We start from the raw sequence: 288,358 nt of genomic DNA on the forward strand, positions 1-288,358 counted from the left end.
GCTCTAATTGTAAAGGTGGTGAGCATTATGTACAAGGACCAGTTATCAGTATGGATTATATTGTCTGCTGTGAGTGGGAAGTAGCGAAAGGCTTGTTCCTCAGTCCTTTAAGGATGCTGAATTTGTTCTGTTTGGGTAGCAAATACATTTATAGATCAAACACTGTATTTACCATTCTTATGTGCCTTATATAGTTTTAATTGTGTAATAAACCATCTATGAAGCACTTATGCAGAAAAATAGGGAATTAGGTTGGGTATAGACTTTACCCATATTTTTACTTTGGTAAGTATAAATATTCTTTAGTTCCTTCTTCGGTAGTACATTATTTAGGTATGCTAATTTTTTCAAGGACACTGAAGTCAGTCAAGTAAATAAAATTCTGCTGTGATAATCCTCTCTGACACAGCTACTGATGGAGGCTAGCATGTATTGAACCTCTATTATGTATTTCATCATGGTCCAGGTACTGAGATTCCAAATTAAACTGATCCTATATAAAACCAGGAGGATGATTTTCTATTTTCTCTCTCTCCCTCATTCTGGGACAGGATCACAAACGAAAAATGAATCTTGGTTCTGATTTGCTTATTGAGACAAACTTTGTACTGTAGGAAAGGCTTTAGGGGACTCTGAAAATTTGAGGAAGTTACTTCAGTTCCGAGTATCCATGATTATATAATGAAGGTGATAATTCCTACCCACAATAGAATATTTGAGACAAATGTTGGCATTTAGTACAATCCTTAACAATATAAGTAGGCCCCAAACCTCATGTCTTCTGTCTCTCCATTATTAACAGTTACTATTTTACTTGATAGTTTATATCTCTGTGGCCTAAACTTAAATAACCACTTAATCCAAAGATATCGAAAGAGCTATTTTATTTCCAATATCCTATAGAGATACTTTATTCAGATAACTCCTCCTCACTCTTATGCCTTGGGAAATAATCATCATAACCAGGACTCGTTGTATTCTCTCAATAGAGACAGACCTCATCTGTAGCTTTAGGATATGTGAAAGTAAACTTTATACAACCTTGCCAGCCACCACTTCCCACATTTATGGACTCCTAGATAAGTGGCCCTCTTTTGCATTCAGTGGGATGGGAAGATCCCCATAAAGTAAAACAGTTGGCATATATTTCAGTTTTAAAATGAAGTGAGAATAGAAAGCCTGATGGGATCTCCAATTCTCCCATACAACCTGGAAAGTTCCTGTACTTTTCTTCTTACAAGACCATCTTGAATTCTAGGTATGATTGACACCAATATAATCATTATAACATGGAGAACACAAAGGGAGGTTCCAGTTAAACCAAATCTGTATTATTGAGATACAACTTTTGATGCATTTATTACAGTATTTCAGAAGAAAAATCAAGGTGATCACCGGTTCTAAAGATATCTTTTCGTAGAGCACATGTCAATCTAGAGATCATTTCAGTGTGTTTTCTACTAAATATAAACATATTTCAGTGATGAAAGAATAAGTACTGTGAATTTATTATATGTATTTATCTTCATTTATTTTTCACTGTTGGAAAATCCTGTACTTTCCCCTGCTCTACTGGCTTCTCCTGTGTATATTTGGATATATTTACATTGGTAATATTTACAAGATTATTTCAAGTACTTACTCATTTATGGTTTTATTTTCCTTGGTCAAGTGGAGTATCCTCATTGGAGTGTGTGAAATATGCTAAGTATCTCAAAACAGGGATTAGAATTTTTGTATGTTCTTCAGATATTCTGAGTGATGACATCAATTGCTATTGTTTGGCACTGTTGTTTCAGATCTATACTAATGTGTTTCGAATGGACTGTAAGATATATTTTTAATTTTCAGTGTCTGGTCCTTGTCTCTTCGGGAACCAGGCAGGGACAAAACAAGATAATGACAAAATGTTTCCTTAGATAAACAGATCTCTAAATCTGTATAAGTGCTGAACTTACTTGTGCTTTCCTGTTGACCAGACTTCTTATAAAATCAAAGGAATAGGGGCGCCTGGGTGGCTCAGTCAGTTAAGCGCCAACTTCAGCTCAGGTCACGATCTCGCGGTCCATGAGTTCGAGCCCCGCGTCGGGCTCTGGGCTGATGGCTCAGAGCCTGGAGCCTGCTTCCGATTCTGTGTCTCCCTCTCTCTCTCTGCCCCTCCCCCGTTCATGCTCTGTCTCTCTCTGTCTCAAAAATAAATAAAACGTTAAAAATTTTTTTTTAAAAAAATAAAAAAATAAAATCAAAGGAATATAGTGTTGTAGGTAAAGAAAAATAATAGACATCTCCTAAGAGAGACACATTTTTTTCTCCCTCATAGCAATATGTTTTGAGAAAAAATAAAATTTAAGATTTATGGAACAGAAGTTTAGGCTTAAATAGTGTTACAAATGAAAGTGTGAAGTGTTGCTAATTGAGTAAATGTACATGTTTTGCCATACCAAAAAAAAATGTTGCTGAAATAATAGCACCTACTGACCACTGAGTACTGGATAATTTCTTAACACACTTCTAAACACTTTTTATATATTCTCTGTGTATATGTATGTATGTGTGCATATATATATATATATATATATATATATGTGTGTGTGTGTGTGTGTGTATAATATATATATCCACATATATATAGATATAATATATATAATAATATATATATATAATTTATCTATATCTATATCTATCCTCAGTGTATTTCTCAAAATCACCTAGCTACTCCACAACAGAGGAAGGACCAGAACTCAAAACCAGGTCTGTGTGATCCAAGCACCTATCATGAATAGGTACTTGATTCATCACTATAATCAGGATATCTGCATTCTACTCTTTGACTAGGAAATACTTCTCCATATTCACTTCAACCCCCAATTATAGGTACGGAATCTTCATCTGACCAATCCCTTAGATTTTCACGGATCTCTTTCAATGCTCTGGTTGTCCATGGTATGCGAGATCTGCAGATGGAACTTAGTGGAGACTTGTAGCCCAGACTTGGTGTAAGCAGTGTGATTATTCCAGTCACAAGAAAACTGGAGAATCGTGCTCAGCTCTGGCTCTTTCCCAGTCTAGTAGAGCTCCTCAAAGACGTCTTCCATGTGGCCCCCTCCCTAGCATGCCCAACACCACTCCTCTTGCTTACATCCTTGAGTGTTCTAGCATATATAATGTTGCAGCGAATGTCTCCAGTCATGATCACTTTGAAAATAATAAGAACTGGATTTAGGTTTTGGTAGGTTAGAGAACTAAAGTATTTATGGCGACAAGAAGATCATAATGTTTTCACTAATTTGATTGCATTTTAGTGAGAGATCCACATGAGGAAGCTCTTTCTCCTGGAGTCCTCGAATAGTTCTAAGTACTTTCAGGTCCCTGAGAAGACAGTCCTGATCAGTCACCACCAGTAAAGTGTCGTTACAGCTATTAGGCTCCGAATATAGAAATGAAGAGTATTTCCAGGGACAAATTACTTGTGTTTTTCGCAGGGAGGTCACCTCTCTCCACTCGTGCAGATGCCCCTTGTGTGGAATGCATATGCACTTGATACCATATATCATCTTAGGGAAAAGGAGCACACAAGCAAACAAACAAACAAAAGATAATAATAATAAAATGTTCTTTCACTGATCCCTAAATCAGAAGGCAGCATTTGTGGTTTCTGCACAAGAATATGATGACACATTCAATGAGAGCAGTTGAGGGAAGTTTAATAAAAGAGAGTCTCTGAAGGAGCCTGCAAGGCATAGGACGCTGAGACAAGCAGTGTTGGTAAGCTCCCAACACCCTCAGCTTCCACACAGGAGACCCTGTTTTCCAGTCACACTCATGCCAATCAAAGATCTTTTCTAAATGATTTCACAAATGCAGACAGACAAAGTGCAAATGCTTACGTAAAATGGAAGATTTCAGATGCCTAAAAAAGGAAATATGGGGGCGCTTGGGTGGCTCAGTCAGTTGAGCGTCCGACTTCGGCTCAGGTCACGATCTCGCGGTTCATGAGTTTGAGCCCCGCATCGGGCTCTGGGCTGATGGCTCAGAGCCTGGAGCCTGCTTCCGATTCTGTGTCTCCCTCTCTCTCTGCCCCTCCCCTGTTCATGCTCTGTCTCTCTCTGTCCCCAAAATAAATAAATGTTAAAAAAAAAAAATTAAAAAAAAATAAAAGGAAATATGTTGCCCATTCTATCACTTTCTCCAGACTTCTACTCCTCACTCCTCTACGAATTTTCTCTCTCTCTCTCTCTCTGTCTCATAGAAATTTTACACTCTCATGGTACTTCTCTTTTTTATAGCAGTCACTTATACATTTAGATACTTTTTCTTCTATCTACCCTGCCAGTGATCCTACAAAATCAATACATGGATTTCTTGTTAGTATTCAAGAAATGTGTGTATTTGTGTGCATATAAATAAAGCTCTATACCCACTGTGGTGTAAAGTTGTTGTTGAATCATGGTATCTCCTTACTTTCCAACTCTGAAGTTGAAGATTGACTTAGCTTCCCATCTTGCATGTTATTTTGTGGTTTTCCGATGAATCTGAGACTCACTTATTCCTTCTAAATAGCTTTGTACTTAGCAACTCTCCTCATCTGCATTTAACTTTGTGTAGCGATGCCTGGGTCATACCATAGTGGTCTGGCTCATGGCTTAGTTTGCAGGTGAGAGAATAAACTTTTCCTTTAGCTCCTTCACACTGTCTGGAGGTCTCCCATAGCAGTTAATGTATTTCTTTCAGTTGAAAATACAAACACAAAAATAAATGACCCTATTAGCTTGTAATTGTCATCTCCTGGGGTTGCTTTCAGTGGCTAATGGGGAATTTTTTTCCTGTAAGAGAGGTCTAATTTGGTCCTATTGCCCAATATGAACCACATGCTCTAGTAAATATCTGTGCCAGTGATTAATAGAACAGCCATCAGTAACTGTAAGGTGAGTGGCACATTCATAGACAAGTACCCCATCTGTCTAGCCTGCAATAACCTACTCTTTGAGGGATTTTTTTTTTAATTCAGCCCTTAAAGGAAAATAAGTTCTCCAAAGATAGCCAAGCATCAAGAAACATTGCAAGAGAAAATTGTATTCTGTTAGGTATAAAATATTTTTGAAGTGGGCAAATTTTATTCCTCTAATCATCTTATTCCATATTCTGACAGGCATGAATTCAAAGGTGTCCTTGTCTGTTACCATTTATGAATGTGTCCAATTACATGTACATCAGGCATTTACTGAATGTGACATCTACCTGGTTTCTAGCTAATGTATACAAACAAATCTAAGTCAAATTTAATAGTGCTTTCAACATACCAGGTCCCGTGTTGATGTGTAAGACAAGGTAACGTGTGTTAAGAACTTTAAGGCAGGTCAAAACCATTATATAGAAATTTGGAGAAAATATCGCCTGGTATCATGGAATAAATAGGGATTTTTTTTTAATTTAAGGAAACATAGGTTGGGGCGCCTGGGTGGCTCAATCGGTTAAGCGTCCGACTTCGGCTCAGGTCATGATCTCATGGTCCGTGAGTTCGAGCCCCACGTCATGCTCTGTGCTGACAGCTCAGAGCCTGGAGCCTGCTTCCGATTCTGTGTCTCCCTCTCTCTCTGACCCTCTCCCATTCATGCTCTGTCTCTCTCTGTCTCAAAAATAAATACACATTAAAAAAAAATTAAAAAAAACCTTTAAAAAAAAAAAAAAAAGAAAAGAAAACATAGATTTAAATCCAGACTGTGCTATTGACTAGTTGAAGACTTCGGGCAGTGTAGTTGCCTTGCTTTGCTTTTGTTTCCTGAACTGCAGAGTGCGAAATGATGTTTGTTGTCAAGAATTGTGAGGACTAACTGAAATGGCATTTGTGGAGAACCTAGCAGGGCTCTTGGCCTGTAGTAGGTGACAAGAAATGTTAGCTAGAATATCTGCCTTTTATTTGACAACCTCAGAAGATTTCCTATAAAGGAGATAGACATTGGAATTGGATCTGAAGGATGCATAGGATTTCAAAGTATGGATGATGGTGTTAGAAAGTTTGCAGCATAGGCATGCTTGATATTAAGATTTTTCATTACAACCTTCATTTATTAAACATGATACGTTATAACGTGGAAGAGCAGATAAAGACTGCAGCGATACAAAAGGCTGCAGTGTAATACCTTAAATTTGACTTTTCCTTGTCCTCTCTCTCTCCCTATCTCTCTTAACTGACAGGAAGGGAAAAAAGAAGGAAGGTATAGACGCTTCTGATCACAGTGCTCCCTCAAACTTTGTGCATATATGATGAGAGAAATATCACTCTAATTATGCCAGTAAGTAAGCATTATGAATGAATGCATTTGTGAGAGCTCAGTAACCATTTATACTACTTTATTAAAGGCATAATAATTATCCTCTCTTTCTTCATGCCTGTGACCCAGTGCCTAGCTTCCTGCCTGACCTCATAACCATCGTTTTCTAAATGTTTGCTGAATGGGTAAATTTGGGCTTGGATTTAATTCTTCTTCTCTTCATAAGTTCATTAAGCGTCAGCCTGTTATACTATTGTCATGAAAACTCTAAATGCTGTTAATTTCTGATATACATGGTAAATAGGGTATTTGTATTCAGCTGGTGTTTGGTCTAACTTGCTATCTCTTCAAATGAGGCTGTGTGGCCAAAGTCCGTCCAAAACTGAATAGCATTGATTTCCTTTTTTCCTCTTAGAAAAGTAACAACAAATATATAAACTCCCCTTCCTTGGTGAAATGTTTATATGCAAGAGATACTGCCTGTGTCTGTTTCTAAACACATATTCCCCAGCCCATTAGCTGTGTCTTTAAATATTTTACAGGTTCTATGTTTCTACTAATTGACCTTCTGACTAAAGTAATTTGTGATCAGTTAAATAGTCACCAAAATTAACGTGTCAATTTAATATGTTTAAAGAATCTAATCAAAGCAGTTATTTTCAGTGGAAAGCTATCAGATTCATTTTATGAACTTAGCAAAAGGCTGATACTAAAACCTGACAAAGAGAGGAAACACACAAAGAAACTATAGCACAATTTCATTCATGAAAATCAGTACATCAATACAAAGAAAATACTTGTAAAAACTCTTCTCATTTGTAGATATGAAAACATCTATATTTCTCCCTCATGAAGTGGAGTTTGCCCCCAACCCCAAAGAAAACTTTAGAATTTCTAAATATGTTCCTAAACAACCATCTAGATGTAAATGTAATAAGATTAAAAAAAAAAAAAAAAAAAAAAAAGGCCCACGGCCATCTCATTTGAGAAAGGTATTTCTCATAAATGTTCTTTTTTAAGTAAAATGATAAATATCCTAACTTCCACTTAATAGTAAAACATTAGAGACATTTGGATCAAGAAAATTAAGTTTGTACCAATATCATTTTAACACTATTCTGTAAATTAGTATTAGTATTAGTATAAAATAGTATGAAAAAGAACAAGTAAACCAAAGAGTAATTTTAAAAGCATATATTAGAATTTATAAAGATTATATATTTTGTACATTTGTAAAATAGAAAAAATGAAAATAAACTCAATATATTCAATTCGGTATTCTTATCTTCACAAGAGATTGAGGTCAACACTAGGTCAATTCACTGTGTACTGGAATCTGAAGGGACCGATTTATTGCTCATGTAACTTTGTGTTCGGATTTCCAGCCAGTTTAAATGGAGACAAATAAGTCAGATATATATCAAATTATATGTACTGGCTTATATTGAAGACATTTGGAAGTTTGTCCTTGAATTAAACTTTCCTAGCCACTCACAGAAGGACAGATGCTGGCTTCCATCCACTACTCTCACCATCACCATAGACTGAGAGCATGGACTGGTAGAGAACTTTGATCTCTGATTGGCAAGTAGGCAGGTGCTAAGGGAGGCAAAACATTAAAACTTTTACCAAATAAATTTTCATCATCTAGTGGGAAGGAGAAGGAAGAGAAAAGACAATGGGAAAGGAGGACAAGGAGGAAAAAAGGAGAAGAAGGGGAAGGGGGAGGAAGAGAAGGAAAAAGAGAGGAAGAGGAAGCAGTAGAAACAGGAGGGGGAGGGGGAAAGAGGAAGAGGAAGAAGAAGAAGAAGAGAGAAAGAAAAGAGACAATGAGAATTGAGGGTAGAGAAGCTGAAAGCGTTATCTCAGTACTTCTCCCTTTGGGCAGATGTAACATGGAAAATGGAGTTGGAGTAATAAAGGTCTTCCCCAGATTTCCCAGTTTTCCACAGAACTCCACTTTGTACATGGTTACTATGTAAGGAATTTTGGCATTGTTGTAAAATTCTCTTTACTGAGAAATAGTCAACCATGTCTTTACTCAAGAATGGTCTATGAGTTCTTGAGTCCAACAAACCTTGTATAATGGATTAAAATGGCCACTATTTTTTGACATGTCTCTCATTAAGAGGTAGGGGTCTATACCTCCTGTGTTTTTGTTTTTGTTTTCTAGACTAAGCCTATGACTCCCTTTTGACCAATGCAATATGGCATTAGCTAGGTTGTGTGACCTCTGAGTCCCCATCATAAATCTCATGGAATTTTCACTCTGAGAAGCCAGCCACCATATAATAAGTTTGACTATCCTATAATTGCTATGCGGTGAGAAAACCTGAACTAGCCATGTGGAAATGCCACATAAAGATGGAAATATGCCTGGATGTCCTGGCTGTGATAGTCATCCTAGCTCAGACATCAGACGTGTAAGTGAATAAGCAACATTGGACATGTCAGACCGCATAGAGATCAGGTAGGGAAGAAGTGAAGAATTCAGCTGATAGCCAGAAGAAAGTTCCTAAATATATGGCCCCAGTTGAACTGTCCCAGACATTACAGCTTTTTAAGATACCCAATCTCAGGCCTCCATCATTATAGAAAAGGGATAAACTATTTCTGTGTGCCCTGCTTAATTTCCTAACCCACAGAATGGATAGCATAATACAGTAGTATCATGACCCAGGACAATTATTTAATAGTTCTGATTCTTTATTTTTTCACCTGTAAAATGAGAACAAAATACTAGTGTCTTTTTCATAACATTATTGTATACATTAAATGAGCTAATGCAGGTGAAGTCCTAAACATAATACTGGATATGGAGCATGTAACAAATTTGACTATTATCTTTCGATAAACTGTGCCTCTGAAAAATTGAAGAGTCATGAGAAGAAAGAGTACCATAACACCAGTAGAATTAATTTTTAAGTGAAATTTATGCTGAAACCAGAAATTGTCTTGCAATGGAATTTCAAGGCAATTCCAGATTGAAGTACTCTGAAAAATATACTTCATACTTCATGGTACCATGGCAATGTTTCAATTATAGAGTTAGCAGTTAGTGATAGCATTATATTCTAGAATGGTTATATGCCTCTCAAAAAGGAATAGCATTGTCATTTCATGGGGGGAACCATGACACTGGGTTATTCCGATAAAAGAAAGGAAGGAAGGAAGGAGACAAGAAAGAAAGAAAAGTAAGGAGACAGGGAGAAAGAGAAGGAGGAAGGAAGGAAAAATTGTACTAGTGAAAATCATATTTGATTTAAAAATTCATTTGGTTTGTGCATTTAGAGCTTTAAAACTGAAGGTCATTTGACTCAGTAATTGTCTTCTAGGAATTTATCCAAAAGAAATGCAGGAAAATCTCTGTATCAATGGATATTTATTATAGTTACTGTTTTAACAAAACATCAGAAATCACTGGACATATTCAACACAAATAAATCGTGGTTAATCTATTCCAAAATATATTGTTATTTCATTAACCATTGTTTTCCTGAGAGTGAAGATGTAAAGATAAAAAAAAATGCTAAAACAGTATGCCTAATAATGCACACATTTATGCAAAGCATTTCTATGACAATGTTTGGAAGAAATCCCCAAAATAATTACAGCAGTTTTCAATAATTTTTGAAATTATTAATCATTTGTTTCATCTTTATCCTTTTCTATGTTTCTGAAATTTCCACCATGAACATACACTTTATTTTATTTTGCAAAAATACAAACAAAACTTAAAATCTCTCTGCTTTCAGCTACTTAATACCACCTTGTAGAATCAGAACATAGCTTATCATATACACGTGATGAAATAGAATCCCTGGTGAAATTTCTGGTTTTTTTCTCTATAAGTCTCATCTTTCTTGTATTTAAGATCCTTTCCAGTAGCTTCTTTGAAGATGTTTAAAAAATTAAAAAAATAAAATAGGGAAAAATAATACATAACTTTTCTCTCTTGCATCAAGGTGTGTCTTGGGAGAAATCATCAGAGAATTAGAGTCTAGTTCTGATTAAGCTTCATTTTTACTTCCAGATAAATATGTACATATTACTGTCAATCATATCATGGAATGAAAAAATAAAATTTCCTTGAGCATTTTCTTACATACCCTATTATTCATTTGCAAAGTGTAGCAACATTTCTAAGAAGTCATTCATCTAATAAACTCTTATGAAGCCCGTGCATTAGGCAAAATCAGAGCTTGAATTTGCCCCATTGCTTGAATAAGATGCCTACCACATTGTAGGGAATGGATACACTTGACATCATTGATCTGTTTGCATGGTTCTTCCATGCCAAGAAGCTGCACTTTTCTGAATGCACCTTTCAGGCACCATAGGCAAATATTTGCAGAGGACTTGTTTGCCTGTTCAGGACTGTTTTGACAGTCCCTACTGGAACTAAATTTCAATAGACATACATTGCTGCGAGATTTTAGTAACATAATTCTGAGTTTAGTCTTTTGTTTGTTTCTTTGTTTCCATTAGCTTTTCATATTCTTGATAATATGAATACAAAGGAGGCAGGTAATTTTTAATGGACATGTCTTTTCTTTGTATATGTTGGACTGAAGATACTGAGCTTGGCTTTTTGATGGTATCTCGTAATTAGTTACAGCTTTTGACAGTTTAAAGGTTTCCCTGTCCTTTACAGAGCTAAACTTACTTTTCTTCTGTATTCTATTTAAAGGAGTTTGAGCAATTAGCTTAGTGCTCCATGTCTGTATGAAATCATACTTATTCTTGCACAACTAGGTACTCAGTCAGGAGTGTGGACAGTGTCTGATTGGGAAAATCTCTCATAAAAATCTAATCAGAGACTGGCATGTGATTCTCACAGATGAACAGTATTAAGACGTTAATCTGCATTCAGGCCCAAAATGTGGTTGAAAACTTCACTCTAGTAAGTCACTTAGAAAAAAAATGTACTCGGGCACGTGTTACAAGTATGAGATCACTAAAACTAGTATCTCATCATGAATAAAGGCAATTTTATCTCTTTATGCATAAAGACATGAGGGATTTGGCCCAAGGCTATTATCATAGAGTCTTCCTACTGCTCATGTGCACATCAAAGTCCCTCCAGAGACTTTTTTCCTCAATATTGCTAGGATTGAGGAAAATACAATATCCCTAGAATAAAAAGGGCCAGCACATTGACTCCAAAAGTATACATTACTGTTTTTCAGCCATGTGGGCCTGAAGCCAGAAAATCTGGTTCCAGTCCCCCCTTTTTTTTTTTTTTTTGAGTTACTGCATTTTGACTTTTGACAACAAACTTTTAAGCTTCTAAGCCTCAGCTTCATCATCTATAAAATGAGGATAATACCTCCGACCACTCAGGATAATTGCAGTTGTAAAATTGACCACAGTTTAACCCACCTGTGCACTGGAATCCACTAGATCACTGTAAAGAGATCTAATTGGGTTTACTATTAGTTTATCTGCTCCCTGATACACTATAGTTACAGTAAATTAAAGCAGACTTGGTTTTTGTTGTTATTGTTTTAATGGATAACCTCTCACCTGGGCATTAAACAGTAATGGTTTGGTTTGGAGATCTACTTTAAATGGGGCAAAATTCAGTGTTTGCAAACCCAAGTGCAAACTGTTTGCTACACTGCCTTTCCTTTTCGATCTCACGCCCGAACCATCATCACTAGCTTATGAGCCCTAATTACTGTGGGTGGAGAACAGAGTGGCTCCATTCCACCATTGATTAGAGAATAAGAACCAATTACCAAATGTCGGTTTATTAAAGTGTGTGTTTCTAGCTAGCTGCTTCTCACCACCCAGCAATTTGCCCTTGACAGAAACACTGCTCCTGGAATCATGAGAGATCACTGTTAAACTCTTACATGTGTAGAGGCTGAACACAATTTCTAGCTGGCATGGGAAAAGGGCATTTGGAAGGAAAACACTGAAAGGAATTTAGTTTCCTGGCAGAAGACTGAGATTTCAGTGTGACAGGGGTACAATTTCTTGTCTTGAATGAAGGAACAGAGACCTGATTCCTTCCGAGTTGCAGGTGACCCCTACCTCTGATAGAGGATAAGAAAGTAATCGCCCTCCTACGCCGTGAAATGGACCCTTCATTTTGAAACCAGGCTGGTGCACTGATTAGTTCTGCTAAGTGACTCTGAAGAGACCCATTTGTTTAGCACTACGTGTAATTTTAAAGGAAAGGACGTGTCAGCAGCAGAAAGGAGAGTCAAATGAGGTCACTCATGAAATAGTGGGAGAAATTTCCCGGTGCCTCTGCCTGGTTTTATTCTTCTCCATCTCCACTGACCTACGCGCTGGAAAGCCGATACACCAACTAAACGGAACCTTCATTTTCTCATTCCGTGAATGACCAGGCCTGCTCCCCAGGGCCCTCAGAAATGGATCTTTATTTCTCAATTGGTGGGGACACCACATTTAACCCTTTATGTTAAGGTAGTTCCCACCTGCAGAGCCTCCATCGGTATAGAAGCTGGTTCTATCATGGAAGCTCCGTACGTTCAGAAACCCCACCTCTGATATGTTTTTGGTTTTTTGCCTGCTTGGCAATGTGACTGCCACCCTTGCAGAAATTGGGGATATCCTAAGCAGACAATTTTGAGGTTCTCAACATAACAATCCAAAAAAGTGTGTGAATGCTGCCTATTTACCTGTAGATTACTCTCATTTAAATTAGTTTATGCCCTGAAAATGTCCGGTGTCTCGAACCATGCCAATTGCATCTGATTTCACTTAAACCATGAGGAGTGCAATAAAGGATACATTCTTAACTTTGATACTAACATTTTTTGTGAGGAAAACAAAATCCAAAAAAAAAAAAAAAAAAGAAGAACTGCAAAGGGCAAGCCTCATCATTTCCTTCTCTTCAATTCCAGAATATTGAAAAGATACCTATATCATGGTTGTGATCACTTTATGTTGGAAGTCTTTTGTTTAAGCTTTCTTCCTGTCAATCAGTGATCATCTGTGCCTAGAGACCCTGACTCAATTCATCTTATTTTTCTAGGGTTGTAGCAGAAGTTTGGTCTATGGCAAGGACTCAAACATCTGAATTAAATAAATATATAGCAGTGTATGAGTTTTCACAATACGAGCAAATGAATTAAACAGAAAACTGGAGTCACCACTCACATATATTTCTTCATATGTTTCAGCCTTATACTTTTCCGTATAACACCCTTATCTTCTTATTCCCTGCCTATTATTTACTGCTTCTGGTTATCAGCTTATGTATGGAACACTTCTTTTGTGGAGGTTTTGATAGGTCTCACTGACTCTAGCTTTTCTGAGCCACTTAAAAAGATTTAAGAAATGAAAGTTAGGGGGAGGGTTCTTTCTGTGTGATTTATTTTTCTTAGGGAATAGTAACCAGAACCACATATAGGAATTCATACTTTAGTTCCGTTTTTGTTTGCTTCTTTGTGGCCTTGGATCTGTTGCAACATTTGCCATGCCACGTGGCTTTCAAAAATCAATTGTCAAAGGTTTGAGAATGGAAATATTTCCAAGATGAGCACTATCTCTGTGACTTTTGTGTGTATTCTGTGTGGAGTGTACTTTGTCTATTTGGAAGGCAGAAAAGAGACATAGAAAAGAAGTTGATTTGTAAGATACCCTTGGTAAGAGTCAAATCCAGCATCTGTGACTTGACAAGATTAACATCATCTTTCTCAGCCCCCCTTCCTTCATCTATCATAATGGAGATAATGTCTCCTTTGGGAAGAGTATGTAAAAATTACATGTTACAATGACGGTTTATCCATTCATTCTTTCATTCAGCAATGTGAGCATGTAGAATATTCCAGGCTCGGGGTGCCTGGGTGGCTCAGTCGGTTAAGCATCCAACTCTTGATTTCAGCTCATGTCATGATGATCTGGTCATGAATCCTGAGATCAAGCCCTGCATTGGGCTCCCTGCTGGAGGTGGATCCTGCTTAAGATTTTCTCTCTCCCTCTCTGCTCCCTTAACCTCTCTCTTCTCTCTCTCTCTCTCTCTCTCTCTCTCAAAAAATAATAAAATAAAGTGTTCCAGGCCTTTTTTGAGACTGAAACAAGCAAAGAACCCACTCCTGTATAGTTTATGGTCTAGTTGGGAAAAAAATAAAATAATTCAAATTGTAGTGTATAGTATTTTAACTGTATTGTAACAACCCAAGACATTTTCTGAAGGAAAGAGCTGGATTCTATGGGAACATTAACTTTTCCCATAGAACAGTCTCCAAGGGGGCTGACCTGGATGACGTGCCTTAGCAGATGTGAATGATGGAGAGAGGTTTTCCAGATGAAGCAGCAGTGGGGGGAGTGATTCAGTTAAAGAAATCGGCAGGGCCCAGAGTGGCTGTGAGGGCAAGGGTGAAGAAGTGAATGGCTAGTGGGGCCGGAAGGTATTGATGAAGGGGTGTACTGGTGAGAGATGACACTGTAGAGCTAGGCAGGGGACTGGCTTGTAAGCCCTGTATACCTTGTTAAATATTTTAGTTTTTATATCAAGTCCCTGAAACAAATGCTAATTCCCGTTCACATGTATTGGCGTTGTGTTTCCTAAGTTGAATAGAAACAGAAATGTGTTTCTTGATTCGTGTCCAATGTGACTGCTCAGTTCAGCCGGATGACCTATAGTCCCACTTTTCTATTCTAAGCGCTGGTCTCTAGGATACTGATGGAGTAGACACCCAAAGTAGCCTGCTCTGGTCATTTTAGAATCCTAGGATTGGAAAAGAGATCCACCCTACACCAAAAGATGTCCTTCTGTCTCCTCAGCATGTGCTGAGCACAAGGAGGACCATCCTATCAGATTTCCTGGGTTTGGAGCCCCTATCTCTGCCATTTAGTCCCTGTTCTGTATTTCCCCATCTTGGGTACAGAAGTCTCATGGGTACTGGAAACCAGTGAGACACCTGGAAAGGATGGAAGAATAAAAAGGGACTGAGGGGGTAAAAAAAAAAAAAAATTGAAAGCAGGTCTCAGAATAATTATTCTTTCAAAGCCCCCAAATCTAGTTGGCCACAAAATCTGAAGGATTCTATCATTAAATATATGTATTTTTAATGTTCTCTTGCCTTCATCCCCACTGTCATTACCTTCAATCAGACTCATTCTTTCCAGTGATTTCTATAATAGAACCTTGGCCCCAGTGTCAATTAAGTTAACCTATATTCCTGGTGATATGAGACCAATCTTTCTTCAATATAAACCTGGATCCTGTCAGTCTCCTATCTCATGTTCATCAGTAACTCCCTTATAAAATGTGTGGCATTTAGTATGTGTTCTTTTGTTGGTAGGTTGTTCAGTGGGATGCTCAAATGGTTTACATTCTGGGGCATGGATGAGCCAGGCATTCGCAGTACACTGGTCGCTCTGACCTTTTCCCTTCCTTCACATCAAACACTAGTGGATTGTGGCATGATGGTGAGGAATTGCTGTTCCAACTCACAAAGTCCACGTGACACATCATATTTCATCTTAATGAGGGTGATTGACAGAGAACTGTGCTAGAAATCGTGCTAAGCACTTTATGTATGATAATCTAATCGGTCCTCATGATCGTGCTTTGAGGTATGTGCTGTTTTTATCTTTATTTTATATGTTTAAAAACTGAGGTTCAGGGTATTATTAAGCTTTCCAGGCAGTAAGTGAAATAGTTTTTAGATGTTGATAGGCTATTGCCAGAACAGGCAATTTTAATCACTGTTCTGTACTTCCAGGTCCTAATTATTTCCTTCTTTTCTTATAGATGAGGTGAGTGAGCTAAAAATCATAGGGCGGTTATAAAATATGTAATTAGATCTGATGATACAAATTCAGAGAGACTATCCCAAGTTTTTTTTTTTTTTTTTCTAACTTCAATATTATTGAGCTTGAATTAAGGTAGTTATCATTAGATCCTTGGCAACATTGTGTTATACTAAAATTCCACTTAAAAATGCCTGCACTAATAGGATCTCAAATTCAGCCATGACCTACCCAGGGGTCAGGTTCTCAAAGCCTCTTCATTGGTTTGCATCTTTCTGAAAGAATCTTGAGTTAATGCCCCTACCCCATCCTCCTGCCTGCCCCCCCACCGCAGAGCAATCTTAGAAGTCCTTTGAGATTCTGCTAAAAGCCCAACACACTATCTTCTAGGAGCATTATTATGTAGTCTTAGTAACATGAACTGAATAAAAATGGACACATTACACAGTCTTGGTTCCTCCAACAGTGATTGGAAATAGATCGAAAGGGCTGAGGCACTAACTCAACCAGCCATTCCATCATCAGCCTGTCTCAGGGTAGTAATAAACTTCTTGGTCTGCTAAATTTATGGAGTAGAAGTGAAGCACAGCCTCCCAGTGGTACCCATGGCTTTGAACAGGTCAATAACAGTGGTCTGGAGGTCTGCACACTGACCATTATAAGCACCAGGTGGACTTACCAATGTGCTGTCACTAGCAATTGCTTCCACACTAGCTCCTTAGCTGGAAAGATAAATCAGGCTGCCTAAGGAAGGGGTTTTACATCAGATGCATGAGAGTATTTCTTATGTAGAAGTGTAAGTTTAAGGGTTTAACTCCCAAATACTCTCTGTGTTTATACTAGCTTAGCCAGCAACTCTGAACCATGAAAGAGCATGTGCAGTCATGAGTCACCTTCTCATCTGACTCCAGGTATAACTTACACCTTTAGAAGGGCAGTGGTGCCCTGTGCTGCAACGGACAAACATCCTTATGTCATATGAGTTATGCAGTCATTAAGCATAGGACGTCCAAGCACCACTCTTAAGTTTACAATGCTTATCATGATATAATTCACTTAATATCAAATTTGAGGGCCACTTGTATAGGTCCTTGAAGGATCATGCTGGCTCTGTCACTAGATCTTTGCAGTTGACATTTCCTCTGCCTTGGTCGCCTTGCCCTGTGCATTGCCTAGTTAATTCTTGTTCTTCTTTCAAACGGCTGTGTAGAACCAATTCCTCAGGAAAGCCTTCTCAGACTGCAACTGACTAAATGTCTACAATCCCTCTCCCCACCCCATATGAACACTCATTTTGGTATAGTAAATAAATGTGGTGAATCTTGCATTCATATCTACCTTTCCCACTAAGCTGGAAGTTCTGTGGATGTCAGGACCCTTGTGCTTTTGTTCAGTCAAATCCTCAGTACCAAGTATGGTATTGAGCACCCACTAGAAATGCAATAGCTATTGCGCGCAAAAATATAATGAGGAAAATCCTCCAAACGTATTATATGCTATCTTATAAAAAAAATGATGAGAATTATTCATCTTGAATTCTCTAACCATTCATTTATTTGGATTTCTTAGCAAATATTTCTTAATCTTCCCCTCTTTTCCAAGTGTTTGCTAAGACCTGGGTCTACAATCAATCAATCAATAAATAATAGAGGAAACTTCAATAAAAAAATCTTTAATTTCTCCCATTACCTCTTCGTCTCTGAAAGTATATATATTTATTCAGTAAAAATAGAATGTCATACATCCTTCCGCTCTGTTTACATATCACCGTTTGGTGGCAACCTTTGTATTTGTTGCCTCTAAGAATACAGAAAATCAATCCCATGAAAAGTGATATTTTACAATTGGAAAAAAATCCAGAAACTTTTTTTTTTGTCTTTTGGAAGAAACTCCTGGCTTTATAATTGATGACCAGGATCCATGACTTCTAATGTGTTTTCACAAAAACAAAACAAAGCAACAAAACAAGCAAATGAGCGCACGCGCGCGCGCACACACACACACACACACAACATCTCTTTTGTAGACTAGGAATGATGTATTTTTAATGACTTTATTTTTTTTTTTATGTTAAATAGGGATTCCTTCCCTCATGGAATCAGAGCCTCTGGAAACCACTGCCAGACAGTGGTTATAATATAAGTAAAGTAAGCATGTGCCAGTGAAAAATTAGGTGTTTGGAAAGTCAGCATATGCATGTATTTCTTGTGTATGACGTGCTAGTTAGTGTATAACAGAGGGCAGTCTGGAGCGACCATTGGGTGTCAGAGGAGAAAAACTTGGATGCTCACAGCAGCATGTTGAATAAAATCCAAATGTAATAAAGTACATATGGCTTGCTTTCTAGAGAGATCTAAAAATTAATTTTTCTGCAAACTCGACCAAATTTGTATTGAATTCCTCTGTATAAGCAAGTTAAGATTGACCATAGGTAGCTTTTACTCACATGCTTTGTATTGGCCACTTGCTTGTTTAGGGGAAATAGAGAAACAGCATAGCATATCTCTAATAAGAGTTTACTGAGTTTGCACATCCTTCAACAAGAGCAAGATGCACCACTAGCAGTATAGTAATGTGATTTTACATTGCAGCCTGGAACACTCACTCATGGACAAAAATAGCTACACAAGAGCCTAAATATGGAGCAAGTATACATAGTGCAACGACAAACCACATCTGTTCCAAATTTAGTAGGACACAGAGAATGGCACACATTCCACATTTGTTCAACAAGGGGAGCATAATGCTATGGTTTGCATGTCCTTTGATCAGAGATTATCAAAGTGTGGTCCCTGGATTAACAGTATCAGCATAATATGAGAACTTTTTAGAAATGTAAATTATCAGGCCCCACTCTAGATCTGTTGAATCAGGAACTTGAGGAGTGTGGTCCAGCAACCTCTGTGTGTGTGTGTGTGTATGTGTACGTGCGTGGGTGTGGGTGTGTTTTAATATGAATTCTTACTGTTTTTTTCCAGGTTAATTGAGAAATAATTGGCCTACGTTATTGTATATGTTTAAGGTGTACAGCATGATGCATCAATCTGTATTTTAACAGGCCTTCCTTATGATTCTGTTACGTGCTTAAGTTTAGGAACTCTACCCTGCTTTCAGGTCCACTGAGCTCAGTCCTGGCACATTCCATGGCAAACTAACTCTTCCTCTCAATTCTTTCAAAACATACTTCCCCAGGTAGTCCAGCTTTAAATGAAATCTAGCTATTCCTTGAGCTGGACCCTGGAGTTTCTAGATGATTCTCTCCAATAGGATCTAGCCATTCCTTCTCATCCTATGTTACTTTACAGAATTATCTGTGGTTTTTCAAATACCACTTCATGGCCCTGCCTCTATACATGCTGCTTTCTCTGGCCACACTGCCTTTTCTTACCTGTCCTTCAAATGCCAGCCCGGGTCAGCCACCCTCTCCTCCAGTGAGCTGTCCGAGTAATCTGTGTTCTGAAATTAGAGACACTGTTCCATGCTTCCATGTGACCTGACTTTCCTCATCAGTCTGGTTGTGTTTCTGTCTCCACTGTAAAAACAGTGGGCTTCAGTAGAATAGGCAGTGTCCTTTTCTTTTTCTCCTTCAGCTTTGAAATTATCAGAGTTATAAAAAAAAAAAGAAGAAGAAGAAAAGAAGGAAATTACCAGAGTGTGTTGCCTATAGTAGGCATGCAAATGTTCATTAGATTAATGAATCCATAGTCACATTTAATCTGCCCCATGACCCTGTGTGATAGAACTAATACATTATTACATGTTATTCTAATTATAAAACAATACAAGCTCACCACAGAAAATATGGAAAATAGTAAATAATATGCAATATAAAATGAAACCAATTTATACTTTTACAATGCAAAGGTAATCCCTCTGTATGATAAGAGTATAACATGATAAGAGTTAATATTTTGGTGCATTTCTTTCTAACCATTATGTTTGCATTGAAAAAAAGTGCCAATATTGCAGTTACATACCATATACTTTCCAGGCTTGTCTTCTATCACTTTCTCTTCTGCACCCCAGGGTCCAACAGTAACCTTCCTTAGTCTCCATCATTTTGAAAATGCTCTTCTCTTCATACAAGATGATCACCCTTCCCCCTCCTGCAGCTTACTCTTCTGTTTTCTCCCAGGCAATAAGTCCACTTTTGTTGCCTTTGTGACTCTTTCTCCAAGACACTCAAAGTGACTTATTTATGATTCTCTGTGCTGGTCCACCATCCAGCGCAAGTATGTATCTCTTCTAACCCTTAGATACCTTTTATGTTAAGTATGTGCTCATTGGATACTTAACCTATCAACACTGAGCATCTCACCTTTGCCTCTCCTCCTAATCTGTTCCTTCTGTTTCCTTCTTGCCCCTTGCTACCCTGTTCTTCACTTGTGATTTGACATATTGGTCCTATGCCTGATACAATGAGCAGATGTGTAATTTACAATGTGTAAGTTACCTTAATTGCCCAAGGACACACTGGTACGCCTCTTTCATGTTTTTAAAGGAGGAGAAAAAAAATCAGTGTCTTTCAATTAAATTAAATACACGTGAATACATTTTACACCCACCACCAGGATGTCTTTTTTTTTCAATATGAAATTTATTGTCAAATTGGTTTCCATAGAACACCTAGTGCTCATCCCAAAAGGTGCCCTCCTCAATACCCATCACCCACCCCCTATCAACCCTCAGTTTGTTCTCATTTTTTAAGTCTCTTATGCTTTGGCTCCCTCCCTCTCTAACCTCTTTTTTTTTTTTTTCTTCCCCTCCCCTATGGACTTCTGTTAAATTTCTCAGGATCCACATAAGAGTGAAAACATATGGTATCTGTCTTTCTCTGTATGACTTATTTCACTTAGCTTAACACTCTCCAGTTCCATCCACGTTGCTACAAAAGGCCATATTTCATTCTTTCTCATTGCCACGTAGTATTCCATTGTGTATATAAACCACAATTTCTTTTTTTTTAAATTTTTTTTAACGTTTATTTATTTTTGAGACAGAGAGAGACAGAGCATGAACAGGGGAGGAGCAGAGAGAGAGGGAGACACAGAATCTGAAACAGGCTCCAGGCTCTGAGCTGTCAGAATAGAGCCCGACATGGGGCTCGAACTCACGGACCGTGAGATCATGACCTGAGCTGAAGTCGGACGATTAACTGACCAAGCCACCCAGGCACCCCAAAACCACAATTTCTTTATCCATTCATCAGTTGATGGACATTTGGGCTCTTTCCATACTTTGGCTATTGTTGAAAGTGTTGCTATAAACATTGGGGTACAAGTGCCCATATTCATCAGCACTCCTGTATCCCTTGGGTAAATTCCTAGCAGTGCTACTGCTGGGTCATACATAAGGTAGTTCTGTTTTTAATTTTTTGAGGAACCTCCACACTGTTTTCCAGAGGGGCTGCACCAGTTTGCATTCCCACCAGCAGTGCAAGAGGGTTCCCGTTTCTCCACAACCTCGCCAGCATCTATAGTCTCCTGATTTGTTCATCTCAGCCACTCTGACTGGTGTGAGGTGGTATCTGAGTGTGGTTTCCTTAATAGCGATGAGTTAATGCTGCCATCAGCCATGAGCTGCAGTTGAAAATTCCCTGAAAATTGGCTTTGTTTCAGGCATAGCTCTTGCAGACACCAACTCATCTGTCTACACATGATCTACATAGAGGCCAGCATCCATGGCATCAGTGGCCAACTGTGTTCGTTTTGTTAAGGCTAACAAAGAGGCAGAGGGGAAGACAGCTCTTGTCGGATAAAAGTTTTGTTCAGATTGTACTCCTCACCCTCCTCCCCTTCCGCCTGAGTTCACATTGCTGAACTATAATTGTACTATCTTCTCCTTGAGGAAGACAGGAAAATAAAAGCACTCACTTGTGCAGATAAAGAGCATGTTCTCCCTGAAGTCATTCCAGCAATGCACAATAGAGCTTGCTATAAACATGAGAGCAATGCGATCTCTCTGTACAGAACATTGTCCAGACTCTGCCTTTTGTGATTTGGGGCTGTTTTCTTGTTTGTTTATTTGAACAAACAACACAGTAATACAGAAAAGCAAGAGATACATGGGTTTTTCTCACCCAATGATAATCAATAGATAATTATAAATGAATTTTTCTCAAAGCAACTGGAGAGAGAAGATTATGCAGTTGCAGGAGGAAAGAGAAGGTGAACTCTGACAGACTCTGTTAGAATCAGAGGGTTGGAACGTTGCATTTCCTCTTATGACAGGGTATTATTTTAACCCATTCCAGAAAATCAACTCCTTGAATGATCTGTACTGTCATTCCAGTTTGTCTGTTAAATCAGGGAGTGATGTTCATGGAGTACCTACTGTATGCACAAGTGAGAATGTCCCAGGAGTGTTCTATGGATGTGGTCACTAAAGTAGTTGTCCACAAACATGGGTCCAAGAGGGTTTTCTGAGACTGTGCTTCAAAGGCTACTGAACTAGAACCAGTAACATTCCCCTCAATACCCCCAACATGCAATATAAAATAAATTGAGTGACAAAAAGGCCAACTCAAGATTGCCGTGGTTAGTTTTAACTAGTACCAAGGACCTGGGAGTGATTATACCAGTATTTCTCAAATTTTGGATTGCCAAGCCCCAATGCTGCATATTTCTGGATCTAAAATTTTTTCAGTGATACAGATGCTGCTGATTCAGAACCCCAGTTCAAGAAACATTGGTCTATATCAGTTTTCACAAAATATTTTTTGCAACATATGAACAGTCACAATGTACGTTAACTTGCTCATAGACTCTTTTTCCTGTCTTTTTTTTTTGTTCTTGTTATTTATTAGAATGCTATGAAGGACAATAAAACTTGAGTATAAGATTTCTCTAGTTAGCTCTCCTCTTCCTAGAAATAACTTCTCAGGAGTATTACATGGCTGAATTATAGTTAGCAAAGCAGAATGAACGGTATTGCTGTCATTTGCTTACAGGGTCATTTATTTGTTTATTTAACATGTAATGTTGTAGTTGTCATAGTTAGATCCTATGCTAGGGACTAGGGATAAAAAGATGAGAAAAGCATGAAAATTTCTTTTCAAGAATCAAAATTGGGTGGGGAAGACAAGGAAATGTAAAACTACCAGATATGATTGTACAGTGATATCAGGGAATAAAAAGAAGGAACTCCACCTTCAACCAGATTGGAGAGGAGTGTCAGAAGATGGTTCAAGAATTGTTGAGGTCTATGCTATGTTGGTGAATATGGAACCCCATGCATCTAATGGAACCAGTACTTGGCTCCCAGAATGATGATATGACTTGAAATGGAGCAGCTTTTTAGCAAGGACCCTGTTGCAATGCTAATGAAGAGGTAAGAAGACCTGCCTTAGGGATCAGCCCTCTGAGTTTGAATCCTGGCCTCGTCACTTGATACCTGTATGACCTTAGACCACTCAATTTCCCTGACCTCCATTTTCTCATTTGTAATATATAGATAATAATAATGCTTAGATTGTGTTGAGGATCCAACTTAAGATCATGCCTTTAAACATGCCTAGAATACCGACTATCCTGTACATTAACAATATTCTCCAGATAGATGTGAAAATAGTAATGACTATCAAATCAAATACAACAAACTATAGCTCTATACAAAAGGACTGGAAAGGTAAGATTTGTTCATTGGTAATGGCTGCAAAATGAATTTTCACAGTAGCTTCTTCATGGTACTTCTAGAACATCTATACCTTTCTTTTCTTTGTAAACAAGGTTCTGTGTAGCCCTGTGAGTATTTGTTGAACTTTCTGTCTGAAAGGAGAACACAGAAAATTTTACCAAACCCTTAGTAGAAGTAACCCAGGGCCCTAAAAGTATGAATTGCCTGTCCGGCCATTTTCAGTAGGCCATATGTTCTTGAAAATCCGAGCCATGTTTAATCACACCTGTAATCCTAGTTCTTAACACAAGACTCAAACACAGAAGATGGTAATACATGACACTGAATGAATAAACAATCCAAATTTTTGAAGTATTTTTTTTGTTCTGTTAATTTTTATGGGTTACATTGTCAAAATACAAACCAGCCCGAACCATATTTCTGAGACAACGATAAAACATTCAATATCTAAAGAGAACATGTATTAAAATACTTTGTTTATTATGTCCACTTTTAATGCTTTAATACAGTTACAATGATTCCTATTTAAAAAAAGACTTGTGTCTGTGATTTTATTTAAATCACCAGATTATCATTGAGCCCCGTGACAGGGTGAAATATTCCTCCTATTTTCTGCACTCCTTTTTCCAGAGCATTAAAGAATTGCTTGCTGAACCTTCAATTAACATTGAATGAATAAATGCAGTTGGTTTTGCTTTCTTCAGTATTACCCTTTCCCTTGCCATTCCTTACATGGAACCTATAGTATTCTTGACCTCAGTTCTTAGCATTGGGAGTGGGATCACCATGAGAAAGGAGACGCATGCCTATCATGGTCAAAATAGAATTACAGCCTCAAGCTCTTTCCTAATTGTGTGCTTTTCTCTTTAATATTCCCTTCGTATTTTCAGCTTTAAGAGCTCTTTCCTCTGATCTTTGTCAATATGAGATGGTCTTTAAACTAGCACTATCCCTAAATTAAACAGTAATGATCTCATTTTGAGGTAAGTTTGGGCATTTTTCTCAACATATTTCCAGCAATAAGTTGGTACCATTAGGGTCACAATGTTTCTTTGGCATTAGAAAACACATTTTTCTGTACTGTGCATGTTGGACTGTTTTTGATTTTGCAAAGATCTTTTCTGGTGTTTGATAGTTTTTGTCACATTTCAATTTGCCTGTAACTGAGCTGATAAGAAAAGTTTAAGATATGGACAAGAATGTACCAGATTCTATGCCTTTATTCTCCCAGTGTATAACTTCCCAGTTGGTATATTCTTGGATAAGACAATCTCTTTCATTAATTAACTGAGGTCAGTTCTAATTCAGTAATAAGGATGAGTGTCTCAATAGTTCACCCAACAAAAATGTAATTTTCAGCCCATGAAAATTACCCAATATCAAAAACCTGGGGCTCTAGGATTCTGTGAAAATATTTCACATACTTTGGAGCTTATCATTATGTTCTATATGGTGAATTTTTATTAGTAGGTAGACAGAGTGAAAGGATGAAATAGGTCAAAAAAGGAAAGTTCCATGAGTGACAGTAAAAGGATTTTAAATTAGGATTTGATAATTTTATTAATTTTGTAAATGGGAAAGTAAGTGCTTATGTCTTAATGTATTGAATCAAAATTATCTAATGATGTCCCTTGCTGCTGCACAGCGAGTGATGGAGTCTCCTTTTTGTGGGTAAGCATAAGAGTCATTAATTTTAATGAGAGTAATGTGTATATATGTGTGTTTTAATGTGGAGGTCATGGAATGAGCTCCTTAAAATTTGCACTGGCCTGAGCTGAACAATAAAAGCATTATCTTCCAGGTCAACAATGTACATTAATAAGGAGGTCTCTGTGTACCAGGATGCTATAGACAGTGATTACCAAAGAGTTATTAAGTCACTTATTAAATCTCTAATTTACCAAGGGATTGGTGTTGGCACTAAGCAGCAGGCCAACTGTCACCACCTCTGATATTTCAAAGATGATCATTGTTCCCATAAGGAAAGTCATACCTTAGTTTACACAGTAGGCAGAAAGGAAAAATTATTTCGTAAAGGTGAAAAATATAGCATAAATCTTATTGTCCTCACATGAGGAGATAACATACTATATGGCCATTTTCCTTTTGGGCTTCTCCCTACACCGGCTCAGTCTTTTCCATGCAGACTCTAGCAGTTTTCAATCCAAATATGTGGGCTGAGGCCCAGGACCAAGCATTCATTTCAGACCCACTTCAGAGGGTTTGGATGTAAGTTTCCAAGGCTCCATACTATGAGCAATACTTCCACCTGTGCCAGAATTATTTTTTAAATGCAGTGCTTCAGGATAAAAATGGGCAACAAATCCTTGTCTTAGAAGTTATAAATTGGAAGATATGGTTAGATTGGTATATATGTGTGTGTGCATGTGTATGTGTGTGTGTATCTTAAAAAAAAAAGAGATTTCATAGTAAACAATAGCTTAAAAGCTGCTATTAAGATATTATCCCAACATGGCTCAACCAGGTTAATGATAATTCTCTTCAAATGGAATACACCCTATCTATTCACTAGCCCAATTCACGTCTGCTCAGTGACACTAATCTGTCTCTCTAGCTTTGGCCTGTTGGGAAACCTCAGATATTTGATATTTTTGGACCCTTCTACACAGTCTCTCCCTGTCCCTTGAAAGACTTCCTTCAGTGCTATCACAGAAACTTGGTCTTCAGCCAAAACATGTTTTTCCCCCAAAAAACATATTTTGCTATTGTAGTTTAATTTTTAACTGTGTGCTTTTGTACAGGTTTTGCATTGAATGACCAATCTCTATAATCCTTTCTAGGGTAAATTTTATTTCCTTTAAAACTCAGCTCAGAGATAATGCAGTTTAGAGTACTATGCATTGTTTCTTCTTCTATAACTTCCTATTACCATTGCTTACTAGTATTTAAGTTTATTTCTTAAAGAGGTATATTGTTTACTGACTTTAAAATGCTGAAGTTTGGGACGCCTGGGTGGCTCAGTCGGTTGAGCGTCTGACTTAGGCTCGGGTCATGATCTCACATGACCGTGAGTTCAAGCCCCGCATCGGGCTCTGTGCTGACAGCTCAGAGCCTGGAGCCTGCTTCGGATTCTGTGTCTCCCTCTCTCTCTGACCCTCCCCTGTTCATGCTCTGTCTCTCTCTGTCTCAAAAATAAATAAACATTAATATTTTTTTAAATAAATAAAATGCTGAAGTTTGAGGGGAACCTGGGTGGCTCAGTTAGTAAAGCGTCTGACCTTTGGTTTCAGCCCAGGTCATGATCTCCCAGTTCGTGGGTTCGAGCCCCACATTGGGCTCCACAGCTGGCAGTGCAGAGCATGCTTGAGATTCTCTGTCTCTCCCTCTCTCTCTGCCTCTCTCCTGTCCATGCTGTCTCTGTCTCTTTCAAAATAAATCAATAAAACTTAAAAAAAAAATAAATTGGGGGGGGGGCGCCTGGGTGGCTCAGTCGGTTGAGCTTCCGACTTCGGCTCAGGTCATGATCTCACGGTCTGTGAGTTCGAGCCCCGCGTCGGGCTCTGTGCTGACAGCTCAGAGCCTGGAGCCTGTTTCAGATTCTGTGTCTCCCTGTCTCTCTGACCCTCCCCTGTTCATGTTCTGTCTCTCTCTGTCTCAAAAATAAATAAAAAACATTAAAAAATTTAATAAATAAATAAATAAATAAATAAATAAATAGGAACATCTGGGTGGCTCAGTCGGTTAAGCATCTGACTCTTGGTTTTGGCTCAGGTCTTGATCTCATGATTCCGTGAGTTTCAGCCTCGTATCAGGCTCTGTGCTGACAGCATGGAGCCTACTTGGGATTCTCTCTATCTCCCTTTCTGTCTGCCCCGCCCCACTCACAGTCTCTGTCTCTCTCCAAATAAATAAATAAACTTTAAAAACATTTTTAAAATAAAATAAAATAATATAAAATAAAATAAAATAAAATAAAATACTGAAGTTTGAATATTACAGAGCTGGGACCTAAATTAAATGCCTGTGTATTCCTCAGGAGTAACTTCCAACTGAGCGTGTGGTAATTGCACATAAAGATTGAATGTGGATGGATGGATGACTATACAAAATGAACATACTTGTTGGTAGCTTTCCCTCCTATGAGCTATTTTCTTTTTATTATTATTGAATATTGTCTTTAAGGGATGCAGATATCAAAGTTTTAGTCAGTGATTAGAAAATAAAGATTAAGGTAAGCGACAACTAGCATGCTAGTTATTCATAGTCATCCAGACACTTACTCATGGAAACAAATTATAGCCAACTATATGTAGAAACTGTGGCATTTGTGTATTATCTACCATGTGAGGGACAAAGTATAGAAATCCAGTCTAGGAAATAGACCAGCACAGAGTAGGTGTCTAATAAATGTTTGTTGAATGATTGAATGACTGGGTGCATGAATGAATGAATTTAAAGATGATTATAATTCCAGATCTGAAGGAGCTTGCATGCTAATGAGGACACAATTAGAGCCACCAAGGCCAATTGTGCTAATTAGAAAAAGGTATACCTTTTTGGTTAGATAAATTATCAAATTCAGCCTCTCCAGGCAGCTAAACTGTAAAACATGCTTCTTCTTTTTGAACTAATTAGATCCAGTCCCATGCCAAAGAGCATTGGCTAATAACCAGGGCTGCATTTGAACATCCACCCACTTGTCATAGGATCCCGTACAGGGCACAACCTCTACAGCTGTATGTGGGAGCCCTGTAAGTTCATGAAAACAACCAATGATGATGTTGTGTGATGAGCACAGGCAGTAAGTAGAGTGTGTCCCAGAGGGAAAGGGAAACTCACATGTAGAACTTTCCATAAAAGCCAAGGAGTCAGTACAGGTGCAGAGGCAGAGCTGACATCTGAAAGTCAATGCAGAGGATGGGAAGAGACTAGGCAATCCCAGGACACAGGGGAGGGCATTTTAGGCACAGAGGCTCAGCGTGCACTCACACACAGAGGCTGTTCAGTGCACTCTTGCACAATGAGTGTGTGAGGACAGTGAATTGTAAATGGATGTTACAGGAAGTAAAAGAAGGCACACGACCAAGTTAGGTACAATCCAATAACAATAGGAACCTATAATTAACTCCTACTGAGCAGCTATAGACGCCAGGAACTTTTGTAGGCCCTTTATATACATCAGCTAATTCACTCCTGTCAACAAGCCCATGAGAGGTATGATGGAAAGTAACTAGGCCCTTCCTATGCATCATAATTTGTAGAAGCCTATGAGTCAAGTTCTATTTTGTCTTTATTTTGCAAAGGGATGAACTTAGCACATTTGGTTTCTATCCATTTCCAATCAGTTGCTTAAAGTGGTTAAGTGACTTTACTACTATTACACATTTAATAAGTAGTAGAATTTGAATATTTCTGGCCAGATCTCTCTTAGGAAATAAAGCTAGGCAGTGTACTCAAAAGCTAAAGCACCAAGAGGCCTGTAAATTGGCTCCATTGAATGAAGACCCTTCCTTGGTAGCTCCTCTGATAACCTAGGTGAAGAATTCTCTGGTAGTTGCTGGTGTACAAGGTTTCCTAAGGAACACAAGCACTGATCACCATAATCAGCAGAAGAGATATTTTATACAGACCCCCCAATGGATCTATGGTAAAGATTAAAAATATGTTTTGTTGTTGTTAACTCCACTGTTAATTCTGAAAAACAGCTGCATTTGAAGCCATAACTTTACTTTTTGTAATGTTTATTTGTTTTCAAGAGAGAGAGAGAGAGACAGAGTGCAAGCAAGGGAGGAGCAGAGAGAGAGGGAGACACAGAATCTGAAGCAGGCTCCAGGCTCTGAGCTGTCAGCACAGAGCCCGACGCGGGGCTTGAACCCACAAACCATGAGATCCTGACCTGAGCCGGAGTCAGACACCCAACTGACTGAGCCTCCCAGGCACCCCTGAAGCCACAACTTTAAAAGTTAAAGTCACAACTTTAAATTCAGTACTACTAAAACGCCCTCTATTTGTATTTAAATGAACAAGCCAATTAAATTTACTTCAAGGTGAAGTAACTCTTGGCATTTTGCCAGAGAGCACATAAGTTTGGTGAAGTAAAAGCATATACACAGGGTAAATAATAAATAAAAGTTCAGTAGTTCATGTTTAGAACACCAGTACCTGGATATAACTTGGAGTTATTTGGGAACTATAATAAAGATCGATAAATAAATACAGAGGTAAATAGAGATATTGGAGGATGTCCGTAGAGGATTAGCAGAGGTTCCATTCTTTTGAGTACTTCCAGAGAGCATAAATATGAATAACATATTTTGATCTTACCAACAACACTTTAAGATGTGAAAAGAAGGCATTGTTTCATTTTAGGGATGAGAAAAGCCTTCAGAGTTTATATGACAGTCTCTAAGACATAGGAAAACTAAGGACGGTTCTCAGAAATTCAAATGTGAAATACCTACACTCTACCCCTTTACAATACCTCCTTTGCATAAGAAGGAGAAATGGAAGTTGAAAGAGAAGAAGTTCCCAGAAAGAGAAGAAGAGAGGGAGGAGGAGCAGGAAGAAGAGGAAGAAGAATCCTTCTATCTTCTTGCTTTCCCCCAATGTCGGGAAAATCACCAATTACAGAAGAAACATTAGTACATTAGTGGATGTGCCAAAATTCAAAAGATGAGCCAACTTTGGTCCTTAGTGCAGCTGAGAGCCTGAATGAATAATGTAACAGTAAATGTCCAGAATATCTTGTTCAAACTGTTGGTTTGCAGGTGATTGTATTGATATGCTTATCTTGAATTTAGTGAGGCTTTAAAATAGTTATTTGTTCACTCAACAAAAGATATTGTAACATGTTGTGGCTCTAGTCACAATATAAAATGATAAAGATGGACAATTAAATCCCCTGATCTTGAAAAGCAAAGAGGCTGGTCAGTGACACCATACACATGTGAGTAAATCAGCTCTCACAGCCCAGTGAGAAAAGAACTGGTACAGAAAGGCAGGTGCACATAGTCTTGCTTCCTAAGAACAGGGGGTATCCTGAGTGGAATCTCAAAAATTAGGTCAGACCAAATTAACTCACATGGGGAAGGAAAGCTTATGTAACAAAGAAGTAAATGCAAGTATGAGAGAGGTGGGTACATTTGAGCAACAGGAAAAGCAATAACCAACTGTTGCCTTCCTAAGAGTCATACAAAGTTACACAGTTTCTTATACTCATTCAATAAATATTTGATATTTACCACACACCTGCAATGTGTACAGCACTAGTCTGTGTAGGTCTCAGAAAAGCAAAGGCAAAATTCAAACACACGAGAAATAGCACCTGTGATAAATGAATGGGCGAGCCTGTTCCCACATATCAGGCAAAGGAATTGCAATGTAGGACCTAAAATCAATGCAGCTCTTGGAGAGGGCACCAGATGCATTAACAGCAGCTTTCATCTCTCAACAGCTAGAGGTGTAATGGACTATGTCAGGAAGAAACACCTGGGGATCCTTGGAAAAGAAAATGTTGAATGAAGCAGAGTCAGCAGATCTGCAGCAAAGGGAGAAACCTGTACTATGAAATGGGCTTTATGGACCTAGATTTTGACTCTAAACATTTCTGGTCTGAAACAGTTTAGGGATGTGCTCCTGGGATGAAAGTGAAGTTCTTCCACTCCATTGTTAACGCACTGAATAGTCATTGAGGAAAGTACTAGCACAGAGGGGGAGATACATGCATAGGAAAAGAAAGACATATGCTTCATTCGTTCTGCCATTTCTTTCTGTCACGTCCCCAAATCTTGACACTCCCTTTATGGTCTAAAGGGATCAGAGGATTTCACTCAAGAGCTCAGTACACATCTAATGATCTGAGCAGTGGTTTAATGTGTAGTGAGGGAGGTTGTATGGTTTCTCTAAAATTGTGTACTTGGGAGACAGATGGATGAACCCAGGTTCAATTCTTGGGTGGGCCCCTTACTATACTCAGCTTTCCTCTCTATAAAATGAGAGTGACAGTTTTGCCTGATGTAATGATGATCTGAGAGATTCTGGTGAAGTTTATGGCATTGTGCCTGACACATAATAAATGCTTCATGAATATTAAATCTTCTGCTACTGTTCCAAGTTTTTCTTCCCTTTTCTTTCCCTCCTCTTCTTCTTTCCCTTCACCACCATCTCCAAAACCCATTGGAAATAGATCATCATGAAAGTTGCTGTTATGGAAAAGGAGAAAGGAATAAAGCACACAGGATTCAGTGAGAATCCAAGTATTGGGAGGGCTGGGTGGGGTGTAGAGAGAAAAGGAGAGGAGAGACGTTGCTTTAAGTCCTGTTCTCTATAATCATTCCATGTAGCAAAACTCACTTTTTCTTCCTTCCACAAATACTTATTGAGACATATCTGTGTTCAGAATCTGTGATAAAGCCTTACTTTATGCTGATGAATTTGTCGATTTGTTCTTGTGGACTGAGAAGACAGCTAAGGAAATAGGCTGTTCAGTACCTTAGAAGGAATGTATGATTTACAGTGTGATATGTATGATGAGAACACATAAGGAAGGCACATGAGCAATTCCTGGGCTTTCAGGAAAGGAAGTGTCAACCCATATGGCATCAGAGAACTAGTGGCTTTAGTCTAAATAAATGAGCAGGTGTCCGGGAATGGCTCAGGTTTGGGGTGATATTGCAAAGTTCAGTAGACCAGAGAATGTGAGTTACTTTCACAGGATGGAAGAAGTTTGATATGACTAGAGACTTGAACATGAAAACATGAGAAGTTGTGAGTGAATGGAGAATAAGGTAGTGGACATCATGGGAGAGCCTTCTAGAACAGCTTGATAAGCTTGGGGTTTACAGTGATAGCTGTAGAGTAGACATAGAAGCTCTTAATCTGAGAAATGACAAGATCAGATCACTTCATGCATCAGATAGATCACTCTTTGGTATTCTCTGTGGAAGGGACAACTATGCAGGAAAGGTTTTGGAGGTGATGATGATGATGGTGGTGGTGGTGGTGGTGGTGGTGATGGTGGTGGTGATGGTGGTGCTGGGTTCACAGTTATTTACGGTGGCCCACACCTGACGGGAGGTGGTAGTTGAGATAAAGTGAGGTCTGTGGATTCAAGAGAAATTCAGGTGCCAAAATTACTAGCCTTCAAAAATGTATTGAATATAGAAGTCAAAACAAGAATGACAAATGACACAAAATGGATGCATCTGTTTCTAAGACAAATTTAGGGAGCAAAGAATCAAGGTATCACCTTTCACTGGGGAGCTATGAGTAAGAACAGTTGTTAAAATTAGAGTATTAAGAAAGGAAATCCATTTTGAGCATATGTGATCTAATGATGGAAGAGACCTTTATAAAATAATAATAATTGTCCCAGAATATCTAGACGATCATGAATAGAAATTTTGAGACTCAGACATAGAGTTTGGGATTCTTCCCCTTTCTCATTTCTTATTCTGTGTTTCTGCCAGAAGTCTGGTGTATATCAAACTTTCTTTTTCCTGGAATATATAAAACTTACATAAAAGTTTTAACCAAACTTGTGATTTTTTAAACAAAATTGGCAATGGTGTCAGTGTTTCCCTTAGTCCTTGAAAATATCTAGAAATTTCCCCAAATTAGAGCTCTAGATAATCAATCTTGCACACTCTTAATTTAATTCAGTGGAACCCTGAATGAATACCAATTCCTAAAATAATTTGCAATGCTAGGAGCTTTGACCTTCTTTTGAAACTACAAATAGAGTTTCTCTCTGATCTATTTGCAAACACTCTCAAAATTTCTCTGAAACGTCGAGTTTTTGGTATTTGGAAATGCTTTGTCCAGTTCTTTTACTACATTTATTTAAGCATAGCCGGATAATACTTCTTTTGATTTCAGGTGCAAATAATTCTGATCTTGCACTCTCCATGGCCCATAAAACTTCTGAACACAGAATAAAGGAAATGGTCATTCATCAAGCTACCTAGGGAAAGGGGGAGAATTGCCAAATGACTTCTCCAGTCTGCATTAACGCTGACTGTCCAAACTATGAACTTTTAACTATGTTGCTATTCTTACATTGAGAGGTCATTTTTATATAATGACCTTTAACTCTTTGAAAAATAAATCTTAACTCAGGGACTTTGTAGAGGATAGAAGCAAGAAAAAATAATGCCTATATCATTTGCCAAAATAAGCACCTGCTCTTCTCTAACAGATGTGCTGTTCTCCTTTAAATAAGGCCCTAGAGTTCTGCCATGGATATTCCCAAGTATATTTAACAAATAATTTGTAATGGCCCTACTGTGTGCAACATAGCAGAGGAATACAAGGCTAAATGATAGGATCTTTCTAGGTTGTTGTTTGTTTGTTTGTTTGTTTCTTGTTTGTTGATGTGTTTTAACACCAAAAGTAATACAATGAGCTGCTATGGCAGTGCTTTTTGAGAGTTAATAATTGAAATACTATAGTGAAGAAGTAATGTCAGCAAAAGATACTATGTGTAAAAATGCCTAGAAAAATGCGTATAATCTAATATTAAGAATGTGATATTAATATTATAGATGATAGCCATAATGATAGTTATAAATAACAACTTATACTGGGGATTTAATTGTTTATGATTATTTTATGTGTCAACCTGACTGGGCTCCAGATGTACAGATATTTGGTCAAACATTACTCTGGTATTGTCTGTGGTGTGTTTTTGGAGGAAATTAACATTTGAGTCAATAAACTGAGTAAAGCAGATTGCCACCCTGAATGTGGGTGAGCCTCATCAAATCACTTGATCAAAAGGACTGACTATCCTAAATGAGTAAGAGGGAAATCCTCCTTCCTTTGAGATAAGACAGTTTTTCTTCTCCCTACCTTTGGACTTGAACTGAAACATTGGCTCTTTCTGGGCCTCGAGTCTGCTGGTCCTCAGACTGAAATGTACACCATTGACCCTCCTGCTTTTCAACCCTTTTCACAATATCAGCTCACCTGAGTCTCCAGCTTATCAAATGTAGGTCTTGGGACATCTTAAATATATTTGTGTATTATAAGTATCTTTGTATGTAAATATCTGTATATGCATGTATACCTAGTGATTCTGTTTATCTGGAGAACTCTAACACATTATTATAAGCACTTGGCTAAACATTCATTTCTTTAATTCTTGAAATTAACAGTAAAGTATGTTGTATTTTCCAAATGCATAGATGAGAAATCTAATTTAGAATATAAGTAATTTATCTTGAGACCCATCTGAACATCAGTAATCATATACTGTTTATTGACAAGAAGTAGATTAAATACACACATACACATATGCACACACACACACACACACACACACACACACACACACACAAACACACCCCAAATTACTAGGGCTGATGAATGTCCCAAATTGGTTTCTAACAGGGAAGTACATTTAACGAACACTCAGTAATTACTAGCCTGTATAATGAAGAATAATTATGGAACACAAGTTGCAGTATTCCCCAATATCTACTCAAGCCCTTAGAAAAAAAATGGTTAAAATTGGTTAATACTCCTTAACATAAGATGGACAGATAGATAGATGATATAGATAAATCAAGCTGTTTCCCTCTCCTTATAAAAGAGCACACATAAGTTTTGTGACTATAGTCATCTTATTACTATAGTAATAAGTATAGTGATAGTTTCCAGAAGAACCTATTTCTGTGTACATTCATTTTATTCAATCAATAAACAGCCGTTGGACCTTTTTGATATTGTAAGCAGGTTTCTAGGCACTGGGACACAGTAGGTGGTATGTAAGGTAAATGTTTACCAACTAATTCCCCTGGGGGGAATGAATGAATGAATATATATACACACACACACACACACACACACACACACACATATATATATATATATATATGTGTGTGTGTGTGTATATATACACATATATATACATATATATATATACACACACATATATATATACATACATATACATATGTATATATACATATATATGTATATGCGACATTATATATATATGTATATGCAGCAATATATATATGTGTGTGTATATATATATATATATACACATATATGTGTGTGTATATATATATATATATACACATATATGTGTGTGTATATATATATATATATACACATATATGTGTGTATATATATATATATATATATATATATATATATATATATATATATGCAGCTTTCTTACATTTCTGGAAGCTGGGAAGTCCAAGGTCAATGTGTTTGCAGATTTGGTGTCTAGTCAGGATACTGTTCCTGGTTCCAGATGGATATCTTTTTGTATCCACACATGGTGAAGAGAAGCCAGTGAAAACAAACTCTCATTTCTTTTTTTTTAATGTTTATTTATTTTTGAGAGAGAGAGAGAGAGAGAGAGAGAGAACGAGCAGGCGAGGTGCAGATAGAGAGGGAGACACAGAATCTAAAGCAGGCTCCAGGCTCTGAATTGTCATACAGAGCCCACTGTGGGTCTCAAACCCACAAACTGTGAGATCATGACCTGAGACAAAGTCAGATGCTCAACTGACTGAGCCACCCAGGCACCCCTGTTGTCTTTTCTTATAAGGGCACTAATCCCATGGATAAGTGCTCCACCATCTGACCTAATTATCTCCCAAAAGCCCTACCTAACACCATCACATTTCAACATATGAATTTTGAAAGGTCACAAACTTTTAGCCTGTTACACCAAAATGAGGAAAGGGATTGAGCTCTAGTGCCAGAATTCAAAAGAGGAACTCCAGTTTCTGGATCTAATGTTATTTCTAAGATATTAAGTTTACCTTCCAAAAGTGCTTTCATTTTTCCATTTATGTCCCTCTGTCTTAAAATAAGACTCTTACTTCCATAGCAAAATTAAGTTAGTTTGTACCTGAAAAAACTTTTCAACTAAACTGGAGTAACTTGGTTTCGTGAAATGCCCACAGATAACTTATTTTCTCACTTTTGATTGGGAGAATCTCTGACCATCTCTGAAAATTCATTTCCTACTGCCACTCACCCTGGAACTCGTTATCCAGAGTTGCTTGCATGAGAATCTGCTAAATGGCAAGTCAGTACATGCCTTGTGAAGAGGCAGGTATCATAGCTCAAACTGGATTATATATTTTAAATTTCTCTGCATTTTCCTTGATGACATTGTCAATCTTGCAGATCCCCCTCTGTTCCTGAGCTTCAGCTGTTCTGGTGGATAACAGTTTAACACTGAGGTTGGATGCAGGACCCTCAAAGTGAAATTCTTATTCTATATAGCCTATATTTTACACCATCCCATCCCAAATACATTATCCAAATGGGGTGAAGATCTACCCATGTGATAAGAAAACAAAAACAGAAATAAGTTTGTTGATAGCTTTTCCCCCCACTCTTTTTTAATAAACTGAGTGAATAAAATACCAGATTAAAGTTCTGACTCCAATCCTGCCATTCTCCAACCTTGAGATCCTATTTCCTTTCTTGTATTTATGCTTCAATAATTTTTACATATACTGTAGATAAATACTTGCCATAAGTAATATGTTGAGGAATTTGAACACTGCAAATTAGATAGCAGATGTAAAACTAATGTAAAACTGATAGATTGTGAACTAAGGTTTCAACCAGAAGGGCACGTGGTAAAATTATTCCATAGCCAGACTGTCCTCTCTCCTAGTCACCTAGAACTGTGCAGAGCTAATAACAGCAGAGGTAAAAGTAGTGTTAGTGCTATAGAACTAGTGACCATAGCACCTACCATTTAATGTTTGTCATTACCACTATTTATTACTAAGTATCACTAACTGATAATCCTATTTCTGCCTTGAGCGGAAATATACTAGCCGACTCACCTTGAAGAGTAGATATAATCTCTCAAAGCCTTAGTTCTTCATCTATAAAATGGGCATAATAGTAGTACCCACTGCATGAGGCTGACTTGATGGTTTAATTAGTTAATGCATGGAATAATTATGGAAATAGAATTCTTTCAGCACATATGAGGTGTTCAATAAATGGTAATTAAGAGAATGAAAGCATCTCAGCTGAGTACTTTGTCTAAAACATCTTATCATCACAGTGATTTTCTTTGATATATGTGTTCTGTTATTGTTGTTGTTGTTTTTTAACTCAATTGTTAAAAATCAGAGTGACTAAATGGAAGAACTGGGATCAAACCCAGATCCATGTGAGCACAGAGCTGGAGGGCTGAACGCTTAAATGCTTCTGGCTGCATGGACCACAAAAGAGTTATTCTCCTTGGCTCGAAGTCCAGAAGACACAAGAAGATTTGGAAGCAAGGATGATGGATACCCATTGATTTCTTTATGCAGCATCATTAGGGATTTGGAGACACCTGACTTGAAAGCTGTGGGCCAATAAATGACGAAACACATTTTTAGCTTGACTCACCCCTAAATGAATGCCTCTGAAGCTGACCTGTTGTTAATTTAAAGATCTGCCTGGCAAAAAGAGCTCAGAGACAAATCATATCATTTAGAATAAGCATCATGCCAGGGGGCATATTTCTGCATGAATTCCCTCAATGGCTAGGTTCTGTAGTCTTCACTCTGCTTTTCACACTCTTGCAGAATGAGAGCTTATTTTTATAGTTTTACAGTATGCTGCTTTCTCCCATGGATGGTAAAAAAACAGGATTTCAATTGTTGGCTTTGTAAGCTATAATCATGTAATTGGAAACAGCTGTGCACACAAGAAATATAATTCAAAGCACTTTAATTAATACATCTTCATTGACAAATTCCACTCATAATACTGATATTATTGTTGATTCTATAATCAAAAAGGGAATTTCTGAACCTCTGGCTGTCGCCAGATTATCTGCTCAACTTTTACTTTCTTAAAAAAAAATGAAAAAGTTATTTTGAGGATGGCTTCATCTGAGCTCTCAGCTATCTTCTGACTTTGCTTCAATCTCCTTTCCTCAGAGCTACAGGCAATACAATCAAGCTTCAGAATTTGGTTTAAATAGGTAGTAGATGCTATTGTGTGCCCTAGATCTCCTCCTCACGTCTGAGGCATTCATTCTTCTTGTTGTTGTGTTGGTGCCTCCCCTAAAATTCCCCGCAGCTGAAAAGAACTGCCTTCTAATGGGTAGTTTGTGTCCAAAAAGTAGTCAGTGATAGGGGGTGTAAACACCCTGCCTGCTTGCCCTAAGGTGGGCCACCTTGGAAGGGCCATATCAGTGGTGGGTGGTAGAGACCTTTGTTGTAGCCGCACTACAGCTCATATGTACCCTCTCCCCAACCCTACTCATGTCACTGCGCCAGAGATGGACATCCAGATGTACCCACGCTTCTTACCAAACGTCCTGCTTGAAAACTCCATTTAAGTACTTGTTTCTTGAAGAACCCAACCTAAGATAGGTTTTGTACTTGTTTTTACTTTATGTTATCCCTCTTTCCCTAAATTTTTGAAACATTGCCATTTCTGTGAATCCTGAATGCTGGCCCATTTATATATTGTTTCTTTGGTTTGTTTGTTTCAAATTTTTACTTAAGTTCTAGTTAGTTAATATATAGTGTGATAATGGTTTCAGGAGTAGAATTTAGTGATTCATCAATTACATATAAAACCCAGTGCTCATCATGAGTACCTTCCTTAATGCCCATCACCAATGTAGCCCATCCCCTTCCCACCTGCCTCCATCAGCCCTCAGCTTGTTCTCCATAGTTAAGAGTCTCTTATGGTTTGCTTCCCTCTCTTTTTTCCCCTTCCCCTATGTTCATCTGCTTTGCTTCTTAAATTCCACATGAGTGAAATCATGTGATATTTGTCTTTATCTAACTTATTTCACTTAGCAAAATACACTTTAGTTCCATCCATGTCTTTGCAAATGACAAGATTCAATTCTTTTTTATGGCTGGGTAGTATTCTATCATATAATCACATCTTTATCCATTCATCAGTCAATGGACATTTGGACTATTTCCATAATTTGGCTATTCTTGATAATGCTGCTATAAACATCAGAGTGCATGTGCACCTTCAAATCAGTATTTTTGTATGCTTTTCACTACCTAGTAGTGCAAGTTCTGGGTCATAGGGTAGTTCCATTTTTAACTTTTAAAGGAAATTCCGTATGATTTTCAAGACTGGCTGCACCAGTTTGCATTCCCACCAACAGTATAAAAAGGTTTGTTCCCTTTTTTCCACATCCTTTCCAACATCTTTTGTCTCTTGTGTTATTAGTTTTAGCCATTCTCACAGGCATGAGATGGTATCTCATTGTGGTTTTGATTTGTATTTCATTGATGATGAGTGATGCTGAGGATCTTTTCATGTATCTATTGGACATCTGGATGTCTTGTTTGAAAAAAAAATGTTCATGTCTTTTGCCCATTTCTTAACTGAATTGTTTGGGGTTTTTTTAGATGTTGGGTTGGATAAGTTATTTATAGATTTTGGATACTAAACCTTTACCAGAGACGCCGTTTGCAAATATCTTTTTCAATTTTGTAGGCTACCTTTTAGTTTTATTTATTGCTTTTCCTTTGCTGTACAGAAGGTTTTTATTTTGTGAGTCACAATAGTTCATTTTTTGCTTTTGTTACCCATGCTTCCAGAGACGTGTCTAGTAAGAAGTTGCTATGGTCAAGGTGAAAGAATTTGCTGCCTGTGTTCTCTTCTACATTTAGGTCTTTCATCCATTGAATTTATTTTTGTGTATGGTGTAAGAAAGTGGTCTAGTTTCATTCTTCTGCATGTTGTTGTCCAGTTTTCCCAACACCATTTGTTGAAGAGACTGTCCTTTTTACATTGGATATTCTTTCCAGCTTTCTTGACTTATTGTTCCTTGACTCTACTTTAAAATCTGCCTTTGATTCTCTCAATTTCTTATTGATGCAACATAGTGAGTGTTGTTTGAGGTAGAAGGTCCCTATTCTGACTCCAACCTATTAGTTTGTGGACAGCCTTTTACGTTAATGAAGAAGCTTCTTCTGTCTACATTTCAGAGTGCGCACACACACACACACACACACTGTCAACTGTCTGGTGAGACAGGGGTTCAAACAAGATTCATTGAATAAATCTTATTGCCCAAAACGTTGAACAAAATTAATTTTAGAAGGTAAAAATTTAGTTATTTGAAAATAAAACAGTGACAAAATAAGCAGTTAACTTTCATTAAGCACTTACTGTATTCTTTGTGTTGTAGTAACTGATTCACATGTATTAGTTAATTTTAGTCCTCATACCTACCCTTAGAAGTATGTACCATTACTTTATCCATTTTACACACAAAGGGTATTTAGTAAGGTGTCCTTAATTGCCATAGTTCACAAGAAGAAAAAGACTATTCAAGATATTTTAACTTTCTTAAAAATAGAACTTAGACATGATAGCAACAGATTTCTTTTGTAAGACATTTGTTTCAAAATGCTGTTGAACTATTTTAAATTCTATAAAGAAACATGATTAGCATACACTTCTCTGCAAAAAGTTCACAATATTGAAAACATATGCTTCTGAATGAACATTTGTCAAGTAAGCCTTTATGTTTTTGATCTTTTACAATGCAAATATTTTCAATGGGTGATAATATATCTGCATCATAAACTTTGTCATTAGCTAATACTATAGTTCAACTTCAGTTATGATTTCCAATCAACTATCCAAAGTTAGAATGTTTATTTGAATACTTGAGAGATTACTATCCTGAAACCCTTGACAATCCCAGTGCTCAATTGTAATAGTCTCACACAAAGAAAACTTTATTTTACTCTAAAAAATGAGATAGAATTTTTGCATATCATTCTTTCTGGCATTAGTGCAACCACTTATATTAATCTTCATATCCCCAGCCCTAATAGAGTACTATGAGCAGACTGGGTTTAGGCTGGATTTATAAAAATGTTGACAAAACAAAAACACATTTATTATCAATACTTAAGGATCAGGGAAAAGGAGGCATCATACTGAATGCAAATTAAAATTCCTCATGCTAATATTTTAACTGCGACAGCTTTTCAGTTCAAGAAAATTTTATTCACCTCCAGAGATAACATTTTATTCAGTATTGCCTTGAGTGGTCTGATTTAGATATTATGATAGACATCTCTTCTAGTCACTGACAAGAATGGCAGAAAGTCACATCTCAAGTGCCTTCTGATGATGACAAAATTAGCTAATATTGCATTCTGTATTACTTCAGTGCTTTTAAAGATGTTTCCAATCTACACTTTGATGGTGCATAGCCAAGGCAACCATATAGTGAGAATTTCTTGGTATTGTTCTGATTTCAAATATTCTTCCCTTTTGTCCTTGTATTAGTGAGAGCATGTGTTTCAGTTTTTGATTGAGCAAACTCCAGCACTTATGTGCAGTCCATACCTAACCTGAATCCTAAAACAGAACTAAAAAGAAAATGAAGATGAGGAAAAGGCTTCTTATAACAATATATATGGAGAAATTGCCTGAGAACCGAGTGGATAGATGTGCTCGTGTGGTGATCCATCCGATGCAAATTGTGGTCATAAGCTTGTACATGAAATAACATTCACCATTGACAAAGGTGGGGAATAATTTACAAGGCTAACTGCCCATTCCATAGTCTACACTAAAGAGCATATGGCAAAGGAGGACTTTCACAGGCTGAAGTGTGTATATATTTACCCAAAGGCATTAAGAATGCAATAGGGAGCTGTAAGATGAACTTAGTGTTTTTGTTCAACCACAGGCATGTGTCTGTAGGCTAAGAGGAATGGTGAACACAAGCAATACTTCTAATTGAAAAAATTATGAGATTATCTTATTAGACATAGTGTCTTAAATAAGCATGGGTCCACAATTTCATACACATGTGAATGAAGTTTTTATTTATCTCTAGATAGTATTTTTATCTAGTATTGTATTATAATAGTATTATAGTATTGTAGTATGCATTAGATTTCAGAGTATCAAACCTAACGACTAAGACCAGATGCATCAAAGTTAGATGCTGAAATAAACATACACATTTTTTTTTTATCCTACACTTTGTAGGATGTTGTGTTTGAATTGTGCCTTCCTAAAATTGTATGTTGAAGTCTTAAACTTCAGTACTTAAGAACATAATTTTATTTGCAGATAGAGTCTTTATAGAGATAATCAAGTTTAAATAAAGGTTTTAGGATATGACCTTAATCTAACAGGTCCTTATAAAAAGGGGAATTTGGTAGAGGTGCCTGGATAGCTCAGTCGGTTGAGTGCCCAACTTCAGCTCAGGTCATGATCTCATGGTCTGTGAGTTTAAGCCCCGTGTCAGGCTCTGTGCTGACAATTCAGAGCCCGGAGCCTGCCTCAGATTCTCTGTCTCCCTCTCTCCCTTCCTCTCCCCTGCTTGCACTCTCTCTCTCTCTTAAAAATAAATAAACATTAAAAAAAATTAAAAAGGTGAAGTTGGGCACAGAGACATATAAGAGAAAGAATGCCCATGTGAGCATGGAAGTAGCCATCTACAAGCCACATACAGAGCCTTGGAACAGATCCTTCCCTCTCAGGCCTCCAAAGAAATCAGCGCTGCCAACACTTTGATCTCAGACTTGTGGCCTCCAAGTCTATGAGATAATGCATTTCTGTTGTTCAGGCCCCCCAATTAGTGGTACTTTGTGAAGGTAGCCCTAGCAAACTAATACAAGGAAGGTCAAACCATACAGGTGATTTTGGTACTGGGAAGTAGGGTGCTTCTTTAAGAGATAGCTAAAAGTGTGGAATGGCTCTGGATTTGAGTAATTGGTGGAGGATAATTTGAGGTGCTTGATAGTAAAGGCCTAGATTGTCTTAGAGAGACTAATGGCAGAAGTGTGAATACTAATGACAGAAGTGTGAATAATAAAGGCAATCCTAGTGAGAGCTCAGAAAGAGGAGAGCTGTACAGAATGCTTCCGTTGTCTAAGAAAATACATATATTGCCATGAACTGAATGTTAAAATGTTTCTGGTAAAATACCACCTGGAAATGAGTATTTTATTGGAAACCAAAGGAAAAGTGATCCTTGTTACGATGATGTGGGAAGGAACTTGGCCCAGTGGTGTTCTAGTGTTTTGTAGGATGTAAAACTTATCAGCAATGATCTTGGATATTTACCTGAGAATATTTTTAAGCAAAATGTACAAAATGTGCCCTGGTTTGTCCTTGCTGTTTATAGTAAAATGTGACAGGAGGGAAGACTGGAAGAGAACAATTTAAGCAAAAAGGAAGCAGAACTTGAAGGTTTGGAACCTTCTCAGCCTATCCAGATAGTGTCCTCTAGAAAAGGGGCCAAGAGTGTGGCTAGACAAGGTTTTATAAAGAGATTAGGCAAGTGAATCACTAACCCAATCAAGCATCTTAAGCACAAGCCAGAAATGGAGATGAGGTCATCAAGGAAAGATCTATGGAAGATGTTCTGGTCTAATGGCTGGAGCTCTGTGAACCACACTGGGAGCCTACAAGGGTTATCAGAATTTGGTATCAGTAGAAACCCAGCCATCTTGGATGTAAGGGGACAAAGTTGAGTTATCATGATGGAAGGCTCTCAGACTTCTGGTGTTCTATAGGCAAGAACTGGGCTAATATAGGTATCCAGCTGCAAATGTGCATTGTCTTTCAAGTAAAGGGAAGAATAATCCAGAAGCAGTTCAGAGGCCATCAAGGCTGCCACTGCCACCCTGGGCCCAGAGGGCAGGGGACAGGGTCACTATAATGGTGATCCTGGAGGACATACCATAGAGCCAAAGAGGATTGTTCTCAATCTTTAAAATCAAATGGAATTTGCCATGCTACGTTTTGGACTCATTTGGGATCCATGACCCCTTGCTTCCTGCCAATTTCTCCCTTTTGGAATTGGAATGCCTAACCTATGTCTGTCCCACCATTATATTTTGGAAGCCAGTGACTTGTCTAGTTTCACAGGTTCACAGAAGGAAAGCAGTTCCAACCCATAGTCACCCATACATGGTTTAAATGATACTGAGGGCAGGTTTTAGACAGACTTGATGCTGATAGATTATGACTTTGGGGGATGTTGGGATGGGGTCTATGCAAATTGCATGAAGATAGAAATGCCTCAGTTGTTCCAGCTCTAAGCTAATGAGTCTTCCCAGGTCACGTGCCAGAAACATGATTGAGTGAGTGAGCCTACACAGGATTCCAGTCCAATCTATGAAGTGTTGGTAGCAGCATGGTTGTTCTCTAATTCCTTCAAAGATGCTCTTCAACATCGTATCTTCATCCAACTTTGACTTCCTCCCTTGGAGGATGATGATGGGAAAAGCCCAGCTTTGTTTTCAATTTAATGTACACATTTGTTATACTTCACACGGTTCTAAATGGGATAATTTGTTCTCTCAATTAGCTGTGTCTAAATATTCTTCTGTCACCAAAATAATTTTTAGAATATTTTATTTTAGCATAATATAGTTTTTAATAGGATCCAAATCACAGAATGTTTAATGTGCTAACTTCATAGAAAGTGAATTAACATCATTAAAATAAAATATGTATACACTTTAATTGCATTTTCTAATTTCTTTTAAATGTGTTTTTGGAGAGAAATATGTTCAAATTTACTGTGACCCCTGACTTCTCTTCACCCTTGCCTGAGACTTCCTCACATATAACCACATCTGTCCTAAAAATTATGTTAAGATTATGACAAAGCAATTTTTCTCCTAAAGTATTCTTTACATTACTCAGTAATCCTGATGCAGGTTTTTATCTGTTTCTTTCATCTTTTCTGTGGTGGTTTATATGAAGTATCATAGATTTATGTTCTTGGATCAGTCTTTTATTTCTTAGAGTATAGGTTCCATACACTTACATGTGAAAATGACGTTGCCTGTTTTTTTCAGTTTTGTCTTTGTTACACAGGAGGGTTTTAGGATGGTGGGAAGAGACCCCTCCCCCCCGCTACACACAGGTGCACACACACTCACAATAACACTGGATTGTTCTGGAATTTCTTAATAAACAATTCAGAAATTTAGGTAAGTGTAGAATCTACTAGCGTAGGAGCACATCCAATACACTTAATGTTGGTACAAGACTGATCCCCATTCTCTCAACCAGAGAGTTCCCCATAACCCTGCAACAGGATGCTGTTGGAGCTGATGTTCACTATGTTGTCATGCGATAATCCTTTTTCACTTGGATTTTTATCTCCCAGGAAGCAATTATACAAAAGTATTTTACCAATTGTATGACATGTTTAAATTCCTGTTAGTTATCAAACTACATTCAGCATCAGTTAAGTTATGTTTTGTGGAAAGAAAACTAACTCAGTATCCTAATATCCCAGGAATATAGCTCTATTTTCACATTAATGGTGAACCAGAAAGCCCATTTCCTGGAAGAAAGTCTATGTGTGAAGCTCATTCGGTCCTTAAAGTTTTGTAGTTAAGGAGGTTGGTTCAATGCATTGGGTAAATGAATGCTGTGGATAATGAATAGTCTAGGGGAGTACATAAGTGAGACGGTTGAGACACTCTCCTAATAATTATGATTGTTGTGGGAAATTATTGTTAGAATCTATAATAATTTGTAATTTAGCTTTAATATGGTTATTCCCACCATCTGCAGCTTAGAACCTCCAGTTCTGGTGAAGTAGCTGAATCATGAGATTTGTTCTTCCTGACACATGCTCGGTGCTTATGGAAAAACATAAGAAGTCCATAGTTACATTTATAGCATTAAGTAAGCTAGTGCCGTCCTGAGTTCCATGTTTATCATGAACAGGTAAATGGCTAAATAGATGACTGATTTTAGCACAAATATAAATGAGTTTACACACATATCTAATTAGCTTGGTTAAATAGACTGAAGATTTTCAACAGTTTATCACAGTCACAGTGCCAAAAGAATGAAATCATTTAATTGGTGCATGTTCTTTATTTTTCTTTTAAAATGTAGCTTATGAAGGCTTTAAAGAATAGGAAATAAAAAGAGATCATCATTTTACTTATCCAGGGATAGGAAGTGTTTAGAATTTCATGATAGATTTTAAAATGAGACTGGTATGAATAAATCCATTAATTGTGTATGGGTTTTCTTTCATTTATTATAATACTTAATAGTGCTCTAAAATTACGGTTTTCCTGATCATGGGGTGGGAAGTGTTCAGAGATTTTGGGATATATCCTAAGGAGTGATATTGGCATGAATAGAACCAGTATTTGTGTTATTATTTTTATTAATAAAAATTTTAATGTTGTAAAACAAAGCGTATTTAGTATAAAGTTATTCAACAACAACAACAACAAAGCAGAAAAGAGAGCAGTACAGGTAATCCCCAGGAAAAACTGTACATCAGTTAATACTTCTACAGAAAATCTTTATTTGTCTCTCTGTGTCTGTATGTCTCTTCTTGTCACTCTCTCTGATACTCTATTGCATTCCCCTCTGATGGCCATCTGCCTATCTGTCTGTATGTATGTGTGTCACATCTAACTACCTCTCTATCTTACTGCTCCTCTCTCCCTTCCTTAAATGTACTTGTGTGTGTGTGTGTGTGTGTGTGTGTGTGTGTGTGTGTGTCTGTAAATACGATTATGTCCTATATATTTTAGCAACCTTCATTTTCCATTTGACAGTATTTCATGGATATATTTAAATTTTTATTTATATATACATCATCCTTAGAAATTGAACAAATATAAACTACATACATTGTAAGTAATCGAAAATATGTACTTGGTAGTTTCTGAATATCCCAACCTGATATGCATAGCATTGCCTCTCATTGTAGATTTTAATAAGCATTTCCCTGATCATTAGTGAAATCAAGCATCATCTAACATACGCTGTTATTCAGTTTTCATCTGCCATGGATTGCCTGTTTGTATGGTGAAAGTTAACTAATTATCAGTCCCAAATAAATTAAATTCATCCTTAATTAAAATTAATTTAGGATCTTAGGCCAAAGACTTCAAAAGCTTTGAGAGAGAGAATTGTTGGGTTGCTGACAAAACTGCTTGTGAATTCAAAATATAAGACCATCCTTTAACCATGTGTTATAAAGAGGGAAAAAGAGGACTGAAGATACTTACTAGTTACAGGGACATTACAGCCTTTGAAAAGAATATAGTCATTAGGCAGGTTGTGTTAGGGCTTTCTTTTTCAGATCTACACATATTCTGAATCATAAAGCATTGGCTTGGTTGTTTTCTTTTTTATTTTTTTTCCCTCTGCTGTCATTGTTTTGTTTGTTTTTTTGTTTGTTTTGTGGAGGTTTTTTGGCGAGGCATTTTGCTGTGGCCTGTTGACCAAAAACAAAACAAACAAAAGAATAAAAAAATGGTGATTTATTGTTGCAGATAATTGTATTTACCCATTCATGTTTAATGTAGTTGGTTGAATTTATTTACTAAGTAGTATTTACCCATATTTAACTTAACGATTATATTCCATCAGTCTTTTATAATTAACTCACTGATTCTAAGAGACTGGTCATATTATTTTGGCATTAGAACAGTAATCCTTTTTCAGTTCCAATTCTTGTAAATTTTTTTTCTTTTCCTCTGTGTGACTTGTCTTTTCACTTTAATCATAGGGTCTCTCCTTGAATGGAAGATTTTTATTTTAATGAAGTTTAATTTATCATAAGTATTTACACTTTATTTGCTGTTTATATGTCAGTGTGTGTGTGTGTGTGTGTGTGTGTGTGTACTTTAGGAAATTTCTTCTGTACCATTCAGTCAAAAAAATATTCTCCTATACATATGTCTAATGATTTTGTAAGGATTTGATTTTCAGAAGTAGATGTTGTACCACTCTGTAGTGGTTTTGAATGATGGATGGGGTAAGAATATGATTTCGTTTTTTTATTCCATGTGTATAGTCAATTTACCTCTGTGCCACTTATTAAATAATCCATCTTTTTCAAAGACTTGTAATACCAACTTGTTAGATATTGATTTTCCATACATGCATGGTTCTTCTCTAGATTCTACTTCTGTAGACTTCTGGCTAGTACTTTTGTGCTATCTTTTTTTAGTTCTTGCATAAGGACTTTACTATGACTTCATAACAAATCTTGATGCAAATTCTTAGGCAAGAATCCACAACACAAAACACCCATTTTATTAAAAAGTTTATATCAGTGTTATAGGCCCTTTGATGTTCCATGTACATGTTAGTTACAACCTCTCATCTTAAGTAAATAAAATGCTATTGAGATTTTGATTGAAATTATATTCAATTATTATATTAACCTGAGTGAGAATTTCCATTATAATAGTAAATTCTCCCATTAATTAGCTTGCTTATTCATTTAGTTAATTTTTTAATCACTTGCAGTAATATTTTGTAAATTTCTTGGTAAATTCTTGCCCTAATTTATATTTACCATTTTTTTTAGTTTTGCATTACCAAAGAAAAATGTTTTTAATCTATATTTGCTGGACAATTAGCTATTAGTATAGAGTACCACAATTGATTTTTATATTGATATTATATATGATTCACTTTAACTTGTACAAATATCTATTATGTAGATTGTATTGATTTCTATCTAGATATTATATAATTGCAAAAAATAGTTTTTACTCTTCTCCATATCATCTTCCTTTTAATTTGCTTTATATTGTATTATTATTTTTCTTGATCTCCTTATAAAATTCAATAAAAATTTGTTCTTGATTAATGAAAATATTTCTAAATTTTTTATACACATAAAATTTGTTTTTTTTTAATATTTTTAACATGTTAAGGAAATACACATTTCTTCCTTGTTTGCTAAGATTTACTATGAATGATGTTGAATTCCATTCAATATTTATTTTCTTTAAATTTTTTTAAGGTTTATTTATGAGAGGGGGAGCATGCATGTGTGAGCAGGGGAGGGGCAGAGAGAGAAAGAAGGACGGAGGATCCAAAGCAGGCTCTGTGGTGACAGCAGGGAGCCCCCAAGTGGGACTCACAAACCGTTAGATCATTACGTGAGGCGAAGTTGGATGCCTAACCCATTGAGTCACTCAGATGCTCTGAATACCTCTTATCATTGAAATGATCTATTGTATCTACAGTATTTGCTTTTTTTTTTCCTTCTGATTTTAGTTAATGTAATGATTTGCATCAGAATATTTTCAAATATGTAGCCATTCCTCCTGGGATAAATTTATATGTGTATAATTCAATATATATATTTTATAGTGATGAGTTTAAAGAGCTATTTTTTCCTTATTAACAGCAAACCAAACCTGTTTAGAATAGGTGTATAATTTTTGTAGTTTGTATTATTCTTTACCTGGTTTTATGGCAGTAGCCATAAAATTAGATAACTATCTTCATTTCATTTTCTTGTGAAATATTTTGTATAGCATAGGGATTTCTTTTTCCTTGAATGTTTTGTAGAAATTACATATAAATCGTTTGAGTTGTGTATGTGTGTGTATGTGTGTGTGTGTGTGTGTTAAACCACATGAAAATATTTCTCTCTTTTTAGAGAAATGTATATTTTCTATTCCTGAATAATTTTGGTTATATATGCATATTATATATATACATATGTAATATGTGTGTGTGTATATATATATATATATATACACACACATACATATATATATTTAAATAGCCATTTTACCTAATTTTCAACTTAATTGCCTACAGTGTTTTACTTACAGTTATGATTTCTGACATTTATACTACAATTATGTACATCTATACATTTAAATATAGCTATTTTGTTTCTTATTTGTACAATTTTCTCCTTTTTTTCTTGATCAACCTAACAAAAGATTTCTATTTTATTTCATTTCTCAATGAGTTATCTTTTGTACTGCTGATCCTCTTTTGTTTCTGTATATACCATTTTTAAACATTGCTCGTATTTTTATTATTTTCTTTCTTACACTTTCTTCAATTATACTATTGATATTGAATAATTTATAAGTTGAAAATGATATTATTTATTTTCAATCATTTTCATTTTGATAACTATGTTGAGGATTACAGATATTCCTGTGTTCTACACATTTTGATATATAATAATATACATATTATATAGATAGATCTCTAGTAACATGGTTCAGGTTTAAATATTTTATAATTTTATTGTGTTTTTTGGGAAAAATATTTAAAGTATTTTCTTATTGCTACTTTCTAATTAAATTGCCCTGTGGTCAGAGATTTTCATTTTATCAAATAGTCTCTCTCTTACAGGATAGGTTAAATTTCATTTAGTGGGCCAAAGGAATATTTGGACTTTATTCTTTTGTTTTCTTTTTAAATTGCTTTCAAACTTCCAGTAGATCCATAAAACATAATTTAGTTCCCTCTGTTTTTTCCCCCAGAAATTATGGATTTGATTTTAATTTTATTTTGGTGACAATTTTATTTATCACATACAATTAGCTATTATATTTTCTAGAATGTTTAAGGTGATTCGGCAACTGTCCCTCTCTTGAACATAACACACATCTTAACATAATTTAACTGTCCTTTAAACTAATATTTTGGGGGGTATCTATTAATTTCTACATTTTAGTTCCCCTTTTAATCAAAATTAAAAATATTATTCATATAATTGTTATTTACAGTTAATTTTACCAAACAACATTGACAGTGTTTAGAGCCCTCTTATGTAAGGACTCACAGTAGTAAATGTGATTTCTCCATTCCCTTCTTCTCTTTTTCCGTCTTCTTTTTCATGTTTTTCTTTCCAGAAATTCATTAATTTTAACTTAATTTCCTGGTTTCTTTACATTTTAACTTTATCTTTGTATCTATGGGTTTATTACTTGTTTTTGATACACACTAACTTGTACCCATCTTCCTGCTACTCAGTGTGTGGTTTTACTCAATCATGTATGGAAATCAACTTTTCAAATACTGTATCTTTTAATTTCCTCTAATGTTTTCTAGGACAATAGAATTCTTTGGGAACCTCTCAATCTCTATTCCATGTGTTCTTAATTCCAGTCCTGCGGAGAGGACTCTTTCTACTTTGTTTCATTTCAGTAATTCTGTCGTCAACTGTGTGCTATGTTGACATGGTTTTTGTCATTTCTTTCCATTACTCCAGCTTTTATCAGCTTGTATTGGGGTCCTTTTTTCATATTCTTATTTCCGTTCTTCCCCAATTTCTAGTTCTGTTTTTTAAATCAATTGTTACTTCTAATGTTATTTCTCTGAAGATCTTGCATTTCATTGATTTTAAATTATTTTATATTGTTCTATTCCTTTCAGCTTTTTAAGGGATTTCTTTTGTCTGTTGACTTAATATTTGTGATTAATTACATTGTATGCTTTCACTTTCCTGAAGGGAGCCACCTTATTTTGACTGAGGTTAAATTTCATTCCCACTTTCTCCCTCCCTTTGTCTGTCTGGCTGTCTTTTTTTCTGTCAGCATTGTCTCCTAGGGGTCTGCCTAGACCTCCTCCTGCCTACCTCACCCTGCTATTTTAAGACAGTGTTACCACTTACTTCACAATCATGGAGTTCCCAACCCTTTGACAGTGGTGTTGTGACAGGCTTTCTCTTTGCCAGTTGTAGGTTGTCTCAGCTCCTGATTGTGGTGTGGCTGTGCTTCCCCCTTTTCTTTCCTTTTTTCTTTTTTCTTTTCTTTTTTCTTTTCTTTTCTTTTCTTTTCTTTTCTCTTCTTTTCTTTTCTCTTTTCTTTTCTTTCTTTCCTTTCCTTTTCTCTTTTCTTTTTTCTTTCTTCCTCCCTCCCTCCCTCCCTCCCTCCCTCTCTCTCTCTCTTTCTTTCTTTCTTTCTTTCTTTCTTTCTTTCTTTCTTTCTTCTTTCCCTGCATGATATGAACCCTTTCTGCAGAGAATCTCAAGACTTTCATGAGCACCTCTTAGCAGTCAGAGATGTGCTATTCTGGCCTCAGGTCAGAGGCCTTAAGCCTGGCCCCAGTCTGACCACCTGTAAGTCACTTCATTCCACACTGTGTGTTGGGAGCCAGTAATCTCCCCCCAAGACTGCTTCTGCACCAGGAGCCCAGCGGGACCACAAGTTTGGCTATGGGCTTACCTCCTTGCCTTTCTGTCCTGGTCTTCTCTCTGGAAATGCTCCCTTTGTTTTTCCATGCCACAATGTCTTTTCAGACTTCTGTCTACTTCATATTTAATTTCCATGATGTGTTTAGTAGAGGTGGAGTGTGGGAGCACAAAATCTGAATTTATGATCTTTACCTGATTGAACATATAAATGTTCTTTGAATTTACTAGTCATGTCATTGATCCCTTTTTTTCCTATTGAGTTTAATTTGCTATTTTGTGTGTGTATGTGTAAGTATTTGAAGGTGTACTTTCTACATTAAAATTAGTAAGGATTCCTTCATTAAATGTGCTTTATTTTTTATATCTCATTTTATGTAAAGACATATGGCTTATTTTTTTAATGATTTTTAATACTGTCAGATTCTACAACTTTCACCTTTTTGGTTTCTTAAGTTCATGATATGGATGGGGAAACTTATCATTAGCAGAAAATTAAAAATTAAAAATTACCTAACCCTTTTTCCAGGCTTTTGTTTATTTGTTTAAATATCTATTGCCTCTGAAATTTATTTGATGAATGAAGTGACATAGGGCTCTAATTCTCCCCACAAGGACATAAGGGTATACCAGTATCATTTATGAAGAATCTCTGTTTCCTTCCCTTTATTTAAATTATCATTTTCCCACATAGTGAATTCACAAATATACTGGTATATTTCAGACATTATTATCTTATATTGATCTGTCTTTGCATTATCACTATGCGGTTTTAATTCATATATTATGACACATTTAAATATTTGGAAAAAGTATCAGTCTTTTGTTGTTTTCTTCATCTTTTTTTTTTCTTCTGACTAGTTCCACAGTATTGGCCTTTTAAATTAGCTTTTTAGGTTTAAATTATTACTTTTTATATTTTCCTTCAAATTATTTTAGGAAATTTATGGGAATCTGAATACATTTACATATCAGTGTATAGACTTGAGTATTCTTATAAATAAAGATTATGTATTTAAATGGTCCTTTATGTCATTCCATAAAGGCTCTAGATAATTCTGATGAGTTAAGCATTAATTATGTAATGATATTTTTCATTATGAGGTTTTTGTTTCTTATTTTACATTTTTAAAGAGGTATTCTTTCTATATAAGACAACTTTTAATTTTTTTAATTGTTTTTAATATTTATTTTTTTTTTAATTTTTTAACGCTTATTTATTTTTGAGACAGAAAGAGCATGAACAGGGGAGGGGCAGAGAGAGAGGGAGACAGAATCTGAAACAGGCTCCAGGCTCTGAGTAGTCAGCACAGAGCCCGACGTGGGGCTCAAATTCACAGACCGCGAGATCTGACCTGAGTCGAAGTCGGACGCTTAACTGACTGAGCCACCCAGGCGCCCCTAATATTTATTTTTAAGAGAGAGAGAGAGAGAGAGAGAGAGAGAGAAAAACATAGCATGAGTGGGGGAGGGGCAGAGAGAGAAGGAGACACAGAATCCAAATCAGGTTCCAGGCTCCAGGCTCTGAGCTGTCAGCACAGAGCCTGACATGGGGCTCAAACCCACGAACTACAAGATCATGACCTGAGCTGTCAGATGCTTAACTGACTGAGCCACCCAGGAGCCCCTAATATTTATTTTTAAGAGAGAGAGAGAGAGAGAGAGAGAGAGAAAGAAATATAGCATGAGTGGGGGAGGGGCAGAGAGAGAAGGAGACACAGAATCCAAACCAGGTTCCAGGCTCCAGGCTCTGAGCTGTCAGCACAGAGCCTGACATGGGGCTCAAACCCACGAACTACAAGATCATGACCTGAGCTGTCAGATGCTTAACTGACTGAGCCACCCAGGCACCCCTACAACCATTGATTTTTATCACTCATTCTATACTCAACAATAATTACTTGCATCTTTTTTCATTAGTCCATGGTTTCTCCATAATAATTTGTATAATTTCAAAATGATTAAAAAATTCCCTATCTCCAAAACTTCCAAAAGCACCTTCCAGAAGTACTGTTCTACCACTCTTACTTCATTCTCTTACCCAATTTTATTTTCTGGTACTACTTGTCTGGTACTGATTGTATTGTCTAGTACTAAATCATGCTTGTTACCATAAACACTCATATCTTTATTTTTAATGTAATATAAATGTTTCAGGAATTTAGTTAAGCATCAGGTAGACTCTTGACTTTTGAAATTTATTAAATGCCTTTAATGCCTGTTGAGATGACTATCCTAATTGTACTAATATCACATGATCCTTAACAGTTTTTAATTGAACCTCAATTGGTAATGGTATGTTACTCTATTACTGGATTCAGTATGCTGGCAGTTTAGTTTTTTGTTTGTTATGCAAAAATGAGATTGGGCTACAGCTTTCTACTTTTGTATTATATTTGGCAGGCGTTGGTCTTTCAGAGAATATACGGTTTCAAATGTTATTTCTGCTGCCCTCTTTAGACATTGACTTTAGTTTTTAAAATAGCTTTATTTAGAATGGGAAGATGCAGTTTATGCAGTTTAGATCTACTATTTTAATTTTATAGTTATTCATGCAGTAATTCCCAATAAATATCAGATATGAGGAAGAAGGAAATTGCTGCATGGGTATACTTTATTTATTCAGTTATTCATTCAACAAAGATTTATTAAGAATCTTCCATATGCCAAGCACTGTCTAGGATCTGGGAATGAAATAAAGTAGTCTCTTCAGACAGGCAAAGTTTCTGTTTTCATGAAGCTTACATTCTAGTTGGGGGCAAAGATAGATATTAAACAGGTAAACTAATATCACTATTTACAATTTTTTTAGCATTTATTTATTTTTGAGAGACAGAGAGAGACAGAGTACAAACAGAGGAGGGGCAGAGAGAAAGGGAGACACAGAATCCAAAGCAGGGTCCAGGTTCTGAGCTGTCAGCACAGAACCTGACACAGGGCTCAAACCCACCAAATGTGAGATCATGACCTGAGCCAAAGTCGGATGCTCAACTGGATGAGCCACCCAGGTGCCCCTAATATCACCATCTTAAATGGATTGTATTTATGTATAAGTTGTTAGAATAGAAAACATATCATGGAAAATGAGCAAAGGTGAAGAATGGAGAACATACCCATCCACGTCCAGGAGAGGGAGGCCTCCAGAGATGATATTTGAGCTAAAACATACAAGACACAAAACTAAATTACTCAAATGGTATTTTTATGAATATTTAAAGGACAAAGAAGGCACTTACAATGATCTCTCCTTACAATCTTTTGACATACACAGTAAATTTTAAGTTTCATTGGTGATAAATATAGGAAAGAAAGAAGGGGGAAAAAAACCTACTTTCTCATATAGGACACAAAGAAATGAATGTTTCTGGTATTTATGTCAGAATCTGTGCATGCAAAGAACAGAGTCCTTCAGAGAGATTCCCTTAGCAAAGTTTACACATATTTTAAGAATGCAGCTATGACTCAGTGTATTTAGGGACTCGATGCTGGATATTACTCCCACAGACAGTTTATGAGACGCAAGAAATTCTGTCTCACTATTTTGTATTCATTCTGGGTTGGGACTGCACATTAGCTTGACAACAAGCCCAATTCACCATCCTTGGCTCAGAATGAGTAATTTTAGATGTTCACAAAAGTAAGTGGTGTTGTGCCTGAACAATAGTAGTTTATATAATTGTTCAGGCATCATTGTGTAAAACAAGATACTCTTTAGTTTGCCCACTGCAGGTACCAAAATTATTTTCAAAAGCTTTTAGGAATACCCCAGTAAAGTTCTTTCTCTAAAAATAATAAAAATAAAAACGAAAATAATAACAACAACAACAATAATAATAATAATAAGTAATAGCAGTAAAAATAATTCTATATTTTAGGTTCTTTAAGAGAAATGCTTGTATTCTCTTAGTCATTTTTTAACCCTTTTGGCCTAGGAAATACCCAATATATTGTTTGATTTTTGGTTGATATGTATTAAATGAACAGAATCTTTTCTAAAATTTTTTAAATGTTTATTCTTGACACAGAGAGAAAGAGAGAGAGAGAGTAGGGGAGGGGCAGAGAGAGAGAGGGAGACACAGAATCTGAAGCAGGCTCCAGGCTCCAGTGTGTCAGCACAGAGCCTGACGCGGGGCTTGAATCCACGAACCATGAAATCATGACCTGAGCCAAAGTGGGCCGCTTAAAATGACTGAGCCACTCAGGCACCCTCAATGAACAAAATATTTTTAATTCAATGTTTAATGACAAATATTTGTTGAGAAATTACTGCACCCTGCAGAGGGAACTATGTTTAGTTTTCTGCCCACTAATCTAATGAATATGTATTCAAATTATAAATAAGCAAAATAGATCTACACAAAGGGAGGTATGGTTTTTAACTATCTATATTTTGTAACTAGAATAATATTGCTGCATTGGTGCTTTGTGAGTCAACCAACATTGGAAGAACATCTATTAGGCCTTGTTCTACTACAAAAAAGTCATTGCCCTCAAGTCACTTCCTCATATTCTGGTGGCATTACTATTTTATCTTTTGTTCATTCTGTATGGCTGTGGTCTTCCTTCCTTCCTTCCTTCTTTCCTTCCTTCCTTCCTTCCTTCCTTCCTTTCTTTTCTCTACCTCATTCTGTTTTTCTTTATGATGTTATGTTACTTTCAAAAATAGATGGAAGGCTTCCAGGAATCTGAGTTGAAGCAAACCAAATATGTCAATAATTGCAGAGATCTAATTTTCATTGCCAGCTACCACTCATAGTTGACTCTTGTAGATAAAGACGTATTTTGAGCAGAACGTACATTTACAACAGTTTTCCTATTGCTCTTTGGTGCTACTTCAGATTCTGTGGACACAAGAAATGCTACTAAATGGACAATTTATGCAAATCCTCAGAGTGAAACGAGATTTGCATATTCCATCTGTCAAAAGTTCTGATGGGAGAGATTCTGATAATCTTCCTGTCTGCAGCTTGAGAGGGTGAGAGGAAGTGAACACTATAGCTGAGAATTATCTTCTGAGCAAAGGTCACATGGAAGCCATGGCTTCCTTAGTCCATGACTTACTCTTATTGGTGTTTTTCTGGGGCCTGCTCTCATATTTCTAGCCAATTAAAGAGTTATCATTAAAGGTCCCCCCTTGTGACAGCTGTTTCATTATGATATTTCCAATTTCTACTCTACTATACATAGTTTTCAGAAGTACTAAATCCTCACTCTTATAATAAATTTTTGGTGGGTGATTAGAATGTTAATAAAAGAGTTCAACTGTCCTAAAAATAGTTCCCACAAAATATCTGATTATCTTGACCCATAGCATCTCCATCAGCCAAACATCCTTCTACCCATTTCTGTCTTCTCTCTGTAAACAAATATTTGACTGCCTATCATGCACTGGACATTGTGTTGATAGTGCAAAGATCCCTGTGGAGTTGCTTATTCATTTATTTGTTACCCAAATCCAAATTTGTACTTATACATTTATGTACTTCTTAAATGAAATCTCTTCACTCTACCATGCTTACTAACATATTGTATTCTTCTGCAATTTGCTTCTTTGCTGTGAACTTGGAATTTTTTTTTTTACATTTATACTGGGCATTTACATATGAAGGCAATTTGTTTCACATTATCACTCACCATTACAGAAAACTACAACTCAAGATGCATTCACAAAAAAAGCCTTCTGGAACTACATCTGTTTTGGGTCTCTGAAAAGTGTGTTTGACATTGCAAACATGGCTTCCTTACATTTATTTTGAGAGGTAACTTGGTATAGTTGGTAAAACAGTGGGGTGAGTGTATGATGATTTAATTAGGTGTCATCCATTGATCTGCAAGCATCCTGAGGGAAGAGAAGCTACCTTATTAAAGGGCCTATATCCCCTGAATATGTACAGTGCTTACCAACATTTGTTGAATTGACTTATATTTAAGAAGACTGCTGCAAATTTCACAGGCTGTGTCTCATTCACTATAAAATCAACAAGCTGTCCAGGTCACCTGGGTGGCTCAGTTGGTTAAGTGTCTGACTCTTGGTTTCAGCTCAGGTCATGATCTCATGCCTTGTGGGATCCAGCCAGGCAATGGGCTCCGTGCTGATAGTGAGTAGCCTGTTTAGGATGCTCTGTCTCCCTCTCTCTCTGCCCCTTCCCCACTTGTGCCATCTCTCTCTCAAAATAAATAAACTTAAACAAAAATTAAGAAAACTGTCGTTGATGACCAGAGTTATTCCATTGCTCTCCTACCTAAGCTTGCTCCTAGTCTTCTAAATGCAGACCTTAAATTAAAGTGATTATGTTGGGGCGCCTGGGTGGCTTGGTCAGTTAAGCGTCCGACTTCGGCTCAGGTCATGATCTCACGGTCCGTGGGTTCGAGCCCTGCGTCGGGCTCTGTGCTGACAGCTCAGAGCCTGGAGCCTGTTGCGGATTCTGTGTCTCCCTCTCTTTCTGCCCCTCCCCTGTTCATGCTCTGTCCCTCTGTCTCAAAAATAAATAAACGTTAAAAAAATTAAAAAAAAATAAAATAAATAAAAAATAAAGTGATTATGTAAATAATCATAAGCGGTCATTCATTTGCTCCCTAAGCTAATACATATAATTAAAAGTAGGAGATTTAATAAAGTCAGTTGCATTCTCTTCATGCTTGAGTTTTCAGTGTTTCATTATTCCAATTTTATTTGAGTTGCCTTGCCCATGCTCATTCCTCAATGTTTTTGAGGAATCATGGAAACAAAGAACCAAAACTGAGGTTGGGGGGCTTAGGCGTAAAACTGCTCTCATACCCAAGAGTCCTAGACCCAGTGTAGAGGTCATTTCAGATGTGGAAAACACAGACTTGCCTTGAGTTACTGACTTTCCTCCGCCTTGATTCCCTTATAATCTTTTGGTGAGATTATATAAGTTCTTTTATATGGTAAGTTATACTTTGGAAAAAGTCCTCTCTTCATGCAAACAATCTTTCAAAGACAAAATTATTTTATCCCATTGCCTAACATGCTCCCACATACAAAAAAAAAAAAAAAAAAAAAAAAAAAGGCCTCATTTTGGAAGCCCAAATATTAAACTACTTGGGCTCAGGTAGAAATTGGAGTTTGAAAAAAAAATGCAAATCAATACAACAAAAGTTCATACCAGCAAAAGAAATTAAAAAAGGAAAGGAAGGAAGGAAGAAAGAAAGAAAGAAAGAAAGAAAGAAAGAAAGAAAGAAAAGAAACCTCACCCTCACCATATTAACAAACTCATAACCGTTCAGGTTGAATTCAACGTCAGGTTAATTGCATTTTTGAATGCACGTCTGATTAGGAGAGATGCAAATTAGACTTTTTCTTGTTCTGATTTTGTATCTGGGGAGTATTCTGTTGGATGAAAGAAGCTTCCATTTGATTTTAAAATTTTTGGAACTGTTCCGAAGCATCAGAATTGTTAGGTTTGTATATGCTACTCAACCTCCAGGCAGGAAACAGCATGAAATGAATGCTTAATATTCTAATGTCCTTAAATTACAGTCTTTACATAAAGCTGCTTCATTGAACTGGTAGATTTTTTTCATCATTTTATTAGACAAATTGGCTTACATTGAAAATATATAGTATATTAAGTGCACAGAGCTAAAATACTCAACTAGAGTTTGTACAATGATTATGAATATCCCAGTATCTAATTTAAACTGTTATCATTATAAATAAATCATTGAAATACCCAAACAACTCTTGTTTATTATTCAAATTGTTACTTTTCTGTGCACTTGCCACATCATTTATTCATTTAATAACTGGAACTTCTAAGCTCATGCATGTTTTTATGAACAATCATAAAATGTTGCTTTTGTGATACACAGAGCCAAAAATGTGTTTCAGGGTTACTGCCTCTCAAGAGCTAGTAGATCTTAATTACTAGTTGTGTGAAACAATGTCTTAGATATACAAGTTTTTTCTCAAAATCACCCTATATGTATTCAGTGATTCAGACTTCTAGCCAAGTGTTCTTATAAGAAGATGTAAATTAGTTTTTATGAACATTACGGGGGAAGAAACCGATCTATCTTTGCAGAAGGTCTATGTGATGAATAAAGCCTAGATGTGAGAAGAGTGTGCTGTGGCAATTTGTGTTTATTACATACACATTATTCCATCGAATATGCATTTATTTTTACTCATTGGGTATGGACTAATTATCTACTAATAGCCAAGCACTGTTGTGGTCACATATATAATCACATTCAGATCTCAGAACAGCCCTATGAGAAAGATGCTATTATTTGCAACTAGGGGATGCAAAGTTTATGATTAAAAGAAACATCTACTTTGAGGTCAAATACACATAATTTTAAACTAGTTTTATCACTTATACTCCTTAATTTGGAAATAGCAGTCAACATCACCAAGTTATAGATTCTTACATGTAAAGAAATGAGAATGTTACCATTGATGGTGTGACAAAGATAAAATTCAAATAAAATTGTCTAACAAATGTAGAGCACTTTGTAGAATTTGACACACGTGGGAGGTTATCAACAAATGTTAGTGTCCTTTTTTCCTTCTCCCCACCCAGGGTAAATACCCTTTTTATTAATATTTTTAATGTTTGTTTATTTTTGAAGGAGAGAGAGAGAGAGAGACAGTGTGAGTGGGGGAGGGACAGAGAGAGAGGGAGACACAGAATCCAAAGCAGGCTCTAGGCTCTGAGCTGTCAGCACAGAGCCTGACGTGTGGCTTGAACTCACGAGCTGTGAAATCATGACCTGAGCCAAAGTCGGGTGCTTAACCGACTGAGACACCCAGGCACCCCTAGGGTAAATCTTCTAAAACAGATTGCAGTTTGCCCCAAATCACATGATGTATGGGTGGTAAATCTACAATTACAACTTTTTATTTCATGCTGAGTGCTTTATTCACGGAAATCAGCACCCCCCCACACCTAATTTAAGACCACTTTGTTTCATTTTTCAACATTTTAAATGTAAATATTTTGTATCCCTTCTGTCCTTTATTGAAATGATGGCAAAGCCAATGAATTGATAGCTTTTTCAGTAGAAATGTGTGTTTTAGAAATAAGGGAAATTTATATTTACCTGTCTCTTCCGCTGGTAGCAAATAGTGTTGAAATAAAATAATCCCATTAGTGTGCCATGTTTTTCATTGTTGATACCATAATATATCTTCAGACTGATGAGCTAATGAGTGTCATAGAGTTTACAATCTCACTGGGAAGACAGTTTGTATTCAAATAATAATGTGCACACAATAATAATACAAAGTTCCAAAGGAGAAGTTCCACAAGTGGAAATATATAGTGAGGTATGAATATGAATATATGACCAACATAATTTGGACTGAAGATTAGGGAGGACTTCCACTGGAAGAGAGTTTTGCAGTGGCTTCTTAAAGATAAGTAAGAAGTAAGTAGACAAACAGGGGAACTGGAGGAAAATTAGGCAGAGGTCATGCAAGTGTAAAGACCTGGAAACAGGGATTAGTTTGTTAGGAAAAGAAATAAAAAGAGAACTGAAATAAGGCTGAAATGGTTGAAGCTGAAGCAGCAGTATTGAAAAGGTGTGTGGGGAGGCCAGAGAGGTAGATGAGCAGGACGAAATCTCACAGAGCCTTCCTTGTAGGCTATCATGAGGAGTCATCCTGAAAGTATTTCATAGGCAGCAGATAAAGACTTTTAATCAAGGGGATAACTTCACTGCATTTTTTTTTAATTGTGTTTTTAAGATACTTTTGGCTATTGTGTGGAGAAGGGTTCCAGAAGATGGTTGGAAGAAAGTCAGTTTGGAGTTCATAAGGTAGGCTAGGCACTAAAAATTGGTAACTTAGCATTGGTGGTGAAAAAGTGTGTGATCATGGAAAAAAGTGAACAGATCTGAGAGATTTGTAGGATGTTCTAGGGAAATCAAGGGAGCAGTACATTTTTTTTAATAAATTTTTTTTAACTTATATCCAAGTTAGTTAGCATATAGCACAATAATGATTCTAGGAGTAGATTCCAATGATTCATCCCCTATATATAACAGCCAGTGCATGTCCTGACAAGTGTCTTCCTTAATGCCCCTTACACATTTAGCCCATCCTCCCACCCACAACCCCGCCAGCAACCCTCAGTTTGTTCTTTGTATTTAAGAGTCTCTTATGTTTTATCCCCCTCCTTGTTTTTATATTATTTTTGCTTCCCTTCTCTTATGTTCATCTGTTTTTGTATTTTCAATTCCTCATATGAGTCAAGTCATATGATATTTGTCTTTCTTTGACAAATTTCACCTAGCATAATACCCTCTAGTTCTATCCACATAGTTGCAAATAGCAATATTTCATTCTTTTGGATTGCCGAGTAATACCCCATTATAAATATATATACCACATCTTCTTTATCCATTCATCCATGGATGGACACTTGGGCTGTTTTCATACTTTGGCTATTGTTGATAGTGCTGCTATGAACATTGGGGTGCATGTGCCACTTCAAAACAGCACACTTGTATCCCTTGAATAAATACCTAGTCGTGCATTTGCTGGGTCGTAGGGTAGGTCTGTTCTTGTTTCTTTTTTTTTTAATTTTTTTAACGTTTATTTATTTTTGAGACAGAGAGAGACAGAGCATGAACGGGGGAGGATCAGAGAGAGAGGGAGACACAGAATCTGAAACAGGTTCCAGGCTCTGAGTGGTCAGCACAGAGCCCAACGCGGGGCTCGAACTCACGGACCGTGAGATCATGACCTGAGCCGAAGTCGGACACTTAACCGACCGAGCCACCCAGGCACCCCTATTTTTGTTTTTTTTTTTTTTTTAAGAACCTCCATACTGTTTTCCAGGTAATGCATTTTGCTTACCTTCTTCCATCTGATTAATCTCCAATCCGTCTCCTATTGGAAATCATGGTGGGCTCCCTAGGTGGTGCACTTGGTTAAGCCATGATCTTCTGTTCAGTTCATGATGTCACAGTTTGTGGGTTCGAGCCCCACATTGGGCTCTGTGCTGATAGCTCAGAGCCTGGAGCCTGCTTCGGATTGTGTCTCTTCTCTCTCTGCCATTCCTCTGCTTTCTGTCTCTGTCTCTGTCTCTCTCTCAAAAATAAATATTAAAACAAAAAGAAAGAAATCATGGTAAATTGCTCACTTGACTTATGTACCTTAATAAATTCAGTCTTAGAGTCATTGGAATGTTCACCACAGTTGTGCATATTTGTAAAAATGTGCAAATAACTATGAAAATGCATGTGTATACATGTAATGATATAGTGTGGGAACATTGAAATTTTTATCAGAACAATATAATGACATAGGAGAACGTGCAAGTTATATTCTTAAGTGAATATACAATTTGTGAAAAGAGTACTTGAAATACAGTCCCTCCCTGTTTTTTATCCTCCCCCCACCTCGACACATATTGAAAGGAAAGAAAACTGGAAACATATACCGACATTGTGATGGTAGCTTTTTGGTGGTGAGTGGTGAGCTTCAAGTATTTGATGATGATAACAAATTGGTTGTTGCAGTGTGCTTATGAACAAATTTAATTTTCACAGAGCCCCCAAAAAAGCAAATCAGAAATAAAATGTGAACTTCAAAGTTTTTCTTGCTCAGTTAATTATTGCTCCTACAGGAGGTGATTGTGAGTACTACCTTCAATTAATCTGGAAAACATTTTAAAACATGTACAATACCTGAATAAGTGTATACAGTTGTTTCCTATATAATTAGATGTCTAATTATTGAACAATTTTCAAAAGGCATCGGCTCACACTTTGGATCACCTACATTTCATGGTTGAAAATACAAGTCTATCAATGCCTACAACCATGCCATTCATCTTCATTATTGTCAGCATTGTTCTATTATTTTGATGCATGAAGGTGCCATGCCCCTGGCTAGTGTGGGAACCTCCATGCATGAATATCAGATCCCAGAGCTTCAATCGTCATTGCATAATAGCATTCTTACCCTTGAACTGATTTAATATCCACTTACCGGCCTGAAAAGGAGGGCATGAGAGGCCATTTTTGCAGTTTTTCTGAATGCCTCTGAAAACACAAGCTCCAAATCTGTTATGTGTGTGCTGTACAGTATTTTATACTTTTCAAAGTATCTCTTCACTCATTTATTCAACATAATTTTTAAAGCATAAATGTGGTGACAGATTCCATGTTTGACAATGGGGTTACAATGTGGCATCATGCTCTCACAAGCTTTTCTTAATTGATATCCATGGGACAAACAGGGAAAGCATTGGTAACTCTCATTTTACAGATGAAGAAACAGACATCTAGGGAAATTTTCCAACCTGTCCAAGGACACACATGGAAATAAATTATCCTGATTCTCCATATTCTACGTTCTCTATTCCATCTCACATCTTAACCACGTATTGATTTAATGTATTACAATCCATTAGCTCTGGATAACCTTGCTCACCAGAGAATAGTAAAAACATGAACTGGGGACATTAAAATTCAGGAGGAATGGAATACTATTCTAAAACTCCAAATCCTTTACCTGATGGTCACAGAAAAAAACCACTATTTTTTTTTTAGAATACTGAAGAAGAATCATACTGATGATTAAGCAAAATACAGAGATTTCAAAGGATAAATAGAGTGGAGTATATGATAGCAAACCTCAAAGAGAAGATTGGGCTATATTCTGTTGAGAGAAGTTAACAGATTCTCAAGGTAATAAGGTAAAAGCCAATGTTGCTGAATTTATTACATAGTTACAGAGAAATTGATTCTTATTCCTATGTCCACCCAGTCCATTATAGAGAGTATACTTATCATCACTCCCCATATGTAACACACCTCTGGCTATTTGGCAGGGATGTATAAATGTCTGATAAATTCAAGCAAGAGTAAGAGCAAGTGAGGGAGAATGGATGACAGAAGAAAAATGTTGATTCTAAGAACATTTTGTCAGCCTGGGAAATGAATACAGGTTAGTGAGTCCTAACGTACCCCCCAATTCATTTCTCCTGTGATCTAAGCACAGTCCTTCAGCACCTCCCATTTATCATGATGTCTGTCTCAGCTGCCAGAAGCAGAAGTGGACAATTCTTGCAGCCAATGACTTTCCAAAGAAAAGAGCACACCCCCAAACAGCATTGGAGTCTAGAAGATCTGGCACTAACTTTAAACAGTGATTAAAGGTGATTATCCACTACTAATAGAAAAAATTGCCGAAGTCTGTATTGAGGATTGAAACTGGAGAAGATGACAAAGGTCTTCTACTGAGTAGTAACCAATTTGTGTCCCAGCCCAACCCAGCCCTTCATGCTATAGATATTTTTTATTTGACTGCTTCTTTCTTGAGAGTTCTAGATTCCCCATTTGTCATTTAATCACTATGCTTGCATATAAAAGCATACCCTCTCTGAAGAAGATTGCTAAATCACTTATGTCCCGATAACCCCATTTGTAAGTTGAAAAACGTGTGAATTGAAAATGGATTGAATATACCTAACCTACCATACATCATAGCTTAGCCTAGCTTGACTTAAACTTGCTCAGAACGTTTACATTAGCCTACAGTTGGGTAAAATAATCTAACACAAAGCCTACTTTATAATAAAGTGTTGAACATCTCATGTATTAAATACTATACTGAAAATGAAAAACGGGATGGTTGTATGGATACAGAATGGTTATAAATTGGCCGTTTACCCTCATGAGCATGTGGCTGACTGAGACCTGCCCAGAATCGCCAGAGGGTATAGTATAGCATATTGCTATCCCAGGAAAAGACTAAAATTCAATACTAGAAATATAGTTTCTACTGAATACATATCACTTTCACACCATAATAACTTCAATCATCAGAAGTTGAGCTATAGTAAGTTGGACACGATCTGTATTTGCTTTAGCATCTCTGTCTCTCATCAATTATTGAGATAATTCATGTAAAATGTTAGGTAGGGCTTTCAAACAACTAGTGCTTAAAACCTTTTACCCATTCAACATATACTTCATAAGTGAATGTTACATTGTTTTATATACTGAAAATAAAAATTCGACTGAAATGTGTTCTCCAGTATTGAGGAAGCCATGGTCTAAGAGTCTATGGTTGTACTTTGTCTCCGAAAATCTTTCTAGATATAAACTTCTATGGTTCTATGCAGTTTTAGGAATCAGGAGAAAAGTTGGGGTGCCTGGGTGGCTCAGTCAGTTGAGTATTGGACTCTTAATCTCGGCTCAGGTCATGATCTCACAGTTCATGAGTCAGAGTCCTACATCCAGCTCTGTGCTGATGATGCAGAACCTCTTTGGGATTCTGTATCCTTCTTTCTACCCTTCCCTTGCACATGTGTGTGCGCTCTCTCTCTCTCTCTCTCTCAGAATAAATAAACCTAAGTTTATTTATCTAAGTAAGTAGAAATGTTAAGCATTTCTTTTAAAGCTTGACATGAATTTGTTTCCATGTAAGACATTGTCAAATCAATTGGCAAAGGATAAACCAGTAAAAACTGGTACATAACTGATTAAATACTCTAATCACTGCAGAATAAAATAAAATATCTCAAATTACTTCCAAAGGAATATAATACCATCTACTATTTGCTACTAATATATATTGTAGAATCAAGTCTCATTTTTCTCTCCTGGTTGTCATTTATTTTCCATGTATATTTATTTAGAGGGAGAGAGAGAGCACAAGTGGTGGAGGGGCAGAGAGAGGGAGAGAGAGAATCCCAATCAGGCTCCACACTGTCAGCTCAGAGCCAGACATGGGGCTCAAACTCATGAACCGTGAGGTCATGACCTGAACCAAAATCAAGAGGTGGACACACAACCAACCAAACCACCCAAGTGCCTCTCTCCTGGATGTCTTGTTATGAGTCCTACCGAGCTCAGCACCCTTTCCTAATATCTCATACCGAGTATTTATTTAATAATGTTCTTATTCCTCTTTGCCATTTAGGAAAACTTAAGAATCATTATGGAGTCAAGTTATTTCCAACCCTAGGAAACCATCTCATACTACCCTCAACAAAGTCATGCTCTCTGACTCTCCCCCACAAGTCTGTACAAGTCTGTCTATTAAAATTCAAAGTCCTTATATTAAAATGTGTATTTATACATCCTATTCATTCTACAAGCTAGTATAATCTTAAATGATAATGATTCCCACATATTCCCATGTACTTGCAACATGCTAAATACAAGTCTAAACTCTCTCTCATGTATATATATGCCAAACACAAACACATATATATACATCTATATACATACATCTGGAAAAACATATATATATTATAACCCCCAGACTATATATATATACTATATGTATATAGTATATATTATGTAGTATATATCATATATACTATATATATATATATATGTATGTTAAATATATAATTGTCTCTTTTATATATGATTTTACAATCATATACACACATATGGCTAATTAAGTATACTATGTGTAATCATGTAATATAGAAAATCATATATGTGGATAACCATATACAGATAATGTAAGTAAAATTACCCTTATCTTAAAAATGAAGAACTAAAACTAAATTGCTTCACATATTTAAATGAGGAGCTAATAACTAAATTAACAAAGATGATCAATAATTTATCCTTAGTCACAATGGCAGAGGAAATGGCAAAACCAGAATGTAAACTTAGGCTTCTGCCTCCTAGGTTTTAGACCTATGTCACTCTACCTCTCATAGGTATTGTATCCTGTCTAGTGTTGATTAATCAGTGTCTACCACTGTCTGACCTAGAATAAAATAATCAATATGTATGTGTTGAATGAATATCATCATGTGAATTTTCATACTCCATGGGTCCAATTTCATATGGCTGAATCTTAATAAAATGGTTTTCTTGTGAATTGGTTTAATACGGACTTTCACTGAAAATAAATTATTTAGTGGTAATTTATATTTAATTGGTTTCAGTGCTGTTTTCAGATAAAGTCAAGGTGTTTATGCTCCAGTGGGCTCCAATTTGCACTAATATTTCAATATTAAAATACTATTTTTATTCTCATTGGTAATAATTTACTTTCCACAATTTTTCCTGTTTGTTTAGTACATTTTCTTCAAAAGTGTGCCTTTTCTGAATTCAAAGACTCATTTCTGTTGTAGAAGCTTGTCATAAGTCTTATGCTATCCTGCCTCCTCTGGCCCTCTCATACCTTGTTACTCATTTTTAATTAAGTAGTTGCCTATCCTATCCTTCTGAAGCCTGTAAGCAGTTCTGTGTGTGTAGAGTGGCCTGGCTTTCTCTCAGGTCACACTTGGTGTCTGGTATAATCTTCTTCCATCTTTATATGCGCAAAACTTAGTCTGTTTTCTGGGTAGCTGGTTGTCAGGCTTAAAATACAGCTTTCCTGGATCAGAGAAACATCTTGTCTCACGTTTGTGTGATCCAATTACCGTGCATGAGGGACAGTGCGAATCCACTTGGGATCTTCCTTGCCTAGACGATGCTCAGAACTACAATTCCCAAAATGCACCATTCCCACGAATTCCTGTCTCAGACTCAGCCCACTGTGTCTTTCACATTTCATAAAGCAACCAGGATATGTGTATAAAATGGGGTTGTTGGTCATGGAAAGGAAATCGAGCAAGTTGGGCCACGGCTTCCTTCCTTCTCATTAGAACTTTAAATCTTGAGGTTCAGCTACATAGTGGAAGTGATACAATTCTCTTAACCACTTTTCTCCCTGGACCCACTACTGTCCTTAAAGCCCCGTCTAGTAATTTGGTGACTAGAAGATCATTCTAGTGACCTCTGATATTCCTCACTTCCATTTCTTTTTTTTTTTTTTTTTTTTAATTTTTTTTTTTTTTTTAACGTTTATTTATTCCTGAGACAGAGAGAGACAGAGCACGAGCAGGCGAGGGTCAGAGAGAGGGAGACACAGAATCTGAAACAGGCTCCAGGCTCTGAGCTGTCAGCCCAGAGCCCGACGCGGGGCTCGAACTCACAGACTGCGAGATCATGACCTGAGCCGAAGTCGGACACTCAACCGACTAAGCCACCCAAGCGCCCCTCCTCACTTCCATTTCTGATGCTGTGCTCATTTGTTCACTTCTGTCACATGAATGCATCGACCAGTTGAAGGTAAGCAGACATAGCTCAGGCATGAAATGCTCAGGCATTTCATCTAATCTAGGAGATTAATCAGTCAATCAATCAATTATTCTTTCATCTAATCTAGAAGATCATGTTGTCTTTTTCTCTGAGCCATCATTTCCTTATGATGGTGTATGGAATTTCATGAATTCCTCCTCATTTTGTAGCCTCCTAAAAATGACCCATCCCTCAATTGTACGTTGGGTCCCAGAATGTCAGTTACAGAAGTACGTTGGTCTTCTGATACCAATTTCCTTTTCCCTTATTTTCAAGGATTTTTTTCGGGGGGGTGGGTGGGTGTTGGGTGTGCTTTTGTATACTTGGTTGAAGGAGAAGAGATACATCTAGATGAATAATTTTTTACCAATGGACCCTGGATGCAGATTCCCGTTATCCTGTTTGCTTGCAGGGGAGTGAGGTGGAGGAGAAAACTGCAGTCTTCCCCTTTCTGGCTGCCCCTGGACTTGTAGAGCTCAAGTTATAGAGAACCAAACAGATAAAGATTTAAAGCATTATCTGTATCCACTTCATCCTATAATGTCTTTTGTGAGGCTTGCATAGTCTTTAAGCAGGAGTAACTGCCAGCCTCACTAAAGGCACTTTCTCTCCTAACATTGATTGAATATTGAAAAATCTAACACAATGTAGGGAAAAGGTCTTCGCTGTTGATAATTTTCTTTTTGCTAAATCTGCATTGTCTTGCCAGTGAGTAGAAAATCACCTCACATTTAGAATGGGCTGCTCGCAACTTTTGCATGTAATATTATATTCTAGAGTTTGTTGGCTTCTCCCCCACCTCAATTTTTCTCAGTTACTGTTTTGAGAAGGTTGAATGAATTTTTTCAGAATCATCTTGCAAGAAAGAGTCAATTTGAAGCTTGCAGTGCCTCAAAATAGTTTTAAGTTCATAAAATATCTTATTGCTTAATCGGGAAAAACAGTAAATTTTCTAATATTTCTCTTAAATGATCTAATATTTTGATAATGTAATTCAGGAGAATATTTCCTCTCTCAGGAACTCTCATTATCTTTCTTGTAACCAACAGTCCATGCTATCTCATCATCTCATTTAGAAATTAATAGATAATTGATGGTACAATAGAAATTGTGAAGTTATTGAATTGTGTTGGTTTGACTAACAAGACTCATATGTAATAGCTGATATCTCCCATTTAAATGCCTTAGCTGGCTGATTTTGGAAATCAGTAAAGTAACTTTATTAAATCAGGTCTTTAAATTTAGGCAAAAAATATGCTTCTGTAAAGTTATAAAAACTTAGAAATCCTATTAATACTTGACATTATTTTAAACAAAAAATGTTTTAGGTAATACCAAACTTTTGCAATTTAGAAAGTAACAAAGTGATTCAGGTTTGCAATTCTGAGAACTAAATCATGAAGAAATATGTCTGGATGTGTTTGAGTATCTTTTATAAACAAACAACCAAAAAGCAAAAGGCAAATAGGTATGTAGCCACAACCTCTTTCTATCAAATATTGTTAAATATGTCTGTTTTTAAAATTAGTTTAAAAATAGTTGCACAGGGCATCTGGGTGACTTGGTCTGGTTAGCCTCTGACTCTTGCCATCAGCTCAGGTCATGATCTCACAGTCATGAGATAGAGCCGCGCATTGGGCTTCAAGGTAGCATGGAGCCTGTCCCATTTTATCTCCCTCCCTGACTCATACTGTCTTACTCTCTCAAAAATAATAAAAAGGGGCATCTGGATGGCTCAATTGGTTGAGCATCGGACTGCAGCTCTGTCACGATCTCATGGTCGGTGGGTTTGAGCCCCAGATCAGACTCATTGCTGTCAGCGCAGAGCCCTCTTCAGATCCTCTGTCCCCCTCTCTCTCTGCCCCTCCCCCACTCATTCTCTCTCTCTCAACAATAAATAAACATTAAAAAAAATAATAATAAATAAATAAACTTTTAAAAAAATAGGTCTTCGGGGTGCCTGTCTGGTTCAGTTGGTTAAGCATCTGACTCTGGCTCAGGTCATGATCTCACAGTTAGTGGGTTCCAACCCCCTGTCCGGTTCTGTGCTGACAGCTCAGAGCCTGGAGCCTGCTTCAAGTTCTATGTTTCCTCCTCTCTCTGCACCTTCCATGCTCATGCTGTCTCTCTCTGTCTCTAAATAATAAACCTTAAAAAATTAAAAAAACAATAAAAAAAATAGGTCCTCTTCCATTTAAGAGTGGCTGCTATGGACAGAGACTTTGCAAGGGCAAGAGTAATCAGATGAGTGTTACCATACAGTGTAGGCATGTCAGGTAGCTTGATATCTGGGTATTCCAAATGGAAAGACAAAATACTTCACCTCTAACTCTAGGAAGATGGAGATATACTTTTCCCTATTCCTCCCAGGAGGTGTAACCAGAACCCTTCAGTATTATATGTAAAACACACAGTAAAAAGATTCTGAAAGGTAGAAAGAGGAAGGCACACAGGTGAGGGATTTTAGGACTAGAGTAATGACATGCTGATGACTTCCTGGGTTTTATTTTTGCATTATGCATCTGCAGTGTGGAACTAAAGATACCAGTAACTTGGAAATGCACAGACACACAAAGACACAGGAAGAGAAAGAAAGTAAGAAAGAAAAGAGGGAGGGAGGGAAGGAAGGAAGGAAGAAAGGAAGAAAGCAAAGATGGAAGGAAAGAAGGAAGGAAGGAAAGAATAAAGAAAGAAAGAAAGAAAGAAAGAAAGAAAGAAAGAAAGAAAGGAAGGAAGAAAAAGAAAGAGAAAGAAAGAAAGAAAGGAGAGGGAAAGGAAAAGAAAGTGGGTAGGCTCAACAAAAGCCTATTCCTTCCAGCCAGTGGACCAAGAAAGGGACCCAACCTTAGCAAGACAGAAAGCTTTTAGATACTACTGCACTATAGACACACACACACACACACACACACACACACACACACACACACACACACTGTGTCTCTACCTCTACCCCACCAGCAAAGGGGAAAACCTAGACTTACTTCCGCTTTCCTCAAATGAATGGAATTGTCCCAACCCTTCTCTGGGATGATGACAGAGAAAGCTGAGAATATTGCCAGTGTTTTCATCTTTGTCTAGCAGTAATGACACCTTCACTGCCATGTTGGCAGTGGAGACAACGTAGGGAAGCCTAGACTCCACTTCCACCTTGGCAGTAATGAGGCACCCCTCTTTCCTCATTGGGATGGCATCAGAGAAGGCCTGGTGGAGAGTCAGGGTATTTACACTGTCCTAGCAGTGAATAAGGCTACCTCCCTCCCCTGCTCCAGGTCATCTGAATCCAGAAAGGAGAAGACAAAAGGATAGTACTAAAAATATACATATGGACATATTTTCAGCCTTGCAATTTCATATCAATTTTATGTGATGAAGATTTTATAACATATTTTTATTTCCTTACTATTTAATAATATTTCATAATGTCATAAAACAAAATTTATCCATCCATTTACCCATTGTTGAAGGCTACTCCATTTTAAGTTTTTAAGCTTTATTTTTTAAAAGAGGCTTGGCAGTGAATGTATTTGTGCGCAAGTGTGCCCTATAACGTGTGTGTGTGTGTGTGTGTGTGTGTGTGTGTGTGTGTGCGTGTGTGTGTTTTACAGGGATTTGAAACCAGATTGACTGCTTCCTAATCCAGAAATATTAAAAGGAAAAAAAATCTATATTGTTCTCCTTGACATGATCATGAATGGTATATCATGATTGGAACACCATGGAGTAATTTCTCTAATTTTAATTATAGAATTTTAGTCAGAGGATATAGTTAAGATATTTTAGTTTTCGACCAGTCACCACAGACTAGAAAACCTTCATGTGAATGAAATATTACATTTCCTGCAAATCTTCCAATTTTTCTTTACAGCAGATAACAGGGTTTCCTCTGGTTAAATCCCACTTTTTTTGAGATAAACATGTTCACAGAAATTCCCCATTAATAAGGAAGCTTATATATTGGCTCATCTACATAGAAATATGTTTACACTATCTAGGAGAACACATCCTGTTACACAATATTTTTGCCAGGTCTTGGACAAAAAAATCAAATTCTGAAATCAAAGATCTAGGCAATACCAGCCTAGCCAATTGTATCTGTCAATTTATTTGTCAAATTTCTGAGAGAAATATCAGATCGTTTAAGAGTACGATATTTTATCCAAGCCTGCTATGGTTCTTTAAAATGAAATATAGCCATCTAAAATGACAAACATTAATTATTTGACATTAGAGACAAACATTCAAATGTCCTATATACCTAAGTCTATTCAGTGAAAATGTTTAAGGCCTAAGGACCACTTTACCTGAGAACATTTAAAATGACCAAGGTAGAAAAAAAAAGAGTTACCTGTGATCCCTTTGAAATTATTTAAGAGTAAAAACACTGAAAGGTTGCAAGCAGATATGTGCACACAATTTACAAGCATGCATTTTGGGGAATGTGCAAGCTAGATTGAAATTATGGAAATGAAAGAACAAAATACCAGTTTCTAGGGGATATAAAGCAAGGCAAATTGCAAAGGAAAATATGAATAACCAAGTCAGGCAGAAACTGGAGAAAAGGTAAGAGCAACTAGTTAATAATTACTTTGGGTACAATATTCCCAGATGATTATTTCATTTCTGCACTAGGTCAGAGTTGCATATAATGGTCACCATTTGCATTTGGCCATCCCCAAAATTAAATAACAAGTTCCATAGCAATATTTTCAAGTGCTTTGGAATGTTAAGGTTTTAAGTTATTCATTTTTTGTACCTATTTATTTTTACATGCACTGTAGTTCACAAAAACTATCATCAATTAAATTCTCATTAAAACTCATTATCAATGCAAATTCTACATAAGTGTCAAAGAGGAAGAGTTATATAATAATTTGGGAGGAAGAGGAAAATACTTATACCAGAAATTTACACTGAGAATAGATGATTCATTTCAACACATAATAGGACTTTGAGTTTTTAAAAGCCAAATATAAGAAAAATGGCAGATAAATAGCTTCTGAAACCATTAGTGATCATATTTATAATTTGCCAGTAGGAACCTGGGGCCCTGAAGAAATGTGAATAAAATGTGATATTCAAAACATTAATATTCTGATGAACTTAGCAATGCATGCAAATTGATTACATAATGCGAGGTTCATTGTTGAAATTTGCAATTGGACATCCAGTAGGGGTTAGATGTTACAATCTACAGAGATAACATTGAAAAAAGATAAGGTAGCAGACAGAATCCTATAAAAAGCTATTTTTCAAATACAAAAAAAAAGGACGACTTTGAGATGAAAAGATCAGGTTTGGCTTTGTTTTGTTTGTGTTGGAACTTGCTCATCTGAAAATAAAGTAACATTATTGAAATGAGTTTAACAGGGAAGCTATTTACACAGAGTTAGGTTCAGATACACTAGGTCAGAAGATTCATGCCTGTGGATATTTTAAACCTCCCTGACCTATATATTATAGCTCTCTAACACTTCCTATTTTCTTCCTGGCATGTTAAAGGCCTCAAGTAAGGAAGACAGATCAGTAGATGAGATATACTGAGAACAGGTTTTGTTGTTCTTCTTCTTTTTTTATTATTTTTTAAATTAAATTTAGAGAAAAGTTCACACGTTTGTTGTCAATGCCCTTATAATTCATCATAAATTGACAGTGTTATAGGATGTGAATTGTTAATGCAATGGAGAGGTCTGAACCTAGAAGTAATAAGGTAGAAAGGTATAACCAATAAAAACAGTGAGAGTCTGTAAAACAGATTTGATCGCTAACTTCTTGGATATGTATGGTTTCTAAATAGGGATGAAAGAAGAACAGAGGAGGTGTGGACAGTAAACACTACTGAAATAAAGAGACAAAGAATATTAGTATGTAGGAGAATAAAAACAGGAAGAACTGAATGTCCAGGGCTTGCCATGGAGGAGTAACCTGAATTCTACTAACCTTGCCATTGGAATTAACACAGTCTGGACACAATTCAATTTTCAAATAAACCTGCCTGAACGTGTTAGAGAATAACTAATCGAGGCAGGACATGAGGAGCTGAAATTCTTGAGAAAAAAAGCTACGACAATATAAATTCCACAGTTACCCATCTTTCTCCTAAAGTTTGTGCCAATTCACAGCATGGTGAAATGGAACTCAAGGAGAACAGAGAATAAAGTCCTGAGTTGACAAATGAACTAGGATTAAAGTGTCCAAATTCTTGGGTGGAGAATTCTTGACTGGAAAGAAGTAAACCAAAAATTATTTGTCTAATAGTCCCTTGAGTAACTGGCCAATTCCAAAGTTGCTCCAGCACAAGGCAAGGCCGAGAAACCCAGAATAAAACAGCATTTGGAAGGTTTCAGCAGTCCTATGTTTCTGAGAAGTTAAAGATGAGAGTTCACGCCCTCCAAATGTGAAAAAGACATGGTAGATCCAAACAACCGTAGGAGTGAAGAAAAAACTGACGACCACCATCCTGAATAAAAACACACCTGCTTCCAGTAGTATCAAGATAAGTAACTGGTACTCTATCTTCCAGCCAGAAAAGAAATGTAGTCTTCTTTGGAGTAGATGATACCCTTTAGAGTTTTTCGAGAAAAGGTCACAGAGCATATAACACAGACATGAAGGATCAAATGATTGAATACAGATGATCCATATGTTGATACAATAAGAAGATGGCGGGGGGACACTAAAGTATCCCCCAAATTGAGAAGGCACTTTGAGACCAGAAGACAAAGTAGTCCACTGCATACAGATGATCCATATGTTGATACAATAAGAAGATGGCGGGGGGACACTAAAGTATCCCCCAAATTGAGAAGGCACTTTGAGACCAGAAGACAAAGTAGTCCACTGCATACAGTTTATGGTTTTATTTAGGGTGGCTTACTGATGGAGGCAATGAGGAGGGTGGTGATCCAGGCACCATACAACCATTCTTTCCCAGGTCCAGACTGTAGTCCACAGATTTTATAGAGCAAGAGGATGTACAGAAGGGCACTGTAGTGAGATCAAAGGATTGGCATGCATCCCAAAGGGTTTGAGTGAACCTAATTGACAGCTAACCTTTAATTGGATCTTGATGTACCACCTGTGCATCAGGAAGGAGTTAGACTGTGTTATCTCTAACAGAGTCATGGGAGACCAAAGCAAGCATCCCCCACCCCGGCCTTGGTTGGCATTTCTAAGGTATGCATATAAATCTCTAAGGGGGCCAGATCATGTAGCCCCAGGAGAGGTCATGAAGTGAACATGAACAAAATGGAGAGCCAAAGTGAGGTCAGTATTGGTAGCATGCCTGCAGAGAGTGATTTTATAATAAATATAATTAATAAATTGAAGATACTAGAGGAAAATGTGAAATCCATAGTGAGTGATTTTAGTTTAGGTCATGATTCCAGGATCATGGGACAAGCCCTGCAGCCGGTTCTGCACTGAGCATGGAACCTGCTTAAAATTCTCTCTCTCTCTCTCTCTCTCTCTCTCTCTCTCTCTCTCTCTTTCTCTCTCTTTCTCTCTCTCTCTCTCTCTCTCTCTCTCTCTTTCATTCATTTATACACACACACACACACATATATATGTATATATATATATACATCCATATATACATATGTATATACATATATGTATGTATGTATTCTCCTTGAGTTCCATATCACCTTGCTGCAAAATGGCACAAAACTTTGGGATAAAGATAGGTAAATGAGGACCTTATGTTGTTGTGTTTATATATATATATATGTATATAAAATGTTTAAAGGACCATTTGGTTGGCTGTCTTGAAGAAAGACACAGCACTAAGATGAGACAAGAGTGGAAGCAGAGAGACCTGGGTGGTGGTTACTGTAGAAACCCATGCATCCTAAACACACTGGTTGGTACCAGAGTGGTGACAACGAAGGTGAGGAGAATTGTTTGATTCTGGTTATTTTGTTGAAAATAGAGCAAGCAAAATTTTTTGCTGGGTTGTCTGTGGGGTCCAAGAGAAATAAAAAATGAGCCATGAAGGAATCCACTTCCTTTTCATTAGCATCTGAAAGGAGCTGCCTACAACCAAGTCAAGAAACACTCCAGGAAAAGTGAGTTCAGGGAGGAAAATCTAAAGTTGTCTTTTGGGCATGTTATAATAAAAAATATTAACTGAAATGGATGGCAAACTCAACCCATTTATCATTTATTTCAAAATAAAAAGATGGAATACATTGATTGCTCTCATTCTGCCTTTCCTAACAATTCCCTGAAGTAATATAGGAAGTAAACTTAATAGAATCCGTGATATTTACTACTTTTTGAGCATAAATCTTCACTTGTTCTTTCTCAAGTGAGTAGTGTGGTCCCTTACAATTACTTTTTTCCTCCAACCTGTTCAAATATTTGGCAGGAATATGGCCTTATCAGGTCATCATGGAGCCTCCACTATTGCTGAGCTAATAATACATTTTTGGAAAACTCCATTTAAACGTTGCAGATGAAAATCTATGCCCACTCTCTGTGTCACTCCCAAACACATTGGAAGATGAGCCACAGGGGAAGTCCATATGTTAGAAAGGCATGCTTCATTTAGCTATTGCAACACGATGGCTGAAGGGTGCTATAGATGGAGTTGCTCAGAAAAGATTACATCTCTTGGCTTCTAGCAAAGGGGAAAAAAAGCATAAAAAAGGCTGTGCTAAGGGCTAAGAGCTTTATTGAAATTCTACAGAAGCCTTACAGAAACTGTGAGCTTCTGACTTGTTATCAGGTACCTGCATTTGGGCATCCTGACACTCTATAATTGAAATTCATTGCTGGACCTTTAGTCTATAAAAATGGTATGCTGTCATTAGCGCTGACTGCTTGCTATATTCTCCTGTCACTCCTTAGGCCAGCTTAAACCATCTCAGATGAAATAGCCTATTTCATGTCAGACCTCAGCGTTTGCCACTATTAAAGTGGAAAGCTAAAGCAATGTTTAGCAATGTGGTAAAGACTAATGTGGTAGGATTGCTAGAGAAGTAGGAGTCTTTCTTTCTTTTTTTAAAATTTCTTTAAAATTTAATGTTGTTATATAGCACCGTCTCTATTACACTGCACCTGTCAGAATGAGAATTATTATTTTTTGATTGCATTTTAATTTAACCTGCTAATGCCACACAGCTACCTTACACTTTAAGAAGTATAAGAATATTATTTCAGCAATAAGACAAGTTAATGTAAGAATTACAAGGTAATATTTCACATTCATGATGTGAAGACTTGAGACAATTATGTGGGTAATTCAGTCAAAAAAGCTATATTGTGCTACACACACACACACACACACACACACACACACGCACACACACATACACACACACACACACACTTAAGTAGAAGAGGAAATTGTGGATTTGGGAGATTTAACTTTTAGTTTGTTCCAGAATGACTGTATTTGTCACTTGATAGTCAAATGGTCAGAGAGAACTTTGTTGTCCCAAATATCCATGTTATGAGATGAGTCACCTCATTAATCAAAGAAATCAAAAAGCCTAACTGTTGATCACTAGAATTGTTAAGCTGTCCCAAATTACCTAAGCACACAGACCTAATAAGGATTAACCTTCTCAGTGATTTAAGAAACTGAATAAAAGTGGAACTTGAAAGATTCTGCTTCCCTATCCCACTATATGGTCTCAACTTTTATTCATGTGATATGGAACAAAAACAAAAACAAAAAAAAATTTAACCACCACCATGAAATGATTTTTATAAAAGCTGATAATACACTTGAGAGTGATGGAATTTTTTTTTTCAAATTAATACTGTGTTCTGTTTCAGGTCACTCAAACTTAACAATTGCTTAACCAGTGAACATTCTCTTTGTCCTTCTTTTTTTACCTTTAAATATCTGGTAGTTGTGTGTGTATGTTTATTTTAATCACAGTGTAGTCAAACCACATTGCACTGAATGCTAGAATACCCAGATTCATGTCTTGGCTTCATTATTAATGAGCCTGGTGATTCTAATATGGGTCCCTGCCCATATAGAGCACCAGAATCTTTACTCTAACATAACTAGTTTGTATTTGGTGAACAAGCTTTGTAATTCAAATGTGATACAGCCACTATATTATTCTATTAAGGAAGAAGTAAAGAAGTCTCTATGCTCTGTGGAAGAGATGCTCAGAGAGGCTCCCAGGAGACACAGGTGAGGCTGTGCTTTAGAGATTGTGCCTGGGTGTATTTCACTACTACAATATAAACACCTTGAGTACGGTAAAGTCATACCTTTTCACCTCAGTGTTCCTAGAGCCTAGGGAAAAAAAACACTTATATCTTGGTACAACTAAATGCTGAAAAAACAATTCAATTAAAAATGGGCAGAAGACATGAACAGACACTTCTCCAAAGAAGACGTACAAATGGCCAACAAACTTATGAAAAGATCCTCAACATTGCTCATCATCAGGGAAATGTAATGTAATTCAAAACCTCAATGAGATATCACTTTCCACCTTTCAGTATGGCTAAAATCAATAACACAACAAACAACAGCTGTTGGTGAGGATGTGGAGAAAAAGGAACCCTCATGCACCATTGGTGGGAATGCAAACTGGTGCAGCCACTGTGGAAAGCAGTATGGAGGTTCCTCAAAAAGGTAAAAATAGAATTACCTTACAACTCAGTGTTCCCAGTATTGGATATTTACCGAAAAAATACAAAAACACTAATTCAAAGGAACACCTGCACCCCTATCTTTATTGCACCATTATTTACAATAGCCAAACTCTAGAGGCAGCCCAAGTGTCTATAGATAGATGAATGGACAAAGAAGTAGTGTGTGTGTATTTGAATATATACATTTGAATATTCAGTCATAAAAAGTGAAATCTTGCCATTTGCAACAACATAGAACTGGAGATTATAATGCTAAGTTAAGTAAGTCAGTCAGTGAAAGACAAATAGCATATAATCTCACTCATATCTGGAATTTAAAAATAAAATAAAATGAACAAAGAAAAAAAAGAGACAAATCAAGAAGGAAATTCTTAACTACAAGGAACAAAATGATGGTTATCAGGGCGAGGGATAGATAGGAGGATAGGGGCAAAGAGGGATGGTAATTACAGAGTACACTTCTGATGGAAAAAAATGGAATGGAACAAAACAAAAAGCAAATGCCTATAGATGAACAAGTGTTCAATGATCATTTGGAGAAAACACAGAAACTGAGAGAAAGGAAGAAAAAATTTCTGGGAAATGAAAGAAATAAGAAGAATGAGAAAAGAGAAGGGAGGGAATTAGCACAAGTAAGCACACTTTTTTTGTAAATTTTGTAAATTTTTCAAAATTTACATATTGAAGTCCTGCCCCCCTAGTGTGTGTTTTGATAAGGGACCAATAAGGACATAATTAAGGTTAAATGAAGTTATAAGAGTGGGTCTTGATCTGATAAGATTAATGCCTTTATCAGAACAGATACCAGAAAGCTCTCTCTCTCTCTCTCTCTCTCTCTCTCTCTCTCACTGCACACACACCAAGGAAAAGGGGCCCTGTGAGCACAAAGTCAGATGGTAGCCATTTGTACCTCAAGGGGATAATCCTCATCTGGAACAAATTGGCTAGCATCTTGATCATGAACTTATAGCCTCTAGCACTCTGAGAAAAGAAAATTGTGTAGCTTATGACACCCAATCTGTGGTATTTTGTTATAGCAGCCTGGTCAGATTAATACAGTAATCCATCCCCAAACTAGAAGATTTTAACTTTTTTGGGTTCAATGGAAGCATATTCTTTTTCTGTCTATCCTCTTATCAAAGTCATCCTTCAATCTCCTGTTCAAGTAACCCTTCTCCACTAAAACTTTTCCTAACTCATAAGCTCCAACCAGTCTCATTTTTTTCTCTGCATTCCTGTAGTTTTGGGTTTTGGAAGTGGTTTTTATCCTTACCTCATCTGGGGAATTTTTTTCAAAATTCTGACACCCACACTATGCTCTAGGACAATTAAGTCAGAAACTGTGACAGAACCAAAACATCACGTCTTAAGCATTTCTTCATGGTTTATTTTAGGTATGTTGTAGGAAATTAAATGGGTGAGCTCATTATCCTATAGACTTTTCTGGGAACAAGATCCTAATTGTGCTATGCCTGTGACTCTATGTCATGAGATTAAAATTAGAGTACCTAATTCAAGAATATATATATGTATATATATATATATATTTTTTTTTTGTTTATACAAAACTAACATTTTATCTAGTAGAAGCAATGCAATGTGCTCGTGTTCAACATGTTGAAGAGAAAAAAGATGATATTTATATCCCAGGAAAGAAAAGCCATCAGTCATAAAAAATGTTTGAATTGTCTTTATAAGCTAAATGAGATAGGATATATTTAAATGATGTGAAAGAAAGCTGTATTCCCCCCATAAAATTCCTATACTCGTGCTGTGGTCAAGAAAATCTATAACATGGTCTTCTTTAAATCAATTTAATGGTCCCCAAAGACAGAAATTAGGTAGGCGGATTTTACAATGCATACTTCTATTTGCTCTCTTTTCATAGAAACTGTGACTGATCACTATTACAGCAAACATGCTGTAAATGAGAATAAACATTTTTTAACCAAAATAAAAACGAAAACTTATTGGAACCTCCTGGCTGGAGAGGACGCTGGTGAGATGCATGTAAAAGAGAAGAAGACCATAGGTCCACTGAAGAAATGAAGAGAATATATTGTAGAGGATGATGGTGGGCATGGTTGTGAATGTGGTGGGGGAAAGGGCAGAAAGCAAATTAAAGTCATTCGCCTTAAGTGAAAACCCTACTCACCCACACATCAACAGAAGTCAGACCTCCATTTGAATACAGGTATAAATATGCACAGATTTAAAAATAATTACCTAATAGTGATTCAATAGACTAGTAGATTCATAAAGAAAACACAAGCAACAGAACAGCCAGATGGTAAGAAAACATTTTTAAAATTCAAAATGATGTTATGTTCCCAATAAATGGGTGAAGGTGTTCCCATGGTGGAATTAGAAAAAAAAAAAAAAAAAAGAACAAGTAAGCCTAAATGAAATGAAATTGAGGAAGGCAGATTTTGAATTTTTAACATCTGTCTGCTAACAACACATTCAAAACAATAGTAATAGTAATAACAATAATTATGTCGGGGGGGGATAAATAAAGAACAGCAAAATAAAATTGAAACTGAAAACAACTAACTTTTATATTAGGTGAGCATGATTTCAGCCCACTCTCTAAGCACCCAAGTGTGCAGATCAATGCACATTCACAAAAAAAATCTAATGATGAGATCACATTTTATTAAAAATACACTGTGGATTAAATGCAACTTCAACTGAATGAAAAGAGCAAACTTTTAATGAAAAGGTGCAGAGGTGAATTGATATTCATGCTTATGTATCTGAATTAAACTTTTCTTCCCATCTTGGAGAATGAGGAACAACCTCATAGAGTCCGCCTGTACCAGATAAGGATGCTGATAATACCTGTGGTGGTGGTGTTGGTGATGATGTTGTTGATAATGATAAAAAATAACAACCACCGTTCATGGCTGCCGACAGTATCAGCGCAACAGGAACGCCAATGGGAATTTGTCTGATGTAATCCCCATCTCAAACCTTGTTAAAATTTCCATTGGAAATGGAGTCTTCAAACTTGTCCAGTCTCATCCATCTAGCAACTGAGTTAGGATGGAAACGTGCATCTGTGTGATTCAGGGATCGCGTGTGTCCAGTTTCTCCCACAATCTATGGAGAGACATGCTCCCCCCTGCATGACTAACCTCCTTCTGTGGGCTTTTTTTTTCCCTAAATGCGACTTTGGTTCCCAACTTCCTGTGTCAAGTTACAAACAATTTGTCATGCCTGCAGTCACACTTTCGGTTCCTGTCAGTTCTGTGAAAGAGCCCTATCATCAGTATGGTTTTCCACTCCCTAAGCAACTTGTGGGTTTCATCCTTCCATGCAAGCGACTTGTCACATCTTCAGTTTTCTCACACATTTCAGCTCAAAAGGAATCCCAGTTCTGTTTTTTTATTTAATTCATTGAAAATGTCCATACTGTCAGAATGCTAAAGTCCAAACTCCTACCATTACATTGTCCCTCTGCTCTGACATAAAAGATCTTCCAGCCATGTCAATTACCCTTTTTCTTAACTTCAATGACAAATTTCTTTTTGAATTATGTATCAAAGGGTACTGTAATTGCTGCTTGAGTCATTGACTATGTCTTTGGTGGTGTTGTAAAGGAAGACATTCTTTCTCCCCTCCCCCTTTTTTTCTCACTGTACTCCAATGTCAAAGGATAAGAAAGAGTAGTGGAATGGAAGAAAAGAAAACAAAACAAAATAAAAAACTAACTCTGGAAAGGTGGAAGGGTTGATCTCTGACACTCTTCCTCCCACAACCTCCCACAGCCTTACCCGGTGTGCTTTTAGATAAATTACTCAGTTAATCTGAATCCCAAATTCCTCTTGCATGGAGATGCTAACATATGTCCTACTTGCTTCATAATATAGATTAAAAAGAAAAAAACTAAAAATCCTATGAACTCTATTTTTGAACTAAAATTTTATATAAATGATTTATTAAACTGAATTCTCCATAAAAGAGTGAATTTTATGCTAAAGCAAGTATTTTCTCTTTATTATAATTGCTAATTCACTTAAGCAACCTATTTTCTGATTGTCAGAATTCTTTACCCTGAAATCCACTTGGATGGATATTCCAAACTAGTTTAGAAATGACAAGCATATTAGTGGCAACTCTTTTAGTTGGTACTAACTTTCCTAAAATGAATATGTAGCTACAGATCTCTTCTTAAGATTATAAACAAATTTTCCTGAGGATACTTTGCAACCCTACAAACACAACTCTTTATAAGGAATAGGGTTACATGGGATAATACACACACAGGAAAACATGACTTTACTTAAAAAAATAGCTACATTATTCTTGAGTAGTGTACAATCCACGCAAACACACATACACACACACACACACACACACACACACACACAAGGGAAAGATTATGGCCACTTTTAGGACTTTGACAGAACATCTAGCATAGACACAATCTTTGCATTGAAATCATTCTGTGCACTAGAAACTAAAATAATAATAAAAACTAATAATAATAAAACTAATAATAAATACAGAGAATTTTCATCGGAGTTTACAGAGAGGAAAGGAAATACAATGGAAGACATCTTTTATCTAGTGACCAGAAGACCTTTTACATTCTTAGCTAGAGTATTATTCATTTTGAATCCATGTTCAACTCTCTGACTTCAATTTATTGACCTACTAAGTTGGTGAGGAGTCAGAGAAGAAGTTACAAACAAATTTAACTTTAGAAAACTTTAAAATTAAAAAGATCAGAAAACAACAAATATTCCTCAAATCCTGGGTGATATCAGTAAGCTTAATCATATGTTCTTTTTACAGTCTTTGTTTCTAGGAAAAGAATTATATAAGCTTCCAAGTTGAAAAAAAAAAAAAAGAATGTTCCAAAGTACCAAATTTATGGGCAGCTTCAGACTTTAGCAAATAGTATTGTTTCCACTGAAAAATGAGTATAACTAAAAAGGACTGATGTTTCTAGCTTACCTGTCAATCACATGTAAGGATAGCATGGAAGTGATCTAAATCAGATAATTATTCAAGATCTACTCTTCAGACATCCAGAAGTTATTACATTGTCCCATGAAACGGTGAAGTGCATTTAAAATTTCATTGCCTTTTATAGAAATTACTGAATCACAATCTGTAGGTTGGGTATATTCGTTGGTTAATTAACACAAACATAAAACAATTATATTACAGCTTTAACATGAATGGGTTGAAGAAGACAACAAATATTTACTGAAGCTACTTACCTGTCACCTACTTTTTGTTCATTATGTCATCTAACCATATGGTAATTCTAGTCTTATCTTTGTTTTATAGATAAGGAGTTTGAAGACCAGAGTAAATCATTTGTTCTTAGGCATCCAACTTGTGGGTGAATGCTTGAAGTCCTAGAAGACAGCTCCATCTGCCAAAAAATATCAGATTTATTTCTCTACACCCCACTTCTTAAGGTAAGAACTGAAACTTGGTTTGACTGGCTTTCGTGTCTTACCATTGTCTCAGCCATTTGTGATTTCAAAGTGGGTTTTGCTTTCTCAGATCTTTTTAATCTCCTAGGAGTGAGACTCCGATGTTGGCAATGTATTCAACTCCTCGCCATCATAAACCTCAGACTCTGCAATTTTCTGTAGCTTTTATCTTTATCCAATTTTTAAAGCAGATGCCAGTTGCATAAGCACTATCTACAGCCATTGCTCAGCAAATTCTTCCTTGATGTTATAGCCTCGGGTACTTTCCATGTGTCTTACTTATGGTCAATTTTGCAGGAACCATAATGTTGAATTTAGTCCAGAAGAATGTTCATCCACCCCCTTGCACTCCTGTGCTTGAAGAAAAGTTGCAGCGGTGATATATCTCCCCTTATGTTGGAGTTTCTTCTGGCAGGAAGGATACAGATAACTTTATTGCAAATTGAGTTCCCTCCTTCTGAGGAGCTAGCAACCTCCTTTCCCTGAGACAATTGGATGCACCTCACTTATAATCCTTATTCACATAATGTTAGAAAAAAAGAGGCTTTAACCTAGGAAAATATTGTCAAAAAGTATTAGACCACTTTATTGTTGGTTGAGACTAATAGCCCCAGTCCCTTAAGATACCTCACAAAGCTTTAGCACGGAACATAATTCACCATAGATACATCTATAATGAAAGAACTAATGAATGATGATTGTTGTACCATCTTCCATTGCTCCTCTAAACTATTATTCCTCTCCCATCATATGTGTAAATACTTTATTGAACTTCCTCTTCAAATTAATAGTTGATCCCAATCTTACAGTATATCATACTCTTAAAATCTCAGTATCAACTTTCATAGTTATTCTCTTATTTCTGTCCTATCCTTGTATTTTGGCCCTTTCTTTACTTTTACCTCTTTTATTTTAACCCTCCTGACTGTATCAGTTGAGGTCTTTCTTCCTATTTATTCACCCTTACCCATCTGGCAGGTAGGTGATGTATAAAAATTATACAGAATCCCTTTCCAGAGCTTTTCTTTTCATCCTTTCCAAAAACAAAGCCATAATTGAAAATATTGGCACTATGAGAAGGGTTATTTGCAGCATCAAGCTATGCAGAGGGATAAAGAAAACTTCACCCCTGACTCTTAGGGAGGAAAAAACATAGGGCACAGTGGTTTGATGACATCTAGTCAGAGTTTCCTCAGTGTTCTTACATCTTCTTGCATGAAGTTTTCATGGATACAGTTCTTATTTATCAGTGGAGTTTCTGTGAGGAGTAAGACTGTGTCAATAGGTATTATTGATCCCTGCATATCACCTGAGTAAGTTGAAGGTTGTTTTGAAAAGTCCATGGTGCTACAGTGGACAATGGAGGGTTGCCAGGTCAAATTAAGGGCACCTAGTCACAACTGAATTTCAGAAAACAAAAATGAGTATTTTCAGTATAAGTGTATACTATTTGTATATGCATGGGATATGCTAAAATATCATTTTTAAAAATTTTTTAAATGTTTATTTATTTTTGAGACAGAGAGAGACAGAGCATGAACGGGGGAGGGGCAGAGAGAGAGGGAGACACAGAATGGGAAGCAGGCTCCAGGCTCTGAGCCATCAGCCCAGAGCCCGACGCGGGGCTCGAACTCACGGACTGTGAGATCGTGACCTGAGCTGAAGTCGGACGCTTAACTGACTGAGCCAGCCAGGCACCCCTAAAATATCATTTGTCATTTGTCTGAAATTCAGATTTAATCAATCATTCTCTATTTTTATGTTTTCAGTGTGGCAACTAATAACACTTTTACTTTTTCTAGTCTTTTCCTCTTTAAAACATGACCTGGGAAACTGAGACAATTGAAACAATTTAAAAAATTTTAAACTCCCATTATTTTATATCCAAATAATTAACACTGGCCTCCCTTTTCAAATATGAATGTTTTGTCTGTAGGTCATTCCATGTGGTGTTTGGTTACTAGTAACAAACAAATCAAACAGGAATTTCTTATAGGATTAAAGAGGAACTTAATGTAGAGAAAGGAAAGTTACTAAGGAAATCAAGAGTATGTCTATAAAAGCAACTTTTAGGACGATAAATTATTAGGACAGCACTAGGAATCTCTATATTCTAGTTACCTCTTCAACTTCTCACCTCTACTGTATCCAACCCCTGTGAGTTTGTATTCTAGATCCAAATTCCTGAGATTACATAACTAGCCCACGTAGGGTCACATCCCTGTCCCTGCGGACAATGCTGTAGATCTGTATGAGAGATTGAAAAGCTGGGGAAGTTTGGTAGCCAAGCAGTACATAAGTTACCGTGACATAGATTAAGCATAGGGAAAAATCTACCTTGGGCTGTTCTCACCTGAAGGAACTAGTGGAAATGCATTTAGCTCTTTGCTAACGGAAAATACAAATTAATGACAGCATCCCTATGGCTGCCTCATTCTCAGCATATTTTGGAAGGTTTAACATTTAATGCCTAAGAATAAAGGTAGGCATTTCATACTCTTAGCGATTAGATTTGGGTAAGCAGCAGTGGAAATATGAATGTTTTATGCCGGCCTTATCAAGTAAGGATGCTCTGAAGATTAAGAAGGGAAAACATAAATGCAATACAATAAGGTCATAAAAAAAGGGAATTAAATCAGGGAGCTTGGTTTTACCTTTGTTTTTGTTTTTATTATTTTTGGTTTTGTTGTTGTTTCTCAATAATTTACCATAACATCAGGACAGAGCGCCTAATTGATGGAGCTTCGATTACCCCAGAAATGGCAGAAGTAGCTTTTAAGCCATAGACTGGCAGATGATACAAAGAAAGCAGCATGATTACACAACTCCACCAGATCTGGGTTTGAATTCTGTTTCTGCATCTTATTATGTTCTATGAAACTTTGGCTAGTGTCTTTCTCTCTCTGATCTTCAGTTACTTAATCAGATACAGTAAAACTCAGCTATGAATGTGAGGATTAAAGAAGATAGTGTTCGTAGAAAATTCTAACACAGGGCCTCCCAAAGAGTGAGGAAAAAAAACAAACAACTGATTATTCAGTGGTTTCACTCCTGATAATATCCAAATGGCTCCAACCAAGCCAATCTTTCTTCAAATGACAGTAAACCCTGGAAAAAACAAATAATGTAAGCCCAGTGAAGGCATGGGAGAGCAAATAAAAGCAAAATATAATGAAGGAGAGAGGGCACTTCAGAAAAAAAGGGAATAGAACTTAGTGAGTTTTGGTTTTTATGACCCTTAATACCAACAGCATGCCTAAGTCTACAACTTGCTGGATGGCCAAAAGTTGGATTTGGAAAACTGAAGATAAATGTCTGGATGACCCCTAAAGTATTTTTTTAAGTTTATTTATTTTGGAGAGAGAGAGAGCACGCGTACACACATGAGAGCAGCAGAGGGGCAGAGAGAGAGGAAGAGAACCCCCAGCAGGCTCTGTGCTGTCAGCGTGGAGCCCCATGTGGGACTGGAGCCCACAAACCATCAGATCATGACCTCAGCTGAAACCAAGAGTCTGGCAGTTAATGGACTGAGCCACCCAGATGTCCCTTTAAAATTTTGTTTTAAGTTTATTTATTTATAAAGTAAATTTAAAATAACTAAAATTTTAAGTGCCCCCCTCCAGCAGAAAAGATAAATTTATCAGTTTGAGCTCATCCAAATTAATTGCCTACTAAAACATGTAAAAAATACTATTTTAGATTCCTCCACAAAATATCATTCACAATGACAAGGATGCAGTCCCAAGTTACTAAACACCTAAAGAAATAGGAAAGGGGCACCTGGGTGGCTCAGTTAGTTAAGCAGCCAACTTCAGCTCAGGTCATGATCTCATAGTTCGTGGGTTTGAGCCCTGCATCAGGCTCTGTGCTGACAGCTCAGAGCCTGGAGCCTGCTTCAGATTCTATGTCTCCCTCTCTCTCTGACCCTCTCCCACCCCTGCTCTCGCTCTCTCTCTCTCTCTCTCTCTCTCACCCGCCTCTCTCTCAAAATTAAATAAACATTAAAAAAAAGAAGTACGAAAATAAGCCACTTTTCAAAAGAAACCAATCAATAGAGACTAAACCTAAGATTATCCAGCCTTGTATAATTAACAGATAAGGATTTTATAGGAACCACTATATGTATGCTCAATGTAAAAGAAAGTATGTGTATAATGGATGAAGAGGTGGAAAACATTTGCAGAGAAACATAAATGATAAAAAAAGCACTAAACAAATATTTTAGAACTATCCCCATCCCAGATTGTAGTCATCAAGTAAATCTTTAAGATGGATCTCATGTAGTCAAATGTCAAGAGGAGTCATGCTGGGAATATAAATGAATGCTATACTCAGAATGAAGCACAGAAGATACTGATAGGGCTTGTGGTAAGCTAGAAAACACTGCCTCTATATAAAGGAAATATTTGCTATTGGATTTCAGCCAATTTTTGCCTCAAGTAGGGATTGGCAAACTTTTTTTTTTTTTTTTTTTTTTTTTTTTTTTTTTTTTGTGAAGAGCTAGATAGTAAATATTATAGGCTTTGTGGGCCATATGGTCTCTGTTACAACTACTCAGTTCTGCTTTTGTACTGTAAAAGTTGCCATGGATAATACATAACTGAATGGCTGTGGCTATTTTCTAGTAATACTTTATTTACAGAACATGTAGTAGGGTCAGAGTTGGCCTGTAGGATGCATTGTACAGAATATGGTCTTACAGAAATTTAGATTCAAATTCGCCTAACATTCTCTATTTCAAGAAACAGCGGGCCACCCGATCTGGACTCGTGTCGTAGAGCAAATAGGCATAAAGCCTTGAGAGATAAATCATTGTTGTCCAGTCCACAGAAAGGAAAATGCGATGTCAACCCATGAAAAAGAACATGGTTGTAAAAGATTGGAATATATGGGCAGTGCAAGTAATTTGGTTTAGTTGCAGAACAGAAACAGTGTGGCATAAAGTTAAGAAAGCCAGATGGAATTTGATATAACCAATAAGTGGCTCTTCCCCCCGCCCCCCCCGAATTAGACAGCAACTAAGACATTTGAGCACAACAATGACAAATAATATGGGCCAAGAATACATTCAGATGGATGTCTACATACCAGCATCATATCCCATAAATGCTGGGTTGGAAGACTTAGCTGATAAATTGAATATGTGGCATTTTAATATTTCACTTTTATCATCACCTGCACACCCCCTTCATACCCCCTTCACATACACATCTTTATTAATCTAGATTTTGAAATGTTTGGAATGCAGAGCAGAAAGCCCAGAATCTCTACCTCCCAGTTGTCAGGGAGGGCTAGAACACAGCTGTAAACCAAATCCCCTGCCTCCAATATTTGGACTGATCTGCTCTCAATAGAGAAAGTTGAACAGTGATTACCTACCAACAAGGTGATTTCTTTTCTCTTTGGGGAGGAAAGCAGGTGGAACAATAGGATAGAGATATTTAGGGAAATTCTTTCACACTGTAGGAGAGGAAATAAGCATCTCTTACCCCCAACACCATACAGATTCCCAATATGGAATCCCTTAACTCTATTGAAGACCTTAGTTTTTGATATGCTCAACCTAACAATAATCTTGAAGTGGAACATCACTGATGTTAGGTGATTTATGTTGCTAATTCCTCATAGCATGCATCTCATGACTGTTTTAAATCTACTATAGATCTTCCTTGACTTATGATGGGGCTCAACCTGAAAAACCCATCATATGTTGAAAATATACTTACTATACCTAACTTACCAAATATAGCTGAGCCTAGCCTACCTTATATGTGTTAAGAACACTTAAATTAGCCCACCATTGAGCAAATCATCTAACACAAAGCCTAACATGTTGAATATCTCATGCAACTTACTGAGTACTGTACTGGTGGTGAAAAACAGAATGGATGCATGGGTGCAGAATGGCTGTAGATGTATTGTTTGTTTACCCTCGTGACATGTGGCTGGCAGGGGACTGTGGTTTGCTGCAGCTGACCAGTATTAAAGAAATGATCATACCACGTATCACTAGCCTGGAAAAAAATAAAAAATGAAAACTTTGAAGTATGGTCTCTACTGCATGAATATCACTTTCACACCATTATAAATCCGAAAAATTCTAAGTTGAACCATCCCAAGTCAGGGACCATCTGTAATACAATCCACATTATTGAATATCTATCCAAGCTGTATGCTCATTAGAAAAGGCCTCACAAAAGCTCCACGCCACCTAAAATGATTTAAAAACAAGCAAAATCATCATAAAAGATTTGAGAGTTACTATTGTCTTAGACGTCCGTTCAAAGTCCCCAAGGGAAGCTTTCAGTTTAATACTTCACATTAAAAACTAGCTTTGAATTGTACATTTGCCTCTGAGCCACTGCAAATAAATAAAGAGGTATGCCATTCATCTCACTCAAATATTCTCCATTACCAAATGGACCCAATACCTCAGCCTTGTTGTTTGTCCCCTGGATTCCAGAAGTATTTGTTACATCTACTTCCAATAATCTGTGAATGAAATTCTGCAGCACTGCGGTGAAGTATACATCATAAATTACTGTGTTTTTTTTTTTTTTTTGCTAGATTAAAGTCTTCTTCTGCCCGTCAACAAATTCTGGTGATGAGTTTTCTTTAAACTGCTAAACTTTTCAAACCCATACCTCCTGATACAAAACTAATCAGAAAATCTAACAGCTCTGCATGGCTAAAATCACATTTCTGGCATTTTACAGTAGGCAACAAAGGTGTTTATTATAAAGTGATGGTCTGTTGTATAGGAAATGTGAGCATAAATACACTAGTGTTTCTTCATTCACTTGTTCATTTATTCATTTATCAAATAATTCTTTGGTGCTCAAATAATAACAGAAGTGTCTCAGTGGTGGTATAGACATGCAAACCAACAAAAACATAATACAAGTGCTAAGCTTCAAAGTATGACCTATAAAAGAGTGATTTTTGAATAATGATATTTTCTATGGCACATAATAACATTAGAAAATAATGTTATCTAAAATAATGATCTATTCCCTTCATTTACTCATTTATAAAATATCGATTAGGTACTTAGAATGTGTCAGGTATGCTTCTAAACTCTAGAAATGAAACAATTAATAAGACAAGATTTTTGCCTTTGTAGATCTTATAACCTAACCCAGTGGTTTTAGTCTTTTACTTTTTGTTCACACACTGAATAGCAAGATTTTTTTTTAATGCATATAAAAATGCCTGCATATTTATTTATTGAATAACATGTGTGTAACTTACATGCTATAATGCAATATAAATAAAATACAAAATAAAACCTACCCCAAAATGCAGAAAAGTGATAAAGTGAAATAGACTTAAATATTATTTTCTTTATTAACATTAAATGTTTTGATCTCACTAGAATATTAATATAATATAATAAATATATTTACATAGGTAATTATGAAATACCACTTCCATTTTTAATAATATTTTTGTTAAGAACACAAGTGTTTGTATATGTTTAAGTATTTTTAAAGTATGTTTCATTTATCAAGCAAAATCAAGCAATAGCTGATTTAAAGCTTAATGAATTTTTGGTAATATTTGTTGAAGTTCTATTTCCTAGATATATTCCTTTTTTCTGTCTCTTTTTGTAATGTATATATGTATATATATAAGCTTTTAGCAGATAATGCATACTGTTTACAGGAACAAAATCTCATAACTATAAAAGTAGTTTAAGCATTTGGTTGTAATTCACTTTCGCCAGGCTGAATTTCTTTTTAAAAGCATTGGATTTCTCACTTATTGTTTAAAATACCACTTTTATTTCAAGAGATCTTAAAATCCTCCAGAGAGGTCCCAAAGGTGCCTTGTCTTGGCCTTAGCTTCTCGATAGCCTTGTGTAGGGCTGTAAATCGTACTTCAGGGATGGGAGAAGTGGGTCATGTGATCCAGAAGAGAAGAAGAACAGAGTCTTTGAGGAAATCTGTTAAAACAGAAAAGGAGATCTGCGACAAAGTGCTATCCGAGGAGAGAAGATTGTCCGTGATGGTGTGGGACAGCAGTCTCCAAAAGCTGGAGCTTTGGGATAGAGCTTTGAAGTGGGCAGTAAGCACTTGGGATAAGAAGTGCCACCACTCCCCGGAACCTGGAATTCCAAGCAGAAGGAAATATCCCCCTTGGAACATTCAGAGAGCTGGTGTTCCATATGCTGAAATGATAATGCCAGTCCTCAGGTTGTACCCACACACAAAAGTGGATTTTTGACCACATAAAAGTGGATTTTTGACCCCAGAAACAGAGACATGGCATTAGTTCCCTTAAGACAGCTTCAGTATCCACAGGTTTACTATACCTCTTTGCTCTCTTGGAATCTCCTACCTTGCCCTCTTTGCTTTGTATTGTAATTATCTATGTATTTTCCTTTTCCAGATAAATGAAGACTTTCCTAGGGGCTGGGTCTCTGTGTAATTCTCATCAACTCCATTCTCTTATTCCCTTAGGCAGGAAGGAATTCTAAAAATGTTTATAGGATAGTTAAATATACTTTCATCAATAGTTTGGATTTTGAATAGTTGAAAATAAGATATTCATTTTTGAGATAATCAACTTGAAGAGTACTTCATCAGTTATGACTTTTTAAGACATTAGTGGCAAAAAAAAAATGCTACAATACCAATGACAATAACAACAAATTCACCCAAACAAACTTTTAAAAAGCAGGATTTTTATTGGCTCGTGTAGCAGGCGAGCCTGGGTTGAGGATGTGACTTGGTGCAGGAGTACTTATAACATCATCAGTTCCAGTTTCTCTTTATTTCCTACTTAACTGTTTTTTAAGTTGGCTCTATTCTCTTTTCATTGTGCAAAAATGGCTAGCAAAGTTCTAATCTCACCTCCTCACAATTGAAATCTGATGACGAAATACTCTTTTCAGGGAGTGGCAGCAAATCTGATCTGATGATTGTATGTCATGGGTTCAGCCTGAACCAGTCACTGTGGGGATTGTATCAGTAGGTCAGATACAGACAGATACAGATACAGACTCTTGTATCAGTAGGTCCATATTAGAATGAGTGCTGAGAGGAGGTAACTGGCAAGCTACTCCCCATAGACATAGAAAACTAGCAACATTTCTACACTGCATATACCATCAGAGCCCTCAGTCTTCTTTGTAATTTTCAAAATTCTTTCAACTTTCTGCAGTTGTGGGTGTTTTTTTACTAATGATGTTTTACTGCCAAATTTGCCATATGTTGATCTTCTCTAACAACCACTCTTAAGGAAAGGAGACCCAAGGGGGACAAGCAGGAGCCATGTAAACCCACTTACACTGAAACTGGATACTTTACTGTCACACAGCTGACACTGACATATGTTGTAGAATTCCTTTCTGAAATGATGGAGTTGTTTTGACAAGTCTTAAAGTTAGAGTAATTTTTAAGACTCCGATGGCTATTATTCCCGGAACCCATTATTCAGTGTACCTTTCTCTATCTCTCTTGACAAAAAACAAGAAAAAAAAAAAACCTACTTTAAAAAAAGCCACAAAATAAAGAAACTAAAAACAAAATTCTTCATCTGATTATCTCTATATTAAATTTTATATACTTACACTCTGACACCAAGTTTTAATGATTCTTCCATACAACCAGTTTTAACATAGATTTTATAATGCCTTGTTCCTGTGGAGTAACTGAATTTTCTTTCTCCCTTCTCAGCTACATATAGTCCATGTACTTGCTTCTCAAACTGTTGAAAAAGCTCTACTGTTTGCCTTTAACTTACATGATTTTCATTGCTCCCTGACATCTAGGTCTTAATGCATTCATCGTGTCCATTTCTGGGGTCTTGGGTTTGTGACATTTAGAGAAGACTCTTGTAATCATGGTTGGGAAAGGCTTGAATTTGGTGTCTGGTAGAATTGGTTTCTGTTTCCTGCTCTGTGATTTATTGGATGTACTCTGAGCCCTCAATTTGTAAAACATGAGGTGAGAATAATTTATATATATATATATATATATATATATATATATGTACATATAAATATACATACACACACACACACACATATATATATGTGTGTGTGTGTGTGTATGTATATTTATATGTATATATATATTTATATGTATGTATATATATACATCTATGTATGTACATATGCATACAACCATATATATGTATATATATATATATGTATATATATATATACACATACATCAAGTGTAATTGCTTTTGCTATAATAACTTACTACAAAATCCTCAGTGGCTTAGAATAACAAATGATAATCACTTATTCCTACTATATGCCTATCATCAGCTGACTGGGACTCTTTTTCATGTTTTGTTCATTCTGAGAGCCGAGATGATGAAATAGCTTCCATCCTGATTTATTAGAAGGAATTAGAATAGGATAAATCATGTGCTTTCTCCTAAAGCTTCAATCCAGAAGTGGCATTCCTGCTGTTATTTCCTTGGCCAAAGTAAAGTACAGAACCAAACCTGGCATCAAGAGGGAAGTGCCCCAAATATGTCCTTGGCAGAATTAAAGTATTTGGTGGATTGCACTACTGAGTCAGCTATGTCTCTTCAAGGATTTTTGAAAATATAAATTTAATTTTAACTAAAAGGATGGCCAAATGGTGAATACTCAGATTTGTGAACGTTATAACATTCTTTTCTGAGGACTAATTTCCTTCTTTTTGAGATGAGAGTAGTACTTCTTAGTTTGCCAGTATCAGATGTTCTGCTTCCAAAGTAAAACCAAACCTTTTCCTTCCTCTCCATCCTCCTGTCAAATCATCTCCTGGGGGAGTTTCCACAATGGCTTTCTGAGGGGGCACCCTTGTCTGCTCTTGACCCTTCTTCTAACCCATTCCTCCTACAGTAGCTAGAGAAACCATTTCTAAAGAGAGAATCTGATGACATAATTTTCTTGCTTAAAAGCATTGCGTCCTCTCCTTCCTTTGACAATAATGTTTAAAAGCGTTAGTTTGAGTTATATAGCTCTGAATAATCTGCGGCCTGTTTTTCCCGCCAGCATCACTCTAGTGGTCCTGCTACCTCTTACTCTATGCTGGGTTTCCCTTTCTTTCTCAAACTGGACCAACTAATTTCAACTTCTGGGGCATTGTGTATTCCATTCCTTCTGCGTAGGGAGCTTTAACCATAATCTCCACCTAGATTACTGCTTACTATCATGTGAGTTTCAGCTGAAGACATATGATTATACGGACACCTTCCTTCATGTTTCAGTGTACCCTGAACTTCGCTTCGTAGCGCTTATTCAACTGTGATGATGTATTTATTCATGTAGCTTTACGTGTTTACTTACAGCCTCTTCCCTTGCCCTGTCTTCGTGGTCATGTCTATCTGGTCCATTTTGAATCCCCAGTTGCTAATACAGTGCCCAGCACTTATTAAGTGCTCAGTAATTATGCATGAATAAATGGGTAAGAATGAAAGAGCAAACATAGTAGTATATTTGCCAGGGCTTTTTTTTTAATTAAAAGAAAATGTAGAAATATAAGGAATAACTATAATTACACAAACAATAATTATAAGATAAAACAAGTTGTGTTTTACATGTGATTTTTTAATTCTTTCTTTTTTTCTAAGACTGTTTAAATCTTTCTAAAGACAGGGGGAAGATAACTAGACAGGACGTTTCAATTTTTCTCATGAATTAAGATGTTGATTTTTTTTTTTTTTTTTTTTTTTTTTTTTGTAGAAGAAATGGAAGCCCTGTTTTCATGAGATTTTCCTAAAGGTAAGTAAAGAGTCATGCGATTATATTTTTTCTTTCCCAAACAACATTTATATAGCTGACTTATTATTTTTTAATTGACTGTTTACTATGTTCTAGGTGCTAGATAAGGGTCTTCTATAAGAAGAGAAAACATGTGTCAAAGCACAGATGTGATAGAGAGAGCTTGGCAAGATGAGGACCCAAAAGACTTTCCCTGTAAAGTAGGAGAGTAGAATGAAAAAGACTCTTACAACAAGTCACTGAGCCAGAAGCCTCTTAAAAACTTGAAAGAGTAGATGGGAGGCTAGGGGAGCTTTGTGGATTGAGTTACCCTGTATGATTAAAAATAGGACTGGATGGGCAACCTACTTTGCATGGCAAATAGCAGACATACAAAACTGAAATACATAATTCTAAATCTGGTGAAGTCTTGACTCCTCATTAATCTTGATTGTGACTGGCATTCTGGTAGGCTGGCAGCTACTCTATGTGTATTCAATCATTTATTTATTCATTCATTCAGCAATCATTTGTTGAGTAACTATCAAATTCCTGATTCCACCATAGACTCTAAAGATAATCAGAGAATTAAAAAAATGTGCTGGTTACTGCCCCTTGTGCACTTTGTGGTGGAGAAGGGGAGACCACGTAAAGGGAGGAGACTGTACAGGAGGACAGTCCATAGACTAGAATGGGAAAGAATGAAGGACTCCAGACGAAGGTATCCTCTTGGCCTTTTCTAAAGGTCTTTCAATGTTTGCAGAGGATCTCCGTGCCCCAGGAGTTGGAGAACCTAGTTTGCTATCTAAGAGTCTTGCAGCTTTATAGCCAACAAGCAGTTAGTTCTCAAGGGAGTCAGTGCTTTCTTGAATATGTCCAGGACAGCAGCAGCAATGTCACGGATGGTTCTCTGAATCTTTTGTGGGCAGCCAAAATCCCCTGGGGGCGGGGGTGGGGGGAGGATGAAATAAAGCAAGAAAGGAACAAAATGCCTGGGCATGCTTTGCAGAGGTCTTGTTTGGCATTTTGGATATTGCCTGGAATACTGGGGGAAGTCTTTGGAATGTGGGCTAAACTCCTGAAGTGGGAAGGGACCCAGGGATTTCGGCTGCAGTTATTAAAATTATTAGAAATGTAAAGACATATGAGAGAAAATGGATAGTCACTTTTAATCCCCAGATCTTAAAGTCAGTCTTGGCATTTATAAATATTTCTCCCAATGTTTCTCAACATAAAAACACAGTTAATACCATGCTAATTTTATATTGTGGCTTTTTGATTTATCATTATACAAGAAGAATTGTTTATAGTTTTCTTGACTTCACAGTACCATTCTGAATGGCTGCATTACTTTGTCTTTAAAGACAAATAGTAACTCATTTAAGGACTCCTCTACTCTGAAACATTGTAGCCATTTCTATTATTCATGATAATAATAAGTTGCAAAGTAAAATTTAATGTGCATATAATATTACTTCTTCTGCAATTATTTTTAGTAACCTTTCCTAGAATTTAATTCATTGGGTCAAGATATTTTTGATTTTATAAGCCACCTTGCTTGCCAACAATGTAGGGTATTTTTTTTAATTTTTTTTTAACGTTTATTTATTTTTGAGACAGAAAGAGACAGAGCATGAACCGGGGAGGGTCAGAGAGAGAGGGAGACACAGAATCTGAAACAGGCTCCAGGCTCTGAGCTGTCAGCACAGAGCCTGACGCGGGGCTTGAACTCACAAACCGTGAGATCATGACCTGAGCTGAAGTCGGAAGCTTACCCGACTGAGCCACCCAGGGGCCCCAATGTAGGGTATTTTTAATTAAGCATTTTCACCAATTACGTGTTAATTGTTTGAAGTTTTCCAATTGAATAGATGTTAAATGGAATTTGGTTATTGCTAAAACTTTTATTGTATAGATTTACTAGTGGTTGTGGAATATAATCTGTCTTCCTCTTAAACCTGTGAAACCTGAAGAATCTCAAAGAAATCCCAGTTTCTCCTTTTTCTTGAATTACTGATCTGATAAAATTTAACTTTTTCCCGGTGGACTATCTAACAGTTCATTTCAACTTTCATTATTTCACCTCTGAGATCAACACTTTCCTCACAAGTGGAAAGATACTAGTGAGGACGAATTCCTTGAATATTTCTCTGTCTTATTTTTCTCATTTCTTCAATTGGCACATTTGCTTCCACAAGCACAGCAGATAGTCAAAGTAGAAAGAATACCCAGCTGAGAAGGAAAATAAGCTATAGCTGTGGTAGGTGCCACTCCTACATTGTTGTGTCGTTTTTGGTAACTAATAACCTTTTTGGGTCTACCTGGGTCTCAGTTTATCTAAGAAATTAGATGATGAGTCTATTTGATTTTAATTTTTTCTTTCTTAAAAATCCATATTTGCAAGAAAGTTTTTGATTATGATACATTTATTTTACTGTTTAGTACCTGTGACATAAAGGTAAGTCTTTCCATAGATATCAAAAGCTAACACCAAGGACTGAGGAGTTGATATTGTCAGCACCAAACAAGCTTAGTGTTGTATACAGTTAATCTGATTATGTAATCATCTATATGATGGAGGCAAGATGTGGCATTTGTGTGGTAATGTCCTATGGGGATGAATTTTAACTTGAACTTAATTTTTTAATTGTCCCTTAAAATGCATTTTATAAGACTATATTCATGGTGCAAGGTTGAAGTGTCAGTCATTTTGTGAATAGATCGTTTTCAGTCACATGTCAGGCAATGTGATGGAAGAAAATAGAAACTGTCAAAGCTCTCAGAATAGGTTAGACTTCAAAGCAAAGACAAGTTGGTCTGAGTAATCCAGATCTTGCACTCATACTACTTTAAAAGCTTCCAGGTGATCTCAGAGAACAGTTCTTCAATTTTAAAAGGCGTATAATTCAACTGAAGAAAAGAATAAAATCATGGATTTAGTCACAAATGAAAAACAGACAAAAACTCTGGACCCATCTTTATCCCTTAAAATAATACTATCAATGTAACAGTTTTTGACAATATAAGAAACAAATCTGTAATTATCACAAAGAGGTATATCTACATGCACGTTAGTGTACAATATAATCAGAAATGAATCAGAAAAAATTATGAACACTGAATTCAAGTAGGTGTAAATATGATACTTAAGAGAAAGGTCAAGGGCAATTTATGAATTAATCCATTCATGGTCAGTAACATCAACAAAAATTAGTGAGCAACATAGTATTCTTTCTATTTTTTCCTAAAAACTTCATTGATTTTTTATCTTAAAAAAGAAATACATGATTCTGTCTCCTCAAATATTCTAACCATGTATAAAATCTTGAAATTTAATTTTTTTTAACTTTTCAAGAATCACAATTTATTCTTGGTTTTGGTAAATATAGCACACTTTTATAGTATTTAAATTCTTGCATTCCATTTCCTATGAAAACAATATTCAGATATCCTATGGAAATGTTAAGAGATCAAGAAACTTTGAATTCATTGGGACAGATGACCATTTATATTGTCTGGAAGTGACTGTCAATAACACCCATGCTGTGAAGGGTCCTAAATAAAGATTAGTCATTTCCAAGTGAACTTGTCTATAAAAGACCAATGGTAAATTGTTTTAATAAAAGAATATCACTGAACTATGTAATGACTTGGAAAAGAAAATTGGGAAGTGCCTGTTAACTCTTACAGTCATTATGCTTTTCATTACACTTTGTCTTTCTCTGAAACATAGAAAATGTTAAAAATGAGTCTAAAAACATGCAGTTGTTATTAGTACAATTTTCCCAGATCCACTGATCTTTTGACACTATGCCCAGTGGTCTCTGTGTGGCTGCCTCAGATTGTACTCAGTCTTCTGGCCACCATAGTTTACAAATTCCTACTCAGCAAATGTCTGGGTAATAGCTCACTCTTCTCCTCATTTGGCTTTTACTGTAGGGACTCCTCTCCAAGTTTCTCTGAGAAGATTCTCTGTGCTATGGTAATGAGAGTAGTGAACGTGCTAAATATATTTTTGGCAGGGAAGGACTCTGCCAGATAAATAAAGCAGCCCAGGTGTAACAGAGGAAGGGAAGTAGATATTGTAAGGGGCGCTGCCGACTTTGTTCCCCCTTGGATTTTCAAGACTGTTTCAAACCTTTCCCTATACCTGGACAGTGACATTCACACAACTTTGGAAAATTTAATTGGAGCAATCCCATGAAATGGAGAATGGTTCAGAAGATTCACAAAGACAAGTAAGTTTAGATTGGAAGAGTGCAAGCATGCCAGTGCTACTCAATTACCTAAAAAATATATTAAAGACTAATTTGGTATTATATTTCCCCACCAGTATGGCTGTTAAGAAATTCACATTAAATGTAGCTATCCAAAACTGCTAAAGTTGGGACTAATATTTAAAATGTAAAGTCACAAATTAATGCAAAAAGAGCCATGAAAATGTTAAGATTGGATGAACTATCTTATTGGATTTGAAAATGGTTTTAAATGTGTCCAGAGAGCACCTCATCCACCATTTTATCATGACCTTTTTGAATCAGGATTTGGTATTCTTTAGCTTTATAAACTTCTGGAGTAGGCACTTAACAATATTATGTGCCCAGAGCTCCTTTTTTTCTGCAAGTAGCCACTTTCCCAACCAGGCTTGTACCAAGTAGCCCCAACCTCTGGCTCAAAGATCAGCAAATAATCCAAGTTGAACCAATCAGATACTTTCCCGGATATTTGGAATGGATGAAAATACCAACTTCCTCCAACCATATTATTTTGAAGATAGATTACACAGAGAATGAAGTCAGATAACAATAAGAAGAAAAGTGATGGTGTTTGTGTCCTAGGGAACAGGCTTTCCTGAAATTAAACAGTGATCTTGTTATCAGGCTCTCTGAGATACTTGAGTACCTGTACAGAAAAAGTGTTCAATTAACTTATTTTTGTAAACATTCTGCTTAGTCTTTGAAATTCAAATCTTCCAGGGAGTTGAATAAGCCAAAAACATAGATATGTATAAATCACTTGCCACTCTTCCTCATTGCAATTTAACCACGTGATATAAATAATCTCTTGAAGGAGTTTGAGTTTCTCTTATCTGAACCCCAGAGAGTACTAATTAATATTCACTGACACAAGGAACTTTACCCATTTAGCATTTGAAAAAAAAATTAAATAAATGAATAAAAACAAGTAAAGGGTTAATATGCTGAGACTCATCTGCATCTGCTACGTGTATGAGTCTCAGAGGAGTACTACTTTAGGAAATGGACCTAGCAAGGTTATTTCAGAGGAAAGACATCCTGTCAGTCAAGGTAAGAGAGAAGATAGATGTAGGCCATGGTGGAAAAAGGCAGTTCAAATGGAGAGTCAGATTCACATAAAAAGATGGTAGGATATAAGAATAGATATGTTGTCATGGTTTTTGTTGTTGTGGTTTTGTTTTGTTTTTGCATTTCATTTAAAAGAAAAGGGAAAACAAATGCCAGTGTAAAGACTTGGGAATGGTGGGGTCAGAGCTGTAGTTTAGGGCTACTCTGGAGCCTGTATCTAACCAGGTTACTGGAACAGAGACTAAAGACCTCAAATTAGTTAAGATGTTCTTTGAATAGTTCAGTTATGACTAACACTGACTTGCTCTGAATTAGCAATAAGAAAGTAGTTGAATAAATCTCTTTAGAAGAGGGAATCAGAAATTTGGTGACTGAAGGTGGAGAGAAAGAAACATATTTGTAGATGATTCCAGACTCTTATTGCCGAGTTGTGAATCCACAGAGAAAGTCAAAGCAAATGCCATTTTTGAAGAAATGTGTGTGCCTTGTAAGATCCATTTTAGACACCTCCAGTTGGAAATGTCACACTGGAGGTGACTAACAGGCAGCAGGAACCCATAAATGATGTTTGATAAGAGGTTGTTGAAATATAAAATGACAACTAAAATTGTAGTATTGAATAAATTAGACAGCCATTAGTTATTCCATCATTTCCAAGATAATGTAAACCTATTACTTTTCTACAGTATATGTTTCTGAACTTCAGAAATATATACATGTTTCATTTAAGTTTATTTGTACTAAAATATGACACATGAAATCCAAAATTTCCCTTGGTGTAATAATGTTATTCATCACTCAACTGATAAAAAGCCATAATTTTTATTGTATAGAAGGTAAATTTATTCCTCTGGAGGGATATTTTTCTAGAAGGGCTCTCTGCAAATGTTTATCAGATGAATGAACAGGAGACTAGAACTCTAGGAGAGTAGACACTGGTATGTGTTGTGTAATCCAGAGTCTAACTCTCAGCCAACATCTAGGAAATGCCAATTGTTAAATACATTCTTCTATCAACTCAGTCATAGGCTCACTTAGGGCCAGACCAAGACTAATAAGCACCCTACCTACTTAATAATTTGACATCCCAGGGCATCTGGGTGGCTCAGTCAGTTGAGTGTCTGACTTTGACTCAGGTCATAATCTCATGGGTCATGAGTTCAAGCCCCATGTCAGACTCTGTGCTGACACCTCAGGGCCTGGAGCCTACTTCAGATTCTGTGCCTCCCTTGTCTCTGCCCCTCCCCAGATATCTCTCTCTCTCTCTCTCTCTCTCTCTCTCTCTCTCTCTCTCCCCCTCTCTCTCTCTCTCTCAAAAATAAACAAAAAATAATTATTATTTTTATTTTTTTTTAATTTTTTTTTTAACGTTTATTTATTTTTGAGACAGAGAGAGACAGAGCATGAATGGGGGAGGGGCAGAGAGAGAGGGAGACACAGAATCGGAAGCAGGCTCCAGGCTCTGAGCCATCAGCCCAGAACCCGACGCGGGGCTCGAACTCACGGACCGTGAGATCGTGACCTGAGCTGAAGTCGGACGCTTAACCGACTGCGCCACCCAGGCGCCCCACAAAAAATAATAATTTGACCTCTGGTAGGAAAACACACATAGACACAAGCACAGGCACAGATAAATACTTATTCTCTATTTATATGATTTTACCTCTTTCAGAATGTTTGAAATGCACTGCTCTCTACCCAAGCATATTAACAAGCTGGGCATCATTACATAAAAAGACTTACAAAAAAAGATGAAGGAGGGAGTTCTCATCCCACAGTGGACAACAATTCACTTGAAACCCCTTTGAGCCACATCTGTCGTCTCTGTATATCCCTCTTCTAAGCCACTGTGTATCCCATTGCATTCTCTTCTGGGAGTTAGCCTTCTTGCACCTGGCCCCTACTCAGGAAATTCCCCACCTCCACTCATCCTCCTCACTTACAAAACAAGTTATCTGTCTCCCCATTTCAGTCACCAAAGTTGCCTACTTCCACTGACAACTTCAAGTGTGGCAATGACCAGTACCCAGAAGATAATGATTTTGTGATCAGAACAAAGCACCTCTACCTGGCAGGATCTGCTCTTACAAGAGAATGGAAATTAAAAATGACAAGTAACTGTTTTTCTCCTGACTAATCTTCAAAATATTTCAAAGGATTTATTTTATGCGCTGAAAGAGAGCCAATTTATTTTTCACCAGTTATGTTGATGCCATGCATAGAAACCTGAATCAGTTGACACTGTACTTCAGATTTATTCCAGCAGTGTTTGATTTGTCCTACTAGCCCATTTTTCACACACTAGGTTCTGTTAATAGGCAATCCTGAGTTGCAGAACATGTGATGGAAGAACCCATGGTATCCAGTAGAAGGAATGTTGTTCTGATTCCTGAATTTTTAATACCATGTATTTATTTTAACGTATTTATCTTCTACATCACAACCAAGCCAACAACTGTATAAAATAGAACAGGGCTTACCAAACAGGTAGCAACAGACTTCTACCAACAGATGAACTCTCAGCAGAATAGGCAACGTATCCATTCCAAAGGGTCAAAGCACAACCTGATCTTAAAACAAGGTGACACAGAAGTGAAATGGTGGGTTCTTGGAAAATATGTTCTAGCAGTTGGCATCCTCCTTGTTTCCTCCTTCCTTCATTTTTTTTTCACACAGAGTAATTTGCAGAAAAGGAAGAAAGATGTGCTCACATCCACTAGTTAGGCTGATAGAGGAGCAAGTGGGCTTATCATTGTGAGAATATATGAGGGTTAAGATTTTTAAAAATTGGTGATATAATAGTCCTAGAACGAGGGGGTATTCCATATCTGGAGATGTTGAGGAAGGAAATGCATCTTTTTATGTGGCACTGTATTCATTCTTTCCTTCAACTCTTACCAATAAAGGATCCACATTCTGTCACCTATGGGCTAGTCATTGGAGAATAGATTATCTCACAATCTAGTAAGTAAAGATAAAAGATATAAATTAAAGTTGAGAAAGTCTAAAGGGTACTGTAATGGGGAGGTCACAGTGTAGGTATTAGGCTCACCCCTAATGTTTGTGGACCTGAAGCAAGAATACACACAGAATTTAAATTTTTAAAATTTAAAAAATTTAAATTTAAATTTTTAAACATTTAAGAGTAATATGTCTAGCTAGCAGCTGTTGAATAAAATACTGAAACTTGAGAAATATGTAATCACAACAAAGATCAAATAGATTCTTGCTGACTTGCTCATTTTGCTCCTCAATCTCCTAATTAGTTGGGAAATTCACAGGACAGAATTCCACTTTTTTCCCCTTGTTTTCCTTTGTAGGGGAGGAGAGGCCCATTTTGTCTGTCCAAGGTTAGCCTTGGTGTCTAAGATCACCTAACAGTGCTCTCATTCCCATTGCTTTTGGGTTTCTTCTCCTTGGACCCAGTCTAATCCAGGACATGTCTGCCCATAAGGGGCCATACCCTGCATCCCTCTTAAGAGCCAGAGGTATAAATGTGAAGTTCAGATTAGATTTCTGATATCTTGGTGGTGCAGGAAGAGCAGATCCTTGTCCCACCCCCACTTGTCTTCTTGTCTCTAGCCTTTCTCCACTTATCTCCTGGTCCCTCACACATGTGTGTACAACCATGAGTGCAATCAGAAGCTCCAGCTCCCCACTCAGACAGCAAGAATTTCTTTCTAGAGGGCAGACCTGAGGAAATAGCCAGCACAGACCTCAGAATTATATTTGGGCTCCTCTGGACATAGAATTCTGGGCTCCTGGGAGAATGGTCTAGAAGGGGAGAAGGATGGGATCCAGGTAGGAATGTCCCCTGGACTGTCAGACTCTCTCCCTTCCTAAGAAGAAGCGCTGACAGAATGAGACTCTCTGGTGCCAGGACCCTATACAGGGTCTAAGATTGTGCAGTCAAATATAGAGCCACTAGCAAAATATGGATATTTAAATTCAAATTTAAATTGATTTAAATTCAATTCAATTAAAACTTAAGTCCTCACTCTCACTAGCCACTTTTTAAGCACTCAGTGGCTACAAGTGGCCAATGGCTACCATATTGGATAGGGCAGATATAGAATACCTTTCTTGTTGCAGAAAGTTGTTGTAGGAGAGTGCTGAAGCAGGAAAATCTCTAACAACTTGGTTTGACGTGGATGCTACTGAAACATTTCTTCTCAAAAAATGTTTGAATCTTCTATCCACAGATTATTGATTTAGAATATGTTGTCACAGAAAAGCAAATTAAGAAACAAAAATGTAATCATGTTAATAAGACAAAGAATTTGATAATTCATTAAAACATTGGAACTTTATGGAAAACTTTAGATTCTCTATTATCCTCTGAAATGACCATTTAGCAGAAGAACATGAAGCAGCCAATGAAGCAGCTGAACTTAAATAATGCACAGGGAAGGCACCAGGTGGCCAGAATCACACTGGCTCACGAAAAAATAATATCAACTAGAAATCTGGTAATGAAACGGAGATAGAAAACACACAGTCTGACAGATAACTGGCAAAATGGAGCAGAGGCCAGGGGGAGAAACTCATTCTGCCCCCCACCATGACTTCAGAATTAAAAGGAACCTTACACCTTTGTAAATACAGACATGTAAAACTAATGAATTTATTTTAGTACTACTGAAGTCTAACTGCATTTAAGTACAAGGTTGTTGTATATGAGAACACACAGATTATATCCTTTAACAGAGAAAATACATAGATTTTGGCTTTCACAAGAAAAAAAAATGCAGGCAGAGGGTCATTGTTGCACCCTCTAAAATATAATTCTCTTACTTGAAACTGTTCAGCCTCTTTCCATTGTGGTAGAGTGAATATTAAAGCTCAGACACTTCAGGGGCATCTGGGTGACTCAGTTGGTTAAGCATCTGGCTTCAGCTCAGGTCATGATCTTGAGGTTCATGAGTTCAAGCCTCGCATCAGGCTCTGTGCTAACAGTGCTTTGGATTCTCTCTCTCCCTATGTCTTTCTTTCCCTCCCCCACTTGTGCATTCTCTCTCTCTCTCTCTCTCTCTCTCTCTCTCTCTCTCTCAAATTAAATAAATAAGCTTAAAAAGTTTTTTAAAGCCCAAACAATTCATATTGTGAGTAAACTCCTAAGCATCTTAGGAGATCCTCTTGTAGTCTGAGTGTCTGTAGTCATACCTGGCCTTACTCCTTCTTCTGCAGTTACTCCACACCTCTTTCAGGACCACAGACGGTGATGCTCTCTTAAGGTCTGTGATAGTTAATTTTGTGTGTCAACTTGGGTAGAGTATGGTGCCCAGGTGTTTGGTTAAACACTAGTCTAGATGTTGCTATGAAGGTTATTTTTTAGATGCATTAGCATTTATAATGAGGTTGCCGCCATATTATGAGTTATCCAATCAGTTGAAGGCTTTAAAAGTAAAGACGTAGGTTGTCCAATGAAGAAAAAAATTCTCATCAAGACTGCAGCATAGAAATCCTATTTGAATTTCCAGCCAGCTGCTTTACAGAATTTGGATTCAAGGCTGCAGCATTAATTCTGACCTGAATTGCCAGCCTGCCAGCCTGCCTGCAGATTTCAGACTTGTCAACCCCCATAATCAGAGGAGCTAATTCTTTAAAATCTATAACTCCCTGTCTGTAGAATATTAATACTCTGTTGGTTCTATTTCTCTGAGAAACCTGACCCATACAGTGTCTCTGTACGTGCTATTTCCATCTTCTGATAACATTCATACCACCTGACCTTTTACAGATTCCCATCTATCCAACTCCTATTCATCTTCATGTTTCTCTTTCAAAGCCATTTCCTCCAGGAAGCATCCTGAGACCATCAAGACTACAACAGGTGCCTTCCATAAGTGTTCCAGAGCAGCCTCAGTTCTTAACCCTATTTAAGCCCTTATGATGTGACACTGTAATTATTACAGGTTTTTCTTTAAATTTTTTTAACGTTTATTTATTTTTGAGACAGGGAGAGACAGAGCATGAACGGGGGAGGGTCAGAGAGAGAGGGAGACACAGAATCTGAAGCAGGCTCCAGGCTCTGAGCTGTCAGCACAGAGCCCAACACGGGGCTCGAACTCACGGACCGCGAGATCATGACCTGAGCCGAAGTCGGATGCTTAACCAACTGAGCCACCCAGGCGCCCCTTATTACAGGTTTTAAGAAGGCAGATAATTTCCTTTGTAATTTTCACAAACTACCAATACCTTGAGTGTAGTATTCCTCAGTAAATTTGTGATGAGAAAATGAGTTAATTAATGAACAAATGAATGAGCACATAAGAGAATGAGTAAAAGGCAGGATCAGAAATGCAGACAAAAATATCACAAACAGAACAAACATTTTGCCAGAGTGTTAGTGGGCTGAATTTGTAGAAGGAGATCAAAGACATGATCACAGATAACAGCTATGAGATGGGAAAATACTGATGTGGCAGATAGAAATTCTCATTATTGTTGTTACCTGATGCCTACTGTGTCCTTGGTACTTGCAGGTACTGCTCAGTGCTTATACAGCTATTAAGTAACAGAGGCAGGATCTAACCAGTTCCAACTGGTCCCAGTGCCTATGCTAATAATGACCTCCTAAATCTGCTCTGGGCCCTTGAAAGGTGCAAATTCTTAAGGAAGCCTTCAACTCCACCACATTCTCTTTGTCTCTAGAAGTAACCTCTGAATGTTTTGTGGGTTTTTTATGTGTTATCTTAGGCTTCACATTGCCAGTTACTTTTCTCTTCCAATCAGTTTTCCACCAGTGAAGCTTGCCCTTAATTCCATAATCATTACCATCCATTATGGTCATATATATACAAGCTTACCTAAACAAACCAAAGCAGTGAGAATATAAGTTTTTCTCAGGTAAATTGAAGAGGAAAATATCTATTTATCAGGAAATCTTTATCAGTGTGAAATGGACTGAAAGTGAATGTTATTTAGCATGAAATCATGTTGAATGTCCCTGAAAGATTTTAAAAAGGTAATCAAGAACATTCCATCTGTGCCCACTGATTCCTAATAGCTGCACACTCCCCTTACCAAACAAGAAATCAAAATTTGAATTTAAAATATATTTCTGTGGCATGCATCTTTCTGTCTGAGAGATTTGTGGCCACCAAGTAACTCCAAGTGGTTAGAACCATGCCAGGTTTAAGATTTCTTTGTCATTAAAAGAAATTTTAAAATTGCATGCCTTCTTGAGGAAATGAGAAATGACTGTCAGGAAATATTATACCTGAGAATGACTTTACAGATGTATCATGCAGATAATAGAAAATACCCTGATTAACATTTTGAATGCAAAATAGAAAACCCATTGTTAAAAATTCATTCCTATCACCTTATTCATTGTATGTAAATATGCATTTTATTGATTAAACAGTTGTGTATACAAGCAAAACTTAAATATTAAAAGGAAACAAAGGTGAAAACTGATCTCAAGATACTAAAGTTTTGGTAAAGCATAGAAGTAATGAAAATAACCACAAAATAGGTAAAACAAGAGTAAACTTAATAAAATACAAGGAACATTAAAATGCAGAGCACTGATTTGTGATATCAGTAACAAGTAAGACAACAGATTCAAACCTTTCACCTATAAATATTTGCTTTCGTCAATGGGAAAAAAAATATTAGCAACTGACTACAAGTGGGGGCGAATGATGTAAGTAGAAGATAGATAAGCAAAGAAATAAAGAAGATGAAAATATATGTCATTAAAAAGAAAAATCATCTTAATAGTCAAATAAATTCAATTTAAACAACAGATAGATACTATATTTATATCAAATTAGATAAGAAAAAGAATATTTGAATTTTCAAGCTCATGTGCTGCAATGAGATGGATAAGTCAAACACTGCTCATAACAGCACAAATTAGAAGGTTTTAATGAATATTAATAAAACAATATGTATCAGAATCCTTAAAAATCATCATACCCTTGACTTAATCTACTTTTCTGAATATACTCTGGGGGAGGATGTTAGAGGTGCTGAATAAATATACATGTAGGTCCATTATAAAAATTTTATAACAGCAAGAATTAGGATCAATTAAAAAATCCATTACAAAGAGAATATTTATAAAAGTAGGTATATTAGAGCCCTCTTTAATGATCTTTTCTTGATTTTCTTACTTGGCCTAGAGTAAATTTAGGGAAAGGAACAATGAAAGCAGGTGGCCACTTATTTATGGGGAATTTTCCACTAGGTGTTACTATATTGTTTTGTTTGTTTGGCAAATAACCCTGGTGTTCTGGTGTAACAAACACCCCTACAACAGTAGCACCACTGCAGAGAAAGTTTGCTCCAAAAGGATAAAAGAATGCTTAGTTGTAGTTTTTAGCAGGTAGAATTGATTTTTGTTATACAGATGATGGCTTAAGATGTAATTCAGCCCAAATTATGATGGTTTGAAAAACAAACCAAGTAACCGAAAGAGAGACACAGAGGGAGAGAAAAAAAAGAAAGAGAGAGAGAAAGTAAACACAAAGCAATTAATTGTGTTACAAAATACATTATTACTATCCCATTGGTTACCAGTCATGCCTTTCTGATGAAAAATGTTCTGTATGAGGGTTACCTTCACTGGGGCTGGAGTCAGGGAAGATGGATGATTGCTGCCATTTCTCCGTTTTGTTTTATTAAAGTCTAGTGAGAAGATGCTCTTTTAGCTGAACCATGGGAATGGGTGAGGAATGATTTCTGATACACTAGCCCTCAGTGTTTTCCAAGATAGCCCTGTAACTAGTGAATAGCATGTCATCAGTAAATTGTGTTTTCAAACAATATCCAATGAAAGGGAAAGTATTTTTTTCATGCAAAATAATCTTAGTGTTGCAGCAATGTCCCTTTTAAAGTCCTTATTATTGATTGTTTTGTAGAGATTTCATTCCCATGCTCATTACCCTCTTCCTCGCTTTTTTTTTCCCATTTTTGAAAGTCCAGGAAACAAATTCCTGGTTTGATTGATACTCTTTATTGTTTCCTTTTACTTATTTGTCTTTATCATTATTTTTAAGTTTATTTATTTATTTTGAGAGAGAAAGAGAGAGGGGGGGCAGAGAGAGAGGGAGAGAAAGATCTCAAGCAGGCTCCGCACTGTCAGCTCAGAGCCCGAGGTGGGGCTCAATCCCATGAATTATGAGATCATGACCTGAGCCTAAACCAGGAGTCAGACGCTCAATCAACTTAGCCACCCAGGTGCCCCTATTTATTTCTTTTTAAAAGTTTACTAATATTCTTCTTATATACTGACTGTACTCTTCCTTTGCTATTTGAAATTTAGACTAATGTTCTATAATTATCATTTAGAGTTGAATGATTGTCATTGTTTTTTTGTGTTTTTTTTGTTTTTTTTGCCTTCCTGTTTCACATTTAAGGCCATATATTCCCCCCCTTGAGATTGCATTAGCTGAAGTACTCAAATTTTAATATGATTGAAAACCTTAATTTTCATTTATGCACATCTTTACACTTCCAAAAATACACTTTTTTAAAAGATGTTCTCCTTTGGTTTCTAATTTGCTGTTCATTAAGATATTCTCTGCATCTTAGCATTTAATTTTTAAAAATTTTTGTGGGTGTATAAATGTATTCATGCATTATTTGTTTCAGCATCCTATTGGGTTGAGGTTCTTTACTGGTAATTTTAAGACATGTCTACTTGATATGAACCTGCTGTAAAAATGGATTTGCCAATTTCTCTTCACAATTATAATTTTTTCCCTATTTGATCAAATGATAGAGGAGAAAGTAAGTTAACTGTAAGTATTTTTCTTGTAATATTTTTACCTTTATCATAAACCATATCCTTGAAATAGGTATTGCTATAAATAATTTACAAAAAGAAAATATTTGGAGTACTTCAGTTATGTGGTGGGTCTCCAATTCCATGACCCCAGCAACATGCATTTGTTTAGAAAGTGAGCTCATAGTTTTGGAAACATTGTGAGTTTTTTTTCTCTTTCGTTGGAATTGGATCTCCACCCCTGTGGTACTTAATATTCCTGAGGTTTGAAACTAAGGACAGTACAGTGATTATAAAGACACAGACAGAAAACTTAAGACACGTCAGTTTTATATTCTGTGTCAAATTGTTCTGTGAACCTCACAGATCTCTCTGTGAGAAGTATTTCTTTGAGTGCTTTTACCTCTTTATTAAAAAAATACATTAATGTACTCAAATACTCTCACTCCATTACTTTTTTTTCACTTTATGCATTATTAAATTTATTTTTATGGGATTGATTTCATATAAAATGTTCAATGAAAGAAATTTTCATTGTCTGCATTTCTTTGCTAGTCAGTATCATTAACATGACATTTCATACCTATTATTGAGACTAATTTTATAGTATAGAGGAGGGAGCTGTAAAAAAAAGAGAGAAAGAGAGAGAGAATGGTGCAGTGAGTGACAGATGTGCTGGGTACAGCACTGGTGTTCATGTTCCTGTTGGTTATACATGCTGACTCTTGCGAAGAGTATCGTTCCTTCTGCTCTGTAATTGTGGACTCTAAACTCTGTTGAAGAGAGAGTAGTATCTTCTGTGGAAGCCTCTGGTGCCCCACGTTATGGATGTTTCTAAAACAATAAGGCTTTCTCCCACGCCAGTTATTGCTCCTTCTTCTACCCACCTGCTCATAGATTTATTCACCCCTCTGGTTGGCATTTGCCAAGTCTTGTAATATTGTGTCCACTGTTGCTTTGTGTTTGGAATAGGCAAGTTCACATCACGACCTCTTAACATATACATTATATATGTGTGTGTGTGTGTGTGTATTAGTATACATCTACATATATATCAGCATATTTATTATATACGTTAGTATATACATGATGCAGAGCTCCTGGGAGAAAATTTGCACAATAAAATATCTTGTGGGGGGACAAAGAAGCAATTTATAGAAAGACATATGCAGTGGCCTATGTGTGCTTGTGTGTTTGTTTGTGTGTGTGTGTGTGTTGGCAAAACAGAAAAGGATATAAAACACAGTCACACAAAATCCCTGAAAGATATACCCATGTGAGATGTTTATCTTTCTTCTATCTATAATTTCTAGGATATAAATATATTGCTTTTAGGAGAAGAAAAAATAAACATGAAAAATACAGGAATATATATATATGTGTATAAATATATATATGTGTGTATACACACACACACACACACACACACACACATATATAGTCTTTTGGTCACTGTTTCAAGCTACAGTTGTAACAGTGCTTTTGAAAGAAAACATTTAATCTGTTCAGGTTTTTCTTACTGGTACAAATGAGAAAAAGAAAGAATTATGGTCTGAGAACAGGGAAAAAGTTAAATTATATACCTTGGTGGGAGTACTGTAAGTTTTAAATTCAAACTTGGAGAAAGGTAAAAGGATGCTGTTTCCGTCTTTTACATAGGAAGCAGCTAAAATCCAGAGTGACGGGAGTGCCAGTGAGATCAGAGGACCCCAGTAAGTTCTGTTGTGTTTGTTCCAAAAGGAGGGAGCATGGGTGTGGCCCAGAGTTATATCTAGTGCGGCAATGATTCTTTCATTTGGTTGGAATCAGTTGAGTCTCCACTCTGTGCCAGGCAATGTTTGAAGTAGTAAGGATTTAGCAGTAAAAACAAGCCTGAAAGGCAAGCCCCATCTCATGGATTGTATCTTCTAGTGGGTTGAGAAATGCCCTTGGGTACTAGGGAGGACTCCACAAACAGGGCAGTAGGATTGCAGGGTGCTGCAAGGCCAGGGATAGAGATTCTGTGCCAGGATATTTGTCGTTCTGGTGAGGCTGACCCTAAGTTTGGCTCTGGAATGCAGAAGGGTCCTACTCCCCATAAATCCCGAGGATGGTGTGAAACCAGTTACAAGGCTCTGGTGCAGCCATTTGTGCCTCTCTGGTTCCTTAAACCCAGCTTGAGTAGATGGATTTGTCAGCTCTTGACAGATGGCCGTAGGCACTCTGGGGGCCAGGGGAAGACACCCCCAGTTCTGCTGTGTGGGTTCTTGCTTTGTGCGGCACCTTGCTTTCAGTATCCTTGGTAGAATAAACTGAAACTTACCCCCATATTCGAACGACTGTGTGCACATCACATGCAAGAAAACAATGTTAAACAAGTACCGCTGTGCTTTGTGCAGGAACTAATGTGCACCATCACAAAACGCCACAGATACCACAGCGTCCATTTCAATTTCAAGGGGAAGCTATAGTCAGCTCTGCTATATGGGGTGTTCACTCTTTTACTCACTCATGCAATGAAAAATCTTATCCAGATGCAGATTTAAAGCCTTAATAGAGTCCTATGAATTTTCAAGGAAAAATTTAAATAATGCCTCATATTTTTAATTTGCAAGAGGATAGAATAATGTTCACTTCATAGAAACATGATAAGGATTAAAATGAGAGAATGTAGGTTTTCTTATTAGTGTCATAATTTTCAGTATTCTCAAGGATATGCCAATTTATTAAAAACATATATGCCCTTAAAATATAACTAACTTATTAAGTACACCCTGTATCTCAATATAGTGTATATATATTTAGGTTAAATTGTCATTCACAAGGAAATATCAAGAAAACAAACTCATTTTGTAATCATTCCACAAATGTGTCACTCACGTGCTCACCCTTGTGTAGCTTTTGTTTCACACCCCTGCGTTCAAAACCAAAACCAAAACTAAACAACAAAAAGTCACCTTCTGCCGATCGTTACTTCAATGATCTGTAAAAGGATTTAATGATTTTTTTGTTAACAAATCCAAATAGACCCCAGGAAGATGTGTTGACATCAGATTCCAGCCAGATTTTCAACTTTTCAATAAATGCAAAAAATATTCCATGGTCTATTTCAGTTCTCCAAATGGATTCAGAAATCATTCCTGTAAAAAGTGTTACTGAAATATATTTGAAAGTCCCTAATGCCATTAATATAACCTAACTTACCACGAATAAAAGCGACTCCTTTAATAAAAATGGAAGCACTATGGACAATTACTCTAGAAATGATCCCAGTGAGAAAGATATTTAATTATGTTAACAAAGGATATTCATTTTCCCTTATTCTCCTTTTTTTTTCAAACCATTTTACCATTTGTTCACAGAAGTCATGGTTTCCTCTTGCCCTGTCTTGGAAATCATTATTATTAACTGCTATAGGTCAGCTTGGTGGGATCCACTCAGCTATTCTCATGCTCTGATTTCTCTTTCATAGCCTAGAGAACTGACCTTTATTGAATTTTAATTTTAGCCAAAACTTTTCATGCTTTCTGCAGCCAGAAAACGGATTCTCTAAGTGAGCAAGTCAGAGTAGTAGCTCTGTTGCAATTTCCTAATTTTCAAAGCAATCAAAGAAAATAAACCACTGTGTGGGAACAATGCAATGCTCATTGCGAGTTCTTTATCTATGTATCCTTAATGTGAAAATGTCAATCGCTTTGTATCCATTTAGTGTCTTCTGTCAGGGCCCTGAGTGATCAGCAGGCTCCAGTGAGGAACCACAGAGCTGAAAAGTGGAGCTTTTTCCCTGAGACAGATATTATCCCACATAGACAAAGCCTTATGTGTTTGTTTATTTGTTTATATTTTATAATCATGGTCATTTTCAAACATCAGATGAACAGAAAAAAGCCACAGGCTCCATCCAGAGCAAATTTGGCTTTTTTTTTCCTTTTTCTTTTTTCTTTTTCTTCCTTTTCTTTTTTTCTTTTTATTTTATGTTATTTATTTGTTTATTTATTTATTATTTATTTATTTTGCTACTCCACCTCACCACTGCTGTGGATGGAAACATAACACATCCAGACTTCCAGGACAAGGGCTACAGCAGAAGGCTTTCTTAAGGGTGTTTGCATGCATATCCTCAGCTTACTTTTGCCTAAATACCAAACCATCCTTGTATAAATGAATTCAAGTTGCAAATGAATGACATAGGCACCAGCAAGAACAGTCACACCCCCTCACATGCACTGCACAGACTGGGTGGACCTCAGTGCAAACAATAGCAGAAGAACTGAATGTTGCATTTTCCTCAAGGTTGAAAATTCCCATTGTGAACCCAAAGACCTAGAAAGCAAAGAGCTGATAAGTGGTAAGAGTGAGATTACCGCCCAGGAAATTATTCCTGGGCCTGATGATTTGTTGACAGTGATGAATCAAAGGGGAGAAAAGATTCTAGGAGCTTCAGCTTTCTCACAAGAGCATTAGTGTTCAAATTCTCAAGAAGAAATGACTGTTGACATCAATACTTCTACATGCATGTTTGGCCCCAGAGATTATTTTTGATGAAAATCATGTACCATGGTCAAATCGTGAAGCCATGCTTCTTATTATATCCCTTCTCTTGGAGAATTACTATGTGCATTATCTTATTAAAGACTGAACGAAGCCTGTGGCTCACCTGTCTCCTTAAGTTTGTTTAAGCATCATCTCCTAAATGTAATTATCCACAGAACACTATTTTCTAGGAGTACCTATTACGATCCAATGGAATTTATTCCTGTGGTGGTTACATTCCAGCAATCAAGTTATGGAGATGCACTAGCTGACTTGTAAGGACCCACCCAGCTCTCAATTTCGGGACCTCTGCTCTCAGGGATGTATATTCCTCCACCTCTTCCCACTGCTAACCAATTTCAGTATTTATCATATCCAAGGGCAGAAGCTCTTGTACTTAAGATCTCAGTCTCTTCTGCTTTAATGTGTATCTACTCCTCTTCTCTAGCTCCCCCTTGAACTTGGAGAGCCACTCTGGAGGCAGCACCTTTACCAGAAACAACTTTAATTAATTAGAAGACCACAAATGTCCTTCGTCGTTCTCTAAACATTCGTTCTTTGATTCTTCCCTCAAAATCTATTCTTCCGCCTTGGTATCCTAATCTTCTTATTATGGATATAGAGCCTATGGATTTGAATATTATAATAAAAAGGACAGAAAATTGAAGATGTAATAAACCTATGGTTGAAAAAGTCAAGGAAATAGCCTAACTTCTGAATAACCTTCCCAAATCGTAACTGTTTCAGATCCAAGGCCCCTCCTCATTTTTTTTTTCCCTAACCTCTGATCTCACCCCACATGGTGTTCCAGCTTCCATTTATTCGCTCCTAGTGTGGGCAACCAGTAAGAGATAATTTGGCCACCAGCAAAATTACGAACTTTACTTCATAAAGCTCAAGCTATAGAGATGGAGGGCCATGAGAGTGAGATGGGACCTGATATATAATAATAAAACCTGGATCTGTGTTACACTTCACTAAACAAGATTTCTAAGTTTTCTTCACGTTACTAATTCTGGCCCATCAGTGTGATCAAAACTGATGTGCGTCACTTGAGAGCCATGACAGCAAAATGCCAAGTACAGATCTCTAGTATCTTTCTTCCTTTGCTGTGATGACTCCAGGTACAGGTACAAGATTATGCAGCCTTAGTCCCTGAAAGACTGTACGGAGCAGAGACCCCTGTTCACCTATGTGGATGGTGGGATGAGTAAGAAGTGTCTGTGGGGTTAATCCATCATGGCTAGAGTTACTTATTATCCCATCCTAACATGATGCTGTGCTCCAGTGTGTCCCTTCCAGCTCCTCCTTGAACTTTGGAAGCCACTCTGTATGCAGCACCTTTACCAGAAATCATTGGTTAAGAATTATCACCAGCCCCATAGTGAAAAGTGACAGGAAAGAGATCTTGGGACACATTTCAATGCTGCGGAGAAAGGGGCTGATAGTTTGGTATAGAGAGGAAGCAGCTTCCAGTCCCTATTTCTAAATATGCCTTCAGCTATTCCCCGTAGACTCATTACACATTCATGAAGTCTTATTTTAGGGAATTCTCAGGATCTTATTACAGATTCCTCCCCTTGAAGCCTCACCTGACCATCAAAGTCAACATTTTAGTGCCCAGAGTGGCTCAGATGGGGGAAGCAACACCTCCTTTTTCTTAAATAATTCATTCATAGCAAGCCCTATTTCAGTCATGCTATCTTTATATAGAATCACTCCACTAAATAGAAATGAAGTCCTAAAAATACATGTTCTGATTTCTCAATAGGAAAATTTGCGAAAGCAATTTCTAATCCCTTTATGATTGTACTTACTATAACCATGTTCTAATGTGCTCTTCCCCAAGAAAAGATAACAAAGGCCAAAAATATATTTTTATCTAAGTTGTAGCTAATAATGACACAAAAACTAAAATTTGACTTTTATTCCATCTTCCACTATTAAACACTTTTAGTAAATTTGTCCTATTAGGAAATGTAAAAATTGTTTAAAGTAATACAGAGCACATTAGCTTAGGTACCTGTGCTATTACTGTTGACTAAGCTCTTATGGGAAAAAAAATGCCTTGCCCCCTATTTTGACAAGAGCAAGTAGAGTGTAGGTGAAGACAAGGGGGGAGAAAAGACATATAAATAACAATCTTTCAAACTTCTGTTCACGAATATTGTTTTTGTCATCACAATTGCACAATGAAATATGAAAGTTCAATTTCCTCTTCATTTCCTTTTAATAAAACTTCTGTTCATTTCATTTCTGAGAGAAGATTGAATCTAAATTACTTTGACTTCTCTTGGCCTAACTTTGGTGAATGCTACCAGACATGAAAACAGAGGCCTTTTTGAGCATCACCCATGGAAAGACAGAGGTACAGCTCCCATCTGTGTGTTTTGCCCTGGATCTTCCTCTCCTGCCATGTGGATCTTCTTGAGGAGAAGTGAGTGTTGGCTGTGCTTATATTGTAAGCCTTGCTCCATTTCTTAACCAAGTCACTTGCAGAAAAAGAAAATCTGCAAAGGGTGCCTTGTGCGCTTTTTCTCACTCATTCCATAGCAGACATATTTCCTAGTAATAGGAGATAAAATGGGGTCCTCTACTGGTGAAGTAGCATCGGAATTCACATATGATGTCAAAAATGTTGTTTATGAAATCCATACTGTGAGTTGAATACTCTTCTCCAAAATTCACATGTTTAAATCCTTACCCTCAAGTACCTCAAAACATGACCTTACTTGGGAATAGGATCATTGCAGATGTAATTACTTAAGATCGCTACATACAGGAGTAGGATTGGTTCCTAATCCAATATGATCAGCGTCCTTATAAAAAGGGGAAATTTAGACACAGAGATACACACACTAGGAAAACACCATCTGAAAATTGGAATTATGCCGCCACAAGTTAAGAAACTGTCAGAAACTAAGAGATAGTCCTTGAACAGATCCTTCTTTAGCACCTACAGAGGGAGCAGTTCCTGCTAACACCTTGATCTCACACTTCCAGCCTTTAGAACAGAAAGATAATGAGTGTCTGTTGTGTAAGCCACTTGGTTTATGATGTTTTGTTACAGTATCATGAATTGTTACCAATTCATGAATTTTTAATGGTATCTTATTGCCTAAGGAAACAAACAAGGTATTTGGCATGGCTTTGAAAGAGCTCTTAATACCTGTCCTCTGTGTACTTGCCCAGCCTAACACTTGTTTCATAGGATTTGACCTTTAAAATAGCAATCCTTATTTTTTCTTAGAAGTGCCTCCTTCTCCCATGCCAGGCCTTTGAATATGGAATTCCCTTTAAAAATGGTGGACAAGGATCTAACCTTCATCCAGCTCTTACTATATTCCAGCACTGGTATACTCAAGGGAGTGGACTAAAGATTGCCTATGTCTTCTAAATTATTTACAGATGAGAATGAAAACATGAAGGGCATGTTTAGTGAAAAACTACTGTGGTAAATGGGATTGGAGGTTTCAAGAACCTCAAAGGCATTCTGGATTAGGGATAATAGAATAGTGAGATAGAAAGGTGGCAAGTGATAAGAGGAGAGTGCTGTATTTGAAATAGAGACTCTGTAAATGATGCAGTTATTAGTAATGTCTCAGATCTGACCATGAGAATGTGACCTTGAGGTGAGAAATAGCAGGCTAATCTAACAATGAGTTCAGAGACTCGTGAGACTAGGGCGTTGAATAAATGGTTGATGTGGATGTTGAATTTTCTAAGAATAAGGAACAATTGTGAGTAGTATATAGGGATCTAATGATTACAATCTTTGATGAATGAGAAGAAGTGACCAGAAAGCTAATTAAAAGGTAGTGAGTAGAATGATCTGATCTTATGTGTTTCAAAGGAACACAGGTTATTCGGAGTAGGGAAAGGAGATGGTCTGGATCAGCAATGAAAGTCAGGGAATACTGCACTACTTACAGCCCCTATGCGAATTGTGGGGTAGAAGAAAATAACAGTTTCAAACTCTCCAAATCACACACAAAAACAGATAGAATGAGAAGGTTGCAAAACCAAATGAACATATAACATTTATAGCAAAATTAGGTGTGACACAGTCTCCACACAAACACTAAAATTCAAGTTAGTGAGAAAAAGCACCAGTAGCCACAAGACCTGCATCTGGTTTGGGAAGAGAAAGGAGGAACCAAGAAGGCAACATTGATCAAAAATAGCCAATGGGTGTTCACTGGCAAACGACACCTGAAAGGGGGAGGCACCTTGACTTTTCAAATAGTAGGGCTGCCACTTAGGAATGTTTAAAGAGGTGGGAGCAGTCTATCCCCTGTGAACTTCCAGACCTGACCTCCCAGCCTCCCTTCTTGGACAGAGCTACACGTTCATTTTTCATTCAGTCTATTCTGTTCTACCCACACCCCACCTCTTAAACATTGTCAACTCTCTGACTGTGCAAAAGACCACCCAAAACCTTGGAACATGATCTTCTTACTATATGCTTTTTGCTTTTTCCCCCTCCAGGATCTATTTTAGCTTCGACATTTTCTGTGATTAAATTGATTTGGAAGAGAAAGTTTAAGGCACTGGGGAATGGAATTAAAGAAATGCCTCCAAGTTTAATTACATTTTGCTTATTAAAAGGAAACCAAACCAAAGGCAATGAACACTGAGGAAAGAACAAATCACTGTCAAAGGTTGCATATCAGATGAGAATCAATTCAGAGATGGTGTCAACATTGTCAACAAGATATATCCTTAGGTGCAGGAGGAGAGCTGATCCACAGTAGGAATGACTAGAGTGAAAGAAACCCCAAAATTGTACACTCTGACTTCTGGCAAGGCTTTCAGCACATAAGATCTTCCCCTGGGATGGCAGGGATCTTTTCAAGCCAATCCAGTATACACAGTGAAGGAAACCACCAACAAAATGAAAAAGCAACCTACTGAATGGGAGAAAATATTTGCAAACCCTATAGCTGATAAGGGGTTAATACCTAAAATATATAAAGAATTCACACAATTTAATAGCACAGAAATAAATAATCCAATTCAAAAAATGGACAGAGGATCTGAGGAGACTTTTTTTTTCACTTTTTAAAAAAGCTTTTTTGTTTGTTTGAGTAATCTCTATACCCAATATGGAGCTCAAAATCATGACCCTAAGATTAAGAGTCACATGCTTTTCCAACTAAGCCAACCAGGCATTCTGAATAGGTGTTTTTTTTTTTTCTTTTTCAAAGACATACAGATGGCCAACAGGCTCATGAAAAGATGCTCAACATAATTAGTCATCAGGGAAATGCAACTCTAAACTACAAAGAGTTTTCACTTCACACCTATTCAAATGGATATTATCAAAAAGACAAGGAATAACAAGTGTTGGAAAGGATATGGAAAAAAAAAAGGAACCCTCATGCACTGTTGGTGGGAATGTGAATTGTGTAGCCACTGTGGAAAACAGTATGGAGCTTCCAAAAAAATTAAAAATAGAATTATCCTATGATCTTCAATTCCGCTCCTAAGTATTTATCCACAGGAAATGGAAACACTAATTCAAAAAGATATATGCAAACTTATATTAATCAAAGCATTATTTATAACAGCTAAAATATGGAAACAACCTAAGTGTACATCAGTGGATGAATGGATTAAACATGATGTGGTATGTATACACAATGGAATATTATTCAGCCATAAAAAAGGAAATCCTGTCATTTGTGACAACAATAGGTAAACCAGAGGGTATTATGCTAAGGGAAAGAAGTCAGACTAATAAGAAAGACTAATACCACATAATCTCACTTATATGTGGAATCTACAACAAATCGAATGAACAAACAAAACCAAACAAACCTCATAGATACAGAGAACAGAACAGTGCTTGTTAAGAACAAAGGGGAGTTGGGTGGGTGGGCGAAATGAGTGAATGTAGTCAGGAAGTATAAATTTCCAATTAAAAAAAAAAAATAAATAATGGGGGATGTAATGTATATGGTGACTATAGTCAATAATACTGTAGTGCATACTTGAAAGTTGCTAAAAGAGTAAATCTTAAAAGTTCTCATCACAAGACAAAAAATTGTACTTTTGTATGATGACAGGTGGTAACTAGACTTAATTGTGGCAATTATTTCATACTGTATACAAATATGAATTATTATGTCATATACCTGACACTAAATATAATATTACATGCCAATTATACCTCAATAAAATAATATAATTAATTAATTAATTCCCAGGAAAGAGTAGATGCTAAAAAATATTTGTTGCCTGACTGATGGAATGAGTGAATACAATACCATCTCAAAATTCTGAAATATGAGGTTTTGTTTCTAAAAAAGAAAAAAAGAACTTGATGGATGCCCTTGTATTTATAATTATTTCTATGTCCATCTGCTTATCCATCTATCTATCTATCTATCTATCTTTTAGCAGCCTCTTATGGTGGGAAGGGCAAAGACTATGATATAATACAGCTTGGTATTTAGAACCTGACTCTCCCACTTCCTGGCTTTGGACAAGTTACTTATTATTATGAGCCATTTTTTTTTAACTTAAACAGTAGCAGTAACATCCATGAATTGCCATGAAGATCAAATTACAAATACAGATTGCTTTCCCATGATTTAGCAACCCATAAATATTGTCTATTAGTAATATTATTACATAAGCTGTTATATTGAATGCCTTTGTTACAATGAGTTCAGTTTTCAAACTACACTGTGTTCTCATGTTCTAACTTGCATGAGGGTCCTCATGGAGAAGTGGGGAGAGAAAACATTAAGATAAAAAATATTTCAGAAAACACAAGAGAGGAGGCCCCTGCAGCTTTGGCCCATGATGCACCATCACTGGCTCCATGACTTGATGCCTGCCTCAGACATTTGCTGTAATTAGCACTGAAAGGGTCCCTAAGGGCTTGAAAGGAGGCTCCTTCCCCCAAATCCACATTTCCTTTAAAAAAAAAAAATTTTAACATTTATTTATTTTTGAGACAGAGACAGAGCATGAACAGGGGAGGGGCAGAGAGAGAGGGAGACACAGAATCTGAAATGGGCACCAGGCTCTGAGCTGTCAGCACAGAGCCCGACGCAGGGCTCAAACTCACCGTGAGATCATGACCTGAGCCGAAGTCGGACACTTAACCGACCGAGCCACCCAGGCACCCTCACATTTCCTTTGTGGAGGGCTTCCATAAGTTTAGGCTGCTGGCCAAAGGAGGCAGATCTGGTGGGGCACATGCTTTCCTCAGGATGTGGTGAGCAGATGAAAAGTAGAGAGGAGGGGAATGTCAAAGGACTTCCTAATGAGATCTCTCCTAGTTGTGAGCCCTTTGGGCTGAGGAATTAGTGTGCAGATCATTTGCTAATGAGCATGGCCATATCCATAGAATAACCTTTAAATGCTCAAAGAATGTAAAGCATTTTACTGAGTGCTTTCCTTGTCTGGTATGCTGAGAAAGAAGAGAATCCATTTCCAAATTCAAGTCCTGAAAAAAGGCAGTAGTACACAACACAAATTCTAGTAAACAATTCTGAGACATATGTCACTAATAAATGGTACATTCCAGGAGGGCATAGGGAGATAGCGCTTCTTCAGGATCCCTGATGGGCAGCTGTCTAATTCAGGTCTAACTGCCTCTGTCTTCAGCCCACCCCCAGCAGTCCAATCCTGAGAAGGGGAATTCAGTAAACACCTCATGGCGCTCTCTCTTTCCACCTTCCTTTTTTCATTTCCTCCTGTTGAATTACGTACACCCTAAAGGCACTAAACACATAGGAGGAATGTGATTTTCTTACTTTTAGGTATCTGCATGATAGGAAGAAGTAAAAAGTACTAAGTAGGTATCTAAATGCCGGTCCTGATATTGACTAACTTCTAATTAGATTTGGATGTCTAAGCATCCTATTTCAAATTAATTTTTCCTAGACACGCATGCACACACACCTACACTTTGACCTTTTCTGCTCAACCTCTTTGGGAAAAAGGAAGGCATCTTTCATGGTTCCCCAAGTACTTACAAGTTTATCAGCAAGCCATGCACATTCAATCATGCTCCCCTAATGAACTGCTGCTGTCAATTTAGTTCTCATAAAGACTCAAGTGAGGCAGTGTAGAGTGGTGATTCCTGAGCCCAGGTCTGTGATGCCCCAGGGTGTCTCCAATTATTTTCAGGTGGGGGTTGAGGGTATCAGGAAATTCTCTGACGAAACTAATTTTAATCCACTTCAATTTGCAAAATTGCAGGCCACACAGAATTTTGATTAAGAAGGACATTTCAGAAAATCAAGTGAGTCACAGTGGGATATTGTAAATGGAAAAACAAACAAACAAAAAATCTTTAGTATAGAAATTCATAACCAATTATATGTTTTCTTCTTTTGTCCACATAGCAGGTGGTGGCTCCTATTGTGATTGCAATACTTGGGTAGATACTAAGGAGAAGAAAATATGAGAATCTAATATTTACTGAGAATTTGGAATATGTGTTCCATTGTATGGGAAATTCTTGCATATTACATTTCAACATCTACAACATCGTTATGAGATACAACCAATATGGACTTTACAAGAGAGAAATTGAGAGCTTAGAGATAGTAAATAATTACCCCAAGGTCCAATCTAATAAAACATGGAGCTGCCACATGAACTTTGATCTTTCTAATTTGAAAGCTTAGTTTTTTCTCATTAATATGTTTTCATAAATAGGGTGTAAGAACCTACAAAGAGGTTTTGGTCTGGCTAGGAAGAAAAATCACTTGAGAATGCAAGGACAATTAAATAGACATAAGACAATATAGGGGTGTTGGATTTTTATTAAAAAATAAAATGTGATGAGTTATTAACCCAGGCTAAGAGAAATTTAAAAAAAAAAGAAGTGGGGGGGGGTGGTTCATGAATGAACATACTCAGGATCCTGAAGAATGAGTGCAATGGGAGAAAGAGTGAAATTGAGAAGAACAGAAATAGGATTTTTAAGTAAAGGAAAAGGTAGGAGCATTTAGTTGTGTGTGAGAAAGGCCATCTTAGTCACAGGGAGGTTTGATTGCCCAGAGTGGCCAGTTTGGGTGGGGCAGTAGTGGGAGATCTATTTGGTTAAGTGTGTGGCCAGACTCAAGGAGAACTAGTAAGCCTTTGTGGACAGCTGCTCTTTGCCTTATCTGTTTTGTTTTGTTATAATGGACGTATTAACTACCTAAGCTGGGTTAAGTACAGGAGTAGGCCAAACAAGTGCTCTGCACTAATTAGAAGTTAATTTCCTAGGAATCAGTTCTACCCTCCCCTGGATATTTATGACTTAACAAGTTACTGAGCCTAACTTAATCCATAATGTCTTCATACCTTCAAATGAAACCATAATGCATTATTTGTATGATTGCTAAAATTGTCATTAATAGCCCTGATACCTTAATAGATTTCTAGACCTTTGAATTCAACTGTTTGACATCTCCACTTGGATTCAGATGTATCATGTCTTAAAAGAACTCTTTATTTCATCCCTTCACAAAAAAAAAAAAAAAAAAAAAAACAAAAAAAAAACAATGTAAAATATAAAGCAAAATGATGATGATGATGATGGTGGTGGTGGTGATAGTGATGATGATTTTGGCTTGCACTGCTACCTTGGCCACTTCATTTTGGTTTCTTCTCCCAATTTTGACTACCTCTGACCAACAAATTCTCCAAACCATAGCCAAAGGGCCCTTTTAAAAAGTATAACGCAGGGTGCCTAGGTGGCTCAGTCATTTAAGCCTCTGCCTCTTGATTTTGGCTCACAGTTTGTGGGATCAAGCCCTGTGTTGGATTTTGCACTGACAGCACAGAGTCTGCTTGGGATTCTCTCTCCCATCTCTCTGTACCTCTCCTGCTTACATGTGTTCAATCTCTCTCTCTCTCTCTCTCTGAAATTAAATAAATAAACCTTTTTTATAAGGTAAGGCACAATCTTTGAAGCCTTTCATGTATTTCCATAACTCTTAGAATGAAATCTAAATCTTGTTTCCTTGACCTCAAGCCCAAAGTGCTCTTCGCTCTGCCTTTTTGCAGTTTCATTTATCAACCATTTATTTTCCCTCTGCCACACCGCCCAGAATATTCTTCCCCCGACCATTGTGTGTTTGACATCTTCTTGCCATTCAAGTATTCAATTCAAATGTCCCCTTTTTAGAGAAGACTTGACAGCACTCATTCTAAAAGGGACCCCCAGTGTTGGTCTGTTACCATCCCTTTCAGTCCTGTATTGTACTTATCATCATCTAAGATACTTCTCAGATGATTTTTATGTTTCTTTTGTCTCTGACTCCTCTAGCATAAAGCTGCATGAACTCCACAAGACCTTTACTCCTTGTTTACCGTTTTATCTCTGTACATGGCAGTGTATGTGGTATTTAGGATGACTTAACAGGTATTCGCTGTGTTGATAAAATAGTCAACCCGTATTTAGATAGATGTTTGACACGAGTCAAGTACACTTTAATGGGCAAGTGGAAATAACATGTAGGCTGATTTGAGTAGAGGGTGACTTGAACGTGGGTCTCATTTTGGTGACTGTACCAGGAAAACAGAGTGAGGGAGTCACTACCCTGGGGACAGCTGAAGTGGGACAGAAAAGGAGACGCCGAAGAGAAGGGAAATTTGAAAATGTTTGGGGATTGATTGCTCTGAAAGGTTTGAAGTATATAAACCATTTCTGCTTCCTAGCCAGAGAGCTCATGTAAAATACAGAAACTATAAAGTAATGGGATTCCTTTGGCAAGAGTATATGGAAAGTGGTTCCCCTTAGGAATGACATAGTACATTCAAGAAAACTTATCCAGTAGGCAATTCACTGACCTAACATGTTGAGAGGACCATAAAACTGATATTGGCAAATGTGGTAGATAGCATTGTTGTTATCCCTTTCCATAATTTTATGTGGGGAATGGGCTTCTCTGCCCCTTAGTTTTGAATCCAGTCATTTAACTTTTTAAGATACTGTGAAACAGGATGCAAGCAGTTTTGGAATGTGCTTGGTAAGTAAGGCTTTGCCTCCCATGTTTAGCTATTGTTCTAAAGGAGGATGAGAGACACATGGGAAAACAAAACAAAACAAAACAAAACCTAGATTCAGCCTATAGTCCATAGCCTGAAGCCAAGCCCAGATGAGTCCTGTCTAGGCCAACTGAACCCAAACCAATGTGGAGTCGTGGAAGCAAAAGTAAGTGGTTTTAAGACACAACATTGAAGTGGTTTGTTAAGCCTCATTGTGGCAATTTCTAACTGATACAGAATTGCCAGAAGAGTTAAGGAGTTGAAACTTAAAACCAATGAACTTACTGAATGAGTGAGTATAGAAAATTAGAAGCAGATAAGTAATGATAGAGTACTGAAAGATTGCTTAACTTAAACTATTTATTGTCTTCATTCACCAGAACATAACTGTTTCTCTCTTTCATATTATTTCAGTTCATTCACTGATTCATGTGTCTATTCATGTATTGCTTCAAAAATACATATTGAGCAACACAGGTATTTATGTGTAAGGATTATAGCAGAAAACAAGGTAAAATGCACATTACAACCTTGGTGTCCAGAGTTTTTAATGAATGTTTCAGCAAACTCTTCCAAAATGTGTAACCCTATCCTCAGACTGTCTACCACAGTCCTGATATATATTTCAAAATGTCAGCGTGACCTCTGGGATGTCCCAAAGGTATCCTAAACTCAACATATCCAAGTACTAGTTTATTAACCTTCTCACTTTTCAACCAACCATCTACTCCTCTTCATGTCTTTCCCATCTGTAAATCTGTCATCAATTCACTAAAGTCAGGAAATCTGAAATGTTCATTTCTTCCTTCTTCTCCTCCTCCATTCCCAGTGAACCTTGTCTTACCATCAAGTTTCTCTCCTAGATGTGTCTTCTGGCACATGTCATCATCACTCTGAGGAGAGTCTCTCAATTCCATTAGAGCAATTGTTTTCTGTGTAGACATAAATGATCGAGAAAACATGGAAGGAGGCTATGCAGTTTCCAGTACAAGTATATCATTAGTTTTTCTCTGGCTAGAAAACTCATGTTCATCTGCTAAAGGACAGCAGAAATGCCATGTCTATGTTGAGAATGAGTCCAGCAAGGCATTTGAGATGGTAACTACTGAGGCCTGAGGAAAAATAGAAATACTTCCCATAGCCCCCATAGCAGTTTATCTTATCAGCCAAAAAAAGGAGGGCATGGTGGGGAGGGAGAAAATGAAAACAGAATACTTACACATAGAACCAGTTTCATTTGAAAATTTTAATGAATAATCCAGAAATTAGAGCATAAAATTTGTGGGTTTTATTTTTGTAATTCCCACCAAATATTTTTTAAAGAATCACCTGACAGACTGGTTTATTTGAAAAAGGAAACACCAGACCTTCATAACCTCAATTTCCCTTATTAAAATAAATGAATTTTGGCTTTGTTTGTACTTAATCTTGGCTGGAAATTTACATTACCCAATCAGGAGTTAACAAGCCCCACAGGGGAAATCAAGTGTCGCATAAAAATTCCACAGGAAATCCACCAATAAATCAGGCAGGCAAGGCTGTATATATGGAGATTTCTAGCCCTTCTAAAGTCTATTAAAAACCTTTAAATCCTGCTTTAGACAAAACATAAAGGAGGGTTGGGAGCTCTGTCATTCCTGAGAGGCCCTTCAATTTCTACATACTAATATTTAATCATTGAAAATGTCTATATATCCAAAATTAAGTCATTTAGGCTTGGTATATATAACACATTAATTTTATATAAACTCTTACTCTGACATGAAGTGGTTTACATAAGAGGGAAATAAAATCCTCTGGAGCTGAGCATAGAACATTTCTCTTCTGCCCATCCTTTATCAAGAGAGAGTCGTGATGGTGGTTTAAAATGGCATTTGGAAAGCAGCTCTTGATGGCGTCTTTCCCATCTCTCTGCCAAAATACCTATGAAGACAATATCAGAGGTGAGAAATCACATTTCTGAAAACTAGACAAGGCTGTCAATTTTACTACCAGAATTTGAGAGGACTTTCTACTCACCTCAAGGCTAAAGGCAAATAATTAATAATAATAATAATAATAATAATAATAATAATAATAATAACAACAACAATAAATAAATAAATAAATAAATAAATAAATAAATAAATAGGAAAACAGTAGGATTAGAATATTCCTGTTCCCCCAGAAAGTTAGTAGGAAGATCCCTAATTACTTTCTTCACTCTTGGGTCCTATTTCACAAGTTCACATTCTGTAACGTGTTGCATATTGGACAAGCTGTTACCCACCTCACTCTCAACATTGAATGCCAATTTGTCATCATTTGATTATGTGTGTGTGTGTGTGTGTGTGTGCATGTGTGTGAGTGTGCGTGTGTGCGTATGGCTTCCCAAATGCTGCTGCTTTGAATCTTCCTCCTCCAGAGAAATTTTCTTTTAACATCAAAGAGAGTGTGAAATGCCAAGAAGACAATTGGCAAGAAGTAAAAGGGAATGGTGGGCACTTGCTCTCCTGGAGACAGAAGCAACGTAGAAGCAAGACTGTCAGTGTCTTGGCAGTAAATAGTTCTTGACACGGTTCATCCAGTTATAAATTTTCATCTTCTCCAATTATGCAGAACATGAGAGGACCAGGTGCTGGAGACAGGAGACAATCACTTTTTATACAGCAAAGTTGGATCCTGCACTGGGGAAAGTCCTATGGACTTTGAAAGAGAGGCTGATAGTACTTCAGTGAACAATGAGGCCAAAATAAATCTGCATTCTCTGTTTTTGGTCAAGTACCAAAAACAAAAGCAAAGCAGACAAGTGGGGAAAAAAAGATTCTGGGGCATCTCATGTATATGAAAGAATGAAGAAACCAGAATATTATCCTGAAGACCCAGTGAGAGGAAAAAGAGGCCTTTCTCTTCATAATATGGCTTTTGCTGGAGCAAATAGACTCTATTTACCATGTGCATCTTTGCACTGAGGCCAGCAGTGGACAAGACTGTGCCTCACTCATGTGTCTTTAAACTTCTTATAACCTTACAAATGACTTAGAGCATATTAAATTATTCTATGATTTGTGGCAGAATGGAAAATGAGGCTGTCTTAATTCTCCATACTAATGGAAGTTCTCTGTACTGAGAATTAGAAGGTCAGGACAAATGTGACCTCTCTTCCATTCCTAAAATTCTTACCTTACTATACAGTTGTATAATCCCCATGCTTCCGCTTCGTTTCCATTGAAAATAATACTTAATCTCTATTTTTTAAAGTTCTTGAATTGGAAACTAAACTACAGAAGCTTGACCTGGCTGTTACATAAGATTAAGTCTCTTATTTTGGTCAGGTCCATTAATTTCCCTCAGTCCCCATCTTCACAGCTTTAGAAGGAAGTGTTAGGAGGTAATTGGTGGTTTTAAACTGTAGTCTATGGAGTTGAGGGACTTCTAACTTTGGATTTGGGACAGAGATGATTGGGCAGATCTCCAGTCCCCACTTTTGCTTCAAACAGGACAGTTTAGCATTCATCTGTTTATATGATGGTCTTCTACATGAGAATGAGTCCTGTTTTAATCAGAGTTCTCTAGAAGGGCACCTGGGTTGCTCAGTCGGTTGAGCATCAGACTTCAAGCTCAGATCATGATCTCATGGTTTGTGGGTTCGAGCCCCATGTCAGGCTCTGTGCTGACAGCTTGCTCAGAGCCTGGAGCCTGCTTTGGATTCCATGTCTCCTTCTCTCTCTGCCCCTCCCCTGCTCCCACTCTGTCTCACTCTGTCTCTAAAAAATAAATGTAAATAACAACAATAATAACAACAACAACAACAACAACCAGAGTTCTCCACAGATATAGAAACAATAGGGGATATACATATAGAAACAATAGGAGTGATGATGATAGATAGATAGATAGATAGATAGATAGACAGACAGACAGACAGATAGATATGAAGAGATTCATTATAAGGAACTCGATCACATCATTATGGAGGCCAAGAAGTCCCAACATTTGTCTGTATATGAACCAGAGACCCAAAAAAGCCTGTAGTATAATTCAGGCTAAGTATGAAGGCCTGGGAACCAGGAGCACCAAGAGTAGGCATGATGGATGTTCTGGCTCAAGCACTCAGGCAGGAAAGGGTGAATTCTTCCTTCCTCCAACTCGTTGCTCTGTTAAGGCCATCAAGGGATTGGATGACACCCACTCACATTGGGGAAGGAAAGTTTGTTTCCTGAATCCATTAATTCAATTTTGTCCTAATTTTTTCTAGGACAAAATGGTCCAATCACTTAATATTTTTAATTGCAAGATAGATTGATTTTTGGTGAATTCTCCATATTCACAATTTTTAAAAATGGGAATAGTGTGCTCCAACATATTTAACCTGTTAGTGTCAAAGATGTAGTCCAGAACAAATTTCTAATTTTAGAGCCTTGGTGATGATAAAATAAAGTCTTCTTCCTTTTTCCTAATTTCAAATGTACCAAAATGAGTGTGCTGAAAATGCAGGACACTGATAATGATAAAATAATAATGATATTTTTTTTTCTTTTTCTTAATTTGTTTCTGATGCTAGTTATGCAGGAAACTTACCTTGCCATAGACTTTATAGAATATAATGTGGAAAATCCAATTCTATATCTCTGACTTACAAAAAATTGAAATAAGACAATTGATGGGAAAAATCAACTGTTGGAAAATTTTGTCATCAAGGCTTTTTTTTCGAGCCATTGGAATTCAAGGACTTTAGGCTTTTCTATTTTTATCATAAATTTTACTTTAATGTCTGGATATAGCTGATTAGGAAGTGTAGAATGTAGTTCAAAAGAAATACAGCAGCAGGAAGGGTCTATTGAAAGATCTCCTTGAGATGTATTAGCTAACGCTCTATCTAGACCACTCATAAATTTTTAGAAGAAAATTGATTTTGTTTTCTCTTCACTGCAGCAGTAAATAATTTTACAGCTTGGAAACAATTTCTATGCAAACTCTTCAGTATATATTTTAAAAGAATAGAATTTGTTTTTGCAGAGGTATGATATCACTCACATAACTGTAATACTGTATCTTCAATTAAAATAAAAGCCTCTCTAAACCATTTTGGATGATACACACATTAGGATAGAATTTTATTCTGAAATGTATAACTAAAATAGCAAGCAAAATAAGAGAATATAGACAGTTTTCTGTGACCAAATTGCATCCATCCATCCATCCTTCCATCCCTCATCCATCCATTCCCATTCTTTCATTCAACCAACATATCTTGTTATCACATCTACTCTGTGTCCAGCCCTGTGCTGACTGCTGAATGCATAAACATTAATTCTACATGATTCTTCAAGGAGCTCATAAAATCATAAATGAGTGGGCACAAATATTGACACCCACATTATAATACATGATAAATTAGTGATGCCTCATAATATATGTTTTTGAAGTACAGATAACTAGAGAAGTCTAAGCTGGCAAGCAGACTGACTTGAGTGGCTAAAATGAGAAGCAAAATAGTACTGAATATAAGGAGGTGGGCTCTGGGTTAAGACAGATCTACATTATAAAATCCAAATTTTGGCTACTCGCCACTTGTGTAACTTTGAACAGATTTCTAACATCTCACAACTTTAGACATGTCTGGTGTGAAAATAGGGAGAATGTTCCACTCGAAAATATCGTGCATATAAAGAGACATAGGAATAATTATGAATACTTCCAGGCATCCAGGAAATGTCTGAAAGACATTATTCATTCTCCCTTCCTCTTCTTTATAAATTTACCAGTTGAAGAGGAGGTGTCAGTGAATGTAAATGCATCAAGATGCCAATGAAAGGATGTGGCAGGATCACAGATCAGCTGAATGTTCCCTGCAGTGGACAAGTCAACAGACTTTCTAGGAGTCAACTCCTTTCTAGGAGTCAACAGACAATGGAGAAAATGGGGTGCAGATCAGAGAAAAGAGGGCTGAATTTTGAGGGACCTTGTGGGCTATGCTGAGTTTTTATATTATGTTTGTTAATATACTTTGGTAAAGTGTATTTATTTATTTTGAAAGAGAGAGAGAGCAGGGGAGGGATAGAGAGAGAAGGAGAGAGAGAGAATCTCAAGCAGGCTCCATGCTGTCAGCCCTGAGCCAGACATGGAGCTCAATCCCAGGAACCATGAGATCATGACCTAAGTCAAAACCAAGAGTTGGACACTTAACAGACTGAGCTACCCAGGTGTTCCAGTCTACTTAAATTTAGTAATAACATGACATAAATATAATGAAAAGATTTAAAATTACATTTATATTCCAAATATTTTCTAAAAAGCAATAATAAAAATTGGGGCACCTAGGTGGCTCAGTCAGTTAAGCTTCAGACTTCAGCCCAAGTCATGATCTCATGACTCGTGAGTTGGAGCCCTGCGTCGAGCTCTGCACTGACAGCTCCGAGCCTGGAACCTGCTTCAGATTCTATGCCTCCTTCTCTCTGCCCCTCCCCCACTCACTCTCTGTCTCTCTCTCTCTCTCAAAAATAAATAAACATTAATTTTTTTTAAAAAAAGGAGCAATGCTAAAAATCAGTATGATTTTCTATGTCAATATATATATCCAAGCAATTCCAACTAGATGAAATTATTAAATGTAAAATTCACAAAAATATTTTTAAAATAAGGAGTAAATATAGGTAGCTAATTAATCATGGAGGAGAAGGACTACTAAGCAGTAAAGCAAGTTGAGAAAGGATACAGTGATTTGAATCCAAACACTGAAAATATTTCAAATACTGAAGATAAAAACTAACTCAAAGACAAACTGAGTTGAAAAATCACAGATCTACATGTATTAATACATCACTAAGGAACTGTTTGATTAGCCTTTTTAGACTATGCACATATTCAACAAGCATTGTGTCCTTCAAATTCATACTAAATGTAAAAAGGAAAATCATTAATGCTATTTTTTTAATCCAAGATTATGAAGTGCCATGGGAACAGATGTTTGGTTTTTAGACTGAATGATGGAAATATTTTCATGGGGAAAAAAAAAGCACAGAAATAAGTAATCAATGAATTTATTTGATAATATTTGGTAGGTAGAATGTGATGTTACATATTTATCAAAATATATTGCCACTATTTCAGGGTTATAATGAAAATCACATTTTCTACATACTGTTTTCCTTGGTTAATTTTGAACCCTATTATTGGCACTGATCCTAAAAATAAGAGATGTACTAGAATTAATGATTCAGAATCAACCACCATTTACTGAGCATCGACTGTACCAAAACTGTACTGGTTGCTTTGACCTGTATTTTATTATTTAATCCTTACAGAAGGCTACACACAGGTATTCCCATTACAATAAAAATGAATAAACTGAAAAGTATAGAGAGTGAGAGAATTAAATACTTGATGTCGCTAAGAGGAATTACTTACCCAAAGTAAGTAATTTGGATTCTTACCCAAATTCTCAAATCTAACATCTACTGACATCCCACATGATTGCCTTGGGAAGATTGAATTTGTGACAAAAATTATATAACAAGGTAGCAGATAGATAGAACCAAAGAACCCTTCTTTTAAAAGAGAACAGTGGCGCTGACTGCACTTCTTCATAATTAGGCAGTGCCTTTACTTTCTGTCCCATAACAGATGACTCCATCTCTATGACAGTCTGTATCTTACCTGTATGATTTAACCAGATTAATTATACCAGGGGTTGACAATCTCAATCTTTGTTGCGCATGAGAATAGTCTAGAGGGCATTCATGTAAAAATAATGGAGTCTAGGGACACTTGTGTGTGGCTCAGTCGGTTAAATATCTGACTTCGTCTCGGGTCATGATCTCACGGTTTGTGGGTTTAGTTCCAGCCCTTCCTCAGACTCTGCTCTGATAGTGCAGAGCCTGCTCCAAATCCTCTCTCTCCCGCGCTCTCTACTTCTCTCTCTCTCTCTCTCTCCCTCTCTTTCTCTCTCTCTCTCTTCCCCCCCCCCCCAAATAAGCATTAAAAAATAATAATGGAGTCTAAATCTGTCTCTATCTCAGAGATTCAGACTTTCATACTGTGGGATGGGGGCTCAGACATTGGCATTATCTTTCCCAAGTCTCTCCAGATGATTGTAATGTGCAAAGTTGAGAACCATTACTCTAGATCCTTGGATATTTCAACAGCAGTAATTGGGTTTTGTGAGCTATTTTCTATGTTAAAAAACAAACAAAAACTCCTCACTTGACTGTGCAGTTTAAATACATTTGCAGGTTACTTCCTTTTTTTTTTAATTTGTGGAAACTATATGAAGTTACTGGTGGTTAGCTCATGTTGGCAAGGCACTTTGATTGAAAGGTATGTCTCTGATTAATAACCATAAGAAAACAAATGAGCTGTTAATAAAAGCAGTTTGTTTGGTAAGCAAACTCAGATCATGATGTTGATAGAAAAATGCTAAAAACAGTATTCTGTTAATGAAAAACTTGGAAACCACCTCATACAACATTGTAATGTGTATCCCAGTTCCTAGATCCAAGCAGTCTAGGGATTATTCTCAGTCATAGAATTTTTAGAAAATATTAAACAAACAAAACAAATCCATGGAGAGATTTTGTGAATTTGTAATTATGATTTAACCAACTGAAGAATTCCAAGAAACTACAGGGCAGGTTTCCTGAAACCCCTCTGCATTACTCTTCTTCCCCTGCTCCTGGATATTGGTAGGTTGTGTTGTTGTTGTTGTTGTTGTTATTATTATTATTATTATTATTATTATTATTCCATCTTCAAATACCTTGGACAATTTTGAGTTAAAGAAAGATAAATGTTTCTTGGCTCTAGGACTTGTCAGAAACTTTAAGATGATAATATATGTTATGACTCTCCAAGAAAAATGAAATGTTTCCCAAATATATGACACTATGGTACTTTTTTCTCCCGCATTATAGGACAAATAACTATAGTTCCCTATATTCTGTAAGCAACAGTGATGTCCACAAACCCCACAAAATATGGATTTGAAATACCTTATGACCTGAATCCAGCTTAAATGTGACTTTAACTTTTAGATTTCACAACAGAAGTTAATGTTCAATAACTGCAAATGATAGGTTCTGTTATAGCAGATGATGCTAACATAACTATTCAGTCTTGCAGCAGGTTAATTCAGGACATTAAGGCCTTCAAACTTAAGAGGTAGAATCAGATAATTATCTTCATCAGGATTGACAGAGGTGTGATGGAAGGAAAGAAGGAAGGAAGGGAGGGAAAAAGGAAGCAAGGGAAGAAGGGAGGAAGGAAGGAAGGAAGGAATCGAATCATCTTTCACCCACTCCCTAAATAAGACACAGACATTGAAAAGAGTTTTCCATGGTTGCAATTTGGTTTTTTTGAACACTTTCATTAATCAGGATGTGATAGATTATCTCCGAAGAAGGTTGCACATAGTACAGAGGCTGCAGTAACTTATGGCTCCTCCCATTAAATGATTGAGTATATTTACTGAGGCTGTAAAGAACTAATAGAATGTGGCAGAAGAAGCACCATTCCAGACCTGGAACTAGCCCATAAGATATATGAACAGTGCCAACTTTTGTTTCATATAAAACATTATTAGATCCAGATACTGAATAATGAGACACCAGGAAGATAGCCACATTGAGAAGAGTTTAAGGTCTCCAGCCAAGAGCCACAGCCAAGGGCCTAGACATAGGAAAGAGACTGTGCAGAATGTTCCAGCCCCACAAGCTCCCAGCTAAATGAACCATACAAGGAACCTGAGCCAATGAAGAAGAACCACTCTCCCCAACCTCAGCATCATGAGCAATAATCAATAAATGTTTTAAGCCACTACTTTTTGGAGTGGTTTTGTAGCAATAGGTAAAACACATAGAATCTCACACAACAGGGAAGAATCCACGGGCAGGCCTGAATTTGTACTTTTCTACTGCTTTTCAGTTTAGACCACACATAGACACTGGAAAAGTGGATGGCATCAGGGTTAAACGTTGGACAATCATGACAGGAGATGCCTCCTGCTCCTGAGCTGATACATACGGCATCTGGTACATGCTTGCTTTTCTGCCATGGTTAAACAATGTCATGTCTAAATCATAGCTCTTCCTCAGTGCCCATTCACCAGAATGGAGAGCTCTTGCTTCTGCAAGCTCTACCCTTGTTTCCTTGCTCTCTTGCCTCTCCCCAGCCAGTCTCCTGTGCCTCCTATCAGACATTCCTGATACTTTCCTGTGAGCTATTTGCCAACAAAGAACCCAAAGTGAGAACTATCCACCCTGTGGAAGACTTAGACACATTTTGTCATTGTTATTCTTGATTTTGTATTAGTCTAAATTGCTGATCTGTTTTAGGCAAGATAGATATCCAGGCTGGCAGTGGATTTTGAAAAGTAATTCGTTCAATAGCAGTCTTAGAAGGGGTGGGGGGTATGCACAAATTATGAATGTACAAAAATAGTTTCTACAAAACTCTATTTATGAACTTTTAAAAATACTCCTCATTCTCTCTCTAGTCCTCACTAGGATGGGCACTCAGCCAGTATTTGAAAAAATTCTCATTTTTTTAGAGTAGACTTGTACTTTCCTTTTCATTCTAACCCAACTGACGAAATCAACAAATCTTCAGTCTAAGCTAGTGGTTTGTTACCTCTTTATCTTCTTCTCTTTTGCCCTTTAACATATATCTTAGAGGGTTATAAAGATAAATTTAGTTGGGGTAGGGAATTATAAACACTAAGAGCTGGAAGGAACCATAAAAGTTACCTGTGTCACACCAAAACTGTGACCGAAATGACACAAGGTGAACCGTGCTCCACTCTAGAAAATGTTAAATCAAATGTAAAATCGACTAAACCTCAGTCTCCCTGTGCCCCTCTTCCATCCCTAACTGGGTCCCAGATGCCTATGTAAATAATCCCAATTAGAAATGCATTCATCACATAAAAACTCACCAAATGAATGCCTACAGGAAATAACACTCCAATAAATCTTGCAAAATGTCTGCTATTCACCATCTTCGAAGTTATGAGCATATGGAAATGAACATAATGTTTGCAATTAAAAGACTTACTTCACTTCAGGTACAGTAAAAACATGCCTGAACCTTTCAAACGTATTCCAAGACTATGAATAAGAGTCCATAAAAATTGGAGTATGCTTTATTATACAGAGATTTATCATTTATTTCTTAAAAATTGTATTCTTTCAGTGACTTCCTTCCCCTGTCAATATGTTTGGGGGCATACATTACAGAGATGAAATCTGAAATTCTTCCATGTATTTCAAAAAGAGCTAGGTAATAATATTTTGTTGATCATGAAAACGACTTTGCAGTAGCTATTATGAACTGTTAAACTTGGAATATTAATGCCTCCCACTCATGATTATTTTAATGAGGTAATCCATAAATCCTCCATCAAACTATAATTCCCTTTATAGTACTTATTTATAAGGGTGTGTTTCTACAAAAATATTTTTGGAAATTAAATCATTTTCTTCTCCATTGCTTCCAAATAGAGATTTCTCTCTTTTAAAAGTTGGCAAGACTAAGTCAGAAAATTTAACCACTTGGGGTCTGTTTGCATACCTGCGTTTCTTCTATAACAAGGATTCACAAATGTTTCTTTAAAGAGACACTAGTGGGGCACCTGGGTTGGGTTCAAGCCCCACGTTGGGCTCTTTGCTGACAGCTCAGAGCCTGGAGCCTCCTTTGGATTCTGTGTCTCCCTCTCTCTCTGCTTCTCTCTCTCTCTCTCTCTCTCTCTCTCTCTCTCTCTCTCTCTCTCAAAAATAAAGATTAAAAACAAATTTTTTTAAAGAGACAGATAGTAGGTGTTATAGGTTGTTTGGACCTTTATAAAGTCTCTGTTGTAACTACTCAGCTCTGCTTTGTAAAGTTAAAGCATAGACAAGACAATGTGTAAATAAGTGGATGGGGTGAATCCTCATAAAACTGCAGCTGGCTGACCTTTGCCTGGAACCCTTACTTTACTGACTCCTCTTCTACAACTTTCCATTCAGATGCTTTCCAAGATTGCTCTGGATCCTCTAGTGACTGGGATCTCACTATACCCTTTAAAGTTTTTTTTTTCTTTAATTTGAGGATGAATCTGATTTTTACAAAGTAATCTTAATTTGTTGAAATAAATATATTTTCAAACTTTTAGAATTACTGAAAAATTTAAAAGATCTTATTTTCACAGGATGCTTCTTTATATATCTTAATTCTACCCTCCTGTCCTGCTATTCATTTTCTTCTCTGGCCTCCAGTTCCTCAATTTTTCCATAAGAGGATATTTTTAGTTCTTTCTCCATTCTTGCCAATTCCTTCTGAATACCATCTGTCCATTGGTCAAAGTTCATTTAGGGTGGTACCCAGGATGAAAACCAACACTCAGGGTGTGGTATAGCCACTGTCGCAGAGTAGAAACCTCTTCTCCCTCACTTCAGACATCATTTTTCCCTTAGCACTATTCACAAAGCTAGTGTCTGATCACTTATGAGCCAACTCTCAATTATACTTTTAGGGAATAAATTAAAAAGAAAGATTTGGCAGGTTAGAACAGAAATACTATGTAAAATGGATATCACAACAGAAAGACATGGTTTTTTTGCAGTGCACTCTTAGTAAAGAGGATTAAATTAAATCCTCATGCATTGAGACCAAAGGAGCAGATCCCGGAATCTCAGGAGGGGGAGGAGAGAAAGGAGCTGAGACAAGAAGGAGGTAATGGACCTTTGTCCATACACTGGCATGATGTTTTCATGGAAAAGCTGAGGCCATACGTTGTGTATTAGGGTTCTAGCATTTGTGTTGCCCATGAAAATGATGGAGAAATAGCTTAGATACCCATAGGATTTATCCTCCAGCTACACTTGACTGTGGAGATTAAATCAAGGTCACTCTAAGATTGTTTATTTTTGTGAGCTCTAGCACTGGGGTTATAGTCATCCATTTCTAGGCTAAGTCAGGGCTATGAGGTTAGAGTAAACAAATACCTGATTTTTTTTTTCCTGTAAGTGCGTGCTTTCCTCATCCTGACACGGGCCCTCCTGCTCTCACTGAGCACTTCACTCTCAAATGTAGATGCCCAGCACACGGCTGCTGCGAGTGGATTTGAAACCTTGTGACTTGCCCACCGGAATCCTGAGAGTGAAAGTCCAGGGTTAACTGAGGTCTTGGCACAACATGAAGAAGAGGGCAATGAACAAAACAGAGGCTAACTGTAGACTCTCTTGCATCCTTCGCATCAGCTCTGCAAGGTCAGAGGTTGTACGAAAGGGTTGCACAACATAACCTGTGAGCACTCTGTCTACTTTCTGACAGCTTCAGTGCATTTTAGACCATTGTGCTCACTTGACTTACAACAGTAGTACTTAACCTCATGGAAGCCATCTCCACACCCCTATCTTTTATTCTTAAATACATGCTTATACCTCATTAAAAACCACTTGAGGGGTTAGTTGTTAAAATTTTAGCTATTTCATTAGTAAGCAATGTAAGATTTGTTATTATTTTTAATTTTTATTTGCAAAAGAATCCTAAGAGTTTGTGAAACCTTGTCAAACTTACTGTCCCTTCTAAATGTTTTAATTAATTAATTTTGTTTTGCTAGGTCAGTCACACTCTATTGTCTATGACTTTGGAAAAATGAAGGAACCTTGTAGAAATAGACATGTGTACATCATCACTCACATTTAGGTGGTTGCAGGTCTTTGCTTGGATGTGCACAGTGATGATAATTCTGTCTGGCACCCAGGTCTACAGCACTGTCTTTGTGAGTTGTGGGAAATGATACTCAAGCACATCAGATTCTCAAACTTCAGTATCATTCCCTTTATTCATCCTTCCTATCACAAAATATTGTTGAGCTCCTATTACTTGCCAGGCACTGTCCCAGATGCTTTCACTTGGGACACAACCCTGTAAACGCTTACACCTAATGCGCTGCTTCTGACACATCCGTCCTGGAAAAGGGTCCAGTGTTCACTTTTCTTTTTCTCACTAATACCCCCAGTGTGAGAAGATCCATGGAAAGAAGATTTTGAATGTTGCAAATGCACAGTTACCTTCCATGTGGGAGACATTCCTTCATTTTACAGAGCAACTCTTTCTAAACAAACAAACATACAAACAAAAGTAACAAAATAATTATGTTTATCAAAGTCCTTTGAGCCACATAGAGTTTCCTAATAAAAGGATGCAATGTCACTCTAGCCATTGTTTTGTTTACCATGGATTTAACTAATGTGTATTTAGTGCATTTAAGTATTTGAATGTATCTGCTATATACAATTACTTCTAAGTCAGCTAAACTATCGTTTCAGTTGTAAAGAAACACATCTTCATTTTTCACGTTTGAAAAAATATATAAAAGTAATTTTCTAGCTACAAGAAAGTCACCTCACTTTTTCAAGGAAAAGAAAAGCAGTGCTCTCTATCATTTATTAGCAAAAGAAATAGAATCAATGATAATTGAGAGCACATCTTCCCTTGAAGTTGACTATGTTCACTGCGGTAAGCAAACCATCCTTTGATTGTGATGAATGGGGTTTGCAGCCTTTTCATGATTATGCAACATAAAATCTGTAATGAAGCTGTGAGGTACTCCTTTCTTAGGGAACAATTCTGGAATTTCCCCAAGCTTAGCAGGGCATCACTGGTGTAGATCAATCTACATGTGGCGACGTGTTTTTATGCTGCTAACAGAACTCTCTGATAAGCTTGAACACATCTATGTATTTTCCTTTTAAATGCAGTGGTTCATAACATAAGCCTTGGTCTGTGATTACTTTCTCTTTTATGGACTCCACAAACACTGACAGCTGAATGCACTTATCAGCTGCTGTTGACTCATCAGGTTGAATACCCTCTTTCAGGAGACAAATCTTGGTTTCTTCTATAACCTGTTCCAGGAGATCCTGGCTCTTTTTATTAAATCTAAAATAAGTCATTCCACTTGACAATGGAACAATGAGAATTTCTTTTGTTTGTTTGCACTGCATAAGTTACATCATTTTGCCATTTACCAGTGTAATGTTTCAACTGTAGTAAAATCCTCCCTCATACCACTTCTCTCTCTCTCTCTCTCTCTCTCTCTCTCTCTCCACACACACATTAATATGATTTATTATATATTACTTATATAATATATTTTATATTATTAAATATGCATTATAAAATAGAAATATATATCAAAATGTAAATTATATTTAATTATTTAATATATTACATAATATATATTGTATATTTACTAATACTACTAGTATACATATATAATATGATATATAATATGTAACTAATGTGGCATATGTATGTATATGTGTATATATATATGTATATGTGTGTGTATATATGTATATGTGTGTGTGTGTGTGTGTGTGTGTATATATATATATATATATATATATATATATATATATATATATATATAAACTCAGTAGTAATGCAGATTCTTACGTTTGGATGAAACAAACCCAACTCAAATTGGAATAAACAAAAAAGGGGCTTTATTGACTCATTGTAATTAATAAATCCAAATGTGAGTATGATTTCAGACTTGGCGGGATTTAGGGGCTCATTCCATGCATCTGGAATGAGGCTTTTCTTTACCATTTTACTCTCTCTGTTCACTTGTGTGCTGTTTTCACCCTAAGATTTACATATTGTCTACCTGCCCATCCTCAGAAGCTGAAGACATAATCTGATCTTCAGGTTAAATAGAAAATTATGTCTTCCTTTGAAATTAAAACAAAAAATAAATAAAATGTTGTTAGGAGTGTTAACTCAGAGTAGCCCAGTCCAGGCTATCTCTCACTATCCCTGAATCAAGCTTTAAGGACTGAGATGTGTGAGATGTGTGTTGGCCAAACCTGGTTACCTACTCAAGTCCTGGCACTAAAAACAGTCAGCCTTACCATGCCCAGAAAGACGAAAGATAATGTCTTCTGAATCTGAGTGTTCTTTCTGGAAGAAGAGTTGAGTACTGAGGAGGCAGAAACAATAAATATTCTTTATGGTATTAACCATATGCTTCCCAAAGATTTCCCTAGTGACCATGTCCCAAGTGTCCTTAGATTTCTGCTGCCATCATATCGTTATTTAATAGATTTCAGTGTGTCAAGGTCACATGCAGCTTATCCACATCACATTTCAGTTCAGGCAGCACCTAAAGTTTGAGATTGACATTTAAAAATAACATGTTGCACAGTATACATTATAGACGCTGAGTTCTGTCCATTTTATGTCATCTAAGTATATCCACTACACAAACATAATCTTCACATTTATATTTCTTCAACATGACAAAAACAAGCAGAAATGGCATGCGGTTTTGTTGTGGTAGTGCTCTTTTTCCAACAGATACTTTGCCCAGTTAAATCATCATATTGGTGCACCTCAAAAAACTACATATCACAGAACTATGGAAGATCAGATTTAACTCTGACTATAAAAATTTAACTTGGGCAACTTCCCTCTACCTACTTCACTATTGGTCCCTCACTAGAGTTGCCAGGGTACTAAAAATGTCAGCACAAATTTATCTTAACTTTAGATCTTTAATTATTTGACTTTTAACCAAATCACCTCTGTCTCCCATTTTAAAAAACAAGAGCTCTCACTGTTAGTTACCAGGCATTATTCCACAATCTGAAATGCAAGTATATTCATGAGCCACATTTGTATAAACAGGAAGCCACTGACTGAGAAGTAGAGTATACAACAGCTGCCATTAGAATTAGCCAGCATCTACTGTGATGATCCTGTTGCAAAGTTATCAGAAAGGCCAAAATGTCACTTTCTGCTTCTCATGACTTTCATACTTCTCTCCCCCACTTCATCTCTACCAAAACCAAGTATTTCTTATCTATTTGCACATCAATTTCTGCTGGGCACTTACACATCCAAAACATGCATCCCACTTTACTTTTTCATGGAATTAAAGAATCACTACATTGAAAGGGACCTTTAAACTTACCAGGCTCTGTGCTTAAATTACCTCTATAATATTCCCAACAAGCAAATCATTTCTAAGTCCCTGCATAAAAGGAGCTGTATTTGGAGTGGTCTAAACCATCACTTTTGGGAGCTAATACCTAGGGTTTCCAATCCCAGGTCCCTCAGAAGAGTGGGTAAACCTGGTAATTTACTTACTCTTCTAAGATCCAACTTCATCTTATGGAAATAAGTGTACCTCCTCCCTGGGGTTCTAGCAATAAATTTTTGAGATAATGTCTACATAACAAGTTTAATACAAGGCAAGGTATAAGCTCAAAGATGTTAATAGCTATATACATTGATCTATTTGTCTGTATTGATAAATCTATATTCAATATTCATTTCAGTTTTATTTAAATATATAAATAATACATGTTCAAAAAAGAAAATTGGATAATATGAAAATAATGAACAAAAAAATGCATAGAATTTCTGAGAGCCAAAGTGTGTAAATTTGGTGCTTTTCCCTCTAAGCTTTTCTCCTCTGAATATCTTTCTTTTACATAGTTGAGACCATAGTATGCATATACTTAGGAAACACATTTTTAATATTGTAACACACTATTCTCCATGTTATTAAAATGTTACACAAGTACCATTTTTAATGGTTGATTAACTTTCCATCTTGTTGTCTTTCCTCAATTTACTTAACTTCTTGAACATTGAGGGCAAACATATTTTTCAAGCTGTATTTGCATAAAAATGAGAACTATCGATATTGACAGAAAGTTTGTCAAAAGGAAATAGGGTAATATATGCCCAACATGACCAAGAGACAAGGAATATAGATACCTTGTGGGTACCTTTGTAAGATACCAAAGATAGTTTCTCTTCTTCTACTTATTCCTTACACTGATACTAATTACTAGCGCTATTACCAATAATAAAACTTATTGAGTGCCTACCCTGTGCCAGAAATGTTGCATTATTTAATTCTGTCACTTCAAAAGGCTCATGAGGTAGCTTTTAATATCTGGTTTTGCAGAGAGGAAATGAAACTAAGAGACATAATAAGCATTTTGCAAAGTTCATGTGGCTAGTGGCTGAGTCAGCATTTTAATCTAAATCTGATTGCCTGTAATGTCCTTGTTTTTCTTGTCTTGTTTTGTTTTTCACAAGAATAGGTGGCCAACCTAGTCTTGGTCTGTCTGAGATTCTCACATTAGCATCAGGTAGGATTCCATGGCAGTTATAACCAAGCTTAGATTCTTTGTCAGATTCTAAGAGAACACAATACAGATGCTAGCAGAGGTAAACCTTCCTTCTACAAGGAAATGCAGTTCCAGGAAGTGAAAAAAAGATAGCCCTAGATGTTATTCTGGTTGCTTCTTTAATGTCCTAAATTCCATGCAATATTTAGCTCAGGCCAGTTATAGCACCCCTACTCTTTTGCCCATTATTAATTTAGGAATAGGTCTGTCACCCAGTTGTGGCAAATAAATTTTCAGGAAACTTCTGCTAGGAAGGGGTGTAAGGAAGGGTGGAATTTATGTGTTTCTTGAGGCCAAAGGAAGAAAAACGGTGAATATTGATCCTTCATCTTACTTTTAACCATTTTCTCTAGATATTGACACCTGGAACTGCCCCAATCTCTTTTTTAATAGACTAAGGACAAAGCATAAAGGATTTGAGTATGGAGAAAACTTGAGTTATTAATGATTTGCCATATTAACCTTTCTCTGGACTTGCCATTAGGGAGGATGAGTGTCCCCATTGTTTAAGTCTGTTTTAAGTTAGGTCATCTTTTATTTGCAACTGAAAGCATTCTGACTTCAAAAGGATCTATAGGAACCTAAAACCCTCAACTCAATCCACCTGTCAATGTTACACTTATTAAGTATATAATGATTGTTACCACACTTCTAAACCTATCATCTAAAAAGAAACTCATAACTCACCTCCAATGGTTTTAGGGCATATATCACTATTCCATTTACATAATGGGAAATCTGAAACTTAAATACGTAACTTGAGAAAAAGTAGCTTAAATTAAGTGTTGATGTAAGGATTTGAATGAAGATATTATGGCACCAGGCCCCACACTCTTCATGGTGTATATAAGCTCACCTTTGGATGCTGCTTTATAGCAGTCTCGACATTTTTGTGGTCATAATGCTACTTGATATTTGACATAATCCTACCATTTGAAAATACAGTTTTATGTATTCACTCTTGAATACACTATGGTCCAAGAGGCCATGCAAGCTTTACAAGGTCATGTGAGAAGGTAAGAGACAGAGACAAGATCCACCCTTGTCGGTAAAAAAGAACCACCCTTATTTTAGTCTTTCTCACAATAAAGTTAAGGCCCTGTGGCTAGTTCTGGGTAATGGGGGGGGGGGGGGGGTGCGGGGAGCAGAATTGGCTTGTATTATTCTTAGCCCAAGGTAGTTAGGAAGGGATGTAAATCTTCTGAGCTCTCTTATTTTTTGTCTTATTTTCATGGAAGCAGAGGGAACCAAGATGTCCAACTCACCAGAGGAAAGCAGCCAAGATCCAGCTGGGGTCCCTAGGCAATGGGGATGATAATCTCAAACTTAGAACCTCCATAGGACTTGACATGAGCAGGAACTCGAGTATGATGGATTAAGGCACTGAACTTTTGGGAATGTGTGTTATTGCAGCACACCTATGCTCTTCTAACTAACTCAGCTGCTATAAAGTTGTCAATGGCTAGTTGGGTTACCCACTACCTAAGAAGAGGTCTGGTTTTAACTTTGAGTAGCCAATAGACCATTTCAGCACATTACACCTTTCTAGATTTTCAGCTTCTGCTTTAAAGTCCTTGGATACAAAGTGCTGGTGCTTTTTAAAGCTCCTTTTTCTCTTTGTTTTACATGGGTGAATAGTAGCTTTATTTATTATGCAGTTGATGGTGGTTATGGAGAATTTTTCTTCACTATGCTTGAGATTTATAGAGCTGGGCTGCCCTTTTATTAGGCAATATATTCAGTTTGGCGTTCTTAGGTGCCTAGAGAATTTGGCATAGATATAGTTTTATCATAAAAAAATCCTCATAATGATTATTATTAGCATACCCTGTTGTTTATCAAGCCTCGGTCTAAAAAAAATGCACATGAGGCTCTGAGAGGCTAAGTCTTTTGGTCTTTGAGTAGAAAAAAGAATGGCATAAATATTTCTGAGGCTTGGTGAATATACTGGCCAAGAAATGCATGATGTACTAAAATTACAAATAGGGCATTGCTGCTGGCATCCTTGAATCGAAGGTTTCCCCACTTTGCAATGGATTTCACAAACCTGAAGTTCCCCCTTTATACCTCCAGGCACAGCTACCATTTATTGAAATCTGAAACCATCAAATCCTTGTGACTACTCCTGGGGAAAAGAAAAAAAAAAAGCTCAATCTCTCACCCCTAACATTGTAAAGCCTGAAAAAACATTGACAATTACCCAACTGAAACCCCTTAAATTATAGGTGAGAAAAGACAGAGAATGACAAATAATTTTCAATAGGTCACAAAGCATTCAGGATCACAAAGCAATTGTACATCTTCCTCCAGACCCCAGAAGAAGGGACAACTGGGCCATACCATGTGTCCTAGAATGTGCTTCTTCAGCAACAGTCATCCTTATCTGCATCTAGGATGTAACAAAAGAAATATGTATATAAACCTTTGTGATGGATGTAATCTACTGCCACCACCATGTGTTGAACACCTACTAGGTACCAGAAACTAAGTTACCATCTGTAATAATCAGAACAGTGTCATGAAGAAGGTATCATCATCTCAAAAAGCTTCAGAAAACTTAAGTGATTTATCACTCCAGGGTGATAAAGTAAATGACTAAGTGATAAAGACAGAACTTCACATCAGGGCCTTCCCATCTAATGCTCCTAGTCAATGGGGATGAGAATCTCAAACTTAGAACCTGAGTGTTCTCAGGAACAAAATCAAATATGACTGTCCCCATTTTACATGAAGACAGATATGGCAAAAGGATGTTAAACTATTTAGAATATCACATTGGATTGGTGATGGAATTGGAACCAACTATACCAAAAGCCATAATGATCCACGATTATTTTTCTTCTAACTAAACCTTTGTTTTCTGTGTTGAAGTGAATGTCATATGAATTTAAAAATGGAACAAGTATAGTCTGGAAAACATTTTATTGTCTTTCCAAACTTTGTTTTCTATAGAAAGTGAAGAATCCACATGGCATGTGCATTTCACACCTTAAAATGTATCTGAGGTACTGTTTCATTTTTTAGAAAGGAAGAGAAGAGGTGATTTGGCATGTAATGGCACTGACCTGGCGCTCTGCCATCATCTACAGAAAGACGACTATAGCCACAAGAGCTAAGCAAGATCCAGACCCAGAGACAGATCCGGGAAGATCCTCTTACCCTCATGCCCGATGATAAACCTCATAAGAATCTGCAAGCCTCACCTGCTCACAAGAAAATTTTTCATTTGAAATTTATTTCATATCTTACTTCTGGAATAAGGGTAGCTTTCCAAAGTCACAGAATTTAAAAAATTAAGGCTCTTAGAAATCAGCAAGCCTGCGGCCTCATTTTGCAGATGGGAAAGCTGTGGCTCAGGAAGGGAAGTGGCTTGTCAAAGGCCATGCAGCTGGATTTGTAACAAAGTCTAAATCAAAAGGCAGGTTATTATGAATCACACCGCAGTCAGCTGAACGCCTGAAAGCCTGGAGGTATAACCTATAAACAAAGTCATGATGACCTGTAGGCAAAGAAAGCTGGAAAGCAGAAAAAAAAATGTCTGTGATAATGACTCTAAGCCAAAGAGCAGAGAAGAGAAAGAAAAGTAGGCAAAGAAAAAAATGATCCATATTTAATAAGCCAGCATTTATTAGTTATCTTCTCCACGTAAAACCCAGGTGCTAAGGGCAGGGGGCAGGAGCCATTACACTGACCCTGTCTTTAATGGACTCACATTCTGTTATGAGAGAGTAGACCTTAGTCACAAAGATTGGAAGAAATACCTTTTGGAAGTACAGTGCAGATAAATGGTATTGAGGTCAGAGAACCAATAGATCTCAAAGGTGATCAATTATATTCAGCCTACTTGAAGGAAATTTATTTATAATTTGGGGGTCTCACATTGTTAGAGTTCATACAATGTCTCCAGATTAGGAAGCCTTATGAAAAACTACAGGACAGCTGATTAAAATCAAAAAGAAAGATGCTATGTCTTCTCTCTTCCACTTCTCTCCATCCGCGCATCTACTTAGCCTGCTCTTGAGACAGCTTTTCCTTCATAGTAGCCTATGTGTTCACCATGACTTGGTTTCTCATTTTTGATGTCTACTGTCTGATGACCCCTGGGGATGCTACCAATGTGCATTCCATCAACTGCGAGTCTACCTAATAGATGATGTAATTACTCCATTTTCAGATGGGAGGATGCAATGTAGAGACTTTAAGATGCTTTACCAAAAGTCACAGCTTTTCTGGATTCCCATCCTGAAACCAAAACTCGAGCCATAAATGGAACATTTAAAAAAATAAAGATCAACTGTACTGTAATATAAATTAAAAATGTATATCCATAAAAGGCCTCCTTATGTCTATATATAGGTCTTTCCAAATGATAAACATAATTACTTCTAAACTAAGTCTAGCTGTTATCTCTGTATCTTTGCACCTTGATGAAATAGAATTTGCATCTTAAACTATATATTTTGTTCTTCCCAATACTGGATACTGGTGATATAAGGACATTATACTCACAAAGTTCTGCCATATTAGGCAAATCAATTTCTCTTCCTTGAGCTTCAGGAAAAGCAAAAGCTGATTAAACTGAAGAGGCATGTAATGAATGAAATTAAATATGGAGATGTCAGCTTCAGAACTTCCTGGTTGCAAATTCCAGGTTCAATACATCACTATATTGTGGACTAGCTGCTTCATTGCTCTGTAACTTAGTTTTATCATCTGTAAAATGGGAAAATGAAAAAAAAAAAAGGAAGTGATAGGAAATACTTTACAATTGTGCAAACATCAAAGGAGATCGTATATTTAAAATGCTCACTACAGTGTCTAGCCTCAGAGAGTCAAAAATTGATAATTGTAGATCTTTTGATGTTTTACACAAACAAACATTTCCAGTTAGAGTAAGAATCTTATTAGCTTCCTTTTGTCCATGAATTTAAGATATGAGAGAGTATCTAAGATTTTTGTTGTTGTTGTTCGTAAAAGCCTAGATCATTTGCCTGAGAAAGAAGAAAACAGGAATTTTCAATGTATCAGGAATAATAACCAGTCGCATATGTGCTGGCTATGCAAATAAACACACATGGTGAAATGGAAAAAGAAACAGAAAAAGCAACAGTGGTTTCAATTTGTGTCGGATCTTAATTAAGTTGGAAACTTAGTACTAGCTTTACTTATATAGTGATTCTTTCTTTAAATGATACTTCTTCAGAGAAGCCTTCCTGACCTCTTTAAAAAGATTAGTCCTCTTATTATATGGATTTCTAAGATCCCATAGTTCTCCTTCATATCATTGGTTTTCTAAGAGCTCATACTTCTCAGATCATTTGTCATCTTAGTTATTACATGATCATTTCTAGTGACTTCTTTATTTCCTGTCTCCACCACTAAAAGTTAAGTACTCTGGGACCAAGGGCATGTTGTTCTTGTTTAACACCTGCCCCCACTTTTCCTGATGGTACCGGGGACAAATAACAGATAAAATAACAGAATAAACATGAGCATGTTAATGAAGGAAATGAAAGGAAGAGAAGAGACAGAAATGTGGGAGAAAGAAGGAATACTGGGATTTGAAGCAAATCTTCTAAAGCGAAATTGAGCCTTTTCCCCTTTCCCTCCATAATTTTCATTTATTTAAAAATACAATCCAATGACTATGTGGTTGGATGCTGGGCTCCTATTTCAGAAAGTCTGGGGAGAGCTTTTTACACCAGTGGGTTTGATACTTTTGCTAACACCATTGAACTTAGGCAGTAGAGATGCCGACCTTGGGTACGACAGTCACCACCTTACTTAGCAGAGCCCAAATAAAGCACAGCTGCAGGACCAAGGTGATAACCTTGCCAACACCTGATATCAGTCCCCTTGACGAGGTCAGCAGACCTACAACACTGCATCAGGGTGTGCACTTGCTCCTTTAACCGACAACACTCTTTGCCCCTATATCCGCTTTAGTCATGGGCCACCTTGACTCTCCCCTAGGTTCAGGTACCAGGTTTTTAGTCTTCATTTCTGGACCAAGTGCAGATGATTGAAAATAAATGCTCAAGTGACATCCTTTTACACCTCACATTTTCTCATGGTCATGTAATTGGCATCCTGGTACAGCCATCACCCCTGGTTATTAGGCCCTGGCCCAGCTTCTTCTAGACACTTACATTAGTACCCAGAACACTCATCGAAGGAACCTCACAGACAAAATCACCATCTTCCCCATTTCTTAATAATGATTGAACTAAGGCCCAGAGACAGGAAGTGATTTGACTAAGGTTTCATATTATGAACCATTAGGGGAGAGTTATACCTAGCTTCAGTAGACTCAGGTACCTTGACCTGGATCCCAAGGACCAGTATAGGAAGATACTTTTTTTTTTTCCTTTCTCTTTTGTCTGCTTGGTTGTTTTAATGCATTGCAGGTACTGAAGCAAACCCAAGTAGCTGGGCTATTTCCATGACCAAACTTCTAGGTCTGCATTCTGCATCCCACTGACCCTCCTCAGACCTCTATGTCTTCCATTAAATCAATGAGAAAAGGAAGGGGCTGCTCCTCTATGCTTCCTATTTTCACTACCACATGTAAGCTCAGGCTCAGAAGAATATCTCCTAATACTCACACACACACACACACACACACACACACACACACACACACGTCTTGATTTAGACTAAGGCCCGAGCTCTGTTCAATAACCCACTAAATGTAGGCACACACAGGATGGAGACTGTTTAAATCTTATTATGGTTCATTTTAATGTAAATTTAGTGATCACTCTGGGGTGCCCCACAGGCTATGACTCTGCTCCCCTGACGCAACGTCCCTCCCCAAACATCTTGGAGAAATAAACAGAAACAAGATCCACATTTTTCATGTCTGTTAACTTTGCAACATGTGGTAACCAAGCAGGTTACCTTAATAGGAAACTGCTATAATTAAGCCCTTTTCTCCCCATGCCAGGCTGGAGCTAAGAGTCTGCCGGGAGCGATAAGAAAGTTCTGTTCTACTGAATGTTTTGACGTTGTCTTTTGAAATTTACAGCTATAGAATATAAAACCTTTTTTATTTGGGTTGTGGGAGACTAAAAACCATATAAACAATTACATATGAATTGGAAATGCAATATTAAATGTTGAACAAAGGGTATATTTTCTTCTAATTCCAATGAAGCCATATATTTCTAATGGACTCCTATGATTCAAACATATTTAAATTGAAAAAAAAAAAAAAAACCTTCAATCTTCCAGTCAGTTATAAGACCCTGGTGTACAGAGAAACTTTATAACAGCATGGGAGTTTATAATCCCCCAGGGGGAGGATTAGAAAGTCCTTAATCTTGCACTTACATAACTGCACAGCTTTTAGATTTAAATTGTACAAATCAAAAAAATGAGGATCATTTTGTTCTTTTCTAAAGGGTACTCATAGATAAATGATGACTGGTTAGAGCCTATTGAATGTTTGAAACATTTGTAGAATGTAATTTATTCATACCAAATACATCAGAAAAGTAACTCTAGTGTTAAATTACAGCACGAAGAAATTAAAAGGCAGAAGTGAGCAGTTGGGTTTAAATGGATGCTCTGAGGTTTGCAGAAAATGTCAAAAGAGTTCAAATGTTCGTAATGTGAAAGTAAATATTTGGGCATACTGTAGGAAGGTTTCATCCTAGTGTAAGATAACACAGTTCTTGGGATATGTTATAAAGAGAAGACTGTTTAGTCTAGCTCATTTAATTTCCATATGTTTTATTAATAAACAATTGTGCCCAAAAGGTAATGTTCTTATTCCTCCTCTTCCTCATTCAGTTCCATCGAGTTGTCCCATAAAGTTCATCCCCAAGTGAATCAAACCAATCATGATTTTCCTTTTTCTTAGTGATTTTTTTTTCATTTGTCAGAAAGTTCACTAGATTAATAAGACATATATCTGTAGGGGCTTGAGGATGGGAGGCTACTAAGGGACACTGGGTCCATTGGATCTAAAAATACCTAGACACTGTAGTCATCTGTCAATAATTCCTCTCCATTGTGTGACGGGAGATAGAGACACAAAGAAGGCAAAGACAGGTGGAGTTTTACTCTACACAAGGCTAGCATTGGCCTTACTTAAACTTACTAGGCTGAGCTGAGTTATATGGAGAATTCTTTTGCTGTAGTTTGAAATTTTAAATGATACCGTTCTTTAAGACCAGATTTGCTTCTTGGAACTTACTATTTAGTAAGTCTAAAATAACATTATTCAACTACAACAAGGACCAAAACATGTGTACAAAATAAAACAAACAAAACAAACAAAAAAACATAGAGCCAAAGCATAGTGTCAAAGAGAGATGTTTAGCCTTTAAGGAAATCATGAAGACACCCACAGTTCTATGCACATATTTACCTGATGTCCACCTTGCCACCTAATAAACTTCCAGGAATATAAACAACAAGGTCAGTACACTTCCTTTAAACTGAAGCAGAAGAAAGACAACCAGAATGTAGCCATGGCTTTGAGGACAAAGTTTTCTTAAACAGGACACCAAAAGCTTTAACCGTACAGACAACAAAAGATGAACTGGACTACAGTGAAATTTAAAATGCACATTCATTAAAACAAACAAACAAAACCTTAACCTATTGTTAAAAATGATTCAAGAAGACAGTTTAGGTGGATGCAAATGAACTTTATTTAACACTTCATGAAGCTAACAGTCTCCTTTTGGAGAACTGCAACATGGGGCAGAAGGCAAGAAGCTTTTATAGGATAAAGAATAAGGAAGAGAGAAATAGAAATATTTCATTGCCTGGAGTCATATAGTCAACTTTGTTTGGAGTGAGAAAGCCTAGAGTTGGCTAAACTATGCTGAGGTGAATATACTGTATTTTTAGTCAAGTGGAACATTTACAGGTACTCTAAAATTATGTAAGTTCCAGTTTGCTGACATGGCAGCCCAGGCAGGAGAAACCCCTTTTTGTTCCCAGAAATTTATTTCAACAATATCTACCTGAATGAGAGAGGAGGAGAGAGGAATAAGCATTTGTGGTAAAACATTAATACTTGAGGAATCTGAGTAAAAGGTAATCAGTAAGATTTTTTTTCTTCAGTGGTTTGAAAAGCATATCTCCCAAAGAACTCTTATCTATAAGACAGACTCCTTGACTCCTACAAGTCAACAAGAAAAAAAAGCAAATAATATTTTTCAAATGGCAAATCAAATGAACAGATACTCAAATTCACTAGTATTCAGAGAAAGAGAAATTAAAACAACAGTGTAATACCACAACATTCCCCAAAAAATAGGAAAGAGAGGGGAGGCGAAAAGGGAGAAGGAGGGAAAGAAATAGAGGGAAGGAGGGAAGGGAAAGGGGGGAAGGAGTAGACATAACAAGTATTGACAAGGATTTAGAATAATCAGAAATCTTACACATTTCTGGTAGAAATGTAATATGGGATAGCCACTTTGAAAACTGCTTGTCAATATCTTCTCAAGTTGAATTATCCAGCAGTTCTACCCCACACTCCAAAGTGTGCTCATAGGAATGTCCACACGTTCACTGAAAGACCTGTACAAAAATGTACATTTTCAAAAATGTTCATAGCAGCACTATTTTTAGTAGTAAAAAGCTGGAAGCCATCTATGTATTCACATGCAGTACAATAGATAAATAAATTAGGGTATAACTACACAATGATTTCAATAGCATTATGAAGATGAAGGAACCGCAGTTACACAGCACAAAATGAACGAATCTTGTGAAAATTAAGCAAAAGCAGTTCAACACCAAAGACTAGATACAGCATGATCCCATTTCAATGTAGTTTAAAAATGAGGAAAACTAATCAGTAGTGTCCGAAGTCCCTATAGGGTTAATCATGACCATAGGCAGGGAGGGTACTGATTGAAATGGGGTAAAAGAGAAATTTTGATGGGGAGAGCCATGCTGGTCATAAAGATAATGACTCAGATGTGTTCATTTTTTTAACATGTATCCACCTTTATGATTTATGTAATTTTTCGGCATATGTCTTATATTTCACTGACATTTACCTCAAAAATAGAACTTTTTTTCATGAGGACTTTCCCCCAGGAGAGTATTTCCTGAGTTTAAATATTACATGGATCATTTCACAACAGGAAAAATATTTCTATTTATATAAAGGTCTCGGGGTTCACTTTGTTCAGAGAAAATGATGTGAATAATATTTAATTTAAGAAAATAAAATCTTGGGGCACCTCAGTGGCTCAGTGGGTTAAGCATCTGACTTGGGCTCCGTCGGGATCTTGTGGTTCGTGAGTTTGAGCCCCACATCAGGCTGTCTGCTGTCAATGTAGAGCCCGCTTCAGATCCTCTATGATCACAGCAAAGGAAATTTATTATCCTGTTATAAAATGTGTTTTTAGTTGTAAATATATGTTTAATTTTTTTAATCTTATGAATCTTTTAGTCTCCAGTTTGAGAAGCACTAAATGAGCAGAATAGGATATGCTGTGTAAAACTAAAAATATGGAAGTTAAAAGAATGAGTTTTATTTATTGTACAGAGTTCATGTCCACTACAATATGCCTGGTAGAAAACTACAGTTATAACATTAACCACACTGACCTTTCAATTAGTTCTAACATCACATCAGTTAGTTTTCGCATCCATAAGCCTCATCAGAGCCTTAACAGCAGTGTGTTCCAATGACACCAGAAACGCATCTCAGATACATGTGGGCCAGTTGCAGTCACCTACCGCTTAAGTTCCAGTGCTTGGCAGAGCGCCTGACATATGGCCTATGCTCCCTGCATGTTGGTTGAATAAATCAAGACAAATGAGGGTATAATCAATTCTGGGCAAAGGGTATAAGTATCAGGAAAAGATACAAAAAGCAAAAATGGTAAATTTTGAAGAAGTCTGAGAAAGCATCTGTCAGAAAAGAGGCTGGGGGTGAGAAAAGCAGAAAGGAGGGTTCAAGAGGTACTATAAATAAAGATGATGACATATAAAGTATGTGATGAACAAATTCACATATCTATATTGGCCAAATATATATTGTAAATGAGCTAAAGGTCCAGAGACAATCAATAGGGAGGGGTAGGGACCATGGCACACAGGAGAATCCCTTCTTCATCTACACAGTTTAGACATTACTTAGTTCTAACTAATTATTGCCATGGAGGAGTATGAACCTACTGTTTTCAGACCTTCCCCTTTTTATTTTTATTTTTTAGAGCGTCATCAAAGTTCTAGCTTTTTTAAGTAAAATATCCTAGTTTTCAAACACCAAATAGGTCAAACAAAACACTTTGACTCATCGGTTTTCAACTATGGGCTATTTGATGTGTAACTACCTCACTCTTGTTGTAAGTGAAATTTAGGGAATAGTGACTGCCTGTGGAGTTCAGTGACAGCACTGGGGCTGAAGGTTGAAATCTGGTTGTGGAGGACTTCATATGAAAAGCATTAAATATTCTCCTCTGATATTTACAGAGATGTTAATTAAATATTGATGCAACTTGAAAAATTACATAAAAATTGATTTAAAATAAATTTCGACGCTGGTTTCAAAATTTTGCAAACGCCCATTATTTCCTGTCTATAAAACAAAGGAAAACACTGTTTTCCCCAGTGTTGGTTTTGTGAGATAAAAGTCCAAAGGTGTTGACAAGGAAAAATGGAATATGCACCACAAGTATTACGTTGTTGCTGCTGTTGTTAAAATATTCAAAAGTATTTGGCTTTCATCATGCTCAAATGCAAAAAGTTTCTCCCTAAGTTAAGCAGATACAGTAAGGTCAAAATGTTTCCAGAACCTAAACATTTCAGAACCATGTAAAACAAAACAAAACAAAACAAAACAAAACAAAACAAAAAACCCAAAAACTGCCTCTCATTAAGTATTTAATTTAATTATTTTTCCATGCTTGGGGCTAATAGTGCCTGAGCACATAGTTCTTCTTAATTTCATTAGCAGGCATTTATGAGTCCCTGTGGCGGGTGGATATGGAAGAAATAGAAACTTTAGGGTATTTTTCTTTCTTATCAAGATGAAATGCAAAACAATTCATTGTAATTTTCAGGGTCAAAATAGAGCAATTTTTTGTGGCTGCTTCTGGGGAGCATTTGTTACCATCCTCATTCAACCAAAGAAGGCATTAGTCCAAATTTCTAGAAATAAAATTCATCCAGAGGACATAGTTTAATTTTAACGCATACTCAAAAATTTCTGGGATATTAACTCCCCTATTCTCAAAAGAACTCAAAAGTGACCATTTAAGCCTAAATTTAGAATTCATTCTCTTTGGTTCCAAATCCTCTTCCATCTCCAATAATTGTTAAAGGTGTTGAAAATGCCAGAATGAAGTAACCAAGGAGAAAAACCTCATTGTTTTCTTCACAGGATTGATATAAATTGTACATTTATTCATAAATTGTACATTGTACAGTCTCTTAAATTGTGCTTTCCTGTCTAAATGCTCCTGCCTATGGTTTCATTGGATCAGAAAAACACATCATGACTATGAATGAAGAGTCTAATCCTAATGTCTCATTCCCAATTTATAACCCTGTCAGCAGCCTGCAAAGGCACTTAGCTAAGCAGAGGCGAATTCTATTTTCAGTGGAGAATCAGTGGACATTCCACCTTGGGTTATGCAGATAAACCTCACTCAGAGAAACTAGCAGGGAGGAAGGATACTGATCACAAATGACATGATAGTACCCTAAAGTGACAAGCATTTACTTAATTCAACAGTTTACTCACATCCAGATGTGCTATGTACAGGCTCAGTGTGGTTTAATGAGCATGGATAGATGTGCCTCATAGATAAGATGAAGAAAAAATAGACCACTGAAGAACAGAGTTTTCCTCAAAAAATCATGCCTATCCTGTCCTTGCATTGAGTAGAGAAATCTGAACACTTAACTTGATATTTGCCTTACTGTGTCCCCAGTTCGTTTGGGCCTGATGTCAGATGAAGGGGACGAATATCCAGCTTCATCATGTATTTAGTTTAACTAACATTGTTTGAATCGCTTAACTGTAGGTGAATTTTATCATCAGTAAAGAGGGATTATAACTACATGCCTTCTAGTACTGTTGTGTTAACTGTAATACAATTCAGTGTATCACATAGTAAGTGATACAAAAAAAGAACACAATAACTGCTGTTACCAATTTCATTGTTGTTGGTGGTGATATTATTATCAACATTATTATTATTTTGTCTGTTTCCAGATTAGGGATGGCTTCACCATAACCGTGAATTAATTTAGACTGGGGATTTCCTTTAATATTTGTATTTTCCCACTTTTTCTCCAAGAAATGTAGGCTTGTTTATCCCAGTTTTCAGCCTTCAGGTACTCACACAAGTAACTAAAGGAAACCATTCTATGTCCTCTGACTTCTATAGGTTTTAGGACATTGCTTCAGTAAGGTGCAAGTGCACACACACACACACACACACACACACACACACAGCTTCAGACCCGTGGTTCTTTGCCTCCCCCCCACCCCCCGTCATTTATGCCTTCATTCCATAAATGCTGATTTGCGTACAATAGTTCTGTCCTGTATTTCAAGAGAGCGTTGGCTGCAATCTGTAGGATCTATAGGAAAAAAAATGTTATGTATCCTAGATACATGTTGTGTGTGGGGCAGCAGGGAGGGCATTAAGGGGATATAATTTCTATTTGTTTTTCAGTGTGGGGAACTGCTGCAAAGCAAAGTTAAGTGAGAGAAGGCTTTCGAAAGTTTGCCTCAGGGCAGAACCTCAGGCTTTGGGCAGGGACTGTCTGCAAACAACTACCTTCTCCAAACATCACTCTCTCTAACCATGCCAAAACCCTGGCTGCCAGTTCACTCCTCTTGCCTTTTTTTTTTCCCACTAGCCTGCTCTGGTTTTAGCCGGACATCATCGTGTGGCTTGATGAAGAACACTGCCCACTCCTTGGGCTTCCCTCCTGCACACTGATTGGCATCTGGCTTTCCTGAGATTTGACTGATATCCCATTCCTGAGTTTGGCCTCCAATGCTTCCCTTGGCCCCATAAGAACTCACCCTAGCCCCACTTATCTTTCTTGGCTGTTTTCTCTTCACACAATTAATTGCCAGTCAGGGACCACTTTGCAGTGTTTCTAGGTCTGGGTGTCTGAAAATCCTCCCCTGGACAGCAGGAAGCTCTGGCTCCTCCTTCTTGATCCTCCTCGCCTGTATAAATTTCCCTAAGAGCAATTTCAGTCTCTAATTAGAGGAATCGTATTATTCCATAATTACTGGCCTACTGGATGCGCTAGCCTCCTCTGGAGCTTATGCCCAGAATGCTGTTAGCTGAGTTTAGTTAGTGACTCAACAGTTAATTGATCAAATTTCACCAATTTTCATTTTCCATAACCCACTTTTATTCAGGGTTGATGCATTTAAAAAATGTGAAGTGATTATCATTTAACAGCTGTTGCCCGAACCATTTGCAAAGAACTGCTTTCAATTTTCATTCCCAAAGCATGGATGCCCTATACCATCCTCTCCTATCATGTCTCTGAACCTTGATATACCAACAACCTTTGTATTCCCTACCCCAGTCACATACAACAAGCTGACAGGGCAGTGCAAAACACACGGGCTCTGTAGGCAAAGAGATCTGGGTTCAAATTCTAGTTCAGCTCCTTACAGGTAACAGGAACTGAGACAAGTCTTGTAGCTTCTGGGAGTCTCACATTATTTATGCACAAAGTAGGGATGTTGTCTACATTGCAGAATTCCATTGAATATTGTTTGAATATTGAAGTACATACATACACACACACACACACACACACATACACACACCCATACATACACGCACCCATACAAATATATGTCATTAGATTATACTGTGTATGTGTGACAGCTGATCCCCAATAAATAAATACTTGATTCAGAGAATAGCTATTGTCATTATTCTTCACCATGAAAAAGGAAAAGGTGAGATTTCCTTAGGCCAGAGGGTAAGGTGACTTTAGGTTTAAGGCAACTCCACCAGCAGCTGTTAAAAAAAAAAAATTATGTATATATACATATATATATATATATATATATATATATATATATATATATATGAAATTAATTTTAAGATCTATAGAAACCAAACGCATAGAATGCCCACCATCCCCAAGACTGCCTGGGCCCACCATCTGGGGTCTTTTGTGCCTCTGAAGTTGACTTCATGTTCATGCTGGCCCTTGAAACTGTGCGTCTGAATCAGAAAGGAATCAGCCTTACAGCTTGGTTTTCTCCCTGTGCTCCTTCTCTTCTGTTTATATAGAGTCTACTAGCTGCAACACTTGAAATTACGGTCCTGGAGAATTCTGGTCAGATCTTGTTGTTGCTATAATGTTGCTGCCAATCTCCTGCCTCTAGCCAGCTCTGTGGGGCTGTACCATCAAGGCTCCCACTTAAGTTTACCTCCAGCCCCACCAATGCACTAATGTACTCTATCACTCACCCTCAGCCAGGGGACTAAAAATAGCCTGTGGCTTCAATCGCTTGTTTGGAAAGGAAAAACAAAATTGAAAGAGAGAGAGCAGAAATGATGACAGTTCTCTCTTCCATCCGCTGTAACAAAGACCTTCTCTAAGGGAAACACAGTCTTTCAATTAGACTCACCTGATTACATCACCTAGGCTCTGCTGAGATTTGCACACACTGGTGGGTAGCCTGGCTTCTGCCAAGTTTCAGTTCTCTCCTACTTGATGTCCTTCTATGCCCCAGAATCTTTTCCTGTCAGATGTGATAGTCTAATTCACTGCCTTTCAGGGAAATGGCAAGAGAAGTTTTCTGACAAGGGCTTATTAGGGGGAACCTCTGGTGAGACCATTCAGTTCAGAGAACCAGAGTGACTGACAGATTGGGTTTCAAGTTAGACACTTTGTACACATGTTCCAGAACATCTGTATAATTCAGATTGTGTTGTATTCATAGGGACTATCATGTAAAGGTTTCCATGTATTCTGACATTTAAGGACCTAAGTAACTGTTCCCAGACCCATCTTAGAACTTTTTTGTGCTACTGCTACCTCTAACCCCCAGTTCCTTCAACAGTGCTGTGTTCTGGCCATACCTAATTTTCCTGACAACCTCCCCCCATGATGCATCATTGCCTGAACAAATAAACTCTTATGGGTTTTTTCCTTTTTTTTAATTTTTTTTTTGTTTTGTTTATAATTCCTAAAAAGGCCTAAATATATTTCCTGTATTCATTTTTGCACTTATATAATATATGAATATCATTCTAAAACATCTAATTCAAATGATTGTTCCTGAATTTTGTAGCCCACAAAATGCTAAAAATTAAAAAAAAAAATTCATTTCTCAGGGTACAACACCTGTTGATATTTGTTATCACTATGTTGATGACAAAATGATGATGGTGATGTTGACGATAATAATAATGAGGATTGAAGTTCATGTCTTATTTTCAACATTAAAAGGTGAAGGTCTTAGAGCTTGAACCGAGGATATATTTTTTAAATTTTTTTTAATGTTTATTTTTCAGAGAGAGACAGAGACAGAACGCAAGTGGGTTAGGGGCAGAGAGAGAGGGAGACACAGAATCCGAAGCAGGCTCCAGGCTCTGAGCTGTCAGCACAGAGCCTGACGAGGGGCTCAAGCTCAGGAGCTGTGAGATCATGACTTGACCCAAAGTCGGACACTCAACCGACTGAGCCACCCAGGCGCCCCTTGAACTGAGTATATCTTAATGTTCCTGCCTCTTCAGTGTATTAAAATGCACATAATGGGTGCTTGATAATTTTGCTTGAATTAAATTGACTAATGCGTACAGAAAATTTAAACAGAGTAATTGATGTTCTTGGCACATTTGGTGTTTGAAACTTCAGAGTTGTTTTCATTTCCATGACTCTTCTTTAGACCTTTTGTCCATCTTTCAAAGATAGATCATATCTTTGGAAACTACCAGGGTAAGGGTAATTGAAGGCTTGCAAATGCAAAAGATATAGTCTTTACATTTTGAACAATTTCTTTACATCAATTTTCTTCTACTATTTTATGGCTGGGATCTCTTATCTAAGCCAAAGCTAAGAGCGTATTAAACTGAGATTATTCATGGGTATTTTGAATCCCATTTGGCATTCAGAATTCTGATTACTTCTATTCTATCTGGCACACTCTTTCTTTAAAAAAAAAAAGTAAAATGAATGTAGCAAAAAGCATTCTTATAAAAAAAAAAAAACATACTGGATGTCTAATGATAACGATTGTGGCCGTTAAGATGTCCATTGTGCTGTATCAGTTGGAACTTCCTTGAATTTTGATCCCTAGAAAATTAAAGTACAAGGAGGCAAGGAGGGTAAGTTATTATGCCTCTGTGCACCAGAGCATTCCTTTTCCAAAAGTGGGGGGAATGAATGAGAAGCCAGCTGTGATGTCACAGGGAGGTAGAGAAGGAAGAATGGCTATGGAAACAGCCATGGTATGATCCACAAGATGTAGGATTTCAATGGTAAGAACAGATGCATGTGTTAAGTCTTCCCCTACCCACAAAACAGAGCAGTGTTTTTTTTTTTTAATCTATGGGGCTTTACTAAATATGCTAAAAATTTCTTTCTGAGATTTTAAGCTCTGAAAACTTAAAGTGATGATGTGTTGAGAGAGGCATTTTGCATTTTTGGGATAGACATGAAGAGATTTGTGTGTGTGTGTGTGTGTGTGTGTGTGTGAGAGAGAGAGAGAGAGAGAGAGAGAGAGAGAGAGAGAGAGATCTGTTTGTTTTGAATCCTTTGTGAAGGAATGTTTATACACACCCTTGTCTCTCTTCCTCCACCATACCTCAAGATTACCTGTTATAACTGGGAACCAAATGGAGTAGTGTCTACAGATCAAGTGCCATGTTTTGTCATGTTACTCAGAGGAAATGAGCTAATATCTAAGCAGCTCGACCAATATAGATGTGACATACTTGATTTGACTTTTTAAATCAAGATTGTGATATAGTCATAACAATAAAATACTATACAATGCTTATATAATATTTGATCTAATCAACTCTGTGGTAATGTAACCTGGCATCTACCACGGTAATCTCTGGTATTTTTCAGCCATTTAGAGCTGTGTCTAAAAGGTTTAGACAAGTGATTCTTAGCCAAGTCTGATCCCCCTCTCCCCAAATGACTTTTGTCAATGCATGGACATTTTTGTTTGTTAAATCTTGAAGGATGCAATTATTATCTAGTGGATGGTGCCAGAGAGGCTGGTAAAATTCTTATAATGCATGGGACAGTCCTTCACAAGAAAGAATTATCTAATCCAAAATGTCAGTAGTGCCCAGGCAGAAAAATCTGGTCTAGAGCACTTGTACTCAGATTGTATTCTGTGGATCAGAAGCCTTAACGTCACCTGGAAGTTAAATAGAGGTTCCGTGTCCCACCTTGCCCCCAAAATGGAATAAAAATCTTTACTTAGACAAGGCTCCAAAATATTCTACAATTTGAGAAACACTAGGCCAGCGTGGTGGTTTTTGTTTTTTTGTTTTTTTCTACACGTAATAGGTCACAGAGTCACCTGGGAAGCTCTGCAATAACCCCCTACCAAAAAAAAATCCTTCACCCCTTGGCACAAACTTGGAAATCCTGATTCACTGGTCTGAGGTGGTTCATCGGATAGCAATAGCTTTTAAAAGCTTCTTAGGTAATTTAATGTGCCACCAAGATTGAGACTCACTGATTTGGTGTAACTTAGACTGGGGAGAGTATACTTAGAGTGAACACATGTCTTGGTATGCCCAGGACAGTTCAGTTATGTCTTTTGTCTGAGAATATTGCAATGCCACTTTTCATTGTCAAATGTGTCCTGAGCTTGGAGTAAGCAACAGTTTCTTAAAAACCAACAAAAAAGCTCTCATCATAAAAGATTTAAAAAGATGATAAATTATTTTCTTACATCTTATTAAAATTAGGAAATTCCATTTGTCAAAACAGACCATTAGAACTGTGAAAACGCCAGGCACAGAGTGGGAAAAAGATACTCTGAGTGCATGTATCCAACGCATACTTTGCGAATGCTGAATACATAAAGAAGGCCAACAAATCAGTAAGAAAAAAAGACAACTCACTAGGGGCAAAAGACTTGAACAAGTGCTTTACAAAAGAAGCTATGCCAGGGCGCCTGGGTGGCTCTGTTGGTTAAGTGTCTGACTTAGGCTCAGGTCATGATCTTGCAGTTTGTGAGTTTGAGCCCTGAGTCAGGTGCTGTGCTGACAGCTCTGAGCCTGGAGCCTGCTTTGGATTCTGTGTCTCCCTCTCTCTCTCTCTCTCACTCACACTCTGTCTCTGTCTCTGTCTCTGTCTCTCTCTCTCTCTCAAAAAAAAATTTAAAATATTCTGAAAAACAAAGCTATGCAAATAGATAACCAACACATGAATACATATGAACACATGCCTTCCAATTGTCATGGAAATACAAATTTGAATCTCAGTAATCTACTAGCCAGTGACAGTGGCTAAAATGGTAAAGTCTTATGATACCAACTGTTGTTGGGATGTGGAGCAAGTGGAACCCTTTAATGGAAGGTCATGTGAAGGTCATGTAGGACACTCTTCCACACCGCTACCACCAGTTCCTTTGACAGTTGTTTACCAAAGTTCAACATACGCATATGTATACCCTCGATGAATATTTCTACACCTAGATATATAATCAAAAAAATTCATAATATGCTCACCAAAATACAGGCACTGTATTAAATTTCTCACAGTGGCCTTATTGGTAATAGTCCGAGATTGGAAGTTATCCAAAGGCCTGGCAGTAGAATACATAAATAAATCATGATGCACTCACAACAATGAAATATTATAGAGCAACAAAAATGGTCTCCAACTAAACCCAACGATGTAGATGCATCTGTGTTAGATGCAAGGTACCAGACCAGGGTTGTAAAAATAGATTGTAAGCCTCTGGGAGCAAAGATCGTACCTTTCTAGTTCTGTGCTGTCATCTCAGTGCCAAGCACTGGTACACATAACAGGCCTCAGAATAAGTCTGGGGAACTTGTCAGGAACACAAAAGTATTTTAGATGAGACAAGCAACATCATGACAGTGCAGAGCCACTTTTTGTCATCAGAGCGAAATGACCCACTTCTCACCCCAGGGCATTGGAGCCTCAACAACTCCACAAATACGAACTGCTACCCCCATAATAGCAATACTTCTACTACTACTACTACTACTAATAATAATAATTCTGTCATAAATGACTGGATTTTGCCTTCTCCCTTTCCTTCCACCTCAACATCTTATCCTCGGTGTTTAGCACATCCTAGAGGTGGTCAGTCAATATTTGTTGAATAAATTAATAATTGAACAAGTGAAAAAAATAATCTCTCAGGAAAGGAAGGGTGAATTAACATTTATTGAATACCAAATATGCTCCATCCACCCGCCAAGCACCTCGTGTTCTTATGCTATTTAATAATCATGGAGCATTGTCAATGGTAGGCATGATTATCTTCATCCCAAAGTTTAAATAAAATATGAGGCCCAGAGAGTGTGATAAATGGCCCAAGGTCACAGGGCTATTTGGCAGAATCTGGATCTAAACCCTGATTTGTTGCAGTTCAGCGCCCCTGCTCTGGGCAAGGTGCTGCACACAGCAGCGGGACAGTGATGAGCCTGGGACAGAGTCCATCCAGGCCCATCTGGCCCCTGCTCTTCTCTGAGGCTGAATGACTTCCGCACAAATCTCCCACTGCCACGTCTTGCTTTTCTCTCATTGCTCATATTTATAATGCAGCATCCAATTATCTTATTAACAACATGCTGATTAAGACATGATAGAGGTGCCACTGTGGAATCGGCGATATTTCCATGGAAACTAAATGCAACCCCCTCTCCCCAACCCTGCAATTTTATTTGAATCTCCCGAGGAGGAAAAATAAATACAGAATTTTGAGAATAGCCAGCTCTTGTTGAAACATATCTCAGAAGTTTCCAGGAGAAAATGAGTAGAGAACCCTGTGGCACTTACTGGATCTTTCCCACCTTCCTCCCTTTCTTTCTCCCTCTTTGCTTTCCTCTCTTTCTTCTTTTTTTCCTACTGTTTGGTCCCTTCTGTCTCTCATGAGTGTTTCTCCTCTATCCATGAATATAGAGCGTGTTATTGAAACCACAGCCCTCAGAAGTCACTTCCAACTGGCTAGAGAAGCAATGGCCTCCAAAGTTTTTATGGAATTTTCTAACTGCTCCCTGGTTATGGATCTAAATGAAGTTTTTTACTTAAAACTGGAAATCCGATTCATGATCTGGGTTCCTTTGTATTATATTTTCTCCTTCTATTAACTTCTCTATTAGACTAGATTCTCTGGAGAAACAAAACCAACAGGATAAATTAGTTAGTGATACAGATATAAATAACAGTATATATAAACTTAAATAAATAAAAATAAATTATATATATAATATATAATTATATATTATATATACACATCTGTCCATTTCTCTGTCACGACTTGCATTTTAGCAGTTTAAGCATCATTCCTTTTAATAATCTTAACAGCTATCTTCTGAGAGTGTGCTCATTGGCTTTAGACAGATTTTCTATTCTAGCTTTCTCTTGACTACAGAGTCCAGAGTCACCTCGTCTCCCAACTGGAGACAGTCACTGAGACAGGCTTGCAGACCACTTCCATTCCCTTCCAACCCAACTTATTGCAAGTCCCAAAGTAGGGATACTTCTCTTCCCTTGGTATCTGTTATAAGAGTAATTCCCAAAGTGTGTTCAAAACAGGATAGGTTCCATGCTAAGTTGGTAGGGACATGATAGGTAAATAGCTGCTGAACAGGTGGATAAATGTGAAAGAATTTGCAAGATAGCTCCATGTCCAAATCGTTAGTAAGCAGCCAGTATCATGCGCTTCTCTTGGATCTTTATGCTTCATTTTATTTTCTGTAATGCATATTAACAGTGTAAGAGCTCTGAAAGGCATTTTTTCATTTCCTCGGTGAATATTTACAGAATGCCATACTGTGGGTAAGGCACTTTTCTAAGCACAGGAACAATAGTTAGTTAGATATGAAATATTCCCTGCTCTCATGAAGCTTGCATTTTAATTGGGGGGAAACAGAAAGTAAACAAGTACGTGATAATTAAAACAGGCAAGGAGACAAAGCGTTGGAGGACATACTGTTCCATAAAGGACAGTCAGAGAAAATATCTCTGAAAAACCTCTACTTGAATAAAAGCCTAAATGAGGTAGGGAGCAATGTATGGATGTATTACAGAGGAGCAATGCAGCAGTCCTAAAATGAGAATACAGTTTGTAGGGTTAAAAATCGAGGTGACTGGACCCCCTGGACGGCTCAAGTGGTTAAGCATCTGACTCTTGATGTCAGCTCAAGTCATGATCTCACGGTTTGTGGGACTGAGCCCCACATGGGGCTCTGCTCTGACAGCACAGAACCTGCTTGGGATTCTCTCTCTCTCTCTCTCTCTCTCTCTCTCTCTCTCTCAGTGCCTTTCCCCTGCGTGTGCTCATTCTCTCTCTCTTAATAAATAAATAAACTTAAAAAAATTAAGGCTGTGTGGCTAGTGGGAGATGGGAAAAGAAGTGGGAGAGGGAGAGATGTCTCAAGAGTCCAGATGATCTACTGTATTAGAGGCCAAGGTAAGGATTGCTGGAATTTATTCTGTGTGAGATGGGTAGTAGTAGATGGTGGGCTATGAGAGGAAGAGTGACATAATCTAGTTGGCATTTCAGAAGGAGCCCTCAGTGTGGCTTGCACATGGCTGGGAGTTAGGAGATAAGCTCCAAAGTTCCCATACTTACCTAGGTGGTACAAAGCTTTGGTTGGGCTAAATGTAAAATAGTGAAGGTGAAGAAAAGTCAGTAGACTTTTTTCCCCCATACAATTGAGACTATTTATTTATTTTGATGGGGACATAGTAGAGAGAGGGAGAGGGAAAATCCCAGGCAGACGCCATGCTGTCATTGCAGAGCCCAAGACAGGGCTCAAACTCATGAACCGTGAGATCATGACCTGAGCTGAAATCAGGAGTCAGATGCTTAACTGACTGAGTCACCCAGGCACAAGTATTTTTTTTTTTTGAGTAAACAATCCAAATATAAATTATTAAGTTAGTGCATTTGTCTCTGATTAGTAAATACTGTGTGGTTTATCCTTATGTCTGATCTATTTTTATTTCAGATTATTCTTTTGTGTTTACTGTTTATATGCAAGTAACCCTAGGAGTGGTAACGTATGAATCTGCTAGTAGTAGCTTAGGTGGATTATGTATTTCCTTTCCATATGTGAAATTTTGTGAGTGTATGTTCTTCTTAATATGGATCTAAGGCATCCATGGGAGTGGCTACACTATTACTTCTGTCCACTGTAAACATCTTTTTTTTTTTTAAGTTTATTTATTTATTTTGAGAGAAAGATAAAGAGAGGGAGTGATGCAGGGGCAGAGAGAGAGGGAGAGAGAGAGAATTCCAAGCTTTAAGAAATATTAACTTATTTGTTTGTGTAGGAAATATTTATTTAGTGCTTGCTAAATTCATAGGACCTTCTACTAGATATATTAATAAATATATATATTCATCAATTGACACAATCAAGTCAATAGATTTTTATAAGCCATTTTGCATAGTATAATAAATATAAATTGCCGATTCACCATAGAAGGGCTTTAGGCAATAAGGATTCTTTCCATGGAAATTCTAGCAGGAGAAGAATCTGGGAGGCAGGACTGCCATGTATTTTCAGAAGACAAGTAGTCCAAAATGATTGGAAGTGCTACAAGGGAAATGGGAATAAATACAAGCAAAGGGTGGATTAGAGTTTGGACTCTCTCCAGTGCATACAATGGGTGCAGATACATGAGGCTTAAAAAAAAAAAAATATATATATATATATATATATATATATATATATATATATATATATTTAATATTATATTAATAATATTATTAATGTTATATTATAATATGATAACACATATATGATATAATTAATTATAATATAATTAATATAAATATACATAATATAATATAATTAATATTATATATATATATATATATATATATATATATATATATATATATATTTGTCAAATGGTAGGATTCAGTTTATTTGGGTTTTCTACCTAGTTTTTTCTACAGTTACCATTGAGGATAAAGTCAACATCTTTTTCAACCAGCACATGGAAAAGTATCAAAAGATAACTTTATTGGGGGAGAAAGGAACAGGGCATTCATCAGAGAACACTGAGACCCATGTGATTAGGAAACATGAGATCTGTCTCCTGAGATAATATGAACACAGGTATTGATGAATTGGTGTGATGATGTCGTTTAGTTGGTAAGTGGGATTAGAGTGAATTAACGCTGGGAAATGTTATTTATGTTTCCAAATTTGTCTCAGTTGGTTTACCTGAAGTTCTTGTGGTACTATGAGGAAAAAAAAGAATGATATTGGATACAAATGGCAAAAATGGGCAGGTACAATTTGTATGAGGATAAATAATAATTATCTTTATCATAATTATCATCACCATTCCTTTACTCAGACAATTAAACATTTCACATTTATTTTTCTCTTTAGACCTAAAATTCAATATAACAATAGCAGTGAGCCTATGCATTTAGGGAATATATTAAATATAATAAAATTGATTTATATTCAAGTTAATATCTTATAGTAATGGCTAAGCTTCTTCTGTCTTACAAGAAATGCCTTTTGAATGGCATTTTCAGGTTATATTTCTCTCTTTTTTTAAGCAGTCCTATAAAGAAATTCTCTGCTTTATGTGGCCAATAAGTTTTGAGGACACAGTGTGTTCTATTGTTAATGTCTACCTGGAACATTCATTAAATAATTGAGTATCGGAAAAAAGGTTTATCTCCATATGAAATAATATGCTTTCTGTTTCTATAGGCTATGCATTTATCAAAACATTGACTGCTCCTTTGGCCTTGATATCTAGGAAGCCCCAAACTAGATTTACTGCTAAAGTCACAATATTAATTTTTTAAGGATATTTTTTCCTTCCATTTCAATGCTATTTTTCTTTATGCCTGCTATTTTATCATATGCCACTTCAAATCAGCCTTGGAAATGGATGGAATATAAATGAATATATTAGCAGGCAGCAGCCTAAATAAATGGGAGACGAGAGAGAGTAATATGGAAATTGTAAGATCCAAAAGGATAATTCTTCCTGTGTAAATTACAATCAGCAAATAGAAGCGGTGCTCCAGAAGTAATGTATTGTTTTAAAACAATGATTTGAAAATAGAAACAGAGATACTTGGCAATTATTAAGAGGTGAGGGGAATGAGGGATGCATTAATAATTTATATGAAGAAACAGTAGAAATCATTAAGATGCCATAATTTACTAATATCACTGGCTCTGCATGAAAAAAGTTGGTATTGCTGGATTTTGACCAAGTGGGAAAACAGACACTGCTTCATCTGGTTAGTTGAAATGAAAATTGGTATAACCATTTTGCAAGGCAAATTAGCAATATCTGTCAACATTTCAAATGCACACACACACACACACACACACACACACACAGAGACACACACACACGTATATTGAAGACAGAATACATTTTTGACCCAGCCACTTTTAGAAATGTACACGCTACATTCATTTACTCAAGAGTACAAAGGTATCACACAAGGGTGTTTATTGAAGTATTTATTGTAATAGTAAAGTTCTAGGAAAAATACTTTAATGTCTTCTCAATGGTGGACCAAATAAATAATAGAGTATATATAATGGAATTGTACACAGCCAGTAAAAAGAATGTAACAAACCTTTGTTTATAAATGTGAGAATTTGCTTAAAGTATATTAAATGTTGCACAATATATGTTTACTTTTTGACATATTTGCTTATAATAAACCATTGTTTGTAGCTATTTATGATAGACATATGGGCCATATATGCAAGATATTCTTAACAGTGGTGCTTCTAGAAACCAGAACTGGTATAAGGCATTGATAAAGTGGCTTTTATTATTTAACTGATTTTTCATTCTGAAGCATTTCATTTTTCACGAATATCTACAATTATTGTAGTAATTACAAGAAAAAAACCTGCCTAGTTTTAGAAAAGAGCTTATAAAGACCGAATGTCATCTAAAATACCCAAGGGAACTACCTATCACTTCTTCAACAAAGTCCAGGAGGAGAGAGCTGATTAATCACGAGATCCACCATGTAGATTTATATGTGCTAATAATGTTATTGCAAAATGTAGGAGAAAGTGTTTACCCTGGTTCAGATACAAAGTCCCATAGCATAAGGGAGAAAACATTTTTTAAAAAGACAAACTATGTTTTTGTTATTCAGAGTGAATACAGCCTTGTCAACATAAAACAGATGCTTGCAATAGTGCTAGACAGGCCTGAGACAAGGGTTTTTGTCTGAAGGAAAGCCCCCAGCACAAACCTGGCATAGATCTCACTGCATTCCCTGATAAGTCTATTCTTTTGCATTCTCTCTCTCTCTTTCTTTTTCTCTGTCTTTCCCCACCACCTCCTCCTTTCTTCCTTTCTCCCCCACTCCTGTGCCCCAATTTATATTTCAAAACTCTGACAGTTTTATAACTGCATAAGCCTTAAAATATTTAACATTTTCTTTTTTATTGATGAGAAAAATAATATCCTTAGAAAAAGGAAACAATTTAGCCATTACAAATAATTGATAGATTGGGGCACCTGGGTGGCTCCGTTCGTTAAGTATCCAACTCTTAGTTTCAGCTCCGGTCATGAACTTGGAGTTTGTGAGTTCGAGCCCCACCTCGGGCTCTGTGCTTATAGTGCAGAGACTGCTTGGGATTCTCTCTCTCCCTCTCTTTCCCCCTAAAACCACTAGCTCTCTCATCTCTCTCTCAAAATAAATAAATAAACTTAAAAATTAAAAAAAAAAAACAAATGATAGATTATAATCATCTACTAAGTGCCTACTGACGACTTATATATGTATTAAGATACGAATGAGTATTTGTTTTTCATTTTTTCCCCCACTGATCGAAATATGTGGCAGTTTTCCACTGTCTGGGACTTAGGAGAGGTTACATTACCCATCTCCATTCTGTCCTCAATCTCAACAAGGATGAAGGGTTAGAATTCCCATAAAACAGTTATTCAAAGGAAGATTACTGCCTCTATTTAATTAACATTATTCCACAGACCAAGGGCTTTGAAAGCAGGCAAACATGATATTCAAACCCAATTCCTTCACCCATTTACCTCTAGAGACTCGGTTTTTCTAGCACTAAAATGAAGATAATAACATCTAGTACATGGAGTTGATTAATGAAATAAACAGTATATTAAAAGTCAGCTCAGTTTATGTACATATCCTGAGATTCTTAACCTAGAAACCAAACACCCCTCCCAGGAGGTCCTTACATGAAGTTCAGGCACGTTTAAACCCTTTGACAGTGTGTTTTTCTGTATGTAAGCATTCTTTCCTTTGGTAAAAAGTCCCTAACTTTTATTAGATTCTAAAAGTTGTCTGCCTTCCCTATTATTTTAAGAAAACTGTCTTAAATAGAACTGTAATTGCTGGTGTTAATAATTATAACTGCAATAACATTACTAATATTACACTACAAACAAATTATATTATTATAATTATTAATATTCAATTCCCTGAACATGACCCAAAATTGGTGGATGAATCATATTTAAAACCATTGGATGCTTTGCTTTTAGGAAGTAGAATCTTCCATTTTCTTATTATGTGAGGCCTTGAGATCTTACTTCACTCTGTTTCACAAAAAGGAATGCATTTCCCCCAGAAAGGCAGGCTAATGAGGTCTGCTTAATTTATAGCTGAGTCCATTTATGTGGTCTCTTGGTTAGAAGGGACGTCTGTTTAATTCAGTAGAACGCTGTACGTTCACGGTGCACATAGAAGACATTATGACCTGTATCCACTCCACATGCATTTATTACCCTAATGCCTCTGACATACACAAACAAACCGTGTTTTACAAACTGCTTAAAGATTTGATTAAGTCCCATCATGCGTTTTTGTTGTAACGAGAAGGGCAATTTAAAATCATTAAGCCTAAAATGTAGGCCTCCGTGTGCTTTGAAGTCAAGGGGAACAATTTGTCAACCAGTTGATCTTTTGCTTCTAAAGCTAGTTAACTGATCAATCTAATGTCAAAGGAGCAGAGACAAATGGGAGAGATTTTACTACATGGAAAAGTGTACATGAAGATAAATCCAGCATTCTGGTTCATTTCATCTGCAGTAATCTTTGCAGTAATTGCTTTGGAACACTCAAGGTGCTCTTTGCATAAAGGAAGTGTTGGAAGCTTTAAATCATCTGCATAGTCTGGTAGATTCTTGCATCAAATAATCTTGCTTTGCTCCATTTTTGGGTAAGGAGGGCTATAATCGCTCACTGTAAATGCACACTTGGCAGTGAACAAAGGTAGCGATTCTTGACTAGTTGTTTACTGCATAATCAATTCACACATTTCTGAAATTCCTGACATGTTTGCAAAGTAAATCTATTCCTTAGCAAATTTATTTGATTTCTTTTGCTATGAACATAATGATGAAAGTGGATCTAGAGAAAAGGCTTCCCTATAAATAGACTTGGTTACTCCAGCTGTTCTAGTTCTCTACTGCTGCATTTCTAAAACAAAACAGAACAAAACAAAAACTACTCCCAAACTAGCTAACCGGCTTCAAGCAATAACCATTAATTATATTTCATTAATTTGTGGATCAGGAGTTGAAATGGGGGGGGTGCGCAATAGTAAAGGCCATTTACTGGCATTGGGCCAGCATGCTCTAAGGTCCAATATACTTTCACACTGATGTCTGGAGCTTTGGAGCCAGGAGGGAAAGGTGACAGAGAGACTGGGTTTAGCTCGGACTGTCAACTAAAGCATCTACATGTGGCTTCCTCAGCTGGCAGAATGAGGCAGGGCACCCTCTTGCTTGGTGGCTCAGAGCTCTCCCAGAATTCAAAGGCCCCTTGTTGGAAGGTGCAACAATTCTGTAACCAAGTGTCAATGTCCCAGAACATCACTTGCTACTGGACAAACAAACAGCTAAGGCCATCTCAGGCTCAGGGTGAGGGAAACTAGACTCTACTTCATGAAGAGAGGAGAAGCGGGGTTTATATTTGCCACTAACCTACCACAACGATACAGTCTGATTCTTCAAAAACCCCGTTAACAAATCTTTTTACTGTCATCACCCCAAACCTCTCTGCTTTGTGCTAGCATTTTCTGCAAGACTATTGTGCGGAGAGGGGAGATGATTGGTCAGTTAGCTATTATCTAAAAAGCCTACAATGGGGACTTGTAGTCCTGAAACTGTGGCAACTATGCTGCTTTAGAAAATCAACAAGTCAATGTCTTGCCCAGAAAAAGATTTGAAATTCAGGAAAGGAACTTTATCAGAGTCTTGTTTGTTCATTTGTTTCTTCCCTCTGATAGCCCCACCTCCATTTTTAGACTGACAGATTGCTTTGGACAATGGCTATCTGCCCCCGCCCCCTCCCCATGGCTCTGTAAACAGAAAATTGTTTTATTTTTGCAGATTTTAAATATTTTATTTTTTCAATCTTTTTTTTTTCAAAGTGTTAGTCTTACTTTGATTTTAGATTTCAACCCATCTGTCTGTCCATCATCCTAAGAGACTGGATATATTTTAGAAAGCACTGGACACAGAACAAGTACTCCACAAATAAACTCATAATCCAACAGCACAATTAAGCAATTGGTAGGCACTCTATGCAAATGAGAAATGCAAATGAGAACAAGTGAAACACAATCTGATAAATGTTCCTTTTTGTTTGTTTTCATTTACTGATAAATATAAAATATATGTAATACATATAAGTATATTGCAAAGCAAAAAAAAAGAACATTTTTTTTGTTTTTAGAAGAATTTGAATGATTTAAGTTTAAATTGCATTTCCACTTATTTTTATTTTTGTTTTCAGAGGAATTTGAGTTAAGTTGGAATTGCATTTCTGGAGTTGGCTAGCAGAGCAAATTTGGGCAGTTCTTAGAGTTTCTATTTTCCTGTCTCTGAAGTGAGAGGTAATATTGGAGAGGAAGAGTTTCCTCTGCCCTTCAAGGTACTTCTAGCTGGACTTAGAATCAAACTGACGTGAGATAGATTAACAGGAGAAAATCAGGGGTGCCTGGGTGGCTCAGTCAGTTGAGCGTCTGGCTTCGGCTCAGGTCGTGATTTCACGGTGTGTGTTTGAGCCCCATGTGGGGCTCTGTGCTGACAGCTCAGAGCCTGGAGCAGACTTGGGATTCTGTGTCTCCCACTCTCTCTTCCCCCTCCCCTGCTCATTCTCTGTCTGTCTCTGACTCTCAAAAAATTAAACATTAAAAAATATGTTAAAAAACAGGAGAAAATCAAATTTACTAGTGTCTGTACACAGAATCCACACAGAGGTAGAAATTAAAAGACAGGCAACATAATGCTTATTTGACCTGAGGACAGGGGTAGGAATCTGAGGATACAAAGGGGAGAAAGACAATTAGCAGGAAAAGGAAAGGAGATGTTTGGAAAACAGAGGTTGCCTTGTTATGCAGGTAAGTTTCTCAGGTAGAGAGGAATCTCTATGAATAGCTCTCTTCCTGATAAAGCAGGCAGTTGAAGGGAAGATAAGGACTTTCTTTTTGCATCCAGTGAGTTTGGATTGCTTTTAACTCCAAATAATAGTCGCACCAAAGTAGCTCATCTTGGAGTCGCCCGCCTTTGGCCCCTACAGTATCATCTGGTAGTATTATTATCAGTCTTAATGACAAAAGTGATGTGAAGCTTTGCTTCTCAATTAATGTCTCATGTGTTTAAGAATCACCTGGAATCTTGTTCAAAGGAGGAGGGTCTGTGATTCTGCATTTCTAATAAACTCCCAGATGAGAAAGGTGTCAGAGGCCCATGGATGACATCTTGACTAACAAGGCTACAGAGCATCTAATATCAATACACACTCAGAAATGTTGGTTTCTGGTCTCCACTCCCTCCAGCTTCCCCTTAGAAATTTCCAGAAGACAGAAATGGATTTTTGTATTTGTTCTGAATCTGCAGTTTGATGGTTTCTCAGTTGTGCTCCTCTATTTAAAATATTGTGTCTCCTGCACTTTGTTTAATGTTGCTTGACAATCAGTGATTTGTGATTCTCCTCTTTCCTGAGTATGTTTATAAGACAGTGACCTTGGGATTGGAGACTGCTGCCAGACACAGTGACCTTGGGATTGGAGACTGCTGCCTAGACTTTCTATGGATGTAGAAAACTGAATGAAAGTTTATTTTATCATCCTCAAGTTTATTTTCTGTTTTCCCTTTTCTTTCTTTCTCTTTCTTTCTTTCTTTTCTTTTGTCTTTCTTTCGTCTTTTTTTTTTTTTTTTTTTTTTTGCTTTGTCTTTATATGTCAATAGAGTCAACATCACTGTTTGCCATTATAGTGCTTTTTAGGAAGCTTTATCTCAGATTTCCTATGATTTTTATGCTCATTAGTCTTCTAGCTGAATCAGAGATTTCCTGCTATAACACCACAAGGTTTCTCAATAAACCTTCTTGGCTCCTCGTTGAGTCTTTTGAACGACTTTATTATAACAAATTTGACTTGGAGCCAGAGGAGGCAGAACTCCAGTGCTGGGCTTTCTTTCCAGTTTTATGGGTTTTTCTCAGAAGTCTAATGCCAGTTTAATAAAGTTTTATAGCTATTAATACTCCACCACTCTAGCTGCTCTAAGAAATATGTAACTAAACAATCACTGAAAATAGGTAAATCATGATTAAGTTGCACTAAAAACTAATGCCTCTTGGTCATAGTTCATAATTTCCAAATGCACATCATTTAGAATGGTAACTTCAGCCTTGTAACTCCTTCAAGGAGAAAGACTATGAACTTAAATCACTACATTAAGCTGACAGTGGGACTCATATTTTCTGAGCTAAAGATATATTTTTATGGCCACACAGTGGACTCTGTTTATCACTCATCATAAACCATAGAAAACCATTTTTGTTTTAAATTAGGTGCTCAGGCTTTTGTCCTGTAATCTGTTTCCTTATTTCCCCTTTTCACTTGTGTTGGTCCATTTTCAACAGCTCCCAATTGTCTTCCATTTCCTGAAAATGGCTCATATTTTATAACTCAACTTCTTTAAAGGTATTTCATCCTAGTTGAGGTCACCTTAATTTACACCTTAAATTATGGTTCTAAAGCCAACTTCAATGCTGCTGATATTGAGTAATCCTGCCAAAGAGTCCAATTTTAAAATAAGGCACAGTCTTATCCTAAAATGCCAGGCATAAGAAACCCACAAATTTTGCATATCTCTCTAGTACTTTTACTTATTGAATTACATTTCTCCCCTTCCTTTGAGCCACTTAGTCAATTATGCTTTATTTTACTGCCTAGTCTGTTTCTAGAGGCTGTCCCTTCTTAAAGACCATAAGTAAGTCACTTTTTTTTCCCAGACTAGGCAACAGCCCCAAATCATTTGAAAGTCAAATGACTGTGAGATTTGGGTTTTAATGATTTTAAAGCTGTCTCCTTTTCCCTGTCTGTCTCCCCTCCACGCCCTTCCCCCCACCCCCACCCCCCTTAGATAGATATCCTGCTCATAGAGGCCCATATTTGTGTTGCCTGATGTGACACACTTGGATCAAAGCTACATACTGGACGGCTGCCACAGCCCCATCACTGGTTGGGGGGAGGGAAACCAATAGGCATGTCTCCTTGATGAAAACCACTGTACCTTTAACTCATATGGAATTTTAAAATGCACTTGTCAATCTACAAATGGTAGAAAGAAAAACAAAAAAGAACAAATAAACATACTGAAAATGATTTTTCTTTTTAACTTCTAGGGCAATTAAAAGAACACCTTGGCTCCTATCTTCTTACGTAAATGAATAAGGAATGTGGGCCTATGCTTGATTATCACAGGAGATAGAAATCTGCATATTTTGCTGCTGACTGCTCTTGAAAGGTGGGTTTGACCCTTTTCCCCTTTATTTTCTCCTTCACTTCTATTCACCTTTCTAGTGTTCTTATCTGTCTACATGCCTGTGTCTTATCTTTCTAGACCTTCACTGTTTAATATGGTAGCTGTTTGCTACACACTGCAATTGAGCATTACTGGAACTATGGCTACTCCAAATTGACATGTGGATATTGGATTTGAAAGATTTGGTACCAAAAACAAAACAAAACAAAACAAAAAAAACAGGATGCAAAATATCTTAGTGACTCATAGTAATTACATGTTGGAATGATGCTGTTTTGGATATATGGGGTTAAAATATGTATTAGAATTCATATCGCCTTTTTTTATCTTCCTAGATTTGTAAATTATATAGGTGGCTCTGATTTAAAGCTTGCATTTTATTTCTAATAGAGGTAACCTAAACAGTAGCCCCTCAAAAGCAGGAATTGAGTCTTATTCCTTTCCATGTTACCAGTGATCAGAAGTCATTTATGGTCATTGAATGAGTGAGTAGATAGGGGTCCCTGGGTGTCTCAGATGGTTAAGCATCCGACGTCCACTCAGGCATGATCTCACAGTTCATGGGCTCGAGCCCTACATTGGGTTTTGTGCTGACAGCTTGGACCTGGAGCCCACTTCAGTTTCTGTGTCTCCCTCCCTCTCTGCCCCTCTCCTGCTCACACTCTGTCTCTCTCTGTCTCAAAAATAAACATTAAAAAATTAATCAGTGGATATATCGATTAAGTTATTATTTGTTACAATTTGTACTTCACCCCCAAGTATAGCTATATGCTTCAGATTCCATACAAGTATGAAAACCATTTTCTGTGTCCTAGCTCCAAGCTTCCTTCCCAACTTCTAACTTCTAGTATTCCTGAATGGATTGCAAATAGGCCAAAAGATTGATTATATCAGCTCTAGGTCCTGCCAGATGGGACATGGGGCTAGCTGGGTCCCCAAATCCATTGCTTTCCACAGCAAGCAACCTCATCTATTTAACCCACAATATTGTACAAAAATAATCATATTATCTGTTTATCATAATATAAAAATCATTGGGAAATACTGTCTATATTTTATATGATAGAGCTGAACTTTTATATTTAGAAGATAGAACTCAAAAATTAATCTAACTGTGAACTGTGTGCTCAAATCTTTTTTTCCTTATTTCTTTTTTTCTTTAAACCATTAATATTGGTGGGTGTTGGTCTGAGGGTTAATCTCACTTTAGAATGTTATGGCTTGAGGATTATTTCAAGTTGGTATATTTCCTTTCAAACATCTCTGAATGTGGTAGGTATAAATAGTATTATTTCTCTGGAATATCATTCCTCTGGCTTGATGAAACACATCCTAGGCAACAGAGATTCACTCTGTTGGGCTGTATAAGACCATGAGTTAGAACTTTCAACATCTCCTTATGCCAGCTCGATGGGATATTATTAGACTACTATTTTGAAGTAGATGAAACTAAGGTTTGCCCAGATTCACACAGTATTCTGTTAAATTTTGGGACTTTGGATCTCAGCCTGTTTGTGTCCAGTGCCTTTATCATATTTCCTCAGGGTGTGTTTCTGAGGGGAATGCAAGCAAACTAAAAGAAAATTAATTACTGCTATAATTTATTGAGATACAGATTTGAGTGTGCCCTCCCTATAGTTTCTTTTCCCTTTTTATTTATTTGCCTCAGAAAATTTATAAGGCAGAAAACAGTTGCTTGAAACCAAAGTCTATTCCTAAATACTGAAAAGAAAATGCGATGGGCTTTAAAGGGAAAGTGGGGAGGAAAGAGAGTAGAAGTTATCCACATCAGGAGACAGAACTGGCCTGGACAGATGGGGTCCTAGGCTTGTATGGGATACTCTAGCTTCACAGTGGATAAGGAAACAACATGCCCTACATCTGAAAGTGTGTTGTTCTTGCAGGTAGAGGAAAGGGTTGTGGTAGATACCGTGGCCCACGGGGTTGTCTCCAATGCTGGGTGTGATACTGCGATATATAACAGAAATATATATTGAGCCTTTGTCCCCTATTCTACTCAGAGTTCCTAAAACTCTTGGAATTTTCTAAGTGATGAGAGCAACAATGGTGTGTTTTGTTATGTTCATCAAGTGATTTTGGACCCCACCTAAGGATGGGGGCAGGTTGCCAGGAGAACCAATGGCTTGATTAGAAGGCTGGGATTTTTCAGTCCCACCCCCTTACCTCTGGAGAGGCAAGAGGGGCTGAAGAGTAAATCAGTCATCAATGTTCAATGATGTAATCAGTTGTGATGTGTAATGAGGCCTCCATAAAATCCCAAGAAACTGTGTTCGGAGAGCTTCCAGGTTGTGAACACATGGGGCAGAGTCAGGGCAGGGGGCGGGGGATGGGGAGGCGCGGGAAAAATGGCATGTTCAGGGAGGGCATGGTAGCTGTGTGCCCTTTCTCCATACCTTGCCTTGTGCATTTCTTCTGACTGGCTGTTCCTGAGTTATATCCTTTTATAATAAACCAGTAATCTAGTAAGTGAAATGATTCTTGGAGTTCTGTTAGCCTCATGAGCAAATGAACTGAACCCAGGGGGGGATTGTTGGAACCTCTGTTCCATAGCCAGTTAGTCAGAAGCACAGGTGACAACTTAAACTTGTGTCTGAAGTGGGTGTGTGTATGTGGGGGTCCAGGGGGTGGGGCAGTGTTGTCCCTGCGTCAGGGACAGACCGAGCCCTTAACCTGTGAGATCTGGTGCGATCTCCAGGCAGATAGTGTCCAATTGTGTTGAATTGTAGGACACCAAGATGATGTCAGACAGTTGCATGTTGCTGGGAGAACACCCCACACCTTAGAATTATCCTAGAATGTGCCAGGACACTGGTAGGGATAGAGATGAGACACCATGGACAAAAACATTTCCTTTATCCTACACCAGCTTTCAGGCATCCCAGTGGCCTCTTGCACTGACTTCAAAGCCCATCTAGGACTGCTCTGAGGGAATGGAATGGGGATCACAATGGGAGCCAGATGATTAGAACAGCTACTCTTTCACCCAGTAGGCTCCTAGCTTGGCTAATTGTCCCCACAGTCGACATTCTAGCAGAACTCTGCAAGACACTCTGTTCCAGCTCCAAAAGAACAATATATCCTATTTGAAGGCAAAGGTATAGAGGAAGGATGGGCTTTTCTGTTCTCAGGAAATGCGGTCCTTTCAAGTCAGCTACATCTCTCTTTGTGCCCTCTGGCCTACGCCCAGCGCTCTGAGCTGTTTATCAACCTTAATCAACATGAGTGACAGAAAACCTGATAATAGACAAGGGCTGGCACTGCTGGTGGGGGTGACCTCTTTTGAAATGTCAGGCCTGAATAAGCTGTATTTACATTTCTTTGGGCTCCAGCTTTTAAAAAGATTTTCATCTTCTACATAGGAGGGATGAAAGTGAAAGTTATTTTGGTATCCATCCAAAATTGCATTTTAGGACAGCATTGCAAACTCCGGGTACCTCCTCTAAGCTGAGAACTCCCTGTCAGGATCAGCAGCCACCAGAACAGCAGAAGCTAGAAGTGTCACATAACTTCAGTCTTAGGATTGTTAAAAACCAAAAGAAAACAAAGGGCACAAAGGTGTGTTTTAACTCGTTCAAAGATGCCACCTTTTACCATGCTGTAAAAGGTGGTCACCATGCCACCTTTTACCATGCTGTAATGTAAACCATAGACAGAACTGGGGTATACCCCTGCTTGGCTATTTTTCTCAGTTACCTTGGGGAAGCCCCCTAATCTGTCTGAGGATATTTCATGATGGATATAAAAGAAAAAACAGCATGTTGTTTTGGTGAGAATTGAATGATATAATGATGAACAGGGGTCAGCAGCAGTATCTAGCACAATTCTTGGCACATATTAAGGAATGGCAGAAACTTTATCCCCTACTCCTTCATTTTCTCCTTACCTTCATTGGGACCCTCTCACCAGAAGAAAGAAAAATTATCCTGGAAAAAACGAGTTCACTTCAGCATGTTCATGCCAAAGTATGATTAAGTAATGTGCTCTGGCGGGCTACTGTGATTTAATACTTAGCTTCTCAAAGTGTGGTGCTTGGCCCAGCTGTGCTGGATCTTATTAGAAATGACTGAATCTCAGGCTTCACTCTAGACCAGCATGACCAGAGTCAGCATTTAAACCAGAACCCATGTGATTCCTATGCATATTCATGTTTAGGAAGTGCTGTTTGATGGAAAGAGTGCTAATTTAGGAATCCGGAGATTGGCTTTGTAGTCTGTTTTTCTTCTTACAAACAAGTAAGGACTCTAAATACTCTGGTTTTCTTTTCTTTAAAGCCAGTTACTGTGGGGCACCTGGGTGACTCAGTAGGTTAAGCTTCTGACTTCTGCTCAGGTCATGATCTTGCAGTCAGTGGGTTTGTGCCCCACGTTGGGCTCTGTGCTGTCAACTTAGAGCCCGGAACCTGCTTTGGATTCTGTGTCTCCTTCTCTCTCTGCCCCTCCCTCCCCCGCTTGCACTCTGTCTCTCTCTCTATCTCAAAAATAAATAAATATTAAAAAATAAAATAAATATTAAAAAATAAAATAAATAAAGCCAGTTATTGTTTTCACCTATTTCTGAAAAGGTCAGATACGATCTGGAAGAACAAAAGCAAACCCTGACCTTAACTGTATGTAGTAAATAACATACATATAATGCTTTTTGGATGTAAATGAATTTATATAAAACTGCAAAAGTAACCCCAAACACACACACACACACACACACACACACACACACACACACACATACACACACACTACACACACATACATGCATATACACACATGCGCTTATGCGCACGCACACACACACACACACTCCTAATTGTCAACAGCTTTGTGTTGCGAGATGAGAAAAGCAGTGAACTTCACTCCCTGGGACATGTCCTGTAACATTTATCACCTTGGAGATGTGTTTCTCTATTTTCTTACTGAAGGGGTTCAGAACGGGCCTCCCTCCAACATGCCACTTTGGCACATGTCTTATTTTGAGCAGAAGATAGTCAAGGTCCAAAAGACTCCCGAAGAGCTTTTTACCTCCCTCTTGACTATCCCTGAGAATTGAGATTGGGGGCCTGGTCCAGGAGAGAGCTATCACCAGGGATAACTAGAGAGCAAGGACTAGGTGTGGTAAACTGGAGGGAGCTCCTCAGGGCACGTCTATTCAGATCGTTCTCCAGGTCCCATTGTCTCGGCATGCTATGACAAAAATTGATTTTCCAAATACTGCTCTTCCCATCTTCCTGTGAATTGTCTTCTTTCCCTTTGAGCTCCAGTCCCCTCAATTGGCTGACTCTCTTAGAGCCTCTCATGTCTTTGTGGGGCTCCCATATGTACAAAATTAAATTTGTTTTTCTCCTCTTAATCTCTCATGTCAATTTAATTAATAGACCAGCTAAAAGAACCTATAAAGATAGAAGAAAACTTCCCCTCCCTTACACTGCCCAAGAGAAAAATATTTGCAATTCTGTGAAGCTGCCCTTCATCCAGCACCGCAAGGGCAGAGAAGTAGAAGAAAGGGCATTGAATCTAGTGGGTGCATAAGACACTGGTTTGAATCTGCAATCAAGTCATGTAATTGGGACCTATTTGCAAACACCAGTGCTGTTTGGGGATGGATGTTATTGTAGAGGACACTTTTGAAAACCGGTCCCCGGAGGACAGACTTTTATCATCTTAGGATTTGAAATGCTATTTTGCTTCTCATCTTTTCTTATTCAATTCACTTTCATTCTTCATTCTTTCAGGTTTTACGTTATATATTTCCCTCTGTGGTCAAAATAGCTGCACTCCTCCTAATTTAAAGATGTTTCATCATTAGAAATTATATTAAACAGTCGACCATCCTCAGGGAAGACTTAATTTCCACTTTCTGCTGCAGTCAGCATGGTTGAGGTTCAATCTTTCCATAAACTTGGAATCTATTTAAAGCTATTTCCATAAACCTGGAGTCATTTGATACCTCTTCATAGTCTTGCTAACCAACTAACTACCCAGTTTTAGGAGCCAATAAAATTGACCTGATTTCGGCTAAACGAGAGAAACACGTTTTAAATTCTGCAGAACTGAGAAATTATAGAAACAGAGTTTATTGGGTGAAAGCAATAAAATTGCAAATGCAAATATTTTGGAGTCTTAGACTATTGATGTTGGATTTTGAAAGGAACCTAGGGGAGGGGGAGGGCAGTGGCTTCCCCCCTCCCCAGAGCAATCTTCATAGTTGCTTTAAACCCATTTGTGACTCACATCAGCATTTTTTTTTATTTCTGGAGGAAAATATATTATTACCGTTATTTTGCTGTTTGTTACAGTAACATGTAGTCAGTAGAGAAAATCCCTAAGGTCTATGAAGAAGGAAAACAATCTCTTTAATTAGAAGCAACATTCATTTCTCTGATATATTTCTCTTCTATTTCTGTTACTTGTACACCTTATACCCCTCTGTTAGTTACAAATGTTAATTTGGGGACATAAATTTAACAAAGTTGTGGGAAAGGCGGTGTGTCGTAACAATATCTTCCTCTCTGGGTTCCCAAAGGGCCTCTTAGACAGTTTAAGTGAATGATCTGACTTATTTCACTCTCAGGAAGGAAGAATCCTAGTATTTCCTCTCCCGAGTGACCCCACCATTGTGCTTGATCCTCCTTACAGAATGGCGTTGGGTATGTGACAAAGAGGATTTTATGGCAGAGAGAAATGGAGTTTGACTTTTGATGAGGTGGTCAGAGAAGTTTATCTTACAGGCAATAAATGAGACCTGACATATGAAGCAGCCCCCTGAATGCAGACTCTTGACAACTACTCCAGGAACATGCCTATTCAACACCTGCACATTAGGTCTGCCAATGCAGACCTGCCCATACCCGATATGCCCTTGAGAAGTGCTCAGGGATAGTCTTGACGCAGAAGCAGAAACTTCTTTCCAGGAGAGTGGATCTCAACCATGGCCATCAGGGCACTAAAATATGGACACCTGGTCTCTGCCTAGTCAGTTGTATCAGAAACCTGGTGGTGGGAAGGGACTGGACATCAGCATTTTTCAAAGTTTTCTAGATAAAGCTAATGCAATGAGAGCTGAGAAGCACTTCTGCAGGTGTTTACCAGCAGGTGGAACACTTAAGACAGTAAACATATCAGTGAGCAAAGAGTTATCTATGGAATAATAGGTATGTTTATGGGATTCTGAAAGGAGAAAAAGAAAAACAATTTTCTTATCCGAGTGTGAGAGCAAGTGTGGAAGTAGAAAGACGAGAGTAATGAGAACAGAGAGATTTCATTCATTTATTCATTCATTCTTTCTCCAAATAGTTATAATTTAGATAATATATAAATAAATATAATAGGTTTATTTTTATAAATAAATATAATAGCTAATTAGCTATGTATATGGCACTGTGCATGATTCTTAGAGAACCAAATATACCCTACTTGTGAAACTTAGAATTTAGTCAAGAGATTGACCCCCCCCCCAAAAAAAAGCAAATGAGTAATCACAATTGTGTGTTCCGCAAAGAGGAAAAGGAATGTGAAGGATGGCAGTAGGTAGGGGTCCAAGGTAGGGGGTTTGATATGGGCATGGTGTTAAAGAAGTCCCTGCTCTAGGACAGGTATGGCATGATCTCAAGGAGGGGGGGAAGAATCAGGCTGGGAAGGGAAGAGAGAATGACATTCTTGGCAGAGGGAACAGGGTGTTCAAAGGAGGTCTTGAGGATGGAAAGGGACTAGAAAGAGAACAGAGAGCCAGAGTATTGGGAGGAAATAGGGGTTTCAGAAAATGAGGTCAAAGACCACCAATGAGAGCCAGATTATGCTGCAGCTTGTGGGCCACAATGAAGGGTATGGGGTTTATCCTAGATATAATAACAAGTCAGTGGCGTCTTTATGCAGAAGAACTTAGTGCAGTTTGTGTTTTAAAATGATGCCACTGTCTTTAGGGTGCAGAATAAAAAAGAGTGAAAACGGGCTGGTCAGGGAAGATGCTACAATAATTTTCCAAACAAGAGTTAATGTGGCTTAAAACTAAGGCAGTGGAAGCATAAATGAAGAGTTGGTCAGATCCAAGATATATTTGGGGAGCAGGATGAACAATGTCTTAAGAATGTAAGCCATAGGTCAGGTGAAAGAGGTTGATGGTTAATGGGTCTGGTCAAATGGCCTCTCAATTACACTGAAACCACCACATTTTAAGTATAGATATTTCACAGTAATGTTGTCCTTGTTTCTATTAATATATATAGATTATGCATTTAATGTCTTTATTATACATTTCTATGATTATCTGGACAGACTATATCTGTTAAATCTAAATGTATTTCCTCTTATGTGAGTTTTACCTTTCCTTTCTATTTCCAATTCTACTGGGGATCTGATTTTTTTTCTTCATCAAGTTGTGTGAGGTAGTTCCTCATCAAATATGAAAGTCATATTATGTCATGTTATATTTGGTGTCGGTGTTTTTTCTTGCTTTGTATTTTTAATTTTTTATCATATTATTTTCCCATACATGAATATTTAATATCTGTGCTATTGAATTCATCTCTTCCTTTCTGATTTTCCCTATTAATTTAAACCTAAGAAAGTTGTTATGCTTCATATAATCTGAGTAGTTCTATTTTATTATATATGTATGTGTGTGTGTATGTGTGTATGCTCATATATATAATGAGTACATAGACTTAATGAATCTATTTATTGTTTGTTTTGGCATATGCTGTAAGATGTGGATATGAATTAACTTTTAGGGGCCCCTGCTTGGCTCAGTTAATAGAGTGTACGACTCTTGATCTTAGGGTCATGAGTTCGAGCCCCACATTGCACATAGAGATCACTTAAAAAATAAATACAGATTAAAAAAAAAAGAATTCCTCACTTTCAAAAGTAAAAATGAAATTAACTTTTATTCTTCAACAGGTAACCAGTTCTCCTCACATCATTAAAAGTTGCTTCTCTTCACCATTACTACTCCATCATATATTAAATTCCGTATATGTTTTCAGGTATTTTCCTTAGATCTATTTTGCTCCTTTGACCTAGATTCTTGTCTTAGTTGAAGGAAGAGACAAAACCCTATGTTTTTTTTTTTTTTAAGTTTATTTATTTTGAGAGAGAGAGAGAGAGAGAGAGAGAGCACTAGCAGGAGAGGGGCAGAGAGAGAGAGAGAGAGAGAATCCCAAACAGGCTCTGCACTGTCAGCACAGAGCCTGATGTGGGGCTTGAACTCACGAACCATGGGATCATGACCACAGCAGAGACCAACAGTCAGTCGCTCAACCCACTGAGCCACCCAGGCCCCCAGACACAACCCTATTATTTATGCTGTCTATCAGCAAAGGCTTTCTGCTGGGTATTTCTTTATCAAGATGATATTTGATAAACACATTTGTTATTTCATAAGAATAAGCTTCTTTTATTTTGGTTATTATTTAATTAAATACATAAGTATTTAAAATTATATGTATCATTTATTTATACACTTTATATTAAAGATTGTAAATTTTAAGCTCCGTGAGGACCCACCTGGATTTCTGCCACTGAATCCCCAGCACTCAACGTGGCATCTACTAAGGGCTCAAAATATTTTATGAATGAATAAATAAACCAGTACATTTTAGTCAACCACATCTATGTCTTAATATTAACCTGGAAAAGCAATCTTTATATTGTTCAGCTTTCCGCTGTGGAAACACAGAGTGTTTGCCTTTTATGCGAGGCTCTTTTTATAAGTTTTATTTGCAAATATAGGTCACAGACATTTTATTATGTTTATTTTAAAAATATTTTGCTTTCAGCATTGAAGATGGGATCTTACTTTTTGTTTTCATCATCTGACAGATTACTGCTCTTTACAGAAAACAATTGATTTTATTTATCTTGTACTCAGCCAGTATAATAAACATTTATTGATTCAAGTGACATTTTACTAAAACCTAAAATAGCTTTTATTGTAAAATACACCATTGATTTAATAAGAACTTAAAATATAACCATATTAAATAGACACATGATAGCAAGACTCATTCAATTTCAGATTTTTTTAAATCAGACTTAATACTAACGTCATTTAGTAGTTTCTATTTAATTATTTAGACTGTGTGCAAATAATCCTCAGGACATGACATCTGTAAAAGATACCATTTTCCTTTTTTTTTTTAATTATATCTTTGTGTCATATTTTATGATACTAAAACTTCAAAAATTGTGTGAGTAAATACATGTTTCCTTATTAAGAATGACAAAAAATGGTAGTTTTTCAGTTAACAAGTATTCACTGAGCCCCCACCATGGGGACATAGCAGACCAAATGTGTTTCAAGACACTGAACACTGAGCACAGGGAAGAGGGACGTATTAAGACCCAACACTGAGAGCAGAGCTGTGTCCAGGGTGTTACTTCTGTGTGAATTAAACACGGGTAGTCTGGTGCCAAACTCAATTAAGGTTGAGAAGTTTTTCACCCTCCCTGCACAAGAGAATCCGCTGGGCTCCTATTTCACAGATACAGACTTATTTGTCCCCAAAGGGGCTCACACATGGGTATGTTCTTCAGTCTCTCCAGGTGTGAGAAAATGAAGTCAGAGCTGAGTTCCACATTGCTGGTGAGGATGCTGTGCTAGTGGAAATGTGTAAGGAATATTTGCATCCCAGGGATTCCCAGAGCCCTTAGTGAGCCAGAGTACATTTTATTTATTTTTATTCATTATTTTTACAGTGCTATTATAATACCCTTGACTAGATTCCCTATGTGGTACTTTTTATCCCCATAACTTATTCATTCCATACTGGAAGCCAGTATCTCCTACTCCCCTTCAACCATTTTTCCCAACCCCCACACTCCTCCCCTTGGGCAGCAACCAGTTTGTTCCCTGTATTTATGGGTCTGTTTCTGCTTTTGTTTGTTTGTTTGTTCATTTTTTTGTTTTGTTTTGTTTTGTTTTGTTTTGTTTAGATTCCACATGTAAAAGAGATCATACAGTATTTGTCTTTCTCTGTCTGACTTATTTCACTTAGCATAACATCCATGTTATTGCAAATGGCAAGATCTCATTCCTTTTTATGGCTAATATTCCATTGTATATATGTATATATACATATATATGTACATGTATAAACACACACACACACACACACATACCACATCTTCCCTGTCCATTTGTCTATCAGTGGACACTTAGGCTCTTTCCATATCTTAACTATTACAAATAATGCTGCCATAAACATAAGGGTGCTTGTATCTTTTTGAAATAGTTTTTGTTTCATTTTGTTTTGTTTTCTTTGGGTAAATACCCAGTAGTGGAATTACTGCATTGTATTTTATTTCTCTTTTTAATTTATTGAGGAACTTTGATATTGTTTTCCATAGTGGCTACACCATTTTGCATTCTTACCAAAAATGTACAAGGATTCCTTTTTTTTTTTTTCCTACATCCTTGCCAACACTTGTTACTTCTTGTCTTTTTGATACTGGCCATCATGACAGGTGCAAAGTGTTATATCATTGTGGTTTTGACTTACATTTCCCTGATGATTGGTGATAGTGAGCATCTTTTCATATGCTTCTTCTTGTCCATCTATATGTCTGCTTTGGAAAAATGTCTGTTCAGGTCCTCTGCCCATTTTTTAGTCAGATTGTTTTTGGGTATTGAGTTGTATAAATTCTTTATATAGTTTGAATTAACTTCTTATCAGATATATCATTTGTGAGTATCGTCTCCCATTCAGTAGGTTGCCTTTTCATTTTGTTGACGATTTCCTTAACTGTTGAAAGTATTTTTTTTATTTTGGTTTAGTCCTAATAGTTTATTTTTGCTTTTGTTTCCCTTGCCTGAGAGACATAATATAGTATAGTTTCATGTCATCTGCAAATAGTAATAGTTTTACATCTTCCTTACTGATTTTGATGCCTTTTATTTCTTTTTCTTATCTGATTGCTGTGGCTAGGACTTCCAGTACTATGTTGAATATGAGTGGTATGAGTGTGTTTCCTACTATAGTCTAGCACTATGTGAGTAAGGACCATATCCAAATTTATGCCACATCGTACCCACAGTAGCTACATTTTCCCAAACAAAATGGACCATGTATTTTTTTTTAAGTATCTCACATGACTCATTCCAAAACCATATTTTTGGAATATGCTGCTGTAAAGTGAATTCTTTCCAGAATCTTCTCATTTGGTGGAGCTGTGAAGCTTCTTCTGCAAATGGCAAATAAATGGGAAGGGGGAAACCACATTCATATTTGAAGTTGAGATTTCTCAAGGAGCTGATGAATATATAATTGTCAACAGAAAATTTCCAGTTCCTGAGATAATTGACTACTTCCTCACTTCATGAGCAACAATGAAAAAATATTTATGACATGCCAGGTACTATACTTGGTGCTAGTCATCAAACACAAATAAATAAACATTTATTAAGGGCTTGTCACATGTAAGAAATTATGATAGATTCCAGAAAAACATTGATAAGTAAACAATGTGCAGGTTGTTCCTGATCTTCTGGTGCTTGCTCACCTGCAGGGAGCTCATATACCTATGAAAGAGACACAATATAGCCTCTGACACCATTAATCATCCACTGTTCCTTCAGTCTCTTCTGTTTTTCTTTTTTTTTTTTCTTTTAAATTTCTAGCCACTCTGCTATACTTTTCAAAGACACTATTTCTTATATAGGTATGGTACCACCCACCCCAGGACTCTATTTTCTTGCTTTCTCTTTCTCTCCTCACCCTTTTCTTTCTTTCTTTCCCTAATAACAGATAAGTACATCCATTCTTCTGACTTAGCAATATGTGATAATGACACTGAAATCCTTTATTGTATGTTTAATGAATCTTTATAGTTCATAAACTCATGTCAAGCATTTCAGTCACCCTATTGCCCACCAAGAAGTCTTTTCACATAGAAGATTCTAAACATTTGAAAAAAATGACTTAATTAAATGCATATTTACTGAGGTATGCTTCATGTCAGAATTGTGCTCTAAACTGATGAACAATTAATCTTTGCCCCAAAGACTTCACATTCTGAAGGTGAGGGGCAGAAGAAGCCAATGCAAATTGTAATAGCTAAGGCAGCTTTAAAGCATAGATTTTGTAGGGAAGTAGATAAAGATAAGAGTAAAATGTAAGGTTTATAGTAGATTGCAAACAGCCTTGGAAGCTCACCCATTTCAATATCCACCCCTACCTCCATCCAGGAAAAAGCTGAGAAAAGCATTGCTCTTTCTCCACAATTTGGTTTCATTTTGCCGCTTGCTTAGGGAAGTTGAGAGAGTAAAGTGCCTGAAACACATAGAGTTTCCTCACTTTCCTGCCCTAGCACCCCTTAAGGTAGACAGTTTTCTGGAGTCAGAAAAGGGGAGGGGCCTGTCTGCCCAAGAATGAAGAGGCCGCTAGTCAGGTCAAGCAAACACCTTTTATTTCTAGAGTGCCTTTCCCATTAACAGGTATTGATGGCAGCTTCTTTTCTAAGGATAAAAATATGTTCTTGTTAATTAACATCACTTGTAATAACAACAGCTAGTAAGTGAACTTTCTCCGTAGCCAGGACTCTAAATTCTTAAGCATGCAGTCCCTGCATTCACTCTTGAGCACAGCCTGGACTTTTCCCCTGGAAATTGCATGCACTGCTGTCCAGTTACCTCTAAACTCCTCCTCAGACACTCCCAGTGGAGCAAGCCAGACATCAGTGGCTCCCCTTCCCTTAGAGTCCCTGCCACTTACACATGGCATTCTTATCATTATATCATTAGCATGATGGAGGGGGCTGGCTGTTGCCTGGGAAACCAAGAGGGGTGCAGTTCTGCTTGGATTTTGCTGAGAACTCAGTGCCACATGAAGAGACACCACCAACCATGTTCTTAGCTCTTGCACCTGATGGCAAGAATGCAAATACTGTACATTCTCTTTCCTTCTTCTTCTTCTCTCCTTCTTCCTCTCCTCCACTTCTTCCCTCCACTTCTTCCCTCCACTTCTTCTTCTCCTTCCCCTCACCCACTCCAACCCCCATGACTCCTCCTCCTCCTCTTCCTTCTTCCTTTTCTTCCTCTTCTTGTTTTGGTTATTATTACTTCCTGAGTTCACTTTGAACTCTAAACTTATATGTGAACTCCTTTTATGTCACACCAACATTGATTCCTTTGTTTCCTTCAAACTTTATACTTTAGGTCAACACAATTAGGATTACCCAGCCAGTAGCTTTAATAATTTTATTTCAAGCAAGATTTTTACTTTAATGACTTGAGTCTTGTTCTAAACAATAATTTCCATAAAATTTCAGGGTTTGTGCTACCTTACATCATTCTAATATACATTCATAAATAGATAGAGAGAGAGAGAGAGAGAGAGAGAGAATTTAAATACATATATAAATTAAAACCTGCTCACCCAATTTGTCTTATATAGACTCCTCCTAAATTCATGTTGTATATACTAGTTATACCCTGGGATAGCCATCTTTAAATTTATTTTTTCTTCCTCACTTTTAGGAACTTTCCTTAAGTAAAACTTCCTCTTCTCGTGTTATCATTTCTTTCACACACTGATAAAGTTGGGGAAATGCCCTTTATTTATTTAGGGAATAGAAATTCTAGACCTTGTAAAATTCACTCCAGTCATACTGAACTGCCTGCGGGTCCCTGAACACAAAAGCCTATTTCATTATGTAGGGTTCTTATTTATTCTGTTCCCTCTTCCTATAATACCCTTCCAAAGTCTGTACTTTATTTGTAATCTTTCAAAATGTATCTCACATAATATCGGGAAACTATCCAGAGGCCTCTATCTAGTTTGATTTAGGGAATTACTCTGTGTTCTCAGTGTGCCTTGATGTACATCTATGATAGTTACTATAAAATTACATTCTTATATGTATGAATACTTTGTATGAATAAATCAAAAAGTACCTTAGGAATACAGAACTTGCCCAAATTTTCCCCTCTGCCCCTAGGGCCTATTATAGCATCTGTACAGAGAAACCACCTGGCAAACGTTCATAAACTGAAGTCAACTGAATTCTGTTGCGTGTTCTTCTCCTTACGGTGTTTTCCCAGATATAAAATGAAGGTATCCCCCTTAACAGTCCCTAAGTAGTTCCAAGTATCGTCCTCACATTCTCACTAACATGACTTTTACTGTCCTGCCTCACTATCTTCTTGAGTCTTCAACATTTAACTATTTGGACTTGGATACAAGGCAGATGCATGTATTGAGGAAAGAGCTGCAATCCCAAAGAAGTGTTTCTACTTTTCTTTTTTTTCCCAAACAGATGGCAAATTGAGAAGATTCACATTCAATATACTGATAAACATTTTCTCCTCTTGAGGACCTGGGTTTGTGATATTCATTTATATTAATGCTTTCAAGAAGAAAAAAAGCAGATTCTCAGTTCCTTATGAATTTGCTGATGCAGGGAAAGCAAGCGGGAGGCCCTGAGGACCCCCATGGAACCCCGGGTGTGAGTTCCTGGCATCAGCTGTTTGAGTCGCTGGAGGTCTACACTGGCTCTGATCTTTTTAATTATCTGCCAGAAGCTCCAGCTTAAAGCATAGCTCTTCCCCTCTCCTGCTTGCAATCACGTGCACACAATAGTGCTCCATAAGCAATACCAAATGGCAGCACCTTGAACATTTTACCATTTCTCAGACACACACCAGCAATTTAAGCACTGCTGCCTCAACCACCTTTTCCTGCCCCCTCTCCGCTTTCCCCTTCGGTCCCAGATCCCTTGATCAACCCAAGAGCAGGAGTAAAACCATGTAATTATATGCATGGACTACATCCTGAATTCAAAGTGCAACCTGGCCACTTTAACCTGTTAGTTAACTTCTCTGTTCCTCAGTTTCCATGCATGCCAGATAGAATCATAATACCCAATTCTGAATACTGAGATGAAAATGAAAATATGTTCATTTATGAGCCCTGAGGAGTTACCATTATCATGTTTTCTATCTTCCTATATTTTGGTTAAAAAAAGATGGAAAAATAGCATTTATTCTCTCATCTACTCTCAAGTTTATCTAGGCCTCATTATATTGCTGTGAAGTAGGTTTATTATTCTCAATCTACAGAAGAAGAAACTGAGGCTCGGAGAAGTTTAGAATTTTGCCAAAATTAGTAAAAGCTGCAAGTTGTGATTAAAACCCAGGTGTTTCTGAATCTAAAGCTGTGTTAGTTTTCTTCCTGGCTCCTCAAATGCCAAATGCATGCCTCCCCAGTGGCTGACACAGGAGGACAATGGTAAATAGTTATTAAATAGGTCAGCTGATAAGCCCCTCCCTTTCTCAAGCACCTTTCCACAAAGCACTGTGGTGTTTTCAGGTGATTCTGGATTTGCTGTTGTTGTTGTTCTTTTTGGTGAGATATTCGAAAACTCACAGAACAAAAATCAAAGAAGAATTAAAGCACAGATCTTTGCTTTGGCTTCAGTGTGACTAGCCCCCTTCCAAAGCGAAGAGCAGTGGAGCCCATCTCCTTCACTCGTAGCAAAGATGGTAGGTGGGACCCTCAGGCACGCCTGCATTAGGACTCTGCCTTTGCCACTTACAGCTCATTTCCTCATCTGTAAAATGGGCTATTAGTTCCCATTCCAGATTTGTCATAAACCTAAGAGAGATTCCCAGCACACAGCAGGCACTCTATAAATATCTATTCCCTTAATGATGCCTTCTCTACTTCTCTATCCCCAGTCCCACAAAGACATTCAAGCTGGGTCAGTCCTGACAATCGAGTGAATGCTCCACAACTAGAACTCTTGCTCTATAGGGGCCTGCAACACCAGTCCTACAATTGCCCTGGGGACACCCTCCCCCTTTCCCTAGGGTGAGTTTCACTGTCACACACCCACAATGCTAAGTCCCCCTCGCATCCACTCTTTGGTAGGGTCCAGTGATCAGAACCTGAAAAGACAGATTCAGAGCCACACAACACATGAGCGTATTTCTTAAGAGAAAATGTGCCTTGTTTGTAAGATTGAACACTTACCATCTATTCCATGTCTCACCCTCCACTAGCTGTCTTCAGGTCCATGAACTCATTTAGTGCTCATAAATACCAGAGCAGTTGGGGATATTATCTCCATTTTATAAATGAGATCATCAAGACTCAGAGAAGTTCTGGATTTACGCATTAATTTTACACATATTCACTGAAGACCTGCACAGCCAGGGGTCATAAAGGCAGTACAAAGATGGGTTGGTGGAGAAGGACACCACCTGATTGATATCCTATTGTGCAGCCACGAGCAATGTGCTTAAGCTCGTTCTGCCTCTGTTTTCTCATCTCTAACATGGGATAGGGTTTCGTATAAGATGCAAATGCAGGAGGTGTAGAATGAAAAGCATTTAGCATGTTCTGCCCTGTAGCATGTGCTCAAAATGTATTTGCTGTTACTGATAAATAATAAGAAACAGCCCGGCTGCTTAGAAGTAGGGAACAATTAAACAAATAGTTAATTTCCATTTCACAATGGAGGGGTTAACAAGAGTCACTTCATGCACTAAGAAGGAGATAATCAACTACCAGAGGGAGGGAGGGCCCCAGATTGAAGTAACTCCTCATTTAGCAGGCCTCTAGCATTCAGCAGTAGATGCCATGTCCCAAATACATGTAACTCCCAACACAGCTCTCCTGCTAAGGAGACCTCAGTAAATGTCCCGCAGTAATTCTTTTTAGAATCAAATAAATATGTAATCTCTGTTCAAAACTGTCTCCAGTAAAGATGCAAACACACATCAAATGCATTTGCAGTGTTTTTCATAAAAGCTTATTTATTTTGAGAGAGAGAGAGAGAGAGAGAGAGAGTCAGCATGAAGGTGGGGGAGGGGCAGAGAGAGAAAGATGGAGAGAATCCCAAGCGGGCTCCATACTGTCAGCTCAGAGCCCGATGCAAGGCTCAAACTCAACGAACTATGAGATCATGGCCTGAACTGTGAGATCAGTTCACCAACTGAACCATCCAGGTGCCCCCAGAAGACCCCTTTTTAAACGAAATAATTTGAAGTGTATAAAACTTAGTGTACCACAGATGATGAGCATCACTGACAGCAGGCTCCTGCTCCCAGATTCAGGAAGGCCTTGTCTGATTGCAAAGCTCACCTAAAGTTGCTCAAAGAGGGAAGACAAGTCTAATCATGAGAAATACCAACTCAAAACTCTGAATTCATCCTTCAGTTGTTTTCCCCCTCAATTAATGTTCTTCTTGGAGTATTTGGAAGAATCATTTCTCCTGAGAAAATATCACTGACTGACATTTAGAAATAATACAATTTCCAGCTATGAGCCATCCTTTGCATTGCCTCTGTTTTAACAAGAAAGAGAACAGAGGTAGGGAAGGGAGTGATAAACAGTGTTCATTTACAAAGGAGTGAGGATACAAAGTTAACTTTTGAAAAATAAAATGGACCTACTCAATTTATATTGATAAGAGATACCAAATGTGTGATACTTACTACCTACCAGATCTAGGCATAGTGCCTTATGTATTTGTTTTTGTTGTTGTTATTGTTGTTTTTCATTGAATCCTTATCACAGGTGAGGTAGGTATAATTTTCCCTGTTTTTCATATGTGGAAACTAGGGCACATATTTAGGAAGTAACTTGCCCAAGATCACATGGAGAGTAAAATGCAAAGCCAGAATTTAAATTTAAGTCCTTGGATCTTGCAAGTCACATTTTGAATCACTCAGATATGCCAAACTGTGCCAGGTTGCAGATCTAAGAACCTATTTAGAAATCCTGGTATGGAAAGTGCAAAGATCCACTGGCTTCTCCTGAGACATAAACCTTGGTTCTGCTTAGTGTTGGCTAGAGTCACAGGTTCTAGTTTGTATCCCTTACCCTTAATGGAAAAAAGGGAGAGTTAACTTTTAATTTGGTCTGGATAAAATTTTTTTGTCTGTCACTATTGAACAGATAATTGGCCATGCCTTGGCATGCAAAGTGTGATTCTGTTATTGTCAGATATCTTAAGTGTGATTAAGCTGCCTTTTCTCTGTCAGATCATCTTCTGAGAGGTAGCAGGGCATGGTCCTCACTGTAGTGAGCTTAGAGTCTGAGAAATTAATATAAAAATATAATCAATAGGGGCACTGGGTGGCTCAGTTGGTTGAGCATCCAACTCTTGATTTCAGCTCAGGTCATGATCCCGGGGTCATGGGATTGAGCCCCCCATGGAGCTCTGCATTGAGCATGGAGCCTGCTTAGGATTCTTTCTTTCTCCCTCTGCCCTTCTACCCCACTCATGCTCACTCTCTCTTGAAAATAAAAATAAAAACATTATAAAAAGAAATATAATAAATAAAAGGGATGGTAATATTTATATCCCAGGCCTGTTTGTTATAGGAATAAGGTAATAGTTTTCAAAGACCTTGGTAGAGTGCCTGGCGCATAGTAGGAATTTCACAAATGTTCTTCTCCTTCTTTGTTAAAGCAAAATAATGATTATCACAGTCATTTGTACAGAACAGAAACAAAACAGACTGTACTGTTTAACACTATATTTAATTTTTAAAAAATCTTGTTAGGAAATGAGTGGAAAATGTTTGTGCGTTTGCAGTAGAGCAGAAAACAAGGCAATTACAGATATCAAGAATTGACTGTAATAACCAGTCAGAGATGCAGAATTGCAACACAGGCTCCTAAAAGGAAGAGTGACAAAGTTTGGATTAGAGGTCAAATACATTTCAGGAGATGAGAAAAAATACAAAACCTGTCCTGTGGTTACTTCAGTAGGATAATTTAACTTGGGCAAGAGAAAAGAGATGTTACATAAAGTTTCCTGAAACATACTGGAAAAGTTAATGAATAATTTCAGGGACTATTTCATCATCAACACAGCCATCATCATTGTCAACATCATCATAAGTGTCTATTGATTTTTACCCCAAACATATAAAACTACATGAATAACAATTATCAAGTACCTGCCGTGAGTTCAACACTGCTAACGTGTTACCCAATTTAATCTTCATAGCTATACATGCTATGAATATTAACATGCTTTAGATAAATAGGAGGAGTCTCAGAATTGAGCACTCGTCTCCAAAGGCTTGCAACTGAAATGTGGAAAGTATGGAGATTATTTGATATATAGGGAAAAGCTAATATGTACTGTTTATTTTGTCTTCATTGTCTTATGATCATCAGAACAGCCCATGATTTAAACATCCTCACACCCATTTTACACGTTAGGAAATTGAATTTCACAGAGTTTGACAAACTTGCCTAAAATCACAGTTATAAATGGCAGAGGAGTAGAATCCTGGTTTGTCTGATTGTGCCAAGGCTCTACACGGGAAACTAGGTAAATACTCCATATTTATAGTTAGATATGTTTAGTTTAAGACTGTCAGTCGCAGGGGAAAATCAATGATCAAAGTCATGCCTAATGTCACTGTCTTTTTCTTTCAACAAAGCCTGAATTTATTCATTTATGGTCATTACTTGTAAATAATCATGGCCAACCTGCCAGGTAAACACCTAATTATTTTGGTTGTGTTATAAGCAAATAAATTCCCCTGTCTACAAAATGACAAATGAGACCAGATCAGCAGAGAAACAATTGTTCCAGGGTTGCAAACTCTCAGGAGTCTAATGAACAATGGCTTACTGAATGAGCAATTGCAAAACAAAGAGATTACATTAATGTGGTTTCTTTAGAAACAGAGAGCAATCCATTGGCTTTAATGCCTGTGCAATAAAGAACTTTGGCAGCTGTGGGTTGGGTGGCTGAGAAAGCACACAAGAAACCTTTGCCTTCAGCACAAGGGTCTAGGACTCTACAGCTCCCTGGACAGAACCCACCATCAAGCACTACCTCCAGGAATATATGAATCCCAGAAATTTCACCCTGAGTTTGGTGGCCTAGCCAAAGGTAACAAACAGCACTTGTAATCAAGCCAAAAGCTCTCTTTGTGAGCACATACACATGCTTTCACTCTGTGAATGTCTGAACACTCAAGGCAGGAGGCATTGCATCCAGTGACCCAAATGATGAACTTTGGACTTAACCAGATCTGGATTTGAATCCAGCCTGTGCCACTTAATAGCTCTATGCTTTTGGACAAGTGGCTTACTCTTTGGCAGCTAAGGCATCTTATCTATAAAATAAGGCAACAGGGGCGCCTGGGTGGCTCAGTGGGTTAAACATCTGACTTCGGCTCAGGTCATGATCTTGCAGTTCATGAGTTCAAGCCCCGTGTCGGGCTCTGTGCTGACAGCTCAGAGCCTGGAGCCTGCTTCAGATTCTGTGTCTCCCTCTCTCTCTGTCCCTCCCCCACTCACACTCTGTCCTCTCTCTCTCTCTCCCTCCCTCTCTCTCTCTCTCTCTCTCAAAAATAAAGATTAAAATAAATAAATTTTAAAAATGGGGGCAACAGTTTCTCACTTTCTCTCAGGATTCTTGCAAGTATTAACTAAAACCAGGACAAAGCACCAAGCTGGAACAACAAACTTCAAACTTGACTGTGTGTGTGTGTGTGGTGTGTCTGATTCTGACTTTCACAGAAGACAAATCAAGTTAAGTAGCAGTGAGTTAGATATCCAGGCAAGTCATGCTCTAATCAGAACTGTGTTTTTGGACTTTGTAATTTTTCTGAAATTTTTACAAGATGGGAACTAGGGATCAACCAAAGAGCAGAGTAAATACAGTTAAACGGCTTTGAACAGATTCAGCTTGTGTGCCTGTAAGTAGCTTATCCACTCTAGTTTTAGGAAAACAGGAAGTAATAAGATTAAGGATCTAAAGCTCAAATGAAAACATAATGTCAAACCTAGTCCAAGTGGGATTTGGGTTCAGGAAAGAGATTGAAATACTCCATAAAATTAAAGGGCAATGAATAGGCTTTCAATAAACCTGATGCACATGCTTTCCCTGTATTTTGTAAACTCCTAATGGAACACTCCATGGAAAATAACAGATTGAGAGGGTTTATGAAGAAAGTCCACTACTGAACAGGAAATATAGGCCAGGCATTTTCAGGATATCCTGAACTAACGATTTGTATGCAGCACTTACCAGTAGGGACTTAGCAAGGAATGGAGAAGTGACCTGCAAACTTTATGAGCACAGTGCTGTCAGTAGGGCACAAATCTCTAGCCCTGCTTACCCAGTGCATCCCTGTTTGAAAGATCTTGGTTATAACAAACAGTTTGAGGCAAAAGCCCTCATTGCTTATAATATTTATAAGCTTATAATTGCTTATAATATCTATCAGAAAGTGTAGTTGATGGAGCGCCTGGGAGGCTCAGTCACTTAAGTGTCTGACTCTGGATTTCAGCTCAAGTCATGATCTCATGGTCTTGAGGTCAAGCCCTGAGTCAGGCTCCCTCTTGGGGTGGAGCCTGCTTAGTATTCATTCATTCTCTTTCTCTCTCTCTCTCTCTCTCTCTCTCTCTCTCTCTCTGAGAGACATCTAAATCTAAATCTAAATCTCTATATGATTTAGACTGCAAAACAAAGTGATTCAGGCTTTAAAATAACCAATTCACTTATTGATTATATGACATAAATTATTTAAATAATTAAATTTCAGAAGTAGCCCATTAATAAAAAATCACTGCACAAGCATGTTTAGGGTAATTATAGTCATCAGCTTTAGAAATGGGTATAGATCATAATATATTTAAACCACAGTTCATACACATTGTAAGTCCCCTTAAAATAACATTATAAACATGTTTCACAAATATGCATTATTCTCCTTTTAAGGACAACTGAACACAATAAACTAAATTGCTAGTAAAGAAAGTAAACCTATAGTGACTTGTAAGTGAAAAGCAAAACCAACAGAAATTCCCTCAGCAATTGAAAGCAAACCTAATGTTACATCAGTGAAAAATCCTTTTTGATCAAGTTGTAAAGTCCTCAAAATTTATTTTCTTTCTTTTTAAACTCACTTATTCATTTTGAAAGAGAGGGGGAAAAGAGAGCACGGGGAAGGGCAGAGACAGAGGAGAGAGGCTTTCCTCTGTTAGTGCACCTCAGCAACTATTAAAAGTCAGACGCTTAACCGTCTGAGCCACCCAGGGGCCTCAAAATCTCTTTTCTAAGTGTGCCCAGTAAGGGCTTTAGAACTTGCAAAGAACTGCACGTTAGTCAAACTTCTTTAAACACTACCGAAGACTCCTCAGGAAATTCTAACTTTTATGAGGCATTTCTATTTTTATCAACCACTATTCATACATTGAATGGGTTACTAGCAAATAATATCTGATTGATTATAAAATTTAAAAAAATACAAAAAAATTTAAAAAATACAATAAAGATCAGTTATCAACTTATTAGGTAAATGCACTTACAGATTCAGGACTAGAATGAATGAATGAATGAATGAATGAATGAACGAACGAACATCATCTACTACTCATTCAGCATTGATTATGAACCACACACTGTTCTAAGTACTTTGTGTATGTTTGTTAGCTATCACATAATCCTTCAAATTCTTCAACAATATCAGTGGAGTAGATATTAATATCAACTCATTCAAAGACAAGGGAAGTAAGAGATTGTATTCCCTAACCTGGTTTGAGAAATTCATGGTTTCCAATTCTGTCTCCTCCACTCATTTTCTGACCTTCACAAGTCACACAATTTCTCTGGCCTCTGTCTCTACCTCTGTGAAGTATCTGAGTTTTAAATAACACATGTACAATTGTTTCAACCAAGTGCATACTAGCTATTGAGTAAATGTTAATCTGAATCTGAAATTGGATTTGGCAAGAAAGAAAAAGAGATATTCAGATCCTTTAGTCTGTGGCTTTTATATTTAACTAAATATAAATACATTTTCTCATAGGTGTTTTTGAGACATTTTATATTATGATTTGCAATATCTTTATTTTACTAGCAAGCACTAAATATATGGATATTAGCAGTCTATCCTACTAAAGTATATACTTTAAATGTAGGGAAAGTATTTCTCCTTTTTGGATCATATAAGGAAACTGGATAGAATTTAGCATTGATTCACTTATAGAGGAAAATATTGAAAGTATTATATATTTAGTTTTATATTCACCATGGGAAATCCAAAGGAGATTTTTATAGATGTCTGTATATGAAATGAATGGTATTAACTGCCATTCTGAAAGGTGGGCAGTGTTTGTGATGTTGCCTTTAAAGAAAAGGACAACATAAAAATCATCAGGGACAAGGTTGCTGCTGAGACAAGATCCCAGATAGGAATATTGGTGGATATTGGTGATTCTCACTCCAAAGTGGGCATAAAACCATCAGACTCCAGGGGACTGTCTCTCATTAATCCAGTGCCTAAAACAACGACAGAAAAAATACTCCATTATATTAACTAAAACTGAACATTATCGTTGCCAAGGGGTCTTGAATACAAGCATTTGGTTTACTAAATTCAATTCCCTGATTATGGTAATTCTTTCAAATAATAAACAATAGGTATATTAATTAAATTATTCATTCATTCAAGACATTGAGATATGTACTTTGATATAATTATACCAAAAGTAGATACCCTCCTTGGTCCTTGTCCTTCTAAGATCTACACACTAGTGAAAATGATAGATGTACATAAAAAATTACACAAATTATTGTAATCTGCCCAAATCTACAAAATGTAGTGCATGACATACACTACACTGTTTGAGCCATAACACTTTATAGTCGAACAAGTGTAAAGGCTTTGACTTCTTACTTATAAAACCCTCCTGCATTTATGCCTCCATTTTCATAGATAAAAAGTCCTCTGGTCAGGCTTCCTTTTAGCTGGAGGAGAAAAAAACATTCCCAATTCTGCATATATTAAGCACATATTTCTACATTTCTGCACTGACCACCCTTTTTCTCTTATCACATTCCCAATTGAGATGTGAATGAAATAAATTAGGCTAGAGTTTGAGAGTCACCCCTGGCTGTTCCTGCCTCATCAGTGTGTCTTTTTCAGGCACTTTATACAGAAAACTGAGTTCAGCCATCAGATGGTAATGTTACCAGTGTTGCAGAGATCATGTTCTTTTGGCAAAGTTTCACTAACTGTGTACATATAGAGATGATGCTGAATATGACCTCCTAATGGAGAACCATGACAATTGGCCCTTCAATGTATTTCAGCTATGTAGTGAGCAGTTTGATTAAAAAGGGTTTCCAAGGACCATTTCACAGAATCTTACAGGCAGGTACTCACAGGGCGATTCCAAGGACTGTTTTCCTGGTGTGAATCACATTACCTGGACCATCAGGTCAGAAGGCAAAACAATACATGAGTGAAAGGCAGTAGCTAAAATCCACAGAATTCTTAAAAGACAACACCTGCTTCATCACCTTTTTGTCTAAACTTCTGCCACTGTGGTCTGGCCTGAAAAGTTAGTGGAGTGGAATCAAGAATGACAAGGGTTGGAGGCCCCTGGGTGGCTCATTTGGCTGAGCGTCTGACTTTGGCTCAGGTCATGATCTCACAGTTTGTGAGTTCGAGCCCCACATTGAGCTCTGCACTGATGGTGTGGAGCCTGCTTCTGATTCTCTGTCTCCCTCTCTCTGTCCCTCTCCTGCTTGTTCTCTCTCTCTCTCTCCCAAAAAATAAACATTAAAAAAAAAAAAAGAATGACAAGGGTTGATGTCCATGAATGTGTTCACCTGTCAGTGGAAGTGTTTACAGAAGCTAACCCTACCTCTGAAGGGGGAAGTGTGCTTGACATATTATCTAGTCCACACTCTTACAACTATCACTATAGAGCCAGCCGACACCCTTCTGTAGGTTTTCATTTTTGTAAAGATATTTTAGACCCCCATTTTAAAGATATAACCAGTTGCAGGCTTTTGGGGAATGAGTTCATAATCTGGAGCCTGCTTGGCCATATGGCAAATGCAAGAGAGCAAGAAAAAGTTATGTCTTCTTTTACAAAGATCTAGATACTTGAATACTATCCCTTGCTGAAATTCATCATGGAGCCAGCCATGCCATCCCAATTAAGTTTACAATGCCTATTGTTAAAAAGAATAGTTCTTACTATGTGGAAGAAATTATACCCAGCAATTCCAGCCTGTAATAGTCTGCAAAAATAACTCCTAATTGACTGTTGAGAGTAATGATAACATGATTTAAAACATAACGTCGGCACCAGAAAATTTAGTGCAGAAGACCAATCTGAGGGTTGAGCTGTCAGGAAAGCAGCCCATTGAATTTTTCTAAGCTAATTCAAATGAAAACGCTAAGATTAAAAGTGATAACACAGTGCCAATGAGATAAGAATTTCTGCAAAATTAGATTACAGCCTTCTTGTGGCCATAAAAACCATATTATCCTTGACACTACTAAATCAATCACTGCAAGAAAATTATCTTCACAAGTTCAACTAGTGCTTCTTGTTTGAACCTGAAGAGTTTGGTCTGTGTTCCTGCTGGTTGAGAATCAGAAGTGGTGCTTTCTTTTACATATTTCTTGTCTGAAGAGGGATGGATGTTTCACAACCAGCTGTGTGACAAAGAAATCCCATCATTTGACCAGAGTATCACCAAAGCTATCATTTAGTTTAAAAGGAAAAAAACAAGTTTGCAAAGTATTAAATTGTGAAATGCAATAACTTTTACAACTTGTTATTTAGCTGCTTATTGGCAAGCATTGGCGACTTGTTAAAACAGAAGTTTATTTTTATGTTCCTACAACATAGGTAGCCATTTCCTGATACTTCTGTTCATTTCTCAGCAACTTCAGACATCTTTGACGAATAGGTTTCATTTAGGATATTGTTTTCCCTGTTCAGGGAGTGTTCATTTTATTGAGAAGTAGTGGCTCTGGCCTAATTCTTCAGCAGGACAACAGAGAGCAAATAGGACTCTTGCACCGATGTAAAAAAGGCAGATTCCACACAACAGGTTTAGGGCCATGACATCCTGACCATTGGCTGCTCTGGAGCAAAATGTAGATAATAAGAGCACAGACTCAGAATTTAGAGAGAAGCAAGGTTGAATTCCGCCTACATTGCATGGTAGCAATATGAGCTTCAGAAAGCTATATAATCTCTCTGCTCTGAGTTGCTTATTAGTAAAACTGATATATAATAATTATTGTAGGGCTGGTATGAGAATTAAGTACAAACTATGATGCTTGATATGTAGAGAACTTGACATATCAAATCATCATTATTATCATTTCATTATTATCATCATCAGTATTATTTTTATATCCAACTTACATCAATTAACATAAAAATTATTAAAACATATTGTCTTGTCTTCACTGTGTATAGTAACCTCTGGTTGGCTTCTCTTTTCACCTGAGTTTTAAATCTTCAAAGATAAGGATCTATTCTAATTCATCTTTGTCTTAAAGTTTTATACAACTACAGAATTTGGCATATAATAGGTGTTCAATGTTTGCTAAAGATGTGACTGTTCTATGGAATTCTATATTTTTAAAATGTACTTTATAATTAGGGCGCCTGACTGGCTCAATTGGAGGAACATGCAACTCTTGTTTGAGCCCCGTGTTTGGTGTAGTAAATACTAAAATATATATATGTGTGTGTATATACATATACAGTAAAACCTTGGATTGTGAGTAACTTGTTCCGCAAGTATTCCACAAGATGAGCAAGCATTTCATTTCTAATTAATTTTAACTTGATAAATAAGCGATGTCTTGCAATGCAATTAGTGTTATGCTGAACGTCATATGATCACAGCTGAGCCAATTGTTCTCCTCTCTCTCTTTCTCTCGCTCACTGCGGGATTGTGGGTGATCATCTCCCATGCTTGGATGCTCAGTCTCAGGCCATAGTGTTTGGCAGAAATCAGTGATTTTTCAGAACATTTGAAGGTGTCTGCAACTGACACTACTGTATTTTTCGTCACTTCAAAGCACCTATGGACAATCCTTTGCTTTTCCATTCAAGGGTAAGCTTAGGAATGCTTAGCTTCACTCTAGGTCAGGCTGCCTACAGATATTGACCCTTCTGCTGCTTTATTGCCAGTTACATTAAATACAGTATATGACAAGTGTTTATTAATACTCTACTGTAGTCAACATCCGGATGAGCATAGATAATGGCCCCCATGCAGATAGAGAGTCCATTGAGCCAATAGATTCCAACTACAGTGATTCCATTAGTGACAGTGAAAGTAATCCTACACAACAACCCTCCTCTCTCTTGTCTCTCTCACACCAGCCACGAAGGTTTTCAAAGCTAAGTGCAGGCTGTTTGTTTTTCTTTGTTTTGCATTTTCTTTATGATTTTATATTATATTACAGTATTGTAATCATTTTTATATGAATAGTTTTGGGTTGTGGAACAAATCATCTGAGTTTCCATTATTTCTTATGGAGAAATTTGTTTTGATATACAAGTGCTTTGGATTATAAGAATGTTTCTGGAACAAATTATGCTTGCAAACCAAGGTTTCTCTCTCTTCTCTCTCACAGAAAAATTTAGGGGAAAGTACAGAGAATTCCCATATATACTCTCCCCGACTATCAGCATTCTGCCCGAGAATGGGTCTTTGTTATAATTAATGAACCTACATTGACACATTGTGATTACCCAGTCCGTAGTTTGCAGTAGGGATTGCTTTTGGTGCAGTATATTCTATGGATTTTGACAGATGTATAATGACAGATATCCACCATTACAGTATTATGCAGAAGAGTTTAACTGCCCCAAACAATCTCTACCACACCTACTTATGGCTCCTTGTCCACTAACTCCTGGTATCCACTGATCTCTTTACTGTCTTCATAGGTTTTCCTTTTCCAGAATATCATACTGTTGGAATCATACGCACTGTAGCCTTTTCAAATTGGCTTTTTCACTTGGTAATATGCTTTTAAGTTTCCATATCTTTTCATGGTCTTGATAGTTCATTTCTTGTTAGCACTAAATAATATTTCACTGTCTGGGTGTACCACAGTTTGTCCATCACCTACTGAAGGACAGCTTGGTTGCTTCCAAGTTTTGGCAATTATGAAAAAAGTTGCTATATATATATATCCATATGCATGTTTTTGTGTGGATATATGTTTTGAAATCATCTGGTAAATACCAAGGAGTATATTTACTGAATCATATTGTAAGAAAATGTTTAGTTTTGTAGGAAACTGCTGAACTTGCTTCCACAGTGGCTGTACCATTTTGCATTCCTTCCAACAATGAATGAAAGCTCCTGTTGCTCCAACTCCATCCTTGTCAGCATTTTGTTGGTATTTTGTACTTCTAGCCATTCTAATAGGTGTGTAGGGTTATCTGGTTGGCGATTTCATTTGAAATTCTATGATGACATATAATGTTGGACATATAAACTATCTGCTATATGTGTATCTCCTTGGGTGACGTGTCTATTCAGGTCTTTTGCCCATTTTTTAATTGGATTGTCTCTTTTCTTGTTGTTGAGTTGTATAAGTTCTTTGTATATTTTGGATACCAATCATTTATAAGATGTCTTTTGCAAATATTTTCTCTCATTCAGTGATTTGTCACCTCATTTTCTTGATGTCTTTCACAGAGCAGAAAATTTTAATTAAATTTTTTTTTCATGTTTGTTTTATTTTTGAGAGAAACAGAGACAGAGACAGAGCATGAGTGGGGGAGGGGCAGAGAGAGAGGGAAACAAAGAATCTGAAGCAAGCTCCAGGCTCTGAGCTGTTATCACAAAGCCCGATGCTGGGCTCAGACTCATGGGCTGTGAGATCATGAGCCAAAGTCAGTTGCTTAACCAACTGAACCACCCAGGCACCCCAGAAAATTGTAATTTGAATGAAGTTCAGCTTATCAATTATTTCTTTTATAGAACATACCTTTGCTGTTATATCTAAAAATCCATTGCCATGCCCAAAGTCATCTAGATTTTCTGTTAGGTTTTATAGTTTTACATTAAATTTATGTCTGTGGTCCATTTTAAGCTAATTTTTGTGAAGGGTGTATTATGAACTGAATGGTGTCTTCCCAGAATTCACAGGTTGAAACTCTAAACCTCACTGTGGCTATTTTTAGAGATAGGGCCTTATAAAAGATAAAGTTAAGCAAAGTCAAAAGGTGGGCCCCTAATCCAACATGAATAATGTCCTTATAGGAAGAAGAGCCACAAGAGATGTACACATACACAGAAAAGCCCTTGTGAAGTTGCAGCAAGAAGGGAGTAGACAGTAAGCCAAGGAGAGGGGTCTTAGAAAAGTTAATTATGTTAACACCTTGATCTTGAACTTATAGCCACCCAGTCTGTACAGTGGCTGCCCTATGTGATTAATGCAGATTATAAAGCCTGTTTCTAGTTTTCTTTTCTGTTCTTTCTTTCTTTTTTTTTTTTTTTTTTTTTTTTTTTTTTTTTTTGCTGTGGATGTCTAGTTGTTACAACACCATTTGTTGAAAAGATTGTCTTTTCTTCTCTGTATTACCTTTGCTGCTTTATCAAAGGTCAGTTGACTATGTTCATATTGGTTTCTGTTTCTGGTCTGTCTATTCTGTTCCATTGATCTATATGTATATTCTTTTGCCAATATCATAATCCCTTAATTATTATAGCTTTACGCTAAGACTTGAAGTGGAGTAGTCCTTCCTCAATATTGTGTTGGATACTCTGGGTTTTTGCCTCTCCATATAAACCTTATAATCAGTTAATCGATTACGACAGAATAATTTGCTGGGACTTTGGTTGAGATGGCATTGAATCTATAGGTCATGTTGGGAAGAACTGTCACCTTGACCATACTGAGTCATCTTCGTGGACATGGAATATCTCCCCATTTATTTCTTTCTTTGATTTCTTTCATCAGGATTTTGTACTTTTCCTTATATAGATATCAAACACATTTTGTTAGATTTATTAAATTTTATTAAATTTTGTGGGGTGCTGATGTAAACAGTATTGCGTTTTTAACTTCAAATTCCATTTGTTCATTGCTGGTATATAGGAAAGCAAGTGACTTTTTTACATTAACCCTTTATCCTACAACTTTGCTATTATTGCTTATTAGTTACAGGGTTTTTTGTTGATCCTTTGGATCTTCTACATAGACAATTATGTCATCTCCAAACAAAGACACTTTTATTTCTTCCTTCTCAATTTGTATATATTTTCTTTGCTTTTCTTATTGCATTAGTTCTTATTGCATTAGGTAGGACTTCCAGTAAGATGCTGAAAAGGAATGCTGAGAACAGCCATCCTTGCCTTGTTCCTGAGCTTATCAGGAAAGCTTCTAGTTTCTCACCACATTTTAATTTTTATAATGATTTTACATGTCAAAATCATACTCAGACATGGACAATGTTTAATTAAGTTAATTGCTTGTGTTTCTGTGTATGTTTAGCCATAAATTGCTACACATTACTACCTGTCATGCACTTAGAAAGAACCACCTCTCTCTTGGCTAGAGTCTATTTCCTAATGAAATTAAAATTTATTCCAGAAGCAGGACATGTCGTATTTTTCTTTACCACTTAGTTTTATAAATTCTTGGCTTTACGAATCTTATCATTATATTTATATTTTGTTTATACTCTCCCTTTAGTCCTGTCCATTCTTCCACAAGGAGGGTAAGACATAGAATCTGAGGATCGCCAACCCCCCCCCCCTTAATTCTGCCCTTCTTAAAATGTAAAGCAACACTGCATTAAATTTTAAATGGAATTTAAAGTAAATGCAACAGCTCTGGTTTAAATTTGTCTTTCTTGTAGACAAACAGAAAATTTGTGAAAAATTAACAAAACAATTTTAATGCTATACACTTGGGAAATAGTACTGTAGGCTTAGGTAACAATAACAAAGAAGTAAGTGAGATAGAAAAATTATTTTGATTTAAATTCCAAGGTAGCAAACTAATTGAAAAATGCATAAATTATTATTGAGTTCCTCAGATTTGGCATTTAATCTCATTTTATTGTATGCAGTTCACAAGTTGGAGGCTGCAGTCTGCTTTACTTATAGCCATAAAGGGGTTGATCGTGTATTCTATCTGTGGAAACTAAAATATTGTGACCAATCTTGCAAGATATTTCATTTTTAAAAATACAATTAATGATATTCCTAGGTAGCAACTTGGTTGTGGTACTACTAAAAGGTGCCAAAAAGACTTCAAACTAACACTAATACAACTCAGGTAAAGATACTAGAAACCTAGAAAAGTCTTTCATGACTCTAGTTTGGTTGGTTATATGAGAACAAGAAAGTGTCTATAAGCTGCAAAATATGAGCAGAGCCTCAAATTTTCATTTTAGAATAAAAAACAGCCCCTAAGAAAATTACTATTTTTAAAAACTTCTTTCATCCCATTTTTCAACTATGATTTTAAACCTTATTAGTTTTTAAAAGAATGGTGTTTATTCCTGATTTGTGCATGTACCGGGAAAACATAAGAAAGTAGTCCCACAGTGGTTAAAATATTGAAGGTATTATCTGCTTTGAATGTTCCCTTGTGTTCATTAAACTTTACTAGATAGGGTAACCTTGAGCAGTGCCTGCATCAGATTGCTTAGAATTCCAAATCTGATCTGTAAAATCACCTCCAGTGTGTGACTGGGTTTACTATGTAATTTTTCTTTTCAAATATGCCATTATTGTAGTCTTGCACCTAAACCCTAAGAATGCTGTTATTAACTTGCTTTTAAGGTCCTCAATAAAGCAACATTTAGGATGTACATAAAAACACTGCATTTTTATTAAACAGCCCTAGAGGAAGGAAAGGTTATTTTAACAGTTACATCAACAGTATGGTTCTGTGGTTCTATTCAGTTAGCATTGGCTTGCCATCCTCCTTAAGTACTGGCACCAGGCCCAAATGTACTTATTAATAGACTTTTATTTTTCTACATTTTTCCCAATATCACAAAACTGTGGTAAGAAAACTTCCTAGATTTTTCAAGGTAGGTACTCTGTCCTCAATCCCTCTGTCTCTCTCTCTTTCTGTCTAACCCCTTTCTCTTCATTCCCTCTCTCCCTTAACCCTTAAGCTCCCTGTTTCTTAAGGATAAAACACACACAGAAGAATAGAGATGATAGATAGATAGATAGATAAGAAAGATAGAGATGATAAATGGAACCATAAAAATATATCAGCTAGGAATATTTAATGGTGATGGAAAAGCAAACAGATTTGAAAATTTTTTTTAAATTCAAAATTAATAGAATTAGATGATTGTTATGGATGTGAGCAAATGCCAGAAGTCAAAAGTTAATAATATAAAAGAATTAGTAGGTTCAAAGGAGATGCTGTTGAATATAGCTCAGTGTCATTTAACGGGTAGTATGCGTCATATACTGTACTGAATGTGTTTTCATATTGTGTTCCATTTGATCCATAAATCCTCTTAGAGTTAAGGAAACTGAGTTCCAGGGAGGCTAAGAAACTTGCTGAAGTTCATATCTATAGGAAGTGCTGAGTACAGATTCATGGACAGACATTCTGATGCCAGAGACCACTCTGTTAATAAACATCACCTTCTGGCATGCTGAGTTTGCAATGCCTAGCTCATCGCGGTGGAAATGTCTAATAGTATGTTGGATACAGGATTCTGAAACTCAGAGAGGATGGGTTTTGTCATTTGGTTGAGTTACCCAGGGGGCAACAGCATGTTTAAAGTCATGGTGCACAGGATAGAGTGCTGGGAAATATCAACATTTAGGGAGGAGAGAAAATGCAGTAATGAGACAGAGAAGTAACGTTTACAGAAAAGAGGAGTCAGAGAATTCATAGTATCCAATGTCAAGGGTGGTAGGTAGTTTCTAAGTAGTCAATGCCTCCTGCAACATCAATGCCTACTACAGCACACAGCAGAACAGTTAGTTATAAGAAAGGATCATCATGTTTATTTGGGTACAGACACTTAGAAGACTCTTTCCAACCTTCACCAAGGACATTTCTAGTAAAGAATTGCAGAAAGATGAAGGGAAAGAAAGGGAATAGGTTGATGGAGATGAATAGTGGTGTTTTAGAGAACTAAGAATATAAGAGTACCCAGCGCCTGCTTTTATACATAGTGTGATTATCACAAGCATTATTATGTTCAGGCATATTATTTTTTTACAGTGGAGCCTGTGCTTGGAGTATCACACAGGAATTTCATGCAGAGATGCTTCAAGAAATAATCTAGACTGTGACCTCCAAATTTTTAGCAGTGGGGACATGTTTTAATGGAATCACATTTTAAAGATTTTTTTTTCATTTAAGTCTCAGAATATGCAAGAGATATATTTCAGTCACCAAAAGAGCTTCAATTTGGTAAAGCAAAAATGCCACAATCTTTTAAAACTGGTACTTTTTCTAAAACTGAAAACTTCACACATTTTACATTTCATTTGCTAACTTTCACAGCAGGCCTCCCAAAACCCAACTTCCTACTGAAGTGTGTTTCCAAGCAATTTAATTTGGAAATTGAGAGCTGTCTTGACCTTTTCATGGGTTTTAAACTCTGTGTCCTGAAAGACTTCAGAGACAACACTCCACAGGTGACCAAACATTCCAGGATAATAGTGCCCCTGTTTTTAGACAGCATTTTCTATAACTAAAAATTAGTCAATCAGTTCTCTTTTAAAAGGTCTTCTGGACAAGCAGTTTTTACATTTGAGTTTGTATGGCATTTACCACATTGTGTGTTCCATTAAGTATTATTACAAGGCCTTTTACATCTATGAATGCATGGCACTGAAACAGAAAATGCCAGTTGTCCCCTCTGGATTCAAGGCTCTGAATCAAGAATCAAAAAAGTATAGAAAGATAGCATTTTAAGATGCTCTGTACAGTAAGGAAACTTAGCCCTTTCTCAGATGTTTGCTGAGGCTCCACTCAGAGTAAATTAACTTTTACTGAACAGTAAAGATTTGAGCTGGGGAAACCACTCATCATTTCCACATGTTTTATTTATTCAAGTTTTCCAGAACTCATTTTTTTTAAAGAAAGAGTCTTCTTTTATAAGTGGTTAAAAAATATGGATCTGGATCACTAGCCTCATTTTACAGCTGAGGCAAAATGAGACCTAAAGACAAGATGGCCTGCCACAGGTCACATCATCAGTTAGTAGGAGAATGTGTTAATAAAAGTTCTTTGAGCTTCAAGCTAAAGAAACCAACTTTAACCTACTCAAGAAAAAAATGACAATCCTTTGGAGGATGCTAGAGTAGCCAAAAGAATCAAAAGAAAAGTTTAACAACCAAAGAAACCAGGGTAGCTGCATGAACAGCAGTTGTCAGACCTTATGTCCAGAATATGTCCATAAAGAGACTCTGCTTCTATAGCATCAGCTGATGTGGTCCACTCTCTCCTTAAGCTTCCAGTTCCTGCAGGGAAAAATCTGACTGGCTGAACTTTATTGGCAGGTATATCTGCTCTGTGTCTCAGGTCTATGGCTTGGGGTTAGCATAGCAATGGCCAAATTCTTGTAAGTCTCATACTCAACTGTGATTCCCATGTGGCATGGTGTGCTCATTGCCTGGTTTCCTACTACCATTGTCTTTGCTGACACAGCATCACTTGCGGGGGCTTTTAAAAAAAAAAAAAATCAGTACTTAGGCCCTTCCCCCATGTATATTTCACTTACTCTGGGTGAGGCTGGGACCTGTTCATTTGTCTGAGATGATACTGCCTCCAGCAGAAGTTAGGGAAGAAGGAAAGGAGTAATGATTGCAAGAGGATGACATCTCTTTCTTGACAAAGAACTGAGACCTGCCAACCCCTTTATTCCTATATGGAGTGAAGATCAGATTAAGTAAAGGAACCTGTTTTAAAATTATGATTGCAAAGCCCCATTTCAAACCCACTGAAAAAGTGAATATGTAAGAAGCATCCCATGGAACCTGTATTTTTAAAACTCTCCTTAGGTGCTTCTCATATAGACACCCCTGCAGTGGACCTGTAACATAACCTGCACTGGACCTATAATTCTGAGATCTAGATCCATGACTGTGATCATTCTAGGCCAGTGGTTCTTACATGTGACCATCCATCAGAATCACCTGGAGGGCTTGTTAAACTACAGCTTGCTGGGCCTCACCCTCAGGATTTCTGATTCGGTACATCTGAGAATTTCATCTGATTCGGTACATCTGAGAATTTTTTCACCTGTTGATTCTGGTGCTGCTGGCTCAGAAACCACATTTTGAGAATCATACCCTTAAGAGATAAGAGCTTATTCTCTCATGGAACCCTGACTGGAAAAGTCTTCTAAAGTCAAATAAGTGACTGTGATCCTGGAGTAAGGCAACAATAGAGAGAGCTCCTGCAGAGGAGGAGGAAGCAGCATAGTCAGTGAAAAAAGAAACAGTTCATGCATGTTGAGAACACAGTTCTGTTGCACAATGTGAAGCATTACTGAACCTGCAGTCTTCTGATCAGGCATGTCTTAAATGCACCCAACATGGTTGGTGGTGTTAATACTTGGTGCACTTTTTTTTTTTTTGAAGTGAGTCCTGCTACACGGTTCCATATCTTTCTAAGAGAAGACCAGCACTTTTGGACACTGGTCATACCATCTCTTTCCAAACATTTATCATGAGTTTCTCTCACTATCTGAATGGATGTTCATTAAATTATCCTAAATCATGAAATTAATCATGACTCATTTGTTGCTTCTCCATTTCTCATTGCTTTGAATGTGGATTCTGCACTGTGCTGGGCACTGAGAAAACAACATGAAACTGAGAGATTTGTTTTTTTAAAGATACATTACCCATATAAATACACACTTACGTGTTATATACATATTTTTATATACTCGAACAATGAAGTATAAATAAAGGAGTGGTCAATACTATAAGAAGATGCCAGGTGTCTGGAAAGGTCAGAGAAGCTTTCATATAATTCAGCATTTAGATGTATATAAGTTGATATGGTGGGTGAAGGGAATTGTCCCAGAAGGGTAACAGCAGAAATGAAGTCAGGGACATCCAGACAGCCAACACACACATGAAAAGATGCTCAACATCGCTCATCATCAGGGACATACAAATCAAAACCACAATGAGATACCACCTCAAATCAGTCAGAATGGCTAAAATTAACCACTCAGGAAACAACAGATGTTGGTGAGGATGTGGAGAAATGGGAACCCTCTTGCACTGTCGATGGGAATGCAAACTGGTGCAGCCACTCTGGAAAATACATGGAGGTTCCTTAAACAAGTAAAAATAGAATATCCGCTGACCCAGAAATAGCACTACTAGGAATTTATCCAAAGGATACAGGAGTGCTGATTCATAGTGGCACATGTACCCCAATGTTTACAGCAGTGCTGTCAACAATAGGCAAATTATGGAAAGAGCTCAAATATCCATCAACTGATGAATGGATAAAGAAGATGTGGTTTATATATACAATGGAATACTACTTGGCAATGAAAAATAATGAAATTTTGCCATTTGTAACAATGTAGATGGAATTAGAGGGTACTATGCTAAGTGAAATAAATCAGCAAAAGGCAGATATATTTTTCACACATATGTGGAATCTGAGAGATTTAACAGAAGACAATGGGGGAAGGGAAGGGGGAAAATAGTTTCAAACAGAGAGGGATACAAACCATAAAAGACTCTTAAATACAGAGAACAAACTGAGGGTTGATGGGGGGGGAGGAGCAGGGGAGAGGAGAAAATGGGTGATGGGCACTGAGGAGGGAACTTGTTGGGATGGGCACTGGGTGTTGTATGTAAGTAATGAATCATGGGCATTTACTCCCAAAACCAAGAGCACACTGTATATACTGTATGTTAGCTAACTTGACAATAAATTATATTTAAAAAAAAGAAAGAAAGACAAGAAAGAAAGTCAGATAATGAAGAGAAACCTATGGTCAAGCAACAAAGACTATCTTGTCTCTGAAGGGAAAGAAGATGAATACCTATCTTGGAGGTCCTCGTGGGCCATGGTGAGGTGATGGGCAGACACTAAAGGATAGTCTGCAGAGAGTTAAGTCAGTGGCACTTGTCCCTAATATCAGAATCACTTGGAGAGCTACAAAACAATACCAGCACCTAGGCCTAATTCCAAAGTAATGTAATTGGAATCTCTAGAGATAGACCTAGGTCCTCAGTACTTTTTTTATAGCTTTCCTGCTGATTCTCCTATCCAGCAATGGGTAAGAATGAACAAACTATAGCATCAGATTTGCTAAGAGTCAACGTGGTCTGGGATACTGGTTCAAGGGCTGATTGGAATGGACAATCTAAAAGTGTGGAAGGCAATAAGCAGGTTTGTGTTAAGTCCTGAACTTCGCAGTTTCAGTTGAAATGGAGAAGAATGAGCTATAAGAAGGATGTCAAAGAGGCAGGGTTTACTGAATGAGATTTCTGATTGAAAGCGTTGGACAAGAGGATTGGAAGGGACCAACAGAATCCCCAAGTCCCTGCCTTGGCCACACCTCATTTAGTTTTCCCTTCTTTTCAATTCCTTAGTACTTGCCTGGACAAGTTCTATGAACCACATACAAATTGAGCAAGACATTGCCTTCCTATATTCCAGGACTGGTCATCTCCCCAGCGCAATCATCTTACTCCTAAGTTCTTAGCAACATGTCATAGAATTTTCCTTCTGGTTTGAAAACCAGTTATATTTTTTTTATGGCAAATAACCACTTTTGGCAATGACAGCATTTACATAAGAGTGAAGCTACTCCATGTTTTTTTCCCTTCTATTTAAAGTACATCTACATCTGGAAAAAAAGGGGGAAGGTAAAGTCCTTACTGAAATTCAATGCATGGTTTAATAACCCTATTTGTCAAAATGTCAGCTGCCATACACCCAGCACAGGCTAATATTGTTTCTTGAAACTGGGGAACTTGCCAAATTTGAAGACAGTGTCTATAAAGGGAGTTCTAAGTATCCAAGAATGAACAAATTTCTCCTTTTCTATAAGTTGATGTCTTCTAAGACAAAGATACAGGAAAAAACAGGATGGGGCTGCATTATCTTCTAATTGTGATGCAGTCATTGCAGAAATAGATTCTGAATCTCCCATTTTCATGGACAATGCTTTTAATGATTTTTTTTCAGAAGCAATGAGTTTGGGTAGACATACAGGTTAATACTGGTATTGCAATAATACTGTCAACTTCTACCCCCACAAAAATTCTATGAAGTAGACACATGAGGGATTGTTACATTTTTCGAATGATGAAAAATCTAGCTCCTCCGGCATCACAAAGCTGGGAAGGCAAGAACCAAACCACAGTTTTCAAATTCTGAGTCCTAAATACTTTGTTCACCTGCTTTTTCACCTCCACTTTTAGACTCCTCAGTAGCCTGTCCTAACCCATTAGGGCTGCTGGAACAAAGTACCATGAACTCAGTGGCTTATAAACATTGGACATGTGTTATAGTTCTGGAGGCTAGAGGTCAGAGCTCAGGAGGCCAGCATGGTCAGGTGAAGGACCTCTTCACAGTGGTAGACTTTTCACTATATCTTCAGCTGTGGACAGGCAAGGGAGTTCTCTGGAGTATTTTATAAGGGAATTAATCTTGTTCATGTGGTCTCTGCCCTAATGACCTAATCAGCTCTCAAAGGCCTCACCTCCTAATACTATCACCTTGGGCTCTAGGATTTCAACTTATGAATTTGGGGAGAATCTAACATTCAGACCATAGCACAGCTCATTCTGGGAAAAGTTTGGCCTTGAAATCACAAAGATGTTTTTAAACAGTACTTCTCCATTAATTGTGAGCTGCAGCTCCCTACTCACCAGTCTGAGCCTAAGTGTGCTCACTTTTACATTTGGAAGAAGATACACGTGTCTGGGGATAGTTTTGGAGACAGAGTAAGATACCTGATGTTATTGCACCCCCAGCCCTCATCCTCCCCCCCCCTCAAGACACACACACACACTCTCCATCATTTATGAAATTCTGAGAGAGTAGTGATTTTGCTTTAGTTCCTATTGAATCTGCCCTGTCTGGAAAGGACATCTTCAATGATGGAAGAAGTGACTTTGTAAAACACTTATGTATCTGAAACCTGGTACATGCTATTTACTTCCTCTTCTGTATTTTTCTCTTTTACATACTTAATTGTAGAAATCTCTGAGGAACTAATTTTATAGTCTACTTTGTCTGGCAGACAAGTTTCTCTAGCAACCTCAGCAGAGATCAAACACATGGATTGAGTGCACATCCATGGGGGCAGCTGGTATCTGAGGCAGTATGTAAATAATAAATTTAGCATTTGATAATCTCACATAGGTCTTCTGATTATATTAACCTAGACAACTTATAATAATTATGATAAACAGACATTGTCATTAAATATAGCAGCCATTTGATAAGATTAAGCATAATGTAATATGTCTTCCTTTCCTCCCAATTCAGTATAATAAATTACCCTTAGGCTCCTAAATGAAGCATTTTATAATTGAGCAAAACAGATCGATTTTTAGGGGTACTTATTTATATGCAAAACAGACTTTTTGAGAATGGTAAACTTGATTAAAATCTCTCTAAGTGCAAATCACAAATAACTTCTTCTCACAAGCCATAACTATCCTATTAATGTATAATTTATTGCATACAAGGATAGTAAAATTCTAATGTGCTTATGATCCAGATGGAAGAAAGAGTTAAATAGGGAAAATAGCAAACAATATAAAAAGGGAAGAAAATGGAATTGAAATTTGACAAATATTGCACAAGATAGTATCCCAGCTGGTACAGATGGCTATAGGAAAACAGATATTGGGATAGGCTATCACAGTCAAGTCAATGTCAGCAGAATATAAAACGAGGTAAGCTTCCATAGAAGTTCTAGATTTAGAGATGAAAATTAGATGTGGAAAACAACTTGGCAAATGTGACCTCTCTGAGTCTGTTGGTACCTCCTTAAAATCACCGGTCCCCTGGGGTGCCTGGGTGGCCCAGTCAGTGATCTCACAGTTTGTGAGATTGAGCCCCCCATCTGGCTCTGTACTGACAGCATGGAGTCTGCTTGGGATTCTCTCTCTATCCCCTCTCTCTGCCTCTCTCCCAATTTGTCTCTCTCGCGCGCGTGCACTCCCTCTCGCTCTCTCTCTCTCTCTCTCTTGCTCTCTCTCAAAAAACAAACATTAAAAAAATAAAATCACAGGTCCCTTTGGCCACTACCCAACAACTAAAAGATGATGTCCTAGGTGAGCAGACTTTTGCTCAACTGTATGCCATTCAGAAAAAAGGAAATATGTGGCTTTTAACCAAAAGGACTCATAAGTAACAGGATTCTCCCGTGTATCATTAAAAGACAAGGCTCAATTTATGTCAGTCATGGCCTGTGCAAATACCCTGTTAGACCATTATGGCTTTCCTGGATCCTACTTAAGAAGTGAATCCAAGGGAGGTGGAAGAGGACTTATGAATTCAAAATCTCTGATTCATGGCCTCTAACCAGCCTCTTCATGAACATACATGTTATACTCACATAAAATTAATTTTATTCCTTATTCAGAAATAGGAAATACTACCAACAGGCATACCCCTTATTGAGTCAGAGCACATAGCACTATTTCTTCTCTAATAAAAGTGTGCATTCAAAAAGGACCTTCATATTGTCCCATGCTTGTGGGCACATATTCACACAGTGGGATGGCTCCCAGTGCTGATTTGCCTTCATCTAGGCTTGAACAAGAACCTTGTGCTGTTCACAATTCAGTATTTATCCATTCACTCAAAAATGCTTGATTTGTCAATAATGTGTGGTTTTTCATCCTGTGTGCTAAGTGAATTTTTTTTAATTCTTTTAGATAGTTTTAAATTATGATATATTTTAACTTTACACAAACAAAAATTATAAACAATACCTAGGATTGATAAAAACCCATTTTATTTAATGTGTATTTATTAGACCTGTGCAAGGGGGGAGCATTCAGCTCTGGGGATGCAGTGATGAACAAGATGGGCATGGCCCCACTCTTAAGAAGAGAGGTGATAGTTTCTTCTCAGTGACATGACAGTCAAAGCCCAGGGCGATGGAACCATATGGCAGAGTGAAGGAAGGCTGCCTGGAGGGTGAAAAAGGAGTTAGTAAAGCTAATATGTCTTTCTTTATTCTGTAGTCAGCATAATAAATTGCACTTAAATTGCAGAATGAAGCATTTTATACAGGAGCAAAACAAATCAATTTAGAGTCTATATTCAAAAGGAAAGTAGGATTTTTGAGACTGATAATACTGAGTTGGGTCTATCATGCATGCTCCGGGAGGATGGAATCAGGTGTGCAAGGTCCAGGCCACTGCTTTTCTCACCTAAGATGCCTCATGTAAACAGTGATGAAGGAAGTGCTCAATGTCCAGTCTGGACAAGGAACCCCTATACAGAGAAGGGTACAATACAGGTACAGGTGCTATCAGCCTAATCACTATTGGTTCTTTTCAAATGAAATATCTTAAAAGCATTTAAACTGCTGACAAGCCCAGAACAGGGTATTTCGATAAGATGGATCTATGTAAATTTAATTGTTATCCCAGAGTACTCATTTTTTTCTGGCTGAACAGGACTGTTGCGCTCACTGCTTCTATTTTGATAGAAAGCAGTGGAGAAAAAGGATGCTTGATACTACATGCCTTTAAATAGTTCCAGGTTTGAACAGCTTTCTGCGAAGGGCAGGTTGTGATGGTTTCAGCAGGTAGATATAGGAGGCAGAGAGAGCTGGACCCACAGTTGGAATGCTTGGGTTTGAATTCTCAGCGATGTATTTTATGTGGTCTTTCATAGCTACCATTATGGAAACTTAGTTTGCTCATTGGTGAGGTGGACATAGAAATGCATTCCTGTCAGAGGGTTTATAGCTGCACCAAACAACACAGGACCTGTAAAACGTATTCATGCTCTAAAAGTAGTACAAAAGTTTTGGATCATTGGGTTCAAGTCAGAGTTCCTGAGAGAGCAGGGTTTTCCAAGCGAATTCATTGACCTGTAAATTTGCACTATGGACAATTCCCTAATTGACACCATTTTGCAAAATACCTAATCAGTCTTCAAAATTGTCAAGTTTATCAAAAACAAGGAAAGTCTGATGAACTGTTACAGGCAAGAGTAGCTTAAGGAGACGTGAGGACTCAATGTGATGTGGTGTCCTGGATGAGATCCTGGGACAGAAAAAGGGCACAAGATAAAAACCAAGGAAATCTAGCATAGACTTTAGTTAATAATAATGTCTCACTGTTGGTTCATCCATTTTAGCATATGTACCATAAAGATATTAATAATAGAAGAAGCTGGTTGTATGGAGTGTATGGAAAGTCCAGATCTTCATAATTTTTCTTCAAGTCTAAACCTTCTTTTTTAAGCAGAAAGTTTATTTAATTCTTAATTTTTACTTTCTTTTAATTTCTTTTTGAGACAGAGAAAGACAGAGTATGAGCAGGGTAAGGGCAGAGAGGGAGACACAGAATCTGAAGCAGGCTCTAGGCTCTGAGCTATCAGCACAGAGCCCAATGTGGGCCTTCAATTCATGAACTATGAGGTCATGATCTGAGCTGAAGTCAGACACTTAACCAACTGAGTCACCCAGCCACCCCTAGAAAATTTATTTTAGACATTTTAAAAATAGCATTATGGAGAATACCCATTCATGGATTTAGCCAATATGTATTTGGTGACTACATGTGCCAAACACACTGTTCTAGGACCTGCTGATGGAGTGATAAACAGTTAAAGTTCTAGCCCTCCCCCAAAGAGTTTATACATCAATAGGGGAAGGAAAATAAAATGTAAATATAAATTATATTGTAGAGTGCTAAATGCTGTGAGAAAATAAGCAGCGTAAGAGTTATAGGGGAAAGAGACTGACGAGGTAGGCAAGACCTCTTAGAGGAGAGGCCCTTGAACAGGGTAAGGGGTGGGGTGAGAACGCAGATGGCCGTGCAGATTCCTAAGATGAGAGCTTCCTAGGAAGAGGTAACAATAAGTGTGAGATCTCTGAGACCAGAACAGGCTAGGGGAGACCTAGGAACAGGAAGGAACCCACTGGCAAAAAGGGAAAACAAGGAAAAAGCCAGGTAGGGTCAGAATGTAAGCAGATGAAGTCAGAGAGGTAGGCAGGCGCCATATTGTGTAGGACCTTACAGAACAAAATAAGCACTTTGTTATTCTGAGTATGTTGAGAAGACTGTAGAAGATTCTGTGCAGGAGAGAGAAATGATATTTCCATTTACCACTATGTCTCTATGAAAAATGTCAATCATAACAAAAAGTGGAATAGATTTTACAGTGAATACACAGGTATCCATCACTTAGATTCTATAATTGTTTTGCTGTAGTTGTTTTAGCACATATCTATCTATCCATCTGTCGATTCATCCATCAACCTACCTTATTTTTTGATGCGCTTCAAATGAAGTTTCAGACATTAGTACAATTCTTCCCAAATACTTCAGCATGATATCATTAACTAAAGTTCAACATTTGTTTGTGGCATTTTGTATTTGGAATAAAATTACACATATAAAAATGCACAAACCTTAGGTATATCAATTCCTTGACAAATGTATACATCTGTGTAATCAAACTTCTTTTCAAATATAGAATATCACATCACCCTGAAAAATTATCTCAAGCCCTTCTCAGCCCATCTTCATGCCCACTCACTTTTATGTTCCAGATTTATTGAGTTATAATTGACAAAAGAGTAAGCTATTTAAAGTCCACAGTGTGATGATTTGATACACATATACATTATGAAATTACTTCCCCATCAAGCTAATCAACACATCCTTTTCCCCATGTATTTAGCTTTTCATTTTTTGTTTTTGTTGAGAACATTTAAGTCCTATTCTCTTAGCACATTTCAATTATACAATACAATACAGTCACCATTTTATGTATTAGATCCTCAGACATTGTAACTGAAAAGTTCATACTTTTTACCATCTCCCCATTTCTCCCAACGGCCCTCCTCCACCTCTGGCTACCACTTTTCCAGTCTGTTTCTATCACTTCAATTTTTTTTTCCCCCAGATTCCACATATAAGTGATACCACATGGTATTTGTTATTCTCTGGCTTTTACTTAGCACAGTGCCCACCCAGGCCCGTCTATGTTGTCACATATGGCAAGATCTCCTTCTTTTTTAATGCTTAATATATTCCAGTGTGTGTGCGTGTGTGTGCGTGTGTGCGTGTGTGTGTGTGTGTGTGTGTGTGTGTGTGTGTGTTTGTGACATTTCTTTCAGCCACTCATCCATCAATGAACGCTTGGCTTATTTCCATACCTATTGTGAGTAATGCTGTTGTGAACATGGGCTGCATGTATCTCTTTGAGATAATGATCTCATTTCCTTTGGCTATATATCCAGAAGTGTAACAGATGGATCACATGGTAGTTTTAATTATCGGTGTACTGTCCATAATGTTTTCCATAGGAGCTGTACCAGTTTGTAATGAGTGTAAACTGACAGTGTAAACCAACGGTCTATGAGGATTTCTCCTTCTCAGCATCCTCACAACACGTGTCACATCTTATCTTTTTGATAATAGCCATCCTAACAAGTGCGAGGTGCTATCCCTTGCTGGCTTTGGCTTGCATTTCCCTGAGGATTAGAGTTGTTGAGTACCTTTCTATGTACCTGTTGACCATTTGTACGTCTTCTTTGGAAAAAAAAAAAATATGTATTCAGGTCCTTTACCCATTTTTTAACTGGATTATTTGGTTTTTGCTATTGATCTGCATGAGTGCCCCCTCCCTTTTTTAAAGACAACCTATGATACAGTTATTCCAATTCTGGGCATTTAACCAAGAGACATGAAAATATATCCACAAAAAGATTTGTTTGAGAAAGTTTATAGCAGCCTTATTGATAATACTCCAAACTAGAAACGTCCCAGTTATACTATCAACAGGTAAATCTATAAAATAAGTGGTATATTCATACAATGGAATGCTCATAGCATTAAAAAGAAACAAACTACTAAGGCAGAGAATAAGATGGATAAATCTCAAACACATTGTACTCAGTAAAAGAAGTCCGACAAAAGAATACACGTACTGTACAATCCTATTTAAAAGAAGTTCATGAACAAGAAAAGCTATTTCAGAGTAAAAAATAAATTAATTAATCAGAATTCAGCTTTGAAAGAAACTTTTCACTGCTTTGGGCAGAAAAGCCTTCACTCCAGATAAATGAAAGCAAAATAACTTCCTGCTTTTAACCAATTTCCTTGATTCTGCAGAATGGTACTCAGTAATTGTACAATAAGTAAAGGAAGAGCTGAATAAAATGACCTAGGAACTAAGGCATTCTTCTCTGAAGGTGGCTCTCTTTAAGGTGAGCATATTTTTCCATTCGTAGGCAGAAATTCTCCACTCTGAGACCCTTGAGGCAGCATCTACACACTGCCCTCTTTCTTTTCTCCTTCTCCCCTCAAACCTTTCCCCAACACTTTTGTTCATTGACCTGAAACACACATGCTAATTGCCAGGCAGTGATTTTACAGGCTTCTTAGTCACGTCTGTCCCAGGCACTAAGTTATAACAGTTTGTATTTCACAGCATGTATGACTCACTACACACTCAGTCCTGAAGCCAGGTGTCAGGGAGACAGAAGGAGATCATACACGGCCTCTCCTCAAGGAGAGGCACAAAAATAATAATGTAGTAACAGTTTTGGTAGAAGTAGGAACAGAGGCATGGTAACCAGACTGGAGTAGGAACATGGGGATAACCAGATAAGCCTTTTTGTTTGGGGTTCAGTGCAAAATGTATTAACATCAGTTTAAAAAATACGATACCCACTTAATAGTTTGACACGCAAGCATCCAAGTCTCTTATTATAGGTGTTATGGGAACTCAATTAGAAGTATCCTTTGTGCATCCATTCTAAGACTACATGCTAGGCTCTAGCTTAATTAGATCTTCCTTTGTTCCCAGAGTAAGTTGAAGAGTTCTATTAAAAAAGTGTTCATTTATATAAACAAAAAAATCACATATAACTTTACCACCCAGCCATGTGTAACCAGTCAACATTTAATATCCATTTATACATTTTCATTGTATATATGAAATTATATTCTATGAGGTATTTGGGGGCTTACTTTTTGCATATAATTAATATTGCCTACCATTTTCCAAGCCAATTAATATGTCTACCTTGTCAGTTTAATTGATTACACAAAATTCTATGGCATGAATATAATATGATTTATATCACCAATCCCCTATTGGTGAACATTTAGATTGTTTCCAGTTTTTTACTTTTTTGACATGGACTTTTTAATTTTGCCTGGAAATGAGGCTTAGCTAGATGACTGGCCCTGTATTACTTTCAGAATGCCATTTGAACAGTTTTTTCTTATTCCCCTCTAATGGAAGGTTATAAATGGCAACGCTTAGTGAACAGAAAGGGTTTCTAAAAGCTCAGGTGCTACCTAGCAGCTGATGCTTGCAGGATTTCAGCTACCCTAATGCAGAGCTCATTAATTAAGACATAGGCCACAACCCATGAAAAAACAGTTGGAGGACAAAGTCATCGGGACTGAGTATAGGTAACCAACCAGTTTTTGTTAGCTCTGTGACCCTTGCTAAGTTATTTAGCCTTTCCAAAGCTTTATTTCCACATCTACGAAATGGAAATAGGAATCCTTGGTTCTCATGAAGTTGCTGAGGGAATCATGAAATAAGGACTTTGGATAAACTTCAATGAATTTCCCAAGGCTATTTAATTTTTTTACCTATGGCTTTGTCCACATCTCCTGACATCCCTGAAAATATCTACCACATACAAAGGTAAAACTTTTGCAAATATTAAATTGTTTAATAAACAAAAACCCCTCAAATTATATAACATAAATCTAATGGTATTAACCGTCTTCATATAGGTGTTCAGATTTTTCTAGGGAACTTCAGCATGCAAAGACTGTTATACATAAACAGGAAGCTTTTCTCTTCCTCACTCACTTCCTGATGTCGGTTAGGCCAGGTACTCAATGAGGCAGGCTTATATCTAAGTCTCCAAGGAAGGACTGGACATTGACAAGTAGGATGTGTGATGGTGTACTTGAGACAGAGAACTTTTATTTCACTCTTACTTTCTCCTTCTTGCTACTGGCCACCATGGGAACAAAACCACTTGTGTTTACTCACTTACCAAATTGGATTGCCAGAACTAGCATGGTGGACAGACAGAAATTAGACTTCTTCTGTTCACCTCCTTAAACTTAGCACCTAGCTAAGAAGAGTAGTGATCAAATGACCATGTTCGGTGAAGCCTGCTACAACTGTGGTGCAGGAGCAGTAAAATATTTTCCTCATTATTGATTTACTTGGTTTTTCTTAGTTACCTTCACATATTGGCAACATAGGGCTTTATCGTTCTCAAAGAATAGTGTAAACATTATTTCATTTAATCCTCACTTTGTATAATATATGTGTTATTGGATTCATTTTAGACATTTTTTGTAAAGTTCAGGGTGCATGTACCAGCTGGATCAGTTCCGTGGATCAGAGCTTAGCACTGCTGATAATTTTTCATACCATGTATGTGGGACATGGTGATACAATGATTCTGTAGGGGTGGGGGGTAGTAATTTTCCTTCTACCTTTCTAAGTTCTTGGTTAAGACTCCCTTGTAATAGAAGATAAATTAACAGGAGAAAAATAAGCTAATTACATACATACACATATACATAGGTACATATGGGAGCCCCACAAAGACATGAGACTCAAAAAGCAGGTAGATATTTAAGGTTCATATACCATCCTGAACTAAGGAAAGCTATAAGGGTCTGGGACTTCAAAGGAGAAGGTGAGAAGGAGAAATGTTTGTTAAAAACAAAGGTTGCTGTGCCTTTCTGCTGAATCTCTCAGGTGAAAAATCTACCTCTTGTAATAGCTCTCTTCCTGGTACTGGCTGTCTTTCTAACATAAATTTCCTCTACAAAGGATAACTTCTGTGTTTTCAAAGCTTCCGTGGCTGCGGTTTCTGAAAACAATCCTTTTGCCAAAGAGGCTCATCTTGGGGTGGGGCTTATTCTACCCTTCAAGTCTCTGGAATCTAAGTGAACAGATAGTTATCAGGGAGCCATCCTGAGCCAAGCCCTCACCCAGGTGCTGGGGATAAAGTAGCAAACTAGATGTAGTTTCTACTTTCATGGGGAAAATGCCCCTTCTCACTGCCCCCCCTCCCTAAATAAAGGACAGTCCTATCTAGGCCATACAGCTTAATCTGCCCCCCACCCTGTCTCCTTTTTGGTGGACACCTCACCAAAGTAAGCCACAGATACATGACATGGCCTGAGGGTGAACACACAACACATACCAGGACAATCAATTTCTGTCTTAGGAAATCCAATCTAAGAAATGCAGAAGCCATGTAATTATCCAACAGAGAGCTGACTCTGAAAGGCCTGGCTAGAACAGTGTGGCCAGGGAGCCTTCAGGTGTGAACAGCAGTTGTGTGGGAGGAAAAGCATGAGAGCAAGAATGCTTGGAGAGAAGAGAAGAGGCTGAGTTAGAGAAAGAGCCCCAAGGGGAAGGTCTACACCTTCCAGTTCCTAAGATCCTGTGAGCAGATTTCACTCCAGAATTAATTGTCTTAGAGGAGAGTCTCTACAGTTTCTGGGACATGATTGTTCAGCTCTTATTTGATTCCTCAATTCTCAATGTAACTCCTCCACTTATTACATGAAACAAGTTGACTGAATTTCAATTTCTTATATGCAAAGACCGTAAATGCTACATTATCTACTCATGTGCCAATTGCAGCATTATTTGTCACATTGTTTGGAAACAACTTAAATAGCCATCATTAGTGGGCTGGTCATATAAACTCTGGTATTAACTTTCTATTGAACATGGTACAGCAGTAAGGAACTAGTGGCTTCCCATACAGTATCCATCGTATTTTCTTTTACTGCTGTCTTGTGTTATATTCCATAAAAATTACATATGTAGGTATCAGTATGAAAATGTATGTTATCTATGTATTAACCTATAATACATAGATAATTTTATATGTTTGTATATAAATACATACAATGTAATATATGTCATACTGCATAAGAATATAATATTGTATAATATGATATAGTATTGTTAAGTGAAACAAAAACAAATGTTCAGTGCACACATAAAAAGAAAGCCTATGAATTCATGTGTTTGTTTATTTATTTATATAATGCGTATAAATAGTTTGGAAGGACACATATTTGATTGAAAACAGGTATCCCTGTGGGAGAAGGTTACAATTGTAAACAAAAAGTCAAAGGGGATGACCTGTATGTGTATTTCTTTCTTTATTTCTTTTTGTGATTAAACTGACCCCGAAAAATATTTTAAAAGAAAATCAAGTAAGTGAACCACCAATTACTGCTTTTATGTTTTGTTTCATTTTGTGTGGTTTTTCCTCCTCCCAGCAACACTGCTCAGTATGGGGTGAATAAGGTCACCTATTCCCAGTTCCCACCTCAGTGTTTTAAACTAAGTGGATAAAGGAGAATATTAAGTTACAGTGAAGTCTGTGCCTGCCAAGATGTCTTTTTTTTTTTTTTAATTTCAACAATATAGACATGGATAAACATACTATCTAAAGCTTAAGCATTTGAGTTATTTTTCATTAAAATAATACCAATCATGGGCTACTTTTCAAACCATTTAGCATAATAACCCAGACGATGCTTATTTCAACTTTTAAATAGTAATTTTTAAAATAATCTTTTAAAAACTCCCTGAAAAAATAGTGTCAGTATAAATCTATTTTGAATGCTTACTATGTATCTTTTTTGTGAGAATGTGTCTTCCCATTCATGAAAATATCAACATATTTTAGTTACTAAAGGAGAAATCCTCTGGGTATAGAATGTGACAATTTAACAAAATGTTAAATTTAACAATTTAAGAATGTTTATTCTTGTACATAACCCTATATGCACATGGACACCAAGCTTTTGAAAACTCATCTTGTGTACATAGAAGTTCAGACATTCAAGTAAGTGTGCTCCTGTCCAACATGGAAAGTTCAGGGACTTAGATACATAATGTGGAAGAAGAGTCTCGTCAATAAGGACATTACAGATATCTGGGACTACTCCCCAAATCGATAAAACCAGAATTCTGATTGATTGTGTAATAATGGGGTCCAAACAAGGGCCAGGGAACTAACAGGATATGGGGAAAGAGTCCAGGTTCTGGCAAAACAAATACAAAGGACAAGACCAATGAATCGTACAGGGAGAATTCAGGTGCTGATCTTAGAGCTGCCTTGACTGGGCCCACAAAGTGGACTGTAGGAATCAACAACTTGGGGAACCACAGCAATGGTCTAAGCTCACTATTATCCAGCCCATCTCAGGTCCATGGGGAAAAAAGTCAAAGGAACAAAAATGCTGATACCAAGAACGACACATTGGTATGGCAGAAGTAGCTCATGTACCTCCTTCTGGGATCAGGAATGTTTTTTAGTTAATTTCTTTTTTTTTAACGTTTATTTATTTTTGAGACAGAGAGAGACAGAGCATGAACGGGGGAGGGGCAGAGAGAGAGGGAGACACAGAATCAGAAGCAGGCTCCAGGCTCTGAGCCAGCAGCCCAGAGCCCGACGCGGGGCTCGAACTCACGGACCACGAGATCGTGACCTGAGCTGAAGTCGGACGCTTAACCGACTGAGCCACCCAGGCGCCCCATGGGATCAGTAATGTTTTAATAGCTGGCATGGGACAGGACTTCATGGTGGGTGCCAAAGTGGGCACTCAGTTGAAGAACTGACTACCAGTTTTGGGGGTGCAGCTAATATTTCTTGTAGAGATGTAGTATCTGCTATTGCCTCGGTACTTTTAAATTTTTTTTTAACGTTTATTTATTTTTGAGACAGAGAGAGACAGAGCATGAACGGGGGAGGGGCAGAGAGAGAGGGAGACACAGAATCAGAAGCAGGCTCCAGGCTCTGAGCCATCAGCCCAGAGCCCGATGTGGGGCTCGAACTCACGGACTGCGAGATCGTGACCTGAGCTGAAGTCGGATGCTTAGCCGACTGAGCCACCCAGGCACCCCATCCTCAGTACTTTTAATATTCACTGAGATTTCCTTTAACCTCATCAGTAATAAAAATAAAACTCAGTCCAATGATGTCCCAATTGGTCCCCCTTCAGAGTCCTCTCAACTTGCAAGATCTCAATCACCATTTTGCAGACACTGAAAGGCACTAGTTGGCATAACTTCCTAATGTTAAGAGAGGAATAACTAAAGTCCAGAGTGGTTAAGAGACATGATCTAGGCCACACAGGCAGTGATGCTAAACCCAGAACTTGAATGTAGACCTCAGCTCCCAAGGGCAACTTCCTTCCACTCCACCTTGTCATCTTTCTGTGGGATTTTTTCTATCACCTCCCTCATTTGGTTTAATTATGCCTGCACAATGTTTGTAGACTCAGTTCGCTGTTGACACCTGATTATTTTTGTAAAGGAAAAAAATAAAATGATCACCCAAAACAGACAGTCCACTTCCTGAACCTCCATAAAAGTGATCTGAATCTAGTGTGATATTTGCAAAGGCTGCCACCCTACATAAGGTCACCAGAGGAATCCAGCTTAATTCCCCTCATGGAAATAGGTATACTGCCACCTAAATGCCCAGCCCTTGTGTCTTGATTTTAAAAGGCACTTTAGCAACAAGCTTCTCATTGACCTACATGTTTTTATAACTATTGGTTCATCTACAATTGAGATCGTTTCTTTTTGAGTCACCTCCTGTATGTACTGAACACCTTTTTGTAGCTTCTGGATACCTAATGAACTTGCTGGGAGACCAGGTGAAATATATTTTTGGAACACGATCACCCTGCACTTTGCAGGTCATGAATTTCTTTATTATTTGCCGTGGCAGGCGTTGCTACCCAAAAAGTTATTATCTACTCAATCTCAGTTCTAACGTGCAGGCAGATCTGTCTGAGGAGCCAATTTATTACTGATGTAACAGCACCAGGGAAGATGAGTTTGCTTGTTTAAAGAGATGAGCAGCATTGGCAACGCTATCAATTTTCACATGCAGAAATCCCGTACATGGGATTTTTGTAGTTATTAAAAAATCATGCATAGCAATGTTTCTATCCTTCATCATGCATTTGCGGGACTTGAACATCCATCATAGCTTGTTGCTCTCTAAATGGGCTTGTCTTTCAGAAATTGGTAGCCTTGCAGGGGTTTTGCCAAACAGTAAGTTGTGAGACCGGAAAGGTCATCTGTGTTTGGCTCTGTGTTTTGCCATGGATGGCCCATATGGTGCCCTTTGCATGTAATTTAACCTCTTTGGTTATCAATTTCATATCCATTCATTCATTTATTTCATTGCATCAGACATACCCTAGGCTCTCCTAACTGGGAGAGGGTGTGGGATATTGGATAGCATTGTGGAATACAGATCACTGTAATATTGGCTAAAATCACACACGCACATACACACACACACACACACGCACGCACGCACAATTAAGACAGACATGGGTTGTAAACCTGCTTTCTGTTCACTTGCTGTAAGGATTTGGATACCTTCCTTCAATTTATTTTTTGTTTAATCTATAAAATGGAATAATAAACACTGCTTATAGCATATTTTAGTTATGAAATAAGCTAGCGCATATATATCAGTTAGCACAAGTTATGGCATATAATAAGTATTATTAATTACAACAATATTAATGATAAATATTTAAGATGACTTCCTTTTAAAATAGATAAGCTAACACTAGACAGAAGGAGAGCACATACATGCATTCAATTAACCAGAAAACCAGTCAGTAAAGGAGAAAATAGAAGGGGAAGAAAATATACTCTGCAGGTGTTCTCTGGCTAGGGAGATCAAAGCTGACATGAGGAAATATAAACTGAGGAAGATTTTGAAGGATGGAGTATTTGGGACTCTTTGCCTTGCAAGTGAGAGAAACTGAACTCCAACAAAGTTAAGCCAAAAAGGGAAATCTAAGGTTCAGCTTCAAGCACAGTTAGATCAAGGTGCTCAAAATAAGTTTAAAAGACTCTGACATCTTTGTTTCTGAGTTCTAAATCCCTCTGTGTGTCAGGAAAACCATGCCATACTTAAATTTTGACTCAATATCCAAAAGAAAAGAGAGTGTTTCTCTGCCAGAAGTCATATAGTAAATCTTAAAGAAGGCTATGATTGACCCTTCCTGGATCAGGTATCTTCCCAGGCCCAGTTGTTATGGCCAGAAAAGATAGAGTACTCTGATTGTACAGCGTTGGTCATTTTCTTATCTCTGTGGGGAGAGGTTGTGTGCCATGATTGACGGCCTCACCAGGGCTACCTGCAGTGATGGCAGAATGGTTTCTCAAAGAAAAGTGTGGTTCTCAGAGGGGAAAAAAAGATATAGGAGGAGGAGAAAAAGAAAGCATAAGATTAGGAATAATAAAATCATAGATTTCTATAGTAAAGGAGACCATAAGACATGTAGAGATTCAGGACAAGGAGGATGTATGTGGGAAGGCTACCAAGGAAGAAAATTTTGCACATAGAGCACAGCCAATCATCGATCGCATATTCTACTGACCTAGGTATGCTCACCTACCTTCCCTCACTGAATCAAGCAATGCTTAATTCAGAAACCAGACAGAATCAATACTTCATTTTGCTCAGTGAGTGAATACATGAATGGGTACGTGGCCAAGGCATAGGTACAGTTTTCTCCTTAGAACTCTTTTATTCCCATTTTACAGTTAGTGAAACTGAGTTGGGTAGTTTAGTGGCTTGCTTGAGGCCATGAAGCTGAGAGCCTTGAGAACGTGGTTTTTATCTCAGTCAGCCCTGGCTCCAAGCTGAGTTTCTTGCCACCCTCCCACGACTTCTTTTCTTCAATCTGTTGTTATTTCTCAGGCTGACTCAGACACCTGTACCCTTGGGACTCATTGGCCAAATTTTATTTCCAACACATTTCTGGTGTTCCTCAATCTCTTAAGGCTTTGAGCTAAATCATGTTTGTATCCCAGTAACTCACAGACTTCTAGACACGTTCGTGTTGGAGGGGACATTGGAAACCATCTAGTCTAAAGGACATCACACAGTAAACTGCAGTTAAGTGACCATTCCAATCAGAGAATGAGGAGTGGAAAGCCAGGCTTGCTCTTCTCTGTTTTCCAGTGACTGAGTTACTGCTCTGACTATTCTAGTGATTTCTCTATGTAACAAATGCTCAACAGGCGCTCACTTGAATAGAGTTGCCGGAGTTCGGAGAAATAATGAAGCAACAGCAAGCCTCTCCTCCTAGTGCAAACACGGGAACACAGTTCCCCTGGGTGCAGGGAAGCTGCCACCCACTAGGATCCGACATATGGAACACCCACATTTAAAAATAACAAGACTGAAGACTGCTGTATTGCTTTTACTGCCCCCATACCAGCCACCTCTTCACATCCCTCTTTCCCCTTATCATTTAATAAAGACAGCCACCTGTTTGGCTTACCAAAGTAAGCCAGCTGGGCTGAAGAGGAAGAGGGCCTGTGTGTGGACAGGGAGGTGCTCTGTGTGTGGTCTCTCCCATTCCGCTTTCATTTTATGCTGAAGACAGAGGCAACCTGCTTCTTCTACCTCTCCATCCTCAATCCTCAGTTTTAAGGAAATCTTCACATTTTTGTGTGAATGGCATGATTCCACATCTCCAGCTTGAAATGGAGTTTAGGGTAACGGGTAACCTTTTGTTCTCTCTTAGTGGCAGTGTTTATCCAAGCATTGCACGGCCCTCCTCTTCCATCAAAAACCCCTGGGTGCCTGGTAAACATTTAGACTCTAGAACTCCTGTCTAACTTACTGACATACAACCTTTGCACATCCCAAAGTATTTTAGAACTCCCTGAGAGATTCATGTACCAGCTAGACTGTGAGATCCTTAGCCTCTCATTGCCCTGCAATGTCTCCATTTGAGATGAGCCCTTTCATACAGCAGAACAGGTGGGAAGAAACACCTGGAGAAGCAGAGCGACAGAGAGAGATGTATCCTGGGGAAAGGGCTTGTGGAATGGGCTCTTCCATCAACCCCTGGTGTAATCGTGAGACCAAGGAGAACTTCAAGTCAGTTGTGGTACAGCCTTGTTCATTAGGGTCGGAGAATTTACAGAGATGTTGGACCAAAGCTTACATGTAAGGAGCATTTACATGGAATGCATCTTGTACGGTATATCAATCTCGGGTAAGGTTTTTCAATTTGCAGGTCAAGACCCATTAAACACTATGAAATCAGTTTAGTGGATGGTGGTCATTTTAAAATAAAAGTAAGTCATAATTGAATGCTTTACTTCGACTATTTAGTAATAGAACATCACATTCTGAATGAAAAAATAGGAGAATGCATTTTGCATTGTGAGAATAAGGATTGTTTTCTGAAACTTGTGTTTCAGGTGTAGGTGTGTGTATGTCCTGGGTTAAGATGAACTACTGCCAAAGTTTCAGCATCATTGAACTACGGAATCCAGGTGCTAGATGATTTGCTAAAAGTTTACAAGTATTCTTTTATTATTCCCATTTTGTAGATGGGAATACTGAGGCTGAGATACGGTAGTAAAGAGAGAGAGACAATCAATACTGTCTCATTGTCACAAGTCCACCTAGGTTCTTATTTGCCATTTAGATATATCATTTAACTAACCGTATCATCTAACCTAGTACCTCTCATTCTGGCCTTGACCCTATGGTGTCCTAAATATATCATTGATGAGCCGTTCTACACCGTAAAAGATCTGCACATCAATTGCTATGCAGTGTTGTGCTTTTAATGCTGTTTGACAGGAATTTGTGAGGCGTTGATAGAGTCTTGTTTGTTTAGCTTTTACCGAAGGTCAAAACCAAGATTCACTGCCCTCACTGGAGAACTGGCATTAATATTCAGATCCTCTCTCTAATATCAAAGGCTCCTTGTTAAGGACTCTTCCATGGGCTGTCAATGGCAGCTTTGTTTATTGCCTTGAGAATCTCTTCAACAAATTAACCAATACCTACTTAGCAATAAGACTTGGTTGGTGGCAAGTGACAGAAAACTAGACTCAAAATGGTTTGAGCAGAGAGAAGAACTCTATTTTTTTTCAAGTAAAGTAAGCATGAGGGGAGAACTGGCTAGATTGAGGTTTGGATCCAAGTGGGCACAGATGGTATAAACGGAATGGGATCGTTCCCCCTCCATATTTCAGTTCTGCTTCTCCTGTGTTGAATCCATACTGGGAGATGATCTCCTCTCCTGGTTAGAAAAGGATTAGCATCACATCCCTGTTAAGACATGAGAATCAGATTATGGCTGGGAATCACTGATTTTAGTTGAATGACCTACCTATTCCTGAACCAATCACATAACCACTGGGCCTATGCAGCATAGTATGTTGATTGATGGAGTCCCACATAAAGACATTACAGTGAACCAAGAGGAATCCCCCACGCTCCCCCCAAAGGAATATTAGGTAGCAGTTACCAGCCTAAATAAATCCTAAGTGTCAAATTTCAGACCTTGTGCTAGGGACTCTGTAAAAGGAACCTCTGCCCTTGAAAAGTTTACATTTACGAGTTCAGTCACCTGGGGGTTACTGTGTGTGTGTGTGTGTGTGTGTGTGTGTGTGCGCACACATGCATATGTTTCCTGTGCATGTTCAGGTGCTGAGCACTGTGATAGACCTTGGGTGAAATGGCAGTGTTCTTCCTAAGACACCTTGCAGTCTAACATCAGAGAAAAAAAAATGTGCATACATCATTAGTAAATTTAATGAAGAAAAATTACAAATTTCCATTCATTTTTCTATCTGGGGGAAATTCTGGAAGGCAGGACATATAAGGCACAGGACAGGTGGGATTTGGATATTAAGGGAAGATGCATCTGCATGGATTGAATAGGTCTGGTGAGTGCGGTAGGGAGCAGTGACACTTGGTGCCTGCAGGAGCACATTACTAAGGAGGAGGAGGACCTGAAAGGAGAGGGGCCAGAGTAGAGAATGCCACGCCTTGGTGTTGATGTTTAAGGTTGAGATCACTGTGGAGTAAGTCTAGCTTTACAAGAGGGGACATACAGAAGTCACCTTGATGGCAGTAACAATGATCCTCTTGAGGAGAGCATATTGGCAGTAGGGGGGTAATTAATCCATACTAGAGATTATGTGAGGATGAATTTAAAAGCTGTGACAGACCTACAAAAGGTAAATGGTCATAAATATGGCAGAGACACATGACAAGACCTCACAGTTCCTTAGGTGTGAATGGTACCTGGAAAGAAGGAGAAAGCTGGTCTCAATATCCATCTTCTTTGACTGCAAAAAACACGGTCCTCTGAGTGGTATCCTCTTGGGAGGAGGACATTTGGGAGTGGATGTGTCTTCCAGGTTTATAACCATTCATCCTGGTTTGCTAGAGAGTGATTTCTGGTCCTGGAAGGAGGCTAGAGGGAATTTGCAGGCATCCCAGAAGCACTGCTACATATGCAAGTCAGTCCTTTAGATTATGTCAGACTCCTGAAATTTGGAGATCATCAGACCCCAGTTCAACCCTGATTCTATTAGGCCAGTCATCTAATATCAGTTTCTTTCCTTGAAAATGACACCAACACCCTGGGACTATTGTGAGGTTTGAATGAGAAAGGCATAAACAGTGCCCATTCAATTAACTCAATGAACTCAGTAACATTTATGTAGAGCAATACTAAAATAAGGCGTTAACAATACCTTCGTTTGAGATTATGTAAGGAGACCAGGGAGAGAGAATACAGGAGAATGAGGCTTTTCAAATTGTTTACAGCTAGCAAGTGGCAAAAGTAGGGCTCAAACCCAGTGGATCTGAGTGAAAAGTCTGAGCTCTTTCTGTTGGTCTTTGCAGTATTGCCTTCTTATGTTTTCAAACATTTTACAACTGACTATAAATTGCCAGTTAAAATTAACACGATATCTGTATTATGGTCAATAAATTATATAGCCTTCATATCTCTTAGGCCAACTCCCCCTCCTTTTTCTTAACATAAGTGTTAGCAATATTGCTTGATTACCTTAGTGGATGTATTATTGGAATGGCAACTCTTTCAGTAGATATCAATTAACATCTTTGTTACACAGATGTTCCAGGATTGAAGGAGAATATACTGATTAATATCTCTCTCAAATCCTGGGATAAAGATGAAAGTATTATATTATCCACTTGCTGGCCAGCACAACAAATGAGATTAAAGAAGAAATTAGAAGCCATCCTCCCAGGCTTAATGAAATATGGGTTTAGCAGAGGAAGCTGGTTAGGACCGAGCCTCCTCAAACAGACATCTGTTCCCAAACAATGTTTTTGTTTTGTTCTGTCTTCTCTCTGTTATGATTAACCTTGATGGTGACCCAACCTCCTTGCTGCTGCCTTTAGGTTCTAAAGATGTAAAACAACCAACATAAAATAGATGTAATCCCAATGACTATACTATGCGAAGAGAAGGGAGAATAAGTTGGGTCAAGTTGTGGACAGGGTGCAAACTCTTAATGCCAAAGGGAAACATGAAAAAGATGCCTGCAACCTGGGGGAGCCATGACAGCACACAGCATACAGCACTCTCCCAGGAGATAAGGGATTGGGAGGCTTCCTGCTTGCTTATAAGTGGCTAATTTTTTTCTCTGCAAAGAGAGTTCACGACCAAGACTGTATCTTCAGTAGGACTTGAAAGACATTCATGGGCATTGGTGTTAAAATGCAGTCTTTTTTTCTTGCTACAAATAGGTATAATAAATTAAGTTCAAAGCATCATCTATGTATCTCCCCTAAAATTCTAACTTTGTTACTTAAAGGGTTAATATTATCCTTTTACTAAATACAATTGCATCGAAAGTGTTTTTTTTTTTTTTTATGATTGTCCATAATGCCCTGAGTAGTCTGACCTCAGCCCAATTTTTCTATTTAATGTTGCCCCACTTTCCTGCTCCTTTACTCTCTCTCAGTTGACCCCCTTTCACTTCCTTCAACTGCAGGACATTTGAACATACTGTTTCCTACATCTGACTATTCCTTTCCCCCATTGTTTGCCTGCCTTTCTCCTCATCCAGCCACTTCTCAGAGGTATCTTCCTTAATCATCTTCTCTAATCCTTAGGTTTCTCCCCAACCCCATTCTATGCCACAAAGCTGTGCACCTCCTTTGTGTTATTTACTGCTAGCTGTGCTTAGTCTGTTTACTTTTCATGCTAGCTAAAATTGAACACTTCCTATGTGTCAGCAACTTCTGTGTATTTATAGTTGTTAAAACATTTAATCTTCATCATACCAGAAGGAAGTTGGTGACATCCTCTACTCCCTCTCCCTAGGCCAAGAAACAGATTTCCTGATTCATTTACCAATGCCTTGTAACTAAATAGGGGTCAGAATTTGAACTCAGGAAGTCTTGATCCAGAGTGCATGCTTTTAATTGCAATCCTATATGCCTCCAAGCCCTGTGTGTTATTTATCTCTCACAACTGAAAATAAACATTTCAGAGATTATTGTATGTGCATGCATTATTTCACTGTATCCTTATTTAAAACACGGACATGCACATAATGATTCACGAGCTTGGCTTTTCTCAATTGTTAACATGCATCTACAAACTCACTTATAGCTACACACACACACATATATATTCACACAAATATATATATACATATATATATACATATATATATACATATATATACCAAAAATATACATATATATATATACATATATATACATATATATATACCAAAAATATACTAATATATAAAACATAACTATATATCAGGCACAGTTCTGCTCACATTAATATTCATAACCCAGGACTCAAAGTCACATTAAAAAAAGAAAAAGCACAGAATTCGCTGAGGAGCTACAAATGACTACAAACCCATAAGCAAATGTTCAGCCTTACTATTCATTAATGAAATAAGATACCATTTCCTACCTCTCTAATTATCAAGGTTAAAAAATAAATACTATTCACTGTTGGCAGAGGTACAGGGAAATGACTTCGTCATACATTAGTGGTAGGAGGAAAAAATGTTTACAGTGTCAGTGCAATGCAAATTTGGCAACATGTATCAAAGGATTGCAAGTTTACCTTGGCCTTTGATCCAAAAAATCCACTTCTAGTAAATTAACTTAAAAAAAAAAAATAAAGAGCCAAACTAAGATTTGGGTTGAAAAATGTTCACTGTAGGGCTGCAGCTATGTGTATGTATGTGTCTGTGTGTAAGCAAAAGTAAAATGGTGATGATATCCAGCTACAGCCAGTTGGCAAACATTTCCTGGATGTCTACTGTGCAAGGCCTTAAGTGAGGTGCTGGGGATGTGATGGTAAATGAGGAGATGGGGGTGGTCCTTACCTCGTTGGAGTACACACCCACCTGAGACTAAGCTGACACTATTAAATCCACAGTAAGAACCACTAATTAACTATGGCAAGGACGCTATAATGAGGACATCCAAAAGCATGTTTTTGGAGAATAAATACTGATGACTAACGACCTGTGAAAAAGAATCGTAGTAAAGTTAGATAGTGAAAGAGGCTAATTTTCAGAACATGGATAACTAGTAGTGGATACAGATATGTAAACCCATGCAGAAAGAAAACCATAGATTAAAAAATCACCAAAATGTCAAAGGTGACTATTACTAGGAAGCTGAATTGAGGGCATTTTTCTTTTCTTTCTTTAAGTTTTCCATCATAAGACATACAGATATTTTGCCGAGGGAAATAATACTATTGATACCAACAAGTTCCAATGTAAAAAAAAAAAAAAAAAAAAAAAAAAAAAACAGCTATTAATAGTATTCCACAGAATTTTATTTTCCCAAGTTTCTGGTTCTCTCTATGGAAGAACAAGGGAAGTCTATTCCTTCTTCTGTTTATTGGTTGGCAACTCATCCCTCCGAATGTAGTAAAAGCATGACTTCTTCCTAACGCCATCCCAGAGTTCCACATATCAGGAGCAGTCAGGTCCTGTCACCTCTCAGGCTTGATCGAGCTGGTTTGTTCCTCCCACTCCCCTTCACCGGGAGCTCCCGAAGGGCACAAAAGCACCCAAGTCCAAGCTGGAACTCAAGAGTGCATAGCATTAGCTATTAGCTAATTCATTAATTAATAACATAAAAGACTCAGGCCAAGGAAATGCTGGCCTGATACAAAGTATCAAAGTAGCCCATCATTCAAAGGGAGCCAGCTTTGTAGACAGCACTTGCTCTCTTAAACATGTCCCACCTGGGGCCCAGGCCCACCCTTCACACTTCATCTGCAAGACTTCAGGCCCTTAGAGTCTTCACTTCCTCCTGCACAAACCATAAGAGGATGGTGGGAATATCCCAGGAAACCAGGAGTTCCATATTGTTCCTGTAGGAGTTGAAAGTGCTCTAGTGGAATGCCGTTTTCTAGTTTATGTTCAACTGAGGATATGGTTTACTGTCTTTTTTCACTGCCTCTGTCTTTGATTTTTAACTTCCAAATTGACTGGTACTCATTTGACAGTTTCAGTGTGTGTCTCTAAAAAGTTAGTGTGCTAGACCGACTTTTAAATTAAAAAAGAGCAGGGGTGCCTGGGTGGTTCAGTCGGTTTAAGCGTCCCCTGCTTCAGATTCTGTGTCTCTGTCTCTGCCCTTACCCTACTTGCGCTCTCTCTCTCTCTCTCTCTCTCTCTGTCTCTCAAAAATGATATAAATGTTGAAAACAATTTTTAAAAAAATATTAATAAATTACAAAAGAGCAAACAAGTTTCAGAAAGAGATGTGTGTATGCATATGTGATTTCATTTCTTCATACCACAAGTTCTCTTGTTAAATAAGATTCTGCTGGAATCAGGCTCCTTTGTTTATAGGCAAAGAAATGCAGGGATAGGAAACTAAAGTAGAATTTGCTTTATTTTACAAAATGATGTTCCAGTATTGTCATTTAATCCTTACAAAACCCCACATGACATGTAATGTCCTTCTCAACTTTTCCATAAGAGAAAATCCTGAAAGCTTGGAGAGGTTCAGAGGCATTGCCAAGGTTCTCAAGTAGTCAGTATTAAAAGCTGGATTCAAAATCAGATCGGAGTCAGAAATCAGCATTGAGAGGCGTGAGGTGAGCTGCGGTCTTTGTATCCCAACCTCCAGTCTTAGGTTGGTCCCCAGCCTTCTGCCTTTGCATAACTTTGCAGCAGAGACAAGAGTAACCTGTGGCCTCACTCTCCACCCATCTGCTAACAATCCTGTTTGGAGACCTCACTTCCATCTGTAACCCATTGTGAAGGCATGTCATTAATGAGACACCGGGAACAAACAGAAATCCTGCCTCTTCTCGCAGCTCTGCTACAAGCTGCCTAATTAGGATTTATGGGTGGCCATGATAAAAATGTCTGCATGGTAAATGCCGAGATTTCTCTTGAACTCTTAAATAATAGCCAAACAGAGCCTAATGACTGAAGGGATAGGTCAAATACACCTCCACATTGCCAAGTATGTTGAGGTGGAGGGGCAGACATGTATGTGTGTCAGGGAGCAGAAGAGGCAGGTTGTTTACATAAATTAGGCTAATATGAAAGTCTTCAGCTTCAAGTAATGGCCGTTCTTTGTTAATTCTGACCTGAAGTGGTTTAAGTTCAAGCCTTCCACCCAGTGTCATTGAAGAGCCATTCACCGTGTGTAGAGCTCAGTGGTTGTTTCCTGAAGTACATCCTCACTGTGACTGTAGACTCTGCTGTATTGCCTTTGGGTCCCAGGACGAATGGCACCATCCCAGTTGAATGCCACTCTCCCCTCTTCAGCGAGAATATGAAATGACAATGCTAAGTATGACAACAATGACAGCTTTGTTGCCTCATCATCTCTGACTAGTGCCAAATAGGTATGAAAAAGCCTCATATTCATAACATCTCATATTACCCAACCACCCAAGAGGGTGGCTAGAAACGCTCTCATTTTGTACTGAGAAGAAGTGCTCAGCGAGTGGGAGTAACTTGCTCATGGTCAGAGAGCAAGAATGTGGATAAAGTCGGTTTCTGTGACAAGTCTTCACCATTACTTAAGTTTTTTAACCACATGCATGTATTAAGATTTTTTTAAATTAGATTTAGCCAGAAAAGCATCAACTATTAATTAAGGGAATCTAGAAGGAGTCAAAGGAAGAGAAAGCATGTGAGCTTGGCCTAGATGACCCAGGAGAATTTAAGCAGTGGTGTGGGAGAAAGTGGGAGTGGGGATAGAGGGCAAGAATGTGTATGACACATGGGGAAATGCCTATGTTCCTAGGGCTTACAATATTATTGATATGCAGCACCCCCCTCCCCAAAAAAACACCCTTCCCAGTCTATGGATGTCACAGTCATCTACTGAGTCACTCAGACCAGCACCACAGGGGTCATCCTCAATTCCTCTTTCTCTTTCACAGCCCATGTCTAAGCCATCACCACCCACCAGTAACACCCTGGCCAGTCTGTGATCATTTCTGACCTTCTGGCCTCCTGTCTCGCCTGCCCACCACCAGCTTCCGGCCCCCTTGCCTCACACACCGCCCTCCACAGAGATTCCAAGGTGAGATTCCTACCAGGTGAACCAGGCAAGTTGATATTCCTGCTTAAAACCTTTCAGTAGAGTTTATGGTATGACACAATTTTTGTTCATCTGATGATTAATGATGACATTAATGTTATGCCTAAAACACAGTTGTATTTAGAATATTTCAAAATAGGAAGATTTAGAGATGACAGTTTTAGCATGCCTGGGATTTGCTTCAGAGTAATCTAGGGTGAAGAAAGTGAACAGGGACATAGATAGATGAGACTGGCCTGGGAAAGCAGGGTAATTCACTGCATTAACATGGGTAACTTCTTACACTCTTTCATCTACTCACCTTTGAAATTGTGCATAAACAATGTCTACCAAGAAAACTCCTGATGGATTGCCACCAAAACCAAATACTAATTTCCCACCATAGCCTACAATGCCATGTGTGATCTGGCTCAACCTGCTTCCCACTTTTCTTTATGCTCCCGTCTCCTTATTATTCACTCAGCTCCAGCTCCATGGACCATCCTGGCCTTCAGAGACACCAAGCTCTTCCTACCTCCAAGGGCTCTGAAAGTGCTTCTGCTTCTGCTTGAGATTTTCTTTCTCTGAACCTTGAGGTGGCTGCTCCTGTTCCACATTAAGTTTCAACTCAATGCGACATCTATGGATAAGCCTTTCCTGATCCCTCTGGAAAAATCACACACAATGCCCCCCCTTGCTCCCCACTGTATCATCCTATTCCATCCTCTATGGCATTTAAAACTGCTAGAAGTGTTCTGTTGCTCTATACATTTTTTCTTTAAATCTACTACAGTGTAACTCCCTTCAAGGCAGGAGTTCTGTTCATTCACTCAGATTATCCAGTATTACAAGACTTCCTGGAGTTTAGTAGTTGTTCAAAACATACTCTTGGGGTATTTATGCATCGCTTACAGTGATGCTCAAGCTGATGCTCCCAGAAGACTCTTTTTAATTGTTGTCACAATGACTGAGCAACGCCACTGGTATTTAGGACCCAAGAGTCAAGGATACTGAAAGATTTTCAATGCATGGGCCAATGTCCTGTCCCGTGAAGAATGTCCTGTCCCAAATTCCAAGAATGTCCTCTTTGAAAAAGTCAGGGCCTGAGAATGGCAGAGGTGGTGATTTGGGGGGATGGGGAAGTTTGACATTGGAGGGAGTAGTATGGAATGAAGCAACAGAGAAAATCAGAGCAAGACCAGGACAGGTCGTCTTAACACCATGCTAAAGAATGTGAAATTTATTTTTTTTAGTTGTATTTGTTTTCCATTGGTGCTATAGCCGATTACCATGAACCTAGTGGATTAAAACAACCCAAATTTATTATCCCACAGTTTTATCAGTCAGAAGTCTGGGTGAACTTGGTTGGGTCCTCTGATTAAGGTTTTGGAAGGCCAAAGCAATGTCACTTGGGCTGGGTTCTTACCCGTAGGTGGTGGAGAATGACTTGTCTGTCCTCAAGTTCATTCACATTCAGGAGTCAAAGTCTTTGTGGTTGTAGAACTGAAATCCCTGTTTCCCTGGTGTTATCAGAGGGGGGCTTGTCTTTGCTCCTTGTTGATGTCCACATTTTTTCTCATGGTTTCCAAACAATCACCTCCAGCAAAAGGGGCCAAGTCCCTCTCATGCTTTGAATCACCCTGACTTTATCTTCTTGGTCTAAACAGCTAGTTCTAGCTAGAGAAAGTTCTCCATTTTTTAAAGGCTTAGGTAATTGGACCTGGGGCCACCTGGATGATCCAGGTTTACCCTCACTCTTTCAAAGTTCAAAGTAACCTTGATTATATCAACAAAGTCTCCTGTGCTATTAAGGTAACACGTTCACAGGATCTAGGGATTAGGGTGTAGACACATTTGGTAAACCATTCTGGGTACCACAGGAGTCATTGAATGTCTTTAGAGAGGCAAATTAAATTACCTCCACCTGTTTAAATAAACATTCCTTTCTCTGTGGCTATTCTTTAGCAATAGGCTCCCTTTTCCTCTAGGAAGTATGACAGTGATGCCTGCAGGGACTCTGCTGGGAAAGCCATTATAAGCCAGCAGCTACATATCAAGCCAAGTGGTGCTATGGCCCTAGTTCCAAACAGATAAAGCCCAAAGAAGGGAGTGTGCCTGCTTCCACGAATGGTAGGGCTCAGCTGCGTCCCCATTTCTGGGAGAATTTATGAGAGGAGCACATGCCAGGGGGCATGGAAAGCTTCTCTCCCAGAAGCAGATGCTGCTGATCCCCACATAGAAACCACCTCACTCTCCAGCACTCCCAGACACTGCCTGCCAGATGGCCACAGCTGAATCCACAGCTGAATAGATATCTGCTGTTGGCACCAAATACACCTCTGTGGGACTGGTTAAGGACCCAAGGTGGTATGGCAGGGCATCAAATACACATGAACAGTAAAAATGCTTAGGGTGTGCCAGGCACTGTGCTAAGCACTTTGTAGGCATTAACTCAACCTACACAATATTCTCAAGTGGATGCTGTGATTCTTACACCCGTTTTATACAAGGAGAGACCAAGGCTTGCAGAGGTTGGGTACCTTGCTTGCCAAAGATGACAGAACTGGTGACCAGCAGAGGTGGAATTGGAATGGAGGCAAATAGGATGCGATCACAGTCTCCATCCAGTATCTATGACCTTAGACACTGCACTAGCTATACCTGATTTAGCCCTCTTCCCTGAGCTCTGTTTTATCCAACATCACTTTGCACCAGCTCAGATATGCCCATGTTTGACCAGGAGCCATCTGCAGAGCCACCCTCATTTGTAGGTCACTAACTCTGTAATAACTGTCTCCTGTGGAATGGCCTGTAAAGCTAAGGAGAGGAAAATCGAAGCTGACACTAAAAACGATACCTGTTGCCAAGAAAAGTTAGAAGACCTGAAGCCAAATGTAGGAATGACCCCAGAAGAGGATTAAAAATGGGAAAAAGTGATCTCTGACTCAAGACTCACTTTAGGAACCCTGAGGTACCCACGGTGAAGTTGTGCATGAAGGGCAGACGTCATCATCTGAGCAGGTACTGAGTGCTTGACATACACGAGGAACTAAATTATACCCATTGCACAGATGGTCTCATCTAATTCTTCCATCATCTTTATGAGAAAAGTTGTTACACCAGGTTTATATATGGAGAACCTAGACTGAATAATGTTAGGTAACCTGTTTCAGGAATCACAGCTGATAAAAGGCAGTTCTGATATTTACACCCAGGCAGTCTGACATGAAAAATTACTTAAGTCCCATATTTTCTTCTAAAATGTTGCAGGGTATTTTTCAATTGGTTCTTTGGGTGTTGAGTTGACTCAGGGGAGAAACACATTCTGTCTTAGTGCGATGCTGAAACCGGAGTGAGTCAGGAGAGCATATGCTTCAAGGAATGATGCCCACAGGTTAAGAGATGTTCTATTTTCTACCAATACACCAAGACATGGGTTGCATTTCATAAGTGATTATTGAAGGAATGAATTGAATCAAACTGAAAGAGTAAAGGCATTGGAGAGATAAAACCTATTGTTGGACTGCCAAATCTGAAAGAGAGAAAATCATGGAACATAATCCAGAGGGAAAGGTGAGGTTTTATCTTGAGATTAAGGTAAGTCAGGTACAAAGTGCTATTAAGTGGAGCCATTTAGGTGTGAAATGCTGAGACTTGGGCCACTCCTTCAAATTGCTATCAGGTATATACTGCAGATGCCAGAGTGGGACTGTAGAGAAATACCAACCCTGGCTGGACCCTATGACCATTATCTCTCAGATTGAAACAGGGTATGTTTGGGGAGATGAAAAGAATAGAAATACCAAGTCTTCTCTGGAAACATAGTGACTACTGTGGTATGCACATTACAGAAACACATCTGAGCAGAGTACATGACAATCATTGCCAACAGAATGGGAATTTTTAAGAAATCCACCAGTTCATGAATGGCCAAGAAATATGGGAGATATACATACTAGGTTTATGGCAACACTGGCAAATGAAGGGCACACATATAAAATTTCTTACCTGCAAATGGAGATAATGTACTATCCCATTTCCCATTATCCCACCATACAGGTGTGATAGTTAAATAAATACACTTAGAAACATTCCTGATACACAGGAAGTAGGATTTATATAATTTGAGTGGGTTATTTAATTACAAGAAACTCCAATAAAACATAGTAGGCATAGATTAAAAGTCAGTTTTCTTCTCCTTTTCCTTTTCAATTTGCCCCCTGTTCCAGTTGCTATGACTAATTTGGAAGAGTTAAGGGTGTAAAACAAGCATTTATCATACTCATAGATAATGTGTTTCACAAACCATGACAGGTCAGAACTGTGAGGCGTTGTTTCTGCTTAATAATATCAGAACCTTGAAGGCTAGGACTAGAATCTATCTAAAAAGGCTTTGTCACTTACATATCTAGCTGATATGCTATCTGTATCAAATATTATATCTAGTAATTTAGGACATCTAGATGGCATATAACATCTAGAACTACATCATAGTAGTGACTGTGGACTGAGACTTTATCTCTTTATGAGACCATCTAAACAGTCAGTTGGAACATCTACATGTTGGACTGTGCTTCATCCCAATATGGTGGTTATTGCAAGGATCCTGGGAGGAAGACAGGTTGAAGCTGTACTCTTGAATGAAAGAGCAGTCCTTTCCTACTGAGATTTAAGGGAAAGAGAACTAGTCTCCAACTATTGATGGGGAGTGGCAAGGCTCTAGGAGAATATACAGAACAGCAAATATTGCTGTGGCCATTTTTGGAAAATATCATCTGCCATGCCCTTTGATATCTGAACCCCCATGGGTATCATCCATCTGATTTATTTTAAAGAGAAGCTAGGAGAATATTTTTTTTATGTTAATCTGTGTCAGTATCCCAGTGTATCTAAATCTTGATGAAATTATACTCTGAAATTCTAAAGGGAGTTTGGTTTGAGAATAGCTCTTTATTGTTTCCCATTCAATGTCCTATACATGCCGAAAAATAAAAATTAAAAGTTTAGATTTTTATTAGGCAAGAGTAATAAGTCCCCCAGTGAATCAGTAGTGTTTTGCATGATATGCATTTTCTAATTCTCCCATATGGTTGGTTAAAGCTCCATATTTCTTTCTAATTCAAACGTAACATTTAGGGAAAACATATAACTGGCCTCTTGTTGGCCCAGTTCCCTCATCTGTCAAATGGAAAAGAATGGTATACATAAGCAATTCACAAAGTGCACTCATTGGCATGCTAATTATGATAATAAAGAAAGGGTACTGTGATCAAGTAATTTAAGCAGAGTATGATAGGACTTATGTTGCAAGGTTTCTCAGAGCCTTTAATATTTATTTGAAATCTTTCTTTCTTTCTCTTTCTTTCTCTTTCTTTCTTTCTTTCTTTCTTCTTTCTTTCTTCTTTCTTGTCTTTTCTTTTCTTTTCTATTCTTTTCTTTTCTTTTCTTTTCTTTTTTTTGACCATGGGCTTTTTTTTTTTCTTTTTCTGCAAGTTCACCTTGAAGGGCTAGAGGTCCCTGAACTATTCTTTCAAAAATGCTGAAATGGGCCAATCATTCTTAGTTTGTATCTCTATACAACACTGTTTTATAGAGAATGGTATTCTTTTCCCCAAAGCGCAGAGAGGAAAAATGAAAAGAATAATCTCAATGTTACATGTGGATCTCCTTATTTATTTCTAACCATTTTGGCGTCTATTACATCTTCCTTTTCTAAGATCTATTTTAAGATGGCCTCTTCCCAAAATTGCTTTTTAGTAATAGCAATTATCATTTATTGAGCACATATCATGGGTTAGGCTCATATAAAGCCCTTTGCATAAGTGGCTTCATTTAATTCTCTAAATGACCTGAAGAAGTCAGAAATGTTACTATCCCCATTTTTCAGATGGTGAAACTGAGATTCAAAAATAGTAAGGAACTTGTCCAAGGTCACAGGTAAGGAGCAGAGACAGGATTTAAAACCAGGTCTCAAGAAGACCAGTGAACACCTTGTAGTCTGCTGTTTGTATCACACAGCTGCCTCTGCAAAAATAGTGGGTGACACTTCACATCCCAAAAACTACCTGTAGTTTTAGTAATTAATCTAATGTTCCAGCTCATCCTCCATGCCAATTCCTGATCTACTTCTCAGATTCTGATCTACTTCTCAGATTGTGGAACTTTAAACTGGGTGATAATAAAACATGATGTTTATGTGGCTGCAGCTTCTGCTGCTGCTAATGGTGATGACTTATTTATTCATTTCTTATTATTTCTTATTATTTTATCATTGGCTATGGAACTTGACTTTTGACATTGCAGTTCCAGCTTCAGTTCAGCCTCATGCAAAATTTCAACTCATTCTCTTGTTAGGGGACTTTTTGTAGTTCTGGGTTAGTAACTCATCTGATCCATCTTAACCCCAAGAGAGTTCTGCTCAGCGCTGGTTGTCCACTGTGGTGCAATTGTTGTTCATGTTCCACTGAGCATACGTGCACTGTTTTGGTTCAAAGTCCCCATGAAGCAACTGTAGAGTGTTTCCACAAAGAATTCCATCAGCGTTCACTGCCATGAAAACAAGATTGAGAATTGGCACCAACTGATTAAGTATTTATTGAGCATCCACTATGTGGCAAGTCCTTAGCTGGAGATACATAGGTGAACAGGAACAGAACCAGTCCCTGCCCTCATGAAAATGGCCATTTAGTAGGGGAGACCAACACTAGCGCCATGCTCATGGAAGTGGATTTATAAAAGCAAACTGAGATAAGTAGACTGAAGTGAAGGAACAGGAGTCCACGAGGCTGCAAACCAAACCTGATTTTCTGTAAGGGGTCCGTGAAATCTTATTTGAGAACATGATCCCATCGTTGAGATCTGAAGGGCAAGTAGCATTAATGAGGTAGACGTGTGAGATATCCCAAAACCGGAAGGGGCAGCATGTACAAAGACCCTCACAGCCTGGGCTGTGAGGTGTGGAAGCTGACTATTGTGGCTAGAGCGTGAGGGGTCACGGTCTGTCTCATATCTCCTTTGACATTCAGAGCCTTGTGGGCCAAGAAAAGGAATTTATCATAAGAGCAATGAGATGCCACTGATATCCCAAGCAGGAAACTGAAATTAACATATGTGCATTTTTAAGAAAATCACTTTGACTACAGTCACAAGAGAGAACTGGAGGGGTCAGGGTGGATTTAGGGAAACCAGTGTAGAGGCTGTTACTATAATCCGGTAGAAGGCTGTTGACAGCTGGCCTCTGGTGGCCTTTTCTGCTCTTATTTTAGGTGATTTTATGTTTATCCAGCAGAAATTTTGGACATTATTGACCTGCACTTATTTGAAACAAGCATTAAGGTTTATTTGATTTTTATACAATTCCTTAGGAGATGTATCTTATTTTAAATTGGGCTGCCTGTACTGTCAAATTGTCTCTACAGGTAGGGGACACTTCACTGAGTATGATTGTTAAAGAAGAAGCCCAGCCAATCAACTTTTTAAGAAGTCAAACTGTCTGGTGTGTGGTATGTGTATTCTAGTTAATGAGAGAGGAATGTCCTTGAGGAGATATATACGTTTGGGGAGGCAATGTCAGCTACTCCTTCACTGAATAAATATTAACCAAGAATATTTATCGAGCACTTACTATGTGCTCGAAGCTGTTCTAGCCTCTAGAATAAAGTATCATGAGACAAACTAAGTCTCTCTTTCTCTCTCTTTCAACTTAATTCTGTTTGAAAGAATGCAGTGTTTGGGTGCACACAGATATGACTTTTGATCCCATCTCCACCACTGTGTGACCTTGAATAATTCACCTTTCTGAGATTGATGTCTCTTATCTCTAATTCAAGGAGAATAATATCTAATGATTTTAAAAATAACATCGAAGTATTTTCTAAGTTGAGATAACATAGGTCAATTGCCTAACACAGTATCTGGCACACACTTTCATGATTAACCTAAGGTTCCCAAATTGAGATTCTACTATAATTACTTTTGGCACTCATGTTCATGTTTGGCAATAATTTTAATTACCTCGCCAAGACACTATATTCTTTTCATTGAGAGATACTTACAAGTTTGGCATATTTTATTACTTTAAAAATTCCCATATCTGGGCACAAATTTCAGCTTATGATTCTAAGTTATGATCCAAAATGGCCTTAAATTATGGCAATATTTTGCTCTATCTCTCTTTGTAATTTTAAAGACTATAGTCAAAACTACACACGTATGAATACATATGCAAACATGTATAAATACACACACACACACACACACACACACACGCACACAGGCCTACACACCAGCAGGGTGTGAGGGACACCTTTGATACTTTTATCAGTTTACATTTTGAATGTATTATCAAAGTCCTAAAATAATTTCTGAAGCCTTGAAATAGTAGTGCTGTTGGCAATTTAATCCCCACTTTATTCACTACTTCTGCCCCAGGCTGCAAAAAATACAGCATTGTTCATGGGTAATTTCCCACTCCCTCCTGCTGCTAACAAAATGGATACTTTCTTTAAACTAGAAAACACACTGTCTGGCATTGCTCACTTCAATTGGCAATGGGTCCCATATGATCAAAGTCATAGCCTGCGGAGGGACAGCTCCCATCTCTTTGAAAAAAGACTCAGTGGTCTCTAATTCACAGGCTTGTGCCTACTCAGGTTTTTATACGTTTACTTTCACTAGAAGAGGAACAACAATACCCTGTATGTCCAAATATAAGTCGGTCTTTTGTTTTTCCCAGCATGGAAAATCCAAAGAGATGTCAAGCATCAACCTAAACTCTTGAATGAATTGATTTAGTTATAGATTATTTGTATCATTCAAATGAAGATCAAACTCTTCTCAACCTTCTCCAAGATCAGCCTTTTTGTGTCATTAGCCCAATTCTTCAGGGCATTTAATCTTCACTTTCATCAAAGTTGCCTAAAGGACAGAGATTTTGAGCCCCTGTATGATGATGTCACTTGTTTCCAGTGACCACTCTGTAATACGCTCTTCTATTGTGTTTCTCCAGTCTTCCTCATAGCATGTATTTTTGACCGCCACGATGTAACTACTTACTCTATTTCTTTTTAAAAGTCATTTTTAAGAGGCTTGTTTACAACAGCACCTAAGCTTCCAATTATGAGCGAGAGCCCCAGGAATAATTGCTAAATTGTGTTAAATTCCCTTGCCTTTTTACTTTTTTAAGCTGATTCTGCCAGTGACCTCTTTAAGCAGTCCAAACTAGTATTGATTGAGGTCCTTTCAGGCTAATGTGCGGTGCTTTGTTCAAGCTACAGTAATTGAGAAAGTGCTCTGTGATGTGAGATATTTTATTAGGACTCAAATAGGAAACTTCTATTGGAGTAATGTTTCTTGGGGGAAAAGAAAACATTATTTTGTATGTGAACTGTATGTTTCATTGCATAAAATCTACTATGCCCCCTCCCTCCTCCTTGCCTTTGAAAAATAATGTTTTTTAAATTGTTACTTACCTATTTATTTAGAGAGCATGTGTGCATGAGTGTGTGGGGGTGGGGGGCAGGTGGTGGCAGAGAGATGGAGAGAGAGCATCCCAAGCAGGCTTTGAGCTGTCATTGCAGAGCCTGATGTGGGGCTCGATCTCACCAATCGTGAGATCATGACCTGAGCTGAAATCAAGAGTCAGATGTTTAACCAGCTGAGCCACCCAGGCACCCCAAAAAAGAATGTTTTTAATACTTTGTGGCATTCTTTAGTGTTGAGACCAGCCTCCATGTTTCACACAGTGATCTGTAGACAACCCATTTTGTAAGCCATTCTGAGTTTTGCTATACTGTGTATATTTAGCCATTTAGTATTTACTATGTGTTAGGCTTTGGGATAAATGCTTTCTGTTTACTTTTTTTTTAATCTTACTAACATGCTCACAGCAAACTCTGTGGCAGAGGTTTCTGTTCTCTCCATTTTGCACATGGGAAGAACTGAGGTTTAGAAAAATTAAGTAACTCACCAAGTATCACACCTAATAAGTGGCAGAGCTGAGCCTCACACCCAGGTCTGTCTGATTTCAAAATTGTATGCTTTTTGTGAAGAGAATGTTTGTATGGACATTCATACCATATGTCTATGAAAGTAGTTTTAGACATCTCTTGGAGGGAGAAAGATTGTCTTATCGTTAGGAAAGGTATAATTTAATGGGCCCTGTTCCTGTATTTTAAAAATCAAAGGATGACCCTGCAGTTTTAGTCCTAGATTTTTGAATAAATAAGAGAAATGAAGCATATGTTCACACCAAAACTTGTACATAAATCTTCATATCAGCTTTGCTCATAATAGTCTCAAAGTGGAAACCACCCGTATATATATCTGCAAATATCCACTAACAGGTGAATTATTTTACAAGTTGTGTTATAGTTCAATGGAATACTATTCAGAAATAAAAAGGAAAGAACTATTGATACTTGTAACACATGAATCTGAGAAACATGTTGAACAAAAGCAAAGCACAAGAGTATATAATGAATGATTCCTTTTACGTGAACTTCACAAACAGGTAAAACTAACTTACAGGAATAGAAATGAGATCAGTCATTACCTCAGTTAAGGGTTAGGGGTGACTGCAGAGGGGCCCTGGAGAACTTTTGGGATGGGTCATCCTTTGATTGTAGCTGTGCTTATGTGCATGTGTATAATAAAGTTGCTCAAGAAATTAAAGAAGAAAATTTATGATGAAAACTAGGAACACTTAGACATTAAAAAAAAAAGACTGGCTAATTTGAGGACAGATTACAAAAGTGTTGAGATTACAAATTATAAAATACAAAGGTGTTGAGAACTTGAAGTTAGTTAATGAAGGCAATAATGAAGAAATGAGAGATATTTGACCTTGAAAATAGACAAGTCAAGGATAAAGGTGGACTGACTTCAAACATGAGACACAGGGTTATATGTAAGAGGGAAGAATGGGAACAACCATGAAACATGTCAGGGGTGGAAATCTGGGTTCAACCTAAGGAAACCTTTCTGACAACTATAGTTAGCCAGTGAAGTGGGCTGTCCTTTTTGGTGGTAAACCCCCAACAGACGTGCTCATACAAGTTGGGTAAACAACAGTCAATGATGAGGTTCAACAGATCCTTAAAATACATAAGGACAAATTGGAAAACTTTTTTAATTATTTTTTAAGTTTATTTATTTATTTTGACAGAGACAGAGATAGCGTGAGTGGGGGAGGGGCAGATAGAGAAGGAGAGAGAGAGACTCCCAAGCAGGCTTTGTGTGCCAACTGCAGAGCCTGATGCAGGGCTTGAACTCACGAACCATGAGGTCATGACCTGAGCCAAAATCAAGAGTCCGACACTCAACTAACTGAGCCACCCAGGCATGCCCCTAGAAAACTTTTAAATAAATATTCCATCTATGAGATGAAAAACTCAACTTCTTTTAAGGTGTCTGTAAAGTCCATTTCAATTCAAAAACCATATATGAACAAGTCTAATTGAGGGGCAGCTGTCCATGTGTCAACATTTGGGATGGTTCATTAAATTAAAATGCGCAGAAAATTGGCCTTAATTCTAAGAAGGCATTTGGGCCTCCTTATAAATGAAATACATTTATTCTTCCCCCCATCCCCCCATCTGTGAACTGTTTCGTTTCATCAAATTTTGTGGTGCTCCTAATAAAGGCCGGGAAATGTGTTCCAAATCACAGGGAATACACATATATACACAGAGTGTCAATGCCAATCCAGTTGTGGGGGAAAGGCCCACACATATTATAACTGCACTCAGGTGACAACCCAAAGAATACCAAATACCAATTGCTCTGGAGGTTCAAAGCCTGAAAGAACCATTGCTATCTCCATCAAGATATGACAGGGCCCCCTCAAAATCAACATGGTGAAAACCCAACTTACTATCTGCTCAGTCAGCCTTCTCTTCTTATACACCCAAAACCTGAACCTGTGACACACTCTTGCATCTCATTCACACACCCCCTCACTCCCACCATGTCCAGCTGCTATTTTGCTGGCCATTAATTTTGCTGATATACCTCTTTAGCATGTCTCCTATAGCACATTTGTCTTTTCATTCTCACTGCTATGTCTTTCATCAGGCACCCATACATTATTCCCTGGTTTAATGAAATGGCTTTCTAAATAGCCTCCTTGTGCCTAATACACCCCTTCTGGGCAGGGAAGCCAGTTCAGCAAAGCATTTAAGACCCTCTGAATCTCAACCTTGTCCACCTTATTACCTGACCCAGTCTCGCAGCTTCTCTCATTTTATACTCTGCTTCATAATAGTTGATTGAAATTTCTATCACCGGTTCTGGTTTGTTCCAGGGCTACTATCTTGCTACATGTAGCCTTTCCCACATTTAATCTGGAGACTCCTACCATGGAAACCTTAAGCAAGAGAAGTGAGAAGAAAATAAAGTATCCCATTAGTGGTGGTTGAACCAGGAGAGGAGGGTGATGTGGTTTGAGATCTCCTACACCTTCACTTTCTTCCTTGACTCTAGGGCATTGCTTTTAGATAAATCCTTAAAATCACTAGACTGAAAGGAAGCTGTGAAAGAGAGCATCTACTCCAGCAATTTTCAAATTGTGCTCTGTGGACATTAGTTCTGCTGAGTAGATCCGTACCTAATTTGTTCAACCAGTTACAGATGTCTAGAAGGTGGAAAAGAAAGAGACCTGACCTTAGCTACTATGGCATAAAGAAGACACTGAGGCAAATCTGGGAACACAAAAGTTTTGTTGAGAAATAGCAGAAGCAGAGTTGAGCAGGAAGAGCCTCAAACCAAGGTGCCAATCTAATAGCCCAAAGAGAAGGAGGAAAATAGAGAAGACCTGCATTGAATGGAAATGGCTTTGCCATTGTTACCACCGTTTGCTTAGTCATTACTCAGAGAACACTCCAAAAAGAGTGTGATTTCAGCTCAAAAGCAGAGGCGGACCCTGGAGGAGTTAACACATTGAGGCTGTCAGCTAACCACACTCCTCCCAGATGGGAGCAAGTCCTTTCTTGAAGTGGAAGCAGAGCAGTGCATTTCTGAAATTGTCACAGTTTACCCCTGGTGCTGCATGACTCTTCTGCAAAAATATCAAAGGATCTGGGGGTGGGGGGACTTCCCTTCCTGAGAAGGCACTTAGAAGGCAGAGGCTAGCCAGATGAATTACAGTCCTTGTTGCTGTAGTCTGTCTCAGGGCTATAACTGGTACTCATTTTCTCTCTCCTCAACTATCCATTTTAAACACCCCCTCTTGCTCAGCTACCTGATAAATTAAACCTCATTTCTAAGGCATCCGAGCTCCTAGTGATTACACCCTTCTCAGCCAGAGTCATTGCTCCTGTCCTTTCTCTATCACAAATAGGCAAGAAGGAACCATGAGACACCCGAATAGGTTATCTGAGTTCCATAGATATCCCTCCTACCCCCATGGTGTGTCAGTAGCCTATATCCTACTGCTGATCAGGATCAATTTTACCTGACAAGATGTTTATTTTCTTAATGCCTGATGGTCACTGGACACAATTAGCCCAAAATACCCAAGTGACAACCATAACTCATAGTGCAATGTGAGAGTTGTTTGCTCTCATGGGGGATAATCTGCTCCCTTTGGTGACCGGGACCTCTAACCCTGTTCTGCTCTGAGTTTCAAAGATGAGAAGCACAGAATTCCCCAGTGCGTCATTGGGAACGACGGTAGTAAGTACTTCTACTTCTGTGTCCACCTACAACCATGTCATCTTCATACAGAGAGCACAACATAATAATAAAGGCTTTAATTGAGTGGATATACCACATTGTGGAGGAAGGCAACCCATCTTAGCAGAGTACTTCTCCATGAAATTGTTTCCTCATCTGTACAAGCAGGTGGATAGATTCAATTATGTGAAAGTTCCCTCCTTCCAAAACCCTTAACTCTACTTCTCTAAGATGTTAAAGAACTTCCTTGAGAACTATCTGAAAATTTGTGAAGTCACTAAAACAGTTGATTTTAATGAGTTTTCTTGCACTTGCATACATCTATATACTGTATTCCCATATAGCTACTTGTTGCAGTAGATTTTGTATTACTTTTGAATCTCTTCACATGTGAAACAACCTCTGTGTGAAATCTTAGCTTTTTCAAGATTGCCATTAGGATTCAAAGGAAAGTAATTTTCCTGCCAAGATTTCTCCCTTTGTTATCTCATCTTTCCATCACAGGCTCCATTCAGTCTGTTATAGAAGTCAGGCAGCGCTTAGGGTTGCCCCCTTGCATGGAGTATTAAATCATTGGCCATCTCTTCCACTGTATTTGCACACAAAGGTTTGGTATAAAGGTTAAGAATCCATCTTGATATTATCATTTGGGTAATCAAAGAAGTAATTACAAAAATGCTCTTGGAAGAGAGGCAGCATGATTCAGTCTTGGAAAAGCAATTTATTTGCTGCTTTTTTTTTTAAAGCAGATTTGGCATGGGTCCATGATTAATTTAACATTTACTCAACATAGCAATGAAGGGGACCTCTTTTTATTATAGACAAGTTATTACAATCAAGTTGAGAAATGATTGCATATTTAAACATGTGATTATATCATAGTTCATATGCTGAATATATGAATTACTAATTAAGACAATTCTAATGCTTAGGGCACAGCAAATATACCCAAGTAATATCCTTTTGTTTCAAATCTTTCTGATGAGTGACTTTGCACTAAATTGTAAATCCATAAAATCACAAGACTAGAAGGAAGCCATGAGAGCATCTACTCTAGCAATTTTCAAAGTGTGCTCTGTGGAACCCTAAGGCTCCCCCAAAATGAATCAGGAGAGCCACAGAAAAGAAAAAGAAGGCCAAGTAAGTGAAGTTCCAAGTCCTTTGACCTGCTTCAACTTGAACAGCCCCTTTCATAAAGTTTCAAAGCTAATTGTGTTAACTACAGAAGTTTTGTTGTTTTTTGTTTTGTTTTTTTTTTCTAGTTTAGTTTTCTAAATATAAACCCCTTATGTCAACTTCCCTCCACATGGCTATCTCATTCTGCTGGAATTGCTCATGTGGCAGGACTCTGTATCTACTTTTGAGGCTGTCAATTCTATTCTCAGAAAGATCTTAAGAGGTCTTTTGTGATTCTAACAAAACCATGTATCCCTACAGTATACATTTTGTACTTGACTGCATTGTTTGGAGTCAATTTACAAAGATTTCATTATGTGTGTAATAGGTTGTGTTCAGAGATGGAGGTTAGTGTGCACGATGTTGATTAGGGAATGCCCTTGGAACTGATCCCTGGAAGTGTGGGAAAGGATTCAGAAAAGGAAGAAGCCACCCTGTGATGCATGCACAAAACTAATCCCCCAAGGAGTTCTGGAACTAACAGTGAACAAACTCCTTGATTAGGCAAACTCAGAATCCAACTCTGTATTCTACCCAATTTTGATATTGTTCCATGCTTGAAGTTCCTTTAGGGAATGGTCTTTTGCTTCTTTTATTAGGTTAAGCATATCTAAAGCTGTACTATGGCAACCTAACCTGGTTACAGACTGAGTGTCCAGGAGGGGAATGAAGGAACATCTTGAGGGACCATTGGTATCTTTTGGAGGAGAGGTCTCTGAGTTGCCTTAAAGGAAAGAAGATGTGCTAGCTTTTAAACAGGAAAAGTGTGGACCACTGCTGCAAATGAAGCAGATGATTCAGGGAAGTGTGAGAAATCAAAATTTTTAGGTTCATCAAACTAGATGTTCCCATTCCATTCTTTTCCCAACCAGTGTTCTAAACTTCACACAGCAGATCTGCCTCATTGTGTTTTTTTGTTTGTTTTAGAGAAGCTTTAGGTTCACAGCAAACGTAAGAGGAAGGTACAGGTATTTTCCATACACCCCTTGTGTCCCACATGTTCATAGCTTCCCCCATTATCAATATGCCTTACTAAAGTGGAACATTTGTTACAACTGAAGAACCTATATCAATACATCATAATCACCCAAAGTGCATAGTTTAATTTTTTTTAAATTTTTTTAAATGTTTGGTTACTTTTGAGAGATACAGAGACAGAATGTGAGTGAGTTAGGGGCAGAGAGAGAGGGAGACACAGAATCTGAAGCAGGCTCCAGGCTCTCAGCTGTCAGCACAGAGCCCGACACAGGGCTCGAACTTATGAGCTGTGAGATCGTGACCTGAGCGGAAGTCGGGTGCTCAACTGACTGAGCCACCCAGGTACCCCCAAAGTGAATAGTTTACATTAGAGCTCACTCTTGGTGTTGTACATTCTATGATTGTGGACAAATGTTCAATAACATGGATCCATCATTATAGTGTCATGCAGAGTATCGTCACTGCCCTAAAAATGCTGTGTGCTCTTGCCTATTCATCTCCTCTTGCCCAGACCCCTCGCAACCATTCATCTTTTTACTGTCTCCATAGTTTTACCTTTTCTAGAATGTCATATAATTGGAAACACACAACATATAGCCATATCAGATTGACTTCCTTCACTAGTAATATGCATTAAATTTCCACCATATTTTTGTACAGCTTGATAACTCATTACTTTTTAGTGCTGAATAATATTCCATTTTCTGGGTGCCTCACAGCTTATTAACCAATTCACCACCTGGTTGCTTCTAATTTGGGGCAATTAAGAATAAAGCTGCTATAAACATCCATGTGCAGGTTTTTGTGTGGACATAAATTTTCAGCTCTTTTGGGTAAATACCAAGGAGTGTGACTTCCAGATTGTAAGAATATGTTTAGTTTTCTAGTAAACCACAAAACCATCTTCCAATAGCAATAAATGAGAGTTCCTGTCACCCCACATCCTTGTCAGCATCTGGTGTTATCAGCGTTTTGTGCTCTCTGACATTCTAATAGATATGTTGTAATATCTTTTTTGTGTTAATTTTTAATTCCCTAATGACATATGATGAGGAGCATCTTTTGGTAATCTTATTTGTCTTCTGAATATCTTCTTTGGTGAAGTTTCTATTAAGATATTTGGCCCATTTTTTAATTGAGATGCTTATTTTCTTATTGTCCAGTGTTAAGAGTTTTGGCATTTAAAAAAATATTTTTAGTAACAGTCTTTATCAGATAGGTCTTTTGCAAAAATATTTTCTCCCAACCTGTGGCTTCACTTCTTGTTCTCTTGATATTGCCTTTTACAGAGCAGAAGTTTTAATGTTAATGAAGCCCAGCATATCAATTATTATTTTTATGAGTGGTGTTTTATCTAAAAAACTCATTGCCATACCACAGTCATCTAAGTATTCTTTTATCTTCTAGGAGTTTTACAGTTTGTATTTTACATTGAGGTACATGAGTAGTTTGAGTTCATTTTTTAAAGGGTGTGAAATCATTTTTAGGTTTTTTTTTTTCCTTGCATGTAGATGTCCAGCTGTTCCAGCACCATTTTTTTTGAAAAAAAAACTTTCTTTGCTCCGCTTTGTTGTTAGTTTTAAGTCAACCTGCTGAATAAATCCTGGCCCCCTTATATTGCTTAGGTTTCTCTGTTGTCTTACTTTAGGAAGTGAGGACCTCTTTGAACCCTGCCAAGGATGTCCTCTGGCTTTCATACAGTTTTCCTTGTCCATTAATCACTCTCAGCATTTGCTATGTTTGTTTAGGAAGAGGAGCTTACCATCTTCTGCTGTCCTTATGATTATTATATCCCCCACTTTAATCACAGCTCAATATGCTGCAGGAACTAATGCATTTCTTTTTAACAGTGTACAATCCCAATTCACCATGAGTAAAAGTTTAGATTGGACCACCACTTTGTGCCAGGAGCTATCTGTGTTCTGCTTACCGCTGTTAAATTCTCATTTCTAGCCAGGCAACTATTGATCTAGGTCCAAAATATCACTTTATCAACTGCTATCTCAGACCACTCTTGATATCAACTTTGTAAGTTTGTTTCTCCAGGAAGACAGTTTTAGTTGGGGAGTGCTCTTGGCATCAACAAATGTGGGAGAAGGAGGAAGGAAGCAGGGTTGGGCAGAGTGAGATGTCAAGCTGAAATGCTGGCTCAGTATCAGCCTTGACGAATCTCATTGGAATTCCCGTAGTTAAAATGGCCTGTTAGCATTGTACCCACTGGGCTGAAATAGCCTAGCCTTTATATTCCCATCTCAATGAGACATTGGATGTGAGCCACCCCAGGAAGAATGTGACCATGAGCAGAGTTGCTGTCTGCAGACATTATGCTGGTTGCTTTATCTCATTTAGTCCCCACATTGAGAATGAAAGTTTTATTTTCATTCAATTTTGCATTCATCTATTCAAGTATTCAAAAACCTTAAATTTGTGAATCTATCTTATGTAGTGGGAACTTGGAGATAAATGACCTATTTCTGCTTAAGGGTTCTGAAAGGAGTTGACAGTTCATCCGAGTCCTGAGGAATAAGAAGCCTACACAACATCACTACTATCTCTACACAAATATTGAACAGATATCTCTAACCTTAACAAGTTCAGATTGAATCTCATTCCTTTCCTTATTCACCCACCAATTGCTCATGTCAAAATCTTTGGAATGACTCTTCACTCCCATCATTCTTGTTTGTCCTTCTTCATGCAATCATGTTGGCTCTACCTTCAAAATACAGCAGGAGTCCAGCCACATCCCACCAAATTCAATGCCATCACCCTGGTCTAGAGCATCATTTTCTGTCATCAAGATTACAATCGGTCTCCCTCATTCTATCCTTGACTATATATAATCTATTCCCAATACATCAGCTAGAATGATGATTTTGTACTCAAAAATTATCATTGACTCCCCACTTCACTTAAAGCATAAAATTGAAACCAATGGCCTAAAAGGCCCAAATGATCTATTTCCTGTTATCTGTGTGATCTCACTGTCTAATACCCTCTTTTTTGTTCTTTCCATTTCTGGAACACAGTTTGAAACAATACATGTATGAATCCATGGTGAAAAATGATCCAATGCTGGATAAAGCAGGGGAGAAAGGGATTTGTATGATACAGCAAGGCAACTGGAAATGTGTCTCTTTAGAAGTAGTAGAAAACATTTGAAGCATTTCAAGTAAGAAAATAAAACTATTAGAAATTTTGTTTTGAAAAGATAAGCTGATAGCTCACATCAAAGATGGACTAAAAGAGTAAAACACAAGTGTCAAGGAAGATATAGGTATTTCAATCACATAGATGAAAGAATATTAGAGCCTAAAAAAGAGCTCCAGCAGCAGATATAAAAGGATAAAATAAAAATGTGGCATGGTCTGAGCTTGAGAGATACTTACTGTGTATATAATTAGTCCTTTGAGTAATTGAATGATTTCTATAGAAGATGTATAAAGAAGGATTTCCAGGATCCTGGATTGCACAACTGGGAGGATGTGGGTACCATTCATGAAGATAAGCAATAAAGGAAGAGGAACGCATTGGAGAAGAAGATGCTTTCTACTGGGGATGTGTTGGCTTGAATGCACTAGCTTATCTTGCAGGTGAGGTATTTTAGGAAGAAGTCAATCAGACAATTGAAGTTACAGAACTGAAATTCAGGAAATAGATCAAAGTTGGACATAATAGCTCTTGGGAGTCAGTTTAGAATGGCTATTGGAATAATGAAGAGAGCCTTGGAAATATCGATACTTAGGTATAAGTAGACGTAGAGGATCACATACTCACAACTGACAAAAAGAAGCTCTTGAAGTTTGGAGTACAAATTAGTTACCTTTTGTCTTCTCCAGGTTATAAGTAGTAGAGAAAAAACAGAGAACCTATGTGAGATGCAATACATCAGCTTTATTTATGTTTCAGTAACTCCTAAAACATAGTACTCCTTAGAAAAGTTGGGTTTGCCTAAAACCTGACCTATGAATGTTTCCTGTAAACTGTTTTCCATGCTACTATGCCAATGGATTTCTGAGTGTATTTGGTCAGTGGATAATACTGGTGGAAGATTGAAGGGTATCGTTTAGGGGCATTTTATGAAAATAGTTGTGTATCCACAGTGGTTCCAGCTTCTGAGTACTATCTTCTCTATGGTATGAGGAAGGCCTTGCTCCGATTTTAGCTCCCAAAAGAAAGTCTCAGCGACTGGGTTCTATTAACACCTCCTTCCTCAATTTGTCCCTTCAGCCCTAGGGATAGAAGCAGCTTCCCAATGTTGCCAAAATCTCGTTTGTTTTTTGACTTTTCACCATGAGATAATTGGCTGCTCAGTTCTGTATCACTTATGTAACCCATTAAGCCTGTTTACATTAACCTGTACTAAATTTGAATTAGCTAGAGTGGTCTCTGTATTTTTCATTTGATGTGACATTGATTCACATATTTGAAAAGCATATCTCGAAACTAAAGCCAAAAACTTAGCCGCCTCCTACTAGTTCTCTGTCACAATCAGTAACCCCAAACAAAAGGGGGTGCACTTTCCTATTTTTAACAGGCTTGATATAACTATCCAGCAAACAAAAGAAAAAACTCAGGGAAGAGGGCAGAGAGAATGGGTCTATTTCCCAACTGAAGACTAGGGGCAGAAGTTGGGTCAATATCTTTGGGCAAAAAAAGAGCCATGAACTTCCTTTATGAGCTGAGAAATTACCCTCTGGTAAATGAAATCCAAGGTCTCAGCTATCTCCCCGGTCAGATAAGTCATCCCCAAGGTGAGTGGATTAGTCCTGCATGCCTTCCCTATGAAGGACTGAGCCACAGGGGAAGGGGATACTTGATGCTCACTCTTACCAGACTATTTTTGAAGGAACAGAGTAGCTAGCTCTTTCCCTTTATTGAAAGCTATGGTCTGGAAAATTAATTCTTTCCTGCAAGTAACTAGGGAGACAGGAAAAACTGGTGTGGCTGAGTCCAAAGAGAAAGTGAACTTCAATAAGAAGGAAAGATCAATAAGATTAAATGTTCCAGAAACCTCAAGTTAAGATAGCAATTGAAAATTAGTTATTGGATTCACCAACTAGGAGGGCTTTGATGAGTTTTAATGAGCAGCTTCAGAGATATAATGGAGGCATTAACCAGACTCCAATGACTTGGGAATTGAATAGTGAGGAAGTGATTCCAGTGTGGCTGGACATTTCTTTCAAGTAGTTTAGCAGGGAAGGGTATACAAGGTTGAACAAAGGAATGGAAAGAAGAATAGAGAGGACTTTTTTTTTAATTAAAAATGCTTGTGTATGGTTATATGCTGATAGGAAAGAGCCCATAAAGAGAAACAGTTTTAAGATAGAGGAAAAAGAGGTTTTATTGATGAAGCAAAATCACTCAAGGGCTAAGAGAAATAGGATGAAAAATATAGTGGATAGATGAATTTTGAAATGAAGAAACTTCACTCTTCTTGAGACATGATAGAGAGAGAGAGAAGTATAGATGCACACAAATTTGTTGAATTTATTTAAACATCTTTACTAATTTTCCTTTTAAAATTAATTCAAGACACATATTAATTCTCATCAAAGATCCTGAATAGTATACAAAATCAAAATTTTAAAAATAGTAACATTAGTAATGTTTTATCTCTGATTTGATAGAATCACAGCCAAAGGTGATACATTCCCAATTTCATCTGGTGGATGAAGCCACTGTCCCTTACTGTTTCCTTTACCTTGCACAGCTCCATCATTTTTTATCATTGATGGTAGTCCTGAACCAATGTCAAACAGAGAAATTTGTTTCATTTGAATATACATTAAACCAGCAGTTTCCATGATGTGCATATTAAGGAGTTACATGAAAATAATGTTCCATAAGACAAACATTATTAAATGGTTAACTGCAAAATATGTTGCATGTTTTATTACTGATTGCCTCCGGAGAATTACACAAAATGCAGTGTTCTCCACCACCACTGGGCTGTGCAACATTCTTACCGTGCAGATCACAAAGGACAAATGTTCTGGAAGCATGCCTCTTTAGTGAAGTCATGCAGTGTCCCACTTCTACTTTCTGGGGCCTTTCTATGTGAAAACAGTCCCAGTGATGTATTTCCACTGGGCCCCAAACTCATTTCTAGGGATGCCATAAAAGTACTCACATTATAATGACTTTGGCACACTCCTGTCAACTACCAGATTGTAAGTAGTGCCTTGAGCACAAGAAATGTTCCACACCCATTATCAGAACCCTTCCTCTTCCCTAGTCTCTACTTCCACGATCTCTAGAAAGCTGTTTATTAACTGGAAAACATCACAAGAAGGATGACTCTCTTGAAAACAGCAAACCCTACATGTGGCATCATGATGGTGAATTTTCCATGATAATTTCTTAAGTTAAAAATCTTAGTGAAGATAACCTCATAATTTTATGATTAGCTTGATTGGCTAGTTGCCTGCAGAGCTCCAAATATCAAAGTTGAAAAACATCCTATTATGTTTCTCAAAATGTGGTACAAGAACCCATTTGAGTTGCAATTCCCCAGGTTGCTTAATTTGAAATAGACCCTGCTCTGATCCTAACAACAATGTTCTCTGGAAAAAGAGCACTAAAATCTGTTGTTTCAGCAAACTCCCCAGAATTACTGTTGGTAAACTAAAGCTTCATAAATACTGTCTCTTAACATTCTCTACTCTGACTCCCATCACTTTTCTTCTCAAAAATTTTTGAGAAATAACATATACAAAAAAGAATATAAATGAATGAATTTCGATAGAATGAATACATCTATATAATCAGGACTTCTCTCTGGAAACACAGCAAGACCAGAACCCCAAATGTCACCTGTGCCCCTCCCTTTCTCACCTACCCCTGTGGAGAATACCCAGCATCCTGACTTGTAACATCATCAGTTTATTTTGCCTATTTCTGAACTTTATATAAGTGAAATACAATAATGTGTACTTTGGGGGGACTGGCTTCTTTCACTCAGCATTATTTGGTGAGATTCATTCATGCTGTTGTGTTTCATTGTAGTTTGTTACTGATCTTTCTGGGCAGCAGAAACATTCTACTGCATGGGCATACATGCAGACATGCAATTTAACTATCCTTTTGATTGTTCATAAACATTTGCATTGGTTTGGCCTATTACAAATAATACTTCTTTTTTTTTTAATGTTTTTAACGTTTATTTATTTTTGAGACAGAGAGAGACAGAGCATGAACGGGGGAGGGTCAGAGAGAGGGAGACACAGAATCTGAAACAGGCTCCAGGCTCTGAGCTGTCAGCACAGAGCCCGACTCGGGGCTCAAACTCACTGACCGCGAAATCATGACCTGAGCTGAAGTCGGCCGCTCAACCGACTGAGCCACCCAGGCGCCCCTACAAATAATACTTCTATGAACACTTTTGTACATGTCTTTTGGCCCACATATGTACACATGCCTAGGGATAAAATAAATTGCTGGATCGTAAAGCATGCTTTTCTGTTCAGCTTTGGGTTTTTTGGTTTGTTGTATTTCTTTCAAAATGATTGCACCAAGTTAAACGCCAGCCAGCAGGGTATGAGTCTCCAGTTGCCTCATATCTGCCACCCCCTCACTTAGCGCCATCTGTCTTTTTCCCTTTTACCCATTGTGGTTGGGGTGTATCAATATTACACTGCAATTTTAATTATATTTCCCTAATGACTAGTTAAGTACTCTTTCTTATGTTTATTAGCTATTTTAATATCCTCTTCTATGAAGTAGTTGATCAAGTCTTTTACCCATTTTTGAAAATTGGGTTGTCTGTCTTTTGCTTACTGTAGTAGTCCTTTCACCTTTGCATTCACATTGATTGTCAGAGGTATGTGTTGTAAACATAGTCTCTAACTGTGTGGATTGCCTTTTCACTCTCTAAAAGATAATTTTGTTAAACAGAAATTCCTAATTCTTAAGGTAGTCCAGTTTATCATTTATCATTTTTGTGTCTTTTTTTAAATGTTTATTTATTTTTGAGAGAGAGGCAGAGTGCGAGCAGGGGAGGGGCAGAGAAAGAGGGAGATACAGAATCCAAAGTAGGCTCCAAGCTCTGAGTTTGTCAGTTACAGAGCCCGATGCAGGGCTCAAACCCACCAACCATGAGATCATGACCTGAGCTGAAGCCAGACATTTATCTGACTGAGCCACCCAGGCACCCCCATTTTTGTGTCCTTTTAAGAATTATTTGCCCACCTCAAGTTCATGAAGATATTCCCCTGCATTTTTTAAAAATTATTTTGAGTTCATGCTCAAGCAGTGGAGGGACACAGGGAAAGGGAGAGAGAAAATCCCAAGCAGTCTCTATTCTATCAGAGCAGATCCCATCCCAGAGCTGGATCCTACAACCCTGGAGTAGTGACCTAAGCCCAAATCACGAGTCCCAATGCTCAACCCACTAAGCTTTATTGTTTTATCTTTTACGTTGAGGTGGACTATCTGACTGGAATTTATTTTATTTTATTTTTTATATGGTGTGCAATAGTTATCTCCTTTCATTATATATATATATATATATATATATATATATATATATATATATAATTTCCCATATATATAGGAAATATATATGTATATGTGTAGTATATTTATATATTTGAAATATATATGTATATGTATAGGAGACAGATATATATGTGTATAGGAAATATATATATTGGAAATATGTATACATAATGAAAAATGTATATAAATTTATATTATGTATAATAAAAATATATAAAATATAATAAATACTTTAACAAATATTTCTTATATATTTGTTAAAATTATTTATACACTTTATTAAATGTGTATAATTTAATTTATGTAATTTGTTAAAACTTGTATAATTTAAAAATTAATAAATGTTTATAATATATTCATATATAATATATTTAAATGTTATATATATATATATAATGAAGCCTGTAATGAAAGCCAAACTTGCCCAAGGTTGTCCATCTAGTACAGAAGAGACTAATTATAATGTTAGAACCCACTCTGTTACCTTCTTTCTTTTATTGGTACAATTATATTAGTTGTTGGCATTGATTTCTCCAGCCAAAATAGCCTCACCAAGTCAGGATTTCAGTTAAGGTCTTATTTCCTGACCATCGTTCTGATCTAAACCACTTCTAACTCCCCTATTCTTTAAGCTTCTGATTGTATTCGCAGCAAAACAGAGATGTCGAAAGAAGCTCAGTCCCCTCACCCGTGGGTCACTTGTCTGGTATACGTAGTACCACTTTTCTTTCTTACTTTTTTTTCTTTTTTTTAAGTTTTATTTATTTTGAGAGAAAGACAGAGTGCATGAGTGGGGGAGGGGCGGGAAGAGAAGGAGAGAGAATTCCAAGCAGGCTCCTCTCAGAGTTGGACACCGGGCTTGAACTCTTGAACTGTGAGATCATGACCTTAGTCAAAACCGAGAGTCAGACTCTTAATGGACTGAGCCACCCAGGCACCCCTGTAGAACCACTTTTCTAACATGATTTTAAGTCACGGCTCTAAAATACCCTGGTTTCGTGCTAGTCTTTGTCATTATTTAATAATCTAGAGAGAATAAGTAGTTCACCTCTGTTTTCTCATCTGTGAGAAGAAAGAGTGGATGAGATTAACTCCATAATCCCTTTTATTTCTATTAATTTTTTAAAACTATGATCCCATAGTTATTTTATTTCCAAAATACCTAGTCTCTCCATAATTATGGCACTGTAGGACACATTTTTCTCATTATTCATTCACTGCAAAATAAGAATGTCTGGATATTATTAAAACTTAAGGACGTTCTATGAAAGCAACTCAAAGTATTTAAATTCTTACAGTCCATAAAAAGTATCTTATCTCGGTATTGCAGTTTGCCAAAGGATTTCCATTTTAAAACCCAACTCCAGTCTGACACCTTCATTAACCACGCAGATGTGTTGTTTGATGTGTTATTCCCTTCTAAAATATCCCAGTTTCCAACCAGACAGGAAAGACAGATTGAGAGTGAGGCCAAAGAATGAGTTTTATTAATGATTGCTGCCTGGTTTTGTATACATATCTCAGCTCATATCCTGAAAAATTCTTTTTCACTCAATCTATTTCTATTACAGTCCTGTATTGTGTTACCACCTCATTATCTGTCTGAGAGACTGATTCAAAGTGAGGTTTAACATGCTGAGCATTTGGACAGCAAAGAGCAAGAATTTTTCTTTCCTTTTCTTTCTTTTTTTTTATTCTAACAGGAAATTCCTGGGAGGTCTCTGGCCACTTTCTTTTTATCGCTGACAACTTGGTTTTGATATTTGAGAATGTAGAGATCAATACCGACTTAGCCGTCAAAATGACTTGATATAAGAGACTCTCTAATATTGTGCCAGGAATAATACCTCATATCTCCAAGACTCATGCTATAAACTTTGCAACCATTTCCGTGTCTCCCCAGGGGGATCCCTTGGAATAACTTCAAGAAATTTAAGGAAAGCATTCTGACCCAGTTCTAGACCAGACCAATGTATAACCCTCAGATCCAAGTGTAGACTCCATTGAATAGAGTATCAGGAGTCCATTAAATGTTTCCACTATTTTATTTTAATTTTTGTTTGTTTGTTTCCACTATCAAAAATGTCCTAGGGGCGCCTGGGTGACTCAGTCAGTTAAGCATCTGACTTCCGCTCAGGTCGTGATCTCACGGTTCGTGAGTTCAAGCCCCACATCGGGCTCTGTGTTGACAGCTTGGAGCCTGGAGCCTGCTTCAGATTCAGATTCTATGTCCCTCTCTCACTCTTCCCCTACCCCACTCATATTCTCTCACTCATATTCTCTCTCTCTCTCTCTCTCTCTCTCTCTTTCTCTCAAAAATTGTGGGCAATTGGGCTGCCCATGACAATTAAAATTCAACCCTGTAACCATTAGAAAATTTTAACAAGTCATTTTAATTACACTGAATCTCTCATCCATATCAGAAGGTGCAATTAGAAGATAACTACTGGGAATGAAAAATAACAAATGAATTAAGTGTCACTGAACAAACAGAATTTGTTTAGAAGTTAGTCCTCAGTGTTCTGTGCTGATTGCAATGGTGGTTACTATGGTGGTTACAAATGGTGAGATCTATGCATTTGTCAAAACACATTGAGCAGTAAACCAAAAAGAATAAATGTTACTGTACATAAATATAATATATAATGTTAAGTTAATACTTTGAAAACAAAATAGGGATAAGAAGTCATTCTCCCAGATGGAGGACTGAGGGCTTTGTTCTAAAGCAACATGGTGGAGAGAGAGAGAATATCTGGATTGGGACTCAAGGAGCCAAGAGTCTTGATAGAAAGAGGTACTCAGATATGTTAGGGCTACAGTACTGGAGAGATAACATTGACCATCGTTAGTCCTTGGAGAACCTAAGTGAGATAGATAAAAGCCAGGAAGCAGAGATGGAAACCTGAAGAGTCACCAGGTGACCCTTCAGGTGGTTGAGGTAGAGGTGGCACAAGACAGCAGGGACACTAAGAAAGAGCGTAGTCAGGTGGAAGCAGAGGCTGGAGCTAAGCCTGTAAAGGAAGCCAAGGCAGGCTTGTTTTACTCTATTATTTTTTTTAATTCTTTTAATGTTTATTTATTTTTGAGAGAGACAGAGACAGAATGCGAGTGGGTTAGGGGCAGAGAGAGAGGGAGACACAGAATCTGAAGCAGGCTCCAGGCTCTGAGCTGTCAGCACAGAGCCTGACGCGAGGCTCCAACTCACGAGCTGTGAGATCATGACCTGAGCCGAAGTCGGCCACTCAACCGAATGAGCCACCCAGGCACCCATATTTTATTCTATCATTTTAACAAAGTCTTCAAGTCAAGGAGTTTTAGCCCCCAGTTCTGAACTAGAGGCTGTGTGAACTTGCTTCTTCTCTGTGGACTTCAGTTTCCTCATCGCCAAAGTGGTAAGGCAGGGACGGATCATCCTCCTGATCCCTTCCAGCTGAGAGCATCATGTGGACTCAAGGTTTACGTTGGTATCTCTGTAAGTTTGTCTCACATATGTGACACACCAACATCATAATACAGGCATATAAAAGTGGCCCATGTGATAGAAACAAAAGCTTTCCACTTGTTTTTTTCTCTTGAGCCCCCTTAATCTCTTTTTGTAAAGCAAATAGAGATGTAGAAAAATAAAGCATGTTTCCCACAGGTCCTACTGTGACTAGTTCTCCTCTTTTCCCCCTTGGCATTTTGCTTGGTTAATCCCAGAAGTGGGAGGGAAGGAGTATGGACTCAGATGGGCCCATGCTATGCATTTACAAGAATTACGCAGTGGTGTGGTCAGCTTCACAGGTTTATCTGTGTAATAGGAAGCAGTTGGTTGAGAAGCTGCTTCTCTTGGTCTCTATCCCAAGAAATTCATACCAGCTATTTCATTCAACCCCTCAGGTGCTCTTTGGGGTGGGTAGCATTAGAGCTATGTTTCAAATGAGGAACTAGAGACTCAGAGTCTTGAAGGTACTGCTTCAGAATGTCTCTGTGTCCAATGAGACTGGCACTGGTTCAGATGAAGATATGGAGCTCTCCTAGGAAAGCCTGTAGGCATGAGATGAGCTAATGTGTTTGAAACAAGGATCACAATACAGGTCCTCAGATTTTCATGTTCTTTAGAATAACGTGAAATATGTAGATTCCAAGGACCTCCACGCAAGATATTAGGGGTAGTAAGAATGGAATGAAGCCCAGGGTTCTGCATAATTCTGATGCAAGATTTACGGCTTTGGATGAGGATGAAGAGGCCATTTAGCCAGGTCACAGGTAATAACTGTGACTTATTGAAGAAAATGATAAGGTAGTTATTTGCAGTCATACAGAGTGATAGCAAGAGGTAACTTTGAAAAAAAAGTCTGCACTGCTACTCGCCTATTAAAATGGAAAATCCAGAACACTGAAAACACCAAAAGCTGGAAGAATGTGGAGCAAATGCTACTCTCATTTATTGCTGGTACCAATGCAAAATGGTGTAGCCACTTTGGAAGACATTTTGGCAGTTTCTAATAAAGCCAGACATAACCTTGCCACACAATGCAACAATCATGTTCCACGATATTTACTTAAATGAGTTGAAAACTCTAATCTATACAAAAACCTGTGCATGCATATTTATAGCAATTTCATTCACAATTGCCAAAAGGTAGAAGCAACCAAGATGTCCTTCAACAGGTGAATGGAGCAAACAAACTGTGGTGAGCCATGCAGGGGAATGTCACCAGCAATAAGAAGAGATGAGCTCTCTTGGGCCACCTGGGTAGCGTAGTTCGTTGAGCATCTGACTTCAGCTCACGTCATGATCTCACGGTTTGTGAATTCAAGCCCTGCATCACACTCTCTGCTGTCAGCATGGAGCCCACTTCCAATCCTCTGGGCCTTCTCTCTCCATACCTTCCCAGCTTGCACTGTTTCTCTGAAAAATAAATAAACTAAAAAAAAAAAAAAAAGAATAAATGAGCTCTCAACCCACGAAAAGACCTGGAGGGTTCTTAAGTGCTTATTTGCTAAGTGAAAGAAGCTGACCCGAAAAGGCTACAAACTGCATGGTTTCAACTATATGACATTTTGGAAAAGGCAAAACTAGGGAAAAGGGAAAAATATCAGTGGTTGTCAGGGGCTGCAAGGGAAAGAGAGAAGGATGAATACATGGAGCACAGGGGATTTTCAGGGCAGTGAAACTATTCTCTATGATACTGTAAGGTAGATACATGGCATTAGATATTTGTCTTTGACCATACAATGGTCCATACAATGTACAACAAAAAGAATAAATCATAATATACACTGTGGACTTTAGTTATAATATTGTATCTGTATTGGTTCCTCAGTTATAGCAAATGGACCACATTGATGGAAGATGTCAATACTGTAATGGGGCAGCCATGCGGGGGTGGGAGGGCATGAGGTTGTATATGAGGACTCTGTGTACTTTATTCTGAATTTCTCTATAAACCTAAAACTGTTCCAAAAAATAAAGTGTACCAAGTATAAAGTTAAAACTAAGCATTAAGATTATAAAATAAAAAAATAAATCTCAAGCTTCCTTTGAGCAGTACCCTGGACACAACCCACCCTTCTCTTATATGGGAATCTGCCCAGGAGTGCTGTTTGAATGCAGTAGAAATGCATATGAAAGAATTTCAAATTGTGCAAGTTCTGACTTCTTCAGGTACCGTGATGTAAACCTCCATGGGTATAGTTACCTTACCAAGGACACTGAGCTTTCTCAAGTGCCTCTCCAGTATCCTTCCTTCTTCGTGGGTTGGGATTCTGATAGAGCTATCCACCATGGAGCCTTTGATGAACTTGGCTGTGCATCTGGACCCTCCATGCAGTCCTGGTCCATCATGGTGCTTCATCCCTCTCCTTGTGCAAAGAGATTGGTCCAGGGGCATAAGTACTGGCCTAAGTAGGGGTGATTTATAAGGTTATCTTCCATAAGATTGAATACAGAAAACTAAGAGCAGAGGAAGGAAAGGATAAGGAGGTGAAGAGTAGACATAGGGGTGAGGGAAATGAATGGGAAATGAGCAAAGAGAGAGGGAAAGAGAAAGAGCTTTCTTCCTGTGATGAAAAGCTAAAAGAACATTGAAAGCAAGGAGCTACCAGGTCCATTTTCCTGTCTACATGGACAGTCTGAATGAGAATAAACTAATAAGAATGGATAAAAATGGGGAGGAATGCAGAAAGGGAGATAAGAAGTGTTGAGAGAGAGGAGAAAGAGAAGGAAATCATAATTTGTATCACTTTGAATTTTTAATGACGGTAGCCACCATCTTTTTTTTTCTGTTAGTTTCTAGATGTGGGTTCTCTCATTGCTGTAATCTACCAATATAGTGGGCAGCACTTGATTCCCTTTGTGCATCATTTCTGAATCCTTCCCGTGTCAGATCTCTGTGTGAACTGGTGCCGTATTCCAACCTTCCGTAGTCAGAACACACCAATTCCTGCCTCTAGCAGGTGGAAGAAATGTGTGCATTAGTCCTACTGGGAAGACATATGTAGAAAAGTTTTTCATATACAGGTTGAACAAATGAAAGAGTACTGTTACCACAAAGAAGCAAATCATAAGAAGACTAGGAGTGAAACTAATGCAGACTGAGGGCCTACCACCATTCACTTTCAAAGACACTTTCTAATTTTATTTTTTAATTGCTTTATTTATGGATAGTGCAATCCCTGTTTTACAGATGATAAACTGGAGACTCAGAAAATATAGATAACTTACCTAGCCAGTAAGTGGCCAGATAATAATGTGCCTGAGATTTATCTGAATTCTAGCCAATACATTATTTACTATACCAATGACAGGCAGAGGAAGACAGTAGGTGGCTGCGAGAATGTATCCCATGTTTATGGTCTCACTCTCATGAGGTGGACAGAACTTTCCTGGGCCTATTATCTCTTGACCAGCTCCTATTCTTTCTCTCAGTTTGTATCCTCTTGCATATCCATGCCTATGATTAGCAAACACTTCTACAAAGGATACTACAGCTCAGTAAGGTGTTGAAGGCCCCACCCTGAGGGATGCACACTCCACTGGGGAAGCGCATACTGAACAGACAATTGCAGTACAACATGAGTTTATGTGCAATAATGGAGGCAGGATCAAGAGCTGGGGAACAAGAGATTCACTCTTCCTAGGGGTTCTGTGGAAGACTTCATAACAGAAGTTATATCTGAGACGGGCTTTGAAGACTGATGGAGAAAGAGGGACCTCATGGATTAATAGTGTTAAATACATATATGGATTTATGTGTGTGTGTACGTATATACATAAGATAGTCACTCCCCATAGAGAGGTTAACAAAAAGGATATATGTATATATCTATGGGGAGTGACTATTTTTTGTCTGTCCAACATATCATATATATCACATTCTCTCTCCTCCCCCCTCCTATTTTAATAAAAACTTTCATTTAGAAAACCATCCCTGTTTTCTCTGTCCATAAGTTTTGTCTCTGACCTCTGTCTAGTAAATCACAGTAAGACATTGATTTATTTAGGGGTTGACACATGACCTAAGTTTGACCAAGTAAGACTCATACCTATAATTTCTGCATTCATTATTTCTCAGAAAATAAGGACTTTCTCCGGCCTTGTTATCTGGCCAGATGTAAGTCTCCAGGGGTCATTGCTCTATGTGAGCAACCAAGTGGACAGGACTTACCTGAGAATGAATTCCTTTAGAGCAGGCACAAAAGTTTGATGACTTTTTAAGTACCCACATCTATCTGTGCCTGAAGCCAGTAATACTTCTGTATTCCATAGGTAAATTAACCAATTAAATTTAAACTTGATAGATACTCTACACTAATATAATGAATGCTATTTAAGTAACATTTGCATTTTATCTGAGACCTCCTAGAGGTACTTTCTTATACATACATACTAACAGTGAAACTTTTATAAATACATCAGGCATTCGGAAAGTATTTGTCAATCAAATCATCAACCATCAGCTGTGGAGATAAATAACAGAGAGCCTTTCCAGAAGCTCAGAGCCCAGTGGTAGAGACAGGCATGGAGCAATGGATCACAATGCCCCATGATACCATGAGAGAAAGTTTGCTAGTGGCAAAAAGGAAGGAGAAATAATCTTTCTGGGTGAAGAGAAGGAAAGCTTCCTGGAGAAGACCACATCTCTGATAAAGGAAGATGAAACAAGAATTCACAGACAGGCAAACAGAGTGAGAGCTTTCCAGAGACAGGATCAGCTTGCTTTTTAGGCAAGGCATAATAAATAGTGTGTTCAAGGAAGACACTTGGCTGGCAAGATTGGTTTGAAATGCATCTGATAAGCATATTGAGGTTCATTGATGAAGAAATGTTTATGCTGTACCAATCAATCTTGCCCTGTGAAAAATAGGAAGCTAGAAAATGTTTTTTTTAGAAAATGTTTTTAAAATAAGAATGGAATTGCTCAGATCTGAATTCTAAAAGATACTTCCAATAGTAAGAGGGGAGATTTGTTAGTGAGTGGGCAGAAATCAAACAGGGATAGGGATATAACCGTGAGTGCGACTATCATAGACTCAGAGACAGATGATAGGGCACACCCAAGGCAGTTGTGAGTAGGTTGAGAAGAAGGAAGAAAGGAGGAGGGAAGAGAGGGGTAAGAGAAAGAATGCCAGAATGCTACATGGAAGACTGACAGAGAGAAATAAGTTTACCTTTTTAAGTCTTTTTTTTTTTTGCAAATACAGATCAAAACACCAGGAAGTAGTGGGGTTGTGGGTGAACTTGACCTATACCTTCAAGCTGCAGACACTACAGTGGCAGGTGTTTCTGTGGCAAGCATTTAAGTGGCAGGCACACTAGAGGCAAGCAAAGTTTTTGGAGTAGTTTGTGGGAGGAATCGCTTACATCTTTGAGATCCTGCATCTACCGTAAGCAGAAGTGTTTCCTGAAAGCACTGGCCATCTATGGTTCTTACTCTGAACTCACATACCCAGAGCCCATCTGCCAGCCAGGCTCCACTGAGGTTTGCAAAAGAAAATCATCATCACCCTCACTCAACATACACCTGTTATGGGCAAGATGCAGGGTCAAAATGGCCTCCTAAGCACTTTGCAGACATTTCCTGATGCAGTTCTCATGATTACTACATGAGACAAGCAGCATTATTATCTCCACTTTCCAAATGAGGAAAATAAGGCTTAGAATAATTACGCATTCTCTCTCTCTCACTCTCTCTTTTTTGCCTTCTTCTATTTAGATCATCTTGCCTATACACATTAGTATTTCAGGAAAAAAAAAGATTCTTGGTATGTTTCCACATGCTTATATAATATTTGGAATGTAATTATAATGATTGAATAATACCCAAATTGATAATAGATGTAACATCATTTATTTGGGGGAATTTAAGTCACTTCATTTTTTTTCTTGTATTATAAACAGTGTTATGACAAGCATCCCTATTGGCAACAACAAAAACCCTGATTTTCCTCTGCAATTAATCTTAGAAAGAGATTTACTAGTATGAACATGTAGTCATGGCATGTTTTTCTAAATTTTGGAAACTGTTTCTAAAAATACTGTTGCGGTAGTTTTAAAAAAAGGTGTGGAGGAAGAGTTGCGTGGTTAATAAAGGAGGAGCTGGTAATACTCTCAATTGCATTTCTTGCTGATTCAATTGGCCTTTCTCCCCACCATCACCTGACCATAATGCTGTCTTACACAGTAAATCCTATTTGAGAAACAGCCCAGGCCACAAATCAGTTATCACAAACTCCTTTTTATTCTTTAATTGAGAATCCCCATTTAATTTTTACTTATTGACAATATATGTTTTAACTGGGAATATTTGATAGATTTATAGGTTAGGTAAATCATCTTTGGCAAGAAAATCATATAACAGTGGAAGCATTCTCAAAATGTCCTCTCTTCTTGCAAAACTGTTATTTCCATTTCCTCATGAATGAAAAATCATTCTTAGAATGAGGTTTACCACAGATGTAGAGAATGATGATCTGTCTTTAAAATCATTTTCTTAAAATACCCAACTCATGGAAACAGACTAGAAAAGTGGTTGCCAGGGGCTTAGGGGTGAGGAATATAGGAATATAGGAAGAAGTTGGTAAAAGGTACAAACTTTCAGTTACAGGATGAATAAGTTCTCAGGATCTAATGTATTACATGGTGACTACAGTTGACAACACTGTATTGTGTAACTAAAATTTGTTAAAAGAGGAGAACTTAAATGTTCTCACCAAAAAAAAAGAAAAAGAGAAAGAAAGAAAGAAAGAAGAAGGAAAAGAAAAGAAAGAAAAGAGAAAAGAAAAGAAATACATGAAGTAATGGATTTATTAATTAACTCAACGGGGGCATCTTTTCACAATGTACACATGTGTCAGATCTTCACAATGTACACTTTAAATGTGTTACAATTTTGTTAAGGATTCCTTAATAAAACTAGAAAAAATAAAAGTAGGTCTAAACTATTTGTGAAAGATATATGTAAGTACGTAATTAAGATCTTCAAGAGGAGAAAAAATTAGGAAAAAAATGTCCAAAACATAATAAATAATTTTCTTCGGTTAGCATTTTAGATGTTATTAGAGTTAATTAGCATTTTCTCATTTCCAGGATTTTTAGTTTATTTTATAACTCCTGGTGCATCCTCAGCTTACCTTAAGTTATTTTAATAAGAATTATTTAAATAATAATTTTTGGGGCGCCTGGGTGTCTCAGTCGGTTAAGCGTCGGACTTCGGCTCAGGTCATGATCTCACCCTTGGTGAGCTCGAGCCCCGCATTGGGCTCTGTGCTGACAGCTCAGAGCCTGGAGCCTGCTTCTGATTCTGTTTCCCTCTCTCTCTGTCCTTCTCCTTCTCACACTCTGTGTGTGTTTCTCTCTCAACTAAATAAATAAACATTAAAATTTTTTTAAATAATTTTGGAATGATTGAAATTTATCGGAAAGTTTTGAAGATAGTACAGACTGTTCCTGCACCAGGTTTCTCCTCATGTTCATTATGTATATAGCCATTTATCAAACTTCATCAATTAACATTGATACAATACTATTAAGTAAAATAGAGACTTCATTTGGATTTCACCGGTTTTTCCAGTAATGTCTTCTTTTTCTGTTTTAGAACCCAAATACTACAGAATCCAAACAGTAGCATTTAGTCTTTTTGGGTTATCTAATTCTTCATAGACCTGACTGTATCCCCATTACGGTATTTTTAGATGTGGCTGATGAAAGCTCTGCCTCAGAATAATACTTTCTCCTCTTGTCCTGGAGTTCACTTCTGCTTACTTTGTTAGTATTATCTTCAGTCCATATTTTCTTTTCAGGAATTTGAAAAATCTACTTCCTTTTGAATGGCTTAATTTAGTCAGGCCCACATTATATACTCCATAAATCTACTTAACTGGGCCACCTTGAACAGCAGGACGTCACAACACAGTGGCAGTAGGATAATTGCCAACTTGGTCAAGTTATGGAATCCCTTTAATGGGATACATCAAACATAATTCAGGATCTGGGACCCTCTGAAAGATGGAGAAACTAATGGTACCAGCTTCAATCAATGCCAGGTATTGGAAAAAAATGTTATTTTTTTCTCATTTTTTAGGTAAGTAAATGTATGTTCTATTCAGATATATGAATAGAAAAATAGATTCCAGTATTTACTCCCCATATCTCTACAGATTTGCTTCCCCCACTGGAGGGATTTTGTCACCATAGGAGGCCGCCTGGCTTCTGTAGGCTTTGATGATGCTACGAGGGGGTCTTGGTGCAGCATGGAAGCCCCTGAGGACTTCCTTTCTAGTCCTCAGCACTAAGGAATGCATCCTTATTAAACCAGGCTCAGAAACTCAATGTGTCTGCTCTGCGTCACTGAAAATGCTCCTGAAATATGACATCTGCAGTGTTAGGGAGAGCAGGACTTTGTTGTGTGGCATTTAAACTTTCAGCAGGATCACAGAACATCTGTTATTTCAACTTGGACTTGATTATTTTTTTTTAAACCGCCAGACTTTCAGACCATACAATACCAGCTTTCTTCAAATGTAACTCTTAAGTTCCTTTTATGGTAAAGTTTAATACTGTGAACATATGGAGGGTCTGAAAGTCTGCCAAATGTTTTAAAAGACAAGGTTATAAATACCCCAGCAGCGAGCTTTGTTCCTTAATGTATGGCTCTGTTACTCGGAGTCAACATGAAAGATAAATCAGAACATAGAGCTGGCTTGGGCATTAACTTGATATTTCTGGCAAGTATTCATAGTATCTCATTTGAAAGAGAGAAAGAGAAGTGGTTGTTCTGAGGTAACATTACCAGACTGCAAAAAAAAATGAATTTTATAAAACAGCAAAGAGCAGAATTATAGCTTAATTGAAACATCTAAAATGCAAATACACTCTCCAATTTTCTTAATCCAAAGATTGAAGCTTAAAGAGTCATCATAATGCCCATGGGTTTGGAGATTACACTTTTTTGGTCCCCTTCCTCTAGATTTGGAATAAATACCTCTAATTTCCTTGATAATGGATCTCCCTACCCTGCCTAAACTCAGTTCTTCACTAATCCCAGGGTCCTATTCTCAAGTGTCCCTCTGCCCAAATTTGGGTTTATCCCAACCCAAGTCAGTTCAGGACCCACCCTATCATTTCTCTGACTGCACTTTCTCTAGAAACAGGGATTTGTTGACCTGGCTGGTTGGTCCCATCTGCAGCTGGGGCTTACCCTCTTCGACAGCATAAGATGCACCATGACAAGACTGGCCTAACATGTCCTTGAGACAGGTCTTTTGGGGGAATAAACCTCAGCATGGTGTAAGGAAGTGTCTTTGCATGAACTTTCCAGGTCACTAGGATAATGCTTAATAATTCATGTCCTCCTCCCACTAAGTGCACTTAGTATCCTGTTGGCTTAATGTAGCTTCCAAAGAGTCTAGGAACTGCCTGGACATAGCTCATTTATGTGGCAGGATATGATTAAGGTCAGGGTGCTAAAAAAGGAATCAGGAGAACTTCACTAAGACTATTTTTTCTCTTCCTGGATGAGATTTTTGTTTTTGTTTTTGTTTTTGGTTTGTTTTTCTTTTCTTTTCAGAGTGCCAGCTAAGCCTGAACTGCTCTTTCCATAAAATGGGAGTAATAATCAATCTTTCTTAGAACATTGATATGAGACTCAAATGACAAAATGCATGAGAAACTCATAAGAGCATGAAAAGCGCTTTTGCTGTTTGTATTAATGAGCTGGTTTTGGCTGGCATCACAAAGAATCTTCAAATATCACTGGATTTCAACCACAATTTTATCAGTCACACATGCTACATGTATTCTGTGGGTTACTTGCAATGGATGTGAATAAACATAGCATATGCCACATTTAAAGGAAGGTTTTAAAAGTGTGTGTGTGTCTGTGTGTGTCTGTGTGTGTGTGTCTGTGTGTGCATCTGTATATATGGTTGACTTCACTTCTTGCACAGCTGCCCTCTGCTATAAGATGAACATACACTAAATAGACCCCATTTCTTTCCCTCTCTGTCTAGTCAACCAGATAACCAGTTCACTTAACTCAGACTGAACCTTCAGGATCTCCTTATCTCAACCAGCCATGAATTCCTACATAGCTTTCCTTCACTTTCCACTAGGATATTGGGCAGCCATCAAAACTTTCTTTTATAGGCCATTTGGTATGTAGAAATAGCCAAATTTATCTACATGAAAAAAAAAAAAAAAAAACGCAGTGCAATCCCTCCCCAAACATGAGTTCTATTTGAGTACAATTCTAGCATAAGAAAACTGGAGTTTGGGAATAGAGAAGTGTAGAAAAATAGGAAGTTGAACATATTTTAATTTTGAAAGCCTCCGAGGGATAAAAAGGGAAAGTGATGTGGGTATCGGAACTCCCTCAGCTGGCACATGGAACCAGAAATGAATTAAGTGTTTCATTGGAGATCCATATCCCCAAATGCCTTTTACTGGGTATATTACCTGTGACAAAACAAGACACATTTAGGTATATTTCAATGAGGCCAAGGGGAAAGAAGGTCTTAAAAGTCTCCAATGAGCATAGGGCAGTAGAAGGAAATTTATAATATAGCATCAAATATTACTATTAATGGAATGCACATAAATGCATATAAAATTTATCTACTTAAACGATTTCATCTCAGCCTTGTTTGTTTGGCTCTCTCATAAAATGTTAAGTTCTGAGCTTTATCCTCTCAGAGAGTTTTGAAGAGCCATACCCTACGGACTGGGACATTAATGTTGTATGTCAGAGAGTTCCAGAAGCAGAGTCAAGCACTTGGTTCTTGCTTTCCCATAGGAGTTCAAGTTCTGATCACCTATTCCTTAATATCTGAGTGCCTCAGGGAACGTAATTCCAACCATTCTAAGCCATTGTTCCCTCATGGGTAACATGGTGATGATGGTAATAGTACTAATATATGAGGTAATGAAATCAATGAATGAGTTAAATTTAGTTACCTAATTTGTGGCACTTGGTTTGGTATTACTTTTTAATTAATAAATAATATTAAATAATAATGCTTTTTTTCAATTTAAAATAATTGATGGCTGCAGTTTTTGAGATAAGCAACGGAAACAAAAGTCACGCTTAAATAATAAATGTGATTTATTGGTTTCCATAATCAGGAAGGTTGTAGGTATATATGAAGTCAGTCTCAAGAGGTGAAAATGTGACTTCTTGCTCATCAGCATCTTCATCACCTTCATGATCCTCTCATGTTCTTTCCCTTTCTCTCCCTGCTCTCCTTGTCCTACCTCCCTCTCCTCCCAAATCTCTTTTTCCATTATTCTCTACTTCTGATTAACTATCAGCCTATCTCATGCTTCAGATGTGATTTCTTCCTTCAACTGGAGAAATGGTTGTTGCCAGAAACAAACCCCTATCCTCACATTCATGATACAGAAGAAAATGAAACCCTTGTGTCCCCAGATAGGTTCCCTGTTTCATAGAGGTACCTGTTTGAGTCAGAGGTTCGCCATGTGGACTCATCTGTGTTGACGGCAAATGGGGCAAGGCAGTGTACATGCAAGAAGGAGCATGTGAGATAGAACCTTGAGATCCAAGTTGGGTGGCAGGCCTGGCTCTCCCTAGAAAAGACAACAGATAGCCCCTGAGAGTACCTACTATATATAGTTGTCATTACTATACTGTGCTCAACATGACCAGTAAGAATCTGTACCTAACAAATTCAATGGCTTTGAGGTAACAACTGTCCACTTCTCCTATACTAACCAAGTAATATGGACCTCCTACTATAAACCCCAGGTATCTTGGGCTTTGAGGACCCCATATTAGATCTTGTCACCACAAAGTTAGGGGGAGCCTGGAGTGCACTTCATGTTGTGATTTGATTATCAATATGATGCCTATGGGGCATTACTTCTTAAAACTAATGGAATATCACTTTGGTATTTTCATTTTCCTCTGCCTGACCACCATGGGAATTGCAGAAACTTAACTATTACAATTTCCTATGTACATTAAAAAATTAAATGCAAAGTAAGTTAGGTTATAGTGCAAGCGTTATGGTGAGAATGTTATTTTTAAAACACATCAGTGGCTCCCACACAGTGGGACCTTAATAAATGTTTAATAATGACTGTATTAGTTTACTTCTATAATTGTTTCTTCCATTAAAATCTACTTCTACTTTCTGAGGAAAATGACAAGTGATGCCTTGTTATGAGCATATGCGGAAGATTAAGATATTGGAAGGCTATGCCATTAATGTGGTGCAAAGGACATTTTTCTAGCGAGCACAAAATAGGTCAGGAATTTGCATTTCTGAGTTCCTCCTTTAATCACACATCTTTTGCATATAGAGAGACTGTAGGATTCACCCAGTGGTGTCCACCACCATTTTTCTCGCGTTGTTCCTAGTGTTGCATTTGGAGTAATCAGTGAACAAATCAATTCACCACACATTTTCAGAATGCCCCAGTGAGCAAATAAAGATGTCAGGTGATATGGGCAATGCAGAGACAAAAGTGCTGAGAATTCCTGATTGCTGGGAAGGAAAGATTTTTTGTGAAGTTGAATATAAATCAGATAATGAAAATGTCTGATGTGATTGTTTTGTGTGTGTGTGTGTGTGCGTGTGTGTGTGTGTGTTGGTTTTTATAAAGGCTTACATTCTTACAACATACAGAAACTATGCTTCTGAGGTACACTAACAAATATCCATACAAATTAATTAGTGTTCCATTCTAAACTTAATCACATGGTGAGAACAACAAATCCTGACACAGTGTGTTTGTTAGGTAATCCATTAAGTTCCTCATCTAAAAATATGTAACGTGTCATCGTACTTTTGTCCTAACCTTCACAGAGAAGTAGTCAGCATCTCTTTTTCCTGTTCCTATTCTCTTAACAGCAACATAGCTGACATTCTAAGAAACAACAAGTACTAGGAATTATAAGTGGTCAAAGAAACAAGGAAGACAAGAGAGATCTTTCACACCTTATCAAGAATTATTTAGGACTATTATTTTTTCCCACTAAATTGACAAATGTGTGATGTGCTCTTCTGTTTCATTTATGCTATTCATTTATATTATAATTCCCAGTGTCATATAATGGTGGTATATATTATTCTCCCCCACTTTATTGGTGATTAAACTTCCTGAGATACAAGTATTTGGAATATCTCAAATGAGACCTGGTCTTTCGGTCCCTGCATTTCAAATGTTTGATGTGTTGGAAGAACCCTCCAGAGGTCTCTGTACCTGGCCTCACTGATATATATAGGGATACCTGAGGCAGGAATTATGGATTATGACTAGTGTCACGAGCTTTCCACATCATTTCCTAATGTTAGCAATGGGCAAACAGTAAAGGATGCTAAGCATTGATGTGATTCAGTGTGTGTCTTAGACACATCACTGTTGATTATCCAGTGGACAAGACAGATTAGATGAGATAGCTGGAAGGCAGGAAGAATGAATGTAGGAAGCTCAGTAGGGAGATATTTTGCAAAAGGCCGGATGAGGGTATGGAAGGGAAAGACAGACTTGGGGGGGGGGCGGATTTATCCAGAAGGCAAACACTATTGCATTTACGTTTGGTTATTGGCCTAAACAGAGCTTCTGATTCAGAAATGGGAGTGTGGAAGTTATCTATTACACTTGTGTTAAAAAAAAAAAAAAGCTAGTACTTTTTTTTTTTAATTTTTTTTTTTTTAACGTTTATTTATTTTTGAGACAGAGAGAGACAAAGCATGAACAGGGGAGGGGCAGAGAGAGAGGGAGACACAGAATCTGAAACAGGCTCCAGGCTCTGAGCTGTTAGCACAGAGCCCGATGCGGGGCTCGAACCCACGGACCGTGAGATCATGACCTGAGCCGAAGTCAGACGCTTAACTGACCAAGCCACCCAGGCGCCCCTAAAGCTAGTACTTTTTGAGCGGTGGTGATGATATAGGCAAAACTCTCTGTGGCAGAACTGTTATTACTTTATATGAATTTACCTATTTAATCTTTGTAACAATTTTATGAAGTTGGTACTATTAGCATTATTATTACAGATAAAATCAACTGATTTCATATAAAAAATCTTGCATCAAAAAATTTTACTCTGTCAAGGAACGATTTACCCTGTGAAGTCAGGCTTAGGTTCCAACTGAAAATGAGTTTACTAACCTTAGGAGACATGGCGGGGAGAGGGGCTAGAAAGGAGGAAAGGTGGGTGTCAATTGTATTTCTACTTCAAACTTCTAGTTTGACATAGTGACTCAAGAATTTCAGGCCTTGGGTTTCTGATTTGAGAAATTAAGAAATTGCACCAAATACTCTCTAAAACCCTTTTTAAGATGTCTTTTTAAGGTTTCATTTGATTTAGTGAAACTATATTTGCTAAGGACAGGCTGGCCATTTGTGAAGCTACCTATGTGGAGATTCATATCACACCGCTCTATGTACACCACTCTGTTCGGTTCCACCACACCCCGAAGTTTAGCCTCAGGATCCTTCTCAACTCTGGGCTTTAGTAGAATTGCCATAGAAGTTGAAACTTACCTTTCACCCAAAGAGTACTATTTCTATCCTGTTGAAAATGAAACAAACAGCTTTTATAAAGGAAATCTTAAACTCTAAATGTTTCTGCAATTTTTTTAAGGAGAACACCTGCACCAACCCATGAAGAAGTGCTCATGAAACTGATTATTTCCTGCAATTCTCTCTCCAGATGTAACCACCTCAACACCCTTTGTCCTGACACTGTAAAAAGATAAAGACCTGAGAAAATTCTTTGCTGAGAAAATCTCATTCAGAAGCTGAAGGTCTATTTATAGGATGCAGGAATTAATAATAATGTTATGTAGGCAGTAGATGTTAGATTAAAAAAGGAAGACAGTATTTGTGTGTTAATGAGTCAACAGACAGACTTCAGGACCCCCATGTGGCACCCCGGAGCTGCTGCTTCTCACCGATGCCATGCAGGGCATTGGAAAGCCAGGAAAAGAAGCACTGCACCTCAGTTTTTTCATTGAGCTCAGAAGAAGTAATGCGGGGCATGAAAGATGTCTAGAAATTGGTTTTGAAAGTCTCACTTCCCTTTACCCCAACCAAAAAGAAAAGTGTGCTTATACTCTCAAAGGAAGGATAAGTTCATAAATATCTGTGGAACAGAACAGAATGAGGGTGATTTTTTAGTGTAAGTTTGACTAAGCATCTAATGGATCCCAATGAGAAAGAAAAAGTAAAAAGTCTCTAACTTGCCTCACTTTATAAATATGGAAAGGAATTAAAGAATCACCCACAATCACAGACAAATATAAGAGATACAAGGTACTGTAAAGAGTGTAAAAATATGACCACATATCAAAGGAGAAACTCAGACTTGGGTTGGAGGTGGGGGAGTAACTAAAGATCATAAAGGGGGTCAAAAACTTTATTATGGAAAATTTCAAATATATACGAGAGTAAAGAGAGTAGTAGTACAATGAACCTCCATTTACTCATCACTTAGCAAAAAAACCAAACAAACAAACAAACAAAAAAAAAAAAAAACTAGGAGCTGAATAAACAGTTAAATAAACACTTATTTATAGGACTACCTTATTTATTGATAAGGACTACCACCAGTTTCTCCCCAAACCAGAAACCTCTCCCTCAGAGAGGGAGGCCTGAATGCCTCTCTGAAGGCTCATGGTGACTCACACTTCTGGCTCCCCGGACACCATGCCTGGGTGTAACCTGGTTCATAGGAAGAACTTATCCAAAGGCAGAGCATGTCCATCCACAAAGGTGGGAGAAAGAGATCTGCCATGGGGATCTGGAAAGGGAGAGTTACAGAGACCTGTGCCAGTCATGCACCAAACGATTTCTGTAAGAGAAGGAGCCTTAACTGACTACTGTTCTTGTAAGATTTTGGCGATCAGAACAGCAATTCTAGATTCAGTGGCCTTCTTCATGTGCATGCAGGTAACATATTCCAAGGAAATGAAAATGTCTCTAAATCCCTAAATGGCCTTTCTTTCTTTCTTTCTTTCTTTCTTTCTTTCTTTCTCTTTCTCTCTCTCACTCTCTCTCTCTCTCATCCAACCTGCACCTTTCAAAGTAAGAACTTTGAAACCAAAATATCTAATCATGAATAAAAGGCTGCAGCTCACCTCTTGAAGAATTGCCCTGACCGGGTTGTTCTAGCAGTAAGAAAAAATTCTTTTTATCAATACTCTTGTCTAAAAGGCAACATTAGATGCTGAAGAGGGAAGGAGCACATTGAATCCCCAGGGAAGCTTTTTGACTTTAATTTTTAATTAAATCATTTCTTGCCAGCAATAAAATAGTTTAGTGAAAGGCTATATATATATATATATATATATATATATATACGCATATATATACATATATACGTATACGTATATATACACACATACATGTATACGTATATATACATATATACATACATATATATATATATATGTATGTATATATAGTTTTAAGTGGAGCCAAGAGAATAAGAAATGTTTAAATTTTCCTCTAATTTTCTGCAGTACTTTTAGAGAGTGATACATGTTTAGTTGAAAGAAATCAACATCTACTGAATACCTACTATGTCCCAACTACTGTGCCATGTGTTGCAAATATTTAGTCATTCGTTACCATCTCAAAACCACCATGAGGTGTGAGTCTAGTTATGTCACGATTTTTCAAGCTAGGCCACTAAATTTGGATGGCACTAAGGAACATGCTCCTGCTTGTGGACCTTCAAAGGGGAAGACTCAGGAGTTAGACCTCCAGTTTTGAAATTCAGTGTCTACTTTCTGAGGCATAATCCTTCACAGTGAAGGAACAAGCAAAAGCTACTTGGGAAAAACACAACACAAACCTTTAGTAATTTGTACATCCAGAATCTGATGGAAAGAAATGAAATTCCCTAAACAATTTCCTATAAGATATAATGATCAGCCCTCTCTCTCTTCTTAAGTAGGAAACTATAATCCATTGGATGAATATAATTCTTATTTCCCTGATATTTGATATGTACTTCTTTCTCAGTAAGTTTATTACGTAGGAGCATGTATATGTATGGAAGTGTATATAATTCTTCTAAAACAACAGGGCCAAATTTCTTCTCCCTTTAAATTAGACATGGGGGAAATTATAAAGTGATAAATTCTTGCATATATGCAGGAATTTATTCTTTTATGTCAGTAA

The sequence above is a fragment of the Panthera onca genome, chromosome E2 (assembly GCF_046562875.1).
Source record: "Panthera onca isolate mPanOnc1 chromosome E2, mPanOnc1 haplotype 2, whole genome shotgun sequence".
In the NCBI taxonomy this organism is placed as follows: domain Eukaryota; kingdom Metazoa; phylum Chordata; class Mammalia; order Carnivora; family Felidae; genus Panthera; species Panthera onca.